This window comes from Scyliorhinus torazame, chromosome 6 (assembly GCF_047496885.1).
Source record: "Scyliorhinus torazame isolate Kashiwa2021f chromosome 6, sScyTor2.1, whole genome shotgun sequence".
Taxonomy (NCBI): Eukaryota; Metazoa; Chordata; class Chondrichthyes; order Carcharhiniformes; family Scyliorhinidae; genus Scyliorhinus; species Scyliorhinus torazame.
Window position 1 is genome coordinate 290,058,439 of NC_092712.1, and position 257,095 is coordinate 290,315,533.

Here is a 257,095-nt window from a genome sequence, read left to right on the forward strand (position 1 = left end):
TTCACCACTCGCCGGGGAGTCGCTAGATGATTACGCGACCTCAAAGCCCTTGCGCGCAACTGTAATTACCAGGCCGTTACGGCCACTCAGCACATCGAGCTCGCCGTCCAAGACGTTTACGTGGCGGGGGTCCGATCGAACTATGTGAGACAGCGCCTGCTCGAAAAAGGGGCCCAGGACCTGGACGACACGGTAAAACTGGCTACCTCTCTGAAGGTTGCTTTTCAGAGCCTTACTGAGATCCTGGCCGACCACGAGACCCCCCTCGTGGGCCCAGACCAGAGACTACCCCAGGCCTGTGCCGCGCAGCCGCCCGCCCATCATGGGGGGCTACCCTGCTATTTTTGCGGCCAGACCCAACACCCCTGACTGCACTGCCCGGCCCGCAATGCGGACTGCAGCAGCTGCGGGCGAAAAGGACACTTCGCCAAGGTCTGCCTGGCCAGGTCTAAGAACTCAAACTCACAGAGCCGATCCACAGACTCACAGGCCCGCAGACCCGGCAAGGTGGCAGCGTGTCTGCCGACTCCGCCTCCGCACAACACGTGCGACTCATGGGGGCCCCATCATGGCCATCCTCTCCCACGTGGCCGGCCACGTGCAATCCATGGGGGCCGCCATCATGGATGCCATCTTCCTCACCGCCCGCCACACTTGACCAACGGGGGCCGCCATCTTGGCCGCCATCTGCTATGCCACTCGACGCGTACGACCTACACGGACAGCCATCACGGTGCCGCCCCAGCACCTCCGATCATACCACCGGCTACCCACAACTCAGCGCGGTCACCCTGGACCAGTAACGACCTAAGCACCTCCGGAGCTCCATGATGGCCGTCCGGGTTAACGGGTACGAGACACCTTGCCTTTTCGACTCCGGGAGCACAGAGAGCTTCATTCACCCGAACATGGTAAGACGCTGCTCGCTCCCAATATTCCCGATGCAACAAACCATCTCCCTTGCCTCTCGGTCGCACTCGGTGCAAATCCAAGGGTGCACGACTGCAACCCTAGCGATGCAGGGCGCTGAGTACGCTAATTTCCAACTGTATGTGCTCCTAGACCTCTGCGCTCCTCTCCTTTTGGGACTCGACTTCCAGTGCAACCTCAGGAGCCTAACTCTTAGGTTGGGGGGGGGGGGGCCTGCCCCCGCTCACCATATGCAGCCTCGCGACCCTAAAAATCGACCACCCCCCCTCTTCGCAAACCTCACCGCCGATTGCAAGCCAGTAGTCACCAGAAGCAGGCGGTATAGCATGCAGGACAGGACGTTCATTAGGTCCGAGGTCCAGCGTCTCTTGCGGGAGGGGGTCATAGAGGCCAGCAATAGCCCCTGGAGGTGGTGGTCGTCAAGACCGGGGAAATGTTCCAGATGGTGGTTGATTACAGCCAGATCATTAACCGGTTTACACACCTCGATGCGTACCCCCTTCCCCGGATTGCAGACATGGTAAATCAGATCGCGCACTGCCGCATGTTCTCCATGGTGGATCTGAAGTCTGCATACCACCAGCTCCCAATCCGCCCGGAGGACTGCCACTACACGGCGTTTGAGGCAGACGGCCACCTTTTCCATTTTGTCCAGGTCCCCTTTGGCGTCACGGCGCTGGAGCGGTTCACGCTGCTCCAGCCTCCTTACGCGGCGCCAAATGAGCGCATGCGCAGTTGGGCTAGCTCAATCCTGTGGGGGCCAGAATCGGTCACGTCCGGGCCCTGTTTGCACCGTCGTGAAATGCGACGGCGTTCACAAAGGCGCGAACACTTGGCATCAATATCGGAGAATCACCCCCTCTATTTTAGTGTTGTAGATTGAGGGAAATTTGTTCAATAGCTATCTGCTGTTGTGAGCCCTTCACAACTTTGTCCAAAATTCACAAGCTGTTCTTTCTCCACTATTTCCCTCTACAGCTCTTCCCTTCTTGGGATATCTTGGGCTGAAGTGGCCTCTGAGTCAGGGTGTTCATTCATAACATGGCAAAACAGGTTGAATTTACACAGGATACACCTTTTAGTATGCGGGTGGTAAGAGTAGGAGAGTTTCCTGGTTTGATGTGGTGTGGTGCCCCTCAAGCCAAAAACCTATTCTGGAATCCAACGAGATATCAGCAAAGAAGATCAGCACAGTGGACACACTCCCTTTTCACAACATCAACAGCCATATTTGGGCAGGTGCTAAAGGGTGTGGTAGCAAATGAGTGACTGAGTGAAGGATGAGTCAGTGAGTGAATGGGCAGTTGTGTGAAGTGGTGGGTGAGTGAAGTGGGTAGATGGGTGAGGTGAGTGAGTGGATTAGGTGGATGAGTGGGCAGTCGGGTGGGGGGGGTGGGGGGGGGGGGGGGTTGCAGTGATTGAGGAGTGTCAGTTGTCGAGTTCCCCAGCTGTTAGACCAGGTTTTAAAGTGTCTAACATTCCCTGGGTAAATATCCAGCTAAGTCACGTTTATCCAGCCAAAGTCTCCAAATCTAGCTCACAGTCAGAAACATTTGTGGAGGGTCTCAGGCAGGAGTGAATCAGTCCATCAGAACATTGTGGGCAATTGTATGTCCATGTGCCAGGACTTCCACAGGGTCCTGACACATCCTTCATCATACATCCAGACTTCGATGATCCGAAGACCAGAAGGTTTGTGTCACTATATGTAGCTTCCAAGGAGCTCATTCTTTCTACTTTCTGAATCTACAGTTGTATCTTTTCTATACTTTTCTCTTCAGTGGTTGTGAGTAACTATCTGTCTTTACCATACAAACATAAATCCTGCCCATCTCTGTCCATTTCTGGGTGAATGTGCTAGTCAGCCAGTTGAATTAATTGGCCGCTGATTGTTAATGAAGACAAATATCCATTTATGAATGATTTTATTCCGCTAAAAGACGTGGGGCGAAATTCTCCCCAACGGCGCGATGTCCGCCGACTGGCGCCCAAATCGGCGCCAATCAGACGGGCATCGCGCCACCCCAAAGGTGCGGAATGCTCCGCATCTTTGGGGGCCGCGCCCCAACATTGAGGGGCTAGGCCGATGCCGGAGGGATTTCCGCCCCGCCAGCTGGCGGAAATGGCGTTTTTTGCCCCGCCGGCTGGCGCGGAAATGCGGTGCATGCGCGGGAGCGTCAGCGGCCGCTGACAGTTTCCTGCGCATGCGCAGTGGGGAGAGTTACTTCCGCCTCCGCCATGGTGGAGGCCGTGGCGGAGGCGGAAGGGAAAGAGTGCCCCCACGGCACAGGCCCGCCCGCGGATCGGTGGGCCCCGATCGCGGGCCAGGCCACCGTGGGGGCACCACCCGGGGTCAGATCGCCCCGCGCCACCCCCCCCCCCCCCCCCACGCCGCCTGGTCCCGCCGGTAAATACTAGCTTTGATTTACGCCGGCGGGACAGGCAATTTCTGGGCGGGACTTCGGCCCATCCGGGCCGGAGAATTGAGCGGGGGGTCCCGCCAACCGGCGCGGCCCGATTCCCGCCCCCGCCCAATCTCCGATACCGGCGACTTCGGCGGGGACGGGATTCACGGCGACCAACGGCCATTCTCCGACCCGGCGGGGGGGTCGGAGAATGATGCCCAAATAATACACAACCGCAGACAACTTCCATGTTCTGGAAATTCTCAATATTCAGGACTTTTCCACCCACAAATTTGAAAGAAATTTAAGTCTTATTCCTATTCACGCACAACTCAAAAGCTTGTTTCTATTTTAAGATACAGTTTGATCATTTACAGTGAAAACATCAGCATGTTTCTAAATGGCTGATTTATGGATTTGTTACAATTAATTAATTGTCAGAGAAAAGTATTCACCCTCTGTTCTCATATAAGATCATTAAATGTCAAGGCTTTGGAAAGTACTGCAGTTCTTGGAGAGTCACCAGCTATTTTTTGATACAAATAGAAATGTGCATGATGTTCCATATGGAGATTGATATGGAGAGGCCTCAAACAGAATTATATCAAATGCACAGAAACAGGCCATTCAGCCGCACTGCTCTGTGGTGCTAGTTTTTATGCTCTACATGAGCCTCTAACACGATCAGCATATCCCCAACTGCACCAATACTATTCATCTCAACTGATGTACTAGCGAATTCCATGCTCTAGCCATTCTCTGAAGTCCCTGCTGAAATCCCTATTGGATTTATTGGTTACTATCGCATATTCCTCCTCCCAAGTGGAAATATTATTAGATGTACTGAAATAGGTCCAGATAGAAAATAATATAACTGATGTGCTGAAAGTAGTGCATTTAGGTTCACCAGGATGTTGCCTGGTCTCGGGGGTGTTGGCTATGAGGAGAGGTTGAATAAACTAGGGTTGTTGTCACTGGAAAGACAGAGGCTGAGGGGAGACCTGATAGAGGTCTACAAAATTATGAGAGGCATAGACAGGGTGGATAGTCAGAGGCTTTTTCCAAGGGTGGAAGTGTCAATTACAAGGGGGCACAGGTTCAAGGCGAGTGGGGGAAAATTTAAGGGAGAGTGTGGGATAAGTTTTTTCACACAGAGAGTGGTGGGTGCCTGGAACGCTCTGCCAGAGGATGTGGTGGAAGCAAGCACATTAGCAACATTTAAGACGCATCTGGATGGATACAGGAATAGGGAGGAAATAGAGGGATACGGACTGAGTAAGGGCAGAAGGTTTTTTTAAGTTAGGGCATCATGATCGGCACAGGTTTGGAGGGCCAAAGGGCCTGTTCCTGTGCTGTCCTTTCCTTTGTTCCTTCTTTGCCTACCTTATCAACTAGCTCATAATTTTAACAACCTCTGTTAGGTCCAGCATATCAGTGCAAAAGACAAGGCTGAAACATTTGCAATCAGCTTCCTCCAGAATTGCCAAGTGGATGATCCAACTCAGCCTCCTCCTGAGATCCCCAGCAACACATTTTACAGTCTTCAGGCAATTTGATTCACCCCAGATAATGTCAAGATCAAGGTCTTCCGGCACTGGACACAACAAGGTTTATCAGCCCTGGCAACATCCTGCTTGTACTTGTGACAAATGCAGGATTTTAAATATATTGGATTGTAAACATTAGGCAATTTAAGGGTTAACAGCCTGGGTTAGAGTGTGTTTGACTGTAGTAGTCAAGTTTTTGAAAATAATCTTGTTTTGTAAGACCAGAAAGCTTTTAGGAGCCAGAGGTGAAATTGAGCAGAGTAAAAAGTTTGGGCTAATGCATTGCTATTTAACTAGGGGGAGACACTGGGAAGTTCATGTATTTTCAGCTGGAAAGTTAATTTTTTTTCAGCTTGGGGAGATGATGTCATTGCTCGGTGGAGCTAAGGTATTCAGACATTGTTGAGAAAGTGTTTTGAGTTGATATCTGATCTGATTAATCCTTTAGACCACAAGTAAGGTATTTTGCTCCCAGTAGGATAGTTAAAAAAGAGTAACAGAATTTAAAGCACAACAGACTTGTCTGAGGACGAGGAGAAAGCTGAAACAACCCAGTTGGAACAGCTTTTTGAAGACATCCAACCTGAGTCTTCAGGGGTTCTTACAGTAGCCAAATGTGTTCTGGAAATCTGTTCAGACTGAAGGGAAGATCCTTTAAAACAGAGATGAGGAGGAATTTCTTCACAGATAGTGGTGAATCTGTGGAGCTCATTGCCGCAGAAGGCTGTGGAGGCCAAGCCACTGAGTGTCTTTAAGACAGGGATAGATAGGGGGTGGGATTCTCTCATCCCGCGGCAGAGTGCCCACACCGTCGTAAACACTGTCGCATTTTACGGCGGCGTGAACGGACCACTCCCAGGACTAATTCTGGCCCCCTACAGCTCCAGCTGCCAATCCCGGCACAAACTGGATGCCGCGGGATCCGCGCATGCGCAGTGGCACCGGCACCAATGCGCGCATGCGTAGTGGCCTCCTTCAACGCGCCGGCCCCGACGCAACATGGCGCACGGCTACAGGGGCCGTCACCTTCAGTAAGAAATAGAGGTTTGGTATTTTAAAACTAGCTGCTGCGTTCTGGTCTGGGATGGGAATATACTGGACGAGAAGAAGCCATATTCCTAGCCAAGCTGTAATAGGACAGCTACAAATCTAACATTTATCTGACAATGCAGAGAATTGCACAGGTATGTGAAGTCCACCAAAAATAATCATAATGCAGTACTGACAATTACCAATTATCAGCCATGTGGTGGAAAATGTTTCTGACAGTATTGTTAAGCAACTCTGACTCAGCAATAACCTACTCACCAATGCTCAGTTTGGGTTCTGCTCGGACTGCTCAGCTCCAGAATAAAATTCAGACTTAGTCCAACTATGCCCTAAAGACTTGAATTCCAGAAATGAGTTAAGAATGACAACTCTAAACATCAAATTAGTACTTGACTATGTATGGCATCAAGGAGCCTGAGCAATTTGACGTCAATGGTAATCCGGGGGTAAAAAGCTTCACTGGCTGGAGTCATACGTAGCATAAAGGAAGACAGTTGTGGCTGTTGAGTCTCAGCCCCAGAACACTGCTCCAGGCATGCCACAGCATAACAACCTAGACCCAACCATCTTTAGATGCTTCATTCATGATATAGAACATGGACAGCATGGTGGCACAGTGGTTAGCACTGCTGCCTCACAGCGCCAGGGACCCACGTTCGATTCTGGCTTTGGGTCACTGTCTGTGTGAAGTTTGCACATTCTCCTCGTGGGTTTTCTCCGGGTGCTCCGGTTTCCTCCCACAGTCCAAAGATGTGCAGGTCAGGTAGATTAGCCTTGCTAAACTGCCCCTTAGTGTCCAAGGGTTAGGTGGGGTTACAGGGGGGTGAGCCTGGGTGGAGTGCTCTTTCAGAGGGTCGGTGCAGACTCGATGGGCCAAATGGCCTCCTTCTGCAATGTAGGAATTCTGTGAATCTATTCTATGATTCCATGACAGTGAGGGAGTGGGAAGAGAAGGAATTACTGATGATTCTTTAGCTTTAACTCAGTAGCTGAGAATGGAACCAAGCAAGGTCAGTTTCACCCAGCTGCAGGGGAGGCTTTTGAGGAAGATGGGGAGGTCAGGTGTGTCAAAAGCTGCAGGTAGGTCACGAGGGTCTAGCTTATCATGATCACAGTCACGAAGAATGTCTCCGGTGACTTTGATAAGGACTTTTAGTATTGTGGCAGTGGCCGAACCTTGATTGGAGTGATTCAAAATAATTGCACAGATTAGGGAGACAAACGCACATTCAAGGATTTTAGAAAGGGAAAGGGAGATAACAGATGGAGCTGTAGTTTGCAATGGCACAGAAGTCTAGGGTGAACTTTTCTGAGAGGAATGATGACAGCAGATTTGAAGAGGAAGTGGGGAACAGTGTCTGAGAAGGGGGAACTATTAACAACATTAGTTAATATGGGGTCCAGTTAGGCAAGTTGGCTGGTCAACAAGTTTGGTCGGAATAGGATCGAGGAAGCAAGACATTGGTATCAGCAACAAGGTTAATTCAGAGAGAGCAAGGCAGGAGTTGGGATAGAATCCAGAGGAAGATAGGGCAGAAAGCCAGGAAAGACAATAAGACAAACGTAGGGACAAGTTGGGGCCCCGTGGACTAGGGGAAGGGAGGCAGCTGCATTGATGGTTTTGATCTCTGTGGCAATAAGTTTCATGAGCTCCTCACAGCAGATGATCTTTGAGTATAGAATCATAGAATCCCCTACAATGCAGAAGTGGGCCATTCGGCCCAGCAAGTCTGCACCGACCGTCCAAAAGCACATTTTGCCGAGGCCCACTCCTCCACCCTATCCCTGTAACCTAACCTGCACATCTTTGGACAGTAAGGTGCAGTGTAGCATGGCTAACCACCTGAACTGAAGATCTTTGGACTGCGGGAGGAAACCAGAGCACCAGGACCACACAGGCATGGGGAAAAAGTGTAAACTCCACACAGTCACCCAAGGTGGGAATCGAACCCGGGGGATGCACAGTGCAGTATGCAGTTGTAGCAATGGAGAGCAGGACTTGATAATCCTTCATGCGGTCCAACCAGATTTGCTAATGATTAGTTAAACCAGTCATACATCAAAACATTGGGTTTGTGACTTAATGCAGAATGTAAACAGGAAGTTAATTCAGCTGTAAGAGTTTTATTATAGTGATAAATCAAGAATCATGTCTTCACGCAGTGTGGTTAACTAGACTTGGCTAAGAGTTCTTGAAATGTTCGCTGCTGTCTTGGCAACACAACCACTGCATTCTCATGCAAAAGACTGAGAGGAAAATCCAAATTTAGAGACTATTAAAAAACATTTGTATTTGTAAATGTTAAGTTTCAGTAACAGAAACACAAAAGGAGTGATCTTAACCTTGCCTTTCATGGGGGAGGCTGGTTGGGGTAATGGTTAACACCACCTGAGGGATTTGTCCGCAAACATCTTTCAACATCATCTGAGAGAACATCTTATAAGCAGGACACCCACTAAAAACTGACGGACCCGTCTTTAAATATTCAAATCTAGGTTCCAGTGAAGTCACTGAGGCCTAACTGCTATTTTAACCATGGATTTGAGCAGGGAAATGGCTGTAGCTTTGTAATGATGGCGAATGCTGACAGCTTGCTGTTCACATCCCCACAAATCCTGGGCCAATGAAACCACCAGTCCTCCCTCAACATGCTTCCTTCTCAAAGCACTTCAGAACTACAGCACCATCCACAGGTCACACTCTCCCACTGCATCTGATAACACAACATCCTTCACCGACAGATTATACCGTACACCATCTCACCTACCAAATACAACTCAATGCAATTGGCAGTGTACCCAAATAAAAACCCACTAATTTAGTCTTCTCTTCTCCTCCGTCTTAAGCAGTCTCAGCATCGAGGGTGACTTGCGCCCACTCCGCTTTGATGGGTTCTGAGATGGCTGACAATTCTAATGCTCCACTGTGGCGGCTCCTGGAAAGGCCATGCTTGAACTCAGTCTCAGGCTGTTGTTTAACTGTTAATGTCTCTTGGAGTGTGATTCACAGACAGGCTGCTGTTCCATAACCATTTAAAATAACATTTTTTTCCCCCATTCTGTAATTCCAAAGTGCAAACTCATAAACCATAACTCGGGGGGGATTTTTTGAACATTCTACAGTCCCCCTTTTGGCACATTAGTAAAATACTAAAGTGTCATAGTAGGTGAGCAAAAGTCCTGGTTCCCAAATTTTTCCCCCAAATTTATTAAATTAAAACCTCAGGAACACTTCTTTCCCCCTTTACATGAGAAGAGTGTCTGGAAACAGTTGAGTGAAGCGAAAAGCCCCAACACCCTCCTCTATCACTCACATAGCAAAATAACATTTCCAGAAACCGTCGTGTGTGCTAGGATGAAGGTGTCATGCACGCTGCCCGGGTATCGGGCGCAGATGTGCATGATGCGCAGCTGATGGGTCACATACGAGCTGCACGTTCATCGGGTGGAACCCTTTTTGGTTTGTGAAGACTGGCATGTCATGGGCCGGTGCTCAGAGGGTGACATGCATCCCGGAGATCAGCTCCTGGACCTGGGGCATCTCGGCGATGACGGTGAACCCCGCTTCCCAGACATCCTGGTGGGCTCGGTACACATTGAATTTTGATGTATGGCACTGACCGGGCATATAGGGCCTCCATGACGGCATGGATACATCCGTGCACCCAGGTCTGTCAGATTCCAGACAGGCTCCCACTCGACGGGGCACCCATACGGCCGGTGTCACTCTGTACGACCATGGCCACGGTTGGCGGTCAGTGGGCTGTGAAGGAATATGGTTGCCTTGCAATGGCAGTCTATGCTTGGATGCCCCCGTCCAGTGGCGAGGCAGGACCAGGAGCCCACGATTGCACCATTGCATGTTCTACTTCCTCTCTCTCCCTCCAACCCACGGCACTCATTTCCTGATTTTAAGACCACAAGCGAATCCTGCCGTCGGTAATTCCCCCCGGCGGAGCATCGCGGAGGCCCCGGAGAATACCGGGTCTGGCCCGCTAATGATATGTGAATGCCGTTCACTGTAAGTGTGGAGTAGAACGCATTGACGCCACTGTCAAGGCACAGGAGCATGGCATTATGGTGTGTGCCCAGCGCCCGCCACGATTATGGCTTCACGACCGATTCGCCACCCAATCGCGTTTCACAATTTCGCCGGAGAATCCCGCCACCAATATTTCAAGACAACAAGTAAAGAGTATTTAATTCAACATGTTAAAAAAGCTACATCAATGAAAAAGGACAACAAAACTATGAGTCAACACGAATCAGCAAGAACTGTCAGCAAAAGAAAGGAAGAGTGAATTTGTAACTGCACTTTGATTTTAAAACAAATGATAAGCAGCAACCAATGTGTTCGAATTCAGGATTCATTGACGTTTACAGCACAGGATGGGCAACAAATACTGGTCTAGCCAACAACACCCACATACAGTTATAGTATGAACAAATAAATAATAAGGAGGCTATCCGGGCCATCGTGTCCATGCTGGTCAACAAAGGTCTGACAACATTAACCAGTTTGGCAGTGCTGGTCTCATAGCCCTGGAGGTTATGGCAATGCAAGTGAATATTTAAATACTTCTTAGATGTTACTAGTGTTTTGTTATGTTGCTTTGAGTACCATAAGCTGCTACTTGGTGTAGGCGCTGTTGAAGAATACTCCAGACCTCGAGCTAAGTTGAACGTATTTATTGAGCAATTAACAAAGCTCCTAAATGAGTTCTACACGCTACTGATCTGACTCTAGTAACACAGTACACTCTACTAACTATATGAACTTGCTCTAGACCACACGTGATGGTGTGACGGTGCTGCTAACTACACACACTCTCTAGGTTTCTGCCGGTGGAAGGGGCTGAGGGCCTGTGTGCCTTGTCCTTTTATGGTGTTCGTGTGGTGCCCTCTTGTGGTGATGCCACCGCTGGGTGTCCTGATTACCCATTGGTTGTGTCTTGTTCTGATGACCCTTTGGTTACATGTCTGCATATTATTACAACTAGTTTTGGACCCACTACCCTTTCAGACAGTGAGTTCCAGACTCCCGCACCCCTCTGAGTGAAAAAGTTTCTCCTCAACTCACCTCTTAGCCTTCTACCTCTCACATTAAATCTATGCCTCCTGGTTATTGACCCCTTTACTAATGGAAAAGGTACCCCTCTTAATCTTATTCTCCTCTATCAGGTCCCCTTTCTCACTCTTCGCTGCCCTAAGAAAGACAGCTCCAGTCTATGTAATCGTTCCTCATAGCTTAGGCCATCCCAGCCCAGAGAACATCCTGGTAAATCTCCTCTGCACCCTCTCCAATGCAATCACATCCTTCCTATAATGTGGTGGCCAGAACTGTACAAAGTACTCCAGTTGTGTCCAAACCAGCTATTGCAGTCAATGAGTCCTGAAAAGGTGAGTCAAAAGTAGTTTATTTCCTATTCACAGTTAGGAAATATAGCAACTAAGATACACTCCAAGTCCCAGCCAGGACCATCCTGATATGCCGGCTCCCTCTTGGGCCGGTTTTTATCCCAGGGAATTAACGAGCCCCGCTGTTGGGCCTCCGTCTCTCTGTGGGGGAGTTTGTATTCCACAAACCCCACGGGCATATCGATCCAGTCGTCCCCATGGGTCTCGTGGGGGTTATAACACCAGCGTTTTATACAATTCCAGCACGGCATCCCTGCTCTTGTATTCTATGTTTGTGTGGTAGTGTGGCCACTTTCAAGGAGGGGCAGACTTCATGGACACGTGACCGGCTCGGGGCCAGTCACGCAGGAGCATGTGAACGCTGGCCAATAGGGAGTTTGCATGGGACCGGGGAGCAGGCCCATGGGCAGTGAGGACCCCGGAGCAGAAGTGTTAAGATCTGTTATATTGTGTTCTGTGCCTGTTAATTTACTATCTTTGCTTTTCATCAATAACCCTCCTTGTTAACTACTGGATGTCTCCAGTGTGTGTTTCGAGCCACCACTGTATGCATGGTTCCAAATGCTTGGTGAAGTTAGCTGGAGATGTAACCTTGTACATTCCTTCAGATTCAGTTTTGTAGCTAAAACAAACTTTGATAATGAGACACTTAAAAAATTGATCTGTTGTGTGCACAATCTTACTATTATTGACAAGAGTTACACAAATGGTGGTTGTAAATCTCTAGGGTATGTTTTACTGGAGAGGCCTACTCCTGTATCTCAAGCCTGACAGCCAACCTGCCTGGGATCTGAATTGAGCTTTGATGGGTTTCATTTACCCACATCTCACCTTCATTTTTAACAAACAATAAGCAAACATTATACGCCAGCAGAGATTACATCGTCATGACATTTGCTCTTTCCGAGTTTCGTTTTTGCGAAACTACAACTGATTTTCACTGGTGTTTAACATTGACTCATTGTCTTTTTTTCAACTGTATTGTAAAGTGGAACGAAGATGGGGCAGCAGAGACATGACCAGCAAAGGACCAGCAGTAGGGGCTAGGACCAGCTGAGGGGTGTGACAATATGCATATTGTAAGAATAATGAAGGGTTAACTATTTACTGTAACTGCATCCAAACACTAGATGGCGATCAAGTGCATACAAGTGAATAATGTGATCCTCTTGATTCGGGGAGAAGGTTGTTAGGAGAGGTAGAGAATAGTCATGTTATCAGGAGCTCTGTAATTAGAATCATAGTTTTAGTGAATCTGTAATCTTTTATATCTTAACAAGCAAGTCAAATCTATTTAGTTGTAGTGTAAAAATCTGTAGTTGTTCAAAACTTAGCTTGATGTTCTTTGTGAGACACTACACTTCGAAGCCATCTCATTCAGAAAACCTTCACCTCAGGATGCTGAGGAGAAGGCAGACGCCTCGGCCTCCTGAAAGCTGTGCTGCCAGTTGGACCTCCTCCAGCTGGACCTCCTGGCCATACGTCACCGGTGGTCATCAAAATCACCATTGTCATCAAACTCTCTGCTGCCAGATTCTTCCTTGCAGAGCGCTGGAGATATCCAAAACCTTTCAGTTGACTATCCACAAATACATAAGGCAATTGAGAGGGAAGTAGTTTACAAAAATTGGAATAAAGGAGAAGGGAAATTAAGGATTCTGTTCCTTTTTCATTTTGCTGCTTTGATTTCAATGTACTGTACCTTTAAAAAATCTGTGCGGATTTCCCCATTCCTGAGATTAAGTGCTGAACACGGGGGCAGGACTCGTGGACTTCCACGACAACAAAACTGGCGCTGGACCTGGACCGATTCAGCGACTGTAGAGGGGCTAGCAACGGCGCCACGTGGAACCCAATCGAGTCCAATGAGAAACGGTTCGGGATTCGCTGGGCCGTGATTGACACTCAGGAGGCTGATAAGCTGCAGCCGCACATACACACTTCACTCCCCACACACACCATCCCAGCCAATCAGATGGCACTGGTTGTGCTGGAGCGCGCTCATCCCGCTGATGGGTCAGCTGGGGTCAGAGGGCACCAAGGGAGGGGGGGCACATATATACAACTGTTATATTACTTGAAGTAATATATGTTACTCATTTGATGATGGCGAGTTGAATTTAACTTTGATGATGAATGCTCAAAGTCATCCAGTAATAACAAAATAATTTATTGAGTAACTAATCAATTATCCAGTGAGTTTGATTCTTCAATACTTTTACTAGTAGTCACATTTATCAAGGTATAATTAGATTAACTATGATTCTAATACTCTACACTCTGAGCTTGCTACACTTCTGCCCTCTAGCTACCACACACCCGAAGAGAGCGGGAAAACGGCTTGAGCCTGTGTAGATACACCTTGTTAGTGTTGCCCTCCAGTGATCTTCCGACTGTACTGACTACACATTAACCCTTCATGTATTTACATATACAGAGATCACTTCAATGACCAGTGGCCCTAAGTTCACAGTGGGCTGCCAACGGCATGCGTAACTGCATGGCTGCCTTGCAGGCTGTGGCAATGGTGCTCCATGCCCATCCATCCCCATCCCACAGCCCACTTCCTGGCCACCCCCCACTACTCTCCCTGGCCCTGCCAGAAGCCCCGGCCAGCGGCACAACTGTCAGCAAACTGTGGCAATGATGGACACTTTTCGTACCCACTCTCCCTCAACAGCCACGGCGCCAGTTTCATGTTGGGCGTGATTCTCCGATCCCCCGCTGGGTTGGAAAATCGCCAGGGAGCGGCGTGAATCCTGCCGAATTCTCCGGCGGCGGGGTTTTGGCGGGGGCGGGAATCGCGCCGCGCCGGTTGGCAGCCGCTGACAGCGGCCCCCTGGCGATTCTCCGGGCCGCAATGGGCCGAGCGGCCGTCCGTTTTCTATCGGTCCCGTCGGCGCAAATTAGACCAGATCCTTACCAGCGGGATCTGGCTCTGCGGGCGGCCTGCGGAGTCCTCAGGGGCGATCTGGCCCCAGTGTACCCCCAAGGTGGCCTGACCCGTGATCGGGGCCCACCGATCCACGGGCGGGCCTGTGCCGTGGGGATACTCTTTCCCTCCGCACCGGCCGCTGTAACGGTCCGCCATGGCCGGTGCAGAGAAGAATCCCCCGCGCATGCACTGGGATCACGCCAGCACAGGCTGGCGCTCCCGCCCATGCGCCAACTCATGCCGGCCGGCGGAGGCCCTTCGGCGCCAGTTGGCATGGCGCCAAACACTCCGGCGCTGGCCTAGCCCCTAAAGGTGCGGAGGATTCCGCACCTTCGGGGCGGCCCGACCCTGGAGTGGTTCATGCCACTCCCTGGCGCCGGTGCAGCCTGCCCCGCCGGTTCGGGGAGAATCCCGCCCATGATTTTTAAAAGCACAAGTGAACCTCGCCGTTGGGAATTTGCCCCGGTGGAGGCGGAAAATCGCGGAGGCTCGGAGAATAGTGGGTCAGGCATTCCAATGATATGCCAACGGTGTTTACTGTAGGTGTGGAGTGGAATGCATTGACGCTGTTGTTGAGGCACCAGAGAATTGTGATTTAGCGTGAAACGGCGCCCGCCACGATTTCAGTTTCAAAACCGATTCTCTGTCGAATGGCGTTGCCCGATTTCGGCGTCAGCTGATGGAGAATCCCACTGCCTGCTTGAGTGAGTGCCACTCCTATGGTTCTATAACTCCTATCTATGACGCGGAAAGTGTCATAGATAGGAGTTATAGAGACGTAGTCACACCAACGTGCAGGCAGACAGATGGGTGACCGCTAGAAATGACAGGCAATCAGCGCAGGAATCCCCTGTGGCTGTCCCCCTCTCTAACAGGTATACCGGGCGCGATTCTCCGACCCCCCACCGGGTCGGAGAATCGCTGGGGGCTGGCGTGAATCCCGCCCCGGCCGTGTCCCGAATTCTCCGCCGCCAGAGATTCGGCAGGGGCGGGAATCGTGCCGCGCCAGTCGGCGGGCCCACCCCCCGACGATTCTCCGGCCCGCGATGGGCCGAAGTCCCGCCGCTGTAAACCCTCTCCCGCCGGCGTGGATTAACCCACCTTTTGAATGGCAGGACAAGGTGGCGCGGGCAAGCTCCAGGGTCCTGGGCGGGGCACGGGGCGCTCTGGCCCCGGGGGGTGCCCCCATGGTGGCCTGGCCCACGATCGGGGCGCACCGATCTGCGGGCGGGCCTGTGCCGTGGGGGCACTCTTTTTCTTCCGCCTTCACCATGGTCTTCACTATGGCGGAGGCAGAAGATACCCCCTCCCCTGCGCATGCGCGGGGATGACATCAGCTGCCGCTGACGCTGCCGCGCATGCGTCGCCCGGCAAAGACCTTTCGGCGCCAGCCGGTGGAGAGGAAGCACTCAAGGTGAGGGCTTGGCCCCTAAAGGTGCGGATTCGCACCTTTGGGGCGGCCCGACGCCGGAGTGGTTCCCGCCACTCCATTACGCCGGAACCCCCCGCCCCGCTGGGTAGGGGAGAATCCTGCTCACCGTTTTGGATACTGTTGGGGGGGATATTCTATCAGGGGAAAACAGCAGCAGCCAAAACAATGGCATCTCAACTGGCTCTGTTGCTCAGGAGGGGTGGGCAAGGTGCAGGAGAGCAATAGTTATAGGGGACTCTATCGTAAGGGGCACTGATAGACGCTTCTGTGGACGTAAATGAGACTCCAGGATGGTGTGTTGCCTCCCTGATACCATGGTCAAGGATGTCTCTGAACGAACACAGGAGGGAGAGGGTGAACAGCCAGAGGTCGTAGTACACATAGGTACTAACAACATAGGCAGGAAGAGTCATGAGGTCCTGCAGAAGGGGTTCAGGGAGTTAGGCAGTGAGCTAAAAAGCATGACCTCTGGGGTTGTAATCTCGGGATTACTCCCTGTGCCGCGTGCCAGTGAGGCTAGAAATAGGAGGATAGTGCAGCGAAACACGTGGCTAAACTGGTGGTGTAGGAGGGAGGGTTTCAGATTCTGTACCATTGGGATCTCTTCCAGGGCAGGTGGGACCTGTACAAAAAGAACGGGTTACATCTAAACTGGATGTGCACTGATATCCTGGCTGGGAGGTTTGCTAAATTCACCTGGGAGGATTTGAACTAGTACGGCAGAGGGCTTGGGAACCAGAATGTGGGCTTAGAAGGTGTAATAACTGAAGGGGAAATAGAGAACCAAAATAAAAGAACAACATCACCCTCAGGCAGACCAAAAAAGGTGACAAGTGTGAGAAGGGAGGTGGTAAATGCAGGATTGAGGGTGGTGTACCTAAATGCGGGCAGTATATGGAACAAGGTAAATGAGCTTGTTGCGCACATTGAAATTGGCCAGTACGATGTTGTGTGCATCACAGAGACGTGGCGCAAGGGGTTCAGGGCTGGGATCTAAATATACAAGGATATGTGTCCTATCAAAAGGACAGGCAGATGGGCAAAGGGGGCGGGATTGCTTTTTTAGTAAGGAATTAAGTTAATGGATAGCAAGGCGCGATATAGGATCAAAAGGCATAGAACCTCTATGGGTAGAGTTGAGGAATCGCAAACGTAAAAAGATCCTGATGGAAGTTATGTACAGGCCCCCTAGCAGTAGTCAAGATGTGGAGCAGGAAATAAATCAGGAGATAGAAAAGGCACGTAAAAAAGGCAATATTACAATAATCATGGGGGACCTCAATATGCAGGTGGACTGGGAAAATCAGGTTGGTAGTGGATCCCAAGAAAAGGAATTTATGGAATGTCTAAGAGATGGTTTTTTTGGAGCAGTTTGTGACAGAGCCGACGAGGGAACAGGCAATTCTGGATTTGATGATGTGTAATGAGACAGGCTTGATTAGGGAACTTAAGGTGAAGGAACCCTTAGGGAGCAGTGACCACAATATGACAGAATTTATCCTGCAGTTTGAGAAGGAGAAGCTGCAATCAGATGTCATAGTATTACAATTAATTAAAAGGTAACTACAAAGACATGAGGGAGGATCTGGCCAGAGTTGATTGGAAAAGGAGCCCAGCAGGGAAGACAGTGGAACAGAAATGGCAGGAGCTTTTGGGGGTGATTCGGGAGGCACAACAGAAATTCATTCCAAGGAGGAAGAAACAGGTTAAGGGGAGGGCAAGGCATCCATGGCTGACGAGGGAAGTCAAAGACAGCATAAGAGCTAAAGAAAAAGCATACAAAGTGGCGAGGATTAGTGGAAAGCCAGAGGATTGGGAAGCCTTTAAAAGTGAGCAGAGGACAACTAAAAAAGCAATAAGGGGGGGAGAAGATGAAGTATGAGTGCAAGCGAGCTAGTAATATAAAGGAAGATAGGAAGAGTTTTTTTCAACATACAAAAGGTAAAAGAGAGGGAAAAATAGACATTGGACCACTGGAAAATGTGCCTGGAGAAGTATAATAGGAAGCAAAGAAATGGCAGACGAACTGAATAGTTATTTTGCATCAGTCTTCACAGTGGAAGACACCAGTGGGATGCCAGGGCTCCAGGAGAACCAGGGGCCAGAGATGAGTGCAGTGGCCATTACTAAGGAGAAGGTTCTGGGAAAACTGAAAGGTCTGAAGGTGGATAAACCACCTTGACCGGATGGACTACACCCCAGGGTCCTAAAAGTGATAGCTGAGGAGATTGTGGAGGCATTGGTGATGATCTTTCTGGAATTACTGGAGGCAGGAAGGGTCCCAGAGGACTGAAAAGTGGCTAATATAACACCACTGTTTAAGAAAGGAGGGAGGCAGAAGACAGGAAATTATAGGCCAGTTAGCCTGACTTTAGTCATTGGTAAGATTTTAGAGTCAATTATTAAAGATGAAATCGCAGAGTACTTGGAAGTGCATGATAAAATAGGACTGAGTCAGCACTGCTTCGTCAAGGGGAGATCATGTCTGACAAATCTGTTAGAGTTCTTTGAGGAACTAACAAGCAAGTTAGACAAAGGAGAGCCAGTGGAGGTGATTTATTTAGATTTCCAGAAGGCCTTTGACAAGGTGCCGCATAGGAGACTGTTAAATAAGTTAAGAGCCCTTGGTGTTCAGGGTAAGATCCTTGGATGGATAGAGGATTGGCTGACTGGCGGAAGGCAGAGAGTGGGGATAAAGGGGTCTTTTGCAGGATGGCAGCCGGTGACTAGTAGTGTACCTCAGGGGTCGGTGCTGGGACCACAACTTTTCACAATGTACATTAATGATCTGGAGGAAGGAACTGAAGGCACTGTTGCTAGGTTTGCAAATGATACAAAGATCTGTAGAGGGACAGATAGTATTGAGGAAGCAGGCGGGCTTCAGAAGGACTTTGACAGGCTAGGAGAGTGGGCAAAGAAGTGGCAGATGGAATACAATGTGGAAAAGTGTGAGATTATGCACTTTGGAAGGAAAAATGGAGGCATAGACTATTTTCTAAATGGGAAGATGCTTAGGAAATCAGAAGCACAAAGGGACTTGGGAGTCCTTGTTCACGATTCTCTTAAGGTTAACGCGCAGGTTCAGTCGGCAGTTAGGAAGGCAAATGCAATGTTAGCATTCATGTCGAGAGGGCTAGAATACAAGACCAGGGATGTACTTCTGAGGCTATATAAGGCTCTGGTCAGACCCCATTTGTGAGCAGTTTTGTGAGCTGTTTTGGGCCCTGTATCTAAGGAAGGATGTCCAGAGGAGGTTCAGAAGAATGATCTCTGGAATGAAGAGCTTGTCGTATGGGGAACAGTTGAGGACTCTGGGTCTGTACTCGGAGTTTGGAAGGATGAGGGGGGATCTTATTGAAACTTACAGGATACTGCGAGGCCTGGATATAGTGGACGTGGAGAGAATGTTTCCACTTGTGGAAAAAAATAGAAGCAGAGGTCAGAATCTCAGACTAAAGGGATGATTCTTTAAAACAGAGATGAGGAGCAATTTCTTAAGCCAGAGGGTGGTGAATCTGTGGAACACTTTGCCGCAGAGGGCTGTGGAGGCCAAATCACTGAGTGCCTTTAAAACAGAGATAGATAGGTTTTTGATCAATAAGGGGATCAGGAGTTAAGGGGAGAAGGCAGGAGAATGGGGATGAGAAAGTATCAGCCATGATTGAATGGCGGAGCAGACTCGATGGGCCGAGTGGCCTAATTCTGCTCCTATGTCGTATGGTCTTACTTCTTTGCAATGTGTAAAAAAAAATCACAAGCTTCAGTTGAAGCATAGGAGGTAATTTTTTACTCAGATATATTTGACATTTTTATCATTTGGAAAGGTACCGGCAGGAAGAAGAAAATATTTGATGCTGTAGTTTGCTGGTTTCTAAAGCACAGGCTATATTGGTCTTTTTGGGGAAGATGTGGTCTGGTGATAATGTCACTGGACTAGTAATTCAGAGGCCTAGGCTAATGTTCTGGGGACAGACCTGTAGCTGGTGGAATTTTAATTAATTAATTAGGAATTCATTTATTATTTCATGGGATGTGTTCATCGCTGAATTAGCCAGCATTTGAGATGAGTGCCTTGTTCAACCATCTCAGAGGGCATTTAAGAGTCAACCACATTGCTGTGGGTCTGGAGTCACATGTAGGCCAGGCCAGGTCAGGATGATAGATTTCCTTCCCTAAAGGGCATTAGTGAAACAAATGGGTTTTTACAACATTCAATGATATTTCCATGGTCACCATTGCTAAGACTAGGGGTGAGATTCTCCGACCCTCCAGCACTGGAGATTCGGCGGGGGCGGTTGGCGGCCGGTTGGCGGCCCCCCCCCCCAGCGATTCTCCGGCCCGGATGGGCCGAAGTCCCGCTACTGGAATGCCTGTCCCGCCGGCGTGGATTAAGCCAACTCTCTTACCGGCGGGACAAGGCAGCGCAGGCGGCGCAAGCGGGCTCCGGGGTCCTGGGGGGAGCGCGGGGCGATCTGGCCCCGGGGGGTGTCCCCACGGTGGCCTGGCCCGCGATCGGGGCCCACCGATCTGTGGGCGGGCCTGTGCCATGGGGGCACTCTTTTCCTTCCGCCTTCGCCATGGTCTCCACCATGGCAGAGGCGGAAGAGACCCCCTCCACTGCGCATGCAGCGGCCGCTAACGCTCCCGCGCATGCGCCGCCCGGCAATGTCATTTCCGCGCCAGCTGGCGGGACACCAAAGGCCTTTCCCGCCAGCTGACGGGGCGGAAATCAGTCCTGCGCGGGCCTAGCCCCTCAAGGTTAGGGCTCGGCTGCTCAAGATGCGGAGGATTCCGCACCTTTGGGGCGGCGCAATGCCGGACTGATTTGCGCCGTTTTTGGCGCCAGTCGGCGGACATCGCGCCGATTACGGAGAATTTCGCCCTAGCTTGCAATTCTGGATTTTTGGTTTATGAATTGAATTTAAATTCTGCCGACCCCCAATACCAGAGCATTAAAGTAGGCCTGTGAATTACTAGTCTAGCGGTGTCACCATCTGCCCTAACCAGTCTCAGTAATGTTGACCACAATACTATCATTGATTATCATGAAATCTCACCTGGTTCATTTATACCCTTTAGGCAAGGAAATCTGCCATCCTTACCCTAGTCTGGCACATTTAAGGTGACTAAGATGATTATGTGGAGGGTAGTATTAGTATGTTTGCGAATGACACAAAGATAGGCCGGGTGTTTAACAGTGAGGCTGAGAATCAAATGGGCAGAAAGGTGGCAGATGGAATTTAATCCTGAAAAGTGTGAGGTGTTACAGTTTGGAAGGAGCAATTGGATAAGGAAATATTCAATGAATGGCACCACACGGGGAAGTCCTGAGAAACAAAGTGTCATGTGAGAGTACCTTTAAGAAATGGGTGTTTATAAATGGGTGTGTATATAAATATCTGTAGTGAGAGTACCTTTAAGAAATGGGTTTTTATTACTGCAGTGATGTCAGAGAGTGGGTGGAACTGGGCTGTCTGTCAGCTTTTTACTTTCGTTTTTGGCTGTTTACTGCAGGGTGGGTTTGGTTTCATTTTAGTTTTGGAGAAGCTGCAATCACAGCAGGATGTGGTGAATCTCTGCAAGCTTATGAATGTCCATTTGCTGATTTCAACATGGTAACTGTTCTCAGTAGTGAAGTTAAACCTGAGGTGCTTCTGTTAAAGGTTTTGTTTTAAGTCTTATGGATGTTAAAAGGAAAGCTCAAGGATTACTTAGTGTTGTATTCTTTGGGGGTTGTATTTGAATTGATGGTTGCTAAGATGTTCACTGTATGTTTTAAAAAAGGTTAACTTGAGTTCATAGAATGAACATTGTTTTGCTTTAAAAAATACTTTTCCATTTCTACTGTACCACACCTGTAGAGTGGGCCGTGTGCTCCCCGTACCACAATCTATTAAAAGTTGTGGGTCAGGTGAGCTCCATGATACACTTTGGGGTTCTCTAAACCCTGGCCCATAACAAAAGAGACCTCGGTGTGTTTGTAAATAGATCTCTGAGGGCAGAAGGGAAGATTAATAGGGTGGTGAAAAAGGCACATGGTACATTTGCCTTTATCAATCATGGCATAGATTACAAAAGCAAGGAAGTCATGTTGGAGTTATATAGCACATTGGTGAGGCCAAGCCAGTACTGTGAGCAGCTCTGGTCGCCATCTATAGGAAGGATGTGCTGGCAGTGGAGCGGGTGAAGGGACGTTTCACCAGGATGTTGCCTGGGATGGAACATTTAAGTTTTGAAGAGAGGTTGGACATGCTTGGGTTGTTTTCGCTGGAGCAGAGGAGACCGAGGGGCGACCTGATCGATGTGGACAAGATTATGAGGGGCATGGACAGGGTGGAGAGGGAGCAGCTGTTAAACTTAGTTGAAGGGTCAGTTACGAGGGGTCACAAGTTCAAGGTGAGCGGCGGGAGGTTCGGGGGGATTTGAGCAAAAACATTTTTACCCAGAGGGTGTGATGGACTGAAACGTGCTGCCCGGGATGGTAGTAGAGGCGGGTTGCCTCATATCCTTTAAAGCGTACCTGGATGAGCATTTGGCACGTCATAACATTCAAGGCTATGGGCTAAGTGCTGGCAAATGGGATTAGGATTGGCAGATCAGGTGCCTTTCAAGCGGCAGTGCAGACTCGATGGGCCGAAGGGCCTTTTCCGCACTGTATTTTTTTGTGACATGAGGAAAAGCATTTGTTACACAGCAGATGGTTAGGATCTGGAATTCACTTCCTGAAGATCTGCTGGAGGCAGATTTGATCATGGGTTTCAAAAGTGAATTGGATATTTACCTTACGGGAATGATTTCCAGGACTATGGTTGCGGAGCCAGCGGAGTAGCTTATGCAAAGAGCTGTTACAGGCTGAATGGCCTCCTTTTGTGCTGCAGAATTTCACGCATGATATGCGCGCTCGGAAGCAGCCATGATTCCTGATCCCGCCCGAGATCAATTAATTGGCAGCCGGCGAAATCACAGCCACATAGGGCCAGCAGGGTCATGCGTGCCATGTCCGATGACGGCCCGCCACAAACTTTAAAGGCAGCATAAAGAGGTCACAAATGACAGCCTGCAGAATGGGCAGTGCTAGTAGACTAGCAGATGGGAGGGGAGATCCAGCCAGCAAGCCCCGGTTTCTGGACAACTGCCCCAGGGCCCTGGTTGAGATAGTTGCAGCCAGGAGGGACATTTTGGTGCCCGCGCATGGAAGGAGGAAGCCCCCCCACCCCCCTACCACCACCCCCATCACCAAGAAGGAACGCACAGAGGTGGCAGTTCTCATCCACGGTTAAAGCCTTGTCTGGTGCACCTGGACCCAGTGGCGGAAAAGGTTCAGTGACCTTCTGGGCTCGGAACAGGTGAGTTCTGAATTCGCATAGACCAGTGTGGGGGACAGAGGAAGGGTGTCCGTTCCTTGCTGAAATGAAGTGTGTGGGTTTCAGGGAGTCTCAGAGCACACGTCTACCCCAGGGTCTGAAGCCTTGGGTCCATCAAAGGGTCAGGTGTCCAAAGGGGCGGTAACATTCTCTAGCCTCTCAGGGGTGACCCGAGTTGGGTTAACATGATATTTCACTGGAGATAGAGCTGAATGGAGCTCTACACTTACGTAAATACGGGTGGCACAATGCCACCAGAAATGTGTGGGAATACGTAACAGGAAAGGATTGATAAGCTGGGCCCATTGCCTCCTGAAAAGAAGGTACCTGAGGAAGGAGCAGTGCTCCGAAAGCTAGTGACATCAAAACAAACCTGTTGGACTTTAACCTGGTGTTGTAAGACATTGTCCTGAAAAGAAGGCAGCTATGCAGGTGGCTTAATAGCTAAATTATGAAAGGCTTTGATAGAGTGGACAGAGAAATAATGTTTCCTGGGGAGGGACAGCAAAAGCAGAGGCCATCAATACAAGGTAGTCCCTCAGAAATCCTGGGCATGACCTAACAGAAAGGTTTCTCAGTGTAATTAGTGGAAGGTTTTGCTGGTAGTTTCGCACAGTTCGGTCAGCGAAGTCCCCCCGCTATCTAACCACACAAGGCACTGTTTTGAGCCCTGGGGAGTTTATCCCCGGTCAAGCCCACACTTACAATTATTTTCATCACTGGGAAGCTGAACACGCTGGCCAGACGGCCTCCCCAGAGATCGGGCCGCCATTTTGAAAGAGTTCTCCGATCTCTAAGTGGGCTTGTGAGTCCTCCATAGCCCCCACCCATAGGCAATGTCATCCCCCACACATGGGCATTACCCCCCCCCCCCCAAATGCTGACACCCCACTATGGCCCAGACCCTTGGCAGTGACACCCTGGCAGTGATCCTGCTGGTTTGCAGTGTCACCCGGGCACCTTGGCAGTGCCAGAGCGGCAATGCCAAGGCACCAGCCTGGTAGTGCCAAGGTGTGCGCGATGAAGGGGGAGGGCCAGGGGGTTACCCTGCTCTGTTTCTGTGCTGTATACCCCATTTAATCCTCTGTGTGAACTTTAAAACATTTGCATTTTGGTATTCACCATGAAAGTTCAGACAGTTTGTAGAAAGTAATGGATGCTGTTCTTCTCTTTATGTACATGTTACAAGCACTGGCCAAACCTTCTGAACAGTTCTGTGTCAATTAAGTTCTTGGCATTACTTTAGAGACACAAGACAAGTTTGGTTTGTCAACTCAATCTTCAAACAATGGTTTATTTCCTGATTGGAAGTCTTGTAACATACAAGTTATACTGTGCAGTAAGCTTTCTTTAGGGAACATTACATTTTCAGAATAGTTCATTTCAGTTCACAGTCTAATGCCAACACAGTTAATTTGGAGGATTGAATTTTTGGCATCTGGTGAATAAAGTCATCGGGTGGAGAGCCAAAACACTTTTGATAGTTCGCCATCATTTGATTGTGATTGGCCAGCTACTCACACTTTCTGCCAAAGTAACAGGGATCTGGTCTAAAGGTAGAATTGCTAGATGTGCATGTCTTGGGTGTGGATGGAGTTTCAAGGGCCCCAGCTTCCTGCCACACAGTGCAGCTAGAGGAGGTCAGGGCTGACATGGATGTATCATTCTTCATAGAAGGAAAAAGAAGGAACCTTGGGCAGATTCTACCACAGAGGGAGATATCAGAAAGAGTAAATAATAATTAGCCCGTAACTTCCACAGAGTGGCAATCTCCGTTGGATTGCTACTCTCGCCAGATTTAAGGGCGGCAAGGTGACACAGTGGTTAGCACTGCTGCCTCACAGCTCCAGGGTCCCAGGTAAAAGTCCGGCCTCGGGTGACTGTGTGGAGTTTGCACTTTCTCCCCGGGTCTGCGTGGGTTTCCTCCGGGTGCTCCGGTTTCCTCCCACAGTCCAAAGATGTGCAGGTTCGGTGGATTGGCCATGTTAAATTGCCCCTTAGTGTCCAAAAGGTTAGGTCGAGTTACTGGATTACGGGCATAGGGGGGACGCCTAGGCTTAAGTAAAGTGCTCTTTTCAAGGGCCGGTGCAGACTTGATGGGCTGAATGGCCTCCTTCTGCACTGTAAATTCTATGATTCTATGATACCCGCACTGAAATTCAGAAGCCTCTGTCTTGGCCAACCTTCCTCACTCGGGTTGGGTGAGACAGGAGCAGCGAAGCACGCCTCCAGCAGCATCATTGTGGAGTAATTGGGTCACAGAGAGGTTAGTCACTCCCCCTTTTCACAGCAGTAGTTGCTGTAAAGGGGGTGGGGGGAGTATTTAAAGGAAGTGGGTCAATCCGGGAGGGGGGGGGACCAGTCCAGGAGAGGGGTAATTGTCCAGAGGAAGTTACCACTTCTGGGCAATTGCAGAGCAAACCCTTACATAGGAACTTCTTCGAAGGATTCCCAGCACATTACATGAGTACCCCGTAAGTGTGACGCTGGTGAACACGGAGGCTACGGGCCAACGTCAGCATTAACGCTTGGTACAGTGCAGAAAAATGTTCAACAACCTTCCCCAGTCAGTCAAAGCATGAACCACTTTATGTTCCAGTGTGTTCTGTCCTCTTATCATAGTCACTCTCAACATTTGTCCATGTCCTTATGTCAAACATCAGCATTCTGCTGCCACCTGGTAGCCAAACCTGGTCATTCTGACCACTGTTTTCACATATCACACTCTTACTTGATTCCAAATTTCAGGACAAAACTTGATTACCTTCCATTGCCGCAAAGTATGGAAATATGATGAATTATTCTTAAAATTCCATTCCTATGCCATTTATGCCATTGCTCAACAAGGTATTGCATTATACCCAAGCAGCCCCCCCCCCCCCCCCCCCCGCCGGGTAGCAGATGCTGCAAAACCGTTCATTGCAGAATAACTATACACCATTGATAGATTGGTCTCCTCAAGGCACTCCTCATATAAAATTTTGTTGAGTTATGTGGAGGAAAAAAATCACTTACAATTTGAACGACAGTTGCAGTGATTTTTTTAATTGAAGCCAAAGAGCAACAGCTTGCAGCTTGAGCAGACAAGTCAGAAACTGAGCAATAAGCCATATGTCAATAACGAAAGCCAAGTCTTATCACCACAATACTGTTTACAGCATGTTTCAATTAAATGAGGCAGTCCTTGTTATCCGTGATAATCTCTCCTTGGCCTGAGTCAGGTTCTACTTGCCTAAAGGCTTCTAATAAAGAGCGTGGGTCAAGCTATAAATGGTTAGACATGCGGCTGTTCAAGCGTCAAGCACAATAGAAACAGCTCTCATAATTTGTACACCAACACCGTACGATTTTAAATAGACAATTAGGTGAGACCTGCACAAATGAACATGTATTTACAGACAGTTAATATTTGGTAGACGTTTTCCTCGGCAACTTCGCCACCCCTCACTTCCCTTTCTTTCCTGAAGTTGTTAATCCTTGTTAGGCAGTGACCCCCCCACCCCGGCAGCCATTATTCACACCTGAGCTTCAACAGGAAGCGTGGCGGGTTATTCCAATATATACTTTTTCACAGTGAAGTATGCTTTTTTTCCTCTCCAAACGTCAACACAAGCAGACACCCCATAAAGGACAATAGTGGATCGTTTCCTGGATGACCTCGCTCTCCAAGGGGAGGAGAACCTCTACCAAAGTCCAAGTGATAAATGGAAAGCTAGCACAGTCCAGGTTTGAGATGCTGCGACCCCGCTACACACTGGCTAGGGCCACAGAGCCCTTAGACCTATCCATTCCGATGTAGTCATCTCCTAAATGTCCATTTTGTTGAAAGGAAAACCTAGTACATGTTGTAGATTAGAACTGTGGCATTTTCTAGCGCGATTTGAGGCATAAGGCTTCGCATTCCTCCCGGCTATCAAACCGATTCTCGTTTCCTCCACATCCGCTGTACCAGAACCGTGTGCAGCTCCGCTGCACTTGGTCGAAGTACCATTTCACAGCATAATTCTGACAGGTCCCTCCATCCTGATTGAGCAGGCACACATCTGGAAGGGAATAAGGGATTGAATTAAAGAATAAACAAGTGAGTCAGCAAATCCATAAAGGCTTGGATTATGCGGTCAATTTACACTTGACCAGAAATCTTCTAGGGGGCTTTGCCCGTTTGGGAATGTGCAGTAAGTAATTAGAAATCAGAAACTAATTTTGGTAAGGGGTCCGGAACCTATGTGAACTTGACTGAAGAATTCTTACTAAGGCACTTACAATCTAAACTAAGAAAGTTAGAATATTTAATTCAAGATCAAATCATGAGCAGAAAGTGAAATAAAGAGGAGATAAATATTGGATTAAAGGAGATAAATGAAGATAAATAAAGAAAAATATTTACATCTTTTAACTATATCCAACAATCATCGGGGAGAATGTGGTGTAGTGGAAACTAGTTATTGGACTAGGGTTAAACAAGGGTTTAAATCCGCCATTAAATCCTAAATTTGAATTCAATTAATAATCTGGAATTGAAAAGCTAATCCCAGTGATGGTGACTATGAGACCATTGTCGATTGTCGTGAAAACCCATGTGGTTAACTAATGCCTTTTAGGCTAGCAAATCTGCCGCCCTGGCCTGGTCTGGCCTACAGGCGACTCCAGAGCCACAGCAATGTGGCTGACTCCTAGCTGCCCTCTGAAATAGTACGGCGAACCACTCAGTTCAAGGGCAATTAGGGATGGGCAAATAATGCTGGCCTTACTAGTAACGCCCACAGACAAAAATAAATTAAAACCTGAGGGAAAGAGCCTTCACATTTGTGAAAGTTAGTTTGCAGTGCCCGAGAGGTTGCTTGGCAGCATTAAGATGTACCACACGGCGGCACAGTGGTTACCACTGCTGCCTCACAGCGCCAGGGACCCGGGTTAAATTCCGGACTTGGGTGACTGCCTGTGCGGAGCTTACACTTTCTTCCCGTGTCTGAGTGGGTTTCCTCCGGGTGTTCCAGTTTGATCCCACAGTTCAAAGATGTGCAGGTTAGGTGGATTGGCCATGTTAAAATGCCCCTTAGTATCCAAAAGATTAGGTGGGGTTACTAGGTTACAGGGAGCGGGTCGGGGCATGGGTTAGGTAGGGTGCTCTTTCCAAGGGTCGGTGCAAACTCGATGGGCCAAATGGCCTCCTTCTGCACTGTAGAGATTCTATGATTCTATGACTAGTAAAAATCACACTGGAATGGATAAGCTTTAACATTTCCTGGTGAGTTTAGTGGCTATCTATTGGGCTAATACACTCATTCTATGTATTTTAATGCTGAATTATTGGGCTAGATAGCAGTGTAGCAAAACGTCTGGAAAAACAAGGCAAGTTGAACAACAATTTACAGATGTTCACTTTTAGCTGCATATGTACAGTCACTATAAATGGCTGTCCAATTTATCCTTCAATAACAATGAATGTCAATCCCCAACACATTTATTTCTACCGATAAATACTGCCCTTTCTTTTTAATTGGCAATGAAGTTTCATCTTATTTTTTTTTTAAATTCATGTATGGGATGTGGACGTCGCTGGTTAGGCCAGCATTTATTGCCCATCCTTAGTTGCTCTTCAGAAGGTAGTGATGAGATTCCTTCTTGAACCGCTGCAGTCCTTCGGGTGTAGGTACACCCACTGTGCTGTTAGGGAGGGAGTTCCAGGATCTTGTCCCAGCGACAGCGCATGAACGGGGATATATTTCCAAGTCAGGATGGTGAGTGACATGGAGGGGGACCTCCAGGTGCTGGGGTTCCCAATATCTGCTACTCTTGTTCTTCTAGGTCGTAGTGGTCATGGGTTTGGAAGGTGCTGTTTAAGGAATCTTGGTGAGTTACTGCAGTGCATCTTGTAGCTGGTACACACAGCTCCCAATGTTCGTCGGTGATGGAGTGTTTGAATGTTTGTGGAAGGAGGAGCAATCAAGCAGACTGCTTTGTCCTGGATGCTGTCGAGCTTCTTGAGTGTTATTGGAGCTGCACTCATCCAAGCAAGTGCAGAGTATTCCATTGACTCGTGCTTTGTAGATGGTGGACAGGCTTTTGGGGGTCAGGAGGGGAGTTATTTGCCTCAGGATTCCTAGCCTTTGACCTGCCCTGGTAGCCACAGTATTAATGTGGCTAGTCCAGTTCAGTTTCTGATCAATGGTAACCCCCAGGATGTTGATTGTGGACAATGTATCAAATTAGACAAAGGTTCTATTTAGTTTGGTTTAAGAAGGAAAGAACATGAATTTATATTGCACCTTGTAAGACCTCAGGACATCCCAAAAAGCGTTTTACAGCTAATGATGTCCTTCTAAAACTTTTTTTTCAAATTCCTTCATGGGATGCGGGCTTCGCTCACTAGGCCTGCATCCACCCCTGATCACCCCCAAGAAGGCCTTTTCATGGGATGCGGGCTTCGCTGACTAGGCCCGCATTCACCCCTGATAGCCACCAAAGAAGGCCTTTTCATGGGATGTGGGCTTCGCTGACTGGTCCAGCATTTATTGCCCATCTTTAATAATCCTCCAGCTGTGACTTACTAGGGCATTTCAGATAGCATTTTGAGAGTCAACCACATTGCTGTGTCTGGAGTCACATGTCAGCCAGACCAAGTAAGGACGGCAGATTTCCTTCCCTAAAGGACATTAGTGAACCAGATGGGCTTTCTTATAACAAATCGACAATGGTTTCACGGTTATCATTTGACTATTAATTCCAGATTTTTACTGAATTTTAAATTTCACCATCTGCCGTGGTAGGATTCAAACCCAGGTCCCCAGAGCATTACTCTGGGTCTCTGGTTTATTAGTCCAGTAACAATACTACTACGCCACCGCCTCCCGTTAAGGTGATGCTCAGCTGCCTTCTTGAACCTGTGCACCCACATTGCTGTTCAGGAGGGAGTTCCAGAGTGACAAATTTCCAGGTCAGAATGGTGTCGTGACGATTGTAATGTGGGAAACATGGTAGTCACTTTTGACACAGCATGTTCCCACAAGCGGCAGTAAAATAAATAAGCAGATCATCTGTTTTAGGTGTTGGTTAAGGGATAAATACTGGCTAGGACACTGGGGGAAACTCGCCTGCTGCTCTTCAAAATGGTGTTATAGGATCTTCCACGTCCATGTGAAAAGGTAGACAGAGCCTCAGTTTAACTTCTAATTCAAAAGACAGAGCAGCACTCCCTCAGCACTGTAGTCTCGATCTATATTTTGTTCTCAAGTCCCTGGAGCAGGTCTTGATGTCAGCCCCTTCTGACTCAAAAGTGGAAGTGAACAACTGTTGACAAACAAGTCTGACTTTGGTCAGGACATTCGTAAGGTCTGGTCAGCTTATTCCATTTATATGGAATGCGGACCAGGCAGAACGGCACCCGGGGGATCACACAGGGCATGGGAGGCCACTGGGTGGTCAGGGACTGTGCAGGGTGGCCCCCTGACCCTCCCACTGGAACGTGGGCACCTTGGAATTGCACAGCTGGCACGTTGGCACTGCCACCTGGGCACTGCCAAGGTGCCTGGGTGGCACTGTCAAGCTGGCAGGAGCACTTCCCAGGTGCCATGCTGCCAGTGCATGGGTGCCCATGTGCTAGGGTGACACTGCCAAGGGTCAGGGCCCGAGGGGGGCCATGCCCATGAAAGGAGGGTGGATGAGGGGTTTGAAGGACGGGGGTGTGCAGGTCAGGTAAGTAGGGGCCTCTGGGAGATTGGGGCGGTGACAGGTGGGGGTCCTGGGAGCGGGAAGAGTGGGGCCTCCAGGGACGCCATAGCAAGGTGTCCTCACTTGGGGTGTCTGGGGCAGTGCCCATGTGTGTGTGGGGGGTGACATTGCTCATGGGTAGGAGGTGTGTGGGGGGGACCCACAAGCTCACTTAGAGATCAGGGCAACCTTTCAAAATGGCGATCCGATCTCGGAGTTCAGCTCTCCAGTGCTTAAGAATTCTGGGCATGATCTTACGGCCACACTGCACCGGAAAAGAAGCTCATCGCGGTGCAGTGTGGCCTTTGTAAGCCGGGAGACCTCGCTCCGGGGATCTACCTGGCTCGCAAAGCCTCGCGAGATTAAGTGCAACCTCACGAGACGTTGTGATGCGAATCCCACCCACAATGGGCGGGATCACTTTTTAGCAAATCTGCATATTAGAGCAAGGCAGTAAGACTTACTCCAATTCAGATTCCCGAGGTAGCAGAGGCTTTGGGATTCAGTCCCCTTCGCCTCAGATATCTCGGGCGAGCACCGTTTAGTACTGGGCCCAACAAAAGGGGACCAGACGGAATAGCACTCATGGGGGTCTCCCAGGGGATCAGAGCTGCATGCTCTGGCAGGGTGGTGCTCTGGCACTGTTGGTGCCACTTGGGTACCTCAGCAATGCCCAACCTGGCAATGCCATCTGGGTGCCAGCCTGGCACTGCCAAGGTGTCCAGGTGACACTGCCAGCTGCCATGGGCACTGCCAAGGTGACACTGCCAAGCTGGCATTTTTTGCGTGCGCATGATTGGGCTGATGTCGCCCAGTGTGTGTTTTGGGCGGGGGGGGGTTGCGGTGGGGGTTGAGGTCAGGAATTGTTTTGGGGACCTCAGAAATCTCTCTACGCTGGGGAGTTCTGGCGAGCGGATCTCCCCACTGTAAAAAACAGGACTATATGAGGCCTCAGCCGTGTGTTCCTCATTTAGGCCCCTTATTCAACATGAGTCATGACATGAGTCACCAAAAAGGTGAATGAGTGCCATTGAACTGCGATGGGACGTTGCCGGCAGAGCAAACGGGAAGCTCCCTGAAAAATCCGCCACAAATGAATTTAGAAATTTTGGGGGAGAATCACGTCCATTGTGTTAAGGCTTAGTAAAATGGTCAGTGAGATACAGATGATGTAGCCAGGGGATAAAGCAGTCAGGTGTGGAGAGTTCAGTCTTAGTTTTTGGCTGGAAAGCAAGCTGAGAAGCAGTTTCTGAGGAATAAATCCAGGTATTCTGCATTATTCTGACAGGGTGTCAGGTCTCTCTCTTCAAGCAATCTCAAAAGATCTCTATCTAATGTTTGACAAGTAATCCTGGGCGTCATTCTCCGACCCCCCAGCGGGTCGGAGAATGGCCGTTGGCCGCCGTGAATCCCGCCCCCGCCGGTTGCCGAAGTCTCCGAAGGGAGAAAAGTCGGCGGGGCGTTAATGGCGCCGCTGCCGTCGGAGAATGGCACGGGTCTGCTGTAAGGTTTTCGGGCAATTCGGCCCTTTTGGAGAAACTCAGAGACTGTAAACTGACTTTCCAGCCAAGGGAACAGAACCAGTTTTCCCAGCAGGCTTGGCCCGCTGAGCTGAGTGGGGACATAAGCACATAAATATTTACAAACACCCCCCTAGGAGCTACAAGGAAGAAGGAGCCAGACAACAAGATAACATCAAGACACAGACAAAGGGGCACGGGAATACACAGGAGGCTTGCATGCAAGCAGGACAATGGGATGGTCATAGCCCCATGCAAATGTAAATGACCTGGCCTCCACCAGAGCAGAATCCAATCAACACCCCATCAACATAGCAGCATCTCCGGAGCAGATGGAAGTCTTTGAAAATCTTCAAGGGAGCTCAACCTCGTTATCTCAAAAAACAGACTGGAGGCGGACCTAGGGGAGGTACTCCCATCTCGACAGGTCTGACCGGCTCAAAGGGGGCGGGACCAGCGGGAACTTTAAATCTTACCTTTTTCAATGCAAAAGGGGCTGGCCGATCACAGGACAAAGCCAGGTAAGACAATATAAAAGGGGCTGTGTTTTCAATTGGGGGTCTCTTCGTTCCTGGCTCGACCTCTGCACCCCTGACTTGACCTCTGCAGCCTGTGACCGTAAGTACTCCGCAGCAGCTTGCGAAGCTCCCTTGACTTTAATAGTGGTTGAGGCTTTGGGGAAGGGAACTTGTTTTGTGCCTTGTGATTTTGCTAAAACCTGTGTAACCGTAAGAATTTTCGTTGTGTCCGCTATATTACCTTTTGAATAGACTTAGTTGTATTAGAGCATAAGATTTTATTGTGTTTCTTCTGTTGATGATTTTGACCTGGGTTTTACAATAAATCTTGATTTGATGCTAATTGGAGTCGTTTAAATTCTTCAATCCTTCACCAGCGATCTCTGACCAAGTCATTGTTAAAAATACTCCTCACCTTAATTCCGGGTTCAGGAATCGAGGGTCATCTTGAGCGGTTCACTCAGGACAGACTGCTGGTTAGGAAATAAACAGCAGTGTCCTATTCTCTCTCTTGGGAAAGCTACTCTAGTGGAGTAGGAACCGGGTGGCTGTTGCACCACCGGCAAGAGAGAGAATCACCTGGGTATTGGTAGGGGTCTGGAGATCTGTGTGATATAAGTCTCAGGCTGTCGGTTAGGAATAAACGGCAGGCTTGAATCAGTGCTCTCTTCAGTGGAAGTGTCCCAGCGCGACATCCCCTGGCCTCTGAAGTTTCAGTGCCAGCTGGAGAGAGACACACACAGATATTCAAACCCCAGATATCGGCCCAGTAGTGGAGTAGCGGAGATGGCACCCTCTACAATGGCGACCGCGGCAGGACCCCGGTGGTTTGGAGTATGTGACTTGGCAGAGGGGGTGAGGGAACGAAGCAAAATGGAGGAGAGAATATCCTCATATTTGTGGCAAAAGGTCAACCTCACCAAACCTTGGGTCTCAGAATTGATCAATGCGGAGCAACCGGTAATGGCAGCGGCTGCATGGACAGAAAGCAAGGCGCACAAAAGGCACTTGGAGAAGGCAGTTTGGCTGGTTTGCCTGTCCGAGCAGGTAGTCAAGACAGAGGATAGGGTCGAAGAGTTAGAGCAGGAGTTGAGAGAAGTGAGGGCCAGCGCAGGGGACAGCGCTAGCGCAGCGGAACGACTGCGGGAAGAAATGACAGAAATGAAACAGGAAAGCGAGTCTAACCGGTGTGAGAAGGACTATCTCCACTGCCAGATAGTGGAGGGTAAAGAAAAGGAACGGAGGCTCCAGGAACTCTATGCTCGGAGTACAGAGCAGTGTAGGAAGCTGGAGGGGAAGTTCCGGGACATCCAGGCAGCGTACCGGGTGGCTCGCGAGGAAGTAGGGGACTGTGCCCATGGGCCGTGCCAGGCACGAATAACGGAGTTGGAGGAGACCTTGTCCAAGTTCAGGGGACAGATACACCTGGTAGGTCCAGGGGGGGTCCCAAGGGGCAAGGTGCTCCTCGCAGCGGATGATTCCCCAAAGGCCAAGGGGAATAGACCGCCTCCTGAGGCACCGGGATCGTGTCCGGGTCGGCAGGGGGGGATCGGGCTGCACGTTCAGGGGCAAGTCCAAGGGGGGTCGGCAGTGTATCCCCAGATAACGGCGTCTCCTATATGGGTAGCTAGCCCGGGGACAGGGGGGCTACCCAACGAGGCAGGAGAGCTGGACAGTGGGGAGGAGGAGCAGGAACCCCAGGTAGGGCAGATGTGCCCTGTCAGGCAAAGAAGGTATGGTCCCCCGGCGGGGATGGCAAACAGGGGACCGGTTGAGGGCGACATTATCGTTCCTCATGGGGCATCCGCGCTCAGGGGGATGGTGGCCCACGTTCCCAGACTAACTCCAAAGGGGGATCCGTCGCTGCATTTTATGGAGGTGGAACAGGCTGCCAACATCAATGACTGCGACGAAGGGGAGCAAATAAAGATGCTCCTGATGACCCTAGATGCACAGCTATGCAGGACAGTGACCTCTGGGAATGGGGGAAGACCTGACACATGGGCGGCCGCACAGACTGCTGTTCTGGAGGCGATGGGCTTGAATCTGGGGAGCCCTTTCATGAGAGTGGGGGAAACCAAGCAGCAACCAGGGGAATCTCCCACCATGTTCGCAGACAGGCTGTGGATTGTCTATATGGAGGCATGCGGGGTTCAAGCGGATAGACGGAATTTAGGGGAAAGAACCGCCCACTGGCTGAAGACCCTAGTTGCCAACTGTCTCCCTAACGTTAGGGCAAAAGCCGAACACTGGTTCGACCCGCAGAGTCCGGACCTTAATGAGGAAAAGGTCCTTAGGAAACTTACCCTCGCATATCGTAATGGGGAGAGGGGTGAGGACAAGCCCCTTAAGGGTAGGGTGCATGAAATCGCGCCAGCAGCCCCTAAGAGAGAGTGGAAGCATGACTGCACCCGGACCTCCGACGAGAAACCGGTATGCTACGGGTGTGGGAAGGCCGGGCATTTCAAGAGGGAATGTAAAAACCCTAGCAAGCAGGAGAGGGCTCCCGCAGTAGAGAGTCAGACCCCGGCGGCAGGAGCAGCTGCCCCGGAAACCTTCGAGGTAAAGAAACTTTTAGCCTTTTTGCAGAGCCTAACAGCTGGGTCGGGACAGGTGGCAATGGCAACGGGCCAGGGCCTGCCCGCACCCACACCACAAGAACCCGTATGACTACCCAGGGAGCAGCCTCAGGAAAAAGGGAGCGCAGGGGTAGTTCTAGCCCCAGACCCTGGTCCGGTCCAGGTGCAGGGTCCCATTCTGGAGGCTGCCTCAGCGGCTATTTGCAGTTTAAATCCCTTAAGGTGGGACCCATGCGAACGCCACATCAGTCAATTTAAATTGTTCCACCCCATAAGGACAAGAAAGAGCAAGGTGGGGGGAAGACGGGGGGTGGTAGTGGAGAAACCCCCCGTAGAATTAACGACGGTGGGGGAGGTCCCTGACTCCACGGTCACACAACCGGTGACAAGGTGCTGTCCCGAAGGGGCAGTCCCAAAGAAACCAACCGTGCTGCAAGCACCCAGCCCAGGGACAGTAACGATTCCCAAGCCCTTACCTGTGGGTCAGGTAGCCTGCCTTAGTATAGAGGCTAAGGAGGCGGAGGAAGTGGAGGTATCACCTTGGGCTTGGGAACCAGTCGGGGGACGAGGGAGCAATCGGGTCTCCAAGCCCCCGGTAAGATGGTCCCCATCACACCTCCCTCTCACCCGGTCCCGCAGTAAGGGGGCCCGAGTGGAAGGGAGCGATGAGGGATCACCGAACCCTGTTGGGAAAGGAGAGGCAAGGGGCAGCCCGAACCCCCGGGAGGGGATGGTCTGGCCCGAGCCATTGGACCAAACAGGTGAACTGCCCCAGTTTAGCGGGGCACAGTTTTAATTTGGCCACCCGGAGACGGGTGGCATTGTATATAGCATTCCCCCCCCTGTTAGTTCTAATTAGTGTGTAGTTGTGTGTGAAGTATTTAGGATCGTGGGAACACAGAAGCGCCTGGTGCAAGGGTAAAATGATGAAGCACCAGGCACTAGGACCCTGGTGCAGCCGGGCTGTAAAACACAGAACCCCAGACAGGCTGCGGCAACTTCAAAGCGGGAGCTGCTGCTGCCACCGGATAGCGGCAGGCACTAGGACCCTGGGGAGCCGGGCTGTAAACACAGAACCCCAGACAGGCTGCGGCAACTTCAAAGCAGGAGCTGCTGCCGCCACCGGATAGCACCCATGCACTTCAAGGTAGGTAGGGCTGTAGAGGCAAGAATGTGTTTTGTTTTTACAGATGGGGCACCCGACGATGTGGAGTTTGCTGATCTTGGCGATGGTGGGACCGGGAGAACTCCGCAGAGGCGAGACAGAAGAGTCCTTCGACTGACCGGGTTAGGGTGACTGAGGGCAGGCGGGTGTGTTCAACCTGTGAGGGGGACGTTCCTTTGGGGAGACGGTGGTGGCCCAGGAAGCTGAGGCTGGACATGAGGGATCGGTCCTCGGACTGGGAACGGACTGGACAACACCTAACGGACCATCACGGGGTCACCGGGTAGGATCACCGTTTGCGGGGATAAGGGGTGGGCTTCTGACCAGGGCATTTATTTGTGTTCATGGGGATCTACCAAGGCATGTCCACAAGGGGCATTAATCACTTTTGTAAGGTGGTGGCAGAACCCAGGGAACGGGATAAATTGACCGCAGTGGGGAGGGATGTGTAACGCCCAGGGAAGGGATGACTGTAGAAGCTACCGAACTGCTGGTTCAGGTAAAGCGACCCCTGCCCACAGCCCAACCGATCGACCCTCACAACTGTCCGATCACCACCAGGGGGGAGCCTGAGAATGGTTTAGTGTTTGCCCCCACAAAGGAAATGTTGTACAGGGGGTACATTATGCTGCCGCCTCAGTTGGACTAAACCTTTCAGCTGCAGGTATCGACGATGGAGGATAAATGAAGAGCCCTCAACGGGAAGAAGCGAAGTGCAGCCAAGAAAGGAGGATCCTTGATGAAATAAACAGATGCAATTGTAAATAGTTGTATGGATTCGCGGGTCCCAGTTACTTGACTGGGATATATGTACAGGGACCCTTACGTTTGGGGTTCCGGTGAAATGTGTACTTGAGTGGGATATATGTACAGGGACCCTTACGTTTGGGGTTCCGGTGAAATGTGTATATGTTACTGTCTGCTTGAATTAAGTATGGTCTTGTCTTTCCCTTTCATTGAAATCAGGGGTAGCCTAGATTAAGGGAACTGTCTTGGGACTTGTAGTTTCGCATGTTGTTGGGGGGGGGACCTACGGTCCACACAAAAGGAAATAATTGCCCTTCACCTGTGTCGATACGGTCCAAGCAGGTAGGGACGTATCGAAGGGGCATCTGTAAGGTTTTCGGGCAATTCGGCCCTTTTGGAGAAACTCAGAGACTGTAAACTGACTTTCCAGCCAAGGGAACAGAACCAGTTTTCCCAGCAGGCTTGGCCCGCTGAGCTGAGTGGGGACATAAGCACATAAATATTTACAAACACCCCCCTAGGAGCTACAAGGAAGAAGGAGCCAGACAACAAGATAACATCAAGACACAGACAAAGGGGCACGGGAATACACAGGAGGCTTGCATGCAAGCAGGACAATGGGATGGTCATAGCCCCATGCAAATGTAAATGACCTGGCCTCCACCAGAGCAGAATCCAATCAACACCCCATCAACATAGCAGCATCTCCGGAGCAGATGGAAGTCTTTGAAAATCTTCAAGGGAGCTCAACCTCGTTATCTCAAAAAACAGACTGGAGGCGGACCTAGGGGAGGTACTCCCATCTCGACAGGTCTGACCGGCTCAAAGGGGGCGGGACCAGCGGGAACTTTAAATCTTACCTTTTTCAATGCAAAAGGGGCTGGCCGATCACAGGACAAAGCCAGGTAAGACAATATAAAAGGGGCTGTGTTTTCAATTGGGGGTCTCTTCGTTCCTGGCTCGACCTCTGCACCCCTGACTTGACCTCTGCAGCCTGTGACCGTAAGTACTCCGCAGCAGCTTGCGAAGCTCCCTTGATTTTAATAGTGGTTGAGGCTTTGGGGAAGGGAACTTGTTTTGTGCCTTGTGATTTTGCTAAAACCTGTGTAACCGTAAGAATTTTCGTTGTGTCCGCTATATTACCTTTTGAATAGACTTAGTTGTATTAGAGCATAAGATTTTATTGTGTTTCTTCTGTTGATGATTTTGACCTGGGTTTTACAATAAATCTTGATTTGATGCTAATTGGAGTCGTTTAAATTCTTCAATCCTTCACCAGCGATCTCTGACCAAGTCATTGTTAAAAATACTCCTCACCTTAATTCCGGGTTCAGGAATCGAGGGTCATCTTGAGCGGTTCACTCAGGACAGACTGCTGGTTAGGAAATAAACAGCAGTGTCTTATTCTCTCTCTTGGGAAAGCTACTCTAGTGGAGTAGGAACCGGGTGGCTGTTGCACCACCGGCAAGAGAGAGAATCACCTGGGTATTGGTAGGGGTCTGGAGATCTGTGTGATATAAGTCTCAGGCTGTCGGTTAGGAATAAACGGCAGGCTTGAATCAGTGCTCTCTTCAGTGGAAGTGTCCCAGCGCGACATCCCCTGGCCTCTGAAGTTTCAGTGCCAGCTGGAGAGAGACACACACAGATATTCAAACCCCAGATATCGGCCCAGTAGTGGAGTAGCGGAGATGGCACCCTCTACACTGCGCAAGGCAGCCGATTTTCGGCCTGCCGATATTCTCCCTTCCGGATGGGCCGAAGTCCCGTCGACGTGATGACCGTTCACGTCGACGTAAATCAAACCTCCTTTTCATCGGCGTGACCCTGTGCTCCAGGGTCGCGCCGACCAGCGTGGAGGTGAGTGACGGCCTGGGGGGTTGGCTCTGGGCAGGCGATGGCGTGGCCGCAGTCTGAATGTGTGATGTGTGTGTGTGTGCGGCGGGGGGGGGGGGGGGGGGGGGGGTTAGAGTGGGCTGGGCTCTGGGGGAGTGCCGGGAGGGGGGTCCGTGCCGGGGAGGGGGATGGCGGGTCCGTGCCGGGGAGGAGGTTGGGGTCCGTGCCGGCGAGGAGGTTGGGGGGGTCCGTGCCGGGGAGGAGGTTGGGGGGGTCCGTGCCGGGGAGGGGGATGGGGGGTCCGTGCAGGGGACGAGGTTGGGGGGGTCCGTGCCGGGGAAGGGGATGGGGGGTCCGTGCCGGGGAGGAGGTTGGGGTCCGTGCCGGGGAGGAGGTTGGGGGGGTCCGTGCCGGGGAGGAGGTTGGGGGGGTCCGTGCCGGGGAGGAGGTTGGGGGGGGTCCGTGCCGGGGAGGGGGATGGGGGGTCCGTGCCGGGGAGGAGGTTGGGGTCCGTGCCGGGGAGGGGGATGGGGGGTCCGTGCCGGGGAGGAGGTTGGGGTCCGTGCCGGGGAGGGGGATAGGGGGTCCGTGCCGGGGAGAGGGATGCGAGGGCAAGTGAGTTGGTCCACCTGGCCAGGTGCCAGCCTCCAACAGTTGGACCCATGCGGTCCATGCCACCTGGCTGGGGGGAGGAGGGGATATGGGCAATGATGACATGTCGTCGTTCCCCTCCCCTCCACCAGGCCGTCATGTTTTCTGATCATCCAGCGATGTTGGCCGCCGTGGCGGCAGCCGCTAATGTCTATGTTGCCCTGGATGAGGAGGAGGAGGAGGAGGAGCGTGCCAGAGAGGCGGCGCAGGCTGCCGCAGAGGGACAGGCGGCAGCCGCCCAATCTGGAGGGACACTTGACCGACAGGACGAAGAGGGGGAGGAGGACATCGCGGCCCCACGGCAACGGAGGCACCCGAGGGCGCCCCGTGTGTACCGACCCCGGCAGTCATACCAGGACCACACGGACCGGGAATGCAGGAGGAGACTCCGGATGAGGCGGGAAACCGTGGCACACATCTGCCACCTGCTGGCACACCTGTCACCGCGTGGCACTGGTGGGGGACACCCTCTCCCCGTGTCCGTCAAGGTTACGGTGGCCATTCCAGGCACCGAGTGGGGACCTGTCCGGCATATCGCAGACATCGGTGCATCGGTGCATCCGGGCAGTGACAGATGCCCTATATGCCATGGCGCACCGCTATATCCGCTTCCCTGTGGACCGGGCCAGCCAAGATGCCCGGGCCATGGGCTTCTCTGCTGTGGCCGGGTTCCCCATGGTCCAGGGCGCGATTGATGGGATGCACGTCGCCGTGCGGCCACCTGCAGATAACAGGGCCGTGTTCACCAATAGGAAGGGGACCTATTCGATGAACATACAGGTGGTCTGCGACCACCGCATGATGATCCTGCCCGTCTGCGCCCGTTACCCAGGCAGTGTACACGACTCATACGTGTTGTCGCGGTCATCCATCCCCGGCATGTACGAGGGACGCCATCCCCGGCTGAGGGGCTGGTTGCTGGGCGACAGGGGCTACCCATTGCGATCGTGGCTGATGACGCCTTTACGGAGGCCACGCAATGAGGCGGAGAACCGCTACAATGATGCCCATGTAGCGACAAGGAAAGTGATAGAGAGGTGCTTTGGTGTGCTGGAGATGCGTTTCAGGTGCCTGGACCTCTCTGGGGGCGCCCTCCAGTATCGGTCAGATAGGGTCGGCCGCATCATTGTGGTGTGCTGCGTCCTGCACAACATAGCCCAGCAGAGGGGCGATGTGCCGCAGGCAGAGGAGGGTGGAGTGGAGGAGCAGCAGGAAGAGGCGCAGTCCTCCCCAGATGAGGGGGATGGGGGTAATGGTCAGGGCAGACGGGGTAGACACAGGCGGGTGGCTGTCCACCGTTACCGGCTGGCCCAGCGGGCACGGGACAGACTGATAGCCGCCCGCTTCACTGACTAGATGGGCGTGGGAATCGGGTAGTATGGCCACAGACCGCACACCATGGCAACAGCCGACCACCCACACCCCCCACCCATCCACCCACCCAGCACCCTCACCCTCCACCCCAACCCCACCCACCCCACCCGCATGCACACAACCCCCCCCCCTTGCCGATCCACCTGCGGCACAATGGGCCGGGCTCACACAGTTGCGGGTGGACACGTGTCTATTGCAGGCCATGGAGGATGATGACAACCCGCCCTGCGGTGAGCTCCTGGCTCCACATCGTTGGACTACGTCTGACCCATGGCCACAGTACCACCATCCACCCGGACCATCCCTGCATGCGGCTGTGACACTGCAGCGCACGGTCCCGTCCTCTGCCCGAGGGGATGTTGATGGCGGCCCTTGGGGAACGGGGCAGACTCACCTGGGGCTGAGGTAAGACCACCCCTCACACACACACTTGCGCTCAACGTACATGACACCCCCGCACGCTTTGGACAGAGCACAAAGGCAGCTTCTGTAGGTGTAACATTGACTTGAATAACCAAAGGAGTTCATGCACGTGCCCTAGCCCCTAAAACTCATCTGTGCCCTGCACCCGTGCCAACTTACTCAGTGTCTAATTGTTTTGCCTTACGGGCCCTTTGACTACGTCTACGTGGTTCCCCAGACGGTACAGGAGAACTGGAGGTGGACTCCTGTGATTCCTGCCCTCTGACACTGGATCCCTTTGGCGGCCGTTTCCTGGGGCGTCCTGGCCGAGATGGGCCAGGCTGCGGCCCGGGCGACTGGGATGGCGAGCTGCCAGCCTGTCCTGCCCGTTGCCCACCCGATGCACCTGGGACGGAAGGGGGGGAGTCCGAGGTGTCGCGGTGTTCCGGGACCTCCCCTACAGGGGGAGCCGGGATGGACCACACCACCTCCTCCTCCCTCGGGGTGCCCAATGGCCCCCAGGTCTCTACATGGGTGGGGGATGTGAACGGACTGGCCATCCGACGCCCCCCCGACATCTGGCGCTGCCAGTCCTGGAGGCCCGTGCTGGTATCGACAGGGGTCTGCAGGTTTGCAGCCATGGAGCCCAGGGGGTTGGCAAACCCTGTCTGTGACAGTGCAACGCCAGCTCGCACATGGCCACTGGCGCCGATGCCCTCAGTGATGGCCTGCTGAGACTGGGCCATGGCCTGCTGAGACTGGGCCATGGCCTGCTGAGACTGGGCCATGGCCTGCTGAGACTGGGCTATGGCGTTGAGCGCCTCTGCCATCTGCCGCTGGCGCTGGCTCATGGCCTCCTGTGAGAGGGCAGCCATGTCCTGGGCCACAGACGCCGCCTGCATGGAAAGCCCCAGGCCTCGCAAACCGTTCCCCATGTCTGACACCGTCGCACCCATTGCCTCCACCGCGGACGCCACCCGTGCGGTGTCGGCCTGGGTGGCACGTATGGCCGGCACCACTTCCAGCTCCTGGATGTGGGTGGACTCCTCCACCTGCGACTGCAGCCGCCGCAAGCCGGCCGTCACCCTCTTCGCTCGTCTCCGGGTCGGTGGTTGCATCGGATCTATGTGTGGGTGTGGTAACTCCAGGCACCCGGGATCCATCTGGGCGGCAGATGTTCGCTTGGGCTGGGCTGCCCTCCGACCGCCCGGCCCCTCTGCTGCTCCTACCTCCACCTGCTGTACCGGGACGGCTGTGTTGTGCGCACCAGTGAGTGTACCAGACGCCTCATCACTAAAGTGCTCAACCGAGGTGAGTGTTTCTGCGATGGTGGAGGGTGTTGGTGACAGCAGTGGCGTTGTGTCGTGCTCTTCGTCCCACTCCGAGTCCATGGCACTTTGGGGTGGGGGTTCGTCTCCACCCATCCACTCTGAGTCACTGTCCGGTATTTCGTCTTCCTGGGTAACGCTGTCCCGGGTAGGGGTGTCCTGGGTAGGGGTGTCCTGGGTAGTGGTGTCCTGGGTAGTGGTGTCCTGGGTAGTGGTGTCCTGGCTCGGATGTGACGGGGGCCTGTGGCTGCCCCCCTCGTCGCTGGGTGGTCGCTCCCGCACGTGACGGGGGTGTCGTCTCCCTGTTGCTCCAGGTCTCTCCGTCTCCCATGGTGTGCGAGGGGCATCCTGCGGGCGTCGCATGCTGGAGGGTCCGGGTCTCTCTGTCTCCCGTGGCCTCCGAGGGGCATCCTGCGGGCGTCGCATGCTGGAGGGTGCGGGTCTCTCTGTCTCCCGTGGCCTCCGAGGGGCATCCTGCGGGCGTCGCATGCTGGAGGGTCCGGGTCTCTCCGTCTCCCGTGGCCTCCGAGGGGCATCCTGCGGGCGGTCTGCATCTGCGGGGATGGGTGCCTGGACGTTTGGTCCTGCGATACACAATGAAGCATGCATGGTTAGACACGCAGGCAGTGATCAGGTGATATGGGGGAGGGGGATATAGGGGAGGGGGGATATGGGGACGGGCTGTCGGTGGCTCACTTGCTAGTACGCCCCGGCCTCTGCATCAGCAACCTCCCGGTCGTCAGGTCCGCCAGCCAGTTCCAGGGCCCTTTACTCGTGTTCGGTCAGTGGCCTCTCATCAGCGGGGCCTCCTCCAGTCCTCACATGCTCCCTATTGTTGTGTGCGCGCTTCTCCTGTTGGGGGGGGGGGGGGGGGGGGGTTGGTTGTGGCAGGGGTAAAAGGCAACTCTGTTAGGCAGGTATATGAATGCACGCCATCGGTTGCGCGTGCATTGCAGAGGTTAAGGTTAGGGCTGGATTCACTTGGGGATATGGGTGATATGGGGGAGGGGGGATATGGGGGAGGGGGTTATGGGGGATATAGGGGAGGGGAGGATATGGGGGAGGGGGGATATGGGGGAGGGGGGATATGGGGAGGCTCACCCTGCCTGCTCTGACGAGGTCGTTCACCTTCTTGTGGCACTGGGTGCCTGTCCGTGGTGTCAGGGCCGCAGCGGTGACGGCCTCTGCCACTTCCCTCCACAGACGCCGGCTGTGGCGGGGGGCAACTCTGCGGCCGTGCCTGGGATACAGGGCGTCCCTCCTCTGCTCCACTCTGTCCAGGAGCGCCTCCACATCGCGTGACTCGAACCTCGGGGCTGAGCGACGGCCAGCCATCCAGTCTGGTGTTCCGGTCGGGTGTTCCGGTCGGGTGGGGGGGAGCAGCGCGGCCTTATGAGCCGTCACGCCGTGCAGCGCGTATGACGCGGCACGGCGTGAACCACGTGCGCAAGCGCGGATCCCGTTACGTCGCTGCTAGCCCATTTCGGGCCGGAGACCTTCGACCCATTTTTCCGACGTGACGCAAGTCGGATTTGCGCCGTTTTTTGCGCCGATCGGCGGACTTTGCGCCGATAACGGAGAATTTCGCCCAGGGTGTTTGCCACCTCGAGTTAAAAGTGGGTTTTGACCTGAGTTTTGCTTTATTGGAGATAAAAATATAGCAGTTAGGAGTTAAAGTGATTAATTTTATTGTTAAGGTTCATTAAAAGTTCATTTAATCCTAATAAGTTAGTAATAACGTTTGTTTTAATATAATTGTGCATGGAATCACTCCTGGGGTGAAGTATCCTTTCTCACAGTCTTACAAATTATTTTATTTTAACTTTTTTCCAATTAAGGGGCAATTTATGTGTGGCCAATCCATCCATCCTGCACATCTTTGGGTTGTGGGGATGAGACCCATGCAGACACGGGGAGAATGTGCAAACTCCACACGGACAGTTACCCGGGGCTGGGATCAAACCTGGATCCTCGGCGCCGTGAGGCAGTAGTGCGAACCACTGCATCACCCAGCTCAGTAATACAAATTAAATAAAATATTGGAGATTTTGACTGGTATCCTAGCAAATGTTGAGGTCTGGTCCGGGATCGCAATACTCTACCGAATTGTCGCATCGGGCCTACCATGATTCATATCTGTTGTACTATCAGGGTTTGTTTCCCCTGTGACATTTTCCTCCTCCTCTTCCTCCTCCTCCTCCTCAAATTCTTCCTCCTCTTCAAATTCTTTGATTTCCGATGCTCTGTAAACAAGCACAGGTTAAAGACATCTACATGCGAATCAACAAAATATATATTGAAAACATAAATTGGGTGTGTCCAAAAAGGCATTGTCTTTGAAAACATACATTCCTTCTGGAGGTTGAGGCTCTATTTCCAGCGTAGACGGTCCGATTGCAGCTGTTCGGCATTCCCTCTGTAAAACTGGAGATGGGTACCTGTTGATTCTGACTGTAAGAAGTAAATTGTTATTAAAACACTATTTCTGCGTGCATCAGAAACAAGTCGTAATCATTTTTTTGGGCTCACTAAATCTCACACACTAATTTCTTTTTGGTTTTCTAGTGTCACCGACAGTAAAACAAAGCGACTCCATGAAGTTTTGGAAACATTCTTCCTGAGTATTTATACAAGATCTTTTAGGCACACCTGCGCATACCTCAGAATAACAGACTTTCAAAGGCACTCAAAGCAGCAGTGCAATATAATAATATAATAATAATTTTTATTAGTGTCACAAGTAGGCTTACATTAACACTGCGTTGAAGTTGCTGTGAAAATACCCTAGTCGCCACACTCCGTCGCCTGTTCGGGTACACTGAGGGAGAATTCAGAATGTCCAATTCACCTAACAAACCACAGCGCCCGGAGGAAACCCACACAGACAGAGAGAGAACGTGCAGACTCCACAGACAATGGCCCAAGCCGGGAATCGAACCCAGGTCCCTGGCACTGTGAAGCAACAGTGGTAAACACTGTGCTACTGAGCTGCCCATGTAGTAGGAGGATGCAGTAGGAGGGTGATTTATTCCACAGAATAGTGGCACAGCCAACAGGAGTGCAGTGTCATCTGCATCATCGGAAGCTTGGACTGAATGTAGTCAGTTCAGCATTGAATATTAAGGGATGATCTAATTGAGATATTTTAGGACAATTAAAGGATTCAATATTCTAGATAGCAAGAGACTATGGGTTGGATTCTCCAATCCCCAGCCATGTGTTTCTCAGCAGTATGCCATTCGCTGGCGGCGGGATTCTCTACTCCCACTGCTTGTCAATGGGATTTCCCATTGAAGCCACTTCCAGGCGGTGGTGCAGTGCCAGCAGGAACAGTGGCCAGAAAATTCCGGCCTATATCCTCTGATGGAGGAGCCCAGAACAAAGGGGTTAACCTTAAAATTACAGCTAGACTGTATAAAGATGATGTCAAGAAACACTTCTTCACAAAAAGGTTATGAAAATCTAGAATGATCCCGCAAAGGCTTGACGTCAGTCGAAACCTTCACAACTGAGATTGATTTCTGTTAGTTATTGAGCTTTTCAGAGGTAAATGGCGTTAGAAAGCAAATCACCCATGATTTAATTGAACAGGCTTGAAGGGCTAAATGATCACTTCCTGTTCTTATTCTTCAATGGCAAAGTGCCATTTGCATAAGGAGATAGTGAGGTTGTAAATACATCAATTTTTCCACGACAGATCTTGGCCAGAGGTATAGTCTGTGGACACAATTACAGTGATTCTGCACAAAGTAACCAGGGGCCTTCCTCTTCTCCTCCCCATTGGGGGTCCATGTATATCGATAACTTAATGGCATGGACATATACAGAAAATAATCAAAATGCTTAATCGAATAATAATATAGCAATAATGGCTTCGTATCTAGGCAATGAGAATACAAAAAGGTGGAAGTTCTGCTACAACTTTACAAAGCACTGGTTATACCACAGCTGGAGTAACCATAGAATTCCTACAGTTCAGAGGAAGCCATTTGGCCCGTCTTATCTGCACTGACCCTCTCAAAGAGCGCCATACCCAGGCCCACTGGCTTGTGGCTTGGTGTGTGGCTTGCAAGGGAACATGTGGTGGTGGTGTTCCCAAGTGCCTGCTGCCCTTGCCCTTCGCGGTGGTAAAGTTGCAGGTTTGGAAGGTTCAATCGAAGAAGCCTTGGCAAATTGCTGCAGTACATCTGGTAGATGGCACACACTGGAGCCATGGTGTGAAGTGGTGCCAAGAGTTGATTCTGAAGGTGGAGGATGGGCTGCCAAACAAGAGGATTGCTTTGTCCTGGACGGTGGTCAAGCTTCTTGAGTGTTTGAAGCTTTACACATCTAATTTAGGAGTAAGGCCACGGGTAAGCATTTATCTCATTGAATGAACAGGCCTGAGGGACTATGTTCCTATACTATACTTACTTGTGACAATAAGCGATTTTCATTTTCATTTCATAGAATCATAGAATTTACAGTGCAGAAGGAGGCCATTTGGCCCATCGAGTCTGCACCGGTTCTTTGAAAGAGCACCCTACCTAAGCCCACACCTCCACCCTATCCCCATAACCCAGTAACCTCACCCAACACTAAGGGCAATTTTGGCCACTAAGGGCAATTTAGCATGGCCAATCCACCTAACCTGCACATCTTTGGACTGTGGGAGGAAACTGGAGCACCCGGAGGAAACCCACGCACACAGGGGGAGAACGTGCAGACTCCACACAGACAGTTCACTGAAGACCGTAACATATAGGAGCAGAATTTGGCCATTCGGCCCATCGAGTCTGCTCCGCCTGAAGATTGCTCGAAGTCAGCACTTGACTAACTTTAATTACTCCCCATAACTCCAATATATTTGGATCCAATGGTCTTTTTAAGGATGAGCAGATTATCAAAAAATAAAATTGCCATTTCAGGAAAGTGACGATTGAACTGAGTGAGATCACATGGGCCTGTCACATAGGGCAGCACGGTAGCATAGTGGTTAGCACAGTTGCTTCACAGCTCCAGGGTCCCAGGTTCGATTCCCAGCTTGGATCACTGTCTGTGCGGAGTCTGCACGTTCTCTCCTTGCCTGCGTGGGTTTCCTCCGGGTGCTCCGGTTTCCTCCCACAGTCCAAGGATGTGCAGGTTAGGTGGATTGGCCATGATAAATTGCCCTTAGTGTCCAAAAAGCTTCAGTGGAGTTACTGGGTTACAGGGATAGGGTGGAGGTGTGGGCTTGCATAGGGTGCTCTTTCCAAGGGCCGGTGCAGACTCGATGGGCCGAATGGCCCCCTTCAGCACTGTAAATTCTATGATTCTATTCTATGACATGTGATAGGCACCTGACACCCCCCCCCCCCCCCCTTTAAAACATAACAATATTCTTCAGAAGAGAATGAAGTAATTATGTTCTAACAATGTCACTTTAAAAGAAGGTCGTAGACCCTTGTTAATCTTTTTAAAGAGCGGGAGTCGTCCTGGAAGATAAGTTTGCTCCACCCATAATTTGTTCAATGTGTAAGTGTCCGCACTTGGGCCTTTGAAATATAATGGATTTTTTTATTGCCCACAACTGCAGTAGAGAATATACATGCTGTCATATTTCTCATGTATATTTTCTTTTTAAAGCAAGCATAACTTACGTGTGAGACTTTTCAGAAAGGCTCGTGCAAACCTTTGGGCATATATCATTTCGTGCTCCAGTAGATGGCCCAAGTGAATCAAGTGTTGATCAAATGGGACACTAACAATCTCCTCCAGGTCTGTTCTGGCAGCATCCTTTCCGAGGAAGAGTGTAAAAATGGCAAAACCTTTACACTTAGCTTGTAATGATGCAGCCCTCAACATCTCCATGTCAAAGACACTCGTTTCTCCTGCAAGTATTAAAAAGATGACCTTGTGGCGTCGTGGGTTCGGAGCACTTAAGAAGACATTATTCATGGTCCATTCGATAGCGTGGCCAGCCCAAGAGGAACCTTCTAACTTATTAAACGAGTTCTCAATGTAGCTCTTCATTGTGCTTTTGCTGCCATAGTTCAAGAACCCAAACTCCAGGTTGACTGGCTTCTGGCCAGTTCTGGGTCGGTAACCTGGCGGTGAATGTTGCACCAGGGCTACCCTGGCACGATTATCAAAGGCACGTGGGCTCCTTGAAATCACAAACATGTCAAGCACTGAGCTAAGGAAGTCCTTTACTCTTTCAAAGTCCGCCATTCTCAGGTTGCGTGAGCCATCAACAGCAAAAGCAATGTCCATGCTAATTGGAATTGGAGATGGGGAGATGGTGTGTCGACACTGGACCTTTGGTTGGCACAGATCTGTGAAGGAACATTAAAGTCTAAAGTTGAAATACTGTTTAAAAAAATCCAATGCTTTAATTTCCTGTCTAATTATAATCATTTTGCTATTATTTCATTTTAACGATGCAGGATAACACTACTTCATTAATACACTTTCTGATTGACAAAGCTAGGTAAATACAATTAAAACTCATACCAAAACAGAAAGTACATAATCGGACTTTCTGTAACTGCTCCTGCGCTTCTTGCTGCCGTCTTGACAACACGACTACTTGAAACATTCTTGTATCATCAACCTTTTTCAATGGTCAAGGAAATAAAAATATATAATTTTCAGGTACAACGGTTTGTTATAGACCTTATACTGTAGTGAATATTGGTAAAGGGATTACTTCCTAACTGTTAAGCTAGCTAGGTTAGAGACTGGTGCTGATCACCCAATACATCAATGGGCCAAGAGAAGGAAGAGGAAGGCACTTGGGCCCACGTTTTCGCCACAGTGGAGTGTCTCCATCGCGGCAAAAATAGCAGAAATGCCCAAAAATCATGCATTGGAGAGCTTTTAATTCCCGATTGCATTTGCTCAAAGATTTAATTCACAGCCCCAGAAATGGTACAAAACAATTTCCAACTGTCTTCCCTAAACCCAAGAGAGTAGGAATGTGGGAGTCTTTGCTCTCGCAGAGCAATTACACTTGCTCCTACTGACTCATGCACCAAAAGTGCCAGGAAGAACTTTGTGCTGGGCAAGGGCCCATAGAATTTGTGAGAAATAACATCGAATATGGACATGACACCTTCGCACATAGAGGAAATTCTGGGCGCGGTTCTCCACTCCCACGCCGGTTGGGAGAATCGCCTGGGCCGCCAAAATTTCCGGGTACGCCGGTCCGACGCCCTCCCGCGATTCTCCCAAGCGGCGGGAACGGCCCGGTCGAGTTTCGCGGGCCGCAGGCCGGAGAATCGCCGGAGACACCGAAAATGGCGATTCTCCGGCACCCCCGCTATTCTGAGGCCCCGATGGGCTGAGCGGCCAGGCCAAAACGGTGGGTTCCCCCCGGCGCCGGCCACACCTGGTCGCTGCAGTCGTGGGCGGTGCGTGAATGCTGGGGGGGCAGCCTGCGGAGGGGCGAGGGGGGATCCTGCACCGGGCTTTACCTGAAATGTGGGGTGGCCCACAATCGGTACCCACCGATCGTCGGGCCGTCCTCGCTCAAGGAGGAACTCCTTCCTTCCGCGGCCCCGCAAGATCCGTCCCCCATCTTCTTGCGGGGCGGACTTAGAGAGGACAGCAACCACGCATGCGTGGGTTGGAGCCAGCCAACCGGCGCATGCGCGGATGACGCCCGTTATGCGGCACCGGCCGCATCATCTATGGGGCGCCGCTTTTACGCGGCCTTCAAGGCCTGGTGCGTGTAGATGACGCGGCCCCGATCCTGGCCCATTGTCAGGGCCTGAATCGGTCGGGACCGGGGCCGTTCCGCGCCGTCGTGAACCTTGATGGCGTTCACGATGACGCGACCACTTCGGCGTGAGAGTGGGGAATCGCGCCCAGAATCTCAACAGTATAGAAGGAGGCCAGTCAGCCCATCAGGTCTGCACTGACCCTTTGAAAGGCCACCCAGGGCCAATCCGCTGCCCTATCCCAGGGCGAAATTCTCCTACCCGCCCCGCCACATTTCTGCCCCGACCGGCCGGCGGGAGTCTCCGTAACACCGGCCGATCAATGGGGTTTCCCATTGTGGGGCAGCCCCACGCCGTCGGGAAACTCCCGGGCGCCGGCAAAACGGAGACTCCCGCCGGCGGAGAATGACGCCCCTGTATCCCCACCTAACCTTCGGATACTTAGGGGAAATTTTAGCATGGCTAATCCACCTAGTCTACACATCCTTAGACTGTGGGAGGAAACCGGAGCATCCGGAGGAAACCCACGCGGACACAGGGAGAAAGTGCAATCTCCACACAGACAGTCACCCAAGGCCAGAATTGAACCCAGGTTCCTGGTGTTGTGGGGCAACAATACTAACCACTGTGCCTCCATGCCGTCCATGCATAGAACACATGAGTAGCCGAAAGCCAGAGGCAGGGTCGAAGGTCAGGAAGGAGATGCTACTGCTCGCACAACAGAAAAGAGGCGAGACCGGACAACGAGGTATTACCCTATACGGTGTACAGACATAGGAGAATGAGGGAGCAGAGCTGGTACCTGTTTAAGACATCAAATTAGTTATTTAAGTATAGCCCCTCTCAAAATGAAAGCATGGTCTAATGCAAGCCAAGGCCATAAGCATGCTTGCTGCCCTTATCGAGCAACCCTCTCATGCCAACGTCCCCTTCAGCTCAGTGAAATGGCATCATGACCATGCCAAGATTATTTCAACACCGCTTTTATCAGCCGCTACCGGTGATTTGCCATCACAAACAGACAGCTGTTCAGGCACCCTGGCGATCTCATGGCATCTGTCTCTTGGGTTGGATGTGTCTCAGCCAGGCCTACCCACTCCCAGACTGAGTAATCTCCATGGCATTCATCGCCCTGTTCCACTACAATGACAAAAGGAATTTATGTTAGCCTGATATATAGTGCATTAAGACATTGAACCCCCCGCCGGGTCGGAGAATCGCCGGGGGGGGGGGGGCAGCGTGAAACCCGCCCCCGCCGGCTGCCGAATTCTCCGGTGCCGGGGGCGGGAATCGCGCTGCGCCGGTCAGCGGCCGCTAGCAGCACCCCGCCCCCCCCCCCGGCGATTCTCTGGCCCGCGATGGGCCGAGTGGCCGCCCGTTTTTTTGCCGGTCCCGCCGGCGTAAATTAGAGCAGGTACTTACCGGCGAGGCCTGGCGACGCGGGCGGCCTCTGGGGTCCTTGGGGGGGCGTGGGGGGATCTGGCCCCTGGAGGTGCCGCCAGGGTGGCCGGGCCCGCGATCGGGGCCCACCGATCCGCGGGTGGGCCTGTGCCATGGGTGCATTCTATTCCTCCGCGTCGGCTGCTGTGGTACTCCCCCATGGCCGACGCAGAGAAAATCACCCCCTGCGCATGCGCCGGGATGACGCCAGCACACGCTGGTGCTCCCGCGCATGCGGAAACTCGCGCCGGCCGGCGGAGGCCCTTCGGCGCCGGTTGGCGTGGTGCCAAGCCCTTCCCCGCCGGCCGGCACGGCGCAAAACACTCCGGCTCCGGCCTAGCCCCTGAAGGTGCGGAGGATTCCGTACCTTTGGGGCGGCTCGACTCCGGAGTGGTTCACGCCACTCCTTCCCGACGGAGTTGCCCGCCCCGCCGATTCCCGCAGAATCCCACCCATTGTTCTTCATTGCATCTGTGCATCACAATGCTCATTCACATTTGTTCTGTGTGCACCCACATGAGCAGCTTACACATAGAAGCCTCACTGTTGAAGCAGAGCTATGTGCCAGGTCCCGCTCCTTAGCTGCAGCAGGGAGATATCTTCCTTCCTTTGGAGCTCTGTGTTGATGAGCCAAACTATTCCCTTTGCTAAAATGCAGCAGGTCAGTGAACCTTTCCCTGCACTAAACTCATGAGTGCGGATAGTCTCCTGCTGCGCTCACCGCAAACACTATTGAATCCAGACCTTCTTCATTACTTTAGGGTGGGATTACAGTGGCCAGCAGGGTAGAGGACTGGTCCCTAACCTGGTTAGAAAAGTGCGGGGCATCTGGACCCACCCCTTTCTCTACCTCTCTTCTGTGTGACATTATATGGATTAAAATGTAAGGCAAAAAGGGCATGAGCAATTCAGGTGACAATGCTCTCCTTCATTTTTGAGTGCTAAAATGGGCTAACTATTTTCACCATATCATCAATGACTACTGGTAAGGTTTTCTAGAGAAACTGGCTCTGCACAAATGCTTTGTGTCACAAATGATGGAGCTCCAATATAGCATGATGTGCTCTGTGACCACTGACAACCCTATTAGTTTATTTCCTCTTTGTCACACTGTTAAACCATAACAGGGTGCAGCTGTGAGGGACCTGGTCAATGGTCAAGACTGTGGGCCCATGGGTCTCAGAAGGACAAGTGGATAGGATAATGAGCATGTTACCATTCCTCTATCCATACTGTGATTCCCATTTTTCCAACTCCAGCAGAATGACCAACAGCTAATCGGAGATAAGAACAGAGTTCCCCACACAAGAGTTTAACAGGGTTTTTAAACAACTAACCCTGCCCTCAGCTGGTGGCTTCTCTGGAGTTCTTTAAGATCTTCCTTGTCTCCCTTCAAACCCAGTTCTCAGCCTGCATTTTATTCTTACTAGGTTTCCAGGGGCGAAATTCTCCCCCAACGGCGGGATGCCCGCCGACTGGCGGCAAAGCCGGCGCCAATCAGACGGGCATCGCGCCGGCCCAAAGGTGCGGAAGTCTCCGCATATTTGGCGGCCTAGCCCCAACATTGAGGGGCTAGGCCGACGCCGGAGGGATTTCCGCCCCGCCAGCTGGCGGAAATGGCGTTTGTTGCCCCGCCAGCTGGCGCGGAAATGCGGCGCATGTGCGGGACGTCAGCGGCCGCTGTCAGTTTCCCAGCACATGCGCGGGAGCGTCAGCGGCCGCTGTCAGTTTCCCGCGCATGCACAGTGGGGAGAGTCTCTTCCGCCTCCGCCATGGTGGAGGCCGTAGCGGAGGCGGAAGGGAAAGAGTGCCCCCACGGCACAGGCCCGCCCGCGGATCGGTGGGCCCCGATCGCGGGCCAGGCCACTGTGGGGGCACCCCCCGGGGTCAGATCACCCCGCGCCCCCCCCCAGGACCCCGGAGCCCGCCCACGCCGCCTGGTCCCGCCGGTAAATACCAGGTTTGATTTACGTCGGCGGGACAGGCAATTCCTGGGCGGGACTTCGGCCCATCCGGGCCGGAGAATCCAGCGGGGGTTCCCACCAACCGGCGCGGCCGGATTCGCGCCCCCGCCCAATCTCCGGGAGCGGAGACTTCTGCGGGGGCGGGATTCACGGCGGCCAACGGCCATTCTCCGACCCGGCGGGGGGTCGGAGAATGACGCCCCAGGAGTCTCCAATCAGGTGTCTGAGAGAGATTTAACCTTTCAGGGAGAGAGAAACCCACAAGTGCCTCCTTCAGCTCAGAGTTCAAAATGAAACTAAAACTGGAAACAGTCTCACAGAGGAAGAAACATTCCAGAGAAAAACCTGACACGATCCATTGATAAGGCCTGGCAATTTGAAATAGTCTATTGGCCGACAGCCAAGTCCACCAAGATGTACCATCATTGGGCAGCACAGTGGCCAGTGGGTTAGCCCTGCTGCCTCACGGCGCCGAGATTCCAGGTTCGATCCCGGCTCTGGGTCACTGTCAGTGTGGAGTTTGCACATTCTCCCCGTGTTTGCATGGGTTTCGCCCCCACAATCCAAAGATGTGCAGGGTAGGTGGATTGGCCACGCTAAATTGCCTTTTAATTGGAAAGAAATTAATTGGGTACTCTAAAGTTTAGGAAAAAATAGATGTACCATCATTGATGTCTGACCAAACAGCACATCCAGCTGGAGGTTCCTTTTTTTTAAATTAAAGGGGAATTCCATCTTAAAGAACTAGGTCATTACTGTCCAGGTGCAGAAATTGAACTAGCAGAATAACAGAAATGAAAAGAAAACAAGGGACAGATGGGGATTAACAGGAGGATCCTTACAAAATCCCCTTTAAACCTCCTGCCTCTTACCTTAAATCTAGGTCCCCTGATTATTGGCCCTCCCCTAACAGGAAAAGTCCCTTCATATCCACCCTCTCTACATCCCTCATAATTTTATACACCTCAATGAGGTCCCCCCTCAGCCTTCTCTGCTCCAAGGAAAACAACTCCAGTCTATCCAATCTCGCTTGATAATTGAAACGCTCCAGCCCAGACAACATGCTGGTGAATCTCCTCTGCACCTTCTCTATTGGAATCATATCCTTCCTATAGTGTGGTGATCAGAACTGCATACATTATTCCCGCTGTGCCTACCCAGCGTTTTATCTAGCTCAATCATAACATCCCTGTTTCTCTATTCTATGACTCGGCTGATAAGGGCAAGTATTCCATTTGCCTTCATAACCATCTTATACACCTGTCCTGCTGTCTTCAGGAATCTATAGACATGCACACCAAGGGGTCCCTGATCCTCTGTACTTCCTAGGGTCCTACCATTCATTGTTTATTCCCTTGCCTCATAATTCCTCCCAAAATGCTTTCCCTCACACTTTTCAGGGTCAAATTCCATTTGCCACTGTTATGCACAGCTAACCAGCCCATCTATATCGTCCTGTAATCTAAGGCTTTCCTCCTCACTATTTACCACACCACCAATTTTTGTGAAATCTGCAAACTTAGTGATCATACTTCTCACATTCATGCCCAGATCATTACTGTACATTACAAACAACAAGGGACGCAGCACTGATCCCTGTGTAACACCATTGGGCACAGGTTTCCAGTCACAAAAACAACCTTCAACCATTACACTCTGCCTCCTGCGACTAGGCCAATTTTGGTTCAATTTGCAAAATTGCCCTGGATCCTATGGGCTCTTACCTTCTTGATCAGTCTCCCATGCGAGACCTTACTGAAATCCATGTAGACTACATCACCTGCACTACCCTCATCTACAGACTTAGTCACCTCCTCAAAAAGAATTTAATCAAATTTGTATTCAATAAATAAACACCTTGATCCTATTCATTCATCACCACTATATTCACTTTCCTAGATTGGCTCTTGATCCAGCATTTTCAAATCTCTTCATGGCCTTGTCTTTCTCCAACCCGACAACTCTCCAGGAATTCTCTATTCCTCCAATTCTTCAAAATCCTGCTTCACACACTAGAGGTCCTGCCTGCAGCTGTTTAGGCCCTGGCTTCTATCCCTCTCTGCTTTCCACACCTTAAAACTTACCTCTTTGACCAAGCTTTCAGTCACCTGTCCCAATGTCTCCTTTACCTGGTGCAACATTTTCTCTGAAAATGGACCCGTGAAATGTTTTGGGACATTTTATTATATTGAGATGCCAGGTACAAGCAGGTCTGTGGATTGAATAAGGTACTCGAAAAGGAAACAGTTTGATTCACATCTTCAGGATACCCCAAAGCACTTCCGAGCCAGTGAAGCCCAGTTACTATTGGCCATTCAGCAGCTAAATTGCGTACAGGGATAATTGTTGACGAGGAAACTAGAAGAAGATTTTGTTCCTCTTTGAATAGTGCCATAGGATCTTATACATCTCCTAAACAGACAGGGCCTCAGTTTAACCTCCCATGCGGAATAGGTACTTCTGACAATCCTCAGTTTTGAACTAAACTATCAACATCTGCCATCAGTCTGATGATGCTCCACAATGAGGACCTCCTGATATTCTTTCTTTAAACCAGTTTCTCGTTCACAAAATACCAGAGGGAACACAGAGTCTCAGCACTGAACTCGCTTTTTCCTCCATGTGAGTGCTTCAAGGCAGGATTCTCTCCCTTCCTGCTCTGTGTTTGTCAGCAGCATATATATGATGCAGATTTCATGGGCTTTTAACTCTGGAATCCCGACAGTGCAAAAGGAGGCCTTTGACCCATAAAGTCTGGACAGATCTGAAAGAGCACCGTATCCAGGCCCACACCCCCGTCGTATCTTCACAATCCCACCTAACCTGCACATCTTTGGACTGTGGGAGGAAACCAGGGCATCCGGAGGAAACCCACGCAGACACGGGGAGAAGGTGCAAACTCCACACAGTCACCCAAGGCTAGAATTGAACCTGGATCTCTGGCGCTGTGAGGCAGAAGTGCTGACCACTGTGCCACCATGCCACCTGTTTCCTCTGACTTATCTCATTAAATTATTAACAATGGATCTGCTCCAGAACACATTTCAGTTTGTCTCCTTCAATGACCTCACAGAATGACCCAGCAGAGTGAGAGAATGATATAAGGCAATAGACACCACTGAAATTTAAAATGTAATTTCAGACCTATGAATGTTTTTCAGTATGAAATTAGCAAGTACTATCGATGGACGGTTCTATCCCTTTGAATATACTTTTTGTATTTTAACTGTTAAAAAATATTAAAATACAATGAATTTTCAGTGGCATTACACACAGTGGGCGGGATTCTCCGAAAACTGGCGTGATGTCCGGGGCCCGGTGCCAAAAATGGCGCGGATCACTCCGACGTCAGGCTCCCCAAACAGCGCAAATTCTCCGGCCCCGAATGGGCTAGGAGCGGCGTGACGCCATTCGCGATGGCGTCACCCGACGTGGACGGTGATGTTGTGCGGCGTTATTGACGCCGCATGGCGTGACGGCTCAAAAGACGCGCCCCCCACCCCAGAAGACCCGACAAGATGGCCGCGCAGCCCCGAGGTTCCAGGACCGCGACATTGAGGCCCTCCTGGACGGAGTGGAGGAGAAGAGGGAGTCCTTGTAACCCGGACACGGCCGCAGGGTCGCCCCACGCCTCAGCCGGCGTATGTGGAGGGAGGTGGCAGAGGCCGTCAGCGCTGTGGCTCTGACACCACGGACAGGCACCCAGTGCCACAAGAAGGTGAAGGACCTCGTCAGAACAGGCAGGGTGAGTCCCCCCCCCCACCCCTCACCGCCCCCCCCCTCTCCCCCCGCCCGATGTGCGGCACACCCCCAGGTGAAACCAATCCTAACCTCTGCACTATACGCACAACGGAAGGTGTGCATTCATATACCTGTCTAACACTGTTGCCTTTTACCCCTGCCCCCCACCCGCACCCCCCCCTCCCCCCTCCCCCCACAGGAGAAGCGCGCGCACAACAATAGGGAGCATGAGAGGACTGGAGGGATCCCAGCTGATGAGAGGCCACGCACCGTACATGAAGAAAGGGCCTTGGAATTGGCTGGCGGACCTGAGGACCGGGAGGTTGCCGATGCAGAGGTCGGGGGCCCACCAGCAAGTGAGCCTCCGACAGCCCGTTCCCATATCCCCTCTCCCCCATATCCCCCCTCCCCATATCCCCCTCCCCCATATCCCCCATCCCCCCATATCCCCTCTCCCCCATATCCCCCCTCCCCCATATTCCCCCTCCCCTCTGGAGGCAATTGGTGCGACGGTGTCAGACATGGGGAGCAGTATGCGAGGCCTGGGGCTTTCCGTGCAGGCGGCGTCTGTGGCCCAGGACATGGCTGCCCTCTCACAGGAGGCCATGAGCCAGCGCCAGCGGCAGATGGCAGAGGCACTCACGCCGTGGCCCAGTCTCAGCAGGCAATGGCCCAGTCTCAGCAGGCAATGGCCCAATCCCTGCAGGCCATGGCCCAGTCTCAGCAGGCAATGGCCCAATCCCTGCAGGCCATGGCCCAGTCTCAGCAGGCCATAGCTGAGGGCATCGGCGCCATTGCCCATGTGCTAGCCGGCGTCGCACAGTCACAGACAGGAATGGCCAACTCCCTGAGCTCCTTGGCTGCAAACCTGCAGACCCTTGTCGATACCAGCACGGGCCTCCAGGACTGGCAGCGCCAGGTGTCGGGGGGGCGTCGGATGGCCAGTCCGTTCGCACCCCCGACACATGTAGAGGCCTGGGGGCCATTGGGCACCCTGAGGGAGGAGGAGTTGCTGGCGCCCGTCCCTGGTCCCCCAGTAGGTGAGGTCCAGGATCACTGCAGCACCTCGGACTCCCCCCCCTTCTGTCCCAGGTGCATCGGGTGGGCAACGGGCAGGACAGGCTGGCAGCTCGCCATCCCAGTTCCCGGGCCGCAGCTTGCCCATCTAGGCCGGGGCGCCCCAGGAAACGGCTACCAAAGGGATCCCGAGTCAGAGGGCAGGAATCGCAGGAGTCCACCTCCAGTTCTGCTGTACCGTCTGGGGGACCACCGAGGAGTAGTCAAAGGGCCCGTAAGGCCAAACAATTAGACACTGAGTAAGTTGGCACGGGTGCAGGGCACAGACGTGTTTTAGGCGCTAGGGCACATGTATGCACTGTTTGTTATTAAAATCACTTTAACACCTACAGAAGCTGCCTTTGTGCTCTGTCTGAAGCATGTGGGGTGTCATGTACATTGAGCGCCAGTGTGTGTGTGAGGGGTGGTCTTACGTTGGCCTTAGGTGAGTCTGCCCCCTTCCCCCTGGGCCGCCCTCACCATCTCCCCCGGGCAGAGGACGGGACCGTGCGCTGCAGTGTCACAGCCACATGCAGAGATGGTCCGGGTGGATGATGGGACTGTGGCCATGGGTCAGACATAGTCCAACGATGTGGAGCCAGGAGCTCATTGCAGAGCGGGTTGTCATCATCCTCCATGGCCTGCAATAGACACACTTCCACCGGCGCCCATGAGAGCCCGGCCGTCGTGCCGCAGGTGGATCGGCAATGGGGGGATGGTGTGCATGCGGGTGGGGTGGGTGTGGTTGAGGGGGGTGAGGGTGCTGAGTGGGTGGATGGGTGGGGGGGGGGGTGAGGGTGTTCGGGTGTTGCCATGGTGTGTGGTATCTGGCCAGACTCGCCGATTCCCACGCCCCTTAGTCAGTGAAGCGGACGGCTATCAGCCTGTCCCGTGCCCGCTGGGCCAGCCGGTAACGGTGGACAGCCACCCGCCTGTGTCTAGCCCGTCTGCCCTGACCATTGCCCCCATCCCCCTCATCTGGGGAGGACTGCGCCTCTTCCTGCTGCTCCTCCACTCCGCCGTCCTCTGCCTGCGGGACATCGCCCCTCTGCTGGGCTATGTTGTGCAGGATGCAGCACACCACAATGATGCGGCCGACCCTATCTGACCGATACTGGAGGGCGCCCCCAGAGAGGTCCAGGCACCTGAAACGCATTTTGAGCACGCCAAAGCACCTCTCTATCACTCCCCTTGTCGCTACATGGACATCATAGCTGTTCTCCGCGTCATTCTGTGGCCTCCATACAGGCGTCATCAGCCACGACAGCAGCGGGTAGCCCCTGTCGCCCAGCAACCAGCCCCTCAGCCAGGGGTGGCACCCTCGTACATGCCGGGGATGTAAGACCGTGACAACACGTATGAGTCATGTACACTTCCCGGGTACCGGGCGCAGACGTGCAGGATAATCATGCGGTGATCGCAGACCACCTGGATGTTCATGGAATAGCTCCCCTTCCTATTGGTGAACACGGCCCGGTTATCTGCAGCTGGCTGCACGGCGACGTGCATCATATCGATCGCGCCCTGAACCATGGGAAACCCGGCCATGGCAGAGAAGACCACGGCCCGGGCATCCTGGCTGGCCTGGTCCACAGGGAAGCGGATGTAGCCGTCCACAATGGCTTATAGGGCGTCTGTCACTGCCCGGATGCACCGGTGCACCGATGTCTGCGAGATGCCGGACAAGTCCCCACCTGGCGTCTGGAATGACCCCGTGGCATAAAAGTTCCGGGTCACCGTAACCTTGACGGACACGGGGAGAGGGTGTCCCCCGCCAGTGCCACGCGGTGACAGGTGTGCCAGCAGGTGGCAGATGTGTGCCACGGTTGCCCGGCTCATCCGGAGCCTCCTCCTGCATTCCCGGTCCATGAGGTCCTGGTACGACAGCTGGGGCCGGTACACACGGGGCCTCCTCGGGTGCCTCCATTGCCGTGGCGCCGCGACATCCTCCTCCCCCTCCTCGTGCTCCTCCTCCACTACGTGCTCCCCCTGCTCCTGCTCCTGCTCCTCCTCATCCTGTCGGGCGGGTGTCCCTCCAGCCTGGGTGGCTGCCGCCTGCCCCTCTGCGGCAGCCTGCGCCACCTCTCTGGCACGCTCCTCCTCCTCATCCAGGGCAACATGGACATTAGCGGCTGCCGCCACGGCGGCCAACATCACTGGCTGATCAGAAAACATGACGTCCTACGGGGGAGGGGAAACGAAGGCATGTCATCATTGCCCGTACCCACCCTCCCCCCAGCCAAGTGGCATGGGCTGCATGGGCGCGACTGTTGGAGGGTGGCACCTGGCCAGGCGGACAAACTCCCTTGCCCTCGCACCCCCCGTCCCCGGCACTCATCCCCCCCGTACCCGGCCCTCCCCCCCCCCCCCCCCCCCGTACCCGGCACTCATCCCCCGGTCCCCGGCACTCACCCCCCCTACCCGGCACTCATCCCCCCCTTCACCCGGCACTCATCCCTCCCTCCTCGGCATTCATCCATTCATCCCCCCGTACCCGGCACTCATCCCCCCGTACCCGGCACTCATCCCCCCGTCCCCAGCACTCATCCCCCGTACCCGACACTCACCCCCACCCCCCCCCCCCCCGGCACTCAGCCCCCCGTACCCGGCACTCATCCCCCCGCACCGGGCACTCATCCCCCCCGTCCGCGGCACTCACCCCCCCTCCTCGGCACTCACCCCCCCCCCCCCGTCCCCGGCACTCATCCCCCCCTCCTCGGCATTCATCCCCCCGTACCCAGCACTCATCCCCCCCCGTACCTGGCACACACACCCCCCCTCCCCGGCACTCATCCCCCCCCCGTCCCCCTCGCCAGCACTCACCCGCCCTTCCCCGGCACTCCCCCGAAGCCCACCCCACCCCACCTCCCCCGCCGCACACACCCATACACACCTCTCCCTCACACACACAGACTGCGGCCACGCCATCACCTCTCCTGCGGCCACCCCCCAGGCCGTGACCTACCTCCACGTTGGACGGCGTCAACCATCAGCACTGGTTGATGCCATTAAAAAGGTGTTTTGATTTATGCCGACGTGACCCGCGGTCACGTCGGCGAGACTTCAGCCCATCCGGCCGAGAGAATATGGGCAGTCCCGGAGTCCATTGTCTCGTGCCCGCCCCTGCCATTCTCCGTGGCGGGCGGCTCGATTGACGCCCCGCCGACTTTTCACCCTTCGGAGAATTCGGCGGGCGGCGGGGGCGGGATTTAAGCCGCCCCCCCCAGCGATTCTCCGACCCGGCGGGGGGTCGGAGAATCCCGCCCAGTGAGTTGAACAAGTGTGGCAGGGAATAGCTAAAAATTGAATTATGATGTAATTTAGTCCCTATTTTGAATCTGTCATTAGTTTTGTGTCATTATAAATTGTTATATCCTAAGGGGCGGCATGGTGACGCAGTGGTTAGCACTGCTGCCTCATGGCATCGAGGACCTGGGTTCAATCCTGGCCCCGGGTCACTGTCCGTGTGGAGTTTGCACATTCAAAGAACAAACAAAGAACAAAGAAATGTACAGCACAGGAACAGGCCCTTCGGCCCTCCAAGCCCGTGCCGACCATGCTGCCCGACTAAACTACAATCTTCTACACTTCCTGGGTCCGTATCCCTCTATTCCCATCCTATTTATGTATTTGTCAAGATGCCCCTTAAATGTCACTATCGTCCCTACTTCCACCACCTCCTCCGGTAGCGAGTTCCAGGCACCCACTACCCTCTGCGTAAAACAATTGCCTCGTACATCTACTCTAAACCTTGCCCCTCTCACCTTAAACCTATGCCCCCTAGTAATTGACCCCTCTACCCTGGGGAAAAGCCTCTGACTATCCACTCTGTCTATGCCCCTCATAATTTTGTAGACCTCTATCAGGTCTCCCCTCAACCTCCTTCGTTCCAGTGAGAACAAACCGAGTTTATTCAACCGCTCCTCATAGCTAATGCCCTCCATACCAGGCAACATTCTGGTAAATCTCTTCTGCACCCTCTCTAAAGCCTCCACATCCTTCTGGTAGTGTGGCGACCAGAATTGAACACTATACTCCAAGTGTGGCCTAACTAAGGTTCTATATAGCTGCAACATGACTTGCCAATTCTTATACTCAATGCCCCGGCCAATGAAGGCAAGCATGCCGTATGCCTTCTTGACTACCTTCTCCACCTGTGTTGCCCCTTTCAATGACCTGTGGACCTGTACTCCTGTATTCTCCCTGTATCTCCCTGTATTCCCTGTACTCCTGTATTCTCCCTGTATCTGCGTGGGCCTCACCCCCACAACCCAAAGATTGGCAGGGTATTTGTGGATTGGCCACACTAAATTGCCCCTTAATTGGAAAAAAGCAATTTTTAAGCTAAATTGTGACATCCAAATTTATAATTGAAACTGCCTATGTCAACATGTAACACTGTAATGATACCCTCCCACCAGTTGTGGTGCTGTAGAGCCTTCAGTGGCAGGTGCACACAATTACAATGCAGCCATGGAAATTCATAGCAGGAATAGTTGATAGAAGTGCAAATAGGTGTAACATTTTTAATATATCACACATGTTTGGTTCTCTTACCTCAAAGGCACGTTGAATTTCAGGAACATTATCAAAAGAAATGACAACCGGAGTGATGTCCAAGGCAATGAATTCCAGGGCAGCTGTTGCGATCGCTGATGTCTCGCGAGATGGGCCATTAGTAATAAATACTGTTACTTTCCTGACAAGAACGCCACTACGGACACGCTTGAAAGTATTTTTTGCAACATACTTCATCGCTGCTCCAATATTCCGTCTGCTGCTTGTCCTCGCGTAAGCTAGATTCTGCAGTTCTTCCAGGAGCTTTTGCTTGCTCCTGAAGTCTGAGAATTGGATCAATGTTTGTACGATGGAATTATAGGCAAGAACGGCCACACGGGCTCCCTTTGGGCAGCTACTTTCAGTGATTTTAAGATCCTGCACAAAATTAATGACTATTGTCTTCATTCTATTAAATATGGTTGGTGTGATATCTGCAGACACGTCCAAAGCGAACACCAGCTCAGTGGGATACACAGGGCACTCTGTTCCTCCTGAAACATGAGGTTAAGCAAGCAGCAAATAAATATAAAGTTAGAAAATGGAAAAGATTCTGCATTTATTTGGCACCTTTCATGGCTCAAGGATTTCCAAAAAGTTTTACAACCAACGAAGTACTTTTGAAGTATAGTCCCTGTTGTAATGTAGGAGCACAGCAGCCAATTTGCACATGGATAGCTCCAACAAACAATGAAATAATCTGATAAACAGGGGCGGGATACATGCCGCCCCCGCGGCGATTCTCCAACCCAGCGGGGGGGGTCAGAGAATCCCACCCCTGTTTTTGTGATGCCAGTGACAAATATTGTCAGGACACTAGTGAAAACTCCCCTGTTCTGTAAATATTATATGGGACTTTTACATTCCCCTGCGAGGGCATGTGGGCTCTTGGTTTAATGACCCATTGAAATGATACCACCTCTGGCAACACAGTGAAGTGCCAGGCTGGGCTTTGTGCTCGCACCTCAAGAGTGGAATTTGAACCTCCAACCTTCTGCCTCAGTGTGAAAGTGTGGTGGAAGCTAGGACAGTGAGTAAATTTAAGGAGTAGTTAGATTTTTAATTAGTAATGGATTGAAGGGTTATGGAGATGAGGCCAGGATGATATCAGCCATGATCGTATTGAATGGTGGAGCAGGCTCAAGAGGCTAAATTGCCTACTCCTGCTCCTGTTCTTATGTTTAAGAAAGAAATATTTTGTCTAACTCCACCTTCAAGCTCTTGGTCTGTAGTCCTGTGGGAACAGCACCTCCAGCACAAATCTGGGGCGGAATTCTCCGTTTCTGAGACTAAGTGTTGATGCCGGGGCAGGATTCGTGGACTTTCATGACAGCAAAACTGGCGCCGCACCTGGACCGATTCAGCGACTGTGGTGGGGCTAGCACCGGCGCCACGTGGAACACAATCAATTCCAATGAGAAATGGTGCAAGATTTGCCAGGTCCGTGATTGACACTCAGGAGACAGATTAGCTGCAGCCGCATTTACACACTTCACTCCCCACACACACTCATCCCAGCCAACGAGGTGGCACTGGTTGTGCTGGAGCGCGCCCATACAGCTGATGGGTTGGCTGGGGCCAGAGGGGATCTGGGGGGTGGCCTGGGGGGACACTTATACCACCCATGGCCCTAAGGCCACAGTGGGCAGTCAGCGGCATGTGCAGCTGCATGGCTGCTTTTCTGACTGTGGCAATGGTGTTCCGTGCCCGTCCACCCAAACCTCACAGTCCAGCTCCTGGCCACCCCCCACTACTCCCTTCGATCCCGGCAGAAGCTCCCCAGCCAGGTGCACAACTGTCGGCAAACTATGACGATGTTGGACACTTTCCATACCCCCTCTCTCCCTCAGCAGCCATAATGCCGGTTTCATGATTTTTAAAAATGCACAAGTGAACCGAGCCGTCGGGATCTCGGATCATCAGAGGCGGAGAATCGCGGAGGCCCCGGTGAATACCAGGTCAGGCCCGCTAATGATATGCAAACGGTGTTTACTGAACATGCGTTCCGGACCACATTGACAGCGCTGTTGAGGTGACGCAGAATTGCAATTCCGGCTGAAATCGGTGCCGGCTGCGATTTTGGTGTCGGAACCTATTCTCCGCCCAATCGCGTTTCCCGATTTCGCTGTCAGCCAACGAGGAATCCCACCCCTGCCGTTTTTGAGTAACAAGGGGATCAGGGTTATAAGGAGAAGGGAGGAGAATGAGGATGAGGAACATATCAGCCATGATTGAATGGCAGAGGAGACTGGATGGGCTGAATGGCCTAATTCTGCTCCTATATCGTTTGGTTTTATGGTCTTCTGGTCACCACGAAAGGACAGCTGACACCTATGCAATAATGAAAAGAAGGACACTTACCTGATGAACAGCAGGCTAAAGGGAGAAAAGAAGGGGGGGGGGGGATATCAATAATTATTTCATTTGAATATAAGCACCGCAGTTTAAAAGTTATACTTCACTGGTAGAAATGAACATTAATGCATGCCAGATTTATTGTTTTTATCAAAATGATTGCCTGACATTATTCAATACAACAGCACTCACAAAGCAAACCTTAAGTGAGATAGTTGGAGAAATAGACTCACAGTAAGACTTATTTTTCCTTTGAGACGTATGTACTGAAATGGTCCAAAGAATCTTTGCCAAACCATCAAACAAAAATTAAATGTAGAGGACACTGGGTTTGTCTTTGGGAGAGTTTGGTTGTCTGTGTAATTTGATAATCTGGGATTTTGGCCAATTTAACATTGCTCCTGGGAAATGAGTCAACTGGGAAATGAGTCAACTGGCAGATTTGTCATCTGGGAGTTTGAGCATTTGCAAGCCTACTGCTTGGGAACATGGATCATTTGGGAAGTTGGTCTCCTAAGAGATAGGTCAACAGTCCAACTTAATGTTTAGCAATCTCACAAATGTGAACGTACTCATTGTCCTGTAGCATTCCATAGCTATCAAGTCATATCTTTTTATAATGTACAACCCAGAATTTAGTAAAACTAACCATTTTGTCTTTAAAATGTTGTGACTTAATGAGGCATTAAACTACTTACGACATTTATCTCGAACATATGACACAAGATCACAAGGCTGCAAAAGAAAAATTGTGAATTCAAGATCTGATGACTAGTGTTAAATTCTGATTTGATATGAAATTTCCATGTGCACAGGAATCACTTACTTTCATGGGTATGATCCCAGGTGGCCCTTTGAGGCCCTGAAATGAGAGAGAAATAGAAAGATCCTGAGTAGTTTTGCCGATTATGTTTGTACATGGGGAATTGGGATTGAGGGATACTCTTGTGTTCCGAGTGGGGAAGCCTCACTCAAGGAAAGCATGGTTGAGAGTTAGAGCTACCTATTATTACGGTTGATGTTCCAGTCACAACCCACTCAGTGCAAAGCTAATCCAAAGTGGCCCTGATATTTGTGGAGTTGGCTGAGTAAGGAGTGGCTTAGGGGACCCAAATCTGAGATTTCTGCCCCCATTCATGTTTCTGGCAATTTTTATCTGCACAGGATAAGGGTGCAGGTAGCTAGTCCACATGCAGCACTCCCACCTGTGCTAGCTCATACATTAGCATGGGAATTTCAAACTTCCTCCTCATTTTTGATGGAGCCAGGCTCATTCTGTTAGTAGACATAGTTCACAGCACCTCAGCAGAGTAGTGAACCTTGGGGCTTCTCTAGCCCTAATTTGGGGATCAAAAAAAAAGCCATTCAACATTGTCCCTATTATCTTCTCTTAGGGCTGTTAGTCAATCATTGGAATTCATAGTACCACACATCTTAATCTTATGCAAATAAACACACAGGCATTGAAAAATATTTTTTTTAAATCATGGGATTACCCCAGAATAAAACCCTTATCATTTGCTCTCCCATGGTATTTCACATGATGAGTCAGGTGTCACATATTTTGTAGCAGATATTTTTGTTAGGTCAGAGTACTAAGAGATATGCAATCAAGTTTGGCAAATTGAACTGAGATACAGATCAGCCATGATATAATGGAATGGTGGAACATACTCAAAGAACTAAATGTTCGAATGTTCCTACCTTTGTTACATTTGCTGTTCTAGAGTGCCTACTTTCCGTTCTGACACCTAATTGTAACATACGCAGGTATCACTAACTTTGCTGTTTGTTTTTTAATAAATGGGCTTCAAATGCACCATTTCCTTTGACACTGCACACAGTTCCTTGGCTTGTGGATATAGCAATGATACAGTTCTGAAAAAAGGGTCTGCTGAACCTGGGGATGCAAAAGGATGTGCCCGAAGGCCTGAGGTGGAGTGTGTGACAGTCACAGGCCTTGTGGTGGAGGGGGTCAGAGGCTTGGTTGTGGAGAGGGGTGTTACTGGAGGGCTGGGGGAGGGGGGGTAACAGTCTGTGTGAGATTGCCCTATAGGCTTCTCAGACAGGCAGCAAGGCTCAGAAAGCAGGGCGAAGGTACTTATGAGCCCATTAAGTCCTCGCCTCAGTGGAGCCGGCTGGAGACCCAGTCAACAGCAGTTAAAATGGTGGTTACAGCCTCATTATCATATTTACCTTTTCAATCTGTCTCCTTCCAGCCTTTGTCAAAGTCAGACATGGACGGGATGGAAACGAGTTTGGTTCGGGAAACATATTTTTCAGACTTTAAGCCCCCACTAACCTTAAATCCATTTTTTTTCCTTTTGTTTAAAATTGACCCTCCATGCAAAATATACATAAAAGTGGCACAACCAATCACTGGAGATAATTCAGCTATGGACTTGCAATTTTCTACATTCCTTACCCTTGCTCCTGGACCTCCTGCTTCTCCTGGGCTTCCCGGGTCTCCAGTACGGCCAGAGTCCCCCTCAAAGAGAAAGGTTAGAGTGATTTAAAAGGCTGAGTAACTCTCACTCTATTTAAAATATCTCTGCTTACAATGGCTTCAAAATCCAAATATTTGAATTCATTTATTGATCAGGGATCCATGACAACAGTTTGACTGATTATGCCCATCTTTCCGATCTGAAGTGGAGTTGTTCACGATTAGTGGGAACCATTAAAATGTCGGGTTACTTATTCCTCTAAGGCCTGCTCCTTTAAGGTCACAGCATTTACTATGAAAACGGCGGATGATCATATTTAGATGCTGCTGAAGTCAGTCTGAGAGCAATTGCAAACATTGTTTTATATATTTGCAACATGCGGGTATCACTGGCAAGGCCAACTTTTATTGTCAATCCCCTTTTTGCCCAAAGGTGGTTGTGATTGACCTTTTGAACCATTTAAGTGTGGTGTAGGTACACCCACATTGCTGAGGTATGGGGGCAGGATTCTCCGTCCTGCCGCACCGCTTTCTGGTGCGGCGTGTCCTGCTAGCAGCGGGATCCTCCATCTCGACAGCCAACCAATGGGGTTTCCCATTGTGGGCACCTCCACACCGTCGGGAAATCAGTGGCCGTGAGTGCGCTGCCAACGAAACAGAGGATCCCACCGACGAAGAATCCTGCCCAGGGAGTTCCAGGATTTTGACCAATTGATGGTGAAGCAACAGTGATATATTCCTAAATTAATATGAATTGTGATTTGGAGAGGAACTTGCAGGTTGTGGTACTCACATCTGCTGCCCTTGTTCTCCTAAATGTTGAGATCCTGGGTCCAGAAGACGGTGTACAATGAGATTTGGTGAGTGTCTGCGATGTGCATTACTACATGACTGAATGTTTTTAAGATGTTAAATGAGGTACCGAACAAGCAGGCTGTTTTTTCATGAATGATGTTGAGCTTCTTGAGTGTTGTTGAAGCTGAACTCATCCAGGAAGGTAAAGAATATTTCATCACACTCCTGATTTATGATGATGGACAGGCTTTAGGGAGTTACGCACTACAATAAAGCAGCCACCGACCTGTTCTTGTAGCCATGGTATTTATATGGCTGATTCAATTAGGTTTATTTTTAATAAATTTAAAGGGAGCAATTCTTTTTTTCCAATTAAGGGACAATTTAGCGTGGCCAATCCACCTACCCTGCACATCTTTGGGTTGTGGGGGTGAGACCCACGCAGACACAGGGGGAGAATGTGCAAACTCCACATGCACGGGATTCAATTAGGTTTTTAAATCAACTGTTATCCTTCCCCACCCCCCCCCCACCCCCCGCCCAGCTATTTCTTCTCGGAGTTGGTCATTACTGGTTCTTCATACAGTGTGAGTGTTACATGCCACTTATCAGGATCATTGATCTAAAGCATTAACTATGTGTCTCTCTCCATAAATGCTGCCAGACCGGAGTATTTCCAACATTTTCTGTTTTTATTTCAGATTTTCCGTTTCTGCTGTATTTTGAATTTGTAGACTTATTAAATAGTTCATTAGGCCCAGATTATCATCTCTGCGGACATGTATAAAATGACAACTGGGATCTGGATTCAGAGGTCATGGCTGCATTTCCAATAGACTTCATTTTAGTTAAGGGGTGAAAGGAAGTGGAGCCTGAATTGCAAAGGCAGGAGAACCAAACTCCACAGGGCCAGTTGAACGCAGTACTGAGTTCAAAAAGACCCTTGCATTTCACTGTAGTAAGGGCCTTAACTCACAGTGTAAGAGTCATGGACTTTTAGGATAGCCGTAAAAGCTCTTGAAGGACGTCTAGCGTCTGTAGAATAGTCAAGCTGTCAAGATATTTAAATCGCCAGCCTTCTAAAATTTAAAAAACAGCCTGACTGTTTCAGTGAACGGTTGACAAAAATCAAGCTGCCAAGTTACTTAAATCCACAGCCCTTTAAAAATTAAAATTATGGGCCTCCTGTGTCAGTGAGATATTAAAAAGAAGCTGTCAAGTTATATAAATTGCCATGCCTTTTTTTTAAATGTTAGGATAGGCTGCCTGTGTCAAACAGTGTTTTAAAAAATCTGTCAAGTTTAAATCCCCAACTTTAAAAAAAAATGGTCACTGCGTCAGTGAGAGATTAAAGAAAATCTGGTCTAGCAGTTACACTAGCTTTTTGTTGACATTACCCAAAGGGCTATCATTTTGTCAGTATTAATGCTTGGCTGCTTTATCTCATTATCTCAATAAGATGTTATAACTTCACAGTTTGCTTGACAGCTCAAAGAGGTTATTAAAAGATTGGCTGTTTTTGATGTGGGATTATGAATGCAACTGTTTGTTTTATCAGGGATTCCCTTGCCATCCTGGCCATGTATAAATTTGCATGGCGATGTTTGGGAATTGCTTCCTCATTTGCGCTCCCAGGGGGAGCAATTTAGCTCTGACAGGAAAACAGTGGTCTCTCAAACAGAGAATTGTGCCCATTGGAAGCAGAACTGGTTCATTTTTATGGGTTTCTTGTGTTATGAATGTTACTTCTATCTTCAAACCTTCAGCCATCGGAGGGAAAACCAAACATTCTCACGTAACTTTGGGAGTGATTTAATTTCACCAGCAGCTATTGTTTGTTATTTTCAACATTGCAATTGACGACCTCAGCTACCAACGCCATGACATGTCACTTCATGCAACTCAGTTCAACTCTTCTCATTAACCAATCAGGACGCCACCGAGTTACCCCAAGTGTCAGCAATTGAAAATCGAATTAATCTCGCAAAAGTGCGCCCTTTTTAAAGGAACAAGTTATAAATACAATCAAAGGAACTTTTCGGTTTAAATGATACTGATCCAGAATATGCTGTGCCAACAAAATGCTGTGAGGCAAACAGCACTCGCCACTTCTACTGGATAAAACGAGAGCAACTTCTGGCTTCTACACATGTGCAATTAAAATGGAAATCTAGGAGTTGCTGCCAGTGATACCTTGCTCCTCCACAGGCTGCGCTGTTATAGGCTTCGTCGATAAAATCTGCACAGAAATCACTACTAAAGTGAGAAATTGAACTAACTACTGAATAATATTGCATTAAAGACCTATGAAAAACATTACCACTGTAATAAGTCATATTGACTTATAAGCAACCGCTCTTGCCCTGAAAAATTAATTACACAGATGTGCGGCTGGATTCTCCATAGCCTGATGCCGAAATCATGATCGGCGATCGACGCTGGAATCGGGACCGGCGGTGGATTGATGCTGGTCCGCCATGCTCCATTCCCTCCAAACCAGCGTCATCGTGACGCACGCTGTGCACCATCTCCACGCCATTGTTGCGTCATCGGCCTTAGCACCTGCCACCGATGGGTAGAGTTCCCAAAGCCACAGGCCATGTGTGGTCCCAGCGACCGGGTACCCGGTGTGCCGCTGTATCCATCGCCGCCACACTCATCCGGGATCCGTGCCGCTGGCCAGGGAGTGGGCTGTAGGGTCGCAGTTGGCGGGTTAGGGTTCAAGCATGGCCAGTGCCATGTTTTATGGCGTGACTGGTGCAGGTTGTCAGCCCTGCGCATGCGCGGCCCGGGACCAGGCCATTGTCCGGCCGTTTTTGACACAATCTGTGGGAGTTTCACGTGGCGCCGGGCTAGCCCCTCACTGGTACAGGAATCGGTGAGGGGTTTGTGTCAATTTTCCTGTCATGAACCTTCGCTCATTCTCTGTTCGCACCGGCACTTAGATTCAGAACAGAGAATCCAGCGCGTGGAGTCCCATTCCAACAAGAAAGAATTAATGGTGCAGATCTTTTAAAAACTGACGTTAATTTTTTCAAGTGTTTTTGTGTTTTTCTATCTAAGTTCCTCCCTTGATTCCAACTGCGCCCCCCAAATCTTTATTTCACTTCACAATGGTTTAAATGTAATTTGTATTTCCTGCCTTTTACTTTCCTACTTTGTCATCTGTGAGAATTCTTCAGACCGATTGGCTGATCCACCTCCCTGCTGCTTTTTCAGTTCATAGACACCCTGTAGATCTACCCTGTGGAAGGCATTGAATTCAAACCGACATGGAAAATGAGAAACAAAAACAGAAAATTCTGGACAATCTCAGCAGGTCTGACAGCATCTGTGGGGAGAGAAGGGAGCAAATGTTTCAATTCTGGCAGACTCTTTGTCAAAGAAAAAAGAGAAAATCTGTGTTCCAGAGCTGACTAAAACCTGTGAGTAGCTTGTGAACCGTTGTGAACAGCGAAGGCCAATCCTTCACTACCGGCTGCAAAATTTGAGCCATTATTGTTGCCGGTGTCAATAATGCACTACAGCCCTCATATGCCGACCCACCATGGAATGCATCAAGCAACCTGATCAATGTGACTCCTTTTGTGATTCTAGGCATCTTGGTAATTGGGGATCACGATAAAATGGTGCTTTCAAATGTTGCCAATGGGAGGAATTTCAAAAATCTTTCTTTTGCCAGAAGGACCGTTTTACTTTTTTGAGTCTAGTTAGGTGTTATGAAGGTTCGAGCTTTTAAGTGAACACAATAAATATCATACCCTACGTCCTCTTCTCCCTTTAGATCCTCTCCCGCCAGGAATTCCAGTGATACCGTCCACTCCCTAAAAGTTCAGAACACAATGCACAGAAATAACTGCTCGCGTCTTTTAGCTTAGAAGAGTCATGAAGAGTTTGACATCTCTTTACAAATGTAACCAGTACCTGCAGACCAGGATAACCAGGAGGCCCCTCTGCTCCCTTGAATCGCAAAGAAGAGAGACTAGATTAGACATCACTGTTCAGCTGGTGGCGTTATTATCATCGCAACATTGCTGCTACTTCAGAGAGAAAACCATTTATATGGCAGCTTTTCACCTTTCTTTTTTCATACACCCTGGGCTGGATTCTCCTGTCGCCGATGCCGGTATCGCATTTGGCGATTGGCCGGAGAATACCCGATTCCGACCAAATCGGGGGCGGCACCGCTTTCGCGATGCTCTGCCTCTAGGACTACGCCGCACCACGTATCGATGACCTCAGGACATTGCCTGAGGCCCGCTGTCTGATGCTACGCCCCCGACCGGCCGAGTTCCCGATGGCGCGGGTCACGTGTGGTCTCACCTGTTGGGAACTTGGCATGGTGGCTGCGGACTCAGTCCAGCTCTGCCACAGTCGGGGGAGGGCCGATCCGTGGGCAGGGCGGGAACGTTATTCAGGGCTTGGGGCACTGTGGGGGGTTGGTCCGGGGCACGCGAGCCGGACGATGGGGGGGGTACTGTTTTGTGGGCCGGGTCCGCAAGCGGCCTCCGCCATGTAGCACGGTGTGGCCGCTGCAGGCCGGAGCCGTGCGCATGCGCGGCCACGGACCCAGCAATTCACCGGGCCGTATCGGCAGCTAGAGCTGGGTGCTCCACGTTGCCGTTCTGCTAGCCCCCAGCAAAACGGGGATTCGGTGGCCGTTTTGCGCCATTTGTTCTGGCGTTAAACGCCACCGTTCCCAAGCTGGTGTGGGGACATAGCCCCAGAATCGGAGAATCCAGCCCCCTCACTTTGAAATGCAGTTGGGTAGATGTTAACTATTTGCAAGTTGAAGCTGACGGAAATAAAAATTTAGCGAGATGTAATATGCACTGCCAACTTGCCATCACCCATTTTACAGTGTTACACAAAGCCAACATTACCTCAGTGACTGTTTTCATGTAGCCAATATGACAGCCAATGTGCAAAGCAAGAAAGTGAAGTGGCAGCGCCACCCCCAGCTGTTTTTTCTAGGAAGCACTTGAAAAAAAAGTGGGAGACCTTTAAACTTGGCATACTAAAATACTTTTAAAGGTTCCTGGAGTCCAGGTGGGATCAATTTCATTTTATTACTGCAAAATTTTCATTTATAAAAGTAAAGTCGCCACAGTCCCAGATGACCATAGGCTGCTTTTCCCTTTGAGGGGGAGAGCTGACCGGTGGTGACTTAACTTGAGGACACCACACGCGAGGGGAAAGATTGAGAATAACCTCAGCCGGTATGGGGATTGAACCCACGCTGTTAGCCTCGTTCTGCATCACAAACCAGCTGCTCAGCCAACTGAGCTAAATTGGCTCAATTTTGCCTCAACATGGGATTCTCCAGTTGATACAGAATCCCACTTCCAGCGGGTGGAACCGGAGAATCTGCCCCCCAGGATTATGATATATATATATTTTTTAAAGCAGCTTTCACAACCTTAGGATGTCGCAAAGTGTTTTCAATGTGTATTTACTGCTGTAATGTAGGGAACGTCACAGCCAATTTCTGGGCAGCAAGGTCCCACAAACAGCAAAGAGATAATGACTAGTTAATCTTAATGCAGTGTTGGTTTAGGGGTAAATCAGGGAGAACTGCTTTTCTCTGAGAGGTTGTTTCTCCTTGTGGGAGAGTCTAGGACCAGAGGGCATAATCTCTGAGTAAGTCAGAGATGAGGAGGAATTTCTTCTCTGCGAGGGTAACAGATCTGTGGACTTCTTTATTGCAGAGGGCTACAGAAGCTGGGTCCACAGAATGATCCACAGAATCCCTACAGTTCAGAAGGAGACCATTTAGCCCATGGATCCTGCACTGACCCTCCGAAATAGCAACCTACCTAGGCCCACTCCCCCTCCCCATCCTTGTAACCCCATAATCCCACCTAACATGCACATTCTTGGACTGTGGGAAGAAATCAGAGCACCCGAAGGAAACGCAGGCAGACACGGGGTTTCACGATTACTGTGAAAGTACTAAAAAGATGAAAACGTGCAATTATTAAATTTGTGTCATCACCTTTTGTCCTTTTGACCCTGGCCTTCCAGGACTTTCAATCCCATCCAAACCCTGTATAGCGTGAAATAGAATACACAGATCTTTAAATCCCTTTTGCAAGAGATTAACCAAACAAATACATTGGTTCGGACAATGCTTTGGTTATACACAACACAGAGAAGCCTCCGTTTGTGAAGTTAGCTCACCACATACAGAAAGCAACAAAATTCACGATCTTTACGTTACAAATTGCGTTCAGAAGTCCTCTTCTTACAGGATGAAAAAAATCAGAACCACTGTGGTCGGCTGCATCGAGCTCTATCAGATTCCCCCTTCCAGACTCATGTCAAGTACAACTTAGTACTGGGAGCACAATCTTCAAGACTGTGCTACCTCTACTACACTAAGCACATAGGCACACACTTAGAACTCGTACACAAGTAACCATACCCCCCCTGCTCTCATTCTCTGCCTTGGCAGCTTCCCAAACGGAGGTTGTCAATTCAGTGGGACAGGGGGTGATTTTGGTTTGTTCAGCGGTATAAAATGGAATCAGCTTTAAATTTCTTTCCTTTTTTAAATTTCAATTGAGTTTTATTAACATACAGTGTCAAATTTACCTCCAATGTATTCAAGACCTATAAAAGCATCAATGGAGGGGAGCCTGACGGCAATGGCGCCCCGAGGAATTGGTGTCACCTGCAATCAGAGATCACCCTTTCTCCCTCGTCAGAGCCTGCCCAACTGACCCCAGTACCACCCTATACCCCAATTACTTTATTTCAAGAGTGCATGTCCATTGAGGCATCCTCTTCTTCCAGCTAGTGCAGCCAATCCCAACAGAGGTGACCGCTAGCGGTGGCACGATTGAATCTGCTGACCCTCTGAATGCAATCTTGAGGGCAGGACCCTGTACTTAATTGACTGGCACCTGTAAAATGTCACCCCAGATCCCACTGCCCATCAAAGAAGATTTGCCCTCTGCTTTCACCCCCAGAGGCATGAATCCTGCCACCTTCACATAATCCCAGCCAACTGAGTGGGATTCAGATCATTCAGATCCCCGCGGTAAATGTTGCAGCTCAATACCATATTCCAATCACGGTCGGTTCAGATATAAGCATGATCATAAGTGAATGTATAATATGCCTGCTTGTACTGTACCTACTGCAGTTAGTTATACTCACAAAATCTTCCACTCTTTATTTTTACTGAAGCATACCTTGTCTCCGCTGTTCCATCCATTAACCTATCCCTCCATGTATTCAATTACGTTTTGTTTTCTTCCAGTTTATTCCTTTCCTGTTCTAGAAGTTAACGGTAATTTTACAGACTTCTACCTCGTGTTATTTGCTGTCTGAAATTTCGGTGAAATAAACTACCCCATGTCGCCTTCCAAATTAAATTTTTAACATCACCACAGATCCGTAGTAGGCCTCAAAGATTGACTTCACTGAAATAAATTGCTCAACCTGTGAGGCATGCCGCTCACGAGCTGGGTTTTCCAACCCCCTGACTCAGTTCACAGCTGTAACGTGAGCAGTGGGCTTAAACTGGTTCTGTGCATCCGCAGAACGACAGAAGCAGCACTGAATCATCACCACATGTTTAAGGCTGCTTGCGAGAGAAACTGTCATTTTAATAGCCGATTACAAGATCCATGACAGAGTGGGTCTCCACTGCCTCTGATTGTACAGCGGTTGGGAGATTAAGGTTTGAGATGGTGGAAAAGCAGAACATCGGCAGTCAATGGCATCCATTGAGGTAAAAGCTCCTTATTAATCAGTCAATACTGGGGCTGGTTTAGCACATGGCTAAATCGCTGGCTTTGAAAGCAGACCAGGTCAGGCCAGCAGCATGGTTCAATTCCCGTATCAGCCTCCCCGAACAGGCGCCAGAATGTGGCGACTAGGGGCTTTTCACAGTAACTTCATTTGAAGCCTACTTGTGACAATAAGCAAATTTCATTTCAAGTATTCAATTGAGATTTCCTTCAAGAATCAAGTATCTTGTTAATCCCCCTTTCCCAAAGGCTGTTGATAATTTACGATCCATTGGGAATCTCCTGAATATTCACCATTTTAAAGAAGAGTCTATCAGCTAAAGGAACTTGTGTGATTTTCATTAAAAAGACAGCACTATAATTAATGATTCATCAACTTCATTCACCACCTGCTCTCCAACAGAAACTCAGAGCAACATGCAAACCATCTACAACTGTGACTTTCCAATTGACACAGGTTAACATTGTCCCAAACTCATACCATACACTTGGCTAACCCCATAATCAAAGTAGACCAGTTGATTTCCTGGGTACATTCCTAAACACTCAGAAATCATGAAACATCCCATCTGTACCTGTCACCGTAACCTTTTGTCCTGTGCTCAACCAGTTCCGCCTTTGCAGAACACCATTTTATCAACATTAAACCTCAGTGAACACACAAAACTAACATTGTTGAGGAGGGACCTGACTTACCTGTGGTCCACGAGGTCCTACTGTCCCTGGTTGTCCTTTCTCACCTGGGTCTCCTGTTTCACCCTTCAGATAATTTTGATGGTAAACAACAGAATTTTAGTCAACATACGTTTTACTTGCTATTATCATTTAGTGTTGTATATGCAACAAATAATTTATGCTCTTGAACATTGCAGGATTAATTGAAGTTCCATTTACAATTATAGGAAGACCAGCATGTATATAGCATTTCCCATGACCTCAATATGTCCCAGAGCACTTCACAATTAATGAAGTACTTTCAAAGTGCAGTCAGTGTTACAATTTAGGAAACGAGACGACCAATTTGTGCACAGCAATTCCCCACAAATAACAATATGAGAAATGACCAGATAGACTCATTTAGTGATGTTGGTTGAGGGTTAACTATTGCCCTGGACATCTCTGGCTCTTCAAATAGTGCCATGGGAACTTTACTTCAACTGGAGCCTTGGTTTAATATTGCATTCTGCAGACTGTAACTCGGACACTGCAGCACTCCTTCAGAATTGCACTGAAATGGCTGCCTAGATTATGTGCTCAAATCTCAACCGTTAAATGGACAAAATGGAGTGAATTTGAGAAGGAGGAAAATAAGCGGGTTTGGTATAATTTGTGGTGGTGACTTTTCTTTGCTACGACATGCAAACTATGATTGAGATTACTCCCCGGCACTTCCAGCAACATTGCAAGTGCGTTTTGTTGAACAAATTTACAGTTTCATCAGAAACTAAACAAAAAGATGCTTTAGAAAAGCAAGGAATATGTCTCTTAGAATCAAATCAAAATGCTTCACAAAGGATCATTTGTGCATCAATTTGTTGTTTTGTACGTAATAATGGCAGCCAAAATAACGCTCAATAAGATATCAGGAACAGCAATGAGATGATTGGTTAGTTTGTTGCTGATAGCATCTCCGGACAGAGGCATGCTGGGCAAATTCCCTGGCCCATTTCTAAGAAAACCCCATGAGCATCCATCTAACCAGGCAGGCAGATCTTCAGTTTCACCTCTGACTCTCTTCAGTATTAGTTATGTACTCTGGAGCCTGCAGTGTGGCTCGAACTACCAGCCTACTCCCTCAGAGGAGAGAGTGATACTGACAGCCAAACTAGCCAGAGGAAATCTCTCACTTGTTCATGATGTCATCCCATCAGCAACAGGTAGAGCTCATCCTCACAAATTTCTAGACGTGGACCATCAAATCAAAGCAAAATAATGGATTGGATTGGATTTGTTTATTGTCACGTGTACCGAGGTACAGTGAAAAGTATTTTTCTGTGAGCAGCTCAACAGATCATTAAGTACATGAAAGAAAAGGAAATAAATATAATAGGGCAACACAAGGTACACAATGTAACTACATAACACCGGCATCGGGTGAAGCTTACAGGGGTGTAGTGTTAATTAGGCCAGTCCATAAGAGGATCCATAATGGGCAGCACGGTGGCACAGTGGTTAGCACTCCTGCCTCACGGCGCCAAGGTCCCAGGTTCGATCCCGGCTCTGGGTCACTGTCCATGTGGAGCTTGCACATTCTCCCCGTGTTTGCGTGGGTTTCGCCCCCACAGTCCAAAGATGTGTAGGGTAGGTGGATTGGCCACGCTAAATTGCCCCTTAATTGGAAAAAGTGAATTGGGTCCTCAAAACGTAAGGAAAAAAAAGAAGAAAAAAAAATCAAAGCAAAATACCACTGCAGGTCTTGAAATAAAAACAGAAAGTGGCAGCAAAACTCGACAAGTCTGCCAGCATCTGTGGAGTTCAATATGACTCTTCTTTGGAACACAGAAGTGGGCCGTTTGAGTTGAGCTGGAAATTAAATATTTGCATTATGATCATAAGTTGTAGTTCATAAAGTGAGGTCAGTGTGCCATTAAAATATGTAACAGTTTTGTGTATGTCATGGATATATCTTCTTGGGCTTTACTCTAAAATGCTTTTGTGTTAAAACATGAAAAGTTCAACTTTGGTTTTCAACATGCTTATCATAATAGAGGTTAGAAACAGCTGAATTACCATTATATTAAATCAGAATTAAAGCGAATGAGGAATTGGAATGAATCCGTTCACAACCCTCAGATACGATGCTCTTGGACCCCCCCCTGTGACTGCCAGTGGTATTGCAGCTGGAGCAACGACGTTGTAAATTAAGACAGCTCTCCTAGTCAAACTTTGAAGAGATTGCTGTTTCAACTTTGTTTCAGCGATCTCCTTCGGACAGAGAAGGGCTTGAGTTCTGCTTCAGGGGCAATTGTCTTTTCTGAGTTTTTCAGTTGACCTATTTCGAAATTCCTTTTTTTTAAGGACGCAACTATTGACAGAAGATAGGTAAAATAGGAGATTGTTTCACAAACCCTTTTCCCTTGGAGTCCTTGGCTGCCTTTGGACCCCCTGAAGCCATACAATCCTGATGCTCCCTGAAACACAAAGAAATAATACTGCTTGTCAACAATGCAACAACAGCAACTTGTATTTATGATACATCAAATCAGCAAAGTATCCCCTAGTGCTTCACAGCAGCACTATCAAATTAAAATTTGACACTGAGTCATTGAAGGAGATATAAGACAGATGTTGGAAAGCTTTAGCCAAAGGGGTAGTGTAATAATGCATTTTCGCACACTCATTAGAAACATTAAAGGTAATTATTGATAATTTACAGAAGCCAGCAGCGTGGGTGCCCTAGTCCTCTACATATTTCTGAAACCCTCCCCTCGCACCATCTCTTCAGCCATGTAATCATCCAATATATCCTGCATTTTTACTCTGACCAGCACATGGCACTGATAGTAATCCTGATATCACCATCTTTGACGCCCTACTTTTCAAACTTACTTCCCATAGCACTATATTCTGCTTTTAGGACCTTATCCTTTTTTTTTTAAATCTATGTCGCTTGTACCAATGTGCACCACGACCACTGGCTGTTCACTCTCCCCCTCCAGAATATCCTGTAACTGCTCCAAGATATTCTTGACCCTAGCATCAGGGAGGCAACATACCATCCTGGAGTCTCATTTGTGGCCACAGAAATGCCTATCTATTCCCCTTACAATTGAATTCCCTATAACTATTGCGTACCCACACTTTTTACCCCTCCCCTGTGTAGCAGAGCCAACTTTGGTGGAACAAATTTGGCTGCTGATGCTATCCCCTGGGAGGCCACAGGAGATTCCTGCACTGCCTGCCTAATCCTCTTGCTGTGCCTGGTGGTCACCCATTCCCTTCCTCCTGTGGAATCGGAGCCTGCGGTGTGACCACCTCTCTATACGTGCTATCCACGATACACTCCACCTCGTGGATGCTCCACAACGGTTCAAGCCACCTCTCTAGCTCCAAAACCAAGTTTCCAGGAGCTGCAGCTGGAGACATTTCCTCCACACATGCTGGCCCCGGGCACTGGAAATGTTCCTGTTTTCCACATGGTGCACGGGGAGCACACATGGCTTGGAGCTCGCATTAAACATTTGGAAGATGCTTAATCTCAGATAATATCAAACACTCTTTGGCACCTCTTTCCTGGTCCTTATTACGACAGAATATAGCCTTTACAAACAATAGACCACAAAAGACCTGACAAACTATAAGCAATAAAAGTAGCAAATACTTACCTGACCTTACCCACTATTCACCAATCAGCTCTCTCCCATGTAGCCTCGACTGCTGCAACAGGGCTAGACCACTCTCTGAAGAGTGAAACAATTAAAAAGCGAAAGAGCACCCCTTTGCCTTTTGTACCGAATTCCCACTATGCTACAAATTCCTGATACCCACTCACTCTGGCTGTGCCTCGCTCAGGATGTGTTCTCCCCACTGCTCATTCACAAAGTTCACTCAGTTCCAGGACATCACTGCGGGAGTTTCTCAGGGTAGCATCCTAGGCCCAATCTTCAGCTGCTTCATCAATGGCCTTCCGTCATAATATCATAGCTGGGAATGTTGGCTGACGATTGCCCAATGTTCAGCACCATTCGCGACTCCTCAGATACTAAAGCAGTCCATGTCTAAATGCAGCAAGATCAGGACAATATCCAGACTTGAGCTAACATGTGGCAAGTAACGTTCACACCTCAGGAGCGAAATTCTCCATCCCGCCACGCCACATTTCTGCCCCGACCCGCCGGCGGGATGCTCCGTTACACCGGCCGGTCAATGGGGTTTCCCATTGTGGGGCAGCCCCACGCCGTCGGGAAACCCACGGGCGCCGGCAAAACGGAGACTCCCGCCGGCGGAGAATGACGCCCCAGAAGTGCCAGGCGATGATTATCTCCAACAAAAGAGAATCCAACCATTACCCGTTGACATTCAATGGCATTGCCATTGCTGAAACCCCCACTAGCAACATCCTGGGGGTTACCATTGACCAGAAACTGAACTGGACTAGCCATATAAATACTGTGGCTATAAGAGCAGGCTAGAGGCTAGGAATCATGTAATGAGTAACTCACCTCTTGAACTTCCCAAAACCTTTCCAGGATCTACAAGGCACAAGTCAGTTGTGTGATGGAATACTCTCCATTTGCCTGGATGAGTGCAGCTCCAACAATAGTCAAGAATCTTGACACCATCCGGGACAGAGCAGCCTGCTTGATTGGCTCTCAACCCAGAAACATTCACTCCCTCCATCATCTGTGCGTAGTAGCAGCAATTTGTGTATCATGTACCAGCTGGGCGGCCCAACTTGCCAAGGCCCCTTAGGCAGCACGTTTGTAGCCATCTGGGATGGCCACTTCCAGAATACAAAATGGATGTTTGCAAAGATTTCAGGGAACTATGGACAATGCTAAGAAAGCAAGCAGGCACAGAGCCTGTACATGTATTGGAATCGCAGCTCCCAGACGAGACTGAAGCTGTAGGTCTATTAGCATATTGATGGCCCATCTCCGGGAACAAAGGGAGATACTCAAGTAACCGATCTGGCTCCAGACCTCACGGCGCCAGTTCCCCAAACCGAAAGCACAAATAAAGCCAGGCCAACGGCCACCTAGGACACGCTTAGCCATCAGGGCACCCACCCCTTTATTGGTCAAGATCAATACAAGTGATCAAGATACGGCCCAATTGATTGGGGCCAAGTTCAAGGCCCGTCCAAAAGCGCGCGAAACCCCTTCGGGTATAAGAAGAAGGCCCCAAGAGAGAATCGCTCTCTTGGAATCGGCTTTCAAGCGGAGAGACCCTTCCACCAGCTACACCAGAAGCAAGTAAGTCCAAGGTCAACGCTCGCTACCAGACGGACGACCTTAGCTATTCCCCTTCACCACTTCGACCCCAGCAGTCTCAGAACCGAACAATGGCCATTGTTCCTCTGACTGAGTGGCCGCCCGAAGCTAAGTATAGGCTTTAGCAGTAGTGATAGTTTAGTCTGTAGTATTTTGTGCATAAGTAGATATTACTGTGTGTGTAAATAAATAGCATTGACTTTGAACTACTAACTGGTGTATTGGCTCTTTGATCAGTATTTGGGTTTGAACCTTGTGGCGGTATCGAAAGATACCTGGCGACTCTAAAGCAAACGTAATTAGACTTAAGGAAGGCGACCATATTGACCGCCATATTTAGAACCAAATAAAGAAAGCAACACCTTCCAAACACATCACTGCTCCCATCTAGAAGGACAAGGTTAGCAGATGCATGGGAACACCACCAACTGGAGGTTCCCCTCCAGGCCACTCACCCTCCATGACTTGGAAATGTGGCGACGTTCCTTCACTGTTGCTGGATCAAAATCCTGGAACTCCCTCCCTAACATCACTGTGCGTGTATTTATATGACATGACCTGCAGCAGTTCAAGAATGGAGCTCACCATCACCTTCTCCAGGGCAATTAGAGAGGGCAATAAATGCTGGCCAGCGACACCCACTTCCCATGAATGAATTTTTAAAATGCTAAACTGTAGGGAAAAAGGAGATGACAGTGATAATGAGGAGTAAGACCATGCAGGCATTTGAAAGTAAGGAGGAGATTTTTTAAATTGAGGCATTGTTGGACAGGGAGCCAATGTCAACGTTAGGACACGGGCAGCAGAGTTTTTAATGACCTCAAGTTTACAGCGGTCCGGCCAGGAGTTTGATGGAATAGGCAGGTATAGAGGTAACAAAGTCAAGAATGAGCAACAGTGCAGAAGAGAGGTGGCGATGGGATGGAGCTGCGTATCAACAGTGTACACGCAGAAATCAACTCTATGTTTTCAGATGACGTGTCAAATGTTGATAAGAATTAGATGGGGACTAAGGGTCCATGCTTGGGGCACTCCACGGGTAAGGATGCAAGAATTTGAAGAGAAGGCATTGCAGGTGATTCATAGATTATCATAGAATTTACAGTGCAGAAGGAGGCCATTTGGCCCATCGAGTCTGCACCGGCTCTTGGAAAGAGCACCCGACCCAAGGTCAACACTGCCACCCTATCCCCATAACCCAGAAACCCCACCCAACACTAAGGGAAATTTTTGAACACTAAGGGCACTTTATCATGGCCAATCCACCTAACCTGCACATCTTTGGACTGTGGGAGGATACCAGAGCACCCGGAGGAAACCCACGCACACACGGGGAGGATGTGCAGACTCCACACAGACAGTGACCCAAGCCGGAATCGAACCTGGGACCCTGGAGCTGTGAAGCAATTGTGCTAACCACTATGCTACCGTGCTGCCCATACTCACCAGTAGCGTTTCTTGAAGAATACAACCAAGGGCAATTCTAATTGGACGATGGAGGAGAGGTGTTGAAACAAGATGGCGGCATCAATTGTGTCAAAGATAGCTCGAGGTAGATGGGAAGGGATGGTTTTTCACACTCAGTCACAAAGACTTAATTTGCAATTTTATAGGACCACTTAAAATTATGGCAAGGCTGGAATCCTTATTGGAGCAATTCAAACATGGAATTGCAGGAAACAATAATCTAGGGAGCAGGCCATTGGTCTCATGGACAAAATAGGCTCAAAGAGAGCAAAACAGGAGTTGGGATAGCATCCAGAAAAGGATGCGAGTGCAGCAAGGAGTAGTACGCAATGTTTGACCCGGTGGACTGGGGAAGAGCGGGAAGCAGCTGAGCGAGTTCCTAACTATCTACATCTGAAGAAGAAGGTTCTCACTTCTTGTGATCCAAGACTCTATGGACTCTTACTTAGTCTGACACAAAAATCTATTCCCAATGCCCTCTCTTACCTCCTCTAATCTTCAGGCTTTCTCCCTTCCCAACTAATAGACTTAACTATCAATGGACAGTTGAGAATCAATTATGTCTCATCTCACAGGGTCAGTTCGGATATAGTTTCTCCTGCCGTATATCTCAATCTCCTGACAAACAGATCCCCCCCCCCCCCCCCCTAAGAAGTTCTGAATTTTCACAATAAAGATGTGTCCTTTAATTTTCACTCTCATTTTAGTCCCGACAGCCGGGAGTATTTTGACCACATTTTGATCTGCAGAGCCTCTTCCTTCATTCATTCTGCAAGACGCGAGTAGGTTAACTTCTTGAATATAAAGGTGTTATAATGCAGTCTGGCCAGCTAGCTGGGTGGATGGGTGCCCACAAGATAATGCTTGTTGGTGCCCCCTCCTTGGGGGGAGGGGGGTGGGGGTGGGCGCCGGCTGCAGCTGAGGAATTACTATCCAGGGAGGGGTGACAGCAATGGGCTCCCTTATGGCTGCCGCTTGAGTTACCCGGGTACCTTTTAGCACAGCTTAGCACTGAAGGAAGAACCAATTATGCCCACTTAGTAAGCTGAGATTCATACCTGTGACACTGATTGACTCTCAGGAGTTAACACTTTGCACTATCAGCTCCCCACAGTGCTAAATCCAAGGCTGAGCCTCAGCTTTCAGTACTATTGCCTCAGAAATAAGGGCCAAGCGATTCACCTTTACCCAGGGTCCCCAGCTCCTGCATTAGTGGCCCCTTGGATCCCTCCCTCCTTCCCAATGAAATCGCTGGCTTTTAAAGCAGGCCAAGGCAGGCCAGCGACACGGTTCAATTCCCGTACCAGCCTCCCCGAACAGGCGCCGGAATGTGGCGACTAGGGGCTTTTCACAGTAACTTCATTTGAAGCCTACTTGTGACAATAAGCGATTTTCATTTAATTTCATTTTCATTTCATTTTCAAATGTCAGTGTCCAGGTGTGACCAGAAAACAATTTCCCTCATGTCAGAATCTTCAGTGATCCCATGAGCAATGGAAGGCGCTGGTAAACTGATGTTTACTTGTGAGGCTGAGTGGGTGAGAGATCATCCCAGGAACTGCCCAGTGTTGGAGACGGGATGGGAATTAATATTAGTGAGAGCTTGTGTGCTGCAGGTGATGTACCTCGACTGGTTGCTCCCAAGTAAGGATGGCCAACTGGTGCAGGAATGGTCATGAGTCAGTCACCGTAGATTAACCCCTCTGTCTGTTCTCTCACAGTTTCATTCCATATTTTGCATTAGAGCCTGTGGAGAAAGCTGGCAGTGATACTTAATTACATGTTCATGTGATGGAGGAGGAAAGACTCCAACAACAACAGCAGCTGCACTGATGTTGGAGCATTGAGCACCTTGAGACCAGGCAGCTGCAGGGCCTGACCAGCGGCCGGAGGCCGGACCAGCCCGTGTGAGCGAATCAGACTCATTGCATCACAGGCGTTGCATTTTTATCACAAATATTTTTTCCAAGAGTCCAACAATTCCAGTCTAAATGGACCCGCCGGGACGTACGGGATTTTCGCCGGTATTCATGCCAAAAATGACAATTTGGGGTACACCCTGCCCTCTGTGTATGTGACTTGGAAGTGAGAGCTGTATTAGAATGCTCTCTCTCGAGCGAGAGAGACAGAGAGAGAGCTGTATTGGAATGCTCTCACAAGAAGAGCTTTCTAATACAGCCCTCTCTTCTAAGTCATGGATACAGACAGCAGAATCTTCCCAAAATTTGGCTGTCATTTTTGGCACGGAAACTGGAGCAAATCCTGCTGACCCCATCGGCGCCATTGAGACTGGAATTGTTAGACCCTTGCTCTCCCTGTGAGAGCTTTATTAGAATGCTGTCACTGTGATGTATTAGAGGACACTGCTCCTTCATAGGTTTCTCTGGGGTCGTTCCCTCCACACTTGGATCATGAAGAAACAATTGTAACATGTCCCAGGGTCTCCTATGCTTAATTGGAAGACGTCCACCACAACAGGCGCTATTTAAACGCGGGCTTTTCTTTTTTCTCTATAATGCTGTCATCTGGATCAGAGTCATCTGGATCTCCCAAGAAAGCTGCTTGTAATGGGTTGAGAAAGATGTTTCTACGATGTTGCGCTTGAAAATATAATTTAGAAAGGAGTTGTAATGTTCGTAGCCTTGGAATGGATGCCAGTGTCAGAGTTGACCTGCTTCATCAACTTGCAGATGTAGACTGCAAGGCTCTCCTTTGAAGTTGCCAACTTAGTGTCACAAAGTTTTGCCCATCAGAGTTTTACAGTTCACTCCCTGTTCCATAATCTAATTTTTCAGCTAAGCTTTTTGTTGCTTGGATTGGATAGAATGTGCAATATTTGTATCTGTTAGATAGGTCACTCAAATTGCTTTTTACCCCCAGCATAAATAGGTCTGTATCCTCTGTTTGCATATCTGTCTCGCTGCTCTTCAGATTGGAAAGGTCTGGTTAAAAAAGCTTCAGAAGATACAACCTCTGCGGATGAAGTGTCAGCGAAGAATTGGAATAAAACATTCAAAACATAACCATCACGATTATTATTGGAATTGATTCACCAAGAGTTCATGAATAAAAAACACAACTTAATCTTGGGATATGGGCATTGCTGTTAAAACTAGCACTCATTTTCCGCCCTGATTTCCCTTCAGAATATGATTGTGGGTCTTCTTCTTGAGCTGCTCCATCCTGCAGCTTCTGTTGCGTAGGCAGTCCAGGAATTTTGATCCAACAATGATAAAGGTGCATTGCATCAAGTCTAACAGTCGACTATTCCTCCTCATTCTTCATCTCAAGTGTACATTGGTCTCCGCGATCTAGTCTTTTGTTCTAACGGAGGTCAATTAATGCAAGACTTCGGCCAAAGTTTCCACCACTTCCTGAACAGACAAAGCAGAACTTCCTCTGGAACCTTTCCTCTGACCTTTTTGCCATTTTCCACAATGTTTCACCAGCAGTTAAAAGACATGTAAAAACATTCACCCACACATAGACAGACATATTCTATTCTTATGCAAATGACAGAGATGCTGCCCATATCCAAATTCATACCAAGTTCTGTTCACCCATCAACCATGTGCTCACTCGAGCAGCATGGTGGCGCAGTGGTTAGCATTGCTGCCTCATGGTGCCAAGGTCCCAGTTTCGATAATGGCTCTGGGTCACTGTCCGTGTGGACTTTGCACATTCTCCCTGTGTTTGCGTGGGTTTCGCCCTCACAACCCAAAGATGTGCAGGGTAGGTGGATTGGTCATGCTAAATTGCCCTTATTAATTGGAAAAAATGAATTGGGTACACTAAATTTATTTTTTTAAAAGCACATGTGCTCACTGACCTACACTGTCTCTCGTTCTCCTATTCAAATTCTTCCATGGACTAACAACCTCTCTCGTTGTGCAAATCCCTCCAGCCCTACAACCCAGTGTTCCTGCAATTCTGATGACTTGACGCATCCTGGATTTTCCCACCCCGCCCTCCAACATTGCAGCTGTCCCTTTGGCAGTCTAGGCCCTAAGTCCTGGAGTTCATGTCCTAAACCCTTCCACATTTCTCTCTCTCTGAGATACTCCTTAAAAATGTACATCTCTGACCAGGTTTTTGCTCATCCTTATGTGACTCTGTGTCAGATTGTGTCACATTACGCACCTGTGAAGCGCCTCGTGAAGTTTACAATGGCAAGAGGGCTATATAAATGCAAGTTGTTGTTATTCCACAGATTTTCCATCATTTGCACCATTGTAATATCATCATAAGCTGCAGTTACGTCTTTGACCTCCGGCTTGTTGGTTTCACAATATGGCTTGTCTAATGTGGCTGATGCCTTAATATTATCAAAGGGAGTGATGAGTTGGGTGTTCTGGATCACAAACAGGTCACCAACACTGGAAGTGGTGCAACTCTATTTTATTTATAAGGTTAACTATATTAACATACTTGAACTGTGGGTAAATGCAATACTAGCTTTAACTGTTGACCCTTGCCTAGTCCTAACCAGGTGATGCACTCAGCACATGGTGAATGTCTGTGTTGCAGGCTGTGAGCTCTGTGCTCCGAGCTGGCTGCTACTAGAATGTCTCCTGTCCCCTGTCTTTATAGCGTGTGCTCTCACTGGTGATTGGCTGCGGTGTTGTGTATGCTGATTGGTCCCACTGCATGTCCATCAGTGTGTGTGTGTGTGTGTCTGCACCATAATATACTGGTGTATATTATGATGTGGAGATGCCGGCATTGGACTGGGGTGAGCACAGTACGAAGTCTTACAACACCAGGTTAAAGTCCAACAGGTTTGTTTCGATGTCACTAGCTTTCGGAGCGCTGCTCCTTCCTCAGGTGAATGAAGAGGTCTGTTCCAGAAACACATATATAGATAAATTCAAAGATGCCAAACAATGTTTGGAATGCGACCATTAGCAGGTGATTAAATCTTTACAGATCCAGGGATGGAGTAACACCAGGTTAAAGAGGTGTGAATTGTACCAAGCCAGGACAGTTGGTAGGATTTCGCAGGCCAGATGGTGGGGGATGAATGTAATGCGACATGAATCCCAGGTCCCGGTTGAGGCCGCACTCATGTGTGCAGAACTTGGCTATAAGTTTCTGCTCGGCGATTCTGCGTTGTCGCGGGTCCTGAAGGCCGCCTTGGAGAACGCTTACCCGGAGATCAGAGGCTGAATGCCCTTGACTGCTGAAGTGTTCCCCGACTGGAAGGGAACATTCCTGCCTGGTGATTGTTGCGCGATGTCCGTTCATTCGTTGTCGCAGCGTCTGCATGGTCTCGCCAATGTACCATGCTTCGGGACATCCTTTCCTGCAGCGTATGAGGTAGACAACGTTGGCCGAGTCGCACGAGTATGTATCGCGTACCTGGTGGGTGGTGTTCTCACGTGTAATAGTGGTATCCATGTCGATGATCTGGCACGTCTTGCAGAGATTGCCATGACAGGGTTGTGTGGTGTCGAGGTCACTGTTCTGAAGACTGGGTAGTTTGCTGCAAACAATGGTTCGTTTGAGGTTGCGCGGTTGTTTGAAGGCAAGTAGTGGGGGTGTGGGGATGACCTTGGCAAGATGTTCATCATCATCAATGACGTGTTGAAGGCTGTGAAGAAGATGACGTAGTTTCTCCGCTCCGGGGAAGTACTGGACGACGAAGGGTATTCTGTCGGATGTGTCCCATGTTTGTCTTCTGAGGAGGTCAGTCCGGTTTTTCGCTGTGGCGCGTTGGAACTGTCGATCGATGAGTCGAGTGCCATATCCCGTTCGTACGAGGGCATCTTTCAACGTCTGTAGATGTCTGTTACGCTCCTCCTCGTCTGAGCAGATCCTGTGTATACGGAGCGCTTGTCCATAGGTGATGGCTTCTTTAATGTGTTTAGGGTGGAAGCTGGAGAAGTGGAGCATCATGAGGTTATCTGTGGGTTTGCGGTAAAGCGAAGTGCTGAGGTGACCGTCCTTGATGGAGACGAGTGTGTCCAAGAATGCAACTGATTTTGGAGAGTAGTCCATGGTGAGTCTGATGGTTGGATGGAACTTATTAATGTCATCGTGTAGTCGTTTCAGTGATTCTTCGCCGTGGGTCCAAAGGAAAAAAATGTCATCGATGTATCTGGTGTATAACATCGGTTGATATTAAGTTTCTACAAAGATGCAAGAAAGCAGACAAGATCCCGAAAGGGCTACAGATCACAAACCCACTCAAGTCGACCTACAACACAGATCGAGACTCCAGGATGGTATGTTGCCTCCCTGGTGCAAGGGTCAAGGATGTCTCGGAGCGGCTGCAGGACATTCTGGGGGGGGGGGGGGGGGGGGGGGGTGAACAGCCAGCTGTCATGGTGCACATAGGCACCAACGATATAGGTAAAAAATGGGACGAGGTCCTACAAGCTGAATTTAGGGAGCTAGGAGTTAAACTAAAAAGTAGGACCTCAAAGGTAGTAATCTCAGGATTGCTACCAGTGCCACGAGCTAGTCAGAGTAGGAATGTCAGGATGGAGAGGATGAATACGTGGCTCGAGAGATGGTGCAAGAGGGAGGGATTCAAATTCCTGGGACATTGGGACATGTTCTGGGGGAGGTGGGACCAGTACAAACCGGACGGTCTGCACCTGGGCAGGACTGGAACCGATGTCCTAGGGGGGGTGTTTGCTAGAGCTGTTGGGGAGAGTTTAAACTAATGTGGTAGGGGGATGGGAACCGATGCAGGAAGTTGGAAGGTAGCAAAACAGGGACAGAAATAAAAGGCAGTAAGGGGGAAAGTGTAAGGCAGAGAAGCCATAGTCAAAAATCAAAAAGGGCGACAGTACAATGTACAGTGACTGAGGGGAGCTCAGTGAATAGGACCAGGAATACTAAAAGAAATAAAACGGGAAGTGAAAACATTAATGGGAAGCGACGCGGCAGGTTGTTACATGAAGATATGGGTGCGACGACAAGGAAAATTAGGAGAAAGGTTAAGAGGAAATATAACTTAGGAGAGGTTACTGATCGAGGTGTTAAGATTCAGAACAGAGGTAAAAAAGCCAACATAAGTGTACTTTACCTGAATGCTCGTAGTATTCGGAATAAGGTAAATGAGTTGATGGCGCAAATCATCGTGAATGACTATGATTTAGTGGCCATTACTGAAACATGGTTAAAGGATGGTCACGACTGGGAGTTAAATATCCGAGGGTATCAAACTTTTCGGAAGGACAGAGTGGATGGTAAAGGAGGTGGTGTAGCTCTGTTATTTAAGGATGACATCCGGGCAACAGTAAGGGATGACATCGGTGCTATGGAGGATAAGGTTGAATCCATTTGGGTGGAAATCAGGAATAGTAAGGCGAAAAGGTCACTGATAGGAGTAGTCTATAGGCCACCAAATAGTAACATTATGGTGGGGCAGGCAATAAACAAAGAAATAACAGATACATGTAGAAATGGTACAGCAGTTATCATGGGGGATTTTAATCTACATGTTGATTGGTTTAACCAGGTCGGTCAAGGCAGCCTTGAGGAGGAGTTTATAGAATGTATCCGCGATAGTTTCCCAGAACAGTATGTAATGGAACCTACGAGGGAACAAGCGGTCCTAGATCTGGTCCTGTGTAATGAGACAGGATTGATTCAGGATCTCATTGTTAGGGATTGTCTCGGAAGGAGCGATCACAATATGGTGGAATTTAAAATACAGATGGAGGGTGAGAAGCTAAAATCAAGCACTAGTGTTTTGTGCTTAAACAAAGGAGATTACAATGGGATGAGAGAAGAACTAGCTAAGGTAGACTGGGAGCAAAGACTTTATAGTGAAATAGTTGAGGAACAGTGGAGAACCTTCCAAGTGATTTTTCACAGTGCTCAGCAAAGGTTTATACCAACAAAAAGGAAGGACGGTAAAAAGAGGGAAAATCGACTGTGGATATCTAAGGCAATAAGGGAGAGTATCAAATTGAAGGAAAAAACATACAAAGTAGCAAAGATCAGTGGGAGACTAGAGGACTGGGAAATCTTTTGGGGGCAACAGAAAGCTACTAAAAAAGCTATAAAGAAGAGTAAGATAGATTATGAGAGTAAACTTGCTCAGAATATAAAAACAGATAGTAAAAGTTTCTACAAATACATAAAACAAAAAAGAGTGGCTAAGGTAAATATTGGTCCTTTAGAGGATGAGAAGGGATATTTAATAATGGGATTTGAGGAAATGGCTGAGGAACTGAACAGGTTTTTTGGGTCGGTCTTCACAGTGGAAGACACAAATAACATGCCAGTGACTGATGGAAATGAGGCTATGACAGGTGAGGACCTTGAGAGGATTGTTATCACCAAGGAGGTAGTGATGGGCAAGCTAATGGGGCTAAAGGTAGACAAATTCCTGGACCTGATGGAATGCATCCCAGAGTGCTAAAAGAGATGGCTAGGGAAATTGCAAATGCACTAGTGATAATTTACCAAAATTCACTGGACTCTGGGGTGGTCCCGGCGGATTGGAAATTAGCAAACGTGACACCACTGTTTAAAAAAGGAGGTAGGCAGAAAGCGGGTAATTATAGGCCAGTGAGCTTAACTTCGGTAGTAGGGAAGATGCTGGAATCTATCATCAAGGAAGAAATAGCGAGGCATCTGGATGGAAATTGTCCCATTGGGCAGATGCAGCATGGGTTCATAAAGGGTAGGTCGTGCCTAACTAATTTAGTGGAATTTTTTGAGGACATTAACAGGGCGGTAGATAACAGGGAGCCAATGAATGTGGTATATCTGGATTTCCAGAAAGCCTTTGACAAGGTGCCACACAAAAAGTTGTTGCATAAGATAAAGATGCATGGCATTAAGGGGAAAGTAGTAGCAAGGATAGAGGATTGGTTAATTAATACAAAGCAAAGAGTGGGGATTAATGGGTGTTTCTCTGGTTGGCAATCCGTAGCTAGTGGTGTCCCTCAGGGATCAGTGTTGGGCCCACAACTGTTCACAATTTACATAGATGATTTGGAGTTGGGGACCAAGGGCAATGTGTCCAAGTTTGCAGATGACACTAAGATAAGTGGTAAAGCAAAAAGTGCAGAGGATACTGGAAGTCTGCAGAGGGATTTGGATAGGCTAAGTGAATGGGCTAGGGTCTGGCAGATGGAATACAATGTTGACAAATGTGAGGTTATCCATTTTGGTAGGAATAACAGCAAAAGGGATTATTTAAATGATAAAATATTAAAACATGCTGCTGTGCAGAGAGACCTGGGTGTGCTAGTGCATGAGTCGCAAAAAGTTGGTTTTCAGGTGCAACAGGTGATTAAGAAGGCAAATGGAATTTTGTCCTTCATTGCTAGAGGGATGGAGTTTAAGACTAGGGAGGTTCTGCTGCAATTGTATAAGGTGTTAGTGAGGCCACACCTGGGGTATTGTGTTCAGCTTTGGTCTCCTTACTTGAGAAAGGACGTACTGGCACTGGAGGGTGTGCAGAGGAGATTCACTAGGTTAATCCCAGAGCTGAAGGGGTTGGATTACAAGGAGAAGTTGAGTAGACTGGGACTGCACTTGTTGGAATTTAGAAGGATGAGGGGGGATCTTATAGAAACATATAAGATTATGTAGGGAATAGATAGGATAGATGCGGGCAGATTGTTTCCACTGGCGGGTGAAAGCAGAACTAGGGGGCATAGCCTCAAAATAAGGGGAAGTAGATTTAGAACTGAGTTTAGGAGGAACTTCTTCACCCAAAGGGTTGTGAATCTATGGAATTCCTTGCCCAGTGAAGCAGTAGAGGCTCCTTCATTAAATGTTTTTAAGATAAAGATAGATAGTTTTTTGAAGAATAAAGGGATTAAGGGTTATGGTGTTCGGGCTGGAAAGTGGAGCTGAGTCCACAAAAGATCAGCCATGATCTCATTGAATGGTGGAGCAGGCCCGAGGGGCCAGATGGCCTACTCCTGCTCCTAGTTCTTATGTTCTTATGTTCTTATGTATTGGTATACAGTGAAAAGTATTGTTTCTTGCATGCTGTACAAACAATGCATACCGTACATAGGGAAGGAAGGAGTGCAGAATATAAGCATAGAACGAGAGTAAAAGATAGAATTAGAGGGTATGCTGGGCACAGCTTGCAAGAAGTTGCCTCGCTCCGGCGCCATCTTGGACATGTGGTTGGAAAGTGCTTTGCGATGTCCTGAGACAATGAATGAAGTTTGTTCCTTCTTTCCTTTCTACAGCTGATCATTTAGCTCCTCATTCAGCAGAATGCAGATTTGCACTCACTCTCAGTCATGCAATCTCAGAGAAGGAAAGAAAAATCTGGAACTAGTCAAGGAAAAACTAAGGAAATTCCTCGCCAACTCTTGCTGGCAACAAGTCTTCAGTAAGTCACCCATCCTGTCATTCCCAGCTATCCCGCAGCTAGCACTAGTCCTGAACCTTCATGAAGTGCCACTGCGAGTCTAGAGCCATGGGATGGTTCCGTTAAATGTTGTCTACCTCATACGCTGCAGGAAAGGATGTTCCGAGGCATGGTACATTGGCAAAACCATGCAGACACTGCGACAATGGATAAACGGACATCACGCGACACTCACCAGGCAGGGATGTTCCTTCCAGTCAGGGAACACTTCAGCAGTCAAAGGCATTCAGCCTCTGATCTTTGGTAAGCGTTCTTCAGGACACACGACAACACAGAATCGTCGAGCAGAAACTGATAGCTAAATTCTGCACGCAGAGTCTGGCCTCAACTGGGACCTTGGATTCATGTCTCACTACATTACCCCCACCATCTGGCCTGGGCTTGCAAAATCCTACTAACTGTCCTGGCTTGAGACAATTCACACCTCTTTAACCTGTGATTATCCCTCTCTCCAGTCGCACCGTCTATACGTGTAAAAACTTAATTACCTGCAAAGACTCGCATTCAATGTATCACCTTGCATCATTGGCTTTGTCTACATATGCTGTGTTTGTGTAACCTACCTCTTCACTCACCTGATGAAGGAGCTACGCTCCGAAAGCTCGTGATTCCAAATAAACCTTTGGACTTTAACCTGGCGTTGTAAGACTTCTTACTGTGCCCACCCCAGTCCAATGTTTCCACATCACAGTTAAATGTTGACACATTAAAGCTCTTACTAACCGGAATCCCTGGTAATCCTCGCTCTCCTTTCATTCCTTTCAATCCAACAATTCCTGGAGAACCCTGCAAAATATGGGGGGGGGAATGATTTCATATTAGAAATGCAGTCAAAATCCAACTTGTAGGCAATGGCTCAAAGGTGGGGCAACTTTAACTTTTGACAATATTCGAAAATAGACAATGTCAAACCTTCACTCTCCTGATTTCTCTCACATCCAATGTTCTCTATTATCGTTAAAAATTAAAATTACCTCCCACTGTATTCCTAACTCAAAAGAAAAATTACTGACTGAAATTCATTAATATCAAGATCAGAATTAACAATGAGTTAATGAATGGAAGCTGCGATGAAAACGTTCCCTGCCAATTTGGGTACTGTTGTCATTTTTATGGGTGTTGCCCAGATTTGATCAGGATCAACTTGTCTTAATTTGCAGCATTATAAACTAAATGGTACAATTGTAAATGGGATGCAGGTACGGAGAGATAGATCTCTGAAGGTGGCAGGACTAAGTTCATGGAGCTATTAAAAATAACATATGGAAGCATCAACTTTATAAACAGAGGCAGAGGATAGCATTTTCAGGCCCGGCCGAGGTCAGGAACAAAGGCAGACTGCATGGGCCAGTGTGGCCGTTTCCCAACTCCATTCCCAGTATTGGCCACTTTGGCCAAGACAGGATCAGGGATAGAATCACTACATTACAGTGCAGAAAGAGGCCATTCGGCCCTCTGCACAGATCCTCTGAAAGAACACCCTACCTGGGCCTACAACCACCCTATCCCCGTAACCCATAACCCCACCTAACCTTTTGAACACTAAGGGGTAATTTATCATGGCCAATCCACCTAATCTGCACATCTTTGGACTGTGGGAGGAAACCCACGTAGGCACGGGGAGAATGTACAAACTCCACACAGACAGTGACACAAGGAGGGAATTGAACCTGGGTCCCTGGCGCTGTGAGGCAGCAATGCTAATCACTGTGCCACCGTGCCGCTCAGGGGTGACAGGGCTGCCCATCCCAATGAGGCAGGCAGCCAATTAATTTTGTCAAGAGCTTTGATGTGGGTAGGTAATAGAGGCTGACAGGGATTTTCTAGCCGGCCTCCAGTTTCCCAATGTGGAGGGAATTGGATGGAGTGTGTGCCGGCGTGTACAGAGAAATTCAACTGCCTGGAGGTGAACACCTAGTGTAGGTCAAGGTTCCATTGCTCCAAGCAGGTCGAGTGGCGCTCCTTCTCTACCTGGGTGCAGCTACAGCCAAAGGCCAACCGATAAAGGGATACCACCATGTGCCCACCCCCCCCCCCCCCATCCCACCCATCCAAACTTTCTGCCCCATCTATAATGGTATCCTGGCTGCCTTCTCTGTTGTTAACTTGTATATATTTTTTTAATTGTCAAGGGTACTTTGAAGGCCGTTCTCGGTCACGTACTGTTCACTTCAGACTGCTGCCCCTCTCATGCTGGAAGGCTTTTGATTGGCCATCCAGATTCAAGATGCTCCTTCACCCTTAATTAGACAGGGAACCTGTCTCCAGGCCAGTTAAGAGAATGTCGCAGTCAAAATTCAAACGAGTGACTGTTTCTGCCGGACGTGGGTTTCTTTTTTTTAAATTTAGAGTACCCAATTCATTTTTTCCAATTAAGGGGCAATTTAGCGTGGCCAATCCACCTACCCTGCACATCTTTGGGTTGTGGGGGCGAAACCCACGCAAACACGGGGAGAATGTGCAAACTCCACACGGACAGTGACCCAGAATCGAACCTGGGACCTTGGCGCCATGAGACTGCAGTGACACCACTGCGCCACCGCGCTGCCCCCTCTGTGCTGTTTCGCTGCCACAATCCTGATCCTGAGCCACACAGAGCAGCCAACTGAGGTTAATTATATTTCATTCCGGGGGCCTTTCCAGTCAGTAATGCAAGAAGCCCATGTTGACCACATCCTATCAACATAGTCAGCTCAAGGCAAGGAATGGATCGTGCAAATTACCCCACCCAGACCCATAATGACCCAGCCAGTGGGGCTGCTGATCTTGGAGAGCTGGAGGCCTTCCCATTGGCGGGGCAGCATCAGGAGTCTAATCATGTCCCTGATTGATGGTGATCCGCTGAGCTGGTCTTTAATTAGCTGAAGCATTAACATTTGCAATGGCCATTCATTTCGAGCATACTGTGCAAGGCCAGGACCCAGAGGTTACCCCATGTCTGGTTCCCAAACCTGATTAAAAATCAGTCTCCTGCCTCACATCGCAAAGGTTAAAATCCAGTCTACAGAGTACAAAAGTGAGGAGGTTATGCTAAATCTTTATAAATCATTGATTAGTCCTCGGCTGGAGTTTTGTGACCAATTCTTGGCATTGCACTTTAGGAAGGATATCAAGACCTTGGAGAGGCTATAGAGGAGCACAAATCAGATCCATTTTTTGAGCATTGTGCCTGTCCGTATAGGTCCAAAATGGCAGTGTGCACATGCACAGTTATAATGCAAGTTGAACTGGATAAAATATTGTTCAGGACATTAGCACATGCATGTATGTAGAGTGGACAGATTGTAGCACCATATATAGCTGATCTGATGCTGGATTTTGAAGATCAGTGGTCCAGCTCATGCCCTTACTTAATCACACTCAGTTGAAAATGCAGCAGGGGTGGCACGGTGGCACAGTGACCAGCACTGCTGCCCCACAACGCCAAGCATCCGGGTTCAATTCCAGTCTTGGGTGAGTGTCTGTGTGGAGTTTGCACGTTCTCCCCATGTCTGCGTGGGTTTCCTCCGGGTGCTCTGGTTTCCTCCCACAGTCCAAAGATGCGCAGGTTAGGTGGATTGGCCATAATAAATTGCCCCTCAGTATCCACAGATGTGCAGGTCAGGTGGGGTTATGGGGATAGGGGAGAGAAGGGAGGGTGCCCTTTCAGAAAGTCAGTGCAAACCCAATAGGCTGAATGGCCTCCCTCTGCACTGGAGGAATTCTATTCTATTCTAGGAAGGAATCCCCACCAGGGTTAGTTAAAGGAATCATCAACTGCCTTCAGCTTAATTGCTGATTGACGACGAAATGCTGCTGCTGTGATTGTGGAAGTTTCTAGAGTTCTTTGGACTTACTACAGCTTTCAATAAGTGATGTGAAATAGCAGGAGTGCTGAAGGGCTTTGCACTCAGATCAAGGCTTCTGCATTAACCAGTTGCAGTAGCAGAGCATCCTTTGGATCACAGCATGACTGGGAGAATACGCAGAGAGATCGCAGACCAGGGAAAGATCCGAGAAGAGGCAGGCGGAGGTGAGGAAGGAATGGCTCTCAGCAGGTGGAAATATCCGTCAGGGTGTTCAGGGAGCAGCTGGCCCATGTGAATCTCTGTGAGGAAGCTGGGAGTGTGTGCCAGCTGTGAAATAGCGATGCGAGGTGTGTAGCATTGCTAAACATGCAGGCGAGGTGTGGCTTTGAATGTTAGAAAAGAGTTCCGATTGTAAGGGGTTATTAATAGATGAGTAATGAGGGTGCGGCTCATTGAACACAATCTTATTTCGTTGGTGCTCTGTTTGAGTGTACCATTTTATTAATCATTTGAATCAGCGCCCGGGGGGGGGGGGGGGGGGCAGGGAGGCCAAGGTAGATTTTAAGATTCTTTCAGTTTGCTAGAGAAACTAATAAAGTTCTTTAAACGTCGAAATTTGAAATTCTTCTAGCCATGCGTCTTCTAGATGCCATCCCATAATTAACCAATGGGCTTACAGCAAGCCGCATGCCAACAAACAAAATAAAATAGGACTCAACTGTGCAAGAACTGGTTCATGACCGACTCTCACTAATCTTCATTAGCTGAAAGAACCCCTCTCATAGATTTGTAACCGTAAACGATTTGCTCAGTTCATACAAAATCAAACCAAACAAAGTTACCAGGGTACGCAGTAGCACCCTATCAGAAATACTGCGATTCACCTGTTGACCATGGAGTCCAGAAGGTCCAATGGATCCCGTGTAGCCAGATGGCCCTCTGACACCCTGTAGGAGTAAGATTTGAATATTAATGAAAGAATGAAACATTGTTTTGAATGCGATTGAACAACTTCCTGCACAGTGGCATGAATATGCTTTTTGTCAACAGTATTGATTGATTTTGAATGAATGTTGAGTTGAAACCGCGCTGGCGACAGTCGTTGGAGGGTGGATCCCATGACCTTCCTGCACTGGAAGAGGGACACATGTAGGAGCATCCTGTACAGTGTCATCTCACTGTTACATCGGGAATTGAAATTAAGAGCAATTATTGCACTAACCTACTTCAAACAACTCGATTCTGCCATGTTATCCTTAACTGATTAACAACAGCTTTGCATGCAAAATTAGTAAATATCTAAACAGCACTGTTAAAATATCATTATGTAGCACTTCCGGTGGCGGCCATGAGCTGAGTGGTCACATGGAAGGTGGCTCTCTCCTAGGAACTTCTGATTAGACCTTCTAACCCCGCCAAATGGGCACCAAAAGTGCAAAACGTTCCCCAGCTTAACCCCCATTAACCGCTTAATGAACCAGGATGCCAGTGAGAAATCAGGCCATAAAAATAGTAAGAGCAGGGAGAGGAAAACCTGGACCCCTGAACAGGAAGACCCGCATGGCGACACAGAACCAGGCATGGCGGACCCAACAGGAACGCCAATGCCAACCCAGGCGATGATGGAGAAGCTGATGGAGTTCATCACTACGGAACTCCAGAAGCACAGAGAGGTGATGAGAGAGGATCTCATTTGGGTGGTGGGCTCAGCAATAGAGGTCTCGTTGGCCCCCATAAGGAAGGCAATGGACAGAACGGAGTGGAGACTGGGGGCCAAAAAGGCAACGTTGCAGGACCTAAAAAGGCAGCCATGGACCAGGGAGAGTGGATCTCCTCGCTCAAAGTGGAGGTGGCAAGGTAGGTCATGACCCAGAAGGCACTGAAGGGAAAGGTTGATGACCAAGAAAACAGGTCCCACCGGTAAAACCCCCCCCCAAAGGGCACGGAGGGGAGGAACCCGACAGAGGTCGTGGTATTGATGCTCGGAAAGCTGGCAGCGGCAGAGGGCTGCACCAAGCCCCCGGAGGTAGACCAGGCACACAGGTCACTTCAACAGAGACCGGGGAACCACCATGGACAATGATAGTGAGGCTCCACAGATTCCAGGATAAAGAATGAATCCTGAGGTGGGTGAAACACATGGTCGTCAGGTGGGAAGGACACACCATCCGCTTGTGCCTGGGCGTTGGAGAGGACCTGACAAAACGGCAGGCAGACTTCAACTGGGCCAAAACTGCGCTGTTTAAGAGTAAGGTGCAGTCTGGTATGCTGCAAGTGGCCAGACTATGGATCACATACTGGAGCACAGAACACTACTTTGACTTGTCAGTGGACGCAAGTGACTTTGTCCGAAATAATGAGCTCCGGGGGGGGAGGTTGGGGGTAACAGTTCTTGTGCGCGGGGTGGGGGTGGAATCAGATGGAGAGGTTACAACAGAACCCGGTTCTGGGGGAAAGCCGATGCACTAGCGAACATGCTGGTCCACGGCAGTAGGAAGGTGTGGTGGGGGGTAATGTGACGTACCTCTCAGGGGGGGAACGGTCGAGCAACAAACCAGGAGGGACAGGGGGCGAGAGGCAAGGGAACAGTGGGGGGTGTTAGGTATGGAGGGGGGTCAAGGGGGGAGCAGGGAAAGAGAAGGTGGTACAGCAACAGTAGAAGGGCTAGGGGAGGATGGGGGATAGGAGGGGGAAGGGGAGAGGGAGAATGATAGAATGCTGGTTACAACAGGTCACAGGTGAAGATGGATGGAAAGAAGAAGATGACTTCCTCCGCAAGGGGACCACGACATTCCCCCAGATACCCAGACACACCCTACTGGACAGACTACCAGCACCAGGCCTGCTGGAGAGAGGTAAATATGGCGACATATACGGACAACTATTAGAAGAGGTAAGGGCTCCATTAGATGAGATGTGAGAAAAATGGGAGGGAGCGGTGTGCATGGAGACAGGGGGAGGACTCTGGATGGAAGCTCTGCACAGGATCAACTCCACCTCCTCATGCGCGGGGCTGAGCTTAATGCAGCTAAACGTGGTGCATAGGGTGCACCTAACCAGGACTCGCATGAGCAGATTGTTCCCAGAGGTGGAGGATAAGTGCGAGCAGTGTCGGGGGAGGGGAGGGCAGTCACCCACACCACATGTTCCGGTCTTGCCCAAATCGGGTTCTGGACCTCCTTCTGTGAGGCCATGTCCAGGGTAGTACGCTATTTTGACTTGTCAGAGGACGCAAATGACTTTCTCCAGGGGTATAGATGGAGTCATGACCCTCAGTGACGGTCTTTGGGATATCGGAGCATCGAGAGCACTTTATGGGAAGAGGGACCAATGCCCTGGCCTTCGCCTCCCTGATTGCCCGGCAGAGACTTCTGCTTGGATGGAAGCCGGCAGCACCACCCAGAGCCTCAGACTGGCTCTCCGACTTTGCGGAGTTCCTAAAGGTAGAGAGAAGCAAAGCAAATTCCGCGACCTGGGGATGCAGATAGCCCATGATTGGACACAGATCCACAAGTGGAATCTGACCAGTCCTGGCAGGGAGGGTGCAGACGATCAAGATGAACGTACTGCCAAGATTCCTTTTCCTGTTCAGATCCATACCGATCTTCATCCCTAAGGCCTTGTTCCAAGTGATAGACAAATTTATTATGGTGTTTGTGTGGGTGGGGAAGAACCCAAGAATCCCCAAGACTGCACTGCAGAGGAGAAGAAACATGGGCGGCCTGGCCCTTCCGAACCTGAAATACTACCACTGGGCAGCCACAGCCGAGAGAGTAAGGGGATGGATAAGAGAAGCAAATACGGAATGGGTGAGGCTGGAGGAGTCCTCCTGCAACAGAACGACCCACTGAGCCCTCGCCACAGCAGCGCTCCCATTCTCCCCCCCACCGGCAAAATACACAATCAGCCCAGTGGTGATAGCCACGTTGAGAACATGGAGCCAAATGAGACATTTCAGATTAATTGAGATGTCCTCCATTGCTCCCATCTGCGGTAACCACAAATTCCCGACAGCCATGCAAGGCCCCACCTTTAAGAAGTGGAGACAGGACAGCGGGACGCTAGCGGTCAGGGACTTTTACATGAGGCACAGACTCGCAACCCTAGGACTTGAGCTACGGAACGGAAAGGAGCTCTGGCACTTAAAAATCAAAAACGTTCTCCGCACGGAGGTGACGAGGTACCTAGGGACACATTGCTGGTGGAACTGCTGGATGCAGACAGTAGAGAGAAGGGGAACTGTGAGGACATCTACGGATGACTTTTGGAAAGGGCAAGAACACCATTAAATGGAGCAAGACAGAAATGGGAGGACGAGTGTGGGAAGGCAATACAGTGGGAGCTCTGGAGCAAAGCACTAAGTAGGGCAAACTTCACCTCCTTCTGCGCAAGGCAGGTCCCATGTCGGTTAAAGTGGTGCACAGAGCGCACCTAACCGGAACCCAAATGAACAGGTTCTTCCCAGAGATGGAGGATAAATGTGATAGGTGCCAGGGAGTCCCGATCAATCACGCCGACATGTTCTAGGCCTGCCCCAGACTTATCAGGCTCTGGGTAGCTTTCTTCGAGGCAATGTTTAAGGTTGTGTGGATAAGGATGGAGCCATGCCCGAGAGTGGCAGTCTTCGGGGTATCGGACCAGCCAGAACTACATATGGGGAAGAGGGCTGATACCTTGGCTTTTGCTTCCCTAATCGCACGCCGGAGAATCCTGCTCAGCACCACCCACGGCTGCAGACTGGCTGGAAAACCTGTCGGGATTTCTCCACCTGGAGAAGATCAAGTACACCATCCGAGGGTCGGACGACGGCTTCCTCAAAGTGTGGGAGCTATGCATCAGCCTGTTCCAAGGCCTCTTTGAAGTCAATAGTAATTAGGAAGAAAGGAGGGAGGGGGCGCCGATGAGGGCAGACAAGAGCGCACAGAGCAAAGAGGAGCAAGGGGGGGGGGGGGGAGGCAAGGACGGAACTCAGGGAAGTATCAGGAAGGAACATAGGAAAAGAGTGAGGGGGGGAGGGGGCAGAGAGCCCCTTGCGTGAAGCCACAGGGGTAAGAGCAAAAATCACAATATGGAGGAAAGAATTATAACTATACTAACCAGGGCGAAAGAGGGGGCCAGGATGGACCCGACTATCAACATGGGAGGGAGGGGAGGGGGAGCAAGCAAAGGGTGAGGGCCGATAAAGGGGGCATGTGTAAAATTGCACATAAGGAATGTCTTATTCTGTAAATATTAGGTGTTCTATATGTCTAATCGTTAAATTGTTAAAATTGGAAAATGCCAATGAAAATATTGTTTAAAAAACAATTGTCAAAACTGTCAGTAGCACCTGTCAAAGGGGCCTGCCCTGTCAAGCAGTCAAGGCATTTAAAAGTTATGCCCTTTAAATCTTTGAAAACATTTTCTTAAATGTTAAACAAAATCATTGCTTGCTATTTCACTCTGTCTGTTGACATAGGCTTGAGGATTTCTATTGCTAGATTAATGCTGCATGACTGATTTCACAACCATCTATTATCACAGTAGGGTAATTGGCATTTCTAGTTTGACTGACAGCAACAAGTGGTTTTGGACTCTTTGACATTGGACCATTAATTTCAATGCTTATGAAGGATTATGCACTTAAATTAATTTTTTGTTGTTGTAAGGCTTTATTTAGTTTCGAAGTATATAGTAAATGAGTTTTTACGGATTAGAGGTTTCTTTTCAGTATAGTGAAGTTTGCAATAGACACTTGGAACTTTATTTGATAGAACTTTATTTTATCTCATCTCTGCATGGGTACTGAGGTCTGCCTATGGTGGATAGTAGGTGAGTTAGCATGCTATCTGTAAGGGCAAAGCGTGGTGGTAAGAGGCATGGGTTGGCACAAAGTTGACATATAAAGGGCCATGGAGTGGGTGAAGAGACATAAGTTGGCATGGAGGTTACATCAGGCTTGTGGGGTGGATGGCATGGTTCATACCTTTTCATGCACCTTATCAAAAACTCTTGCACTAAAATAAGCAATGAACTCACCGTTTTACCAACAAGTCCTCTCCGACCAGTTCGCCCCTTGAAGAAAGTAAATGCAGATTTGTTTTTAGCAAGTAATCAATTTCTAACGGTTTAAATAATTATATATTGGAAATGGCTTAAGAACAAAAACACTACAATATAACAGTTTATCAAAAATCAGAGGCATAACGTATCCTCACTATTTTTTATCACTATTAGTCTCACCTCATTAGATCCAATGTTTATAAAAAAGTGCCATTTAGGACCACCTTGCAATTGTAAAGAACATTGACTATGTGTAAGTCCATTGCATAATGTAGCACCATTAAGGGTTGTCGTCGTATTTTAAGTAAAAGCATTTGAAGTGTTTGTATTGCCTCCAATACTGAGAGGCTATTATTCCATCAAGCACCAGCCTCTATTAAGCTTTTGAAGCCCAACTAATCACCAGTGGCATGGTTCATCAATCGCATGAAGTTTGGTGCATGCTGATAGTGTTTTACTGCTGCCACTGCCCTGCCAATTAAGATCACTCTTCAAGTAATCCCTGTAAGGAAGTGCGCCAAACAAATACATACACCAATTTGAGGCTAATTTGAGCAGTTATTGTTTTTGGAGGTTTTCCAGATAAAGAACAATTTTGATTCTCATTAACTCAAAAATGTCTCTGGGTTACCTCAAGGTTCAAGAACAAATAAGGAATTGTTTGGGCACCTTGCCCTTGTTGCAGAGTTCTTGGACAGAGGTTTAATATACTCCTACTGTATTCCACAGAAAAGAATAGCCCATTTTTGGATTTTGGCAGGCGCGGTGCGCAAGGGGCTTCTGGGAGGTATGTTTTTACTTTAAAAGCACTTACCTTTGCAGGAGCAGGCCTTTGGATTTCGGCGGGAGCGGTGCGCAAGGGCCTTCTGGGAGGTAGGTTTTTACTTTAAAAGCACTTACCTTTGCAGGAGCAGGTCTTTGGATTTCGGCGGGAGCGGTGCGCAAGGGACTTCTGGGAGGTAAGTTTTTACTTTAAAAGCACTTACCTTTGCAGGAGCAGGCCTTTGGATTTCGGCGGGAGCGGTGCGCAAGGGACTTCTGGGAGGTAAGTTTTTACTTTAAAATCACTTACCTTTGCAGGAGCAAGCCTTTGGATTTCGGCGGGAGCGGTGCGCAAGGGACTTCTGGGAGGTAGGTTTTTACTTTAAAAGCACTTATCTTTGCAGGAGCAGGCCTTTGGATTTCGGCGGGAGCGGTGCGCAAGGGACTTCTGGGAGGTAAGTTTTTACTTTAAAAGCCCTTACCTTTGCAGGAGCAGGCCATTGGATTTCGGCGGGAGCGTTGCGCAAGGGACTTCTGGGAGGTAAGTTTTTACTTTAAAAACCCTTACCTTTGCAGGAGCAGGCCATTGGATTTCGGCGGGAGCGGTGCGCAAGGGACTTCTGGGAGGTAAGTTTTTACTTTAAAAGCACTTACCTTTGCAGGAGCAGGCCTTTGGATTTCGGCGGGAGCAGTGCGCAAGGGACTTCTGGGAGGTAAGTTTTTACTTTAAAAGCACTTACCTTTGCAGGAGCAGGTCTTTGGATTTTGGCGGGAGCGGTGCGCAAGGGACTTCTGGGAGGTAAGTTTTTACTTTAAAAGCACTTACCTTTGCAGGAGCAGGCCTTTGGATTTCGGCGGGAGCGGTGCGCAAGGGGCTTCTGGGAAGTAAGTTTTTACTTTAAAAACACTTACCTGGTCCCGTTTCTGTTCTTCTTTTTCTGTTTTATTTTGTTATATATTTTTTTAATATAAGGCGGGAACCGGAAGTTCGACCCGCGGACTTCTGGGAAGGCCCCCCCCCCCCCCCCCCCCGCCCCCCCTAACCAATAAATTCTGGTGGAGAGGAAACCCGAGACACTACACGTGTAGTGTCTCCCACCCACCCTCCTCCTCTAACCTAATAATAAGACCCATTGGTGTGAGGTAAGTGCCATATTATTATTATATTTTTTTATTTTTTATTTTTTTATTTATTAACTAGATCTTGGTTGGAGGTTAGAGGGATGGCAGGGAAGGGTGTGCAATGTTCCTCCTGCAGGATGTTTGAGGTGAGGCATGCCGTTAGTGTCCCTGCTGATTTTACCTGCAGTAAGTGCAGCCATCTCCAGCTCCTCCAAGACCGAGTTAGGGAACTGGAGCTGGAGTTGGATGAACTTTGGATCATTCGGGAGGCAGCATAGATAGCAGCTTCAGGGAATTAGTTACACCAAAGATTGGAGATAGATGGGTAACTGTAAGAGGGACTGGGAAGAAGCAGTCAGTGCAGGGATCCCCTGCGTTCGTTCCCCTGAGTAACAAGTATACCGCTTTGGATACTTGTGGGGTGGGGGGACTTACCAGGGGTAAGCCATGGGGTACGGGCCTCTGGCACGGAGTCTGTCCCTGTTGCTCAGAAGGGAAGGGGGCAGAGGAGCAGAGCATTAGTAATTGGGGACTCGATAGTCAGGGGCACAGATAGGAGATTTTGTGGGAGCGAGAGAGACTCACGTTTGGTATATTGCCTCCCAGGTGCAAGGGTACGTGATGTCTCGGATCGTGTTTTCCGGGTCCTTAAGGGGAGGGGGAGCAGCCCCAAGTCGTGGTCCACATTGGCACTAACGACATAGGTAGGAAAGGGGACAAGGATGTCAGGCAGGCTTTCAGGGAGCTAGGATGGCAGCTCAGAACAAGAACAAACAGAGTTGTTATCTCTGGGTTGTTGTCCGTGCCACGTGATAATGAGATGAGGAATAGGGAGAGAGAGCAATTAAACACGTGGCTACAGGGGTGGTGCAGGCGGGAGGGATTCCGATTTCTGGATAACTGGGGCTCTTTCTGGGGAAGGTGGGACCTCTACAGACAGGATGGTCTACATCTGAACCTGAGGGGCACAAATATCCTGGGGGGGAGATTTGTTAGTGCTCTTTGGGGGGGTTTAAACTAATACAGCAGGGGCATGGGAACCTGGATTGTAGTTTTAGGGTACGAGAGATTGAGAGTATAGAGGTCAGGAGCACAGAATTGACTTCGCAAGAGGGGGCCAGTGTTCAGGTAGGTGGTTTGAAGTGTGTCTACTTCAATGCCAGGAGTATACAAAATAAGGTAGGGGAACTGGCAGCATGGGTTGGTACCTGGGACTTTGATGTTGTGGCCATTTCGGAGACATGGATAGAGCAGGGACAGGAATGGTTGTTGCAGGTTCCGGGGTTTAGGTGTTTTAGTAAGCTCAGAGAAGGAGGCAAAAGAGGGGGAGGTGTGGCGCTGCTCGTCAAAAACAGTATTACGGTGGCGGAGAGGATGCTAGACGGGGACTCTTCTTCCGAGGTAGTATGGGCTGAGGTTAGAAACAGGAAAGGAGAGGTCACCCTGTTGGGAGTTTTCTATTGGCCTCCAAATAGTTCTAGGGATGTAGAGGAAAGGATGGCGAAGATGATTCTGGATAAGAGCGAAAGTAACAGGGTAGTTATTATGGGAGACTTTAACTTTCCAAATATTGACTGGAAAAGATATAGTTCGAGTACATTAGATGGGTCGTTTTTTGTACAATGCGTGCAGGAGGGTTTCCTGACACAATATGTTGACAGGCCAACAAGAGGAGAGGCCACATTGGATTTGGTTTTGGGTAATGAACCAGGCCAGGTGTTAGATTTGGAGGTAGGTGAGTACTTTGGGGACAGTGACCACAATTCGGTGACGTTTACGTTAGTGATGGAAAGGGATAAGTATACACCACAGCGCAAGAGTTATAGCTGGGGGAAGGGCAATTATGATGCCATTAGACATGACTTGGGGGGGATAGGTTGGAGACGTAGGCTGCAAGTGTTGGGCACACTGGATATGTGGAGCTTGTTTAAGGAACAGCTACTGCGTGTTCTTGATAAGTACGCACCGGTCAGGCAGGGAGGAAGGCGCCGAGCGAGGGAACCGTGGTTTACCAAAGAAGTGGAATCTCTTGTTAAGAGGAAGAAGGAGGCCTATGTGAAGATGAGGAGTGAAGTTTCAGTTGGGGCGCTTGATAGTTACAAGGTAGCGAGGAAGGATCTAAAGAGAGAGCTAAGACGAGCAAGATGGGGATATGAGAAGTATTTGGCAGGTAGGATCAAGGAAAACCCAAAAGCTTTCTATAGGTATGTCAGGAATAAGCGAATGACTAGGGTAAGAGTAGGACCAGTCAAGGACAGGGATGGGAAGTTGTGTGTGGAGTCTGAAGAAAACTCTGGTACGGCCGCATTTGGAGTATTGCGTACAGTTCTGGTCACCGCATTATAGGAAGGACGTGGAAGCTTTGGAGCGGGTGCAGAGGAGATTTACCAGGATGTTGCCTGGTATGGAGGGAAAATCTTATGAGGAAAGGCTGATGGACTTGAGGTTGTTTTCGTTAGAGAGAAGAAGGTTAAGAGGAGACTTAATAGAGGCATACAAAATGATCAGGGGGTTAGATAGGGTGGACTGTGAGAGCCTTCTCCCGCGGATGGAAATGGCTAGCACGAGGGGACATAGCCTTAAACTGAGGGGTAATAGATATAGGACAGAGGTCAGAGGTAGGTTCTTTACGCAGAGTGGTGAGGCTGTGGAATGCCCTACCTGCAACAGTAGTGAACTCGCCAACATTGAGGGCATTTAAAAGTTTATTGGATAAGCATATGGATGATAATGGCATAGTGTAGGTTAGATGGCTTTTGTTTTTTGACTTCCCATGTCGGTGCAACATCGTGGGCCGAAGGGCCTGTGCTGCGCTGTATCGTTCTATGTTCTATCTCCAGACAACCAAAATCACAGACACTCCAATGTGTCACATCGTTTAATCTATTTATGAATCTCTTATCGGAATCAAGAACTGGCAATTGGAAAGAGCACTGGGGCCAACATAGACAAACTTCTCAGAGACAATGCTCATTAGTCTCATTATTCCACAAGGAATAATGCTTCTAGTGTTTAACTCAGAACAAAAGCAGCATTTGAAAGATTACACAGCATTTAAAAGTATAAATATGGATTAGTGTGGAATAAAATAAAGGGGTTGGTGTGCGGTCAGTGTAGCTGGTTGAATACAGAAGCTAATCTCACATTATTTCCCATATTGCCACGCAAGCCTGGTGTACCACCTCTTCCAAGTTCACCCTGTGGATGAAAAAGAACAAAAACGTTTCAATGTCATTCCAGCTTTTTTTGCATTTGCAGACCCTGCAGTTCCTACGTATGGAATGGGATGATAAAGGGAAAGTGCGCAGTAGATGCATTCCATGCTTTGTGCGAAGGCATTGCCTCTGTTGACACAGCACATGACTTCATTTGCCTTATTTTAGTAAGCACTTTTTGTTCTTTTCTCCTCCTGGTATCGTAGTTGGCCATCATAATGCATCCTTCCTGCGGCTGGGAAAGTTTAACAAACAAATCAGCTGTTGTCCATGGTAAGAGCATGGAACTAAATGTTAACCCATAAACAAGGTTGGAGAGTGGGGTGGAGGGGAGGGATGGATGGGGGGGGGGGGGGGGGGTGGGCAGTGAGTGGGGTGCGGAAGTCGGGATTGTGCTGCAATTAGGTCAGTTGGCTAGATGGCTAGCATGTGAATCAGATAAATGCCAGGAGCACAGGGTATGACCCTCGTTCTGGCTGGGGTGGAGTTGGGGCCTGCCTCCTGACCCTAACCATAATAAAAAAGACCATTGTGCAGCAAATAATTACCTAGGGTGTATTGCCTTTGGATAGGAAGTAAAGGAGATGAAAAGGCTTATATTCCCTTGTGTGTGCAAGATTATGGAATGCTTTAATTGAGCTGTTTATGGTAATTAAAGGATTTGATAGAATAGATAAGGAGAAATCATATCCTCTGGTGGAACAGTCCACAACAAGAAGGCAAAACCTTAAAATCAGAGCACAGTCATTCGAAGATGAGTTCCGGGAAAACCTCTTCACACAAAGAATAGTGGAAATCTGGAACACTAACCCAGTTTCGCGGCTTGGCCAGTTTGAAAATTTTGAAACTGAAATTGCTAGTTTTTTGTTGTCCACACATTAGAGCGTAGAGTTCAATGGTGTTCAAATGGGGCTAAGAAACAGCTCTGCTATGATCTAATCGAATTGAATGACAGAACAGGTTTATGTGGATGAATAGCTAACTCCTGTTTCTGTATTACTAAAGGATCTGATACAATGGCGCGATCTAACAGCTGTTAATCCGAGTGGGACGTTTAGATCGTGGGCAAGTCCAAAATTGGGAAGTGCACCAGGTGCCGATCGGCTTCTGGTCTAAATGGCCCGCTCCCGTTGGCGAAATCAGGATCGTGCTGCAGCCTGGTGAGAAACCAATAATCACCAATTATGACCAATTTCCATCCCATTAACAGGAGGGACCTCCGGTGATCCAACCTGTTCCCCAGCAAGCGGTCACATGGGCGCCCTTTAGCACACCTATTTAAAAATGTGAAGCAAACAAAATGGCTGCTGTGGGGATCAAAGGAGGTGAGTAGCCATCTTGGAAAATGGGCAGTCAGCCTTAGGGATCTGGGGCTACTGTCCCAGCGCTTGGGTGGAGTGTGGGAGCCCCCGGGAGGGGGGGGGGGGGGGGGGGTGTCGGCTGCCACCGGTGGCAGGTCACCCCTGGGCTGAAGAGACCGGGGGGGGGAGCTCAGCGTCTGCGGACCCAAGATGCCACACCCTGGATCATACATACTCATACCAGGGGCGACTGCAGCTTCAGTCTGTCCATCCCACCAAACACCCTCAGGAGAGAGCCCCGCAACTTTAACTTCCACGGACAATGGCGGCCTGTGGCCTCACAGCTGAATGCTATTGCTTGTGGGGAATTGGCCATTTTAGTAATGTGAGCAAGTGGATAGCCCTGGGCAGACGTACCACGTTGCAGTTGGGTGCTACTGCCTGGCTCCCCAATCAGACTTCACAGCCCAGGCATTGCCTGAACACTGGAGCTGCACAATCACAGGGACAGCAGCTAACAACCATATCCCCGTGAGCTTGGCCGCAGCAATGGGGACACCTCCGCATCCAGAGGATGGGTGTGTGTATCGGGGGATGGGAGAGGGGTACCCAAGCCCGGTCCCAGTTCCGTTCCTGGTGGGGATCTGGGGACGGGGTCTTGGGCTTGGTGCCCAGAGGCCCCTGCTATGGCCGGGGGTGCAGGGTCCCCAGCAGAAGTGAGGCATTGGATGGCATCCTGAGAGATGTCAGGGAATGTAAGGGTGGGGAGGCTTGTGGGATTAGAGGGTACTAGGATGGACGCCATACCTGATGGTCAGTCTCACACCTTTTTCAATTCCTTACAGATATCATAGCATGGATGATATTGTGGCAACTGCCCTTCCAGTGATGCCAGGGAATTGCATTCGTGAAGTCACGGATGCCCTTTTTCCACAGGCAGCTGACTAAATAAACTTTGACCTGGACCAATCGCACAAAGATGTCTGGGCAGCAGGATTCTCCACCGTCGCCGGATAGCCCAGGTCCAGGGGATAATGGACGGCACGGATGTCGCCTTGCATGCATTGGATGGTCAGGAAACACCCTTCAGTAACAGGAAGGGGTTCCACTCCCTGAACGTCCAACTCGTGTACGACCACCACCTGAAGATCATGCATGTGTGCACACTTCCTGGGAATGTGCATGATAGCTACATCATTGCACAGTCGGAGACCCCGGCGTCTCCGAGGGACAGCCCAGCATGACTGGATGGCTCTTGGAGGATAAGTGGTACTTGCTTAGGACCTGGCTAATGATGTCAGTACAGAGGCCAGTGACCGATGCAGACACCTGATATAAAGAGGCCCAAGTGGTCACTCGAGCTGTCATTGAGCGGTGCATCGGACTGCGGTTCCAATGCCTCAACCGCTCTGGTTGTGCACTGCAGTACACCCCCGGGAGGGTCGCCCACTCTGTGGTGGTCTGCTGTACCCTTTACAACCTGGCACAGCAACAGGGCGACATGCTGGTGGTGGAGGAGGAGGAACGTGCGGCCATGTCGGACGAGGAGGAGGAGCCTGACCAGGAGGGGCTGGAGGACAAGCACAGGGAGCAGCTGGAGGATGGAGGACTGGCAGCAACAAGGGTCCGGCCTGTCCAGAAGGCCAGGAAGGTCCTTATCCTTGCCTGCTTCATATAGAACATGGCTTAATACATATTCTGATCCCCTCTCCCCAACCCACCCCACCATCCCGCCATCCTTCCCACCTCTCCCCACCCGATCCGCCATCCCCTCCTCCCACCCACCCATTCTCCACACGCCCCTACTCCCTCCAATCGCCCTGTCCCACCCTCCAAGGGTCTATGTTCCATCACTCCAGGGTGATGGGCCTGTATCGGCACTGTTGGTGGGTCATGGCTGAGAGCATGAGCAGCATTGCCCAGGCACTGGCCCACGTAGCACAACAATAGAGGGTGGTGGCCCAGTTCCAGAGGGAGATGGCACAGTCACTGGCAGATGTGGCACAGACCCAAAAGGTGCTGGCATAGTCACAGAGTGATGTGGCGCAGTCCTAGATTGAGGTGGGCCACTCCCTGTGCTCCATGGCTGCGAGAATGCAAACCCTGGCCGAGCCGGCAGCGGGCCTCCGGGACTGGCAGTGCCAGCGGCAGGGAGACTCAGAGGTTAGCTCTGCTCACACCCCAATCCCATGGATTAGCCCAGAGCCATAGGGCATCCCGAGGGAGGAGGAGGTGATGGGGCTCGAGCCGGTGACTTCCGCAGGCGAGGTGCTGGAATACCACAGCACCTCGGACTCCCCCCTTCTTGTCCCTGACACATCTGGTGGGCACTGGCCAGAACAGAGTGACACCATAGCGAGACACCCGAGCAGCAGCCGGGCCATCCAGCCCGGGTCGCACCAGAAGACTGCCGCCAGGTCGTAGGGCGGGAATCACAGCAGGCCGCCTCCACTCCTGCTGTACCATCTGGGGATCCACCTAGTGTTAGGGCTGTAGGGCTAGGAAGTTAGACACCAGTTAAGTTGGCACAGGTGCAAGGGCACAGGTAAATGCTCGGGGCTAGGGCACGACTATGTATATATACATTAAACACCTATTCACAATGTTACAAGCTGCCTCGGTGCTGTGAAAGGTGGGCTGTCCGCAGAGGGCATGGGGGGGGGGGGGAATTGGCGAACATGGGATCGGCTGGGCTCAGGGACCACAGTGCAGCCAGCGCTCACCACTCCGGTGTCCCACCCCAACCGTCCCCACCTCCGCCACCCCAGGGATTTGATGGGACCGTGTGATGGAATGGCCAATTCGCATGCAGGGATCACCCAGGTGAACGATGGAAAGTGCTACTGTGGGCAGGAGTCAGACATTGTCACATGATGCGGAGCACCAGAGCTCATCGCAGAGTGGGTGGTCATCGTCTACCATCCCGTGAACCCGACCCACTGTTACTGCCAACCCAGGGCCCGCACCCCATAGTGTGGCAGGTATGTATCACGGACGGGGTTGCAGGCGGGGCGGAGCGGCCGGCGGGGGCAGTATGAGAGTAGGATGTGGTGCCTGTGCCCCTGGCCACTAGTCGGTGAAGCTGGAGGTGATCAGAGCGTCCCGTCCACGTTGGCCATGGCGCACATGTTGTGTGACCCCCGGTGCCTGACTGGGCCCCATGTGCTGCCCATCCTCGCCTTCCCCCACATCCTCCTCGTCCAATGAGGACTGACCTTCATCCTCCTCCTCCAGCATGTGCCGCTTTGCTGCACGATGTTGTGGAGGATGCAGCAAGCCGCCACGATGCATCACACTGCAGGGCCTCTCCAGAGCGGTCCAGGCACTTGCACCGTATCTTCAGGATGCCAAAGCACCGTTCAATCATGCCCCTGGCCACTGCATTGACTTCATTGTAGCAGATCTCCGCATCGGTCTCTGTGTAGGTCTCATCAGCCACGCCCGCAGCGGATAACCCCTGTCACCCAGGAGCCAACCCCCCAGTCAGGGATGCATCTAAAGAGACTGGGAATCGTCGAGTATGCCAGGATGAAGGCATCGTTCACATTGCCCGGGTATTGGGCACAAACATGCATGATGCGCATCTGATGGTCATATCTCAGCTGCCCGTTCATCGAGTGGAACCCTTACAGTTTGTGAAGTTCGGCCTGTCATCTGCAGATGCTCTTGGGTGAAATGCGTCCCGTCAATCACCCCCTGGACCTGGGTCATCTCGGTAATGAAATGAAATGAAATGAAATGAAAATCGCTTATTGTCACAAGTAGGCTTCAAATGAAGTTACTGTGAAAAGTCCCTAGTCGCCACATTCCGGCACCTGTTTGGGGAGGCTGATACGGGAATTGAACCGTGCTGCTGGCCTGCCTTGGTCTGCTTTCAAAGCCAGCGATTTAGCCCTGTGCTAAACAGTCCCTGCTGTTTATGCTACCCTAATGGTGGCGAATCCTGCTACCCGGGCATCCTGGTGGGCTCGATACACATTGAAATGTATGTATTGTGCCGAATGGCCGTTTAGGGCCTCCATGACGGCGCAGATGCATCTGAGCACCAAAGTCTGTGAGAACCCAGACAGGTCCCCACTCGGCGCCTGGAAGGACCCCATGGCGTAAACGTTCAGGGCGACCGTCACCTTGACAGCCATCGGGATCGGGTGTCCTTGCCCATTTCCCCCGCAGTGCCAGCTACGCCAAGACCTGGCAAATATGTTGCGCTGTCCCCTGTTCAATCGGAGCCTTCGACGGCACGCCCTGTCCTGCAGGTCCTCGACTGACCAGTGCTGCCGATACACATGAGGCCTCATGCGGTGAGTCTTTTGCACCTCCTCCTTCTCGGCGGCTGGCTCTCCATCCTCAGTGGCTGTCTCCTGTTCCTCTGGGGCACGCTCCACTGCTGCAGCTTCCTCCTCGAGCAACTCCAGCTCGTACAGCCGCAGGGCAGCCCCCAGGGCTGCAGCCACTAGGAGGAAGGCCACCATTGCTTGTTGAATTCCAATATATATTGCCTACAGGGGGGTAAAATGCTATCATGGTGTGTACCCCCGTGCCCAACCAGGTCCAACGGGCTACATGGTGCCACTAGTTGGCACTGCGGTCTCTGAGTCCCATGTACCCTCCCGCCTCTTCTCCGCACTCCTGACCCCGTCGATGCCAAGCACTATGGGGGCCTCTGGCAATGGTGCCCGTCCCTGCTGCCAAGAGTACCGTCAGCTGGCGAGACCCTTGCCAGCAGTATGCTCCGTCCGACGCCTCCCTGTAGGGGCTATTGTGGGCATTGCCCTTGGGTGGTCAGCGTGATGCCCCACACCGCGGTGGGTGGCGGCCAGTTTGGTGGGTGTGTGGGGTTGGGATGGCAAATGATTGGGTGCTGGGGTAGTGGGGTGGAGGGTGGGTGCTACAGTGGGGGCACCCATATGCCGTTGTCACTCTACTGCATCAGGGGCCGAGGTGGGTGGTTAGTGGGGTGTGCAGCAAGTTGACTGACTTGCAGCCTGTGGGTGCCTGGACACCCCGGTCCCGTGGGGGATCACGCCTTGAACCCCCCCCCGCCCCGGCCCAGGCAGGTCCCCCCATGCCCCCAGTCAGCCCGGCGCCAGGGTTAAGACCACAGTCACGCCCCTCCTCTCTCTCCCTCATCAGCCACGGCTCCTGTTTCACGATTTTTAAAAGCACAAGTGAACTTCGCCGTTGGGAATGCGCCCCAGTGGAGGCTGAGAATCGCGGGTGCATCGGAGAATGTCACAATTTTGGCGTTGGAACCAATTCTCCCCCGACTTCAGCGTTGACAGACGGATAATCCCGCCCGTAATTTTCTTCATTTCCCACATTTCCCACAGAAAATGTTCAAACATGTACGGAATTTTGTGAGTATTTGACTGGACACGGATGGTGCTCGGAAACGGAGCTATAATACCAAAGCCCCGATTCCCGTAACAGCCTCCCCGAACAGGCGCCGGAATGTGGCGACTAGGGGCTTTTCACTTTCATTTGAAGCCTACTTGTGACAATAAGCGATTTTAATCTTCATTTTCATTCTCCAATACATGGTCATCACTAATGAGACTGTGAACTTGCAACAGAACCTGGCAAAAGGTACACCACAATACTTAATTCTCTCAATAAGAAAAGAAAGAACTTGCAGGTACATAGTGGACGGCATTTTGCACTCCTTTTTCCACAGTCGTAAATGCCAACGAGGGCGCAAAATTCCACTAGAGGCCGAAAATTAGATTCACGGCAGTAAGATGTCGTGATGTGATCGTTCCTGCCCCCCCACCACCCCACCACCAGTAAGGTAATGGGGCTCCCACCATACAATGACAATAACACCATTTAAATACATTTTAATATCATTAGCAGGATTTCCCCTGTATTGTCCCCCACATTCAGATCTCCCCCCTCTCCTACGTCACATCACATCAGCGAGGTTTACAATAGGTGTGGAGCAGAATGAACCTGGCAAAGGGAACCCTTTGGGGCGCAAAGGTAGGTAAAGCCGCTGGGGTGGGGGAGAGGGATATGCCTGAGCAGTACCTTGGCAATGCCCATGCACTGCCCCCTGGCACTGCCCCACCAATAGTGGGCTTGTGCAAGGGAAGTGCTAGGGTACTGCCAGGGACAGTGCTGGGGAGGGGGGGGGGGGCTTCCTCTGGGAGGTTCATGGAGTGAGTGGGGGAAGTCCCTGTTTCTATAGGGGGGTCATCGTATCCATGGGGGGGGGGGGTCCCTGTATCCGAGGGGTGGGGTTCCGACGTACATGGGAGGGGGATCTCTGGTAGTACTTTTTATTATGTTAGATCAGGGTGCTCTTTCAAAACATTGCCCAGTCTCTGGAAGGTTGACCCCCCAGAGTGAAGGCGTGGATACCACCTCCAGCATTTATTTTCTCAAATGGCGAGATGAGCCAGCAGTGCAGCCAGCGAGCTGCACACCGCTTTCCTTGCCTGAGCCAACACTTTGAAAACGGAAACTTTGTTCCAGTATCTTTCACAACATCAGGATGTCCCGGAATTACTTAGCAGCCAACTGATGCTTTTTCGCTAAGCGCAGTCACTGTTGCAATGTAGAAAATGCAGCAGTCAATTGCCGCACAGAAAGCTCCCAGAAGCAGCAATGAAATAATAACTGGCAAATCTGTTTTAGTGATGTTGTTTGAGTGGTAAGTACTGGCCAGGACATTGGGGAAATCTCCCGTGCTATGCTTGAAACCAGCACCAGACGGTCTTCAAACCACCTGAGAGGGTAGACGGGGCCTCGGTTTAGCATCTCCCCTAAAGGCAGCATGTGGCTGAGGAAACTGCAAGGAGTGAAGGGACTAAAACGATCGCCAGCACAGGCAACATACTTTTCACATCAGGGAATAGTTTGTAAGGAATTTACCTGTGCACCTGGGTATCCTTTTTCACCTCGATATCCTCTGACATAATTATCTATACCAGGGACCCCCTGCAATAAAAAGCAGATACAATTAATACAAAATCGGCTAAAGATATTTCCGAGTTTGCTTTTCAAAATCTTTAGTGGAATTTGGTGGCCAATGTTTCAGATGTCAGAAGAAAACAGCTTTTGTCATCGCTCAACTTTCTTCTTTTAAAGAAGACATCAACCCAACACTGATGTTTATCAATCAGGACAAAAACAGATCACGCAAGAGCTGATTTTAAATCCCTCTGATGTATCCCTCTGATGTAATTGGGGCATCAGCAGCCAAAAAGGGCACCAGTCAATTTCTGCCCCGTTTACATTGACACTCGTCCACCTTGAGTTGGGTCCTGAGATGGGTGACTGGCCTGCCTTTTTTGGGAAGCTATTCGGAAATTGGGTTCTTGCATGAAACATGCATAGGATCCTGATTGCAGGCTCCGTGCAGTTGTACTGTGGGTCGTGAATAGCCCGATTAATGGTGCGTAAAGGAACGGTCCGAGGCTATTCAGTGAACAGCTGCTTCGCACTCTTACAAAATAGTTCTGGGCTGCTATTAGCTGCCCCACCCCCGGCTTGCCTGCTGCATCACCCCTGAAATTGCCTTGCAGATTCCCCCACCTCCAGCCTCACCTCTACTTCTCCCAGGCTTCAGCAGAGAAGCCGGCTGTTTTCTCACCATCCCACACCCATTGCAGCAAGGTTCCTGCATTGTGCCAGCCAATGTAAGCATCTCACATTGGTGAGAAGGACCAGGAAGCAGGCATTCTCTGCCACTCACTCTTCGTCTGTAGTCAACATGTGGCCCCTCCGCATGTTGTTAGTCAGAAAATGGCTCCTGCTCAGCAGCACGGCGAAGTATTGCCTTCGTCTTCCTGTGTTAGACAAGTAGATTTCCCGTGGCACATGCTTGTCACATGGTCCTTCCCACTTTGCTATATCATCTGATTGGTTTATTTAAGAACGGGTTAGTGACTAGGATCTCTCTGGAATGGTCAGCACGTCAAGCAGTATCTGTGGGAAGCTACAAGTCAAGGTTTTGCTTACAAAGCCCTTCTTGGAATTGGAGGCATGAGAGAGGACGAGCATTTTCAAAAGAACAGAAGAGAATGGGGAAAATGGGGGAGAGAACTTTACTTCTGCCGGTTATCCATCTCCAATTCTCCATCTAAACATTGGTCATTCTATTTCTTTGTGATCTTTGTGTGTGTTCTCCATTTCCCCCGGTCCTGTTATTTTTTTAAATGCTGCTTTTCTATAATATCTTTCAATTGTGAGGGAAAGTTCAATATTCAAAACTTTGACTTGTGTTCTCTCGACAGATGCCCTCTGACCTGCTGAGTGTTTCCAGAACTTGTAGTTTTTGTTTCAGAATTCTGACATCTGCAGAATGTTGCTTTTCGTTCATTGGGAGTCCTTCTCCGTCATCGGCTAGATATTCGAGTCATACTCCTGTGGCTATGAAGTTTTCCTGATGTTCCATGGATTGTGGCTATCTCCCACTTTTACCCATATCGGGAACGTTCCACACTTACACACCAAAAATCTATTCTATTTGATCGCAGTTGATTTGTGTTTTTTCCTGGGCGTGTGAGGGACAGCTAATACCCTGCCAGAATGGAGCAATCAGAATAATTGGTTACGTAGTGTGACCGCTGTTCTTGTCCCGAAAATTCTGTCAGTACAGGTCCTCATAATCTTGTGATCAATTGCTTTGTTTTGCGTTTAATTTGAAATGTATGTCCTTTTCTCATAGGTTTCATAGATTTTCCGAAATTACACAGCAGAAAATTCCAGAACGCAGTTCAACAGACACGTTATTACCAGAAGTTCTCAAGTACTTCCGATTTTGGATAATTTAAATATTTTTAGGGTTTGATTCAGGGCAGCACGGTGGCGCAGTGGTTAGCACGGCAACCTCACGGCGCCGAGTTCCCAGGTTCGATCCCAGCTCTGGGTCACTGTCCGTGTGGAGTTTGCACATTCTCCCCGTGTTTGCGTGGGTTTCGCCCCCACAACACAAAGATGTGCAGGATAGGTGGATTGGACATGCTAAATTGCCCCTTAATTGGGAAAATTTTATTTTTAGGATTTGATTCAATGGATGATCTGATCAAGGTGTATAAAACAAGAAAAAACTTTGATAGGGTAACTGCAGGTAAACTATTTCCCGGATACAGGAACAGGAAAAGCCTTTCCCTCAGTGCACATTGCTTTGTATATTTTCGTAGCTGCCTACTCTGGTGTTTGCCCTTGAGCTGAATTTTGAACAGCCCCCATGTTATCTCAGTGGTTTGTGTACTAGTGTGGAACTCAAATGAAGCTGGCCCAGCATTTACATACTTGTTCATTATTGGCAATGGCCTTTCCCCCCCCCCCCCCCCCAACTTCAATTAACTCAATGGACAATTAACTTCTGTTTCCAGCACATAAGGATGAATGGCTGACACCTTGGGCTTCAGGCAACAGTGGGACACTGAGGGAATGTGTCACCACAGTGGAAAACACCCAACCTTTGTTTACAAAGAACCAACCAGTCATACGAAAGATCAAACGCATGGATCACAATGACATTGATAGATTCATTTTAAACAGAGTGTGGCTCCTAAAAGGGACTGACAGGTTTTGGCTCACTAACTGAACAGGAGCAGAAGTCAATTGTATATCAAAATGTTATTGCACAGGCCAAACTGAGCATTACGCACACACCTCAGTATAAAATACAGCATGCATGGAAAGACTGAGTGCTGAGCACAATAAGGATTTAAAATCTTGCCTTGCCATGGTCGTGCAGATAAAACTACCATGTTGTCAGTTTGAAATTATTTTGAAAACCTATATAAAGTAAAATTGTGCTTTTCCACTCACAGGGTCCCCTGGTATACCAGGATCTCCACGTTCACCTCTGTATCCAGGGGGGCCTTTAATTCCCTGAGGAGTTAATGTGACAAGTTAAAGTGAGATAGATCATGAAAAACTGTGCTGCTACAAGTCACATCCAATAATCCAGTGTTACCAAACCTCAAATGAGGGAGATTTGGAAATTGCTGCAAACAGATATCTAAATGGGTCTTCAAGCATGTTGTGGCTGTCCTCATTATTATTAGAAAATATCTACTGGCCAACACTCCGAGAGATTGGAGTACCAGTTCCAACATGTACAAAGTTGATAAAGTTGTTAAAAAGGCATATGTGATCAGTGGCCTTCCAAAGGGAGGCGGAACAGCACAAAGACAAACAATTTACAATAATTATTTTATAAATAACTGCCCGGGTCTCATCCGGAGCAGTGTGTTCAATTCCAGACACCCCACTCAAAGGGCTGAGGGAGGGTGCAAAGGAAGTTCACCAGAATGATTCCAGGTACGAGGGGCTTCAGCCTCGAGGAAAACGGGCTTACCTTTTCTGCTTTCAGGAGGGTGAGGAGGGATTTAATAGAAGTGTTCAAAATAAAGAACGGAAATAGCCTGCGCCGACCATTCTGCCCATCTAAACTAAAATCTTCTACACTTCCGGGGTCCATATCCCTCTATTCCCATCGTATTCATGTATTTGTCAAGATGCCCCTTAAACGTCACTATCGTCCCTGCTTCCACCACGTCCTCCGGCAGCGAGTTCCAGGCACCCACTAACCTCTGTCTAAAAAACTTGCCTCGCACATTTCCTCCAAACCTTGCCCCTCGCACATAAAACCTATGCCCCCTAGTAATTGACCCCTCTACCCTGGGAAAAAAACCTCTGACTATCCAGTCCATCTATGAGCCTCATAATTTTGTACACCTCTATCAGGTCTCCCCTCAACCTCCGTTGTTCCAGTGAGAACAAACCGAGTTTATTCAACCGCTCCTCATTGTTAATGCCCTCCATACCAGGCAACATTCTGGTAAATCTCTTCTGCACCCTCTCTAAAGCCTCCACATCCTTCTGGTAGTGTGGTGACGAGAATTGAACACTATACTCCAAGTGTGGCCTAACTAAGGTTCTATACAGCTGCAACATGACTTGCCAATTTTTATACTCAATGCCCCGGCCAATGAAGGCAAGCATGCCGTATGCCTTCTTGACTACCTTCTCCACCTGTGTTGCCCCTTTCAGTGACCTATGAACCTGTACACCAAGATCTCTCTGACTGTAAATACGCTTGAGGGTTCTACCATTCACTGTCTATTCCCTCCCTGTAATAGACCTTAAAAAATGCATCACCTCACATTTGTCCGAATTAAACTCCATCTGCCATCTCGCAGCCCAAGTCTCCAAATGATCTAAATCCTGCTGTATCCTCTGACAGTCCTCATCACTATCCGCAATTCCACCAACCTTTGTGTCGTCTGCAAACTTACTAATCAGACCAGTTACATTTTCCTCCAAATCATTTATATATACTACGAACAGCAAAGGTCCCAGCACTGAACCCTGTGGAACACCACTAGTCACAGCCCTCCAATCAGAAAAGCACCTTTCCGTTGCTACTTTCTGCCTTCTATGACCTAGCCAGTTCTGTATCCATCTTGCCAGCTCACCTCTGATCCCGTGTGACTTCACCTTTTGCACCAGTCTGCCATGAGGGACCTTGTCAAGGGCCTTACTGAAGTCCATATAGACAACATCCACTGCCCTACCTGCATCAATCATCTTTGTGACTTCCTTGAAAAGCTCTATCAAGTTAGTGAGACACGACCTCCCCTTCAGAAAACCATGCTGCCTCTCGCTAATACGACCCCTTGCTTCCAAATGGGAGTAGATCCTGTCTCAAATGAATTCTCTCCAGTAATTTCCCTACCACTGACGTAAGGCTCACCGGCCTGTAGTTCCCTGGATTATCCTTGCTACCCTTCTTAAACAGAGGAACAACATTGGCTATTCTCCAGTCCTCCGGGACATCACCTGAACACAGTGAGGATCCAAAGATTTCTGTCAAGGCCTCAGCAATTTTCTCTCTTGCCTCCTTCAGTATTCTGGGGTAGATCCCATCAGGCCCTGGGGACTTATCCACCTTAATATTTTTCAAGATGCCCAACACCTCGTGTTTTTGGATCTCAATGTGACCCAGGCTATCTACACACACTTCGCCAGACTCAACATCCACCAATTCCTTCTCTTTGGTGAATACTGATGCAAAATATTCATTTAGTACCTCGCCCATTTCCTCTGGCTCCACACATAGATTCCCTCCCCTGTCTTCAGTGGGCCAACCCTTTCCCTGGCAACCCTCTTGCTTTTTATGTACGTGTAAAAAGCCTTGGATTTTCCTTAACCCTATTTGCCGATGACTTTTCGTGACCCCTTTTAGCTCTCCTGGCTCCTTGCTTAAGTTCCTTCCTACTTTCCTTATATTCCACATAGGCTTTGTCTGTTCCCAGCCTTCTCGCCCTGACAAATGCCTCCTTTTTCTTTTTGACAAGGCCTACAATATCCCTCGTTATCCAAGGATCACGAAATTTGCCATATTTATGCTTCTTCCTCACAGGAACATGCCGGTCCTGAATTCCTTTCAACTGACATTTGAAAGTCTCCCACATGTCAGATGTTGATTTACCCTCAAACATCCGCCCCCAATCAATGTTCTTCAGTTCCCGCCTGATATTGTTATAATTAGCCTTCCCCCAAATTAGCACATTCACCCGAGGACCACTCTTATCCTTGCCCACCAGCACTTTAAAACGTACTGAATTGTAGTCACTGTTCCCGAAATGCTCCCCCACTGAAACTTCTACCACCTAGTCGGGCTCATTCTCCAATACCAGGTCCAGTACAGCCCCTTCCCTCCATATTGTTTTAAGAAGCCCTCCTGGATGCTCCTTACAAACTCTGCCCCGTCCAAGCCCCTAGCACTAAGTGAGTCCCAGTCAATATTGGGGAAGTTAAAGTCTACCATCACAACAACCCTGTTGCTTTTACTCCTTTCCAAAATCTGTTTACCTATCTCCTCTGTCTCCCGCTGGCTGTGGTGTGGCCTGTAGTAAACCCCCAACATTGTGACTGCACCCTTCTTATTCCTGATCTCTACCCATATAGCCTCGCTGCCCTCTGAGGAGTCCTCCCACAGTACAGCTGTGATATTCTCCCTAACCAGTAGCGCAACTCCTCCGCCCCTTTTACATCCCCCTCTATCCTGCCTGAAACATCTAAATCCTGGAACGTTTAGCTGCCATTCCTGCCTTCCCTCAACCAGGTCTCTGTAATGGCAACAACATCATAGTTCCAAGTACTAATCCAAGCTTGAAGTTCATCTGCCTTACCCGTTATACTTCTTGCATTAAAATATATGCACTTCAGGCCATCAGTCCCGCTGTTTTCAGCAACATCTCCCTGTCTGCTCTTCCTCAGAGCCATAGTGGCCCTATTTCCTCGTTCTCCCTCAATTTTTAAGATTTTAAGAATTAAGATTATTGACAAAAGGACAAGACGAGGAGGAGGTGTTTTTAGTACGCGAGTATTTATTATAATTCTGAATGCACTGCATGAAAGCAGAGTCGCAACTTTCAAAGGGCAATAGGATATATACATGGAAAGAAAAAATATGCTGTGCTATAGGGAAGGAATGAAGGACTAGAACTAATTGAATAATTCTTTCAAAGAGCTGGCACACACATGATGGGATCCATCTGTGATGTCTGCTTCTACTATATTGGGGGGCACGGTAGCACAGTGGGTAGCACAGTTGCTTCACAGCTCCAGGGTCCAGGTTTGATTCCCGGCTTGGGTCACTGTCTGTGCAGAGTTTGCACTTTCTCTCCGTGTCTGCGTGGATTTCCTCCAGGTGCTCCGATTTCCTCCCACAGTCCAAAGATGTGTAGATGAGGTAGATTGACATTGCTAAATTGCCCTTAGTGTCCAAAAGTGTTGGATGGATTACTGGGTTACGGGGATAGGGTGGAGGTGTGGGCTTGGATAGGGTGCTCTTTCCAAGGGCCAGTGCAGACTCGATGGGCCGAATGGCCTCCTTCTACAATGTAAATTCTATATGGGTTGGAACTATTCAGCCCCTCATTCCGGTGCTATGACAGTTAATAATCAGGACTATTTGCCTTAATTTGGTTTTGTGGCTCTTTCCTTCTATCTTTTAATCTTCGAGTGGTTTCCAACCTGCATCTGGTAATCTCTGCTTCCACAAGCACCCCTTGGCAATACAGTAAGTGTTCTAAATTAAAACTAATTTTATATCAAGAATGGGGGAATAGAGAACTGGGAACTTTGAGGGGTTTGAGTAGGTTGTGCATTAGCTGTTTGTTTATAATGTTAAGTGATGAAATAATATTCAAATGTTGTGTCTGAAGTTGTTTAATTATGGACTGTGGGATTTGTATTATGTGCAATGCGTACACTTGAAAAGCATCAAATGTATAATTCAAAAAACATTTTTTTTTACAATATTTCCATAATCCCCTTTTTCTCCAGCGACTCCAGGAATTCCATTCTTCCCCTGTAAGAAGACAATATTTAGGATTCACTTGTCAAATACTATTTAATGTATAAGCAAATAAAAGAAAAATTAAAGTGAAAAAAAGAGAAGCAAATATATAGCACCTTTCACAATCTTAGCATCTCCCCTAGCATTTTACAGTCAATAAATTACTTTTGAAGTGAACTCACTGTTGTAATGTAAGAAATATGATAGCCAACTTGCACAAAGCAAGATCACGCAAATAATAATGTCTTCATAACAAGATCATTTATTTTGGGGGGTATTCTTTGAGTGATGGATATTCACGAGGGAGCATTTCTTTGCTCCTTTTCTGTTTCTACTGTCCTTGCATTAGAGAAAGAAACCTCCCTTTACTGCCCATACCTGTATGCCAGTGGGCTTACGTCTCACAGTATTTCTGACACTGCGGCACATCCTGAGTTCAGATTATGTGATCATGTGGGACTTGTACCCACAACATTCTGATTCTGAGGCAACATTTACTAAGCCACAGCTGACAACTTAAAGAAGAAAAAATACACACCCTCACTGGATATGGACGAGGCAGAATCGATTGTGCCTGCCCAAGAGGTATGTGTGAGTACATATTCCCAGTGGGGAGCGACACTCAAAGGAGCTCTAGGTTGGACTACATCTTAAAGTACAGGAAAATTAGTTGTAGATACCGCTCTCAGTGGCTCTTCATCTGTAGAGCCCATTTACAGACATTGGGTTAAGACAAAATTTTGCTTGTATCTGATTTGTTTTGTGGGAGCATAACATTCCAACATTCATTGCCTCAGCTTATACTTTAGTTACTTGCGAGAGGAGCAAGTTGGATGACTGGTGTCTATGGAACTGTGCCTTGACACTGTCAACAGAGGAGGAGTGCAGATTACTGACAACAAAGATCAAACTAATATACTAGTCTCTCACTTTCCACTGAGCCAGGCGAAAATAGTAACATGTGGGTGAGTTTCAAAATGGGTCCAGTCACAAAAAAGTAACTTTTTACATCCTCATGTCAATCCTTCTAGTTTTTAAGAAAACATTATAAAAAATAAGTAGGACAGACTTGCCCTCATGTCTCAATTTTGGTCTTGTGGTTATGGACTGTTGATAAATACCTAATGCCCAAACCCACACAATCCATCTAACCCAGCAGCGAGGAATTGTCAGGAGCAGTCTCCCTCGATTGAGCTTAAATATTAAGGTACCTGCTCGCCGTTTGTCCCGGGGATGCCATGCTCAGCTGTTTCACCCTGCCACGCAAATATTAATCCATCAGTAAACCAGTCTCAGAGCAATCGCCAACGGCAATATAAATTTCAGCATGCAGTAAAATCTGTATTATCCAGCATGCATGGGGAATGGGCAGTTATCAAAAATGCTGGTTAATGGGGAGTTGCATTTACCAATAGAATTATACTTGTAGCATGAACTAATATGCAAGTACTCAGGAAGTAAAGAACAGTATTCTTTTTACTCTAAATTGTCAACAGTACGTTAAGACACAAATTGAAGTATAAAATAATACAGCATACAGGTACAAGTTGTGAATTACTTTGTAATGCTTTCGATTGGTAAAGTGATGATTCATGTAGGGGAACATCAGAAATTTCAGTTAGTCGAGAATTTTGATTGTTTGAATGCCAGATAACACATGTATTGTAATTGCAAAATCAATAGGGTAGCACGGTGGCACAGTGGTTAGCACTGCTCCCTCATGGCACCAGGGATGCGGGTTCACTTCTGGCCTTGGGTGATTGTTTGTGTGGAGTTTGCACGTTCTCCGTGGGATTACGCGTGTTTCCTCCGGGTGCTCCAGTTTCCTCCCACAATCCAAAGATGTGCAGGTTAGGTGGATTGGCCATGCTAAATTGCCCCTTAGTGTCCAAAGATGTGCAGGTTAGGGGGGTTACGGGGATAGAGCGAGGGAGTGGGCCTAGGTAGGATCAAACGATCGGTGCAGACCTGATGGGTCAAATGGTCTCCTTCTGCACTGTAGGGATTCTATGTTTCTATGATATAGGGAATGAAATATTAAAATGTTAGTCCAACTTGAAAATATATTTACCTTCTCTCCTCGATATCCTCTTGCTCCCTGAATGACAAGGATTATTCAGTTAAAAGTGGAATTGGACATCACTAAATGATCTGCTTTTGAATGTTCACTCAATAAATACAAACCTTGAGGCCTCTGGTGCCTTGGCATCCTTCAGATCCTTGAGCTCCAGTAATGCCTGGAGGACCCCTGTTACCCTAAGAAAGACAAAGAGCAATTTACTTGGTGAGCAGCCACAAGGGCCTCGTATGAATATCAAATTACTTCCAGAAGCATCCAGGGTTTAACAGTATTCCATGAATTTTCCCTTGTACTTTTCCTCAATCATTTTCATTTGCCCCCTTCTGTAAAGCAAAACTCAAAACAAAATCTGAATGCAACGAAATTATTAAAATAATGACCATTTTCTTGAACCAATCTGTTTATGTATGTCAAGCACCTCACCAAGCTTACCATCTGGCTGATACATGAGGCGCAGCTAGCATGCTGAAGTAATACCTCCTGTATTCTGTCATGAAAATCTCAGGGAAATCCAAGAAATTGGAATATATTCTGTGGGTTCTGTTCTTGGCATATATTTTAAACTATGGGAATATGTAAGTAAGTGTGGTAGTTTGCGTAGAGGTATTACTGTACCTGGTAATGCTGGAACACCATTGGTAGATATTGTATGCTTCCTATTGGTCAAGCTGTATGGTAGCTCCGCCCTGCAAGGCGGGGTATAAGAGCTCCCTTCTTTCTGTACCTGAGCTGCTGTGGGAAACATCTAGCTTATTAAAGCCTTCAGTTGGACTACAACCTCGCTTTAGTGGTCATTGATCGTGCATCAATTTAATAAGCTAGATTTAAAAGGATGGAGCTCTGAATCAAGCTGGAGAGTCTGCAACGCAGCCCCCACGCGGCAAACTCAGCGCCAACCTTCAAGACTGGCTGGCGTGTTTTAAAGGATATCTCGGAACGGCCGAAAACACACCCACGGGAGAACAGAAATTGCAAGTCCTGCACTCGATGGTGAGCCCGGACATTTACACCCTCATCGAGTCCGCGGAAGACTTCGATGCAGCAATGGAGCTGCTAAAAGGACATTATATTTGCCCGGTAAACCAGGTCTACGCCCGACATCTGTTAGCAACGAGGCGACAAATCCCTGGGGAACCGCTGGAAGAATTCTACAGTGCGCTCCTGGTGTTAAGTAGAAACTTCAGCTGCCCGCAAGTTTCGGCGAGCGACCACACAGAACTCTTGATCCAGGACGCTTTCGTGGCAGGTATGCTGTCCTCCCAAATCCGCCAGCGATTGCTGTAAAAAGACACTCTAGGCCTCAAGGAGGCACGGGCCCTTGCAGGCTCCCTGGATGTGGCCTCCAGAAATGCCCGCGCTTACGTTACCGACCGCGTGGCAGCCCCTGGGTAGCATGGAACCCCTCCGAAGCCGACCCCGAGACATCCCCCATCCCCCCACAAGCTTGTGCTGCAAGGCAGCGTGGCAACCCCGGGGGGCCCCGCTGCTACTTTTGCGGGCAGGCCAAGCACCCCCCGGCAGCCCGGCCCGCACATCCACCTGCAAGGGATGCGGTAAAAAGGGCCACTTCGTGGGGGTATGCCAGGCCCGTGCGGTCGCCGTGGTCTCCGGCGGCGAATGCGGACTGCCACCACAAACTCTCCATGGTCCCTGTGCGGCCAGCGGGCACCGCCATCTTCCTCCTCCAGGGCCACGTGCAGCCCCCGGGCGCCGCCATCTTGTCCCGCGGACACCACGTTCGATGGATGGGCGGCGCCATTTTGTGCACCCCCAGCCATGTGCGACCAATGGGAGCTGCCATCTCGGATGGACTCCCAGGACCCCAGCTCGGCTGACCGCACACCGCCCGAAGAGAACACTCAACTGCTGCGATTAGCCTCGGTTACCGTGGACCAGTCCCGGCCTCGAACACTCTCAATTGCTACAACAACAGTACTAATCAACGGGCACGAGACGTCCTGCTTAATCGACTCTGGGAGAACGGAGAGCTTCATACACCCCGACACGGTAAGGCGCTGTTCTCTCCTCATCCACCCCGTTAATCAAAAAATCTCCCTGGCCTCCTGTTCCCACTCAGCAGAGATAAAGGGGTTTTGTGTAGCAAACCTCACAGTCCAGGGAAGGGAGTTTAAAAATTACTGGCTCTAAGTCCTTCCCCACCTCTGCGCGGCCACACTTCTGGGTTTAGACTTCCAGTGTAATCTCCAAAGTCTAACTTTCAAATTCGGCGGCCCTATACCCTCACTCACTGTCTGCGGCCTCGCGACCCTCAAGGTCAATCAGCCTTCCCGGTTTGCGAACCTCACCACGGATTGCAAACCCGTCGCCACCAAGAGCAGACGGTACAGTGCCCAGGATCGGATCTTTATTAGGTCAGAGGTCCAAAGACTACTGAGGGAAGGAGTCATTGAAGCTAGCAACAGTCCCTGGAGAGCTCAAGTAGTGGTGGTAAAGACCGGGGAGAAGCATAGGATGGTCATCGACTACAGTCAGACCATCAATAGGTTTACGCAGCTGGACGCATACCCTCTCCCCCCACATATCCGACCTGGTAAGCAGGATCACGCATTACAAGGTCTTCTCCACGGTGGATCTTAAGTCCGCGTACCACCAACTTCCCATCTGCACTAGTGCCGCAAATACACTGCCTTCGAGGCAGATGGGCAGGTCTATCACTTCTTAAGGGTTCCCTTCGATGTCACCAACGGGGTCTTGGTCTTCCAGCGTGAGATGGACCGAATGGTTGACCGGTACGGTTTACGGGCAACATTCCCGTATCTCGATAATGTCACCATCTGCGGCCACGACCAGCAGGACCACGACACCAACCTCTGAAAATTTCTCCAGACCGCAAAGATCCTTAACCTTAAATATAACAAGGATAAATGTGTGTTTAGCACCGACCGCCTACCCATCCTCGGATACGTAGTGCGAAATGGAGTTATAGGCCCCGACCCTGACCGCATGTGCCCCCTTATGGAGCTCCCCCTCCCTCACTGCTCCAAGGCCCTGAAACGCTGCCTAGGCTTTGTTTCTTACTATGCCCAGTGGGTCCCCAACTATGCAGACATGGCCCGTCCCCTGATCCAATCCACAGTTTTTCCCCTGTCGATAGAGGCCCGCCAGGCCTTCAGTCGCATCAAAGCAGACATTGCAAAGGCCACGATGCACGTCATCGACGAGTCCCTCCCCTTCCAGGTCGAGAGCGACGCATCTGACGTAGCTCTGGCGGCCACCCTCAACCAAGCGGGCAGACCCGTGGCCTTCTTCTCACGCACCCTCCATGCTTCCGAAGTCCGCCACTCCTCAGTTGAAAAGGAGGCCCAGGCCATAGTAGAAGCTGTGCGACGTTGGAGGCATTACCTGGCCGGCAGGAGATTCACTCTCCTCACTGACCAACGGTCGGTTGCTTTCATGTTCGATAATGCACAGCGGGGCAAGATAAAAAACGATAAGATCTTGCGGTGGAGGATCGAACTCTCCACCTACAACTATGAGATCCTGTATCGTCCCGGGAAGCTAAACGAGCCTCCTGATGCCCTGTCCTGCGGCACATGTGCCAACGTACAAGTGGACCGTCTCCGAGCCCTCCACGAGGACCTCTGCCACCCGGGGGTCACTCGCTTTTTCCACTTTATCAAGAGCCTCAACCTGCCCTACTCCATCGAGGAGGTCAGGACAGCCACCAGGGACTGCCAAATCTGCACAGAGTGCAAACCGCACTTCTACCGGCCAGAGAATGCGCACCTGATAAAGGCTTCCCATCCTTTTGAACGCCTCAACATGGACTTCAAAGGCCCCCTCCCCTCCACTGACTGCAACACGTACTTCCTGAACGTGATTGTCGAGTACTCCCGGTTCCCATTCGCCATCCGCTGCCCGGACATGACCGCAACCACCGTCATCAAGGTCCTCCATAGCATCTTTGCACTGTTCAGGTTCCCCGCTTACATACATAGTGATAGGGGGTCCTCCTTTATTTGCGATGAACTGCGTCAATTCCTGCTCAGCAAGGGCATCGCCTCGAGTAGGACGACCAGTTACAACCCCCGGGGTAACGGACAGAGAGAGTGGGAGAACGGAATGGTTGGAAGACCGTCCTACTGGCCCTACGGTCCAGGAATCTCCCAGTCTCCCGCTGGCAGGAAGTCCTCCCGGATGCGCTCCACTCCATCCGGTCACTGCTTTGTACCACGACCAACCAAACACCCCACGAATGTCTCCTTGTCTTCCCCAGGAAGTCCTCCTCTGCGACCTCGCTCCAGACCTGGCTGGCAGCTCCCGGACCCATCCTGCTCCGAAAACACGTGCGGGCGCACAAGTCGGACCCGTTGGTCGAGAGGGTCCATCTTCTCCACGCTAACCCCCAGTACGCCTACGTGCCGTACCCCGACGGCCAACAAGATACGGTCTCCCTACGAGACCTGGCACCCGCCGGATCCCCACGCACACCCCACCCACCAGTCCCACCCTCCCTCCCAGCAGTGCACCTTACAGGAGGATCGGTCCTTCCACCGGCCACGTCTAGGCCCCCCCACCCACCGACGCACCCCGCAGACGCTCCCTTCCCAGGTCAACCGTTTTCCCTACCTGCGCCGTCTCGGGGTGTTGAAGCTGCCACAGAGATCGAGGCCACACTCCCGGAGTCACAGAAGCCCGAGCCTCCACTGCAGTCACCACCGAAACTTCGATGATCACAGAGGATGACCAGGGCCCCCGATCGACTGATTGCTTCATTTTAAAGTGTATAGTTAATTATGAATCTGTAGATAGTTACAAAACGCTGTACGGAGGTATTACGGTACCTCCATAACTATAATTTCTACCACGTTGCCATGTTGTAATATCAAGCCACCACCCCCGCCGGACTCTTTTTTAACAGGGGGTGAATGTGGTAGTCTGTGTAGAGGTATTACGGTACCTGGTAATGCTGGAACACCATTGGTAGATATTGTATGTTTCCTATTGGTCAAGCTGTATGGTAGCGCCGCCTTGCAAGTCGGGGTATAAGAGCCCATGCCGCCCCAGCAGCCTTCTTTCTGTATCCGAGCTGCTGGGGGAAACATCTAGCTTATTAAAGCCTTCAGTTGGACTACAACCTCGCTTTAATGGTCATTGATCGTGCATCAGTAAGATAATTAAGGCAGGGACAAAGAGAGTTTATGTGAATGGAACTAATCCATTTGATAGGTTGATAAGACGAGAAACACCGCAAGTAAATGTTTACCTAAGGCAATGTAGCAACATTGGGCCTGGTTTGCAACAGTTTAGCACAGTGGGCTAAGACAGCTGGCTTGTAATGCAGAACAAGACCAGCAGCACGGGTTCAATTCCCATTCCAGCCTCCCCGAACAGGCGCCGGAATGTGGCAGCTAGCGCTTTTCACAGTAACTTCATTGAAGCCTACTTGTGACAATAAGTATAATGGATACAGAACACAGGAGGCACGGTGGTTAGCACTGCTGCCTCACAGCGGCAGGAACCTGGGTTCATTTCTGGCCTTGGGTGACTGTCTGTTTGGAGTTTGCACTTTCTCCCCGGGTCTGCGTGGGTTTCCTCCGGGTGCTCCAGTTTCCTCCCACAGTCCAGAGATGTGCAGGATTGGCCATGCTAAAATTGCCCCTTAGTGTCCAGAGATGTGCGGGTTACAGGGTTCGGGTGGGATAGTGGGCTGAGGTCGGATGCGCATTCGGAGGGTCGGTGCAGAGTCGATGGGCTGAATGGCCTTCTTCTCCACTGGATTCTCTGGATTCCATGAATAGGTTATTAGGCATTCAAAGGAAGAGATAGAAGATGTGAACGAAAAGTATCATTTGAAAGGTTGATAAAGTGATTTTACTTTGCTTTAAACTCTAGAATCTAAAATAAAGAGATGAAGGTTATTAAGTCTGGGATGGGCAGTTCTAAAGAAATTAGGCCAGTTAAGGGAAAGTTCAAAGGGAAAATGTATTCAAGGGGAAACTGAAACCTATGCAAGAGAGAGTTATTTTAGATCTCAGAAAACTGCAGGAATAGCTGTTTACTTCCCAGCAAACAGTGTGTGTGAATAACGCCTAATTTGGGAAACAAGCTGCTGGTTTAACGGAGAAACAGCCGAAGAGATGTAAATGCCATGTGTGGTGACAGTTACTGGATTTTATAGATCTTAATATAAAGTGCTGTGGAACAGATTGTGGGGGAGGGGGGTGAATTAGTTCTGAAGGTAGCTCTAAAGATTGCTTTCGAAAGTTTAAAATAGCAATATCTCGGGCAGCACAGTGGCGCAGTGGGTTAGCCCTGTTGCCTCACGGAGCCAAGGTCTCAGGTTCCATCCTGGCTCTGGGTCACTGTCTGTGTGGACTTTGCACATTCTCCCCGTGTTTGCATGGGTTTCGCCCCCACAACCCAAAGATGTGCAGGGTAGGTGGATTGGCCACGCTAAATTGCCCCTTAATTGGAAAAAATGAATTGGGTATCTACATTGAAAAAAATAGTGCTATCTCATGGAAGTGAGGTTTGGTGTACTTTATTGTAACTGGCCATTTTCAAGCAATAATTTGGCTCATTCCTTGCACAGCCCCCAACGGGTGAAGATAAAAATTATCTCCAAATGTAAATGTTGAAACCCTGGGAGCATAGCAACAATGACAGCCATTTAGCTGCTTGGGCCTGTTCTGCCATTCCGATAAGGTCATGGCTGATCTGCATCTTAACTGCATCTGTCCAATCTGATTCTATTAATATCCTTACCTAACAAAAAAAAATTAGGGTTACTTGTGAAATTTTCAATTTCAATAGATCTTGTCGGATTCCAGATTTCCACTATCTTTTTTGTGAATAAGTACTTGCCCCTCAGCAGTCGAGCTACAACTTTGCGGTATGTCATTTCTTTTCTGGATTTGCCTGTCTCCGGAGGAAATGTCCATTTGAATCCTTTAATCATTGGAAAGATCTCAATCACTTCACCCCTTAATCTTTTATATTTAAGAATCTGAAAGACACCTCAAATGTCAGATTCTCTTTCCCCCACACCCATTCCCACAATGGGCTAATTTAGTGGCGATTGCCACAGCAAGCATGATGTTGGAGGCCCACCAGAAGCATGAGGCGGATGTGTCCACATTCAATTCCCAGTGTTGGGAAAACGATCCACAATGTAGTTGGGAGCAGGAAGGGTTCAACGTGGGCAACCAGACCTTAGTGGCGGCGGAGGAATTAACGGGACTCACATGGGTCTCCTGTGGTTCTCGAAGGCCAGCCAGCAAGCCATGTTGGGTTTGCCTGCAGCCTTATATAGAGTGGGTCACTTGTTGACAGGTATTCAATGCCCAATTGAGGAGCATGTTATCAGGAATGTGGAGGGGGCAGCCGAAAGCCAGGCTCCTGTCCATGCATCCAACACCACTCCCCTACTAACCAGTGACCCCTCCCTGCAAAGCCATCCCACCCCACTGCCCTGTCTCCAATGTCAATCCTCGGGCAGCCCTCAGAGCATTACTGGCAGCAGCCACTGCTCCCACTGATTGGTGTTGGGTCTTGGGATTGGCATTTCTGCCGTCTGGGGGCCTTAATGGGGTGTGTTAATGGTAGGCCAATGATGGCCAGGCAAGTGCCTGAATGCACTTATATTGCATTGGGCCTCCTGCTCTGAAGCAACTGGTTCTCCAAATGATGGGGCCCCACATCACTGGAACTAAACTCCGCCCAATGTGTCTCTTTTCCAGACGGGGATTGCCAGCTTGTGCCAAATTGTAGGCAACCTCAAGTCTTTTAGGAATTGAGTCGTTTGATGTAATTTCTAAGTCTGTACACTCATTGCACCCAGATCCCAATACTTTGTTTATTCAATCAACAATGCTCACATAAACAAGCCTTAAATTCCTGAGTATTGCTGAGACTAGAGACATGCTATCAAAGCTTAATTTCTTCCTAGTTTCGGTGCAAGACATTATTCTTATCAACAGACAACTTACCATACTTCCATCTTCTCCTGCATAGCCTAATGTTCCCTTTGGTCCTGGTACCCCCTTAAATAATGGCAACAGTATAAATAGTCAGAAAACAAGCACAGATTAGGTGAGGAATGTATGTAACAGTTGCATTATTTTTTCAGTCTGTATGTGAACTCATTGACATGATCAAAATTCCCAGAGACCAGGAAGGACCCAGGTTCAATGGTCTGAATAGTGTTTCCCGAGTAACCTAGCCCAGCTGGCAGAAGGGGCCTTGCAATCGGCCCAGGTTAACAAAGTAAATGAAAATAGCTAGGGTGTCTATTCCACCACTCTAGCCAGCAAAATCCTCCATGTCACATTGACACACAGAAGCCACATTTCTGCTCCATTAGTGGAATACCTGATGCAACTCCACCTGATGCGATGGATCAGCGGGAGAGTCAGCAAGGGGCCAGAGTCAGCGGATCCTCATCACTGCAGGCTGCTTCCATGAAAACCCTCTTGAGATGGACACTCAGCTTGCCCTAGTCATCACCGATCCGCTTGCCCTAGTCATCACCGCTGAGTTCAGAGGGGGCAAGGGCAAGCAGGAGGCAATTTCTTAATCCGTAGCCACGGTTACAATGGGAGGCCTGTTCACGAGACACAATGACGTGTACCAGCCACCACCCCATCACATCCAGTGTGTCCCACGTGAGTGCTCTGGCCTGGAAGGATGAGGAGGAATTTCTTCAGCCAGAGGGTGGTGAATCTGTGGAACTCTTTGCCGCAGAAGGCTGTGGAGGCCAATTCACTCAGTGTCTTTAAGACAGAGATAGATAGGTTCTTGATTAATATGGGGATCAGGGGTTATGGGGAGAAGGCAGGAGAATGGGGATGAGAAAATATCAGCCATGATTGAATGGCGGAGCAGACTCAATGGGCCAAGTGGCCTAATTTTGCTCCTATGTCTTATGGTCTTATGGAATAAACTCCCCAATCCTCACATTTCCCCGAAGAAAATCTGCATTGGTGGGGAAAGATCAGCCCATTCACAAAGTGGGCAATATGCCTTTCAGAAAATGTCATTGGAACTGAGAACATAAATGACCAATTCAGCAGCATTCTGTTCCTCACCTCTCATGATCCCTGCATGTGTTAGTGCCCGCCAGTAACATGCAGATGACCATAATGATCACCAATACTTTGGCGGAGGGTGAAAGGGTCAGGAGCAGTAACTCCGGGGAAGATGATCTGTTGAGTTATAACATTCACGGCAGTTCAGCCATGGAGAAAGGTCTCTTGAATGGGTTCTGAAGGCCCTCATCTCATTTTAGGTCTGCGATGTGAGGGAAAGTGCGGGAGAAAATTGGAGACAGCTTTTTTTGAAATTCATGGGCTGATAACATCTTATAAGGTAGTGCTTCCAATGCGGAAAGGGCACCCTCCACCCTCAACCACCCTCCTCCTACCCCCCATCTCCCACCACCACACCTCACCACCTTCCCCCATCCAGAGCCCATTTGTCCCCAAGAAAGAAGCATCCCCTCATCTCTATTTGTAAGTGGTCCAAAATGTCTTTGTTGAATATTCAGAGATTCACGCAATTACCCAGGCCTGAATTTCAGGCGCTTCCCACTTCCAATCATTCAACAGCCTGGTTTCTCGCACCATTCATCCACCTAATGTTTGGTAGACTGAGGAAGACTCAGACTGAGTACTCATATCCGTCTCCCTCCCATGCCAATGATCCTTGGCTGGATTGAATGGAGGTTGCAGCCATTATAAGACCATCAGGAAACTCAGATAGTAGGCTGAAAGCTGGAATACCCAGATACTGGCTAATTGCATTCCCCCCTGCCCCCAACACCCCAGTATATTCCCAGCAGAGTTACGATAGGATTCCATTCAAACATTCTCCGCAGTTAGAGAGGGAGTCCTTTAGAGTCCTAGCTGGGTTACAACAAAAGGCCACTGCAACAGACCCACAGCTCAACTTGTTTAGATTCTTTTTAAATGATAAATGTAAATTCTTAAAAATTATAATTGTAGAAAATCACTGCAGCGACTCTTATTTCCTCATTCAAGAGTGGTACGTGGAGTGAAATCACACACTTGAGGGATTGGCATGCACTTAGTGCTTGGAATGTACTTACATCTCTTTGATGTGGCCTATGTTTCCAAACATTGGGGTTTCACCACTTAGACCACTGAAGCGTGAATGGATATGAATGGATCAAACCCGCAGATTGTTTTTACAAGCTATCAATCACAGACCACCATTGAAATCTACCAATAGCATGCAGATAATGGATCTGTGGGATCCAGACACAGGCACAGCTGCTCTCCTTCAAGGAATGGATGCATGGAGCTGTAAGAGGACACCAATTACAGCGATCCATGTGAAAGGGTCCCTCTGTTCCAGAGGTCCCTGTGGGGGGAGGGCCCCTCTGTTCCAGGGGTCCCTGTGGGGGGAGGGCCCCTCTGTTCCAGGGGTCCCTGTGGGGGGGAGGGTTCCCCTGTTACAGGGGTCCTTGTGGAGGGGGTCTCCTACTACAGAGGTCCCTGTGGGGTGGTCTCCTATTACAGAGGTCCTTCAGAGTCCCTCCTGTAATAGGGGTCCCTGGGGGGATCCCCCTATTACAGGGATCTCTTGCAGAGAGCCTGGTGCCGATCCCAATTTACCCCAATTCCTGATTCTTCGGCCCATTGGGGAATGTATGCCGGGCGTCCCAGGTCACCGAATCCCACCCATAACCTTTCACTGATTTAGATGTTTCTGCAAAAATGAATTCATACAATGGGATTTCAACTGGTTTTTTCTAAATTACCAGTCCAGTAACATAATTACTACTCAACCTGAGTCATTTCAATAAAGCTCATTCCCATCAACAACATTCATATTTTGCCTTACTTTATCTCCGTGCCTTCCTTGAGGTCCTTGTTTTCCCAGTTGTCCTAGACACTTGCAAACTAAATTACAACATTTTCTTTCTGCAACTGCGTCCTGCAACAAGATGCAATTTTAAGAATGTTTAACCATCATACAGCAGCATCTTTACTGATTTATATAATACTCTGTCATATTTTGTGGCTGTACTGGGTGAGGGACAATTAACATCATACAGCACTGCAATGAGGGAGTCTTGATCGAACTGTTGTGTGTCCTCTTCAAAATGGACCTTTGAATATCGTGTCCAGCACTGGTACCCAGGAGAGAAGGGAAGAGGCTGTTGCAAAAATGTCTAATTATATGATTCACATGTTTTAGGAATATGACTTGTTTGGGAATTGAAGTTGTAATTGTAAAATATTGGAAGCACCTGGATTGAGAGACTGGTAAACAAACCAAATGCAATTCAAAGGATGTCCTACATTTATTTAGTAAGGTCAGAGTTGGAAGTGGGAAAACGTTAAACCATGGATGACTACTTTCTGCGTTTCTTGATGGAGGCGGGATGCCCACAGTCGCCTTCACAAGGAGTTTATTTTCTCCTCAGAACAAAGGCATGATTTAGGAATAGAAAATATGGAATTAATCTCTATCCAAGTTTGCCACGTTGTTGTGGGGATGTTTTTTGGGGCTGGGTTATCTGTATGATTTCTCATAGAAGCAGTTGGTTGGAGCCTGGGAGCAGCTTTGAGATGAGCAGAGAGATCTGCCAGGAGCTACAGATTGATAGCAAAATGTAATCGGTAACCAAGGGTGTTTTCTGATTTTAGAGTCGGTGAGCAAGACAGCAGTGAGGCCCATGCGGGGGTTGAGGTGTCCAATTGTGATGAGAGTTGGAGGCTTACCTAACCAGATGTTAATCATAGAATTTACAGTGCAGAAGTCCATCGAGCACGCACCGGCCCATGGAAAGAGCACCCTACCCAAGCCCACAACTCCACCCTATCCCTGCATCCCAGCAACCCCACGCAACCTTTTTTTGGACACTAAGGGCAATTCCGCATGGCCAGTCCACCTAACCTGCACATCTTTGGACTGTGGGAGGAAACCGGAGCCCCCGGAGGAAACCCACGCAGACACGGGGAGAACGTTCAGACTCCACACTGACAGTGACTCAAGCCGGGAATCGAACCTGGGACCCTGGAGCTGTGAAGCAGCTGTGCTAACCACTGTGCTACCATGCCGCCCTTAATAGGATGGCACGGTGGCACAGTGGTTAGCACTGCTACCTCACAGCCCCAGGGACCCGGGTTCAATTCCGGCCTCCGGTGACTGTCTGTATGGGGTTTGCACTTTCTCCCCGTGTGTGCGTGGGTTTCCTCCGGGTGCTCCGGTTTTCTCCCACAGTCCAAAGATGTGAAGGTTAGGTGGATTGGCCATGCTAAATTGCCCCTTAGTGAACAAAAGGTTAGATGAGGTTACTGGGTTACGGGGATAGGGTGGAGGCATGGGCTTAAGTAGGGTGTTCTTCCCAAGCACCAGTGCGTGCTCGATGGTCTTCTGCACTGTAAATTCTATGATACTATGAGACTCATACCTTGACAAACGGCTCGGACACCAGGAGAGACAATGGCCGGGATTCTCCGAAATCCCAGCCAAGTGTTGACGTCGCGTCAAAACCGGCGTGAGCGATGCTGGCATCAATGGGCCTCCAAGCTCAGGCATTCACCCCTTCTTCAGGGGCTAGTATGGTGTCGGAGTGCTGTGTGCCCGAAAGCCGGCGCAACATGGCCGGCACGGGTCCGTGTATGCAGGCCATGGTCGGCGCGGGTCCGCGCACGCGCGTGGGTTGCTGTCTCTGCGCCGGCCCCCAGTCAACATAGCAGAGCCCTACAGGGGCCCGGCATGGAGAAACATAGGCCCCCCCCTGGAATTATCCCGCCCATCGATCGATAGGCCCCGATCGCGAGCCTGGCCACCGTGGAGGCCCCTCCCGGAGTTGGATCCCCCCGCCCCCCCACCAGGACGGCCCCCGCAGCCAGAACTCCGAGGTCCCGCCGTAACCCACGCCGGCGGGACTTGGTGGAACTCGGCGGGCACTCGGCACGTCGAGCATGGAGAATCGCCGCGAGGGCCGCTTTCAACAGCCACCGATGTGCGGCGGCAACCCTGCAGGCACGATTGCCACAGATTCTCCGGGTGCTGGAGAATCAGCGGCCCGTCTTCAGAGCAGCGTGCCGCGACTCTCGTGCCCCGCACGGGATCGGAGAATCCTGGCCAATGAATTCCTGAGAGTTGTGGCACACCTTGGGAAGTTAAGAAAATTCCCAGGTGAAATATATGAGAACTCATGGGTGGAAATAAAAGTGGAATGTCCTGTTGAGATTTTCAGCCTTAAAGAAAAATAAATTATAATGTTAAGTTCGTAATTTAATCCTTGTTTAACATGTGAAACCCTGTGGCAATTCTTTCTGGGAGTTTAATTTTCTTTTTAAAAATTACATTTCTCCACTGAGATCATGACAACAGTCAAGCTGCGGAGGCAGTACAATGAAAAGCCTTGATACTCATTCGCAATATCAGGAGCGTGAACAATGAAGAGGCATGCGCTAGTTAGTCTTCAAAAGAGGGGGGGAGCGGGGAGGAGGCAAAATTCGACTTGGGCAGGGAAACAAAACAAGTGTTTTTGTATCTTCTGTTGTTACATGTGCTATTCAATCTTCAGATTCCCTGGCTTCAATGGAACAAATATTAAGGTGGGGGAGTGGGGGCATATATCTAATATCCCAGGTCAAGTTGAATTTCAGCCCCATGTCCTCTGTGAGGAGATTTGATATAAGTATTTTTAAAAATTTGAAATGATATTTTAAACGGTCTGAACAGATCAAAGGGATATCAGTTCACACAGGTAAAAAGATAACGGGGGGGATTCTCCCAAATGGGGCCCAAGTGTTCGCGCCGTCGTGAACGCCGTCGCGTTTCACGACGGCGCGAACCGGGCCCGGGTACGACCTATTCTGTCCCCCACAGGGGGCCAGCACGGCGCTGGAGCGGTTCAGACCGCGCATGCGCAGTTGGGACGCGCCAACCTACGCATGCGCGGGGGACTTCTTTAGCGCGCCGGCTCCAACTCAACATGGCGTCGGTGTTCAGGGGCCGGACGCGCAGGGAAGTAGGCCCAGGGGAGGGGGGGGGGGGGGAGAGGCCGGCCTGCCGATCGGTGGGCCCTGATTGCAGGCCAGACCCCATCGGAGGGGCCCTCTGGTGAAGGAGCCCCCTCCCCCACAGGCCGCGCCCCCAACCGTTCGCGCAGAGTTCCCATCGGCAGCGACCAGGGGTGAACGGCGCCGGCGGGACTCTGTCCTATCCGCACGGCCGCGCAGCCCATCCGGGCTGGAGAATCAGCGGCCCCACCAATTCCAGCGGCTCGCGGCTGGCGCCGCGCCAAACGCGCCGGCGCAATGGCGCCGATTCTCCTCACCTTGGAGAATCGCGCGCCGGCGTCGGGGCGTTGTGGCGCGGTTGCGGCAATTCTCCGGCCCAGCGTGGGGCTTGGAGAATCGCCCCCAAATTTCCAACAAGAACTTGGATTTATACAGCACCCTAAACACACTAAAAACTTCCAAGGTGCTTCAGATGAGCCCCACCAGCTGAAAAAGTGAGACTGGACTAAACTAAGAGACGTGAGCCCAGGTGACCATGTGCTTGGTCGGAAGATAGTTTTTAAGAAAGGTCTTAAAGGAGGACAGAGCATGGAGCGGTTTGGGGAGACAATTCCAGAGCTTAGGGCCCAAACAGCTGAAGGCACAGCCACCAATGGTGGGGTGAAGAGATCTGGGGAATGGACCAGCATTCAGAGTTGGAGGAGCACAGAATTCTTAGAGCATTGGAGGGATGGAAGTTTATGATAGGAGCATGATGAGCGAGATCAACACATGACATGGACTTCCCAGTAAAGTGAAGAAAATACACCAATTCCAGGGCAGGTAAAGTTGTTCAGGATTAAGAAGTAAAATGAGTCCAAATAACCATCCCCGTCCAAAGTTATCAGACAGGCTCTGAATACGTAGGCTAACGAGATGAGCAGTAATGGCAAAGATGGAATAGGAAGAAATATTGGGCGCAATTCAGCGACTCTTCTGCGCCCAGTGCGGATCCAGGTGCAACAGATGAATCGCGCACAATCGCCAAATTGAGCTCTGCACCAAGTGCCAGGCCAATCGCTCCACCCGTGTGATCTGGATCTCACCCAGCGAGGACGAGATCCAGATCTGAATATTCAAATGAGCCTAATGGCTCATTTAAATACCCAGATGCCGGATTAACCTGGCTCCCAGGAGTCACCAGCCATGCCTAGGCGACCTCGCCAGAATGCCGTGTAGTACTGGTCCGTACAAACGTGGACCAAAAATAACAGCGCCTGTGGGAGGAGGGGGATCTCCTAGCCATTGTAGACCCTCAGGTGGACAGGGTGGCACGCTGGCACTCCCCCTGGCAGCTGACCACCTTGGCACTGCCAGGGTGCCCGGGTTCCAGGGTAGCACTGAGAGGTCAGGCCTGGGCCCGTTGATGCCTTGCCAAGTAGAGTTAGGGGGCTTCCTGGGGGCTTCCCCCAGGTTTGGGGGTGAGGGGTGGAAATCCAAAAAGCAGGGGGAGGGAACTTTAGCTCACCAGCAGGAAATCCCTCTACGTGTGGCCTTGGCAGAGAGAAACTCCCCGCGGCCAAGAGAAACAGCAAAATGGCGTTGGATAGCGGGGTGTTTCCCGGGGCTGCAGCTGCTACGAAATACCCTGCTAAAAGCACCTACAGCAGACTTCAGCTTCAGTCCGCTGAATTGTGCCTATCATCTCAAACAATCCAGCACAGTTCATTCAAATAATTCAACAAATGAAACATTTTTGCAGTAAATTTTTGATAACACATGGAACAGGATATTCCAGGGAGGTGGGGGGGGGGGGGGGGGGGGGGGCGCTAGTTCCCGCCCCACCCAACGAAAGAGTCGGCACAAAACACATTCCCGCCAATCACAGCAGCCCCGCGGCCAGTTAACGCCTCAAGGAGCATGGTTTGTCTGGAGTCAGGAATTCCCCTCCTCACTCAGGCAGGAAGACAGGCCTTGGGGTGGGTGGGTTGGGGTGGGAGAACCATTGAGGGAGGCATGCATCCCTTGGACCTGAGCAGGGCGACATTCTAAACGTGCCCCTTGCCCCTAAACTTTTTCTTCCCGCCATCCTCAAAATTGAGACTAAGTTGGAAGTGGCCCTCATGTGGTCAATAATTGACCACCAAGCGGCATATGGGAATCCACCCGAGATATTTTACTAGCTCTACCCACGGGCTCGCAAACCTGTCAGTTGGGAAAGTTTTGCCCATGATGCCTTAAAAGATATAAATAATAATACATTAACTTTGCTATTTGTGAAGAGGATGCTAGATCTCTAGGGTGTAAGCATGTCCTAATGTACCATGATCAACCAGGCATTGTAGTAGTTATACATTTAGCTGTGCAGTTACTTATACCTTTAGGTAGCCAATACTTTCAGTCAGCTAATTCCCTAATCATCCTTCAAAAATCTAAGGGATGTCAGTTTAGAACAAAAAATAACTAAATCATTGGATTGTTATTGATAACATTTTTCTAAACCTTTTTACTAATGTGAGGTTCTCTTTCAGAGTCACTTACAATCTCTGTGAGTAATGCGCTTCCAATATCGTGCATTCCAATGGCTAATCGCTCTCTGTAGCCAAATCCTCTGCCGAACTCCAGTTCATGAAGCTTGTCAACATTTGCAGTGTTTTCCAGAGCAACCACGATCAATGCATTGATACCTGTTTTGAAAATTAAACATTGACCGCTCTCTGTTAAACTATGCTGTGGCTGGTTTATGTTATGTCATTGGTCAGTGTATTGCACCTCGGCAATGTACCTATTAACTCATTGCATGATCAAAATTAAACTGTTGTTCATGATTCATTCATTCTCATTTCGGTTCCAGCAGTTGATGGCCACGTGATATGAACCATATAGCCTGCCCTTTCATAAGTTTAATGGGTCAACAATTATTTTGCTCTCAACTGTAGATCTCACATCGCAATGATACTTAGATTGTTTGTATTCACTGTCCACAAAATTACCCTGAAGGCCGATTGGCTGAGCTTTGCCTATCCCCCGGCCCATGTATTCCATTGGCAGATTTTCCTCTGTTCACTTGTCCCTCGTTATGATTTGGACAACAGCATTTTAGAGGAGTTCCACCTCTTTCCGTCTTTCTGTTTCCTTCCCTCCACGTGCGTTTCCCAATAGCCTACACCATTTCTGTGCAGTAAAATCATTTTCTCACCCAGTTTTAATAATCTTTCTCTTTAAATATTTTTATTGAGGCATTTATATATAAACCCAGGCTTAATTATCATGCAGCCATTGGATAATATTTGGGTTGAGAATAAAAAGCAACATGGATTAGTTCTTGCCCACTCAGTAACGTATTTTAAAAGTAACTTTTCCTGTGCAATGTATAATAAAAATAATCTTTATTGTCACAAGAAGGCTTACATTAACACTGCAATGAAGTTACTGTGAACAGCCCCTCGTCGCCACATTCCGGCGCCTGTTTGGGTACACTGAGGGAGAATTCAGACTGTCCAAATTACCTAACAGCAGGTCTTTCGGGACTTGTGGGAGGAAACCGAAGCACCCGGAGGAAACCCACGCAGACGGACCAAACTAAAGGAACCATAAACACAAACATTCCAGAAGGTGCAGTCCTTCAAGAAACTCATCATTAAAACCTCAAGCTTTTCACTGTTATGGAAAGAATGGCATAGCATGAGATACATATGAATGATTTAAAATCCCAGTGTCCAGCAAACTGTTCCATTAAAGTCCTGTCATGGTGACGGAAATGGATACAAATGTTTCTCATAACTTTGTTTCTGTGATTACAATGGAATCTCTTTGTTCTAAATGTCCTAGGGTTCTATAAAACTGAGGCAGGATGCCTGATATCATACCTAAACCAAAATCAACATCTGTTGCAGATGTAGTTGTTAAAACCCAATGGAAATATTAATTCCTGAATGTTTCTCGTTAAATGCTACTGCTCGGTGCCAACATTCAGTGCTATCAATATTCCCCAGCATCTTCAAAACAGGATGACAGATAAACCCCAGTTAGTTACCATTAAGCCGGAGTCTTTTTGATGCTTCCTTGAGTTTATCCATGCTATCCTCTACTCCATTCGTAAACATCACAATCACCTGGAAAGAGAGAGTTAAAAGAAACATTAGGAGCAACAGATTGGAAAGTTCCACAGCTTTCAATGGAGGAAGTTCTGTGATAGCAGAGTGCTGTAGAATTCATTATCTTTAGGTGCATTTAAATCATGGTAGGGCTTCTGACACCACGAGCAATAGCAGACTGAGGAAAGCTCATGTCCAGCTTCAAGGGATAAATGAAACATGTGGCAGTTACACAAAGAGTTAACAATTAACACTTAACAATTGGCAGATTTCCAAATATTCCAGATAAAGGGCATAGGTATCAATATAACAAAAGGATTAAAATCAGGCATAAGGAGGGTGAAAGCACTTTTAGCAGATCTGACTATTACAATAGAAGACAAAATTAGAAGAAAAGTAAAGGGCAAACTAATACCAGGAACGCCTATGGAAAAGTGAATAGGTGCTTCAAGTGTGATTTGAAATATCATTATGCAGTGAACTGCCTGGAATGAAAAGGCAGGGTCATCAAAATGATGAAGGGGATGAAGATAATGATGAATCCAAAGTATACTGGTCACAGATTTTTAGTCCTACAATGTACATGTTAATCATGGTCTCTTTTAACTGTGCCGCACTAGATAGTACTTCCACTTCAAAAATATTTCAAACAGAAGGTTCAAAATATTATCTTGATTCATTAAGTTGTAAGGGTTGGAACAAGGCTAAAGAATATAAAATACAACTTTGATAAGGTTTGGTAATGTCAACATTTTGAGGTCATGAGACAATTGAAATTACTTGTAAAATGGCTGGAGTAAGCCATTTTATATGTAACAATGTCGTCGAGAGAGAGAGAGAGAGAGAGAGACCTATGCTATGCAGCAAACTATGAAAAAGGAACAAATGTCACTTGGCATGGAGCTTGTTAAGGCAATTATTTTTGGAAAGTAATTTGATCAGCAGTTTATCTATACAGGATATTATTGTATCGCCACAATAAAACCTGATATTTCTCAGAGCAGTAGACAAATACTAATTCTATCAGAATTAGTATTCTGATAAGAATCAGAAAGAAAAGACAAACAAATGGACCGGGACTAAGTCCCCACGCCCACTAGAAAATGGGCGAGAAACACTCTGGACTTTTTCCTCGAAAGTCCAGGGTGATTCTCCGTTTTCCAGGGGGCTAGCAGAGCCCTGGCATGCGTCCCGCCGTTCTGGCTGCCGGCGGGGCCCTGCTGTTCAGACCACCCGGCCGTGCATGCGCACGGCGGCCGCAAGTAGGTCCATTTATGCGCATGGCGGCCCACCTCGGCGCGGGCGCTGCCGACATGGTGGAGCCACACAGCGGGCCCACGCAGAGGAAGATAGGTTCCCCCCAGATTGCGATGGCAGAAGAGACAACAGCACCATAAAAATAGAGGGGATTACAGGGAAAAGCACAGGAGATTACACAGAATACAGGTAAAAGATCACAAAGGCATGCTGGGAAATGTGATTACGAGGACATTCAAAAGATCACAGGGACATACAGATAGTCAGATAGTGGATATCACATGGAGATGTCACTCTGTGACATACAAACGGAGTAGGTCACAGAACTATGCAGGTTGAGGAGATCACAGTGACAAACAAGAGAGGGGGAAGGAAGGGACATACAGGTGGAAAATATTCCAGTAATGTACAGTGAAATGACATAGCAGAATTAGGAAGCTATGAAAGCATGGGTTCCATGAGTGAATGGATCTTAAGTTAAATGTCTGGTGCTATGCAGGGCGAGGCCGTGAAATTAGCTCTGCATCTCTCTAGCAAAGAGCAAGCATAGACACCATGAGTTGAATAGCCCCCATGTTGTAACCCGGATGTTGTTCTGAGCCGATATCACCTAATACCAATAACTATAGTTTATGCCAAAGTCATATAAGGTCAATGAAAGGTGCAAAGGACAGGCCAGAAAATCATAGGCCCTCAGCTTGATTTCAGTGGAAGCAATTCTGAGAGATAGGATAAACTGACACTTAGAAGGGCCCAGATTAGAATCATATAATCACTGCAGTGCTGAAAGAGGCCATTCAGCCCATCGATTCTGCACCGACTCTCTGAAAGAGCGTCCTTCCGGGCCCATTTGCCCGCTCTATCCCCGTAACCCCAAGTAACCTTTGGACTCACTAAGGGCAAATTTAGCATGGCCAATCCACCTTTGGACTGTGGGAGGAAACTGAAGCACCCGTAGGAAACCCATGGAGACATGGGGGGAACATACAAACTCCACACAGACTATCACCCAAGGTCGGAATTGAACACAGCACTGTGAGGCAGTGTTAAGCACTATGTCCCCATGCCGCTCGATAGGGATAGTCAGTATGGTTTTGTTAGGGGAAGTTTGTGTCTTACTAACTTAATAGACTTTTTTGAGGAAGTAACAAGGAGGATTGATAAGGGTAGTGTAGTGGACATTGTCTACATGGATTTCAATATGGTAGCTGAGAAGGTCCCACATGGCAGACTGGTCAGAAAAGTGAAATCGCATGGATACAGGGTAAGGTGGCAAGTTGGATCTGAAATTTGGTCAGTGTCAGGAAATAAAGGGTAATGGTCAATGGATGTTTTTGCCAATGGAAAGTAGTTTCCAGTGGTGTTCCACAAGGTTCAGTATTGGGGCCCTAGCTGTTTGTTGTATATAAAAGTAATTTAGACATAAATGTGGGTCGCACGATTGGGAAATTTGCAGATGACTCAAAGATTGGCCGTGTAGTGAGGAGGATAGCTGCCAAATCTCAAATGATATCAATGGTTTGATTGAGTGGGCAGAAGAGTGGCAAATGGAATTCAATCCGGAAAAGTGTGAGGTAATGCATTCACGGAGGCCAAACAAAGCAAGGGAATGTTCAGTAAATGAGAAGATATTGAGGTTGAGGAAGTGGGAGACTTGGGGAGCATGTGCATAGGTCCTTGAAGATGGCAGGACAGGTGGACAAGCTGGTCAAGAAAGCATATGGAATGCTTTCCTTTATTATCATAGAATTTACAGTGCAGAAGGAGGCCATTCGGCCCATCGGGTCTGCACTGGCTCTTGGAAAGAGCACCCTACCCAAGGTCAACACCTCCACCCTATCCCCATAACCCAGTAACCCCACCCAACATTAAGGGCAATTTTGGACACACTAAGGGCAATTTATCATGGCCAATCCACCTAACCTGCACATCTTTGGACTGTGGGAGGGAAACGGTGCACCCGGAGGAAACCCACGCACACACGGGGAGGATGTGCAGACTCCGCACAGACAGTGACCCAAGCCGGAATCGAACCTGGGACCCTGGAGCTGTAAAGCAATTGCGCTATCCACAATGCTACCGTGCTGCCCCAATCCACCCATATTGGGCGAGGTATTGAGTACAAATGCAGAGATATCATGATGTATAAAATGCTGGTTAGAAAACAGCTGGAGTTGTGTGTACAGTTCTGGTCCCCACATTACAGGAAGGCCAAAATTGCTCTGGAGAAAGTGCAGAGGGGATTTACAACAATGTCGCCAGGGCTTGAAAATTTCAGCTATAACGAAAGATTGGATAGGTCGGGGTTGTTTTCCTCAGAACAGAGGAGGCTGAGGGTGACCTAATTGAGGTGTACAAAATTATGAGGGGCCCAGACAGAGTAGACAGGAAAGACTTGTCTTCCCTTAGCTGAGGGGTCAATTACCAGGCGGCGTAGATTTAAGGTGAGATTGGTGGGAGGATTGGAGGGGACATGAGGAAAATCTTTTTCACCCAGAGAGTGGTGAGTGTCTGGCGTTCACTGCCTAAATTGGTGATTGAGGCTGGAACGCTCAATTCATTTAAAATGTACCCAGATCTGAATCTGAGGTGCTGTATGTAACCTGTAAGACTATGGGTCAGGTGCTGGAAAATGGGATTAAAATGAGCGGCAAATTTCTTTTTTCCTCTTTTTTTGGCAGACACGATGGGCTGAGTGGTTTATTTCTGCATCATAACTTTCCTATGGTTCTACGGTTCTAATGGCAATTACTGGCAACTTTCCCCACAAAAGACATTGTCGTTCAGCTTTTCTGCTGATTTGTCAGATGTTACCTTCACATTTGTGCCTGACTCCTCCGCAAATTTGTTTGAAAACGACAACAGATAATTGTCAGTTAAGCTGATTTGGTCGACGGCCGGCCGCAAAAACGCTTTCAAATTCCGCACGACGTCTGGATTGTAGTTTTCAAAATTTGACTCAAAGCGTGTACTTCCGACGCTATTGGCGATGTGAAATCCCACCCTGACGTTGAGACTGCGGCCTGCCATACAGCTGATGTTGTGTATATCCATCATTCTCCGGATTATGCTATCCAGCTGTGTCTGCAGTTTCAGCTGACCGGCCAGTGCATTGGGGAAGTGTATCTGACTGGGGAGGTCCACTCCCACAGCAACATCAACAGTACATCCTGGAAGAGAAGAAGGAGCTCGTCTAATTCTGACAGTCCCATCAGCAGCTCACCAAACCATCATTTCTCCCACTTGGAGAATAATCCCACGTGGGTCTTACATTACAATTATATTACCAATTGCTGCACAGTGTTCTTTTGTATCACTAACATATGCAAGCAGCGAAATTGCCCGTTCCAGATCCAACATCTGTAATTTGGCTGTCACAACTTTTCCCCCTCCATTTACTGCCCCTTGATTGCTCCCCTTGCTAAAATATCTTTCTATTCATCAAAAATGATTTCTAGAAAGTGATGGGTAATGAAGCATTGCTGGCAAAGCCACTGTAGCGCCCAAAGACTCACGAGCGACGAATAGAGATGAAGTCGATGAGGTTTTATTAAGCGTGACTTGTTCCCCGCAGTTCAGCAACAGACTGGCCTGCGGGGGAGAACTCCTGGTTCTTATACTCCGCCTTCAGGGCGGAGCTAGAGATCAACAGCCAACCAGGACCCGGGATCTGTCAGCCAATGACATCACGGCTTCACAGTCCCACATGACCCCTAATGCATACTACCACATTCACCCCTTGTTAAAAATGAACCCGGCGGGGTGGTGCTTCGCATGGTGGTAGGGGTTTACAAGGCTGGTCCTGGGAGGAAAAAAACTTTTGCATGTCATCACAGTGCCCTACACTGGGCTATGTACAGGGTTTTTTGTTTTGAACTATTTACAGTATTGGTAAGAGGGAAAAAGGAAAAAAAATTCTCGTTAAAGTCCACAACATTCTAGTGTTACACCGATGCCACGAGTCGGTCGGGCGGTCTGGTCGTCCTTGTCGATCGCCTCAGCCCCGGTGGTGGTGGTGCTTGTTCCAGTGTTGTCGTCTCCGGGAGCTTTACGGTTTCTGCTTCAGTTTCACTTCTGGGAGGACCTGGGAGGAGGACCGATCCTCCCGGGAAGGGGGCGGTCGCGGGGTGCGCCGGTGGCAGGGAGGGGGTGATTGGTGTCGAGGGGGTGTGCGTGTTGCCGGCGGGCGCCAGATCTCGCAGGGAGACCGTGTCCTGTCGGCCGTCGGGGTACTCCACGTAGGCGTACTGCGGGTTCGCGTGGAGGAGGTGAACCCTCTCGACCAACGGGTCCGACTTGTGCGCCCGCACATGTTTCCGGAGCAAGATGGGTCCTGGGGCCGCCAGCCAGGTCGGCAGCGACGTTCCAGAGGAGGACTTCCTGGGGAAGACAAGGAGGCGCTCATGCGGCGTTTGGTTAGTGGTGGTACACAGCAGCGACCGGATGGAGTGGAGAGCGTCCGGGAGGATCTCCTGCCACCGTGAAACTGGGAGATCCCTGGACCGTAGGGACAGTAGGACGGTCTTCCAGACCGTGCCGTTCTCCCTCTCTACTTGCCCGTTCCCCCGGGGGTTGTAGCTGGTCGTCCTGCTCGAGGCTATACCCTTGCTGAGCAGGAACTGGCGCAGCTCGTCACTCATGAAGGAGGAGCCCCTGTCGCTATGGACGTATGCGGGGCAACCGAACAGTGTGAATATGGTGTTAAGGGCTTTAATGACTGTGGCCGCTGTCATGTCAGGGCAGGGGATGGCCAAGGGGAAACGGGAGTACTCGTCCACCATGTTCAGGAAGTATGTGTTGCGGTCGGTGGAGGGGAGGGGCCCTTTGAAATCCAGACTGAGGCGTTCAAAGGGACGGGAGGCCTTGATCAGGTGCGCACTATCCGGCCTGAAAAAATGCGGTTTGCACTCTGCGCAGATGTGGCAGCTCCTTGTGACTGTACGGACCTCCTCCACGGAGTAGGGGAGTGTTGCGGGACTTTATAAAATGGTAGAACCGAGTGACCCACGGGTGGCAGAGGTCCTCGTGGAGGGTTTGGAGACGGTTAATTTGTGCGTTGGCACATGTGCCACGCGATAAGGCATCGGACGGCTCGTTCAGCTTTCCGGGACGGTACAAGATCTCATAGTTGAAGGTGGAGAGCTCAATCCTCCACCTTAAGATCTTGTCATTTTTAATTTTGCCCCGCTGTGCATTATCGAACATGAAGGCTACTGACCGCTGGTCAGTGAGGAGAGTGAATCTCCTGCCGGCCAGGTAATGCCTCCAATGTCGCACAGCTTCCACTATGGCTTGGGCTTCCTTTTCCACTGAGGAGTGGCGGATTTCTGAGGCGTGGAGGGTTCGGGAGAAAAAGGCCACGGGTCTGCCCGCTTGGTTAAGGGTGGCCGCTAGAGCTACATCGGAGGCGTCGCTCTCGACCTGGAAGGGGAGGGACTCGATGGCGCGCATCGTGGCCTTTGCGATATCCGCTTTGATGCGGCTGAAGGCCTGGCAAGCCTCTGTCGACAGGGGGAAGGTCGTGGTCTGTATTAGGGGGCGGGCCTTGTCTGCGTACTGGGGGACCCACTGGGTGTAATATGAAAAGAACCCCAGGCAGCGTTTTAGGGCTTTGGAGCAGTGAGGGAGGGGAAATTCCATGAGGGGGCGCATACGTTCGGGGTCGGGGCCTATTATCCCATTGCGCACTACATATCCCAAGATGGCTAGCCGGTTTGTGCTAAAAACGCACTTGTCCTCGTTGTATGTGAGGTTCAAGGCTTTAGCGGTCTGGAGGAATTTTTGGAGGTTGGCGTCGTGGTCCTGCTGATCGTGGCCGCAGATGGTTACGTTGTCGAGATACGGGAACGTGGCCTGCAACCCGTGTTGATCAACCATTCGGTCCATCTCTCGTTGGAAGACCGAGACCCCGTTTGTGACGCCAAATGGGACCCTTAGGAAGTGGTATAATCGCCCGTCTGCCTCGAAGGCTGTGTACTTGCGGTCACTTGGGCGGATGGGGAGCTGGTGGTAGGCGGACTTGAGGTCCACGGTGGAGAAGACCTTATATTGGGCAATCCGATTGACCATGTCGGATATGCGGGGGAGAAGATACGCATCTAGCTGTGTGTGCCTGTTGATGGTCTGGCTATAGTCTAGACCATCCTTTGCTTCTCCCCTGTCTTTACTACTACCACCTGTGCTCTCCAGGGACTATTGCTGGCCTGGATTATGCCTTCCTTCAGTAGCCGCTGGACTTCGGACCGAATAAATGTCCGGTCCTGGGCGCTGTACCGTCTGCTCCTAGTGGCGACGGGTTTGCAATCCGGGGTGAGGTTTGCAAACAAGGATGGGGGCTCAACCTTGAGGGTTGCGAGGCCGCAGATAGTGAGTGGGGGTATTGGGCTGCCGAATTGGAAAGTTAGGCTCTGCAGGTTGCACTGGAAGTCTAATCCCAGTAATGTGGGCGCGCAGAGTTGGGGAAGGACGTAGAGCCTGTAGTTTTTAAACTCCCTCCCTTGCACCGTTAGGGTCACTATGCAGAAGCCTTTGATCTGTATGGAGTGGGATCCTGCAGCTAGGGAAATCTTTTGCGCACTGGGACGGATGGTCAAAAAACAGCGTCTTACCGTGTCGGGGTGGATGAAGCTTTCTGTGCTCCCGGAGTCGACCAGGCATGGTGTCTCGTGCCCGTTGATCAGCACCGTTGTTGTTGTCGTCTGGAGCGTCCGGGGCCGTGCTTGGTCCAGCGTCATTGAGGCCAGACGTGGTCGTAGTGCTTCAGCGTCTTCCTCGAACCCCGTGGAGCCGTCGATGCTGGGGTCCATTGTTGCCGTCCAAGATGGCGGCGGGGGTGAACAAAATGGCCGCCCCCATGCATCGCACATGGCTGGGGGGTCCCAAGATGGCGGCGGGGGTGGACAAAATGGCCGCCCCCATGCGTCGCACAGGGCTGGGGTGTCCCAAGATGGCGGCGCCCCTCCTCCCCTCGTGGTGGCCGGGACCCAAAATGGCTGCGCCTGCGGGTCGCACATGGGGCGCTGGGGGGGTTGGGGAGCGTTTGAAACGTGCAGGACTCCTTCTTCTCCGGGGACAGCGGTGGCCGGGAACCAAAATGGCTGCGCCTGCGGGTCGCACATGGGGTGCTGGGGGGGTTGGGGAGCATTTGAAACGCGCAGGACTCCTTCTTCTCTGGGGACAGCGGCGACCCCCCGGGACCGGCACACAGCCACGAAATGGCCCTTTTTCCCGCAGCTCTTGCAAATCGCTGCGCGGGCCGGGCAGCGCTGCCGGGGGTGTTTCGCCTGGCCGCAGAAAAAGCAGCGGGCCCCCCCGGGACGACTTGGCATCTGAACCGCGCAAGCCTGTGGGGGGGGGGGGGGGGGGTTTGTCACGACGGGGGTCCACTGAGCCCAAGGGGCTGCCGCGCGGTCGGGGCCGTAGGCGCAGGTGTTTCGCGCGGCCACATCTAGGGAGGCTGCAAGGGCCCGTGCCTCTGAGAGTCCTAGCGACTCTTTTTCAAAAAGTCTTTGGCGGATTTGGGGAGAGTTCATACCTGCCACAAAAGCATCGCGAATTAACATGTCCGTGTGTTCAATCGCGTTTACCGGCGGGCAGCTGCAGGCCCGTCCCAAAATTAGCAGCGCGGCGTAGAATTCGTCTAGCGATTCTCCGGGACTTTGCCGTCTCATTGGGAGTTGGTAGCGTGCGTAGATCTGGTTCACTGGGCGAACATAGATGCTCTTTAGTGCTGCGAACGCCGTCTGGAAATCCTCTGCGTCTTCTATGAGAGGGTAAATTTCCGGGCTTACCCTCGAGTGCAGGACCTGTAGTTTCTGGTCTTCTGTGACCCGGCCGGGGGCCGTTCTGAGGTAGGCTTCGAAACAAGTCTGCCAGTGTTTAAAACTGCTGCTGAGTTCACTGCGTGGGGGCTGATCCTCAGGCATTCCGGGACGATCCTGAGCTCCATAGTCCTTTAAGCACGCTTAATAAATTGTAGCGCACAAAGACTCACGAGAGGCGAATAGAGATGAAGTCGATGAGGCTTTATTAAGCGTGACTTGTTCCCCGTAGTTCAGCAACAGACTGGCCTGCGGGGGAGAACTCCTGGTTCTTATACTCCGCCTTCAGGGCGGAGCTAGAGATCAACAGCCAACCAGGACCTGGGATCTGTCAGCCAATGACATCACGGCTTCACAGTCCCACATGACCCCTAATGCATACTACCACAGCCACTATTTTATTTTATTGGCTTGTATCTTCCAACATAGGGAGTGACAAATGACTCAACTTACGTTGCTGATGCACCTCAGGATCCTAAGATCTGGGGCCCTGGAATAGATCCACACATACAAAGTACTCACGTAGGATGTTTAAACTGGTGTTATCCTGCATGAACTTCTGCATGGTTCACCATGATAGTGGGAAGAGATGGCCATTTTCACGCAGACTTGGGTTCTTTGCTGTTTACTTACCCTATTCTTAATGGTAAAACCTCTCAGGAATGCAGCCCAAAGTAAGTCAGCAGGAGTGTCAAAGCACTGCAGCACCCCCAGCAATACCCACACTGCTCAGTATCTCCCTGATACAGCTCAGCATCCCCAACAATGTTCACCCCATTACCGCCCCCCCCGCCATCAATGTTCGCTCCACCCCCATTCAACAATGCCCACCTTCCCCTCACCCTGAACAATGCTCACTCCCCCCTCCCCCTCACATTCCCTGCAATGTGGAGTCCTCCAACATTGGCCGGACAGGAGCCAGAGATTGTTCCTGACAATATTCATACCCCGTCCCAAAAATATTCACCGCCATTCCCCTCCTCGCCCTCAAGCCAATATTCACCACCCTCTTTCCTCTTCCAAAATTGTTGATCCCCACTGCTTCCCGCACCCTTTCTTCCAACTCACCTTCCAGAATCCCGGAATGGGATTGCTCGGGGCTGCCTGAAAGATCTGAGCCATTAAGCCAAGGGCCAGAATTAAAGAAGCACAGATATCTCGGAGAATTGTGGGGCTGGAGGTGATTCCACACATAGGGAGGGGGGTGAGGGGTGTGAGGCCATTGAAAACAATGATGGAAATACACACGGTATTTTACGGCAAACAGGATCTTCTGCAATATTGGAGCCGTAAAATCCAACCAGAATGTCCCAGAAATATACTGAAGGATGAGATTCCAGTCTATGCCACTGCATATAGCATCTGAGAATCAACCACATCAGTATGGGGGGAATTAAAGGCAAATTTGTGGTCCAAACTGGGTAAGGATGACAAGTTTCCTTCCCGAAAGGAAATTAATAGCCATTTGGGTGCTTACAAAAGCTTCAATACGTCATTTTTTACTAAGGCCATCTTTATATTTTTGAAGTACAATGCATTTTGTCATGATAGTATTCAAACTCGGGTTCCCTGTATTAATAGTCCAGTAACCACAACAGTAGCATACCAGGCTGAGATCACACATGTCATTGCAAAATGACTACATCGGAGACACCTTTCTGTAATTCTGAAGGCCATTATAGAGTCTCCAGTAAGAAGCAACGGCCAAGTAAGAAACTCTTCACTCACCTGAAGCTGGTGGATCACAGATGCTGCGGACGATCCTTTGTTTAATTTTGGGCAAGTCTCGAAAACCTTCAATATAATAGATTCTTTCTTGCGAGCCTGAGATTTGCAGAAGTTGGTTCAGATCCGCCTTCCCTACTCCCACAGTCAAAATATGAATGCCCTTGTCTCGCAGGTTGTCGGCTGGGGAAACAACACTCTCCATCGATCTCCCGTCCGTGATCACAAGCAGAAACTGGGGCACTCCAGAAGCTTTCCGACTACCTGCCTCTCTCGTGAACAGGCTAGCTACATTGGTCAGCGCTGGTCCAATACTGGTTCCTTGATTCAGTTGCACCATATCTTCAATCTTGACCACCAATGGTTTCTTCACTGAGAAATCCTTCACGTCAAATTCTTTTCGAAAAGATGTACTGAACTGGGCCAGGCCAAACTGGATCTGATTCGGGCCGACGTTGAAAAGGTCAACCATATGTATCATGAAAGACTTTGTGTAGTTGAAGTCATCGGCCACTATGCTCTCAGATCCGTCGACTAGGAAAACAATGTCTGCTTGTTGAAGTTGACATTCTAATGAAGGGAAAAAAATAATCAACTAAAGCTCTGTATAATTTAGCTCATTTATTTCTTCCCCCAATCTTCTCCCTTGTGTAGGTGATCCACTTTTGATTGGATTAAGGCCCCCTTTTAGAATATAGTTTCTGCCACTTACAATGGGTGTGTTGGTGTCAACATTATTTGGCCACGATTCATGATGCCTGCTGTAACAAGACATTTATTTAAATACTTATAAAGAGGGAATATTCAGGGTTGGCACGTGGCACAGTGGTTAGCACTGCTGCCTTCAGCGCTGAGGACCCCGGTTCTAATCCCGGCCCTGGGTCACTGTCCGTGTGGAGTTTGCACATTCTCCTCGTGTATGCATGGGTTTCACCCCGACAACCCAAAGATGTGCAGGTCAGGTGGATTGACCACGCTAAATTGCCCCTTAATTGGGGTACTCTAAATTTTTTAAAAAGAGGGAATATTCATCCTCCATCTCTCCACTTTCTACTCTTTCTAAATGCTCCAGTGCCATTACTCACAGAAAATGACCAGCACCTGCCTGATAATAACAGAGAGTAAAAGCGAAGACAAAAAAAAGCAAACTATCTTCAGCTTTGGCAAGCTCAACAGCCCTGAAGTACCATCAGTTTTACCAACACAGCAGGTGAATACTTGTGGTCAGTAAGGCACGGTCTGTGAATGAAGGTGGCAAGGTTATCTGAAAGGACTTAATAACACAGAGTTACACGTTCAGGAAGTGCAAACAGCTGCTTGAACTGTCCACATCTGGCTGCCGAGGCAACTGCCTGGGATAAGCATGGACATTGTGAGAATTGATGTCTCTGTCACTCAATCATACATTCCCCGTTCAGGTCAAGCAACAAGTGATGACAGATATTAGTCGCCCATGGGTGGCATAACAGCTCATGCCCAATGCTGCCCAACTGGACACCCATATACCCAGGAGCATAGTTCAGTACACAGCATTCAGCAGCTGTGGTTTTGAGCAATGTTTTCCCACTGTGGGTATATTGTGACAGTCCACTTTTATCTCAGCCAGGGGGCTCAGCACTGAAATAAAAGTGGCAAGTACTGGAAAAACATGGCTGGTCTGCCAGCATCTGTGGAGAGAGAGAAAAAAAAGAGGTAACGTTTTGAGTCCAATACGGCACTCCTTCAGAACTGGGTTGGGTTTTATTGAAACAGGACTGAACTTGGCACTCTCTTGACTATGTCAGATAGTGTACACCCCATTCATTATTGCAGTTTAAAATTGTATCCTAAATACATATTTTTATGCTGGAATTTGAGTCCTATCTCTTCAAATTTGAAGCATAGAACGTTTACTGTTTTGCATTGAAGTCAGTGGTACTTGAAGTGGTTAATCACATTTGGTTCACTCCCTGTAATACTGGATGCAGATCCCCTGAAGCCTACATTGTGCCTGTGTTTCCTCCTGCATACCCCAATCTGGAATACAAGTGACAAGAGGACAAATGGAGCCCTAGTACAATTATAAAGCTCAATGGAGCCACTGCTATCCCCATCAATTCTCTGATAAATCAGATGGTCACCCTAATATACAATGTATGTTTGAAATGGATGAATGGATGTTGTCTGATTCAGAGTAAAATATCTGGTTGACAACCCCAATCCCGGATGTCAAATGGTGCCCATGCCCTGCGTTCCTCCCCTTGACTCCAGAAGATGATCTATCCCTTTTTAAACGTCACTTCTGACTGGGTGATAGACATGCTACAATCTGTCAGAAATCAAAATGGAGTGAGGCTATGCCACCCATTCCCCATCCCCAATCAATCTAAACTGCACAGCTCTATCAGGCCTTTAACTTCATTATACCACACTCACATTTGCGATTTTGGCTCATTGCAAGGTCACAAATATTCCTTTACCTGGATTTGTCTTCACACAAACCAGCTGCGAGATATCCTTAGTGATGTTCTTCAAGGCATCAAAGTCTTGAACATAAAAGTAGTTTTCCTTTGAGCCTCCAATTGCCTCGAGCTCGTTCTCATTGGCTCCAGCTACTCCCACAGCAAAGATGGTCACTCCATCCACTCTGATGTCTTCCGCTGCCCCTTGTACTTCTGGCCAATCTGTGGCTTCTCCATCAGTAATCACAATGACAAACTGCGAAACCCCTGCTGTCCCCCGACCCCCTTTCTCTGGCGCTAAAAGTTCTTTGGCCTGCTCAAGAGCACGCGCAGTGTAGGTGGGCCCTCCCCTCATCTGCAGTCGAGCGATAGCTTCGCGGACCTCATATTTACTCTCAAATTGATTTAGCTGGAATTGGATGTTGGGTGCGCTATCGTACAGAATGGCTCCGAATCGAACATTGTTAGGGGACACGGCCGAACTGTTCACCAACGTCATCATGAATTTCTTCATATTCTCAAAATCATAATGCTGTATGCTGCCTGATCCATCGATTACAAAAACAATATCTGCTACTTCCGTTCTCAAGCAGGCTAGAGGGAGAAAGAACAGTGGTAGAATTATTGCTCTATCTTTACATAATGCAGGTGACTCGCATCCTACAGCTGAAACAAATTGGGCTGGATTATCCATTTCAGCAGCTAAGTGCCGGCTCGAACGGAGAATTCGCAGGCGTTTTACGACCCAAAGATTGTTGCCGAACTCTCACCGATTCCGGGACCGGTGAGGGGCTAGCAGCGGCACCAGGTGAAACTCCTGTGCCGAAAACGACCTGAGAATGGCTGGGTCCCTGGCTGCGCATGCGCATGGCGGTGACCTGCAGCCGTCACGCCGTACAACATGGCGCCGGCCGTGCGGGGACCTGCCATCCACGACCCCACATGCAACCCCCTGGCCACCCCCCACCGTTACCCCCAGCTCCCGCGGGATCCCCCTCGGTCAGCTGTATGGATCCCGGCCGAATGTGGCGGCGCTGGACACAGTCCGCAGCCGCCACGCCGGGTTCCTGACCGCTGAGACCACACATCCCCCACGTGGTCGGGAACGCAGTCCATCGGGGGCGGAGCATCGCGGGAGGGCATGCCAAAGATGCGCCAACGCCATTGCAACGGCGTGCGGCGTGTGACATGATTACACCACTTCCAAGGGGGGCAGAACATGGCAGACTGACATCAAACCAGCGCCGGCCCCGATTTGGCGTCGGAGTGGATTCTCCGCCCGATCGCCGATTACGATATCAGCGTCAGGCAACAGAGATTCCCGCCCATTATTTTCCCCTGACCGTGAGAATTTAGCATCAGATTGCACGAGAAAGGAGTCAGAAGTCTTAGCTGTGTAGTGTAGTTCAAATTTAACTTCAGGTTTAAGTCATGGCAGGAGAGCTCAGACCCGTGTCATGTTCCTCTTGTGAGATGTGGCAAGTCAGGGACCCTTCTGGTGTCCCTGACTCCTTCATCTGCAAGAAGTGTGTCCAACTGCAGCTCCTGTTAGACCGCTTGACGGCTCTGGAGCTGCGGATGCATTCACTTGGGATGCTGAGGAAGTTGTGGATAGCACATTCAGTGAGTTGGTCACACCGCAGATTAAAATTACTGAGGCAGATAGGGAATGGGTGACCAACAGACAGAGGAAGAGTAGGAAGGCAGTGCAGGGATCCCCTGCGGTCATCTCCCTCCAAAACAGATTTACCATTTTGGAAACTGTTGGGGGAGATGGCTCACCAGGGGAAGGTGGCAGCGGCCAGGTTCATGGCACCGTGGCTGGCTCTGCTGCACAGAAGGGCGGGAAAAAGAGTGGCAGAGCGATAGTGATAGGGGATTCAATTGTAAGGGGAATAGACAGGCGTTTCTGCGGACGCAAACGAGAATCCAGGTTGGTATGTTGCCTCCCTGGTGCAAGGGTCAAGGATGTCTCGGAGCGGCTGCAGGGCATTCTGGAGGGGGAGGGTGAACAGCCAGCTGTCGTGGTGCATATAGGCACCAACGATATAGGTAAAAAACGGGATGAGGTCCTACAAGCTGAATTTAGGGAGTTAGGAGTTAAACTAAAAAGTAGGACCTCAAAGGTAGTAATCTCAGGATTGCTACCAGTGCCATGTGATAGTCAGGGTAGGAATAAAAGGATAGCTAGGATGAATACGTGGCTTGAGAGATAGTGCAAGAGGGAGGGTTTCAAATTCCTGGGACATTGGAACCGGTTCTGGGGGAGGTGGGACCTGTATAAATCGGACGGTCTGCATCTGGGTGGGACCGGAACCAATGTTCTCGGGGGTGTGTTTGCTAGTGCAGTTGGGGAGGGTTTAAACTAATGTGGCAGGGGGATGGGAACCGATGTAGGAAGTCAGTGGGGACGGAAACAAAAGGCAGGTAGGGAGAGTGTGTAAAGCATGACCAGAGAAAGCAGGGCAGAGAGCAAGGAAAGTCTACATTAAACTGCATTTATTTCAATGCAAGGGGCCTGACGGGCAAAGCGGATGAACTCAGGGCATGGATGGGCACATGGGACTGGGATATTATAGCTATGACTGAAACATGGCTAAGGGAGGGGCAGGACTGGCAGCTCAATTTTCCGGGGTACAGATGCTATAGAAAGGATAGAACAGGAGGTAAGAGAGGAGGGGGAGTGGCGTTTTTGATTAGGGAGAACATCACGGCAGTACTTAGAGGGGATATATCCGAGGGTTCGCCCACTGAGTCTATATGGGTGGAACTGAAAAATAAGAAGGGAGAGATCACCTTGATAGGACTGTACTACAGGCCCCCAAATAGTCAGCGGGAAATTGAGGAGCAAATATGTAAGGAGATTACAGATAGCTGCAAGAATAATAGGGTGGTAGTAGTAGGGGACTTTAACTTTCCCAACATTTACTGGGACAGCCATAGCATTAGGGGCTTGGATGGAGGGAAATTTGTTGAGTGTATTCAGGAGGAATTTCTCATTCAGTATGTGGATGGACCGACTAGAGGGGGGGCAAAACTTGACCTCGTCTTGGGAAATAAGGACGGGCAAGTGACAGAAGTGCTAGTGAGGGATCACTTTGGGACAAGTGACCATAACTCCATTAGTTTTAAGATAGCTATGGAGAATGATAGGTCTGGCCCAAGAGTTAAAATTCTTAATTGGGGCAAGGCCAATTTTGATGGTATCAGACAGGAACTTGCAGAGGTAGATTGGGGGAGACTGTTGGCGGGCAAAGGGACGGCTGGTAAATGGGAGGCTTTTAAAAATGTGTTAACCAGGGTTCAGGGTAAGCACATTCCCTTTAGAGTGAAGGGCAAGGCTGGTAGAAGTAGGGAACCCTGGATGACTCGAGATATTGAGACTCTGGTCAAAAAGAAGAAGGAGGCATATGACGTACATAAACAACTGGGATCAAGTGGATCCCTTGAAGAGTATAGAGATTGTCGAAATAGAGTTAAGAGGGAAATCAGGAGGGCAAAAAGGGGACATGAAATTGCTTTGGCAAATAATGCAAAGGAGAATCCAAAGAGCTTCTACAGATACATAAAGGGAAAAAGAGTAACTAGGGACAGAGTAGGGCCTCTTAAGGATCAACAAGGACATCTATGTGCAGAGCCACAAGAGTTGGGTGAGATCCTGAATGAATATTTCTCATCGGTATTCACGGTGGAGAAAGGCATGGATGTTAGGAAACTAAGGGAAATAAATAGTGATGTCTTGAGAAGTGTGCATATTACAGAGGAGGAGATGCTGGAAGTCTTAAAGCGCATCAAGGTAGATAAATCCCCGGGACCTGATGAAATGTATCCCAGGATGTTGTGGGAGGCTAGGGAGGAAATTGCGGGTCCCCTAACAGAGATATTTGAATCATCGGCAGCCACAGGTGAGGTGCCTGAAGATTGGAGAGTGGCGAATGTTGTGCCCTTGTTTAAGAAGGGCAGCAGGGAAAAGCCTGGGAACTACAGACCGGTGAGCCTAACGTCTGTAGTAGGTAAGTTGCTAGAAGGTATTCTGAGAGACAGGATCTACAAGCATTTAGAGAGGCAAGGACTGATTCAGGGCAGTCAGCATGGCTTTGTGCGTGGAAAATCATGTCTCACAAATTTGATTGAGTTTTTTGAGGGGGTAACCAAGAAGGTAGATGAGGGCAGTGCAGTAGATGTTGTCTACATGGACTTTGGCAAAGCCTTTGACAAGGTACCGCATGGTAGGTTGTTGCAGAAGGTTAAAGCTCACGGGATCCAGGGTGAGGTTGCCAATTGGATTCAAAATTGGCTGGACGACAGAGGGTTGTTTTTCAAACTGGAGACCTGTGACCAGTGGTGTGCCTCAGGGATCGGTGCTGGGTCCACTGTTATTTGTGATTATATTAATGATTTGGATGAGAATTTAGGAGGCATGGTTAGTAGGTTTGCAGATGACACCAAGATTGGTGGCACAGTGGATAGTGTAGAAGGTTATCTAGGATTGCAACGGGATCTTGATCAATTAGGCCAGTGGGCCGACGAATGGCAGATGGAGTTTAATTTAGATGAATGTGAGGTGATGCATTTTGGCAGATCGAATCAGGCCAGGACCTACTCAGTTAATGGTATGGCGTTGGGGAGAGTTATAGAACAAAGAGATCTAGGAGTACAGGTTCATAGCTCCTTGAAGGTGGAGTCGCAGGTGGACAGGGTGGTGAAGAAGGCATTCGGCATGCTTGGTTTCATTGGTCAGAACATTGAATACAGGAGTTGGGACGTCTTGTTGAAGTTGTACAAGACATTGGTACGGCCACACTTGGAATACTGTGTGCAGTTCTGGTCACCCTATTATAGAAAGGATATTATTAAACTAGAAAGAGTGCAGAAATGATTTACTAGGATGTTACCGGGACTTGATGGTTCGAGTTATAAGGAGAGGCTGGATAGACTGGGACTTTTTTCCCTGGAGCGTAGGAGGCCTAGGGGTGAGCTTATAGAGGTCTATAAAATAATGAGGGGCATAGATAAGGTAGATAGTCAACATCTTTTCCCAAAGGTAGGGGAGTCTAAAACTAGAGGGCATAGGTTTAAGGTGAGAGGGGAGAGATTCAGAAGGGCCCAGAGGGGCAATTTCTTCACTTGGAGGGTAGTGAGTGTCTGGAATGGGCTGCCAGAGGTAGTAGTAGAGGCGGGTACAATTGTGTCTTTTAAAAAGCATTTAGATAGTTACATGGGTAAGATGGGTATAGAGGGTTATGGGCCAAGTGCGGGCAACTGGGACTAGCTTAATGGTAAAAATTGGGCGGCATGGACTGGTTGGGCCGAAGGGCCTGTTTCCATGCTGTAAACTTCTATGATTCTATGATTCTAGAAGTGTTATTTATCACTAGTCCTTGGCCTGACAGCCCACCACAGATCCCATCCCTCCCGCCCTCTCCACCTCTACCCCATCCAATGGACCTTATGGAAAAGGCATCGATATGCATAGATACACTTTGCCTTTGACAGATTGACGTTGCAGAAACTACCAGTTATTGGGGTTTTGAACCCATTCCCAGGCCCAATCCATCCATAGATTTGTTAGCGACAGAAACAAGCTCTGCTCCAAACAAAGCGAGCAGGGCCGGGATTCTCCAAGCCCGCACGGGTCGGAGAATCGCCAGTGATGCCGAAGATTTCAGCCACGCCGCTACGACGCAATCTGATTCTCTGGCGACCGGAGAATTGGCGGCAGTCGCGCATGCGCGGTCGACGCGACGCCAGTTGGGGGCAGTTGAAAGAGGCCCCGTGGCTATTCTCCGCGATCGACTGGCCGAGTTCCCGCCGAGTTCCGCCAGCGTGGTTCCAACCTGGTTCCACCCAGCGGGAGCTCGGACCTGCGGCCGCGGTGGTCGTATTGGTGGGGGGGGGGGCGTATCACACTCCAGGGGGGCCTCCACGATGGCCGAGCCTACGATCGGGGTCTGCCAATCGGCGAGCGCACGCAATCTGGGGGGGCCCACCTTCGTCCGCGCGGGCCCGCTGTGTCGCTATGCCATGTTGCGCGGTGCCGCCGCGTAAACAGCCACCATGCGCATGCGCTGGCGCGGAAACGGCCCAGCAGTGCAGGGCCGCATATCGGCGCCGGAGCTGCGTGGAGCACTCTGGCGCCATGCTGCCCCCCTGTAGGCCACTAAATCGCTGGGCCAAGAGGCCTGTTGACGCCGGCTTGAAACACTCCAGTGTTAACGCCGGCGTCAACACTTAGCCGGGATTCTGGATAATCCCTGACCAGGAATCTAAAAGTTCTGGCCTATTTTCGGGCCCTTTCCATCCAAGGAGGAACTGGAGTGGATCAGCAGTCCTATTGACCTCACACCGTCCATTAATCAGCTGACCATCAGTTGCCAAGTGACTAGTTGTAAATTAAAGTTAACCTTTCTGCTTACCAACTTACAATAATTAGCCCACTACACTTACCTTCAGGCTGGCTGCAGATTTCCCAATAGATTTGTTTTTCTGGATCCTCCAGCAGATCAAAGCTCTCAACATAGTGAACTTTATCCCAAGTTCCTCCAATTTCCAGAAGCTGGGTGCTGTTAGCATTGAAAACGCCCACGGCGAACACAGTGACGCCTTTATCCCTTATGGTTCTAGCTGGTTGAAGGACCTCGTCCTGCGCCTCTCCATCAGTTATCACTATGAGGTACTGTGGGATACCAGGCCGACCCCCTCTAGCTTTGTCAAAGTAGTCCGCTGTAAACCTCAACGCTTGACCAGTGAGAGTCCCCCCTCCTAGCTGCTTCATGTTACCAATCGCTCTGCGTAGATCAGCTTTCGCTGAATGGACATCAAGCTGGAACTCTAGCTTCGGGTTCGAACCAAACTGTATCAGACCTACATGCACGTTCTCAGCAGCAGTAGTGGTCTTGTTCACGATGACATTCATGAACGTCTTAATTTTCCTGAAATCTTCAGAATTTATGCTTCCCGATCCATCGATTAGGAAGATGATATCAGCCGTGTCCAGCTTCTTGCAGGCTGAAGAGAAAAAAATTGCATGGAATTTTGCTACTGGTACCTTTGAACCGGGAAATTCAAACAAAGTTAGGAAAAAGTCCCCTTTGCCCTGCACTCTGGTTAAGGGTCAAAATTATTAGTAATATAGGAAATGCTGGACCAAAAAAGACCAAAGATTAATGATGTTCAGCTCCTATTATGTGGTAGATGCATAAAACAATGATAATGGAGTTATTGGCTAATCATGATGATCAATCTCTATCAATTAATCTATGACAGAGACTTGGTGGCGGCCATGGAGTGAGTGGTTGCACACGGTAGCACAGTGGTTAGCACTGTTGTTTCACAGCACCAGGGACCCAGGTTCGATTCCCGGCTTGGGTCACTGTCGGTGCAGAGTCTACAGTTCTCCCCGTGGCCGCGTGGGTTTCCTCCGGGTGCTCCGGATTCCTCGGTTATGGGCGAGGCGTTTCGGAACCCCAAAATGTATCATGGAGTTCAACTTAACATCTTAAATAAACATTGTATCTCCTAACACCCCTTACTTCAAAGATAACTCAGAAAATATTGCAACAGTAAATAATTCCTTAAATGCTCCTTCAAACTTCCAAGAGACTTAACACCTTTAAACAAATCACATCAGGTTAAGGGCTTTACTATTATGAGTTTAAATCACCCAAATGATCCAGAGATAGTCTTTCATGGCAGAGATCCAGCTCACTGCAAACACAGACACTCCCAAGCTCTTTTCAAACTGAAACTACAGCTCTCTGGAAACACACAGACACACACAAGCTGCTTTTCCAAACTGAAACTTCCAAAATGGCTGACCTGAACTCAGCCCCACCCACTCTCTGACATCACTGTTTTCGTAATGGTACATTGCTTAAACATCCATGTCTTAAAGGTACTCTCACAATGCACCTCCCACAGGTCCCGAAAGACGTGCTTGTTAGGTGAATTGGACATTCTGAATTCTCCCTCTGTGCACCCAACCAGGCGCCGGAGTGCGGTGACTAGGGGACTTTCACTGTAACTTCATTGCAGTGTTAATGTAAGCCTACTTGTGACACTAATAAAGATTATTATTATTATTATTATACAAGGCAGCTCCGGCTCGAAGGCATTGGTTTTGGCTTTTTTCACTCGTGTATTGGGTAGATTCAGCAGAGAAATGGAGGAGAAAGTGTAAGAGAAGAAGTTCTCCCCTGGATTGTCATGCTTACTGGCTATCAGACCACGCTGAAGGCAGTGTGGGACCAGGCTAAGGAGTTGGAGGAGACCTGTGGCACAGCATCAATTGGGAAAATGGCAGAGGGGGAAGGGTCGGCGGCGGCGACGGGAATGCCTCAGATGGAGCTTCACCAAGGATGGATTTAAACACTAGAAGAAGGAGATGCAGAGTGACTGGTCGAAGACGATTGAGGGGGCAGTGGCAACTCTTTGCAGGTCTCTGGATCGAGCGGAGAAGTGCCACGAAGTGCAAGGGACAACGATCAGGGAGGTGAAAAGATGGTGTCCGACCAGAGTGACTGGATTGTATCCTTGGAGGCGGTGGTGGAGATCCTGGGAGATCTATGCAAGTCGCTGCGGTCTAAAGGTGAACAGGTCAGACGACAGAATTTGTGGACTGTGGGACTGTCGGAAGGTGTGGCGGGAATGAGCGCCACAAAGTATGTTTCGAGGATGTTAGCCAGGTTGGCAGAGGAGAAGGTTTTGGACAAGGCCCCAGAGGTGGGCCAGGCCCATTGTTCCTTGAGGCAGAAGCCGACAGCAGGGGTGCTGCCCCGGGCGGTGATTATGCGGATGCACGTGTTTTTGGACAAGGGGAAGATCCTGACGTGGGCCAAGGTGAAGCGAGTCTGTAAATGGAAGGATAATTGAGTTTGGTTTACCAGGACATTGGCGGGGAGCTGGCAAAGAGGCATGCGGGCTTCAACAAGGCCAACGCGGTCTTGTACAAACGGCAGATTTGGTTTGGGGTGCTGTGCCTGGCCAGACTCTGGGTGACTCATGATGGCTGGGAACATTATCTTGAGACACCGGAGGAGGACAATGACTTTATAAGGGACGATAAGCTGGGGGAAAACTGAGGGGAGGTACGGGCTGAAGGGGCTAATTCCACGAAAGTTGGGAGTTACTGTTGTTCTAGATTGCTGATGGTGGGGGGGGGATCTTCAGAAGCTGTAAGATTGTAAGTGGAGCGATCGCTACCCCCTCCCACCTTTTGTTTTTTGGGAGGAGGTACTTGTGAATTTGTGTTTATTTTTGTGGGGGGGTGTTAGATGGGGCCCTTTGGGTTATGTTGATGGCTTTGTCATTATTCATGGTGGTTGGGGGCGTGTTGCACAGGCTGAGGTGAGGTTGTTGGGGGGAGGGAGGGTGTATACGGGGGCCTTCTGGTGGGAGTCACCATGCTAGCAAGCAATGCTAGTGAACGGGAGTATGGTGGGGGAGAAGGCCGCAAGGATTGGCCAGATTGGGTTGGGGAGTGGTGGATTGCGACGTGGCAGGTTTGGGGGATGAGTGTGATCATGGAGGAGGCGGGCGACCATCTTACATGGGCCCAGTTCAGAGTGGGATTGGGCGAGGCAGAACCAAAGAGGGATTATGGCGGACAATCGAGGGGGGAGGAGGCACAAGCCTCCGGTGAGAATTGTGACATGGAATGTCACAAGAGGTCCCAGGTTTTTGCACACCGGAAGAGTTTGAGAGCGGAGGTGATTTTCTTGCAGGAGACGCATCTCCAGGTGAAATATCAGGTTAGGCTGAGGAAGGGATGGGTGGGCCAAGTATTTCACTCGGGGTTTGACTCAAAGTCAAGGGGATGGCCACTTTGTTCAACAGGAAAATGGGTTTTTGGGGGCCAAGGAGGTGCAAAATCCGGGGGAAAGGTTTGTAATAGTGAGTGGGGTGTTAGAGGGGATGCCAGTGGTGTTAGTCAATGTTTATGCGCCTAACTGGGATGATGCGGGGTTTCAAAGAAGATATTGTGGCGATTCCGCCTGCGCAAGGATGAGCTTGATTCAGTTCAAGGTGGTGCACAAGGTACACATGATTCGGGCGAGGTTCTTCCAGGGAGTGACTGATTGGTGTAAGCGTGGGCAGGGCCCGGTGAATCATGCTCACATTTCTGGCGGTGCGAGATGCTAAAGAGCTTTTGGGAGGCAGCATTTGGGACGTTATTAAGGATAGTGGGGGCTGGAGTCAGACCGGACCATATGGTGGCAATCTTTGGGGTTTCGGAGGAGCCGGAGCTGCTGGAGGGGAAGGGGGCCAACGCAGTGGCCTTCGCCTCTCTGACTGCCCGGCAAAGGATCCTGTTCAACTGGAGGTCAGATACGCGTTGGGGGGGTGGCGGCCTGGCTTCTAAGTCATAAAAGGGGAAAAACTAGACTTCCAGGGCTGCCATGGAGTGAACAGTCGCACATTTGGTGGCTACCGCTTAAGGCGGATTTTCCGGTCTTTTCCCTGCCTGAAGGGTGAAGCATTGAGTGCAAAAGGTGCCTGGGTAAGATCTTACTCCTCTGGTGTGGCTGATGGATGGATCCACGGCCTAGGAATGGGGCAAGAAGGAAAGAGTGCTGGAGCAGGAGAGTCTTCGTGGTGCGCCACAGGTTAAGATGGCAGGGGGGACTGCTCTGCCCACCCAGTGTTCAACGGAGCAGTTAATAGGGTTCCCCGATGGAAAGTTCTGCCAGCAGAGGAAGGAGGCCCTGGAAGACCTGGTCAAGGCGGTGGAACCGATTAACTCAAGATTGAGAGAGCGGAGCAGAGGCTGGAGTTCCAGGGCCAGGCAACCCAGAAAGTGGAGGAGGCAGTGGGGGAGCATGAGGGGCAATTGGCCAGTGTCAGAGGTTAAGCCTCATCCAGTTCAAAGTAATACATAGGGCGCATATGACGACAGCAAGAATGAGTAGGTTCTTTGAACGGGTAGAGGACAGGTGTGGGCAGGGTGCGGGGGGCTGGGGGTGGGGGGGCCGCACATCACGTCCACATGTTCTGGGCATGTCCAAGATTGAGGGGTTCTGGCAGGAGTTCACGACGTGGTGTCTGAGGAGCTGGTGGTGGAGGTAGTCCAGAGGTGGCAATATTCGGGGTGTCGAAAAACCCGGGAGTCCAGGGGGTGAGAGAGGTTGATGTTTTCACCTTTGCCTCCCTGATAGCCCGGAGACAGAGTTTGTTCGGGTGGCAGAACTCGGAGCCGCCGAAACTGGGGATGTGGGTGAGCGACCTGGCGGGGTTCCTGAGGCTGGAGAAGGTTAAATTTGTCTTGAGGAGGTCAATGGGCTCACTCAGAGGTGGAAGCCGTTTATTGATTTCTTTGAGGAGATTGGAGGGATCGGCAGGAAGGGGAATGGGTAGGGTAAGGGAGTTAAAATGGGGAAGGCTGGATGTGAGAAGGGGCGGTATTAGGGGAGCAGGGGGGAGTGTGAGTTGGTTGTTTATAATGTTGTTTGGTTGGTCCTCTGCTCTTGCTTGTTTATATGAAAATGCCTTGAATAAAATATTTTTTTTAAATAAAAGGGGAAAAACTGCACCAACTGTTGACTATGCTTCGATGTTGTGGATGTTTGGAATAAAATATTTTTTTTAAATGAATCTCTCAGATCCTGACATGAGGTGACATGGGGCGGCACAGTGGTTGGCACTGTTATCTCACAGCGCCAGGGACCCAGGTTCGATTCCCACCTTGGGTGACTGTGTGGGGTTTGCACGTTCTCTCATGTCTGCAGAGGTTTCCTCCGGATGCTCCGGTTTCGTCCCACAGTCCAAAGATGTGCAGGATAGGTGGATTGGCCAAGTTAAATTGCCCCTTAGTATCCAAAGGTTAGGTGGGATTATGGGGTTGCGGGGCAGATGACCAAGGTAGAACGCTCATTCAGAAGGGTGACGCAGACTCGATGGGCATTGTAGGGATTCTATGACTCTATGGGGGAAATCAACAGCGGTGGAAATTGTAGGTCCAAAGTCATTGCTTCCTCCCAAGTATTTGCCACACTTGTCTCAACTTACTTATATGCTGTAACACTAGAAATCATTTTGAGAAATCCATCTGACCTAAATAAGCATTTGAGTAGGAACTGCTCTGCAACACTACGGGGAAGTCACAATGTAGCAAAGTCATAGCCATGCTTTTGCATCTTTTAATGTTTGCAGACAGAAATTTGTGAGCATGAAGTGGGCGATTTCGCAGTGCGCACTCCTGCACACACAGCAACCCCTCCTGGGGGAATGTCTATCTCAAGGTTGGCAGTAGTTCTTCAATTGGGTCCAATAAATTACCCCTTAACCACCATCCTCCCAGCAAGCTAAACCCATTCTCTAAAAGTCATTGACATAAAAGAAATTATAAACCATGTTAAGTCTCTCCTACCATTGAGCTCAGTGGGAATAAAAGTCAGGCGAGATGTAAAACAGGCAATTTACTAACACACATTTTAGACAATCACATCACGTCAAGATCGCCTCCAGTGTTCCCAGTATCTTTGCTTTTAACTTTTGTTTTTCCTTTTATTGAAAGATAACTGAGAGAATGTAACACAAAGATCAGCCAAGTAATAAGAGCATTGATCAAACCTCATGACTGTATTTTCTTCTTTTTTGTATCACTGCGCGCGGGTGTAGAGATTAAAGGAGCCAAGGTGGTATATATTTGGACAAGGGAAGGGACGGGACTTTCACTCAAAATGAGGGTTCTTTGGCGTGTAGGTGGATAGGCGGGGTTTGTGTGCTAAATGGGGATCTTTGGGCTTTCCTGGGGCCGGACAAGTGGGAAAGGGACCCGGGCGGGGGCCTCCACGCTGGCCGGTGTGTGCCAGCCAGTGAACGGGAGTGAGGTGGGGGGAGGGGCTGCGGCCATCGGAGCCTGGCAGAACAGGGTCCGAGTGGTCTAGCCGGGGTGGAAAGTTGGGGGGGGAAGGAACCGAGGGTAGGGGGAGGAGTTTTACAAGAGGCAGTGGACGGGAGGAGCTGGAGACCTGGGGTGGGGGGGTGGGGGGTGGGAGCTGTGTAAGATTAAGGGTGACTACGGGTAATCCCTGATTTATTTTTGTCATTTGTTTATGTAAACATGCGGGTTGAGGTTTGGGGGTTGGTGGGCGGATGGGATCGTTGTTGGTATTATGGGGACTGACATATCTTGCTGATTATTGCTTATTGTTGATGGATGTAAATGTGGGAGAAAATGTGAAAATGGAGGAGAATTTTTTTTTTAAATTTTTTTAAAGAGCATTGATCAAACTGTGTGCACGACGAGGTGTTTTGTTTACTGCTCTGTGTTGCCACATGACAAGATCTATTGTAAAATCTTTGGTACACAAATAGCCAGTTCTTCATTGCTGCCTACTTTACCAGATAAACACTGCACATTTATTACACTTAGCTGAAAGGGAACATCCCAGAGACACAGGGTGGACAAATGTAGCCCATGGAGGGAGCCATTAGTTAAGAGAGTTCCAGAATCCAAAGCTTACCTCGCTCTGAACAGAGTTCCCGCACAATCTTATTCTTCACATCTAACAAAGCATCAAAGTTGGTGACATAAAAAACTCTTTCTTCGACTCCTCCAATCTGTAGAAGTTCAGATTCATCTGTATCTCCCACTCCTATTGCATACGTGTGGACTCCCTGCCGCCTCAGCTCTTCAGCAGGGCTTGTTACAGCATCACTGGACTGTCCATCTGTGATAGTGATCAGGATTTGCTGCACCCTCCGTCCACGGCTTCTCTCTGCGTCACTAAAGAGATTCCTCATGTAGGCTAATGCACGGCCAGTTGAGGTGCCTCCTCCAATTTGAACAACTTGCTTAATCGCTGCCTCCAATCCCATTTTGCGGGTATATTGAGCGATTCCAAATTCAATTTGTGCCTTATCGGAGTACTGGACGACCCCAACACGAACGAGGTCTGCACCAATACGGAATACTTTCACCACCTCTACAAGGAATCTTTTCATGTCCATGAAGTTCTTAGGGAATATGCTGCCTGACCCATCAACTAGGAAATAGATGTCGGCTTCTTCAGTTTCAACACATCCTGAAAAGAGAAGAGGAGATTGCTTCAATTCCTGAACAGCAATGAGTACAGGCATGAAAGGGGAATTTGACGCTAATCTGAGTTATCGGGAATGAAATTAGTCCATGCCAGCAGCACAAGATGGGCCCATTTTTCACCATGCCGATTTTTATTTTCCATTGACCTGACAAATATTGGCAGGATTTTAAATTTCAAAAATCGGCACAGCCCCTTTCACTATGAGCCTCCTTCTCACCACTGGGATAGAACAATTTCATCTCTGCCATGTTTTGATTACTCCTTTCACTTCATGTAGATGTGGTCTTCTACAGCCTGACACAGGACACATTTTATCCTAGCCTGCCATAAGACCATAAGACATTGCCCATTGAAAACTAATGGAATCAGGTGCAATGCTGCCTTTAAACCCTGCCCGATTGTACTCTCCATGCAAGTCAGAGGACATTAACGTTAGACAGGATGTAAAATTGGTGTTCTCCTTGATCCTGTGGGTTTCTAACCTGCTGAGTTGTGCAACTAGATTCTCCAAGAAATGGATCCTCACCTGGGAGAGGCACCAGGTACAGATCAGGCAGGCCCACTGTAATAGGTCCACGGAGGCAGAAGTCCCTTCACCAGAATCCCGTTTATTAACAAATCCAATGGCAGTACAACCAGTGCATTCAGCTTGCTATCTACACCGGGAGTGCAGAGGGTCTGACACTCCCTGTACAAAGAGGTTCCCTGATTGGCGCACTAATCAGGGAACTTGTATTCCAATTGGCCAATCTCAAAGGCCTGGTCTAATTCATAACACCCTCATTGATAAACATTTAGCACTTTTGTTGTGTCACACAGCGAGATGAAGTGTACCCATATCCACAAAGGGTGTGTCGTGGTCACTCCTATCAGTGTTGATATGGACAGATGAATCTGTGGCAAGTAGATTGGTGAAGTTATTTGTTATATATATATAAATGATTATTTGGTATATATATAAATGATTTGGATGAGAATGTCGGAGGCATGATTAGTAAGCTTGCAGATGACACCAAGATCGGTGGCATAGTGCATAGTGAAGAAGGTTATATAAGATTGCAACAGGACCTTGACCAATTGGGCCATTGGGCCGTTGAAAGGCAGATGGAGTTTAATTTGGATAAATGTGAGGTGATGCATTTCAGTAGATCAAATCAGGGCAAGACCTACTCAGTTAATGGTCGAGAGTTAGGGAGAGTTACAGAACAAAGAGATCTCGGAGTACAGGTTCATTGCTCCTTGAAGGTGGAGTCGCAGGTGGACAGGGTGATGAAGAAGGCATTCAGCATGCTCGGTTTTATTGGTCAGAATATTGAATATAGGAGTTGGGACGTCTTGTTGAAGTTGTACAAGACATTAGTAAGACCACACATGGAAGACAGTGTTCAGTTCTGGTCACCCTATTATAGGAAGGATATTGTTAAACTAGAAAGAATGCAGAAGAGATTTATGAGGATGCTACCAGGACTTGATGGTCTGAGTTATAAGGAGAGGCTGGATAAGCTGGGCTATTTTCCCGGGAGCGTAGGAGACTTAGGGGTGATCTTATAGAGGTCTAAAAAATAATGAGGAGCATAGATAAGGTAGAAAGTCGACATCTTTTTTCAAAGGTAGAGGAGTCTAGAACTAGAGGGCATAGGTTTAAGGTGAGAGGGGAGAGATACAAAAGAGACCAGAGGGGAAATTTCTTCACGCAGAGGGTGGTGAGCATCTGGAACGGGCTGCCAGAGGCAGTGGTAGAGGCGGGTTTGATTTTGTCTTTTAAAAAGCAGTTAGACAGTTACATGGGCAGGGTGGGTATAGAAGGATATGGGCCAAATGCAGGCAAGTGGGACTAGCTTAGTGATAGAAACTGGGTGGCATGGACAAGCTGGGCTGAAGGGCCTGTTTCCATGCTGTAAAAATCTATAACTCTATGTCTCTAAGTCAAGCAGGCATTTCCCTCCTGTTAGTTCTCTCACCAACTGCCATTGGCCTCGCCGAACAGCCACGTCCTTCAGGACTCGTCCAGCTGTCACCAGTTGTGCATCTAAGCTACTCTGTGTGATGAGCTTTGAAGTCTCCCACCCAGAATACATAGAATCATAGAATCCCTGCAGTGCAGAAGATCATGTCGGTACCAACCCTCCGAAAGAGCACTCCACCCAAGCCCACTCCCCAACCCTAATCCATTACCCCCTAACCTACACTAAGGGGCAATTTATCATGGCCAATCCACCTAACCATGCTGTGCCCTCGCTACTTTCAGTGCTCCTTCCAATTGACAATCATCGTGGAGGAATACTAATTAGAATCATAGAATCATAGAAGTTTACAGCATGGAAACAGGCCCTTCGGCCCAACCAGTCCATGCCGCCCAATTTTTACCATTAAGCTAGTCCCAGTTGCCCGCACTTGGCCCATAACCCTCTATACCCATCTTACCCATGTAACTATCTAAATGCTTTTTAAAAGACACAATTGTACCCGCCTCTACTACTACCTCTGGCAGCCCATTCCAGACACTCACTACCCTCTAAGTGAAGAAATTGCCCCTCTGGGCCCTTCTGAATCTCTCCCCTCTCACCTTAAACCTATGCCCTCTAGTTTTAGACTCCCCTACCTTTGGGAAAAGATGTTGACTATCTACCTTATCTATGCCCCTCATTATTTTATAGACCTCTATAAGATCACCCCTAAGCCTCCTACGCTCCAGGGAAAAAAGTCCCAGTCTATCCAGCCTCTCCTTATAACTCAAACCATCAAGTCCCGGCAACATCCTAGTAAATCTTTTCTGCACTCTTTCCAGTTTAATAATATCCTTTCTGTAATAGGGTGACCAGAACTGCACACAGTATTCCAAGTGTGGCCGTACCAATGTCATGTACAACTTCAACAAGACGTCCCAACTCCTGTATTCAATGTTCTGACCAATGAAACCAAGCATGCCGAATGCCTTCTTCACCACCCTGTCCACCTGCGACTCCACCTTCAAGGAGCTATGAACCAGTACTCCTAGATCTCTTTGTTCTATAACTCTCCCCAACGCCATACCATTAACTGAGTAGGTCCTGGCCTGATTCGATCTGCCAAAATGCATCACCTCACATTCATCTAAATTAAACTCCATCTGCCATTCTTCGGCCCACTGGCCTAATTGATCAAGATCCCGTTGCAATCCTAGATAACCTTCTTCACTATCCACTGTGCCACCAATCTTGGTGTCATCTGCAAACTTACTAACCATGCCTCCTAAATTCTCATCCAAATCATTAATATAAATCACAAATAACAGTGGACACAGCACCGATCCCTGAGGCACACAATTTTGAATCCAATTGGCAACCTCACCCTGGATCCCGTGAGCTTTAACCTTCTGCAACAACCTACCATGCGGTACCTTGTCAAAGGCTTTGCTAAAGTCCATGTAGACAACGTCTACTGCACTGCCCTCATCTACCTTCTTGGTCACCCCCTCAAAAAACTCAATCAAATTTGTGAGACATGATTTTCCACGCACAAAGCCATGCTGACTGCCCCGAATCAGTCCTTGCCTCTCTAAATGCTTGTAGATCCTGTCTCTCAGAATACCTTCTAGCAACTTACCTACTACAGACATTAGGCTCACCGGTCTGTAGTTCCCAGGCGTTTCCCTGCTGCCCTTCTTAAACAAGGGCACAACATTCGCCACTCTCCAATCTTCAGGCACCTCACCTGTGGCTGCCGATGATTCAAATATCTCTGTTAGGGGACCCGCAATTTCCTCCCTAGCCTCCCACAACATCCTGGGATACATTTCATCAGGTCCCGGGGATTTATCTACCTTGATGCGCTTTAAGACTTCCAGCACCTCCTGCTCTGTAATATGCACACTTCTCAAGACATCACTATTTATTTCCCTTAGTTTCCTAACATCCATGCCTTTCTCCACCGTGAATACCGATGAGAAATATTCATTCAGGATCTCACCCAACTCTTGTGGCTCTGCAAATAGATGTCCTTGTTGATCCTTAAGAGGCCCTACTCTGTCCCTAGTTACTCTTTTCCCATTTATGTATCTGTAGAATCTCTTTGGATTCTCCCTTGCATTATTTGCCAAAGCAATTTCATGTCCCCTTTTTGCCCTCCTGATTTCCCTCTTAACTCTATTTCGACAATCTCTATACTCTTCAAGGGATCCACTTGATCCCAGTTGCTTATGTACGTCATATGCCTCCTTCTTCTTTTTGACCAGAGTCTCAATATCTCGAGTCATCCAGGGTTCCCTACTTCTACCAGCCTTGCCCTTCACTCTAAAGGGAATGTGCTTACCCTGCACCCTGGTTAACACATTTTTAAAAGCCTCCCATTTACCAGCCGTCCCTTTGCCTGCCAACAGTCTCCCCCAATCTACCTCTGCAAGTTCCTGTCTGATACCATCAAAATTGGCCTTGCCCCAATTAAGAATTTTAACTCTTGGGCCAGACCTATCATTCTCCATAGCTATCTTAAAACTAATGGAGTTATGGTCACTTGTCCCAAAGTGATCCCTCACTAGCACTTCTGTCACTTGCCCTTCCTTATTTCCCAAGACGAGGTCAAGTTTTGCCCCCTCTCTAGTCGGTCCATCCACATACTGAATGAGAAATTCCTCCTGAATACACTCAACAAATTTCCCTCCATCCAAGCCCCTAATGCTATGGCTGTCCCAGTCAATGTTGGGAAAGTTAAAGTCCCCTACTACTACCACCCTATTATTCTTGCAGCTATCTGTAATCTCCTTACATATTTGCTCCTCAATTTCCCGCTGACTATTTGGGGGCCTGTAGTACAGTCCTACCAAGGTGATCTCTCCCTTCTTATTTTTCAGTTCCACCCATATAGACTCAGTGGGCGAACCCTTGGATATATCCCCTCTAAGTACTGCCGTGATGTTCTCCCTAATCAAAAACGCCACTCCCCCTCCTCTCTTACCTCCTGTTCTATCCTTTCTATAGCATCTGTACCCCGGAACATTGAGCTGCCAGTCCTGCCCCTCCCTTAGCCATGTTTCAGTCATAGCTATAATATCCCAGTCCCATGTGCCCGTCCATGCCCTGAGTTCATCCGCTTTGCCCGTCAGGCCCCTTGCATTGAAATAAATGCAGTTTAATGTAGACTTCCTTGCTCTCTGCCCTGCTTTCTATGGTCATGCTTTACACACTCTCCCTTCCTGCCTTTTGTTTCTGTCCCCACTGACTTCCTACATCGGTTCCCATCCCCTGGCACATTAGTTTAAACCCTCCCCAACTGCACTAGCAAACACACCCCCGAGAACATTGGTTCCGGTCCCACCCAGATGCAGACCGTCCGATTTGTACAGGTCCCACCTCCCCCAGAACCGGTCCCAATGTCCCAGGAATTTGAAACCCTCCCTCTTGCACCATCTCTCAAGCCACGTATTCATCCTAGCTATCCTGTCATTCCTACTCTGACTATCACGTGGCACTGGTAGCAATCCTGAGATTACTACCTTTGAGGTCCTACTTTTTAGTTTAACTCCGAACTCCCTAAATTCAGCTTGTAGGACCTCATCCTGTTTTTTACCTATATCGTTGGTGCCTATATGCACCACGACAGCTGGCTGTTCACCCTCCCCCTCCAGAATGCCCTGCAGCCGCTCCGAGACATCCTTGACCCTTGCACCAGGGAGGCAACATTCCAACCTGGATTCTCGTTTGCGTCCGCAGAAACGCCTGTCTATTCCACTTACAATTGAATCCCCTATCACTATAGCTCTGCCACTCTTTTTCCCGCCCTTCTGTGCAGCAGAGCCAGCCACGGTGCCATGAACCTGGCCGCTGCCACCTTCCCCTGGTGAGCCATCTCCCCCAACAGTTTCCAAAACGGTAAATCTGCGGTCATCTCCCTGCACTGCCTTCCTACTCTTCCTCTGTCTGTTGGTCACCCTTTCCCTATCTGCCTCAGTAATTTTAATCTGCGGTGTGACCAACTCACTGAATGTGCTATCCACAACTTCCTCAGCATCGCGGATGCTCCAAAGTGAGTCCATCCGCAGCTCCAGAGCCGTCAAGCGGTCTAACAGGAGCTGCAGTTGGACACACTTCTTGCAGATGAAGGAGTCAGGGACACCAGAAGGGTCCCTGACTTGCCACATCTCACAAGAGGAGCATGACATCAATTCATCAGCTGAGGAAGGCTAATGTGTGGTAATTAGCAGGAGGTTTCCTTGCCCATGTTTGACCTGATGCCATAAGGCATCATGGAGTTTGGAGTTCATGTTGAAGACTCTCAGGGCCACTACATCTGTACACCATTGTACACTATCTCTAGTGAGACTGTCCTAGTGGAATAGGTCACAACCAGAGATGGTGATGGAGGAGTCTGGGACATTGGCATGATTCTGGGTGTAATTATACCAGGCTGTCGCTTGACTAGTTTATGGGACAGCTTTCTCAATTTTTCCATAAATTAGTGAAGAGGACTTTGCAGGGTTGACTGAGCCTGATGTGCCTTTGTTACATCCAATGCCTATGTTGATGTCAGCTGGTCCATAAATTATTATTCTCATTATACCTTTCCATAAAGGTTTGAAACAACTAAGTGATTTGCTCGGCCATTTCAGAGGACACTTAAGAGTCAACCACATTACTGTGTGTCTTAAGTTATAATTTAGGCCAGACTAGGTAGGAATGGCAAGATTTTTACAACAATCTGGTAGTTGGTCATCCTTACTATTACCACCAGCTTAGTAACATAATCATTCTGCTACCATACCCAAACTATACGATCATACCCAAATCCTGTGATCTCCCTCCTACACACCTCCCTCCTGTGCAAGTACTGATCCTACTGCAGCACATTGTCCCAGCTACTGTTAACCATGTGTTATCAAACATGCCCTCCCCCACACCCCTGTCCTGGGTTTGTCGGTTTGAAACCTTTCAAGATTGAAAGAAAAAACACTCCGGCAAACTTTTGCTCGAGGGAAATGAGGGAGCAGCTGCAGTAAGTGAGCTTTTATTGAGACAGGACAATGACAAGCTTAAATACTCCATCTGACTTCCATGTCACAGGTAAGTTTCCCAAGTCCTGGGAAACCCGTGTGCTGCACTCGCTAAATTTAGAGCAAAGTTAAAATCAATTGACAAAGATCTCATTAACGTCTCCGAAGGAGATTAATTGCAACTGCAACAACCCACCTACCCGCAAAGATGAAATGCCCAAAGGCTGCTCAGGTTTCTCACCAGCATCCAAACATACCTCCATTAAATTCAGGAGTAGACACACTGAGGCCGGGCTACAGTCCAAATCAAGAATTCATTAAGTCTAACTCTCACTCATACACATCCCCAGTTCTTGGGGATTAAAATGCCCCCCCCCCCCCCCCCCCCCCACATGCGTCCCTGGATTTATGTACATTTTTAAGCCTTATTTTAAATATAGCAGCAGTGTCATTAAATCACACTGGTGAATTCCACACACAATACTCCGAGTTGCTGTCAAGTTTTGATCTTTCTGTCCAAATGCCAGACGTCAATGTGTTGAAAAAGGATGTGGACCTCATGGAACGAGAGATAACATCAGCGTTTTTTTTAAGGCTATGGAATTCTAAAAGAAACATTTTTAATAAGACAACACAAATCAAAGTGACTGGAGGAGAACAATTAACTGGAAAGATGTCCTCTACATCTGTACCCACCAATAATTATTGTCATGTTATACGGTATAGAGGCTTTACTTCAGGGGGTTGTAAGATCTTTATAGCTAAAATTTTATTGATTCTCTTGGAGGGACTTGATTGATGCCCATATAAAAAAGATTTATTGTTATATACCTAAGGCTTCATAATTTCTATATGTAAGGCTTGAATAGAAGTAAAGGGTGTTACTTACAATCACTGTACAGTGTTTGCATATGAAAGGCCTGTTGCAATGTTTATCAAGTTTGTGTAGATGGGGACTATTTAACTGAGGTAGTAAAGGTTAAAGTAAGAAGTTCAATAATTAGGAGCACTGCAAATCGGAGAATTTGAAGCATTATTGGCACATTTTGTTGAAGTTGACACAAAAATGTGGCAAAAAGTGTAAGTGAGATATATTGGACAATTAAAGGGCTTGACACCATTACTGAGCATTAATGTCCAATAAAGGGTGTAATCATCATGCAGTAAGACAAGAAACTCTTTTCTGAAAAGCCAATTACTTCTGAATGAACTGAAATAAAAACAAGGTCAGGAATTAGACCCAAAATTTATAGAAGACATTTAACTTGATTCTCCCAACCTTGTTTGAGGGTTACCCTTTGGACCGATTGGACGGAGGTCTGTTTGATTATCTCATTGCAGATCTTCTTCTGAAGAGCGCTTTCGATGGTCGATAGTTGCGTGAAGTCCTGCACCCTTGTGACGTAACTGGTTGAAGGGTGCGACGCAATTTTCCTCAACTCGCTCTCGGTGGCATTTTGGACTCCTAAGGCGTACACGGTAATGCCCATACGGCGCAGAGAGGCTGCGCTGTCCTCCACCGCGTCCTGGGATTTACCGCTGGTGATCACAACCAAGATCTGAGGGATTCCTTTCCTGGCGCGGCTGCCTGTGCGCTCCGTGAAGTAGTTCTTCCGTATGAAATCAATAGCGGTGCCTGTGGTTCTGCCCCCTCCCCTATACGGCGTCGATTTGATGTGGTCCAGGATGTCAGACTTTTGGTGATACATTTTGAGATTGAAATCTTCTGATGCAATGGTGTTGTACTGAGCTAAACCAATGCGGATATTTTCAGTGTCCACTTCTAGGGCATAGATCATATTGAAGAGGAAAACACGGAGTAGCTGGAAGTTCACTGCCCCAATGCTGCCCGATTCATCGACCAAGAAAACAATATCAGCGACCGAAGCAGACTGACAAACTGTAAAGAAAAAACACACAACGATATTTTTCAGCTCCAAATTACACACACATCTGAAGCGAATTGCAGCTAAACATTTAGATTAAACCTGCTGTAGTGAAGCTTTTAGTCGTGGTTCAGTGGTAGCACTCTCACCCTCGATTCAGTAGGTCAAAACGTTCAAGCACCTACTCCAGACATTTGAGCACATATTCAGGGCTGGCATTCCCAGTGCCGTACTGAGGGAATGCTGCACTGTTGGAGGTGCTGTCATTCAGATGATATGTTTAACTATGCATGCCCTCTTAAATTGTCAGAAAATGTTCCACCGCACTCTTCGAAGAAGAGCAGTAGAGTTCTCTACGGTGTCCTGATTAATTCTTATCTCTCAAATCACATTACTAAAACTGATTTTCTGACTATCTCACTGATGTGTGCTGGACAGCCATGTTTCTGACGTTGCAACAGCGACTACACATCAAAAAGTATTTCATTGGCATTACAGTGTTTTGTGAGATCCTGAGATTGCAAATGGCGTTACATAAACCCAGGTTCTTTCTTTTGAACAAGAACTGAGGAATGAAAAAAATCAGAAGATGGTGGGGGAATGAAATGCTCATCCTCCGACTGTGTAGTCGTAAAGTACTCTGTGTCTGCTTACCAATAACAATATCATTCTCTTTACAAGCAATGGGCAAATTTACCTTTTCTTCTCTTTGAAGAACTGCTATGAATCCATAGAATCCCTACTGTGCAGAAGGAGACCATTCGGTCCATCGAGTCTGCACCGACCCTCCGAAGCAGCAACCCACCCAGACCCACTCCCCCGCCATATCCCTGTAACCCCGCACATTGATCATGGCCAATCCGCGTAACCCTGCACACCTTTGGACTGCAGGAGGAAACCAGATCACCCAGAGGAACCCCAAGTAGATACGGGGAGAATGTGCAAGCTCCACACAGTCACCCAAGGCCGGAATCAAACCAGGTCCCTGGCGCTGTGAGGCAGAAGTGCTAACCACTGTGCCATCTTTGCATTAAAACTTGAGTATTACAGGAAAAACATGGAGAGTTGTGAACATCAGGATTAATGGAATGATCAAAGTACCCTGGCTCAGGCAGTTGTTACGCAGTTTATGGGCACAAGAGGCCATTGTGCTCATCGTGCCTATGTTGGGTCTTTGCTAGAGCAGTCCAAAACTAGCTCCACTGCCCTGCTTGTGCTTTGTATCATTCTCTCTTGCAAATATTTATCCTATTTTCTCTATATCATGTCATACATTTGTGCTCCAACAATGTTCTACATTAAGATATTTCTCCTAAACTTTCTCTTTATGCACTTCACAGATTTTCAATTGATAAACACTCATCACTAACTCAGTAACCAGAGTAAAAACTGATTCCTTATTCATTCCATCTATCCAAATCCTTCACCTCCTTTTGCCTTTTTCTCTCAACTTCCTCTCCTCCAGTTCCCTGCCTCTAACAGTGGGGAAGTGCTCTCACTTCCTCTGCTTCTCTGCAAAAAGCACTTAACTGTCTTTGATGTGGTCCAGGAGCTGTCAATCATAGCTAGATGTTTATAAACATTGTGGTTAGTTTCACAGCTGACTACTTGAAAGCCACTCAAGCTGAAGGGAAATGAATTAAACAATGCAGAGAGCTGGGTGTTGTGGAAGCTGTCAATCATAGCCTAGTTAAAACAATTTCACAGAGATATGAATGAAAGGCATGCAGATCAAAATTCTGAGGGGGTTTAAACACAGCTGACTGGTTTTCTCTTTCCAGAAATTTACAGGTGCTGCTTCCTCTCCCCTGAGCCAGCAAATGTATTGCACAGGTGAGTTTTTACACAGTGATATTTATTCACTGCCTCTGTCTGGTCTGCTCTCTAGCTTCCAGAGTGGGCTCTCGCTTATGGTGGATTTCCAGGCAGAATTCTCTCTTATGGGGTATTCCAGACAGGGGTCTTTCTTTTGAGGGGCTTCCAAGCAGGGGGCAGGGGTCTATGTAATTGGGGGTCTCTGTAATTGGGGGGGGACTCTGTAATTGGGGGGGTCTCTCTGTAACTGGGGGATTCTGGTGGGGGGCTCTCTCATGGTGTGGTCTCTGGTGGGGGTCTCTTTCATGGGGTGGTCCCCATCATTGGGGGTTTCTGGCATCCTCCTGCTGGCGCAGTGCACCAACCTCGATACCGCCGCCAGCGGTGGTCCTACACATTGGAACGGGATCAGCACATTTTTTGCCCAGCACTGGATTCTCCACCGTAGAGGGAACTCCGCTATCGGCGGCGAGCAGTGGAGAATTCAGCCCCATGTCTGCACTCTGCTTTCCTTAGTGATCTCTGAATCTTCTCTCAAATCTAAGCTCCAGATGAGGGTGGCATGTGGCACAGTGGTTAGCACTGGGACTGTGGCGCTGAGGACCTGGGTTCAAATCCCAGCCCTAGGTCACTGTCCGTGTGGAGTTTGCACATTCTCCCCATGTCTGCGTCAGTTTCACCCCCACAACCCAAAGATGTGCAGGTTAGGCGGGTTGGCCATGCTAAATTGCCGCTTAATGGGAAAAAAAATTATTGGGTGCTCTAAATTTATATTTTTAAAAAATTTAACCTCCAGATTCTGGGACGGTTCATTGATGCCCCTTCCTGATTCCACCCTACCTACCATGGTAACTCTGACTTTAAGGGTAGGCTCTTTCTTTTATCTCCCATTTATTTCAGGTTTTAAGGCTGGATAGGGCTAGCCTAATAATTGCTATAGCCTTGTCTAAATAACTTCAGCTTCTCCTGTGCCTAGTTACATGTATGTTTTGGCTGTCTCTCCAGACCTAAGCCCATCACTTCTACTTTCACTTTTTCTTCCTTTTTTTAAACTTATTTTTTCTTTACCATGCTCCTGTCATTATTCCTCCTTTCATTTGTCCCCTCTTGGTTATTCAGCCTTCCCAAATTCCTACCCAAACACATCAGTAATCCTTGATATTATGAGCTTCTTTGTCAGTACAAATGAAACCATCTGATAAGATGCTTTGGCCACTCCTCCTACCTTCCCCTAACACACTGAGTCAAACGTTCTCAAAGATCTCCCCACTATAGCACTTAACCCCCATTTTTCTCTAGTTTCTCTCCTACCGAGTCGTATACTGTCTCTAAGTTAATCTTGTCCATGAGACACACCTTTTGCTTTCTCAATCCTATTCTCACTAAACTGTTGACCACCAAATTCCCCTTTCTAGCTTCCACATAGCTGATATTGTGAACAGTTCTCTCTCCTCAGTACAGACCCCTCTCCTTAAAATTTGCCTCCATCATCCTTCTCCTCAAAGCCAAACCCTTGGCTCCCCACTCTGTTCTTGCAAACTGCCACCCCATCTCCCAACATCTTTTCCTCCCCAAAATCCTAAAATGTGATTCTACCTCCCAAAACGTTTCCCAACTTTCCTGGAACTGAATATTTGTATGCCTCCAATCAGGTTCCCAACCCTGCTGCAGTAACGAAACAGCTCTTGGGCACAGTTGTCCCAAAAGGGAACAAAGTCCCCTAGCGAGCGCATTTAGCGTTTGCTGAATAAGGGGCCTGAATGGGGAACGTGTAGTCGAAGCCGCACATAGCCCCATTTTGTACAGTGGGGAGCTCTGCTCGCCGGAACTCCCCATTGTAGCGAGATTGGGACGCCATGCAAAAAAGCCGTCCCGATCCCCGAGGCCCCGAATCAAATCCAACCTCCACCACAGCCGAATGCAATATGGGAGAGTCCCTCCTGCACTAACAGCTCCCCGCCATGCCCATGATCACTGAAACCGTTTCCAGCACCGTAACTCTCTAAGATACCTGCACTCCTCTAATCCTGGCCTCTTGTACACCCTAGTTTCAATCACTTCACCATTGGCGCCTTTGCCTTCAGTTGTCAAGATCTGAAGGTCTGGAATTCCCTCAAATCTCTCTTTCCTTCTTTGAGATTCACTTCAAAAGCTCCCTCACTTACCAAAGATTTGGAATTCTTTTGTGGCTTAGTGTCAACATTTGTTTGCTAACACTCGTGTTGAGTGCCATGGGACATTTTATTTTACTAAAGGCAATATATCATATAAGTCGTTATTGTTGTTGCTATAAATATTCCAGCCTCTGAACTCTTCCTCCTCAAGCAATTCACTGTGTTGAAATGATAGGCAGCAGAAAACGGTCAGCAGCGCGTCATCAGCCCCATGGAAAGGAAGGCCAGTCAAGGTGAATAACGTATGGCCATGCTCATGTCGGCCATTCTCCTCGAAGTCAACCCCAATTTGTTGTTCCTTACTGAAATCCATTCTTTCTCAACATTTCACTTTTTTGCCTCTCTTCTTTATGTTTTCATCTTGCAACCTTAGGTTAGGAGATGGCAGGAATTGCTTTCAGAAACCTATCTTCTACTTTATTTCTCTGCTGCCCTAAAGACTTTGGGGGTGAATCTTAAATTAAAAATGCACAAGCTAGGCTCCTGATAGGTTGACCAAGGACTACATTGTAAACTGTCCCAGTCCACTAACCAAACATTGATGAAATCCTGAACTCGAGGACAAAACAGAACAGGATAAGATGCTTAAACAGCAATCATCAACATACCTTTCATTTTCCTTTCTCTGTAAATGACAGCTGGAATTAAATAATTACACAAGGAGGCTAGGCACAGTGGGGTCAATTTTTACTTCAGGTGCATAGCAGTCAGTCAATTGCATGTAGTAGAATCCCATTTTTTCATATCTCATCCCAAACAGGCAGGCGTTCTGGCCACCCAACTCAGGACCCTACTCAAATGGGAATGGTTATGACACGAGTAAACAAGTGGGCCACCTCCATTTACAGATTGCTGCCTTCCTGTACTGAGCACTTAAAATCGGCTCCTATAAGCCTGACTGATGTAGAAAAATCGTTATATGGGGAATGACTAAAGATACAGTACAATGCAGGAACAAAATGGATATGGGTGAGAGATAAAATAATCAAACATTACCTGGTGGTCTTCTTAGCTCTCTGTAAATAAATTCTCTTCGCACTATCAGTTTGATCGCACTGGATATTTGTTCAGATGTCTGAATAAGGGCATCAAAAGTGCTAATCTGAAAAACAAATGAGAAACTAGGCAGAAAGGCCACATCCTGGAGCTCACTCAAGACAGAACGTCTGACACCAATGGAGATAACTTTCACTCCTTCCTTCCTTAAGGCACTGGCAGGTAAAGTGACATCATCCTCAGAAGCTGCTGAGGTAATTATTATTGCTATCTGAGGAACACCTTCGCCTTTCCGGCTGCCAGCAGACTTTGTGAAAAAGGTCCTGCGCAGGTATTCGATGGCACGGCCCAGCCCTAAACCTGATCCTCCCCGAAAGGCAAAGCTGCGTTCGCTCCTTATGTAATTTGTCACCTGAATCTTTGTTATGTAGGTATTCAGCAAAAATTCAGTGTGTGCATCAGTACTGTACTGGGCAAGACCAATACGGAACTTATCTGCCCCAACATCAAGTTGATTGACAATTCTGAAGATGAAGCTTCTGATCTGCTGGAATCCTGTGGCCCCCATGTTCTGAGAACCATCGATGAGGAAAACGATGTCAGCGTAACGCACCGCAAAAGCTGTAAAGTAGAAAATGGTAGATTAGTACAGAAAACCAATGTCAAAGTTTTCTCACACTTCCCAATGCCTCCCTGGATAACCTGAGTGCTGAATAGCAGATGGACTAGCTACTTTAGAACAGATAGAAGTTGAATGAAGACAAGGGAATTCCACAGAGCTAGACCACAGATAACAATGGAGTTTGAACGGCAGTGGTGAATGGATGGTGGGATGATGGAGGTGGATGGCTACAAGGAGGAACAGCACACTGCAATCACAGGGGATTACTTGAGAATTTTGATCAAGGTCGTCTCAGTGTTGTAAGTCTGAAAGTATTCATCAGGCTAACAGAGAGCTCTGGGGTTAAAGCTGAATGACATTAGAGACAGAAGAGGTTGTTAGAGATGGGGCAGAGAGGGGAAAAAAATCAAAGAGTTGAGGATGGTCTTCTTGAACAGGTGCTAGTAGCTTTAAAAGGGAGGATGACTTTAGGAGAGAAGCCATGGATGGTGTCAGCGAGCGCTGGACTAAGGAAAGGTAATCCTATGATTGGAAATTGGGTTGAGATGGAGTCAAGGGTTCAAGAGGTGGGGGCCATAGAGGGATTGAGCTTAGTGAAGGCTAAGCGAAAGGGAGATATTCATAGTTGGGGTAAGGGAAAACTTGCAGGAGTGGGTGAATGCAAGGGAGGAGGCTGAGCTGATTAATTAGTTAATCTGTGACATGAAAAGGTCTGTGAGCACTTCACATTATCAGTTGGAGGGGATGATGAATGGGAGTCAGGGGGTGTGGAATGGATTAAAAAGGCACGTTAGGTCAACGTAAAGGTGGGGACTTTCTTGCTTTTTGCACCGGCAGGATCTTCCAGTCCCTCCAAAGCCCACACCCCATGGATAGTTCCCTGGCAGCAGGACGGGCGAGCCACGTAAAACACCACAGGCTTCGACGGGACCAGAATATCCCGCCAGCGAACAATGGCGAGCCACTTCTGCCGCTGGGAAATAGGCTGGGGGAGGTAGGGAGGGGAGAGAAATCCCAGTCAAGGTGTTTGGGATTACCTTCACCCTCCAGGGTTGCCTGGGCATTGAGCAGGAGATGGAGAAAGAATTAAAATGGTCCATTCGGCTGTAACAGTTGTCAATCGAGTCACGTTTGTGACCAGCAGCTTTGAATGATGTGAAGGTGCAAATATCAACTAAGGGGTGGGAACATTGTGGGGTGGTCAACAATTACCATTCGTGAGGGTGTTGAAGATGGAAGAAAAGAATGAGGAGTTAACAACAGCAGTGGTGTTATAGAGCTTGATGGCAAAAGGAAGGGTAGAAATAAAAAGGAGTGTTAAAGAATCAGAGTTTCATATAGGTTTCCTATTAACTGGAGGCATTATTGCTCACTTGAAAAGAATTTGCTTATGATTTGATGCTGCCTCCTTTACTGAAGTGAGAATTGTTTCCATTTTGAGATCTTAAGGCCCATTGTCCAAACAGCTGTTGCTGACTGAGAGTATTGTGCTCTTGCCTCTCAGATGAGCACTGAAGGCTGGTATTACTGTAAAGGAAGATTTATTTATTGTTATATCTATCTGTGTATTATAGATTATACCCGTGTGCACTCCCTATTAACTTTTTCCATGGTAAATTCCTACATTCATATTTATAATGGCCTCCAGTGACAATGTTACTGTGCCACCAGTGTTGGGAGGGTGTATTCTGATCAGTTTCCATGGGCTGTTTCCATTATAAACGTTGACCAAAAGGCCAGAAGTTGTGACATTAAAATGGGGAGTGAATAACATGCCCGTGACCTATTCAAATTATCCCTACGATCCCTCTAGCTCCAGTCGGTGGCGAAATTCCTCATAACTGCTCCTGCTCCACTGCTGTTATTTTACCAGCAAAGATCCACGGCAAGGTCATGGTGGAAGAGCAGGATGGCTACGTGAAGTTTACCTGCAACGATCTTTACTTTCTATATGCAATAGCACAGAAGACATATATTTGCTTTCAAAATACTCATAAATGGTCATCACTGATTTTGTGTGGCATATTGTGAAGATTTCCTTCCATAAGTCTTCTACACATGTACAGTGACATTGAACGACATTAACCTCCTGAAAATTAACTTTAACAAATAGAAAGAACTTTCATTTATGTCGCACCTTTCATGATGTTTGGATGTCCCAAAGTGCTTTGCAGTCAATTAAGTATTTTTGTATTAATTATTGCTGCAATGCAGGAAAGGAAGGTGCCAATTTCTGCACAGCAAGACAAACAGCAACAAGGCAATGACCAAATATTCTGCTTTAATTATCTTCCTCCACATGACACCATGGGATGTTTTTTGATCATCTGCTAAAGCAGACGGGACCTCAGTTTGATCTTTCATTTAAAAGTCAGCACCTCGAACTGTGTAGCACTCCGTCAGTACTGCACTGGTGTCAGCCAAAGTCAAATGTTGCACCTGAACCCACAACCTTCGACTGAGAGTGTTACTAAGACAAGGGGCAAAATTCTCCGGTATCGGCGCGAATTGGCGCAAATCAGTCTGGCATCGCGCCGCCCCAAAGGTGCAGAATGCTCCGCATCTTTGGGGGCTGAGCCCCAACCTTAAGGGGCTAGGCTGACGCCGGACGAATTTCCGCCCCGCCAGCTGGCGGAAAAGACCTTTGGTGCCCCGCCATCTGGCGCGAAAATGACATCTCCGGGCGGCGCATACGCGGGAGCGTTAGTGGCCGCTGACGGCATTCCCGCGCATGCGCAGTGGAGGGAGTCTCTTCCGCCTCCGCCATGGTGGAGACCGTGGCGAAGGCAGAAGGGAAAGAATGCCCCCACGGCACAGGCCCACCCGCGGATCGGTGGACCCCGATCGTGGGCCAGGCCACCGTGGGGGCACTCCCCGGAGCCAGATCGCCCCGCGCCCCCCCCCCCCAGGACCCCGGAGCCTGCTCGCACCACCTTGTCCCGCCGGTAAGAGAGGTGGTTTCATCTATGCCGGCGGGACAGGCATTTTAGTGGCGGGACTTCGGCCCATCCGGGCCGGAGAATCGCGGGCGGAGGGGGGGCCCGCCAACCATCGCGGCGCGATTCCCGCCCCCGCTGAATATCCAGTGCCGGAGAATTCGGCAACCGGCGGGGGCGGGATTCACGCCAGCCCCCGGCGATTCTCTGACCTGGCGGGGGGTCGGAGAATCTCGCCCAAGGTCTTGCATTTAGGGAGATCAAACAGTTGCAGGGAGGGCGTTATTCCTCTGGAGAGAGTGCAGAGGTTTACAAGAATGTTGTCAGGGCTAGAAAAGTGTGGCTGCGAGGAGAGATTGGATAGGTTGGGATTATTTTCCTTGGAACAAAGAAGGCTGAGGGGTGACTTAATTGAGGTGGACAAAATTATGAGGGGAAGAGATAGGGTGGATAGGATAAAATTGTTTCTCTTGGCGGAGAATTCTAGAACCAGGGGACATAGATTCACGGTGTAGAGTGGACATGAGGAAAAACTTTTTCACGCAGAGGGTAGTGGGAGTCTGGAATTCGCTGCCCGAGTTGGTGGTGGAGGCAGAGACCCTAAACTCTTTTAAAAGGTATCTGGATATGCACCTTAAGTGCTCTAAGCTACAGGTCTATGGATTGGGTGCGGGAAGGTGGGATTAGAAAGGGAACCTCGGTGTCCTTGGGCTGGCATGGACAAGATGGGCTGAATGGCCTCCTTCTGTGCTATAACTTTTCTCTGATTCTATGACAATCATCATAAAAATTAAAATTTGGAGCAAAGGCATTGCTAATTGCACCAACCTTGGATATGACCTTCGATAGTCCTGCACACTGAATCCAAGGTTCTATTTGCATTTTCATTCAGCATGTTAAAATTTGCAACATCGTAAGCATATCTCCGGATTGGTCTGCTGGAAATATCTCGAAGTTCCTTCTTTCCTTGAATATTAACTCCAATGACGTAAATTGTGACTCCGCTATTTCTCAGTCGGTTGGCGGCATCATCTACCTCACTGCTGGACTCCCCATCGGTGACCAGCACGGCAATCTGCTGCACGTTTTCCGCTGCTCTGCTGCCTGCTGATGCAACAAAATGTTCGCTCCTCAGGAACTCCAGGGCCCTTCTGGTATCGGTTCCGCCTCCCTTCTGTCGCAAGTTCTGCAGGTAGTTCAATATGTCATTCTTGGACGAATACTGATTCAGCAGAAACTCCGTCTTTGGGTTGTCGCTGTACTGAACCAGGCCAATCCTCACTTTGTTACCCGCAATATCCAGGCCGCTAACAAAGGTGTACAGAAACTCCCTCACTTCTTCAAAGTTCTCATCACTTATACTGGATGAGCCGTCCACCACAAGGACAATATCAGCAAGAGTGGCTTTCCGGCAGGCTGAAACATACAAAAAGTAACACTTTCTCTTAAATGGTTTTTGGTACCTACAAGTGGACAGCAGAGCTGACAATATGTTATTTGCACCTCCACTACCATTCCCACCCCCATACCAATTTTGCAATAAACTACTCACATTTGGTGAATATTTGTTTATTTTAAAGAGCGAGTTCCCAACACTTAGACCATCCCTCCTTATCTCAGACAATTCCCCCTGTATCGGGCAATTCTTTTTAGGTCAACCAAATATAAGAAAGGAAACAAACTTCGGGATAAAGCAAAAAAAGGCGCTCCCAATAGGGACACTGCCTGAATGTAACAAAGATCAATGGAAACTTGAAAACATCAAATGAGAGTGCAACTGAAGGGGTCAATAATGCACACTGGGCATGGAAGGCCTCGATGATGCCTGTGGACACCGCATGCTCCCTTTCTAGGGATACCCCGGCCGCGAATATAGCCGTGGACGAGGGGCAGACAATCTGGTCGGATCGCCCCCTCGGTCGCCCGCTGCCTGAACCGCTGCGAGCTTTGACAGGCCCAATTAAAAACAGGTTTAAAGGTGACAATTGGCCCCTAATTGACTGTATTCTAATACCATGAGGGTTCTAGACAAAGAACAAGTATAAGTCCTACTCCATTCAGATACCGAAGGGAGTCAGATCCAGTGGGATATGGTGAGTGGATGCTATGCTATCTCTGTTCTTCCAAACTAAACTCTAAATAATAAGAAGCTAGGAACTGTGGAGGATTAGAAATTTAGAGATATATATATTCAACGATCTCTAAAATCTAGTTGACAGCAATAAAAGTAATTTAAACAGGCTATTGGAAGGTTAGCCCTTAGGTCAAAAGAGGCTGGAGTACAAAGGGCAGAGAGATATTCTCCAGTTGTGTGAAGCTCTGGTTAGACCACATCTGGAGTTCTGCCGGCAGGTTTAGGCACCATTCCTCAGGGAGGATATATTCCCTTGAGGGGTTGCAGCACAGAATTCAACCAGAATGATAACGGACCTAAAAGTGTCAAATTATGAGGACAGATTGTATAAACCTGGCTTGGGTAGAAGATTAAGGGGCGACTGAGATGTTTAAGATGATTTCAGGATTTAATAAGGTAGGTGGAGGAAAATGATCTCCTGTCGGAACAGTGCAAAACAACAATATTAAGACTAACGCTTGGCTGTTCGGGAAAGACATCGGGACAAAGCTCTTTGCATAAAACGTGGTGGAAATTGAGAAATCTCTCCTGCAAAAAGGTGCCGAGTCCACGGGTCAATTGAAAATTTCAAAACTGCATTCTGTGGATTTTTGCTGGCTAAAGGTATTAAGGGAGGTAAATAGTGGACAAATGGAGTGAGGATACGGATCAGCCACAATTTAGTTGAATGGCGGAACAGACACGTGGAGCTCACTGGTGTTCTCCTCTTGTTGAGTTCCTCCCAGCAAGCTGGAAAACAGACAGACAAGTCAGATGGGAACTCCTTTGGCATCTTCTGCAATTCAATTGATTGCATGAGAGATCAGGAATGGCCATGTCCTTTTATTAAAATTATTCATTTACAGGATGTGGGAGACATTAGCTGGGCATTCATTGCCCCCCCCCCCTAATTGCCCTCGAGAAGGTGGTGGTGAGCTGCCTTCTTGAACCGCTGCCGTCCATGTGGTGTAGGTGCACCCAGAGGGTTGTTAGGGAGGGAGGCCCAGGACTCTGACCCAGCTACAGTGAAGTAATGGCGATATAATTCCAAGTCAGGATGATGTGTGGCTTGGAGGGGAATTTGCAGTTGGTGGTGTTCCCACGCATCTGTTGCCCTTGTTCTTGTGAGCGACAGAGGTTACAGGTTTGAAATGTGCTTTCGAAGGAGCCTTGGCGTGCTGCTGAAGAGCAACTTGTTGGCAATGGCCATTACCTGGCACTTGTGTGGCATGAATATATCACGCAATCCCAGGGATTCAGCTGAGAAAGGGGACTAGGGCGAGCAGCAAAGAGAGAGGTTGAAAATAAATCTAAAAAAGGGGCTGAACTTAGCCTGAACATTTAAAGAACAATAAAAAGGAAATAGCCCAAACAGACGCAACAGTGGGGTGCACCCTGGATGGCTTCTGAGGCACAATACCTGCTGTGACTTGCGAGACCCGAGATACTTGGAGAGCCACCTCTTCCACCCTGGTACAAACGAGTTGGATGACAGCCTGCGAAATCCCCCTCAGAGCGGCAAAGTCTGCCACATTGTATACATACTTCTCAACCGGCTCGCTGGCCATTTCCTCCAGCTCTTTCTCCACAGCATCCTTGATGCCGATGGCATAGATGATGACACCTCGATCTCTGAGTGCTTTTGCTGGCGGTCCAACACTGTCCTGAGATTGCCCGTCCGTGATGACAATGGCCACCTGCGGTACCCCCATCGATGCCCTGCTCCCTGCTGACTCCATAAAGTGCTTGTTCAGCATGAACCTCAGGCCCATCCCAGTTCTTGTCCCCCCTCCTTTGTACGGCAGTTGCTGTAGGTACTGCAGGATCTCATTCTTGTCACTATAGGTATTCAAGGAAAACTCAGTGCGAGGAGTTCCACTGTACTGGATGAGGCCTATCCGCACTTTGTCTTGTCCAACATCAAATCCATTCACAAGGGTATGGAGAAACTCTTGAACCTTTTTAAAATTTTGCAACCCAATACTCCAGGATCCATCCACCAGGAACACAATGTCCGCAACTGAGGACTCCCTGCAGGCTTCAAAATGGAAAGGAGCTACAATTACTGTGACAATCAGTACAGATTAATATTCATTAAGCATATTGCCATTCATTCTTCCCTGTTACAAATTGTAAAACTGAGACCCAAGTGAAGCATCTGTTTAATTGCTACTGTTTTGACAGCAGCGAGCCTGAGAACTGTATCTTGGGAATGTCCTTGCTTATCCACCTATTCTGCTACCGTAACTTTGCTGGCGTTGCAGTAAAAATCCGACAAAGTTATAACAGAGGTAGTGAGAGCCGCTGCAAGCAATTCCGAGTGAAGATTAGCTCCAATGTTGGAATACCAGAAATGGATTGTCCTCCAATAATCCGGCATGCTTTTGTTTAATATATGATTGGTGTGCTTCTTTCTGAATGGCGAGAGGTGTTTCCAATGCACAAGGTAAAGTATCCAAATGTCCGGATAGCTACCTGGTGTGGATGAGAGCCAAAGCACGTTTCAAAATGGAATTAAACCTGATTGAGGTGTTAGTTGGCAGAAAATTGAGATTTGTCCAATTGCTCAAATCCACATTTCACTCACAATTATATTGAATTACATTGAATTATATCATTACTGTGTGTGGGGATATGGGGTGTAAGGTTTTCGGGCAATTCGGCCCTTTTTGGACTGTGTTCAACAATAAAACCCAGAGACTGTAAACTGGACACTTTTCAGCCAAAGGAACATAACCAAATTTCCCAGCAGGCTTGGTCCACTGAGCTGAGTAGGTGCATAGGTATTTACAAACCCCCCCCCCCCCCGGAGCTACAAGGAAGAAGAAGCCAGACAACTAAATAGTATTAAAAACAGAGACAAAGGGCATGGTAATGCTGTAAGGGGCCTGCCTGCAAGCAGGACAATGTGATGGTCATAGCCCCATGCAGATGTAAATGACTTTGTCTCCACCAGAGCGGAATCCCATCAACATAACGAGGTGAGGATAGCAGCGATCTCCGAAGCAGATGGAAGCCCTTGAAAAATCTTCACAAGGGAGCTTAACCTTGTTATCTAAAAGAATAGACTGTCTGGAACTAGTGTATTGCGCTGGGACAGGCCCCGCAAGATAACCGGTGGAAAAAACCAAGTTGGAGGCGGACCTAGGGGAGGTACTCCAATCTTGACAGGAGCCGCCGGCAGGAACTCACTGGGTGGAGGGGGCGGAGTCGGCGCCAAATTCGAATCGGGACAGGTCTGCCTGGCTGGAAGGGGCGGACCTGCGAGGAGAACCCAGAATTCGACAGGCCTGCCTGGCTCAAAGGGGGCGGGGCCAGCAGGAACTCACTGGGTGGAGGGGGCGGAGTCGGCGCCAAATTCGAATCGGGACAGGTCTGCCTGGCTGGAAGGGGCGGACCTGCGAGGAGAACCCAGAATTCGACAGGTCTGCCTGGCTCAAAGGGGGCGCGACCAGCGGGAACTTTAAACTTGTACCGATTCAATGCAAAAGGGGCTGGCCGGACACCAGAAAACCCAGGTAAACGGGTATAAAAGGGGTGGTCAAACGGTCATCGAGGCTTCTGTTTTTGGACTGACTGCTCTTAACTTGATCTCTCAAACTTCAACTTGACCTCCTGCTCCAGCCGCAGCGTTGGACTGTAAGCACCCTGCAACAGCGTGCAAAACTCCCGGGACTTTGATAGTGGTTGTGGCTTTGGGACGGTGGGGGGGGGGCTTATTCTGTGTGTTCTTTTACTCTGTTTTTACCGTTGCTAAATTGTGTAACAATAAGATTTTACGTTGTGTCCGTTATAGCACTTTCCTGATAGACATAGTTTTGGTAGAGTTTAAGGTTTTATTGTATTTTCTTCTGTTTGGTGATTTTGACCTGGGTTTTTCAATAAACCTCGATTTGAATTGTAATTGGAGTCCGTTTCAATTCTTCGATCCCTCACCAGCGATCTCTCACCAAGTCATATTTAAAAACTCCCCACCCTAATTCCGGGGTCGAGAACCTAGGGTAATCTTGGAACGATTCAAACGCGTTCACTCAGGACAGGCTGCTGGTTAGGTGATAAACAGCAGTGTCCTATTCTCTCTCTTGGGAAAGCTACTCCAGCGAAGTAGGGACCGGGTGGGTGTTTTACCACCGGCAAGAGAGAGAATCACCTGGGCATTGTTGGGGGTCTGGATATCTGTGCGATATAAGCCTCAGGCTTCCGGTTAGGAATAAACGGCAGGCTTGATTCAGTGCTCTCTCCCGCGGAGGTGTCCCAGTGCGGCATCCCCTGGTCTCTGAAGTTTCGGTGCCAGCTGGAGAGAGACACACACAGATATACAAACCCCAGATATCGGCCCAGTAGTGGAGTAAAACAAGAAGGAACCCGCTATAGGGGGTGTAGAAGGGATGGGGATAAAATATGCCTGTTGGTGGACACACTGCTGTTTTATCCATCTCCCATTGTCATTGAGGACAAGATAGACAGATTTTTAAATAGTAATGGGTTGAAGGGTTACGGTGAATAGACAGGAAAGTGGAGTTGAGGTCAAGAGGAGATCACCCACAATCGTATTGAATGACAGAGCAGGCGGGAAGGGCTGAATTACTTAGTCCTGCTCTTCGTTCTTATGTTCACATTCCTTCCAAATTCTGGTGACACGGTGGTACAGTGGTTAGCACTGCTGCTTCACAGCGCCAGTGACCTGGGTTCACTTCCAACCTTGGGTGACTGTATGGAGTTTGCACATTCTTCCTGTGTCTGCGTGGGTTTCCTCCGGGTGGTCCGGTTTCCTCCCATAGTCCAAAGATGTGGAGTTATGGGATTATGGGGATAGGGTGGGGGAATGGACCTTGGTAGGGTGCTCTAAGAGGGTCGGTGCAGACTCGATGGGCCGAATGGCCTCCTTCTGCACTGTAAGGATTCTATAGATTCAATGCATTCACCTGGTTGTTCTACTGTGCATCCTTCCCAATGTTGTTTTGAAAGCCAAGCTCCCATAGCCACATTTAATATTTAAATTATATGCGATCTCCCAGTGATCTATTTTCATATTTTAAAGTTTGTATTTGGTATTTTTGCTGTGATTACAAAGGGAGCGAATCATCTATTTTTGCAGGGACAATGTAACCTTTTGTATCAAGACACGAGAATGTAGTGAGCTTTTGGATTGCAGGAGGCATAGTTAATGGGAGGGGACACGTTTGTCAGTGCTTCTAGAACTCCAAGCTGGACAGACAGGGTTCCGTTTGCTCTTAAAGGACTCTCTCTCGCTCTCTAAAAGGCTTTGTACCAATATAGGCAAGTGGAACACCTGATTGTTAATTCACGAGTTTAAATATATGGGTTTGCTTAATTGGAATGGAGAGGCAGGCTTCAGGAAACAAGTTAAGGTGTTGTAATTACTAACTGTAAAGCTATTTCCTTGTTGCTAATGTGCTTAATTCTGTGTTTAAATTAGTTTGTTTTACCATTAAAGGCTGTCAGTGTTATCACTCCTGTGGTGCAGTAACGTTTAGTTCAGTTTTACCAAATGCAAATTATGGATTCTAGTCCGGGATCTTAACCAGAGGTTGGGGTTCTGGTCCGGATCCATGACAATATCCTCGAGGTGCATCCCCGTTATTATCAAGTGGTGGTCACTTCCCGTCTCCACCTGTATTTTATGGATGGTGAGTTATAATAATCTTTATTGTCACAAGAAAGCTTGCATTAACACTGCAATGAAGTTACTGTGAAAAGCCCCTAGTCGTCACATTCCGGCGCCTATTCGGGTACACCGAGGGAGAATTCAGACTGTCCAAATTACCTAATAGCACGTCTTTCAGGACTGGCGGGAGGAAACTGGAGCACCTGGAGGAAACCCACGCAGGCACGGGGAGAACGTGCAGACTCCACACAGACAGTGACCCAAGCTGGGAATCGAACCTGGGATTCTGGCGCTGTGAAGCAACAGTGCTAATCACTGTGCTACCGTGCCACCCCAGCGGTCCAGCGACAGGTCAGAAACCCAGCAAGTAATACTGCTCGAGCTTTGGGGTGCCTATGATTGGCCAGCTGCTCTCAGAGGGATGGATTTCTTCTCCAGATGGGGGCGAGGCCGAAGTTTTGCCTCAAGACAAATCGCTAAGGGGCCACGGAATTGATCAGGAACGGAAGATATGCCCACTGTAGCATCGGCTCACAATACTAATACCTTGCATGTAAAATCCAGGCCCAGGTTACTTACAGCTGATTTTTAAAAAAAAAATTCTGCTGAACCCATTTTTCAGTTATATTAGTCAAACCTTACCATTCTTAAGTAAATCAAAGTACATTTTTTAAAACAATATTTTACGCATTATATTTTTAAATGCAGATTTTGTGTTTGGCCACTTGCAAATGATTTTCAGCAGATATTCGGAGAAACCACTTTTCAAAACTCTGAAAGCAATAAAGATGATATAAATTGAGCCAGTTAAAGGGAAAAAATTCTCCAACATTTTGGGTGTAGTTTGCACCAGAGTCGCTGATTGTGTCAAAGGTGGAACTACCCCATTGCCTCACTGAAGCCTTAACCCCACAAGAGACAGTTTTACAACAAGTCATGGATAACATTTTCCATTTGTCACATAATGAGAATAAAACTGTGGCGCTTTGCTGTCTTTCGGCGTGCTAGGGGCTAACAGCGAGAGAGAGAGCTGGAGACTTTCTCTGCTTGCAGCTGGCTACAGGCCGAGGAGATTTTCCCTTGATATTCCAGAGGTAAACAGAGTCAATATTGCAATTGAAGGGCACGGTACCAGTCTGCTGCGTGTCGGTAGGGGGCAAACTTGTTGTCAAAAGGAGGGTAATCAGTACAGATTCCAACTGAGCCATGTTGACAGAAAGACTGACGATCTCCCTAAAGAAGCAAAAACAAAAAGGCAAAGTGGTTACGTGCAGTTGTCAGATGCTGGCACTGATGACTACTTTAAAATTGGAAATCTATCTCTCCATTGCAACTGATCATGTGGCAATTCCGCGCGACGGTCAAAAACTCAGCAGTTCTCCACAACGCCGATGGTGAAGTACCCACATCTTTCCTGGAATCTTCAATGACACACAGATTTGGCTGTTTGATTCCAAAGAGGAATCTTTCACTCAGCACATAATTGATGTTGCTTTAAGTTAGGTTTTCGCCCTGTAGCTCTGTCATGATATGCAGACATGCACATAATGAGATACAAACAGGCAGCTAATGAATACAGAGAACAGGACATAACCAATCAGCAGGCAGAACACTAGGGGGTGATTTCCCCACTATAAAAGGCACGAGGCACTCACACTCCTCCTCGTTCCACTGGTGACATCTACAGTGTGAGTCAGGGTGTATATATCATATAACTCCTACAGCACATGGCTAAGAGCTAGTCTGGTTCAGTCAGACAGATTAATCACATTAGGTTAGCAGAGAGTCGAACTCACAGAGGATTGAGCTAACTGTGTGACAGGTTCAATAAATCATATTGAACTAACTTCAAGTTGTGGAGTATTTCTCAGGTAAAGCTGCATCCAGTTGCAGCTCATGTTATCTTACTGTGCTTAACACGACAAGCTCCACTCTCACGTTTGAGAGAAGCAACCCAGTCATTTACTTGGCTATTGTAGCAGGGCTAGCCACAACAAATAAAGTTCCCACACCACTTTGAGTTGTTCGGTATTACCCTACCATTTAACACCATAACCTGCCCAACAGCATAACTGCTGACACATATGCAACAAGTGTGCAAAACCGATAAAAGCACTGCATTCACCATATGAGAAGAATGGGCTCCAAGTGGATGTTATTTGCATGGAAATGTGTTGGTGATGAATGTGACTTTCCTTTAAGACCTTTAAGACCGACCAGAAATGAACCATCGCTTAATGGAATTATAATATTGCATTTAAATGAAACTGAGTGTAATAATCTGCTTAGAACAGAGGGGCTATAGATCTTCCCTGTGTACATTTAGAGTGAGCTCCAGGCGCTCCATGAGCATTTGATCCCTGTTCCAGTTTTACAAACACTCCCCAATATTGGCTTCTCCTATTTATTTTGATTGGCATTTTAATGGAAAATATTTTCTTTTTACCATTCCCATGATTTTTGTTTGTATGGAATTAAAAGTAGTTAAATAGTGTAAAATGAAAGATATGCCTTTCATCATCTCACAACATCTCAAAGCACTTTACAACCATGAAGTACTTCTGAAGTGTGGTCACTTCTGTAATGCAGCAAACACAAAGGCTAATTTGTACAGAATGAGGTCCCATAAACAGTGATGAGTAACCAATCAACTAACGTGTTTTAGTGAAGATTGAAATATTTGCCAAGACAAAGAAGGTTGAGAGAATTCTCCTGCTTCCTCGAATAGTTCACTCACCTGATGAAGAAAGCTAGTGATTCCAAATAAACCTGTTGGACTTCAACCTGGGGCGGGTTTCTCTCGCAACTGGCCGGATGGCCCGACGACGGTGCCAAGAGTGGCGTGAACCACTCCGGTGTCAGGCCGCCCAGAAGTTGCGGGATCCTCCACACTTCCGGGGGCTAGGCCAGCGGCGGAGGGGTTGGTGCCGCGCCAACCGCCGCCGAAGGGCCGCCGTGCCCCCGGGCCCGGAACTCCCCACGCCCCCCCGAGGCCTCCAGTAGATGGCTGACAAGCCAGGTCCCACCGTGATGGACCATGTCCATTTCATGCCAGCGGGACTGGCCGGAAAGGGGCGGCCGTTCGGCCCATCGGGGCCCAGAGAATTGCCGGGGGGGGGGGGGGCGCTGCCAACGGCCCCCGACCGGCGCGGCGTGATCTCCGCCCCCGCCCGAAAACTGGCACCGGAGAATTATGGGAGCCAGCATCGGAGCGGCGGAGCAGGAGTCATGCCGCCCCCGACAATTCTCCGACCCGGCGGGGGGGTTGGAGAATCCCGCCCCTGGTGTTGTAAGACTTCTTACAGTGCCCACCCCAGTTCAGCGCTGGCATTTCCACACCCTCAAATAGTGGGGTGAGATATTTTAAGCCCACCTCATAATGGTTTAATGTCCCATCAGAAAGTTACCAACTCTCCCTCCGTTCTGCAATAGAGTAGCAACCTAAATTGTTGCGCTCAGAAAAAGGAATTTGACTTAAACTGAATGATTTCCAAAACTTCAGCAAAACTGAAAATACGAGGGAAAAGCTAGCAAATGTGAAATCGGTACTCTTGCCACGTAGATTTTTGAAAATAACAACAATTTATATTATATTAATACAATAAACTGTCTCAAGGCTCTTTGTAGGAGCATCATTTTACATTGAGCCATAAAAGGAAATATTGTAACCAATACTATCACATTGGTGTGGTGGGAAAAGCTTATAATGGGATGTCCCATTTGGACAGCAGACTGATGACTTCCTGAGATGCCAAGTGGTGACTCCGGCAATAGGTCTTAGTGGGCAGGTTAATGTGATGTATTTCATGGGTCTGGGATTCATGGTCACAACTGCCCTTTGGGTCATCCTTGACCTTGCTTTTATGGAGCAGGTGGCCGCATTGGTTCCTGATGCTGCTTGCTTCAGATAATTGTATCCATCTGGATAATAAGTCGATGGCAGCTGCACGAATATTAACTGTGCTTCTCAAAATGGCCAATGCCATTTTGAGCTTTTCTTGGGATTTTAGGAAGCTAAGCAAAAGCTTGGTCAAGTAGACAGGTTTTAAAGAGCATCTCAAAGGAGGAAAGTGAGATGGAGAGAGGTTCCTGCATAATTTTACAGACTTTTGTTAGGTCACCCCTTAGCTATCTTTTAAAGACCCCCACTCAGTTCAATATTTCTTGATAATTTAAGCAACTCATATCTATTCTGTCCAAAGTAGCCAGCCTGTATATGCCATTAATCACATTGTACTGTGATTTATATGACAATTGGCTATCCCTGCCTATGTTTGGGCAAACATCATTGACATTTTCATCATTTACAGCAAAAAAAAACCCAGACATGGCACGTGCACCATGGACTCAGCACATCAGTTCCCAAATACATTTCCGGGACATTCCACTGTCATTTCAATAGAAAATCTAAACTCTCCATTTTTACAGTGGGAAATGTTGGCACTACACAGATGAGAAACAGTGAAAGGATGGTTTGTGTTAAGTCCAGATATGAAGTCACCAATATGAATTCCATACTGTCCTCGGAACAATATCAAGTTCATGGGAATTGGAACATGCTAGTTCCTGGAAATTTAACGAAGCAGGAAATTAATTTCTGCTGACCCCCAGGCTTTAGTAAATCCTGAAAGATCCCTAAGCAGTACTGAATACTGGAGTGGTCCAAGAATGCTTCCAAATGACCATATTAAATTTAACTAAATCTCAAAAGTACAGGTTATTATGATTGGCTGAACGCGCTTGGCATTTTGACAACTGTATCATCCAAAGTCCTTTCAGAGTCAAGCAAACCATCAGATTCCTCCCCTGTTCCTTTTGGCTCCCTCCCAAAGATTCAAAAAGGTTTCATTCCCATAAGTAACAGTGAAGACAATTCCTATCCCCCCAACTAAAAACCATCCCCAAAGATGGGTGTCTCTCTATCTGTTGCAGTGATCTACCTGCAATTGTAACAACCGACACTCACTCTCAACAATCTTTTAGGCAGACAGGCCTGCTTCTCAAATGAATAGACCTCTCATTCAATTCATGTGTGGTGTCCTGCAGGATTAACAATAACCCCTTCAGCGACTATGCTGCACTGACATATCAGAATAAATCTCCCTCTTAGAGGGACATTCAATAATTGCCTGGGCCGAGCACACCAGGACAATCAGGGAAGATAATCAGGAATATTACAATGTGCTGTCCACACATCTGATTTTGCATCGTTCACTTATTCAGATGGTCATCTTAATGCCCAAGGGCAAAGGAGAAATTTCTGCCCCTTTGAATCTGCTGCACATGTCAGCCATGTCTCAGTTGATAGCACTCCTGCCTGACCTGAGTCATAAGCTTCTGAGTTCAAGTCGTCCTTCAGGACTTGAGCACAAAATCTAGCCCAATACCTCAGTGCAATATGAAGAGAGTACTACGCTGCCGGAGGTGCCACCTTCTCGATGAGGCATTAACCCAAGGTCCTGTCTGCCCTCGCAAGTGGACATAGAAATTCCTGTGGCACCATTTCAAAGAAGAGCAAGGAGGTTATACATGGTGTACTGGCCGATATTCATCCCTCAATGAACATCACAGAAACAGATTATGTGGTGATGATCATATTGCTGTTTGTGGGATATTTCTGTGCTCAAATTGGCTGCTACATTGTTGGTTGTCATATAACAATGATGTGGAGATGCCGGCATTGGACTGGGGTCACATAACATGATTGACTACAAAAACGTTTCACAGGCCGGAAAGCACAAGGAGACATCTGGTGATCAGATGGTGTTATATAATGTAAGGTTTTTTTTGTCAGGCCACGATTGCTTTGAACGGCATAAAAATATTCTGTTCAGGTTAAAACAACAAACTAAGATTATTGCAAGCCAAGTATTTATATAGAAGCAAAAGTAACAGAATGCTGAAAGCCCACTTGCCAACCAATCAGCATTCTCTTCTCATACGGTATAATTTGTTGTTTTTCCCTTATCCTAATATTCATGCGAAGGGTCTTGATGAGTGTAAGACAAAAAGCTTTGACATATCTTTTTTTTTTCGATAATAGTAAATGGAATTCAACAAAGCTGGAAATTTGTGGATTAGTCAAGAATCATGAAACTACCAGACGCTCAGAAGAACCCTAGGTCATTAATATCCCTCAGGGAAGGGACCTACCATCTGTAACTGGTCTAACCTATGTGTGACTCCATCCGAGGCTGCACAGTTGACCTCATTGCCTCAGACAAATTGGGATGCGCAAATAATACCACTGTTCCAATACAGTCAAATCCCAAGAAAAAGAAATGACACAATTAAAACATCCCATTCCAAAAGGAATTATTTTGTGTGATATCAGTAACTGAGAATGTTGAAGGAAAGAACCGACAGGAAAACAGATGAAAATTCACATGGCAAACAGTCATTATAAACAGTAATTTTGCCAGAAATTCAAGCTGTGACTTCTCTTTGAGGCTCTCGGGCTCTTCCTGGAGATAAATTTTCAAGTTGTACACCCTGAAGAAGACCTAAGATGAGATCACAAGGTCATACGTGTCAGCAGTACAGTTTCCTTTACTGCTCCAACAAATTGGCCACAAGGAAGTTCAGTGTATAGCGATTCTGTGTGAAGAAATTAAGCTATAAATAAAAAGTTATAAGATAATTTGGCTATGAGTAAGCATTTATAAGATGAAAAGAGTGATTCTCCAAAGAAGTGGGGATTAAAAATTTTTAATGCAGATCTAAAGCTTTTGTAAACATACCTGGTTATAATTTACAACACTATCATGTGGCATATGCTCGAACACAAGGCAGTTCCGAAGAAATCAGGAACACGGCCTTTACATCACCTCAGCAAGGCATTGATAAATTGTAAGGTACCACAATCTAACAATGGATAACCTTAAGGATAACTTGTTAACTGAATTTTGGAAACCAGCGTGTTACAAGGGAGTGACCTGCCTGCACCTCTCAGTATCCTATTGGTTTGAAGGGTGTTGATTTAAAACGATGGATGTTAGTGACAAACAAAGAACAAAGAACAAAGAACAAAGAAAAGTACAGCACAGGAACAGGCCCTTCGGCCCTCCAAGCCCGTGCCGACCATGCTGCCCGACTAAACTACAATATTCTACACTTCCTGAGTCCATATCCCTCTATTCCCATCTTATTCATGTATTTGTCAAGATGCCCCTTAAATGTCACTATCGTCCCTGCTTCCACCACCTCCTCCGGTAGCGAGTTCCAGCATCCACTACCCTCTGTGTAAAAAACTTGCCTCATACATCTACTCTAAACCTTGCCCCTCGCACCTAAAACCTATGCCCCCTAGTAATTGACCCCTCTACCCTGGGAAAAAAACCTCTGACTATCCAGTCTATCTATGACCCTCATAATTTTGTACACCTCTATCAGATCTCCCCTCAACCTCCGTTGTTACAGTGAGAACAAACCGAGTTTATTCAACTGCTCCTCATAGCTAATGCCCTCCATACAAGCCAACATCCTGGTAAATCTCTTCTGCACCCTCTCTAAAGCCTCCACATCCTTCTGGTAGTGTGGCGACCAGAATTGAACACTATACTCCAAGTATGGCCTCACTAAGGTTCTACCCAGCTGCAACATGACTTGCCAATTCTTATACTCTGCCCCATCCAATGAAGGCAAGCATGCCGTATGCCTTCTTGACTCCCTTCTCCACCTGTGTTGCCCCTTTCGGTTACCTGTGGACCTGTACACCTAGATCTCTCTGACTTTCAATACTCTTGAGGGTTCTACCGTTCACTGTATATTCCCTATCTGCATTAGACCTTCCAAAATGCATTACCTCACATTTGTCCAGATTAAACTCCATCTGCCAAGGCTCCACCCAAGTCTCCAAACGATCTAAATCCTGCTGTATCCACTAATATGTCCATTTGCTTCCAAATGGGAGTAGATCCTGTACCCTCATCACTATCCGCAATTCCACCAACCTTTGTGTCGTCTGCAAACTTACTAATCAGACCAATTGCATTTTCCTCCAAATCATTTATATATACTACGAACAGCAAAGGTCCCAGCACTGATCCCTGCGGAACACCACTAGTCACAGCCCTCCAATTAGAAAAGTACCCTTCCATTGCTAATCTCTGCCTTCTATGACCTAGCCAGTTCTGTATCCACCTTGCCAGCTCACCCCTGATCCTGTGTGACTTCACATTTTGTACCAGTCTACCATGAAGGACCTTGACAAAGGCCTTACTGAAGTCCATATAGACAATATTCACTGCCCTACCTGCATCAATCATCTTTGTGACCTCTTCAAAAAACTCTATCAAGTTAGTGAGACACGACCACCCCCCCCCCCTTCACAAAACCATGCTGCCTCTCACTAATATGTCCATTTGCTTCCAAATGGGAGTAGATTCAGTCTCGAAGAATTCTCTCCAGTAATTTCCCTACCACTGACATAAGGCTCACCGGCCTGTAGTGCCTTCTCCAGACTCAACATCCACCAATTCCTTCTCTTTGGTGAATACTTATGCAAAGTATTAATTTAGTACCTCGCCCAATTCCTCTGACTCTACACATAGATTCCCTTGCCTATCCTTCAGTGGGCCAACCCTTTCCCTGGCTACCCTCTTGCTTTTTATATACGTGTAAAAAGCCTTGGGATTTTCCTTAACCCTATTTGCCAATGACTTAACCCTATGTGCCTATGATAAAAGATGTTGTCCAGCATAAATGCTCAACATGCTTCCTATGGTTTAGTTCTTTTAGGATATAAATATTACAACTACATCGTAGGATTTTTAGATTCATTGGCTTGACTCCAGCGTCCAGGAGATCTTGTGGTGCGGTGAGTAGCATCCCTACCTCTGAGCCAGAAACTCCGGGTTGGACAAGGAAGATGCATTCATAACTCAGCCAACAGGTTAAGTATCAACCTGTAAAATCCTTTCAATACACCAATAACAAGCAGAAAGGATGGGATAAACCGCTGGTCACCATGCTTGGTGTGAAGTGGTGCTCTTCAAGCAATCTGGATTAGTGTCGCTTCCAGCAACAGAGTAACCTGTTCCAGGAAAAAAATCACTATGGAATTCGATGGAAGTCTGCCTTGTACACCACTGGATGCAGAAAGAAAAATAAACAACAAAACTCCAGCCTCTCCCAGGTAAAGGTCGCTGCTGCCATGTGATGATGATAGTTCTCCCCTTAATTGGGATAGAGGAATCTTACTAGATTCTACTCAGGGATTTGAGGTCAATACTACTTTAAATATTGATTCAAATCTTCAATATCTCTCCGTAACATTTGTCATGATGTTACAGCTTTCTCTTTGTGAAAAATTATTTTTCAAAATCTTTAACATGAAATTCTGGAATTCTAAATGAGACAGAACAAACGGCTTTAAAATGTAAGGCCATCTTCCAAGGTGAAGGTGAGAAAGGCAAACAAGAACTTCCCAAAATGGAGCATAAAGACAGCCATTTCACATCTCAGCAGGCCACCAAATCCCATCTCCTGCTGTTCAATGTCTCAGAATGTGGAAACGATCTGAGTTCAAAGAAATACGACTCTGGGGCAAGAGACACGTTGTTTGTTCTCTTTCAGAATACACAGGAAACTAGGATTTAAAAATGCCAACTGCAGGCCTGTTCTGTATACACTGGTGTTGGAGTGTCAATGTGTGTGTGACACAGGAATAAGAAGGAACGGCAGTCTGTCACCCCCGCTAAAAGGATAAGCAGGCAAAGGCTCCCCCTCCCTGTGTTGATGGAGAAAGCTCAGCTAAAGCCACAAGCTATAGGAAATCAGACAGCTTTCCAGCCACCCTGCAGCATCTAATATCTCCAAATTAACTGCTAGCCTGCCCAGAGTCAGCTCTACTGTAATCACCCAACTTAACAGCCGCAACATACCACCATCTATGCTCACAATAGAGCCAAAGATGGACTTATATATTGTCTTTTCACTTTTATCTGGACTTTTATCTTCTCACATAATCAATGAATGTGTACTTTGCATTTTTAAATTATTTTTCTCGAGTTCTTTTTTGAATAAATTTACTCTTCCTTTGACTCAAGAAAGCATGGTCAAATTGGTTCCTTCTAAAAAATAAATACACTTGGATTGGGAAAGGTTATCCATGAGGGGGTGCGGGGGGATTCCTTTTAAATTACTCTTGTTGCAACCAACCATGAGAGGTAGAGTAAAGAAGAGGAGCCAGCTAATTCCTTCTCACCCGGGAGCAAAATTGGGGTCCCATTCAGGGAGTTAAAAAATTAGGGTATCTCACTCCGGAACCGGTTGTGACAAATTAATAAGACTTGTATTTTCTATTCGGAACAAAGCTATATCTCCTTTTCCTAGAACTGCCAATGTAGCAACTGAATTAACATCAAATGTCAATTGCATGTTTGATTCTTTAATAGACATTTATATAATTTAGAAAATATATTGGCTCATATAATCTTCTGTATCCAAATTCAAAAATCCATATCCATCCACTCTTCAATGGAGAGGTACATTGTCGAGAAGATATGTCTTACAATATCTGTGTTGTCTTAGTCCGACTAAAACTTGTTAAAAAGCCTATCTGGAGGACGGTGATATTCCCCTTCGGGGAAGTTAGATCCGTTCTTCAGACCTATTTAAGTGTCTGTGGGGCCTGTCTTTCTCAACCTTAAGTGAGAGTGATGAGCCAAGGAGGACGCCAGATCCAGAATAGACCCAAAAAGGGAACAGGATTATAATCTCGTTCATTCACTCCTAAAGACCATGGTGACAGTTTTTTGGCATCCAGCCACATCCAGTGAAGCTTTGTGGTGAAACCATCAAAAGCAGCCCAGCTAACATTTTGGGTCTGTTGCAATCAAGGACCTCCATGCAGGTTCGGTAACCAGTGGGGAGAAATGTAAGATAACAGCTTTGTTGGAGAGTTGTTCAAATATAGAATGTACTGTTTGAATTGATGGTGCTGGCGGAAGTTCATTCATTAACTTCATCCCTTTCAAAAGGGAATTGGATAAATGCTTGAAAAAGGAAATATTTGCAGGGCTCTGTGGAAAGAGCAGGGGAATGAGTATCACTGGATATTTCTGCCATACACATGACAGCCCAAATAGCTTCCTTCTGTGATGTATGTATCCATGAATGTCCCATTATGTCTGGACATAAATCTATTGTAGGAACTTAATGGCAGTGCTGGCACCAACATCAGCCCAGACAGCTGGGGGAGTGCGCCACTGCAGCCATTTCTGGGAGCCCAAGCACAACTCTATGGCCTTGAAGCAAATAACTGCCTGAAGTTGGGAGCGCTTGTTCCTTAAAGGGCAGCGATTCTGACTACAAGAGCTGCCAGCCAGTGGGAGGGCCGATCGCTCTCCAGGCCCAGCAGTGCCACTGGAAGAGATGGCCATCGGCTCGGTGGGAGGGGGGGGCTGCATTTGGGGAAACTCAGTTTTCACGGTGGAGGACACAAGTACCATTCCTCTAGGAACATGCAATTCAGAGGTAATAGAAAGGGTGGTACTTGGAACAATCAGCATCAATAGGGAAATGGTACTCAACAAACTATTGGGATTGAGGGCAGACATGTCTGCCCGGGGGCAGCACGGTAGCATTGTGGATAGCACAATTGCTTCACAGCTCCAGGGTCCCAGGTTCGATTCCGGCTTGGGTGACTGTCTGTGCGGAGTCTGCACATCCTCCCCGTGTGTGCGTGGATTTCCTCCGGGTGCTCCGGTTTCCTCCCACAGTCCAAAGATGTGCAGGTTAAGTGGATTGGCCATGATTAGTTGCGCTTAGTGTCCAAAATTGCCCTTAGTGTTGGGTGGGGTTACTGGGTTATGGGGATAGGGTGGAGCTGTTAACCTTAGGTAGGGTGCTCTTTCCAAGAGCCAGTGCAGACTCGATGGGCCGAATGGCCTCCTTCTGCACTGTAAATTTTATGATTCTATGTCCCCCGGGTCTGATGGCCTACATCCTGGGGCATTAAAGGAAGTGGCAGCAGAGATAGTGGGTCTACTGGTTATGATATTCCAAAATTCCATGGACACGGGAAAGGTTCCAGTGGATTGGAAATATGCTCACGTAATGCCCTTATTCAAAAAGGGAGGGAGGCAGAATGTGGGAAATTACAGACCAGCTAGTTTAACATCTGTTGTTGGAAAATTGTTGGAATCAATTATCAAGAACGTAATATCAGGGCATTTGTAAAGCCAAAGGGCAAATCATGTTTGACTAATTTGCTTGAGTTCTTCAAAGATGTAACAAGCAAAGTGGATAATGGGATCCTGTAGATGTAGTGTATCTGGACTTCCGGAAGGCGTTTGATAAGGTGCCGCACAAAAGATTAATTCACAAGGTGAGACCACACGGGATTAGGGGTAATTTATTAGCTTGGATAGAAGACTCGCTGACGGACAGGAAACAGAGAGTCGGGTTAAATGGGTATTTTTCAGGATGGCAAGATGTAACTAGTGGGGTGCCACAGGGTTCGGTCCTTGGGCCCGAGCTATTTACAATCTATATCAATGACTTGGATACATTGATGGAAGGTTCTGTAGACAAATTTGCAGATGACACGAAAATAAGTGAGACAGTAAGTTGCAATGAGGAAATAAGAACCTTACAAATGGATATAGATAGGTTAAGAGAATGGGCCAAAATGTGGCAGATGGAATGGATAAGTGTGAGGCCATGCATTTTACTCGAAAAATAGAAAGGCAATCTATTATCTAAATGGGGAGAGTCTTCGGGGTGCTCCGATGCAGAGGGATCTGGGTGATCTTGTGCATGAGTCACAGAAAGCGAGCATGCAGTTACAGCAGATAATAAGGAAAGCAAATGGAATGTTGCAATTTATAGCAAAAGGAATTGAGTATAAAGGCAAGGAAGTGTTGTTGCAACTATGCAAGGCATTGGTGAGACCGCACCTGGAGTACTGTGCACCATTTTGGTCCCCTTATTTGAGGAAAGATGTTGTGGCATTGGAGGCAGTTCCGAGGAGGTTCACTAGATTGATTCCAGAGATGAGGGGTTTTCGTATGAGGAAAGATTGAACAGTTTAGGCCTATACTCTAGAGTTTAGAAGAATGAGGGGAGATTAAATCGAGGTATACAAGATGCTAAAAGGTCTGGATAAAGTAGACGTGGAGCTGATGCTTTCTCTAATGGGGATTCTAAAATGGGAGGTCATAATCTTAGAATAAGAGGTATTAAAATTTAAAACAGATTTGAGGAGAAACTACTTCTCCCGAAGGGTTGTGAATCTGTGGAATTCACTACACCAGAGTGCGTGGATGCTGGGACATTGAGTAAATTTAAGGAGGCGTTAGATAGATTTTTAATTGGTAATGGGTTAAAAGGTTATGGAGAACGGGCAGGACAGTGGTATTGAGGCCAGGATGGGATCAGCCATGAGCACATTGAAGGAGTTTAGGCTTGGGAAGCAACAGGGCTCGTGTGTTCGCGCATCTGAGGGGGCTGAAGGCGAACGTGGCAATGTTACAAGAGACACACCTAAAGGTTACAGACCAGACGAGATTGAGGAAGGGGTGTGTTGGCCAAGTATTCCACTCAGGTCTGGACTCAAAGACAAGGGGAGGTAGCGATTCTGATTAATAAACGGGTGGCATTTAAGGCAGGGAGAATCGTGTCAGATGGGGGGGGCAGGTACATAATGGTGAGTGGGAAGTTGTAGGGGGTGTGGGTGGTACTCGTGAACGTATATGCTCCAAACTGGGACGATGTGGAATTTTTTAATTAAAAAAAAAAAAATTTTTATTCGTGTTTTCACAAAATATCAACAACAGAATGAAAAAGAAGCCCAATAAAATTAAATACAGAACAAAGTAAAACATCCCCCGTGCCCCCCTCCCCCTATACATAAATAATAAATTAACACCCCGAGTTAACACAAAGCAAACATAGCAAATATATACACCCCCCTCAGATCCCCCAGGGTAAATAAAAGAAAATAGAATAGAACCCCCCCCCCCCCCCACCCCCCACCCCCCGGGTTGCTGCTGCTGCTGACTATCGTCTACCGTTCTGCCAGGAAGTCCAAGAACGGTTGCCACCGCCTAAAGAACCCTTGTACCGACCCCCTTAAGGCGAATTTCACCCTCTCCAATTTAATAAACCCCGCCATATCATTGATCCAGGATTCCATGCTTGGGGGTCTCGCATCCCTCCACTGAAGAAGAATACTTCGCCGGGCTACCAGGGATGCAAAGGCCAGAATACCGGTCTCTTTCGCCTCCTGCACTCCCGGCTTCCCTGCAACACCAAATATTGCGAGCCCCCAGCCCGGCTTGACCCTGGATCCTACCACCCCCGACACTGTCTTCGCTACGCCCTTCCAAAATTCCTCCAGCGCTCGGCATGCCCAGAACATGTGGGTGTGATTTGCTGAGCTCCCTGAGCACCTAATACAACTGTACTCTCCCCCAAAGAACCGGCTCATCCTTGTCCCGGTCATGTGTGCCTTGTGCAGTACCTTAAACTGTATGAGGCTGAGCCTCGCGCACGAAGAGGAAGAGTTCAGCCTCCCTAGGGCATCTGCCCATGTCCTCTCTTCGATCTCCTCTCCCAACTCCTCCTCCCACTTACCAGGTGATGCAGGAGGAGGAGGAGGCCTCGGTGGAGGAGTTGAAAGGTAAGTTTCCGAGACCTTCCCCACCCCCCCTCCGAGAGCACCCTGTCCTGCACTGTGCGTGGCCACAGCTGTGGGAATTCCACCACTTGCCGCCTGGCAAACGCCCTTACCTGTAGATATCTGAAGGTGTTCCCCGGGGGGGAGCCCATACTTCTCCTCCAGTTCACCCAGGCTCGCAAACTTCCCGTCCACAAACAGGTCCCCCAACCTTCTTATCCCTGCCCTGTGCCACCCCGAAAACCCTCCGTCTATTCTCCCTGGGACAAACCGGTGGTTCCCCCGTATTGGGGTCCACACCGAGGCCCCAACCTCCCCCCTGTACCGCCTCCACTGCCCCCAGATTTTGAGGGTAGCCGCCACTACCGGGCTCGTGGTATAACTCATTGGAGGGAGCGGCAGCGGCGCCGTTGCCAGCGCCTCCAGACTCGTACCCTCACAAGATGCCGTCTCCAGCCTCTTCCATGCAGCCCCCTCCCCTTCCATCACTCACTTGCGCACCATCACCGCATTGGCGGCCCAGTAGTACCCACAGAGGTTGGGCAGTGCCAGCCCCCCCCATCCCTACTCCGCTCCAGGAACACCCTTCTCACCCTCGGAGTCCCTCACGCCCACACAAACCCCGTTATGCTCCTGTTGACCCGCCTAAAGATGGCCTTCGGGATAAACATGGGGAGGCACTGGAACAGGAACAGAAACCTTGGGAGCATCGTCATCTTAACTGACTGCACCCTACCCACCAGGGACAGCAGCAGCGTGTCCCACCTCTTGAACTCCTCATCCATTTGCTCCACCAGTCTCGTGAAATTAAGTCTATGCAGGGCCCCCAGGCTCCTGGCCACCTGGACCCCCAAGTACCTGAAGCTCCTCTCCGCCCTTTTTAGGGGGAGCTCGCCAATCCCCCTCTCCTGGTCCCCTGGGTGAACCACAAACAACTCGCTCTTCCCCATATTGAGCTTGTACCCTGAGAAATCCCCGAACTCCCTGAGGATCCTCATTACCTCCGGCATTCCCCCCACCGGGACTGCCACATAGAGCAGCAAGTCGTCCGCATAGAGCGACACCCTATGCTCCTCCCCACCCCGCACCAGCCCCCTCCAGTTCCTCGACTCCCTCAGCGCCATAGCCAGGGGTTCAATCGCCAGTGCGAAGAGCAGGGGGGACAGGGGACACCCCTGCCTCATCCGTCGATGCAACCGAAAGTACTCAGACATCCTCTTGTTCATGGCCACACTCGCCATCGGGACCTCGTACAACAACCTAACCCACTTGACAAACCCCTCCCCAAAACCGAACACCTTCAGCACCTCCCACAAGTACCCCCACTCTACCCTATCGAAGGCCTTTCTCAGCGTCCATCGCCACCACTATCTCCGCCTCCCCGTCCCTTGCCGGCATCATAATAACATTCAGGAGCCTCCGCACATTCGCGTTCAACTGCCTCCCCTTGATGAATCCTGTCTGGTCTTCGTGGATCACCTGCGGCACACAATCCTCAATTCTCGTGGCTAAGACCTTCGCCAGCACCTTGGCGTCTACATTTAACAATGAAATCGGCCTGTAAGACCCACACTGCAGAGGATCCTTGTCCCACTTCAGGATCAAGGAGATCAGTGCCCGGGACATCGTCGGGGGCAAAGCCCCCCCCCCCTCCCTTGCCTCATTGAAGGTCCTAACTAGCAACGGGCCCAACAGGTTCAAATATTTCTTGTAGAATTCGACCGGGAAACCGTCCGGCCCCGGTGCCTTCCCCGCCTGCATGCTCCCTATCCCTTTGGCCAGCTCCTCCAGTCCAAATGGGGGCCCCCAATCCCGCTACCAGTCCCTCCTCCACCTTCGAATACCTCACTTGGTCCAGAAAGCGGCCCATTCCTCCCTCCACCCGTGGGGGCTCGGACAGATACAATTCCTCATAAATGTCCCTGAAGACCCCATTGATGTCAACCCCACTTCATACCACACTCCCTCCCCTATCCTTAACTGCCCCGATCTCCCTAGCTGCGTCCCACTTCCGAAGCTGATGCGCCAGCATCCGACTTGCCTTTTCCCCACACTCATAAATCGCCCCCTGGGCCTTCCTCCACTGCACCTCCGCCTTCCTGGTGGTCAACAGGTCGAATTCGGCCTGGAGGCTACGCCTCTTCCTCAACAGTCCCTCCTCCGGCACCTTCGCATACCTCCTGTCTACCCTCACCATCTCCCCCACCAGCCTCTCCCTCTCCCTCTGCTCTCTCCTCTCCTTGCGGGCCCTAATGGAGATCAGCTCTCCCCTAACCACCGTCTTCAGCGCCTCCCATACCATCCCCACTCGGACCTCCCCGTTATCGTTGGCCTCCAGGTATTTCTCTATGATTCCTCGGACCCGCTCACTCACCTCCTCGTCCACCAACAGCCCCACCTCCAAGCGTCACAGCGGGTGCTGGTCCCTCTCCTACCCCAGCCCTAGGTCTACCCAATGCGGGGCGTGATCCGAAATGGCTATCGCCGAGTACTCGGTATACTCTACTCTCGCTATCAGCGCCCTACTCATAATAAAGAAGTCGATCCGAGAATAAGCCTTGTGAACATGCGAGAAGAATGAAAATTCCCTAGCCCCCAGCCTTGCAAATCTCCAAGAGTCCACCCCTCCCATCTGGTCCATAAACCCCCTCAGCACCTTAGCCGCCGCCAGCTTCCTACCCGTCCTAGACCTGGAGCGATCCAGTGTCAGATCCAATACCGTGTTAAAGTCCCCCCCTATTATCAGGCCCCCCACTTCCAAGTCCGGGATCCGACCCAACATGCGCGGCATGAAACCCGCATCATCCCAGTTCGGGGCATACACAGTGACCAGCACCACCGTCTCCCCTTGCAGCTTACCACTTACCATTACGTACCTGCCGCCATTGTCTGTCACAATGCTCGACGCCTCGAACGCCACCCTCTTTCCCACCAAGATCGCCACCCCCCGATTTTTGGCATCCAACCCTGAGTGAAACGCCTGATCTACCCACCCTTTCCTCAATCTTACCTGGTCTGCCACCTTCAGGTGTGTCTCCTGGAGCATGACCACATCCGCCTTCAGCCCCTTCAGGTGCGCGAACACGCGGGCCCGCTTGGCTGGCCCGTTCAGTCCCCTTACATTCCAGGCCATCAGATGGATCGGGGGGCTACCCACCCCTCTCCACCCCCGACTAGCCATAACCCCTCCTTGGCCACCCACGCGCCCGCACCCCACGCCCGGCCCGTTCCCCACGGCGGCAGACCCCCGTCCCAACCCCCTCTACTCGCTCCAGCTCCCCTTTGACCCTAGCAGCAGCAACCCGATTCCCACCCCCCACCTCCCCCAGCTAGGATCCCTCCTAGCTGCATTACTCCCCCCATTGCACTCCCGCAAGTCAGCTGACTCCTGCTGACCCCGGCTACTCCCGCCTCTCCTTCGACTCCTCCCATTGTGGGACATACCCTCCTCCTCCATTACCCATACACAGGCTCTCCGCCTCCCCCTTCCATCCCAAGCATGGGAAACAACCCTCGCTTCCCTGCCCCGGCCCCGCCCCCTCCAGCCTTCAGCGCGGGAAAAAGCCCGCGCTTTCCACCTGCCCGGCCCCGCCACCCCTGTCGCCGCTCCTTTTATAGGCCCAGTCCCCACACCTCCGACTCGGGCCTCCCCCTCCCCCGCGGGGCCCCATCCCCCCTACTGGCCATCCACCTCTACTCTATTTACTTACACCCCTCCAAGAGCCCACCCGACAGACCCAACCAAAACAGTGCCCAACCCACCCTAATCACCCACACCGAACCAAAAAGAAATACGAGCAAAGAACCCCCCCTCAAAGTGTAACACCCCAACAGCAATCCCCAACCACCCATCCCGACCCTCAGTTTGTGTCCAATTTCTCGGCCTGGACAAAGGCCCACGCCTCCTCCGGAGACTCAAAATAGTGGTGCTGGTCCTTGTACGTGACCCACAGTCGCGCCGGCTGCAACATGCCAAACTTCACCCCCTTCCTGTGCAGAACCGCCTTCGCCCGATTGTACCCGGCCCTCTTCCTCGCCACCTCCGCACTCCAGTCCTGGTATATTCGAACCTCTGCGTTCTCCCACCTGCTGCTCCTCTCTTTCTTGGCCCACCTGAGCACACACTCCCGATCAGCGAACCGATGAAACCGCACCAACACCGCCCGCGGCGGCTCGTTAGCCTTGGGCCTCCTCACCAGCACTCTATGGGCCCCTTCCATCTCCAGGGGCCCCTGCAAGGACCCCGCTCCCATCAGCAAGTTCAACATGGTGACCACATAGGCCCCCACGTCCAGCCCTTCCAGCCCCTCCGGGAGGCCCAGAATCCGCAAATTCTTCCGCCTCGACCGATTCTCCATCTCCTCGAACCGTTCCTGCCATTTCTTGTGGAGCGCCTCGTGCGCCTCCACCTTTACCGCTAAGCTTAAGATCTCGTCCTCATTGTCAGAGACCTTTTGTCAGACCTCGCGGATCGCCGCCCCCTGGGCCATCTGGGTCTCCAGCAGCTTGTCGATAGAAGCCTTCATCGGCTCCAGCAGGTCCGTTTTAATCTCCCTGAAGCAGTGCTGGATAACCTCCTGCTGCTCCTGCGCCCACTGCATCCACACTGCCTGGTCCCCGTCCGCCGCCATTTTGCTCTTCTTCCCTCGCACCTTCTTTGGGTTCACCACCAACTTTTTAGTTGCCCCGCTCCTGGTCCAAGCCATACACTGTCGGGGAGCTATTGCAGCCTCCTTCCCACACTGGGAAAGGTCGAAACAATTCCGTTGGGGGCCCTGAAAAGAGCCCAAAAGTCCGTTTTTAGCGGGAGCTGCCGAATGTGCGACTTAGCTCCGCATAGCCGCAACCGGAAGTCCACGATGTGGAATTTATGAGGCGGGTGTTATGTAAGATCCCAGACTTAGAGTCACATCTTCTTTACTCTTTTACTCTGTACTTTCTGTGGCTCTGTTCCAGTTATGGCAATCAGTGAATTTGCCCTTCTTTCTATGTTATCTATGTCCTAATGCTTAGAGTCGGCAGGTATCAAATGATACCAACACAAGGTTCAACCGGCTATCGATCGAAGAGCCAAACACCAGTGAGTTAGTTCAAGGTCAAGGGTACTTTATTTACACACAATTAGTCATGCAACATAAAAATTACTAGTTAACTACACCTATCGACTAAGACAACCTGTACTTAAGTTCGGGCACAGGCTTAGGTCAGAGAACAGTGCCCGCTGTTCGATTCTGGATCTTCTCGGGTCCGAAGGGGTAACTGCTGCTCAGCTAGGCTCATCCGTCTGGTAGCGAGTGTTGAACTTGGACTTGCTTCTGGTGTTGCTGCAATTGGAGATGGCAGTGACTGGGGCGCCAGGTCCAAGAGAGAACGAACATGTGGCAAACTCTTCTTCTTATACTCGGGGGGGGGGGGGGGGGGGGGGGGGGGTTCGCGCTCTTTTGGGTGGTCCTTCGATTTGGGCCTTACTAATTGGGTGATCCCTGATCACTCCGTTCGATTCCTAACCAATAAGTGGGCGGGGATCTGGATGGCTGCGCGTGTCCCAAGTGGTCACTGACCCTGTTGTTTACGCTTCCCCTGAACAGGGAGTGGCGCCGAAATGTCTGGGACTGTTCCGGTCGCTTGAGTACCAGTCCTTTGTTTTGGTGAAGATGGGCCATCAAATGCTAATCGGCCCCATTAAAATGCTAATTGGTCGGAGCTTCGATACCGTCTGGACTTCTTGCTTGCAAATATGCATTTCATCTGAGCCTGCCTGAGTCTTGGCTTGTCCATTTTACCCGCTAGGCTTTGCAAGTTTCTCTGTACCTAGTTGTAAGTGGCCATCCCAGATGGCTACACTGGTCAAAATCCAGGACAGGGTTGAGGCCGGCCGTGGCAAAGGAATTGAAGGGGTTTATGGAACAGACGGGGGGAGTAGACCCATGAAGGTTTGGATGGCCAAGAGCGAAGGAGTTTTCTTTTTTCTCCCATGTCCACAAGGTATACTCTCGCATCAACTTTTTTGCTCTGAGCAGGGCGCTAATACTGGGGGTGGTGGATACTGAGTACTTGGCAATCGCTGTATCAGACCATGCCCCACAGTGGATCCATGGATTAGTTTGGTGGGAGAACAACGCCCGCTAAGGATGTGGGGTTGTTAACAAACGAAGCAGTCTGTGGGCGGGTGAACAAGTCCATCCAGAACTACCTGGAAATAAATGATACGGGGGAGGTCTCTGCAGCAACGGTCTGGGAAGCTTTGAAGGCAGTGGTCAGAGGGGAATTAATCTCGGTAAAAGGTGTAACGAGCTGTGAGGGATAGGCTAATTGGGGAGATACTCCAGGTGGACTGGAGATACTTGGAAGCCCCGGACGGCGGGTTACTGAAGGAGCGGCGGAGGTTACAGGTAGAATTTGGGCTGTTGACTACAGGGAAGGCGGTGAGCAGCTGAAGAAGGTAAGGGGGGTCGATCTATGAGTACGGGGAAAAGGCAAGCAGAATGTTAGCGCACCAGCTCAGAAAAAGGGAGGCGGCCAGGGAGATAGGGAGAGTAAAGAGTAGAGGTGGGATAACGGTCCTGGACCCAGCAGGGGTGAATGAGGTGTATAAGGACTTTTACAGTAAATGATACAAGTCGGAACCCCCGGCTGGGGTGGAGGGGATGAAGCAGTTCTTGGGTCAGTTGAGGTTCCCGAGGGTGGATGAGGATCTGGTGGAAGGGCTGGGAGCCCAATTGAAATTGAAGAAATAATGGAGGGGTTGGAGGGCATGCAATCTGGCAAGGCCCCCGGGCTGGATGGCTACCCGGTGGAATTTTATAAGAAGTTTTTGGAGATATTGAACCCCCTGCTGGTGAGGGCATTTAATGAAGCAAGAGAGAAGGGAGTCCTCCCCCCAACAATGTCACAGGCCACGGTTTCAATGATCCTGAAACGGGAGAAGGATCCGGAGCAATGCGAGTCATAAAGGCCAATTTCTCTACTGAATGTGGACGCCAAACTGCTGGCTAAGATATTGGCCACAAGGATAGAGGATTGTGTCCCGGGGGTGATAGGGGAAGACCAGACGGGGTTTGTAAAGGCCAAGCAACTCATGGCCAATGTTCAAAGGCTCCTAAATGTTATTATGGTGCCCTCAGCAGGAGGGGAGATGGAGGTGGTTGCGATGGATGCGGAGAAGGCTTTTGATCGGGTGGAGTGGGATTACCTTTGGGAGATGCTGGGAAGGTTTGCGTTTGATGAGGGCTTCATTGATTGGGTGCGGTTGCTCTATCAGGCACCAGTAGCGAGTGTGCATACGAATCGGTTGAGGTCGGGTTATTTTTAAACTACACTGAGGGACGGGTCAAGGGTGTTCCCTCTCCCCGCTACTGTTTGCTCTGGCCATAGAGCCACTGGCCATGGCGTTAAGAGCCTCTAGGAACTAGAAAGAACTGGTGCGGAGGGGGGGGCTGGCGCACCGGATTTTGCTTTACGCAGATGACTTGCTCTTGTATATCTCAGATCCGCTGGAAGGGATGGGTGAAGTTATGCGAATCCTAGGGGAATTTGGTAATTTTTCGGGGTATAAATTGATCATGGCGAAAAGCGAGATGTTCGTGATTAAGGCGAGAGGGCAGGAGAAGAGACTGGGAGAGCTGCCACTTAGAATGGTAGGAAGGAGCTTTCGATATTTGGGAATCCAGGTGGCTCAGGAATGGGAGGCACTGCACAAGTTAAACCTACCCCGGCTTGTAGAAGAAATGAAAGAGGACTTTAAGAGATGGGACATGCTCCCTCTCTCACTGGCGGGGAGGGTGCAGACCGTGAAAATTATCATAGAATTTACAGTGCAGAAGGAGGCCATTCAGCCATCGAGTCTGCACCGGCTCTTGGAAAGACAACCCTACCCAAGGTCAACACCTCCACCCTATCCCCATAACCCAGTAACCCCATCCAACACTAAGGGCAATTTTGGACACTAAGTGCAATTTATCATGGCCAATCCACCTAACCTGCACATCCTTGGACTGTGGGAGGAAACCGGAGCACCCGGAGGAAACCCACGCACACACTGGGAGGATGTGCAGACTCTGCACAGACAGTGACCCAAGCCGGAATCGAACATGGGACCCTGGAGCTGTGAAGCAATTGTGCTATCCACAATGCTACCGTGCTGCCCTGACAGTCCTTCCCAGATTTCTGTTTGTCTTTCAGTGCCTCCCCATCTTCATCCGAAGGGCTTTTTTCAAGCGGTTGAATAAGGTTATTTTGGGCTTTGTGTGGGCGAGTAAAACCTCGCGAGTGAAGAAAGTGTTGCTGGAACGCAGTCGGGTGTTGCTGGAACGCAGTGGGGGGGGGGGGGGGTTGGCACTGCCAAACTTTGCAAATGCTACTGGGCGGCAAATATAGCCATGATTACGAAGTGGGTAGTGGGGGAGGGGTCAGTGTGGGAGCACATGGAGGCGGCGTTATGTAAAGACACAAGTTTGGGAGAACTGATAACGGCACCTCTCCCGTTCTCGCCGGCCCGATACTCCACAAGTCCGGTGGTGGTGGCGGCTCTGAGAATCTGGGTGCAGTGGAGGAGATATATGAGAGTGGAGGGAGCATCGGTTTGGACCCCGAATTATAATAACCATCGGTTTGTACCGGGTAGGCTGGATGGTGGGTTCCGGAGACGGCAGAGGACAGGTGTTAGGAGGATGGGGGATCTATTTATTGGCGGGATCTTCCCCAGCTTGAAAGCCTTGGAGGATAAATTTGAATTGCCAGCAGGGAATGGGTTTAGGTATCTGCAGGTACGAGACTTTTTGAGAAGGCAGATTCCGGCCTTCCCGCTGCTGCCGCCATGGGGGATACAGGACAGAGTAGTCTCCAGTACATGGGTGGGAGAGGGGAAGGTATCCAACATCTACCAAGAACTTATGGAAACGGAGGAAACTTTGGTGGAGGAGCTAAAGGGCAAGTGGGAAGATGAGCTGGGGGGAGAGATAGAGGCGGGTCTGTGGGCGGATGCCCTAAACAGGATGAACACATCTTCATCATGTGCCAGGCTTAGCCTGATACAATTCAAGGTAGTCCACCGGGCACACATGACGGTAGCCCGGATGAGCAGGTTTTTCGGGGTAGAGGACTGGTGTGCGAGGTGCACGGGAAGTCCAGCAAAACAATTTCACATGTTTTGAGCATGTCCGGAGCTTAGAGGGTTCTGGCAGGGTTTCGCTAAGGCAATGTCCACAGTACTCAAAACACGGGTGGTGCCGAGTCCGGAGGTGGCGATCTTTGGAGTGTCAGACGTGCCGGGAGTTCAGGGGGTGAAAGAGGCTGACGTTTTGGCCTTTGCCTCCCTGGTAGCCCGGAGATGAATCTTATTAATGTGGAGGGACTCAAAGCCCCCGAGTGTAGAGAACTGGGGTAGTGACATGGCTGGGTTTCTTAGTCTCGAGGAAATAAAGTTCGACTTAAGAGGGTCAATGCTAGGGCTCACCCGGAGGTGGCAGCCGCTCATCGACTTTCTCGGTGAAAATTAAAATGTCAGCAGAAACAGAATTCCAAAAAAGCACAGGGGGGAGGGGCAGACTGTTGTTTTATTGTTGGGTGGTGTGAAGATTGTGTGAGGAAATATTTATTGTGCCATGTTTATGTTGCTGTTATTATTATTATTATAAAAATTGCGAATACCCGAATAAAAAATTTTTTTTTTAAGAAAGATCAGGGCACTTTTAAATCTTCCTTCCAGTGACTCTCAGAACCACAGCAAATAACACCATTCCCCAGCCCTCAACTGAGCCACACATCCCAGTCCCACACATAGTCCCAACATCCACCCAAAATATTTGAACATCCCTGACACAGAGAAATGGGCCAGTGTTAGAGAAACAACTACGGGGCAGGTAAATATCCCGACCTACCAAAGGTCAGGAGAGCTTGGACCTCCATGTTTACATGAGTGAGTCGAAAACTATCAGTCATACATTTAAGTGGTTTAGGTCGTACGCAACATGTCACCAATCATCTAATTTTAAGACCGTCAAGCTTCATCTCGAATTATTATTTAAATCTCAGTGTTTACTAATTGTGCTCACTATCAAATTTATTTTTAATTTTCAGAAGCACTTCTCATAAATTCATATTCTCAGTTGTTTTGCAGTTGACATTGATTGCATGAACTATTTCAGCAGAAAAGCAAGAAAGTTTCTTAAAACTGTAATTTATAAACCATGCATAGCATTCCTTTACTACTGCCTCGTAAGATAGGCTGTGAGATAAATTACATTGTGCTTATTTGCTCATAAAATGTTGTAGGTTGGATGATTTTTAATTGTCTTTTTACTTGTTTTTTTTTAACTGTATCATCTCGGGTACATTGTCATGTTGCATTTTAGCCCTCGCACTATTCATCAACAGATCATCATACAATTTTCCTTGTTGGAAACCTGCAGAAAGTTGTGTCCTGGATTAGGAGAGCTACTTGAAATCAGTTACCACCTAATTTAGTAACCCTCAGTCAGCCAACAAAATTCTACAGACGGACATTAAAACAAGTTGTTGCTTTTTATTAAGAGAATTAAAGTTTCCGAGCATTTTTGGCGCCAGTGAATATATCATAGAATATATCACAGGCAATTCCTTGGAAGCCTCCTTTCTCAAGCAGTTAGATTCCGACATACAGGGTTTCTGAGACAGACAGATAAAAGTAAAATCCTGAGAATGATTTGTGAAGTAGCGTGACAGTTTCCTGAAGAATTAACTATCTGCACAACACTGATGCGGGGGGGGGAGGGTTGCTGCTAGATGCCAGCAACCCCTCTCAAGGAAATTTAGTGTTTAAATATAGAACCTGAATACTTGTAATCCAATTCAGAGGTTACAACAGTCAGATCATCCCGGTCATCTTCCAGCAACATCTGCATTAGTCATAGAATCACAGAATCCTACAGTGCAGAAGGAGGCCATTCAGCCCATCGAGTCTGCACCAACCCTTCGAATGAGAACTCTGCCCATGCCCACTCCCTCCTATCCAAGCAACCGCATAACCTAATCTGCACCTTTCTGGATACTAAGGGGCAATTCAGCATGGCCAATCCACCTAACCTGCACATCCTTGGACTGTGGGAGGAAACAGGAGCACCCGGAGGAAGCCCATGTAGACACGGGGAGAACTTACAAATTTCACACAGACAGTGACCCAAAGCCGGAGGCAGCAGTGCTTTTTTTCCAAATTTATAGTACCCAATTATTTTTTTTACCAATTAAGGGGCAATTTAGTGTTGCCAATCCACCTAACCTACACATCTTTGGGTTGTGGGGGTGAAACCCACACAGACACGGGGAGAATGTGCAAACTCCACACGGATAGTGACCCAGGGCCGGGATTCGAACCCGGGTCCTCAGCGTCGTGAGGCAGCAGTGCTAACCACTGTACCACCTTGCCACCTAAAAATAATACAATTATTATTGAACTCTTATGGGCAGCACAGCGGCGCAGTGGTTAGCACTACTGCCTACAGCACTGAGGACCCGGGTTCAATCCCGGCTCCGGGTCACAGTCTGTGTGGAGTTCACACATTCTCCTCGTTTCTGCATGTTTCACCCCCACAACCCAAAGATGTGCAGGTTAGGTGGATTGGCCATGCTAAATTGCCCCTTAATTGGAAATAAATAATTGGGTACTCTAAATTTATTTTTAAAAAATTATTGTACTCTTATTTAAACACCCATGCAAACTATTGTGCAGCACTTTTTAAGGTAAAACACACAACATTCAATTTAGTACCTAGAGGGGTCACACAAAAAAGAGTTCTAAAAGTCCTCAGACTAAATTTTTTTTACATGCAGTTTCACAATGTAATCCGCACAACCAGAAGATGTTAGCACAGCCTAGATTATTTTACCACCGGAAAAGAGCCTGTTCTCGCTGAAAGAATACAAGGCTGAGAGGTTTCTTCAGATAGTCATATTAGAAAGATATTAGTTTTTCTTACCTGTCTGACTCTACATAGGGGTTTCACTGCCGTCGCCACTATCACCAGTCACACCTGCAAACAACAACATATTTTAAATTCCGTTTACAATCCCAGCTCCCTTCCATGCAAATGTGTGTTTTCAGCCTCTCAGTTGACTGTCTGCACTATAAAGGAAGCAAAGATTGAGGATAAACATCTCACTTTGAAGTTTTAATCAAACCGTATGCGATCACTGAATCTGGAAGCTTCTAAACAAACTACATAAACAATGTACAAATGGTCCCCATCCAATCATGTTAATGTAGTCAATTATGTTCCAGGGTGGAAGTTCTCTTAGTAGTATCATAATCTTTATCCCAGACATTCCTCCAAAACTCTCACCGTTACATATCTTCATGCACACTGCAGGTACAAGACATTTCATAAAGGTGGGGAGTCTACATTCGGGAAAAAACACATATTCAGCTCCCAATGGATTTGTCAGCACAAGTCTGTGAGATAAGAGGATTGACTTACTGTACGGTCCCTCACCAGTGTCTGAGCTGAGACACTGAGCTCTGAAACTCATTTTAAAACTGGAACAGCTGACCTCCAAACCACACCTCCTCAACCTCAGCAAAGACCTTGGCAACTTGTCAGGGGTAGATGAACAAATGGTCAGTATCCCTAAACCTAACCTCTCTACTCCGATTCTCAGAGACCAACCTGCACGTTCTTACTTCTGACCCTCAGAGTTCGCCTTTTGCCATTTCACCTCGACTAGGTCCCACGGAATGGCAGCCTTTAAGAAAATTGTGGTATGATGAAAAAAAGATGCTCATTTGTACCCCTCGACCTGCTGTGTTGAAGGTAGGTGACAGTTGTATTGGAAACATTCTCCAGTTCTCATTGGAATCATGCTTTTAGAAATAATCACAAAGGCATATGGATTTTCATCTTCGGGGTTGCGAAATTTCCAAGTCCGCCGTGCCCGCATATACACACTTCACTCGCCACACACAACATCCCAGCCAACAAAATGGCAGCAAGACACACGGCCCTGAGGTTCACCAACGTGGAACAGGAGACCCTGCTAGGTGCCGTGGAAGAGAGGCAGCCGACCATGCACCCTGGGGTGGGAAGGTGGCTGCCAGCCACTCCCGCTCGCCGGGCATAGACGCAGGTGGCAGAGGTGGTCAGCATCGTAGGCAACACCGCCCAGACCGGCCTGCAGTGCAGGAAAAAACTGCAGGGCATCCTCAGGGCAGCCAGGGTGAGTGGGCAGCACTGTGTCCCTGGCACCAACCTCCGTCCCACACACCCGCAACCCTACCCCCCACCCAGAGAGCTGCCAAATCCCCACTCTGCACAACATGCTAGCACCTGGTTACCATGGTCGGGTGCCCTGGCCACTGAATGTACCAGCTACCCAGACACTGGGCTGCATGCGTTGGACTGTCTAACACTGTGCATTTTCTGTTTCACCCCTCCCCCCGTTCATACCCCCGGGAGCGGGAGAAGACTGGAGGGGGACCGCTGGACCTGCGGCCCCTTCACCGCAGCAGAACAGAGGGCATTGGACATGGTGGAAGGGCCCGAAGAAAGGGCAGTCGCCAGGGTGGAGGTCGGCATCAGTCGAGGAGGTGAGACCCCGCTGAGTTGCGATTCCCCATGGTGCGTGTGTCAGCCCACCCCCTTCGATGACCCCTACATCATCCTCACCCTCACACCACCACCACCTCCCCCCTTCCGAACACCCCCTCTCCCCAACATCCGCCCGCCCGCGATACAATTAAGCATCTTGTTTTGTGTCTTACAGGAGCTGCTAGTTATTGGGCGGGCCTTTCTGGTGTCCCCCACCCCAACCCCAGCTACAGCCAGAACCCAAGTGTCAACCTCGGCCCGCATTCCGAGACACCCTGGAGCTCGAATCCGGGTATGACACAGATTTCCCGTCACAGCTGTCTCCAACACCCTCCACCATCCCAGAGACCTCGGTTGGGAACATTAGTGAAGAGGCTCTTGAGGCACTATCTGGTACAGCAGGTGGAGGTAGGAACTCCTGAGGGGACAGTTGGTTGGAGGGCAGGCCGACCCAGGGACTAGCTGCCGTCCAGACGGGTTTCAGGCTTTTGTAACGGACATTCCCATCGATTGTGGAGGTGCAGTCGCAGAGTCAGGGTCTAGATGAGGGGTTGCCGGGGAGCATCCAGCACCTGTAGGTGCAGTTGGAAGAGTCCAAACTTGTACGGGAGCAGGAGGTGGTGCCGACCACGCGTGCCACCCAGGCCAACACCGCACAGGTGACGTCCACGGTGGATGTCTTGGGGGCGTAGGTTTCGGTCATGGATCAACATGATCAAGACCTGGGACATTCTGTGTAGGCGGTGGCCGAGGCGTAGGACAGGGCTGCTCTCTCACAGGCAGCCATGTGTCAGGGCCACTTGGACATTACAGCTCCTCTCCAGAGCATGGCCCAGTCACAGCGGACCATGGCTGAGAGAGTCAGCTTCATTGTCCAGGCACTGGCCGACGTGGCACATATCCAAAAGGTGGTGGCACAGTCGCAATGTGATGTAGTGCAGTCCCAAATGGAGGTGGTCCATTCCCTGGCTCCATAACTGCGAGCATGCAGAACCTGGTCGAGACCATAGTGGGCCTCCAGGACTGGTAGCGCCAGGTGATGGGGGAGCCTCAGGCGTAGCTCCGCTCGCACCCCTGTCCCATGGTGTGCTCCAGGAGCCATCAGTCACCCCAAGGGAGGAAGAGGTGATGGGGCCCATGCTGGTGACTCCTGCAGTGGAGGTGGCAGAACACCACAGCACCTCGGACCCCCCACAGCCCTGTCCCTGGCGCATCACATGGGCAGAGGGCAAAACAGGGCGGCACCACACCACCTGGGACACCCAAGCAGCAGCCGGGCCCATCCAGGCCCAATCGTCCCAGAAGACGGGACCACAGGGGACCAAGGTCACAGGGCAGGAATCACAGCAGGCCGCCTCCACATCTGCTGTACTGTCTCGGGATCCACCTAAGCATAGCATTAGGGCCCGTAAGGCCAGAAATTAGACACCAGTTAAGATAGCATGGGTGCAGGGCACAAATCTGTATATATCTTTTCACAATAAATACCTACGCACAATGTTTCAAACTGCCTCGGTGCTCTGTCAGAAGAGTGTGAGGGATGGGCTGGCTGGGCTGGCCAGAGAGTGGGGCGAATGGGCAGATATTGGGGGTGGGCTTGGCCCAACGACCGCGGTTCAGCCAGCGTTTACTGCTTCGGTATAATTCACGCCCGCAAGACATCCGCCTGAGAGGAGAGGTGAATCATGGGAGGGTCGAGCATACTGTGTCCAACCCACTAATCACATTTAAATGAATATGAACGCTGATTTTGCATGTTGCCACCGGCGTGAGGCCCAAACCTTGTTATCGCCACCAGTGAGGGACCGGAGCATGACGCCCGAACCGGCACTGGGCACGGACCTCGATTTCGGAGGACACCCAATTCTCCTCTCGAATGCGGATCACGTTTGCAGCATCGCGAGATGGAGAATTTCACCCTCAGTTTTAGTTGACCTCTTGCTTCTTAGTCGAGTACCCACACAATCCTGCAGCTCTGATGTCTTCAAGCTTTATGCATCTGTATAAATGTTCTCGTCTGCCTAGTCTTAATAATTGAACCCACAACATGTTTGCACAATCCGTTATGGGTGATGGGTACCTTCATGTCACAATAAAACACTAAGGACGGGATTTAGCGAGCAACTGGCCGCGTGTTTTTCGGCGACAGAGGCGGCCCACCAGCGGAATTTGCTGGTTCCGCCTTTGTCAACAGGATTTCCCATTGACTGCAGCCCTCATCGCCGGGAAACCCGTACGCCACCGGTGGGACCGAATATCCAGCCTGCGTGAACAGCTGGTAAATTCCGCACGAAAAGAATGATATTTTCCGGCACATGCCTACGTATTAGAATTATTGGTTAAAGATCATATTTATTTGTTGAACATAGTGAAGATTTGGCATATTCATTATTGTAAATATAAATGGTAAGAATTGTCACAGTTGAAAATTATATGTAATTCACTATTCTTATCAACAGAGAGTTGATGTATAGATAGGACAGTATGTACAGGGATAAAGATATGCCTATAGGTTAGCGTAGTTTGAAAAACACAGATAATGGGACAGACAAAGCAATGATTATGAAACTTGAGTAGTTTATGAATAGACCAGGATAGAATTACTGTTACATATCGATGGTCGCTCATTGCAAAATCATTCATTCTATGACCAGAAGTTTACACTTCCCCAGTGCATTCTGAGGTGGGGGCAGTATTTAATTGCATAGATCAGACTTCCCCACCACCCCAACAAGATCCCACCCGCCCTGACTTGGTCACCATTTCATACCGGAGCAGGTACTGCCTTGGATAGATGCCAGCGCTTGCCCCACTTAAGGCCCTTAAATGGTCACTCACTGGCCACCCAAGGGCATTTTTCCGCCCCGCCTCAATTTTTAGGCTGACGGGCCGATGATAGATCGGAGGGAAGCCCGAAATTGAACAAACTTGAACAAAATTGGGTGGGAAATGAGGTGGAGGGGGGTGGGGAGAAACGTCCATCAGAAGCCCCCTTCTGACTGGAGATCCCCTTCCCTCAGGGCTCAGATATCTCTGGACTGCCCTCATCCCACTCTGATCTATGCCCCCTCACAACCCCCAGGCCATTCGTCCCCTCCCCCTAACCACTGCCACTTACCTTTGGTTCGTTCCAAGTGGCTAGTGTTCAGTGCCCCTTCCGCTCAAAGGGAGGCGTCGCCTGAAAAAATGGCGGGAGCACGTGCCATTGTAACCTTTAAGAGGGAATTGGGATAAAGTGGAAACATTTGCAGGGCAATGGGGAATGGGTGCAAGAGTGAGACAAATTGGATGGCTCTTTCAAAGATCTGTCACAGGCACCATGGGCAGTATGGCTTCCTTCCACATTGTATACTTCAAAGATTCTACACACATTCACTGTCAATGGAAAGTGATGAAAACAAAAGCAGCGCAAGAAACCAACAACCAAAAATAAATGTTGTAAAGTTAAGGAGCAGCATTCGAGTGCTTGGAATCATTGTCCTTCGCTATCAATAAATCAGTCTTACGTGTCACAAAACTCCACCACTCTAATCTAGCTCAATACATTGTAGCATAACTCCCTTTTATGAGGGGAGGGGGAGTTAATTTTATTTCCCACGGGAATCAACTTCTGAGCTGGATAAAGCTGAAGAGAATGGAGAAGAGGAACATCAAGAAAAGAGTGTAGAAATAGCCATTCACCTATAAATATTCTTTCCATGGTATCTAATTGTGGTTTATACTTGGACTAATCCCAACACTATTTTATTAGTTATTGCTATTGGTTTATTGTGAATGCTTAACATTTTTCCTCACGTTCTGTTCTGAATTTACTTTTCATTACTTTATAGTTATGTCCTCTGGCCCTTTCGTCGCTCACTTTGAAGTCATAATCTGGCCTTTTCTAACTTACCTTTCATTATTCCTTGCACAAGCTGTTCCTCATATACATATGCCATACTCTCCTTCAAGCAAGCAATTTTCATCATCTGCGAAATATTTCCAACCACAACAATGGGTCAGTTCATATCTTTCTCACATCCTCCTTTGAATGTCATGCAACTGGTGGACAGATGATAGTATTCGCTAGTTGGACGTCTTTAGTATAAAGATCCACTTTCCTCATTACCTTTCCATCTTCATCTTTTGTTCTTTGTAAAACCCAAGGAGGGAGTCTCTGCTTTGGGCCCAGTTTTCTAGCTCTGGGGTTGCTTGGGACAATTCCCAGCTCTGTGAAAACGGCCACTCTAAGGTCGGACTTTCATCCCGGGGCGGGGGCTTTTGGCCGGCGGGGGTGATGAGGGCAGGCTAGATTGCAAGTCAGGCTTGCCAACTCTGGAACAAGTGCGGGAGCTGCCTGATGTGAAGGTAGGCTGGACGGAAGGCCTGCTTCTGTGCTCCGGCACTGTGTTGGGTTAATGTTTTTTTTAAATTAAGAAAAAACAGCCCTACAACCCTCACCACCTCACGTAATCCCCATGCCCCACCCATGCCAACCTCATGCCCCTCTATCCACCCCCCATGGCCCCTCAAACCCCCAAGTCCCCCACATCCCCATGAACCTTTATCACTCCTATTTTAACTTATTGCCAACTTATTCTCTCTTCCAACCTCTTCCGTCGGGCAGGAGTTGCAAATGTCTGAGAACACGCACTAACAGATTTAAAAAGAGCTTCTTCCCCGCTGTTACCAGACTCCTGAATGACCCTCTTACGGATTGAACTGATTTCTCCATGCATCTCCTCGGTAGCACAATGGTTAGCACTGTTGCTTCACAGTACCAGGGACCCGGGTTCAATTCCCTGCTTGGGTCACTGGCAGAGTCTGCACGTTCTTCCCATGTCTGCGTGTAGATTGTAGATTGGCTACCCAGTCTGCCAGGTGAGTAGTAGTAGCCAGTTTCACTCTGCCTCTGCAAGGTCAGCCAGAGAGGTACACGTTGCTCACGAACCTGACACCCTCACATCCTAACTTCCACCATTAAAGCTGCCTCTGTGAGACCGGTATGATTGGGGGGTGGGGGGGAACAGTGGCTCAGTGGTAATATCTCTAGACTAGTAAACCAGAGACCATGGGCAGATGGTGAAATTTGAATTCAATAAAATAAATCTGGAATTAAAAGTCTAATGATGAAGCCATTGTTCAGAGTCGTTAAAACCCACTTGGTTCATTAATGTCCTTTAGGGAAGGAAATCTACCATCCTTACCAAGTCTGGCCTACATGTGACTCTTAACAATGACCTTAAACCTCTCTGAACAGGGGCAATTAGGGATGAACAATGAATGCAGGCCTAGCCAGTGACACCCACATCCCATAAAAGAATTAAGAAAAAGATTCCACACTTTCAATCCATTACCTCCACCTTATCAACATTTTGCTTTACATTATTGCCCATTTCTACAGGTGCTCTGGAGCTCATAAACAGGACTACCACAGCAGACACATTGTGGGAGTTTTAAAGTTGACCAGTGAGTTTCCACGGGTGACGTTCGCCAAATACGTCAACGCATCTGAAGGTCCAAAATGCCAACTTCCAGGTGTAACTAAGACAGATTGGGTTTGTTGCTCACAAACACATTGGTTGAGGCGAAGTGAGCTAATAACAAATGCAAATCCCTCAATTGAAGCAATATTTCAACACCCATCCAGACTTAAAGGTGTATCCACGGGTTTCCCAGGTTTCGTGAAAGAGGCCAGTGAAACCAAAGTAAGAGCACAATGACAATTGAGGGGGCTGGTTAGAAAACTATGCAAATTTGTCAGTAAGTACTCAGCTGCTTTCTTCCTTAATGGTGGGAAAATATTTGTTCACATTTTTTGAACGTTTACGTTGTACGTTTTAGAAGGTTTCAGAATCAGGTCAGGATGGTGGCATTTTGACTGTCTTAAGGAGTAATATAGTAATAATAATCTTTTATTGTCACAAGTATGAAATCACTGTGAAAAGCCTCTTATCGCCACATTCCAGCGCCTGTTCGGGTAAGCTGGTACGGGAATTGAACCCACGCTGCTGGCCTTGTTCTGCATCACAAACCAGCTGTTTAGCCCACTGAGCTAAACCAGCCCTTAGGCCCATAACTTGCTGGTTCCCCCAGTGTCGTGGTTAAGGTGTAACCCAATGATGCGCTGGTGAATCCCTCTAAGCTCCCACGTAAGGATTTACCCAGCAATTGCCCAGAAGTGTCAACTTTCCTGGATTTCTGGACTGGGAACCATCCGACAGAAGCGATATAAATTGTTAACTTCGAATGATTCTGACAGTTTAACCCTGATTGTTATTCTGAAAGAGTTGGAGGGAGAAAAAAAATCACTTCTAACTCCAGAATAACTATTTAAACACCCAGACCTTGCACAGGATACCCCCAACACGTCCGACCCCCCACAGCAGTTACCCCATACTACCCCTACCCCAGCTCAACCTGAACCCTCTCATTCCTTGCCCGATCGCACCCCCTCCTACCCCCAGTCCACCTCCACCTCCCAGTCCAACCCAAGCCGACCCCACTCACCTCCCACCCTACACCCATCCGATCCACCTCCTCTTCCCAGACTGACCCCCTGTCTGACTCTACCCCCTGGACTGACTGTCCCCTCATGGACTGATCCCCGGCTCCCAGACTACCCCTCCCCTCCCATCCTACCTTCCACTCCCCAGACTGACACCCCGTCTACTGGCCTGACCCCTACTCCCGGACTAACCCCAGTCATCCCAGAATAACCCCCCCAACCCCAGACTGACCCTATCATCCTGGAATGTCCCCCCCCCCCCACTCCTAGACTGACCCCTCCCACTCCCAGACTGACCCCTCATCCCCAACTGACTCCCCCCGTCCTGGACTAACCTCCCCATCACCCCACGTCATTCCCAGTCTGACCGCACTCCCTCCTGATGCGAACTGACACCCCCTCCAGTCCGACCCGCCTTCTCTGCTCTAATTGAAACAACCCCAGCCTATCCAGCCTCTCTTCATAACTGAAATGCTCCAGCAATCTCGTGGTGAATTTCCTCTGCACCCTTTCTAGTGCAATCATCTCCTTCCTATAGTGTAGTGACCAGAACTGGACACAGTACTCTAGCTGTGGCCTAACAAGCATTTTATACAGCTTTCATCAAACCTCCCTGCCTATATATTCTATGCCACAGTTAATAAGGACACGTATCCCATATGCCTTCTTAACCCCCTTATCTACCTATCCTGCTGCCTTCACGAATCTTTGGGCATTCATCCCAAGATCTCTCTGCTCCTTGTAATTCCTAGCATCCTACCATTCATTGTATATTCCCCTTACTTGATAGTCCTCCCAAAATGCATCACCTCACACCTTTCAGGGTTAATTCCATTTGCTATAGTTCTGCCTATCTGACCAGCCCGTCTATGTTATCCTGTAATCTAAGGATTTCCTCCTCGCTATTTACCACACCACCAATTTTTGTATCATCAGCAAACCTACTGATCATACCCCTCCTATTCACATCTAGATCATTAATGTACACTAGAAACAGCAAGGGACCCAACACTGATTCCTATGGTACACCACTGGACACAGTCTTCCAGGCACAAAAGCAACCTCGACCATCATCCTTTGCAACCTGCCACCAAGCCAATTTTGGATCCAATTTGACAAATTTTGGATCCCATGGGCTCTTGCCTTCTTGATCAGTGTCCCATGCGAGACCTTGTCAAAAGCCTTACTGAAGTCCATGTATGCTACATCAACTGCACTGCCCTCATCTCCACACCTCATCACCTTCTCGAAAAATTCAATCAAATTTGTTAAACATGATCTCCCCATGACAAAGCCATGCTGACTATCATTGATTAATCCTTACCTCTCTCTCCAAGTGACGATTAATTACTTCCCTCAGAATTATTTCCAATAATTTTCTTACCACTGATATGAGACTCATTGCTCTGTAATTACCAGGTTTTCCCCTACTTCCCTTTTTGAGTAATGGCACCATATTAGCTGTCCTCTAGTCCTCTGGGACCTCCCCTGTGGTCAGAGCCCTGAAACCTCCACCCTTGCCTCACATAGCAGCCTGGGATACATCTCATCTGAGCCTGGGGATTTATCCACTTTTGAACCCGCCAAAACCACTAACACCTCATCCCTCTCAGTGCTATTCTGTTCAATTATATCACAACCCCCATCCTGCTTTCTATAACTACATTGTCCCTCTCCATAGTGAACACTGATGCAAAATAATCATTTTGTACTTCACCTACGTCTTTCGGCTCCAAACACAGGTTGCCACTTCTCACAGGGTGCGGAGTCGGCATCTCCCGAATCCAGAGAGGGTGTGTAGCGTGGCCCAGGGCCTCGGGACATCAGGCCAGTGGCATAGCGGCAGTCCAATCTAGTCGCAGAAGGATGGTGAGGGGAGCGGCGCCAGACAACATTCACCTCCATTCCCTGGAGTTCCTGTACGCCCTGAGCGGCACTCTCCTGAGAAAGAGACATTGGCAAAGCCTGCTGGAATGTTGTTTTTTAAAAAATATATTTTATTAAAGTTTTCAAACACAATTTTTTCCCTTACAAATAAAAAAAAAAGTAACATGATAACTGCAATATAACATTGTTTAACTAACATGGCAAACTAACCAAATAACACGAAGTAGTACTCCCCCCCGCCCCCTCTCCCCCTCCAAAAACCCAAACAATTTACCCCCCCTCGCTACCCACCGCCCCCCCCCCTCCCCCTGGGTTGCTGCTGCTGGCCATCTATCTTCCCGCTAACGTTCCGCTAGGTAGTCGAGGAACGGTTGCCACCGTCTGGTGAACCCTTGAGCCGATCCTCTCAGTGCAAACTTCATCTGCTCTAGTTTTATGAACCCCGCCATATTGTTTATCCAGGCCTCCAGTCCGGGGGGTTTCGCTTCCTTCCACACGAGTAAAATCCTATGCCGAGCTACTAGGGACGCAAAGGCCACGACATCGGCCTCTTTCGCCTCCTGCACTCCCGGCTCATCCGCAACTCCAAATAAAGCTAACCCCCAGCCTGGTTTGACCCGGACCTTCACCACCTTCGAGATCACTCCCGTCACTCCCCTCCAATACCCCTCCAGTGCCGGACACAACCAAAACATATGTGTGTGGTTCGCCGGGCTTCCCCCGCACCTCCCACACTTGTCCTCCACTCCAAAGAACCTGCTCAACCTTGCTCCCGTTATGTGTGCTCTATGCAGCACCTTAAATTGGATCAGGCTAAGCCTGGCACACGAGGAAGAGGAATTTACCCTTCTTAGGGCATCAGCCCACAAACCCTCCTCAATCTCCTCCCCGAGCTCTTCTTCCCATTTTCCCTTCAGTTCGCCCACCAACTCCTCCCCCTCTTCTCTCATCTCCCGGTATATCTCTGACACTTTGCCCTCCCCGACCCACACCCCCGAAAGCACCCTGTCCTGGATCCCTTGTGTCGGGAGCAGCGGAAATTCCCTCACCAGTTGTTTAGTGAACGCTCTCACCTGCATATATCTAAAGAAATTTCCCCGGGGCAGCTCATACTTTTCCTCAAGCGCTCCCAAGCTTGCAAACGTCCCGTCTATAAATAAATCTCCCACTCTCCTGATTCCTACCCGGTGCCAGCTCTGGAATCCTCCGTCCAGCCTCCCTGGGGCAAACCTATGGTTGTTCCTGATCGGGGACCACACTGAGGCTCCCAGCACACCCCTCTGTCGCCTCCATTGCCCCCAGATACTTAATGTTGCCGCCACCCCTGGGTTCGTGGTAAATTTTTTTGGGGAGAGCGGTAGTGACGCCGTCACCAGCGCTTTTAAACTCGTCCCTTTGCAGGACTTCATCTCCAACCATTTCCACGCCGCTCCCTCTCCCTCTATCATCCATTTACGAATCATCGCCACATTGGCGGCCCAGTAGTAGTCGCCCAAATTCGGCAACGCCATTCCCCCTCTGTCTCTGCTACGTTGTAGGAACCCCCTCCTTACCCTCGGGGCCTTCCCTGCCCACACGAAGCTCGTGATGTTCCTATCTAGTTTTTTAAAGAAGGCCTTAGTGATCAGTATAGGGAGACATTGGAACACAAATAGGAACTTCGGGAGGACCATCATCTTAATTGCCTGCACTCTGCCCGCCAGTGACAGCGGCTGCATGTCCCACTTTTTGAAATCCTCTTCCATTTGTTCCACCAGCCGTGTCAGATTGAGTCTATGTAAGGTTCCCCAGCTCCTGGCTATCTGAATCCCCAGGTATCGGAAGTTTCTTTCCACTCTCCTTAGCGGTAGGCCATCTATCCCTCTACTCTGGTCCCCAGGGTGTATCACAAAAAGCTCACTCTTTCCCATGTTAAGCCTATATCCCGAGAAATCTCCAAACTCCCTCAATATCTGCATGGCCTCTGTCATCCTCCCCACTGGGTCCATCACATACAGCAGTAGGTCATTGGCGTAGAGTGACACTCGGTGTTCCTCTCCCCCTCTAATCACCCCTCTCCATTTTCTGGAGTCTCTCAGCGCTATGGCCAGTGGTTCAATTGCCAACGCAAACAGTAATGGGGACAACGGGCATCCCTGTCTTGTTCCCCTGTGCAGTCGAAAATACTCCGACCTTTGCCGACCTGTGACCACACTTGCCGTTGGGGCTCCATAGAGGAGTTTAACCCAGCTGACAAACCCGTCCCCGAACCCGAACCTCCTCAGCACCTCCCATAGATACTCCCACTCCACCCTATCAAATGCCTTCTCTGCATCCATTGCCGCCACTATCTCTGCCTCCCCCTCTGCTGGGGGCATCATTATCACCCCTAATAGCCGTCGCACGTTGACATTTAGTTGTCTCCCCTTTACGAACCCTGTCTGGTCTTCGTGCACCACCCCCGGGACACAATCCTCTATCCTCGTTGCCAGCACCTTTGCTAGCAACTTGGCGTCCACATTTAGCAGTGAGATAGGCCTATAGGACCCGCACTGCAGCGGATCTTTATCCCGCTTCAAGATTAGCGATATTGTCGCCTCCGACATTGTCGGGGGCAGGGTCCCCCCTTCTCTGGCCTCGTTAAAGGTCCTTACCAGCAGCGGGGCCAACAAGTCCACATATTTTCTATAGAATTCCACCGGGAACCCATCTGGTCCCGGGGCCTTCCCTGCCTGCATGTTCCCCAGCTCCTTGGTAACCTCGTCCACCCCAATCGGCGCCACCAGGCCTTCCACCTCCTGCTCCTCCACCCTCGGGAACCTTAATTGGTCCAAAAACTGCCGCATCTCCTCTTTTCCCTCCGGGGGTTGGGACCTATATAGTCTCTCATAAAAGGTCTTAAACACCTCGTTTATCTTCCCTGCTCTCCGCACCGTAGCTCCCATTTCATCCCTAATTCCCCCTATCTCGCTCGCTGCTGTCCTCTTTCGCAGCTGATGGGCCAACAGGCGACTCGCCTTTTCCCTATATTCATATCTCATCCCCTGTGCCTTCCTCCACTGTGCCTCCGCCCTCCTTGTGGTCAACAGGTCGAACTCCGTCTGGAGTCGTCGCCTCTCCCTGTATAGTCCTTCATCCGGGGCCTCCGCGTATTCTTTATCTACCCTCAAAATCTCCCCCAGTAGTCTTTCCCTTTCCTTGGCCTCTATTTTCCCCTTGTGGGCCCTGATGGAGAAGATCAGCTCTCCTCTGACCACCGCCTTCAGTGCTTCCCATACTACTCCCACTCGGACCTCCCCGTCGTCATTGGCCTCCAGGTACCTTTCGATACATCCCCGCACCCTTCCGCAGACTCCCTCAACCGCCAGTAATCCCACATCCAGTCGCCAGAGTGAACGCTGCTCCCTCTCCTCTCCTAGTTCCAGGTCCACCCAGTGTGGGGCATGATCTGAAACAGCTATGGCTGAGTACTCAGTTCCTTCCACCCTCGAGATCAGTGACCTTCCCAAAACAAAGAAGTCTATCCGGGAGTACACCTTGTGAACATGTGAGAAGAAGGAGAACTCTTTGGCCATCGGCCTAACAAATCGCCACGGATCCACTCCCCCCATTTGGTCCATAAACCCCCTAAGCACCTTGGCCGCTGCCGGCCTTCTTCCGGTCCGAGATCTAGACCTATCTAACCCTGGGTCCAACACGGTGTTGAAGTCCCCCCCCCCATTATCAGGTTTCCTACCTCCAGGTCCGGGATACGTCCCAGCATCCGCTTCATAAATCCCGCATCATCCCAATTCGGGGCATATACGTTAACCAACACGACCTCCATTCCCTCCAGTCTGCCACTCACCATCACATATCTGCCTCCGCTGTCTGCTACAATGTTCCTAGCTTCGAATGACACCCGTTTCCCCACCAGTATGGCCATCCCTCTGTTCTTTGCATCCAGCCCTGAGTGGAACACCTGTCCCACCCATCCTTTCCTTAATCTAACTTGGTCCGCCACCTTCAGGTGCGTCTCCTGAAGCATGGCCACGTCTGCCCTCAGTCCTTTCAAGTGCGCGAACACTCGGGCCCTTTTAATCGGCCCATTTAGGCCTCTCACGTTCCACGTGATCAGCCGAACTGGGGGGCTGCCTGCCCCCCTCCCCTATCGACTAGCCATCACCCTCTCTAGGCCAGTCCCACGTCCCGGTTCCGCGCACCCACCCGTTCCCCAGGCGGCGCATTCCCGCCCTGACCACCTTTTCTTTTACCAGTTCCTCTTCGATCTCTGCAGCAGCAACCCAGTTATCCTCTGCCCCCCCCCCCCCACTAGATCCCCATCTAGCATGATTGCTCCCCCCATATTGCTTCCGAACGTCAGCTGACTTCAACTGTCCCCGGCTTCTCCCGCTCTCTCCTTGACCCCCCTGTGTGGGGAACTCCCATCTACCTTGCGCCTATCTTCCCGCCATCATCTTTCTGGCGCGGGAACAAGAACAATAAGCCCCGTGTTCTCTAGAGCCGTCCCGCCCCTCGTGGCGCAGCTCCCTCTGCCGCCCCACTCCCATTCCCCATCCCCCGCCTATGTCTCTTCTTCCCCCCCACCGGCGCCCACATTTCTCAGTGTCCCCCCCTCCCCAATTTACATCTCTATATACATCAGCATTGTCGTTTCCCCTCCAACATCAGTCCCTCAGTTCTGATCCAGTTTCTCGTTTTTAATGAAGGTCCATGCTTCTTCCGCCGTTTCGAAGTAGTGATGCCTCTCCTGGTGCGTGACCCACAGTCGCGCCGGCTGCAACATCCCGAACTTCACCTTCTTCTTGTGTAGCACCTCCTTGGCTCGATTAAAACTCGCCCTCCTTCTCGCCATCTCCGCACTCCAATCCTGGTACACCCGTACCACCGCATTCTCCCATCTACTACTTCATACCTTTTTGGTCCATCTCAGAACCACCTCTCTGTCATTGAAGCGATGAAATCGCACGATCGTCGCCCTAGGTGGTTCTCCCGCCTTTGGTCTCCTCGCAGGGACCCGATGGGCCCCTTCCACTTCCAAGGGGGCCTCAGCTCCCATTAGCGAGCGTAGCATCGTGCTCACGTAGGCCCCGCCGTCCGCTCCTTCCACTCCCTCGGGGAGACCCAGGATCCGAAGGTTCTTTCTCCGTGATCTGTTTTCTAGGACTTCAATCCTTTCAATGCACTTTTTGTGGAGCGCCTCGTGCGTCTGCGTTTTGACCGCCAGGCCCAAGATCTCGTCCTCGTTGTCCGTCACCTTCTGCTCCACCACGCGGAGCTCCATCTCCTGGGTCTTTTGTGCCTCCTTAAGCCCCTTAATTGCTTGTAGCATCGGGGCCAGCACCTCCTTCTTAAGCAGCTCCACACACCGTCTCAAAAATTCGTCTTGGTCCGGCCCCCATGTCGCCTGGGCTCCCTCCGCCGCCATCTTGCTCCTTTTTCCTTCTGTCCCTGTCCTCGAGGATTCTTCGCGATCTGGCCGCCGCCGCCGATATTTTTCTTTTTCGTTGGGGGGGACTCCCTGTTGTCTCACCCCACACTGGGTTTCGTCCTGAAAAAATTCCCGTTGGGGCTCTTAAAAGAGCCCGAAGGTCCGCTCGAGCTGGAGCCGCCGAAACGTGCAGCTTAGCTGGTCATCGCCGCAACCGGAAGTCAGCCTGCTGGAATGTTAAGGAACCTTCACGTAGGAGCTTCTTTTGGATTTCAAGTCGGATGGTCGTGGAGCATAATCGCCAACACAGTGCCGTATTCGCAATATTCGGCAATTTTCCGCAAACGGGAAACACACTCGACAACTGTCCACCTGTATTTTTGCAAAATGATGGACAGAGTCATGTTAAATTGGTCCCCCACCAATACGATAAGCTGGTCAAATGCTAGTGTATCCAGTGCCCCTGGAAGCGTAAGGCTCCTAGTTACTCCGTACGTGCGCACCCCACAGGCCGTCAATAGAATCACCATCTGCCGCCCATTTTCGGTAATGTTAATTGCCATGAAAGGTAATGCAGGCGTTCCATGTTCTGATTCCAGGATTCAGCAGCAGGGTCAAAAGCATCCAATTGACCAAACAAATGCATAGTGAAGCAATTAACACTGTACCTTAATCCCAAGGGAGAAACAAAGTCACAGAGAGGCGGTTCAGTTGCAGAGTTGCACATCGACCGTTCCGGTTTAATCCTTGTCTCCAGTTTAATAAAGGCGAGGGGAGTCCGACAAGCAAACAAAAAAAGACATTTACTTACAAGAATAACTATTTACGTGAGGCCCGGTGATACCTCACTGGGTCATCTCTCTGTGTCTGTTGGTTCCTGACTGGGCCATCTTTTATACAACATGGTTATCAGCCCCGTAGTTAGCGGGGGAGCTCATACTCCTTGAGCCTCACGGGGAAAACAATAGCCCGGCCCGTGTGTCTGGTGCAGGTTAATACAGCCACTTTGGTCCCGAATGGACCCTGCTCTTTCCCTGGTTATCCTCTTGACCTTAATATGCTTACAAATCTCTTTGGAATTTCCCTTTATTTTATCCCCCAGAATTTTCCATACCCTCGCTTCACTCTCCTAATTTATTTTTTAAGTACCCCCCTGCACTTTCTGTACTCCTCTAGGGCATCGATTGTTTTGAGCCCCTGAATGTGCCATAAGCCTTCCATTTTTCCTCATGCAATGCTGTATTTCCCTTGACATCCAGGGTCCTTTGCCTTGTTGGTCCCACTTTATAACTTTACAGGAACATAATAGCATTGTACTCTCTCTATTTCCTTTTTGAATGATTCCCACTGCTCTGATGTGGCTCTTCCTACAAGTAGCTGCTCCCAGTTCACTTTGGCCGGAACCAACCTTATCCTATTAAGATCGGCCTTCCCCCCCCAATTCAGGAAATTTATTTCCGGTCCATCATTGTCCTTTTCTATAACTACCTTAAATCTTACCACATTGTGGTCTCCATCCCTTCCACCGCCTACCTAGCCTCATTCCCTAAAATTAGGTCAAATACTGCCCCCTCTCTTGGAGGACTTTTTATGTACTGCCTCAGAAAGCTCTGATGGATGCACTGTTAGAATTTCTCCCCACTAAGCCTTCATACTTAACTTATCCAATTAATATTGGGGAAGTTGAAATACCCTACTAATATTACCCCATTATTTTTACACTTTTGGAGATTTGTCTACCAATCTACTCTTCTATCTCACCCTGGCTGTTTGGGGGTCAATAGTACACTCCCAGCAACGTGATTGCCCACTTTTTGTTTTTAAGTATGATAGACCTGGAGCTGGACACCAGATAGGGAAGAAGTAGAAATGGCGGGCAGCAGAGGGGAGCATAAGACAGGTCGCAGCTGGGAATTATGTGAACTTGGCCTGTGATGATACCAGTCAGAATGAATAGGTGCTCAGGTTTGTCCCTGTGTCTTGCTTTCCATGGGTGCAGGGCATCATCAACTGCACACTCAGGGCAGTCCACATGTTTCCAGATTAACCTGCCATATCCATGAACCTCAAGGGCTTCCAATCCATCAATGTGCAACTGGCATGCAACCTGATAAAGATATTTATGATGGTACGCACAAGATTCCCAGAAAGCTGCGATGAAGCTTTTATCCTGTGGCAGACCAAGCTCCTTGACGCCCTTGGCCCAAGCAGATCAATACCGTGTGGACTGGACGTAGAACTCCTTCCCGGCATATTTCATCAGCTGCAGTGGGAACCTGCTCTCCCGTCTGCAGAGTGGATCAATTGGCAAATGGACTGGAGAGACAAGTGGCAAAGTGCAATTCTCACTTAAACACACCTCCTCTGACATCACAAGCTGAGGACATACCCTTTGGAGTATCTGGGCGCAATTCAGCCAAAAGATTTCTAAATTTCATTTTGGCTGGAATTGAACTCGGGTCCCTGGCGCTGTGAGTCAGCAGTGCTAACCATTGTGTCGCCCCACCAGTTGTTGAAATTCCCTCGACCACCTTTGTTCTTGTATACCATGATGATGTTTGTGTCACGCAACTGCTGTGGGACGGGACGTACTCTCCAGGAGGTCATGGAGGTGTGGCTTTCCAAACTTGAGTTGCTCAGCTGGTATTCTGTCCTATCCAGGTGCCTTCCTTACTGCGAGGGATTCAATGGCCTTTTTGAGCTCAAGTATTGAGGGTTCTTCATACATGGCAGGTTGCTGCAGAAGATCAGCAAACACAAGCAGAGAGATATCTGTCTCACGTGAGTGTACCTCAGAGTAGTGCTCTACAGAGCGGGCCATTTGCTTGTTCTAATCAGTGAGTATCACAGAATCACAGGATTCCCTCTCGATTGCCTTGATTGAACCTGCCTCCACCACAGTTCCAGGCAGCGCATTCCAGACCTGAACCATTCGTTGTGTGGAGAGGCTTTTTCTCACGTCACACTTGCTTCCCCAAAAGCGGATTTCAAAGCATAACTTTGGTGATGGTGGGACTGAGTGCTCTTTTGATACAATCACATAGTGCGAGGGTTGCCACTGGCATTTTGCATACATTGATCCAATTAACTTTGGCACAGTACCTTGCTATCCTCTGCACAATTGCCTTAGCTAGCATTAGATTGTCACATGTTTTCGGGTTGGGGGACAGGTTAAGCCAGATGAGTTGCTTTAATGACTGGAATAAGTTCTGTTAGGTGAGTCTCAAATCAATATCAGTTCTTTTTCCTTCCTTTGCTAAATGTAGGTAACTGCAGCTTTATTGATGATTGACTGCAGAGATTTCCAGGCTTCATCATCCTTATCTGGTGAGCCCTCAGTTTGGAGGGGCTGTCCGAGAGCTTCTGAGAACTTCTGATATTTATCGTCATTCCCCTCGCATGGAATGTTAAAGTGCGGAATGCCAGTATGTTTGGATTTGTGTATGTTCATGCTGCTGTGGAAAAGTGAGTGATCAATATCGCAGTCTGCAATGTGAAAGGTGTGGATCATAAGAACTCTGGACAGATCGTGTCTTCTGGTGATCATCAGGTCAAGTCGGTTGGCCAGAACTCAGATGGTGCCGTGAAACCTTCTGCCGATGTCTGCCCTGGAAGAAGATGTCAGTAATGCAAGGTCCTCAGTATCCACAAGGTTTAATAGCCACAGTCCATCTTCATTAACATTATCAATGCCATGATGAACGAGGCACGTTTGCTATGAAACCCTGTCTAATCCAACTTGTGTATTAAAGTCCCTGAGCCACATGCGCAGTGTGTTGTCAGTGGCCTGCATGGTACTTTCTGAGCAGCCGTAAAGTTGTAAGCATGCAGAGCTTACAAGCAGCATTGCTGAGAAGTCTGAAATCATGGGAATTGCAGGTTTTCAGCATTGGGGTAGCGGGGTCGCTCGTAACTTGGGGTGGTGTCGATAATCAGAGAACTGGACTTCCGGGTGCGGCGATGACCAGCTGAGTCGCACGTTTCGGCAGCTCCCTGTGAAACGGACTTTTGGGCTCTTGATAGGAGCCCCAACGGCAATTTTAACGGCTAAAAACACCGTGCGGTAAACCAGGAGGGTGTTCCCCCTGGACACGGATGGAAAAAGGAGAGGAAAGTGGCCGGATTGCAGCGGATCCTTTGGAACAACGGCAAGGAAGGCAAGCAAAAACCAAGATGGCGTCGGAAGGTGGCAGTTTCATATGGGGCCCTGAACAACAAGAGTTCTTGAAATGCTGCGTGGAGGAGATAAAAAAGGAAATGAAGAAAGAGTTGTTGGCCCCGATACTACAGGCGATCGAAGGGCTAAAGGAGGAACAAAAGACCCAGGAGCAGGAGCTTCGGGTCGTGAAGGCGAAAGCAGCCGAGAATGAGAACGATATACAGGGCCTGGTGGTGAAGTCGGAGATACAGGAGGCACACCAGAAACGATGTGTGGAGAGGTTGGAGGCACTGGAAAACAACGCAAGGAGGAACAACCTGAGGATTCTTGGCCTTCCTGAAGGTGTGGAGGGGGCGGACGTCGGGGCATATGTGAGCACGATGCTGCATTCGTTAATGGGAGCGGAGGCCCCGACGGGTCCGTTGGAGGTGGAGGGAGCGTACCGAGTTATGGTGCGAGGATCGAGAGCAGGAGAAACTTTCGCAAGTCTGGGAGCGCTGACCGAGAAATATGGGTTGCCCCAAGGGAATGCATTCAGGTACATGCAATTGAGGGCTTTTGCGAGGCAACAGGTGAGGGAATTCCCGCAGCTCCCGACACAAGAGGTGCAGGACAGAGTCATCTCAAAGAAATGGGTGGGGGATGGTAAGGTGTCGGATATATATAGGGAAATGAGGGACGAAGGGGAGACTATGGTGGACGAACTAAAAGGGAAATGGGAAGAAGAGCTAGGGGAGGAGATCGAGGAGGGGCTGTGGGCAGATGCCCTAAACAGGGTAAACTCATCGTCCTCGTGCGCCAGGCTAAGCCTGATTCAGTTTAAGGTATTACACAGGGCACATATGACTGGAACACGGCTCAGTAAATTTTCTGGGGTGGAGGATAGGTGTGCGAGGTGCTCGAGAAGCCCAGCGAATCATACCCATATGTTTTGGTCATGCCCGGCACTACAGGGGTTTTGGGTGGGGGTGACAACGGTGCTTTCAAAAGTAGTAGGAGTCCGGGTCGAACCAAGCTGGGGGTTGGCTATATTTGGGGTTGCACAAGAGCCGGGAGTGCAGGAGGTGAGAGAGGCCGATGTTTTGGCCTTTGCGTCCCTAGTAGCCCGGCGCAGGATATTGCTAATGTGGAAAGAAGCCAAGCCCCCGGGGGTGGAGACCTGGATAAATGACATGGCGGGGTTCATAAAGCTAGAGCGGATTAAGTTCGTCCTAAGGGGGTCGGCTCAAGGGTTCACCAGGCGGTGGCAACCGTTCGTCGAATATCTTGCGGAAAGATAGATGGGGGAAAAAAGAAGGCAGCAGCAGCAGCCCAGGACTTGGGGGGGGGGGGGGGAGGGATGGGGGGGGGGGGGGGGGTATAGCCTGTGACAAGGCAGTTGCCAATTAGGGCTAGTTTTCATTTTTGTTATTTAATATTTATTTACTTGTTGTTTTTTTGTTTATATAAAAAAGGTCATTATTATCTGTATTGTTATAATGTTGTGTAAAGGATGCACAATGTACTGTGTTGGTTGACCAAAAATTTTCAATAAAATATTTATTAAAAAAAAAAAAAGATAATCAGAGAACTCAAGAGTCTATTTAGTGATAGTCTTCTATCGATCTGAGATCATGGACTGTTCCAATCTGACCTCTATTCTGACAGAACGTAGCACCAGTAGAAAGAGTAACCTCGTACAAACATGGTTCTGGTTGCATCCATGCGGTACACCATGTATCAGTTACAGGATTCTGTATTGTGACCTGTTGTGCTACCGCTAAATTGGAAAGCTTGCTTCCAGCATGACCATTGTGGGCAGTAGGTCCTCACTTAAAGTTGTGGTCACATTCCTGAAAATTGCTACTTTAAAGAAAACAAACTGTTTATACAAAAATCAATGTTAAACCTCACAGGGAGACAAGCTGTCTGTACAAGGGGTTCAGCTCGATCAAGACAAGATAAGGGCCATTCTACAGATGCCACACCCTATGGATAAAAAAGGCATTGTAAGAATGCTTGGCATGATAAATTTTGTGGGCAAGTTCATCCCCAACTTGGCAGCCAAAACAGCACATCTGAGGTACACCATAAAGAAGAATGCAGAATTCCAGTGGGCGGGCAAGCACAAACAAGAGTGGCAAGCACTGCAGGTTTCACTTACCACGATGTTGTGTTGGGTGTTCCGATATACAAACGAACCAACACGGTTGCAGATGGTACAACTCTGTTTTATTGTTCTGAATAATAACAACTGTTAACTTCTGGCTGTGGTTCGTACTTCACCAGTTAACCTGTGGACCCAGCCCTAACACTATCTTAGAGAGGCACTCAGCACATGGTGTATGTCTGAGTGGCACGCTGTGAGTTCTGTGCTCTGAGCTATCTCCTGCTGGAATCAACGGGAACTGTGGTGTTCCCTGTTTTATAGTGTGTGTGCTCTCACTGGTGATTGGCTGTGATGTTGCATGTGTATTGATTGGTCCGTCGACCTGTCCATCAGTGTGTGTGTGATTGCACCATGATATGTTAATATGGATATCATGACACACGGCACCAGTGCTCACGTTTTATGACTCAACCAGGAGCACAAAAATCTCAACCAATGCTTCACAGGATGGCTTAGGGGGGGTCCTGCTCCAGCAGAATTTGGAAGAAGACTGGCTGCTAGTAGTGTATGCATCCAGGGTGATGTCCGACCCTGAACGACGATACGCACAGATTGAAAAAGAATGTCTTGGGCTCATTAATGGGCTAACAAAGTTCTGTAATTATGTGTATGAGCTTCCAACCTTTATTGTGGAGACTGACCACAGGCCACTGCTCACCATCATAAAAAATAATCTTTGTGAGATGTTGCCGAGACTACAACGAAAGTTCATGAAGTTGCAGCGGTTCAATTGTTGAATTGGTGTACAGGCCGAGTAAACATCTTATCATGGCTGACATGCTTTCCAGAATAACTGGCACTGAGGAACCATTCCAGTTGGATGAAGAGTGCACAGGTCCATGTAAACATGGTGACAGAGTCTCGGCCAGTCTCTGATGGCAAGTCAAAAGTAATTGGAGAAGAAACTAAGAAGGATCCAATGTTGCAGAAAGTGATAAAGCTCGTCCATGAAGGATGGCCCAAAGGATCATGTTCGAATTTCCACAACATTCGAGCAGAATTAAGTGACGTTAATGGATTTCTGTTGCAAATTCAGCGGATTGTGAGTCCACAGTTATTGTCGTCAATGATCCTTGTCAAGTTGCATGAGAGGCACTTAGGGATGGAAAAGTGCAAGAGCAGAGCTAGGAAAGCAATCTACTGGCCTGGTATCAACCGGGACATTGAGCTGATGGTGGAGAACTGTGAAACATGCCAAATGTTTCAGAGAAAGGAACCTATTCAGATAGGCGAGACAGTCACCACAACATGGCAGAAGGTTGCCATGGACTTTTCTATTTCAATGGAAAGGAGTACCTTCTGGTCATAGACTATTTCTCAAACTACTTGGAGATAGGGCCGTCGTCGAGTTCAACGGCAAGGTGTGTGATAAAAAATGTTTGTGCAACACGGCATTCCGGATGTGGTCATGAGCGATAATGGTCCTTGCTTTGGCTGTTATGAATGGATGGAATTTGCGCAGCAGTATAATTTCTGGCATGTTACTTCCAGCCCGCATTACCCTCAATTGAATGGCAAGGTTGAAAAGGGGGTCCATATTGTCAAACAACTCTTAAAGAAAGCACTCGACAGTCGTCAGAATATATATCTTGTGCTCCGACTTCCGGGTGCGGCGATGACCAGCTGAGTCGCACGTTTCGGCAGCTCCCTGTGAAACGGACTTTTGGGCTCTTGATAGGAGCCCCAACGGCAATTTTGACGGCTAAAAACACTGTGCGGTAAACCAGAAGGGAATCCCCCTGGATACGGATGGAAAAAGGAGGAGAGAGTGGCCAGATTGCAGTGGATCCTTTAGAACAGCGGCAAGGAAGGCAAGCAAAAACCAAGATGGCGTCGGAAGGTGGCAGTTTAACATGGGGCCCTGAACAACAAGAGTTCTTGAAATGCTGTGTGGAAGAGATCAAAAAGGAAATGAAGAAAGAGCTGTTGGCCCCGATACTACAGGCGATCGAAGGGCTAAAGGAGGAACAAAAGACCCAGGAGCGGGAGCTTCGGGTCGTGAAGGCAAAGGCAGCCGAGAATGAGGACGATATACAGGGCCTGGTGGTGAAGACGGAGACGCAGGAGGCACATCAGAAACTATGTGTGGAAAGGTTGGAGGCACTGGAAAACAACGCAAGGAGGAACAACCTGAGGATTCTTGGTCTTCCTGAAGGTGAGGAGGGAGCGGACGTCGGGGCATATGTGAGCACGATGCTGCACTCGTTAATGGGAGCGGAGGCGCCGGCGGGTCCGTTGGAGGTGGAGGGAGCATACCGAGTGATGGCGCGAGGACCGAGAGCAGGAGAAATTCCCAGAGCCATAGTGGTGAGATTCCTCCGTTTTAAGGATAGAGAAATGGTCCTTAGATGGGCGAAGAAAACTCGGAGCAGTAAATGGGAGAACGCGGTGATCCGCGTTTATCAAGACTGGAGTGCGGAGGTGGCGAGAAGGAGGGCGAGCTTTAATCGGGCCAAGGCGGTGCTTCATAAAAAGAAGATAAAATTTGGAATGCTGCAACCGGCAAGACTGTGGGTCACATATCGAGGGAGGCACCACTACTTTGAGACGGCGGATGAAGCGTGGACTTTTATTGTGGAAGAAAAACTGGAATGAGCGGGTTATTAAAAAGAACGTTCGAACAAAGTGGTGGGGCGAATGTGGGGGGCAAAGAGGGGTTTTATGTACTAATCCTGCGATGTGGTAACTTTTCTCTCTCCCACAGGTGGTGATGGGGGGAGGAGGGGAGGTGGAGGAGATGGGGCGTTGGCCATTGGGGGCGGGGCCAAGGGAGAAGCGCGGGCTTGGTTCCCGCGCTATGATAATCATGGCGGGAATAGAGAAGCAGGAAGGAGGGGGCGTCGCACGGTGCGAGCCGAGGTCACCGGGGGAAGCCGAGGTCAGCCAGAGTTTGCTGACTTCTGGGAGCAACATGGGGGGAGTAATTACGCTAGCGGGGGATCTAGCGGGGGGGGGTGGGAGGGGGGAATTACTGGGTTGCTGCTGCTGGGGAGAGGGGGGAGCTGGTATGGGAGAGGATGGGCGGGGGGGGCACCGCCTGGGGGAGATACAGCTGCGTGGGAACCGGGTGAGGAGCTGGAAAAAGGTGATGGCTAATCGACAAGGGGGGGGTAGGAAGCCCCCCAACTCGGCTGATCACGTGGAACGTGAGAGGGCTGAACGGGCCGATAAAGAGGGCACGGGTACTCGCACACCTTAAGAAACTTAAGGCAGATGTGGTTATGTTACAGGAAATGCACCTGAAACTGATAGACCAGGTTAGGCTACGCAAAGGATGGGTGGGGCAGGTGTTCCATTCGGGGCTAGATGCGAAAAACAGGGGGGTGGCTATATTAGTGGGGAAGCGGGTAATGTTCGAGGCAAAGACTATAGTGGCGGATAACGGGGGCAGATACGTGATGGTGAGTGGCAAACTACAGGGGGAGACGGTGGTTTTGGTAAACGTATATGCCCCGAACTGGGATGATGCCAATTTTATGAGGCGGATGCTAGGACGCATTCCGGACCTAGAGATGGGAAAGCTGATAATGGGGGGAGATTTTAATACGGTGTTGGAACCAGGGCTGGATAGGTCGAAGTCCAGGACTGGAAGGAGGCCGGCAGCAGCCAAGGTACTTAAAGATTTTATGGAGCAGATGGGAGGTGTAGACCCGTGGAGATTTAGCAGACCTAGGAGTAAGGAGTTCTCGTTTTTCTCCTATGTCCATAAAGTCTACTCGCGAATAGACTTTTTTGTGCTGGGTAGGGCATTGATCCCGAAGGTGAGGGGAACGGAGTATACGGCTATAGCCATATCGGATCACGCTCCACACTGGGTTGACTTGGAGATAGGGGAGGAAACAGGAGGGCGCCCACCCTGGAGAATGGACATGGGACTAATGGCAGATGAGGGGGTGTGTCTAAGGGTGAGGGGGTGCATTGAAAAGTACTTGGAACTCAATGATAATGGGGAGGTCCAGGTGGGAGTGGTCTGGGAGGCGTTGAAGGCGGTGGTTAGAGGGGAGCTGATATCAATAAGGGCACATAAAGGGAAGCAGGAGAGTAAGGAACGGGAGCGGTTGCTGCAAGAACTTTTGAGGGTGGACAGACAATATGCGGAAGCACCGGAGGAGGGACTGTACAGGGAAAGGCAAAGGCTACATGTAGAATTTGACTTGCTGACTACAGGCACTGCAGAGGCACAATGGAGGAAGGCACAGGGTGTACAGTACGAATATGGGGAGAAGGCGAGCAGGTTGCTGGCACACCAATTGAGGAAAAGGGGAGCAGCGAGGGAAATAGGGGGAGTGAGGGATGAGGAAGGAGAGATGGAGCGGGGAGCGGAGAGAGTGAATGGAGTGTTCAAGACATTTTATAAAAAATTATATGAAGCTCAACCCCCGGATGGGAGGGAGAGAATGATGGGCTTCTTGGATCGGCTGGAATTTCCCAAGGTGGAAGAGCAGGAAAGGGTGGGACTGGGAGCACAGATCGAGGTAGAAGAAGTGGTGAAAGGAATTAGGAGCATGCAGGCGGGAAAGGCCCCGGGACCGGATGGATTCCCAGTCGAATTCTATAGAAAATATGTGGACTTGCTCGCCCCGGTACTGACGAGGACCTTTAATGAGGCAAAGGAAAGGGGACAACTGCCCCCAACTATGTCTGAAGCAACGATATCGCTTCTCTTAAAGAAGGAAAAGGACCCGCTACAATGCGGGTCCTATAGACCTATTTCCCTCCTAAATGTAGATGCCAAGGTCCTGGCCAAGGTAATGGCAATGAGAATAGAGGAATGTGTCCCGGGGGTGGTCCACGAGGACCAAACTGGGTTTGTGAAGGGGAGACAGCTGAACACGAATATACGGAGGTTGTTAGGGGTAATGATGATGGCCCCACCAGAGGGAGAAACGGAGATAGTAGTGGCGATGGATGCCGAGAAAGCATTTGATAGAGTGGAGTGGGATTATTTGTGGGAGGTGTTGAGGAGATTTGGTTTTGGAGAGGGGTATGTTAGATGGGTGCAGCTGTTGTATAGGGCCCCAGTGGCGAGCGTGGTCACGAATGGACGGGGATCTACATATTTTCGGCTCCATAGAGGGATAAGGCAGGGATGCCCTCTGTCCCCATTATTGTTTGCACTGGCGATTGAGCCCCTGGCGATAGCGTTGAGGGGTTCCAAGAAGTGGAGGGGAGTACTTAGGGGAGGAGAAGAGCACCGGGTATCTTTGTATGCGGACGATTTGCTACTATACGTGGCGGACCCGGCGGAGGGGATGCCAGAAATAATGCGGATACTTGGGGAGTTTGGGGATTTTTCAGGGTATAAATTGAACATGGGGAAAAGTGAGTTGTTTGTGGTGCATCCAGGGGAGCAGAGTAGAGAAATAGAGGACCTACCGTTGAGGAAGGTAACAAGGGACTTTCGTTACCTGGGGATCCAGATAGCTAAGAATTGGGGCACATTGCATAGGTTAAATTTAACGCGGTTGGTGGAACAGATGGAGGAGGATTTCAAGAGATGGGATATGGTATCCCTGTCAATGGCAGGGAGGGTGCAGGCGGTTAAGATGGTGGTCCTCCCGAGATTCCTCTTTGTGTTTCAGTGCCTCCCGGTGGTGATCACGAAGGCTTTTTTTAAAAGGATTGAAAAGAGCATCATGGGTTTTGTGTGGGCCGGGAAGACCCCGAGAGTGAGGAAGGGATTCTTACAGCGTGGCAGGGATAGGGGGGGGCTGGCACTACCGAGCCTAAGTGAGTATTATTGGGCCGCTAATATTTCAATGGTGAGTAAGTGGATGGGAGAGGAGGAGGGAGCGGCGTGGAAGAGATTAGAGAGGGCGTCCTGTAGGGGGACTAGCCTACAGGCTATGGTGACAGCCCCATTGCCGTTCTCACTGAGGAACTACACCACAAGCCCGGTGGTGGTGGCTACACTGAAGATTTGGGGACAGTGGAGACGGCATAGGGGAAAGACTGGAGCATTGGGGGGGTCCCCGATAAGAAACAACCATAGGTTTGCCCCGGGGGGAATGGATGGGGGATATGGAATGTGGCAAAGAGCAGGAATAACGCAACTGAAAGATCTGTTTGTGGATGGGAAGTTCGCGAGTCTGGGAGCGCTGACCGAGAAATATGGGTTGCCCCAAGGGAATGCATTCAGGTATATGCAACTGAGGGCTTTTGCGAGGCAACAGGTGAGGGAATTCCCGCAGCTCCCGACACAAGAGGTGCAGGACAGAGTGATCTCAAAGACATGGGTGGGGGATGGTAAGGTGTCAGATATATATAGGGAAATGAGGGACGAAGGGGAGACTATGGTAGATGAACTAAAAGGGAAATGGGAAGAAGAGCTGGGGGAGGAAATCGAGGAGGGGCTGTGGGCAGATGCCCTAAGCAGGGTAAACTCGTCGTCCTCGTGTGCCAGGCTAAGCCTGATTCAGTTTAAGGTATTACACAGGGCACATATGACTGGAGCACGGCTCAGTAAATTTTTTGGGGTGGAGGATAGGTGTGCGAGGTGCTCGAGAAGCCCAGCGAATCATACCCATATGTTTTGGTCATGCCCGGCACTACAGGGGTTTTGGATGGGGGTGACAAAGGTGCTTTCAAAAGTAGTAGGAGTCCGGGTCGAACCAAGCTGGGGGTTGGCTATATTTGGGGTTGCACAAGAGCCGGGAGTGCAGGAGGCGAGAGAGGCCGATGTTTTGGCCTTTGCGTCCCTAGTAGCCCGGCGCAGGATATTGCTAATGTGGAAAGAAGCCAAGCCCCCGGGGGTGGAGACCTGGATAAATGACATGGCGGGGTTTATAAAGCTAGAGCGGATTAAGTTCGTCCTAAGGGGGTCGGCTCAAGCGTTCACCAGGCGGTGGCAACCGTTCGTCGAATACCTCGCAGAAAGATAGACGGAATGGGAAAAAGAAGGCAGCAGCAGCAGCCCAGATCCGGGGGGGGGGGGGGGGGGGGGGGGGAGGAACCAGAAGGACTCTCAGGGTTGTTAATATATACTGTATAGTATGTATAGGTCGTTGCTACAGATAATTATATATTGGACTGTTAAATTATATTTTTGGAGAGTGTTACTTGTGACAAGGCAGTTGCCAATTAGGGCTAGTTTTCATTTTTGTTATTTATTATTTATTCATTTTTGTTTATAAAATAGGTCATTGTTATTTGTGTTGTTATAATATTGTGTAAAGGATGCACAATGTACTGTGTTGGTTGACCAAAAATTTTCAATAAAATATTTAATAAAAAAAATATATATATCTTGTGCTCCTCAGCTATCGTTCTGCACCGCTAGTCAATGGCCTCTCGCCTGCTCAACTGTTAATGAACAGGCAACTACGCACGACGCTACTCCGTTTTCCTACTGAGCCCATGAACCACTCATTAGCGAGACAATTGACCTCTCAGAAAAAGAGGCAGAAGGAGTTCTATGATAGGTCTGCCAAAAGGTTTCAGCCTTTGAAGCCGGAGGATACGGTGAGAGTAGAAGACTACAAAAGCATGAATGGTCTAAACAGACAAAGGTACTGCGACCAGCAGGCCCAAACTCACATCTGGTTATGATGGATGAATGTGTTGTTTTGAGACGGAATAGAAGAGCTTTGCTCTAAGTACGGCAACCATTTGTGATTCAACCACCAGAGCAAGAATACAACAGTCCTGAAACATCTCATGAAAACACAGAACCAACATAACAAGAGGAGGAATCAACACAACAAGAGGAGGAATCAACACAAGAGGATGATACGTTCACACGTGAACAACATCAGAATCAAACATCAAATATTAAAGAGCGTGAAGAGCCTGTAACAGTTCAGCAAACACTAAGAAGATCCACAAGAATACAGCATAGGCCAGAAAGACTGAACTTGTAACAGACTGCGAAGTAAAACAAAAGATATCTGGACAAAGATATTTTTGCATATCATGATGAAATGTAAAAAGTAATACTTAATGCTTGTAAATATCTTTCTTTTACAAAGGAAAGGGGATGTGATGAAATGCATAATGCAAGTTTGTACATAATGTGATGCACAACCTCCAACCACTAGGCATTGTAAACCCATCACGTCACCAATTGATCTGGGAATTGGGAGTTGATTGTGCTGGGAGATAGACATATTGGTAGTAGTTCCACTAAAGTTGTTTAGTGTTAGTTGTTTGTTAGTTAATTTATCCTGTTATCTGACCACAAAATTCATTCTGTAATAAATTATTTTAAACTACATGTTCTAGAGTTCATCGTTCACTTTGGCCAGTCTACGGAACATGACACTGTTAAGAGTCCAGAAATCCATGTAGAGACCAAAACTTAATTTAAAAGAGAAAGGGATAAAACTTTATGAAGATGAAATGTAAAATAACCTGGAAAGAAGAGGATTGCAGGAGTCTCAGCATTGGAAGGCTGAATGATCTCTCCAATGCTGTCATTTCTAGAATTATACGTAAACTCACCTTTATTGAGATTGAATCCAGGGAGAGGTATAGAATTGTTGGTGTCAAGCTGTGTTTAGAATGATGGTTTCTCTGAGAAATCCCTAACAGAGAGCCCTCTGCCCTTTGTGTCATCTCTCAAGTGGATGTGTGATGTCTATGTATACATCAGTTCTGAGGTTCCCAGTCGAGAATGATTAGCTTTACACAGAGCTACAGTCCAAACTAGAGACTAGTGAGGTGGAGCCAATTAATAGCGGAATTGACCGGGGAGACTAACTGCATGTGGTTTCAGAGTGAATATTGGCAGATTGTGGAATTAGTTACAGGTGGGATGTCAGGGCACTGTACCCATTACATACAGACCACCTTTAAGTTATTGTATTACTCTTGATTATGAGATATTTGTATTACAATTGGTTTCAGTATTAACATTTGTTACAGGAGGAATTAAAGTTTGTTGCACCTCTCATCTCCCACTCACAGCTTCCTTTCATGACTTTCTCCTGAGTGACATCGCAATTCTTTTTTTTTTAACATCTTTTTATTCTCCTCATTTTCATCAAATAAACAATCAAAGAAAAAAAAACAAATACAAGAACAATCCCCGAAGCACAAACAGCACCCTGCTCAATATCCAGACCAAAGCATCCACCTGTACATTCCAGGTAAAAACAATTAACAGTAAATCAGTAAACAATGTAATCAAAGACAACAATACCCACCCCCCTTCCCCCACCCCCTAATGTTCAATGGCACCCAATTCTCAAAAGTGGATAATAAACAGTCCCCATCAATTGTAGAACCCTTCCCTTTCCTCATCCACCTCAGCTCAAACTTCTCCTTCTCTAGAGTCAAAATAAATTTGAGTAGGTCCCCCCGCCAAGCCGGGGCACAGTGTGGAGAAGCTGACTTTCACCCCAACAGGGACCCACCTCCGGGCAATCAGTGAGGCGAAGGCTAAAACATCTGTCCCCGCACCCACCTGCAGCCCGAGCCGGGCCACCATCCCGAAAATGGTTTCTTGGGGCCCTGGTTCCAAGTTCACGAGTACTACTCCTGAGATGACCCTGAAAACCTCCCTTCACTATCTCCCTCACAATCCACGTAAGTATCCTAACTGGGGGTCTGTCACCCTCCTCGCTCCTCCAATCCACCATCGTCATAACTCCGGGCCCTGCTCATGAGCTTAGCCTGCCCCGTCCCTTTGTTGCCATCAAACACCTCAACCCCCCCTCCCAGAACCCCCTCATCCACTTCCTCTCGAAAACACCTCACCCAGTATCAGTCCCCTCCCCCCACTTTTCACACCTCCTAGTCCCATCGAAACCTGTTTGACCCAGGCTCCAATGACCACAGCCCCACCCTCCCACCACATTCCCGTTCACTAGCCAGCTTGAGCTAGCTAGTGTGAAGGCCCCTGCCCAGGCCTCACTCCCCTCTCCCACCTGGTCCGAGGAAAACAACAAAATCCCCTTCAAACACACAAATCCAGTTCAAACACGCAAACCCCCAAAAAACCATCATTGTAAAAAATCCCAAATCCCATCTTGACCAAATAGGCAGCTTCACCCCATTTAACGCATATAACGACATGTAATAAAAAATAGAACTATATACAATCTTCCAACCCCCTACCCTCAGTCCAAGATCAACCCTCAGTCCCATTTCTCACTTCTGCTCCACTCCTTCTGCCTTCACAAATGCCTCCGCCACTTCCAATGTCTCAAAATAAAAATCTTTGGAGTTGTTGGTCACCCTCAACTTAGCTGTGTACACTATGCCGAATCGCACCCCGCTGTTATGCAGTGCCATCCATTCGGCCGATGGCCGCCCGTCTCCTTGCCAACTCCACGGTTAAGACCTGGTAAATACGTATACCAGCTCCAGCCCACTACACCTCCCGCTTCTGCTTTGCCCAACTCAGGACCTTCTCCTTCACTTGGTACCTATGGAAACAAATAATTACTGCCCTTGGAGGCTCATTCGCCTTTGGTTTAGGCCTCCACGACCTATGAGCCCGATCCAGTTCATACCGGGATGGATCTTCCCCATCCCCCAACAGCTCTACATCTTGGCAAAGTACTCTGTCAGCTTCGTGCCCTCCACCTCTTCGGGCAGGTCCATGATTCTCAGATGTTTCTGCCTAGATCTGTTTTCCAAGTCCTCCATATTGCCTCGCAGACACTTGTTGGCCTCCACCACCGACTGCAGCTCCTCACCCATCGAGGTAGCTGATCGCTGTGTTGCGATAAGGCCTCCTCCACTCCCTTCAATTTCTCACCCTGCTCCCACACCTCGACCGATGTCTTCAATACCGCCACCTTCACTGGGTCAATCGCCTCCTCCACCAGTCTTCAATGCCGCCATCATCTCCTTCCTCATCACCTCCATGTGCTTTGCGAACTGTTTTTCATATTCCCAAACTATCACCTGTCATCTTTTCTGCCGTGAACAGTGCGGCGCCACCCAGCGACCCAGACCCCGTCATTTTTCCAGTTGCCCAGGAGACCTTTCCACCCGACGGAGAACCTTCACTCGTCCCCTTCTTTACGACGGCTTTCTTTTGGTTGGGACAATTTAATGCACGTGGGACCTAGTGTGTAACTGTAGCCTGGGCAGGGCTTTGGTTTGGGGTCTTCCACCAGGGGTGGCAGCACTGACAGTGCGGCAAGCCCTCAGCACTGCACTGATATAAGCCTGGGTTATGCGATATTGTCTTTGCAACAGGATTTGAACCCACAACCTTGCTGATTCAGAGCAAAGGCTAACACCTTATAGACCTGATGTGGAGATGCCGGCATTGGACTGGGGTGAGCACAGTAAGAAGTCTTACAACACCAGGTTAA

At 49.1% G+C, this 257,095-nt stretch overlaps 1 protein-coding gene across 1 annotated transcript; it reads right to left on the minus strand.

Moving 5' to 3' along the window:
• Positions 1-26,105: 26,105 nt before the first annotated feature.
• On the minus strand, positions 26,106-224,165 carry LOC140425489 (collagen alpha-6(VI) chain-like). The gene is made up of 40 exons (XM_072509810.1): positions 224,132-224,165; positions 198,690-198,790; positions 193,349-193,966; positions 190,644-191,231; positions 186,258-186,878; positions 180,666-181,286; positions 171,844-172,404; positions 164,828-165,388; positions 158,399-158,974; positions 155,943-156,509; positions 149,209-149,564; positions 145,077-145,155; positions 143,582-143,727; positions 137,919-138,011; positions 135,044-135,097; positions 127,196-127,267; positions 127,083-127,109; positions 126,223-126,267; positions 124,970-125,023; positions 120,469-120,531; positions 117,559-117,624; positions 109,314-109,367; positions 104,262-104,297; positions 99,128-99,190; positions 95,179-95,241; positions 79,767-79,829; positions 77,395-77,457; positions 74,937-74,987; positions 72,866-72,901; positions 72,703-72,765; positions 68,126-68,188; positions 66,527-66,562; positions 66,399-66,435; positions 65,707-65,721; positions 63,346-63,839; positions 49,380-49,479; positions 48,527-49,201; positions 45,257-45,359; positions 45,033-45,151; positions 26,106-27,124 (listed from the first exon to the last, which is right to left on the minus strand). Exons 2-40 carry the CDS (start codon positions 198,763-198,765, stop codon positions 26,952-26,954), a joined length of 8,151 nt encoding a protein of 2,716 aa, XP_072365911.1. The 5' UTR covers positions 198,766-198,790; positions 224,132-224,165; the 3' UTR covers positions 26,106-26,951.
• Between the last annotated feature and the right edge of the window lie 32,930 nt (positions 224,166-257,095).

What these genes read in the sequence shown, in the direction of transcription:
- LOC140425489 (XM_072509810.1), bottom strand. Translation starts at nt 198,765, where the DNA reads ATGGCTCAGTTGGAATCTGTACTGATTACCCTCCTTTTGACAACAAGT. An exon ending in TTGTGTGAAGACAAATCCAG is followed by an intron (nt 156,510 to 158,398) that starts GTAAAGGAATAT and finishes TCCCTTCATTAG; the next exon opens with AATGTCAACTTCAACAAGCA. An exon ending in CTGGGATCATACCCATGAAA is followed by an intron (nt 66,436 to 66,526) that starts GTAAGTGATTCC and finishes TTTCTTTTGCAG; the next exon opens with CCTTGTGATCTTGTGTCATA.